This window comes from Mercenaria mercenaria, chromosome 1, assembly GCF_021730395.1.
Source record: "Mercenaria mercenaria strain notata chromosome 1, MADL_Memer_1, whole genome shotgun sequence".
NCBI classification, from domain to species: domain Eukaryota; kingdom Metazoa; phylum Mollusca; class Bivalvia; order Venerida; family Veneridae; genus Mercenaria; species Mercenaria mercenaria.
This window is the reverse complement of record NC_069361.1, coordinates 114,923,660-115,212,017: the sequence shown is the minus strand read 5'-3', so window position 1 is coordinate 115,212,017 and position 288,358 is coordinate 114,923,660. Positions and strand designations below refer to the sequence as shown.

Below are 288,358 nucleotides of genomic sequence, written 5' to 3'. Positions count from 1 at the left end.
GTCAGTTAAACAAAAAAGGAACTCAATCGTTGCCATGTATATTTTATGATAAACAAATGTTAACGCGCAGACCTGTGAAAGAACAATATGATGTCACTATGACGTCAAATAATCGCATGACGCCCGGTTCATTAAAACTACGACAAACGGTAACTTTTATCACCATACCCTAATGAGCATGTAAGAATGAAGATAAACGGAACATTGTTTTGATTTTAATTCTGACTTACCATGGTTCATCGTTTAAATGTTTGGATATTTAACCACTTAACCCTCGTGGCTCAGTTCCTGTGAATCTAAACTCTAAACCGTGGTAAATTAGATAATAAATAACGCGAAGGCCTTACCTATTTGATAAGCAGCTTCTTAATAAACTTCATATTCTAACTTATCGAAAAGACGATGTTTGGCGGTGCGACCTTCGGCGGGGCGCCATAACGACGTTCGACGGGGCGACATTCGGCGGGGCGACGTTTGTCGGGGTGTCATAACGACGTTCGATGGGGCGACATTCGGCGGGGAAACGATTGGCGGGGCGACGTTTATCGGGGCGCCATAACGACGTTCGATGGGGCGCCATTCGGCGGGACGACAGTTGGCGGGGCAACGTTCAGCGAGGCGCCATAACGTCGTTTGTAGTTCTGTCGCTAAGACAGACCGAAATAACGAAATCTGACACCATTAAAAAAATCATCAAACTTTAGATTTGGTAAGCTAGTACCTTATATCCATCCGTAAAAATAAGTAAAGCTTAAACTCCCTTTCCCAAACCGCCTCCTCCCTCTCCCACACACCCACCCGAATCGAATAAAAAGAACAATATGTTATTGAGTTTCTTGACTTTTCAGCAGATACATCACCAAGGCTAGTTCTCCTTTATTGCAGGTTCATGATATATTTCGTAACAATTATATACAGGTGACATAAAATCTTTTAAAGTGTTAAAGTGGATATGCACTCAGTAAATACAAGTAAAGTTTATAAAATGAGCTACACATATCGAGATCTACAGTCCATGAAACAAACAGTGGAACAAATTTACCTTTCAAGGAACATTAAATTAAATCATCATACGACTTTTGCAAACCTTTTACAAACACAATCTTTAAATACATTTTACTAATGCACAGTAACATGGCGACAAAACATTACGTAGTAAGTTAAATTTATGAGATCATTTGGAACGCTCCTCGTGTCTCCTGGTTTTGAATTAAGCATTGTCAGGACTCCAGTGCAAAGAGAACAACTATAATTCCATCCATCAGTGTCATTATTTGCGGAAATAATTAGTTACTGCAAAGACAGATGCAGATCTGGTGATAACGAATATGTAGAGTATACAGAGAAGCTAAAAAATGAAGAATTATATTCCCTTAAGTCTAGAAGAATGCGTTATTCTACCGTAAATTCATTTCATCTACATGTGATAGGTTACAAAGGCCAGATGATGCCGCATACTTCATCTGAAAAGAACGAGTTTGGTAGTTCCACAATGTGACATGTTAGCACCAAACTTTTACAATATAGAATTTGATTTTATTGCGGTCCCTTCGGATACGAGGGTCCTGCAAAACGTCCTGTCATTGTGTTCGGATTTCTTAAGTGCTACTTTTTATCAAAATTATTTTTATTACAAACCTTCAAAGTATTCCCCCTTTACCGAAACACATTTTTGTAACCATTTTACCGAATCGCGAAAAGCAGATAAATAGTCTTCTTTTGGTATCTGATGGAGACACTGATAAATGGCGCTGCCAAAAGAACTTCTGGACTTATATTTCTTTCCAGAAAGCATTTTCTTAAGCATTGAAAATTAAAAAGTCACAGGGACTCAGGTCAAGTGAATAAGGCGGATGGTATACAACTTCCACCTTTCCACAAGCCAAAAAAGACTTAACAACCTCGCACTTGTGAGAGGAGGCGTTGTCATGTACAAGATGGACTCCTGGCCATCCTTTGCTTGGACGTTTCTTATTGTAAAACTCTTTCACTTTCTTCAGTACAGAGTTCTTGTAAAATCGTCCAGTGACTGTATAACCAGATGGACAACGCACTTGAACGACCGGCCCGCTAGAATTGGAGAAAATTGCGTACAACATCTTGTTCGAACTTGTGGTTCTCTTGGCAATACAGGGGTGTTGTGTGTCATATTTTTTAACAAATCGGAATACTAAGAATGCTCTTCGTAATCTGCCGACCATTAAACATTTCTGTGAAATTACTTTAAAATTGAACCAACAGTCTTTGACAAGAAATCCAAATGATAAACATATAGGAAAATCAGTGGTCATGTTTTTTTTTAATAATTTGAACAGTCTTAGAAGAGGGTCACCAAAACCAAAAACATTCCTGTGAAATTATTTCAGAATTCGGCCAGCAGTGTCTGAGAAGCAAGTTTTTAAAATTCTCAATATATTATAGTCAAATTCTTAATGTCATCTATCTTGTCATATATTTCATTAATTATCAATTGGGAGATATAAATATGAATGAGGAAAGCAATCGTGTCCGCATTTGTTAGCTCTCTGCGATATATATTATGAAGCACAGGAGTAAAATACCGATTATCCATACAGATATCGTGAAGAGTTATCAAAAGCACTCATGGCATCTTTCGAGGGACTCTTAAACATAAAATCTCTTTCACAACAATATAAAAAGTGGTCTGCGACAATCATTATACTTGTATTAAGATGACCTTGAAATAGTACATACAGAGTTCAGACCGAAGCACTACAACAGTGTTTGTTCAACCCCTACAACAGTGTTTGTTCATGCACAAATACTTAGACAAAGTAAATGTAGGCCCGTAACTTCTCTGGGGCAAAGAAAGGACTATAAAGTAAAAGAATAAATAAACTAGAATATTTCAAAAACTTGATAGTTAGCCTCCTTGTACCAATTATCGAACGCTACCATCTCTCGATTGATTTCAATATATAATCGAATAACCGCTCTTTGCAAAGGTACTTGACTAATCTATTGGCATTTTCATTGTTTTTTGCCAGTTTTGAGCAAAGTATTGGTAAGTGTTTTATAGAATATTTTATTCATATCCCTTTCTAACTGACAAAGTACACTGACATCATAAAATTTACAAGAAAATCTAATTATTTATGTTTTGATATGTTTCCCGTCTGTCAGATCTAACACATACATGTGTACAAATTTTCTCATTTTGATGAGACTATATATAAACTTATGGACTATTTAAATAAATGCATTAAATTTTATTGCTGAAATATTTGTGTGATTTGGGTCATGACACCGTAAAGGCAGTACTGGTGAAAGGTCGAGAATTGGTTCTTTGTAGAATGTGATTATCGATCAAACTTACCTACATGTACATACCTGTATTACGTCATGTAGTAGAAGTGAACATCCCAAAAGAGAATACACAGCTTCGAAAAGGGTCAGTCTACCAATCAATGTCAATATCTTACATTTGATTGTTTTTTAACCTATATAATTACCACAAAATAGTGTAAAACTGGGTCGAGAGATGGTACCGGCCTCGACGATATGTGCAGAGAAAAATACCCTCGATGTACCCTTAGCTCTGATATATCCTGGTAACACACTCTCACACATACTATAACTATTACATAAAGGACAACGCTTCCAAGACGTTGCTGATTTAACACTGGCAACCCGTCGAAAAGTTTCACAACTTGACACAGACTGGTATGTGTAGCCTTGCGCGGTGACTACGTAGAGAAAGTGCGCCGTTCATTGGACCTGGATGACGTGTGACTTTTTTTGACGTCGTTTACGTTTTTGGTGTGCGGCGAGTGACACATAGTGACTGTTTTGGGATCGGTGTAACTATCAAACTTTTTAATGGATTCGTATAATATTTTTAGGCAGTATCGTAATTCATTAAACATTAATGTGGTATATTTTTCAGTTCTTTATTAGCAATAGAACACATATCACAATATATTTATACGAACTTCGCGGTCATCCCTCGTAAAATCATCCTCTTAAATTATTGTCAGATTCCCGCTTGAGAAAGTAAGCAGTGTTTGGCTCTATAGTAAATGATATTAAATTGGTTTTACCTCGGAAGACATCTAGAAGGGAGCTGCTAGGATGGCCTTCAACGGATATGCAGACTAAACCCCTTTGTGTGTATCCAAGATAATATATGATCTTGGCTTGGACCCGGGCCGCTACAACGCAAGAAGCACTTCTCTAGGTAATATTACCACTCTAGGTAACATCTGCAGTCTGCAGTTGTTGAAGTGCCAGAGAACTCTTGTTGGTGAGGACACCGGGACAAGAAATTTGGCTGCACTGTTTCAAAATAGTGGATGAGAACATAAAAATGATCGAGAGAACGGGTAGACTACATTTTAAATCGGATCGAAGTATGGCAGCGCCAGATTGCAATATTTATGCCTGGGAAGATTTTAATCAGTATATGAGCAGTTTACTAGTATCAAACGTTCTTTGTAAATGAATGATGAGACATATATCATTAAACCGGAGTTTATTATATGTCGGCGATATACGTAGAGTCAATGGTGACGGTTCTGTCATGTACTTGAAGAAAGAAACAACACCGAGTGACTAGCTCTAGAGTATATTATATACTGACCAAGCATACATACAAACATACAACTATATTATGAGTAGATGTATATACCAACTTATAAGACAATACATCACATCCCCTTTTCTTTATATAACAGGATTAAAATTAAATTTTAATTAAATTTTAAATCAACTCAAAATAGTTAGATTTTACAGTAAAGCAAATTCTAAAAAATTCTCATGTCCTTGGATGAACTTTACAGCTGTATTAATCAACTAACTTCCACTAATAATGTAAACCATTAACTAGCGATAAACTGTCTTGTGTGTGGACAGTGCTATAAATCCAGGCAATTATAAACTCATTTTCACTGTGTTCAGTCAGATAAGATAGTTCTGTAATAAAGTTAATCTTGAGAAACAATGAACTTGGAATGATATCAATGATAATTTAAGTATGAAATAATTAAGTGTAGTTTCTCTGGAATCTGTTCCGTTAGATATGAATAATTAAGAAAAAATTGTAAATTCTCTGTTTGTACATTTTGTAGATTTGACCAGCTTAGAAAGTTAACATTCATTCAACATTTTTACATAAATGCAATTACATAAAAGCTGATTAATTAATAAGCACTATTAAATCCATCGAAGCGAATTTAAATCCATCAAATAGAATTTTTTGCACTTTGTGATATTCTATGATTTATGATTAAAACTTTTAACATTTTAACCACTAGAAATAACACTTTTCATCTTATCTACTGCACTAACAACATAATCACGAAATCTGCTTGGCTGCTTGATTTCTCTACCAGATCTCGTCGTAATCGTAGGTTTTGGCAGGTTTTCCGAGATGTGTGTGTCTGTATGTTGTTGTTGTTCTGGCTCGGATGCGTTTTGCATATTTTGCGTATTGTTATCTAAGGACGCTTGTGGCGGAATATCAGGCTCAATTTGAACCGGTACCTTGCTAGATCTCAAATGTCTGCGATTTCGCCTATATTGTTTTCCATCCTTGTTCTCCACAATATAAGATCTCGGAGTGTCATGTTTCGATTTCACTTTTCCTTCTTGCCATTTATCATTATGACGAAATATTACATTTTCACCATTTTTGAAGTGGTTTCAAGGCTTTTCTTTGCGCATGCCGATCATAATAAAATTTCTGTTTCTGCTGACGTTTTGAGAGTTTCTCTGATATTTCTTTAGAATTGTCAGGTTTCAATAGTTCTTTAGCAATGGGTAACTTCGTTTTCAATCTTCGGTTCAGGAACAATTGTGCAGGCGACAGACCTACTCCATCTAGTTCCGTATTTTTGTAATCCATTACTGCTAAATTTGGATCAAGATCATTCTTGTTGACTAACCGTTTGATAGTTTGAATACAACGCTCCACTTGACCATTTGAACTTGGAAAGTTCGGACTCGAGGTTGTGTGTTTAAATCCATAGCTTTTAGCGAACTGTTCAAATTCAAAACTTGTAAAGTTTCTGGCATTGTCACTTATCACCTCGTCTGGTATTCCATATCTCGACATATGTGATTTTAAATACCCAATCACACATTGACTTGTCGTATTTTCTAACTTTGAAATTTCAGGCCATTTAGAGTAATAACATACTGAGATCAGATACGAATGTCCCTTTCTCTCGAAAATATCGATTCCTATTTTACTCCATGGTCTGTCAGGAATTTCATGTGGAATTAGAGGTTCCTTTGGGTTCCTCGATTGGTATCGAGCACATATTCCACAACGGCTGACTTTTTCTTCAATGTCTTTGGTCATCGAAGGCCAAAACAAAGCATCTCTAGCTTTTGCTTTGCATTTCACTGTCCCAAGATGCGTTTCGTGTATTCTTTCAATCATGACTTTTCGCATTGCTCTTGGAATTATCAACTTTGTTCCTTTGAACAGTAAGTTTTCGATTTGCGTTATTTCATCTCTATAGTTCCAATATGCACGTATTTGCATATCTACCTCATATCTCTTATCAGGCCATCCATGTTTTACTACATGTTTCAGCATGTTCATTTCATTGTCATGTTTCATGGCAGATTCTATTGCTTCCCTGTCACTGTCTGAGACAGAAATATAGTCACACAACAATATGTCATAATCTTCAACAGAACATTGGTCACTTTCACTCAAGTATGATCTGCTAAGTGCATCAGCGAGATACATATACTTCCCAGGTGTATAAATAACATTCAGATTGTATCTTGTCAACTCGAATCGCATTTTCTGAAGTCTAGCTGGAATTTCATGAATTTGTTTCAGAAATATCGACTGAAGGGGTTTATGATCAGTTTCACATAAGATCTTTTCTTGCCCATATAAGTAGTGATGAAATTTCTTGCAACAAAATACTATCGAAAGCATTTCTTTTTCCAACTGACTGTAATTCATTTGTGTTTTTGTTAGAGCACAACTTGCAAATGCTAACGGCTTGCCACGTTGGAGGATCGCACATCCCAGTCCTTTAGAACTGCTATCGCATTGCAGCGTAACGTCTAGCTTCGGGTCGTAGTATGCTAACACAGGTGTATTGGTAATCATGCGTTTTAATTCGTTCAAACATTCATCTTCTTGTTGTCCCCAATAGAAAATAACATCTTTTTTTAGAATTCTACGAAGAATTTCAGTTTTCTCCGATAACATTGGAAGAAATTTACTTAGGTATTGAATAAATCCAATGAAAGTTTTTACTTGTTGTTTGTTTTGAGGAGGTTTCATGTCCAGCACAGCTCTTATTTTCTCAGGGTCCGGTTTTATTCCATCACTTGTCAAAGTATGTCCAACATATGACACAGAGCTTTTCCTGATGTCACATTTGTCCTTGCTAAGCTTAAGATTATTATCTTCTAATCTTTGCAAAACTTCTTTTAGTCTTTGATCATGTTCTTCTGTATTTGTGCCTGTGACTAATATGTCATCCATAATGACTTCAACGCCATCTATATCATCCAGAATTTCAGAAATCACGTTTTGAAATACCTCACTGGCTGATTTTATTCCGAATGGCATTCTCAAAAATCGAAATTTTCCAAAGCACGAGTTGAAGGTGCATAATTTCGAACTTTCTTCATCTAGCTCAACTTGCCAAAATGAAGATACACAGTCAAGCTTCGAGAATACTTTGGCATTTGGAATTCTTGTGACTACATCTTCTATTGTTTTCAATGGATAGTGTGGCCTTTTGATACATTTGTTCAAATCGGATGGATCCAAGCAGATCCTAAGAGAACCGTTCGGTTTCACTACAGTTACCATATTGTTTACCCAGTCCGTAGGCTCATGTTCTTTTACAATTATTCCTTCTTCAAGCATTCTGTCGAGTTCGTCCTTGACTCTCGAACGTAGTTTTACTGGCACATTTCTCGGCGGGTTTACAACGGGTTTTGCATCTTTTTCTATTTCAATATGATGCTTTTTCGGAAGGCATCCTATACCTTTGAATAAATTTGGAAATTTATCTTCAACAAATTCATTTCTTGTACTGACATTTTGTTTTGTTTCGTCCTGTACACCATACACTCGCTTTACCAGTCCTAGCGCGATGCATGACTCAACGCCAAGTACCGTAGGTGCTTTTTCATGAATGATATGAAATTTAATCTCGTGGGAACTACCATTGATGATACAAGGTAAAGACAACGTACCTATGGGCTTCATTGTGTGTTCACTATAAGATTTCAAGTTAACCCTTGTATTCTTGATATTTCCTTTAATTCCCAGTTTTTTCAAAATTTTCACACTCATAACATTGCACTTTGCACCTGTATCCAGTTGCATAGGTATGCAAATTCCATTCACCCTCACTTGTACTGTCATGTCATGTGTAACAGAATTTACATTTTTGTTACTTGTTGAAATTCCCATATATTCAAATTCTCCGCTGGCATCACTGTCACTTTCTGAAAAGTCGTCCATCATGTGTACTTTACCGTATCTAGATTTCCTCTGGGATTTTGATTTACACATTTTCTCAAAATGTCCGGGTTTCTTACATTTCCTACAAGTTTTTCCATTAGCAGGGCACGTAGCTGTGGTATGCTGGTATCCACATTTAAGGCATATCCTTGGTTGAAAGTATTTCGCTCCTGATTGTTTTGGTTGAAATGTTTTTTTCTTTGATACTGAAGGTTTTCGTTTGATTCCATGCAAGGATTTGTCTTCCGATTCCATTTCTTTTACTTGTGTTTGAGATATTTCATGGGTTCTGGCAATGTCCAAACAATCTTGCAGTTTTAAATCTGAACCTTTCCTAATTAAGCTTTCCCTAATTTTATGCGATTTTACTCCAAACACTATGTGATCTCGCACAGTTTCATCATATCTGTCTTCTGGGTAGCCACAATCTCTTATCAATAATTTCAAATCTGTGACAAATTGTTCAAAAGTTTCATCTTGTTTCTGTACTCTTGATTTCAACAGATATCGTGAATAGATAACGTTCGACTTTGGTTCACAATATTCTTCTAATTTTGTGAAATGGGGTTCCAATTTCTTTTTTTCATCATTATTTAGAGTCCATGTAGAATAAATATCTCTTCCTTTCTCTCCTACCCATAACATTAGATAATTGACTTTCTGTTCTTCCGACTTTGAATTTAAAGGTCCACCAAACATAAAATTACAGTGCGTTTTGAACTTTTTAAATTCCGTTTTCTCCCTTTCCTTGTTTGCTGACAATTTCTCACGAATGACCTTGTGTGAGATTTGCCGGGGAAGTAATTGTGTCTTAGCAACTGGCAACACTGACCTAATTTGACGTTGGAACATGATTTCACTGGGTGAAAAACCTATTTTAAGTTTTGTAACCCTATATTCTTGTATTCCTATCATTGGGTCGGTGCCTGATGCTCTGGCCTTCGTGAAAATGCGCTTGCAAATTTTCACGTACGCTTCCGCAAAACCATTACCGGAGCTGTGGTAAGGACTTGTGGTCTGGTGTGTAAAATCCCAGAGCTTTGCAAAGTTTGCAAACTCATGAGATGCATAGCATGGCCCATTATCAGATACTACAATTTCTGGTATGCCAAATCTAGCAAATATACCCTTGAGCCTACTTATAACTGTCGAACTTCTACAGTTAGGCAGCTCTTTGACCTCAAAGTAATGTGAATAATGGTCAGCGATTATCAAAAAGTCTTTGCCATTGAACTCAAATAGGTCTGTGCCAACTACCTGCCATGGGTATTCTGGAACTTGGGTGTAGACAAGCGGTTCTTTCTGGTTTGAGTCTCTGTGTTGCAAACATACAGGACATTTCAGAACGAGATCTTTAATTTCCTGGGTGATTCTAGGCCAAAAAACAATATCACTTGCTCTACTTATTGTTTTCTCTATTCCCATATGACTTGAAGAATGTAGTTTTGACAATAAGTCTGCCCTTAGGGATTTAGGAATAACAATTTTGTGACCCTTCATTATTACCCCATCCATGACGGTAAGCTCATCCCTGTAATTCCAGAAATCTAGCAGTTCTGACTTGCAGTGATTTCTTTCATCAGGCCAACCTTCAATAATGACTTGCTTCAGGACAAAAGTTGTTCGTCCCCGTCAGTATGACCTTGATTTCTTGTAATTTCCGGTCACTTACCGGTAAGCTTCTTTTGACCATATTAACCTGGACTTCTACAGTTTCCGTCAGGGACGGATCTGTATCCTTGACCGGAAATCTAGACAAAGTATCTGGTAAAGGAATCTGAGTTCCCTGCCTATAAGTGACATCTATATCATACTGTGAAATGTTTAAGAGCAGCCGCTGTAACCTAACAGGTGCAGCAAATAAGGGTTTCTTACATATAGCTATCAATGGTAAGTGGTCTGTAACTACTTTGACTTTTTTCCCATACACCCACTGGTGGAATTTCTTCAAGCCAAATACCAGTCCAAGACACTCTAACTCAATCATAGCATAGTTCATTTGGCTTGGCGTAAGACTTTTACTGGCATAACCTATAGGTCTACCTTCTTGAAGGAGTGTGGCCCCAAGTCCTGACCTACTTGCGTCGGTTTGCAACTCTAAGGGTTTGGCCGGGTCATAGAAAGCAAGGACAGGAGCTTGCGTTATGATATCAATCATCTGATCATAAGCTTGCTGCTGTGATTCACCCCAGAGAAATTCTACATCTTTCGCCAATAATTCTCGTAAGGGCAAAGTGACCTCAGATAGCCTAGGTGCATATCTAGCAAGATACTGACTCATGCCAAGTACCGTTTCGAGTTGTGACCTATTTTCCGGGATAGGCATTTCTCAAATTGCAGACACCTTGTCTGGATCTGGGCTAAGACCTTGTTAGATATCACATGACCGAAATAACTAATCTGGGACTGCCCAACCTCCAGCTTATCTGGATTAAGGCGTATACCTTGTTCTAGTGACCTTTGGAGCACTGCTCTCAAATTCGCATCATGCTCCTCCCTTGTTTTGCCATATACTAAAATATCGTCTACTATGGCAGCTACCCCTGGGAGACCCTCAAATATTTCGTCTATTTTCTTTTGGAACAGATCCATGGCAGACGAAATACCCATTGGAAGCCTCAGATACCTGTACCTCCCAAATATGGTATTGAATGTAGTCAACATGGAAGACTTCTCTGTCAAATGCATGGCCCAGTAACCTGACCTAGCGTCTAATTTTGTAAAAAATGTAGCACCGTTTAGCTGGGGAAGTATGTCATCCAGTGTTTTTGTCGGATGATAAGGACGTTGAATGTTTCTGTTCAAGTCACCCGGATCAAGTACTATTCGCAAGTCACCTGATTTTTTCTGTACTGTCACCATTGAATTGACCCACTCAGTAGGCTCACTTACTTTTGTAATGACCCCTAATTTCTCCATCTTATCTAGCTCCTTCTTGCATTTATCTCGTAATGCAACAGGAATCCTACGTGGAGGATGAACCACAGGTTTAGTATCATGTTTCAGATAAATAGAACATTGCCCTGGAATAGAGCCAATGCCCTTAAAAACCTGGGAATATTCATTCAGCACTGCTGTTTTGTTAAGCGGGGAGGATACATAATTGGAAGTGACAGCATGTGCGAGTTTAACTAGGCCAAAATCTATGGAAGTCTGAAAACCAAACAAGGGTGGTGACTGGGTGTCTACTACATGAAATTCTACATACTTGGTCTGTGCAGAAGGTTCATGGGTACACTGCAGGGTAATGGAACCTAGACATACTAAAGGGTTGCCATTATAACCTGTGAGCTTCGTTACAGAGGAACAGAGTGCGGTTTTACACCTAATTGTTGCAATGCAAAATGAGGTAAAATATTCACCTGTGCGCCAGTGTCTATCTTGAAAGAAATTTGTTTACCAAGAGGTCCAGTTTTAATATCCACAAATGCCTGATTGCACATCTTGTCCACAGCACTAATTACTGTATCAATGTAAATATCCTCAGATGAATCATCAGCCCTCACTTCATTGACACGTTTACTCCTGCACACCCTCGCGTAGTGATTCCATTTTTTACAGTTTCGGCATTGCACTCCCTTCGCCTTACACTGTTTGTCTCCATGGAATTGACCACAGTTTTGGCACGATTTGTGCGCGACATCGGGCTTGTTTTCCGTTGATTTCCGCGACCCGCCTTTGCACTTTATATCTCGTTTTCTCGATTCCTCTTTTTTGTGAGTAGTTTTCCGTACAAAGTTAATAGAAGACGATTCTTGCATGTTATTCATTTGCTCTTGTGCATATTCTACAGTTTGACATATGTCAACAGCTTTCGCCAATGTTAGTTTCTCACCTACTGTCAAAAGCTTCTCTCTAATTTTGGACGACTTTACACTGAACACGATTCGATCTCTAATCAAATCTTCCTTGTAGGCTTCGCCATAAGAACAATCATTTGCAAGTATCTTAAGTCGTGTGATGAATTGCTCCATGGTATTTTCACCTTGCACTTCATTATTAAATTTGAACCGCGCAAATACTGGGTTTGATTTCGGCTGAACGTGTTTTTCAAATGCGTCGGCGGTAGCTTTTACTGATTTTTTCTGATCAGCTGTCAACACTAAAGTTTTATAAATTTCTCTTCCTTTTTGTCCCATCCATAGGAGCAAGTATGTGATTTGTACTGGTTCATCTTTCCCCTTTAACGGACCCTGGAATATCAATTCCGCGTGACCTCTAAAGGTTTTGAATGTTTCCAACAAATTCGGACTGTCCCAGTCCATTGTAGGCGTCGGTACACCGGTTAAATCCATTATTTAAATCCGATACACTATATGCACTATATGCACAATGATTGTTAATAATCCTGACAAATGCGGATGTATTAAAATCGTTAATTTTCTGACACCATGTCTTATTGTAAAGAATGACCAACACAGTATTCTTACTATAAGTATATGTTTATTATATGAGTGCGCCTTAACAACTGCTGAAACAACATCCCAAACTGGGTGTGTATAAAATATACGCATGCGCTGTGAGTATACTACATTATCTACATAATGATACATCCCACTTCTGACACCATGTCATGTACTTGAAGAAAGAAACAACACCGAGTGACTAGCTCTAGAGTATATTATATACTGACCAAGCATACATACAAACATACAACTATATTATGAGTAGATGTATATACCAACTTATAAGACAATACATCACAGGTTCGAAATCTGTCTATCAGCTATTTTTCTAGGAGCCTGAAAACTGTCTGACAGGGTTGTTAAAATGTTAAAAGATAAGGAGTCAAGTCAGGACAAAAAATGCCATGAATGATTTTGAGGATAGATCTAGTTTTTATTTCGATGATTTAGTATTAAAATCTATTTTTCTACTGTGTCTATATGGATTTTACAGAGACCTACCTGCAACAGCCTGGAAGACAATTTATACAATGTTTATTTTCTCTGGCAACCCATGATCACACTTCTTGTGTAAATTTGATGATTTGTTATAAGTTAAAAGGATCGTCTCTGTTCACCACATTATTCAGTGGATAGATCTATAGCATGTATACTGCAGTAAGTTGTAACAAAGTTGGGTTTGAAGTGCTTGGATGAGTTATAATAAACGGTCCTATACAATACCACACAGGTGTGTGATTTACACCAGCAAACTTTTAATTAAAATGCGGTGTGACACTCATATGATGAGCACGCGCTTTGAGATAAAAAAAAATATATAAGAGGATGACTTTTTTCGTTTTTTCATTCGTAGCGAGTTAACAGCAACCCGATCAACAACAACAACAATTGCGGAGAAGAAACAAGAAAAACAAAATTCATTTTGGCTACTGAAAGCATGGGTTTAAAGGTTCACGTGGTTTACTGGTAAGTGTAACTTCTATTATTTATAAACAAAATTAAATCTGTCGCTGTACTTTAACGTGGGAAGGAACTTTGAGAAAGGACAAGTGGACGCTGGTGGATGTTATTCGGATAATATTATTCCGGATGACTGTAGATGACACCCAAGATCTTAAGATTTATTTCTCCATGAATTTCTAGTCAGTGTTTATTTAACAACCGTCTATAAAACAATCATTTCAAGTCAATACTGAATCATCATTCTGCAGTTTTATAACTGATCTTTTAATTCCATAGGCCTAGTTACCAGCACTAGTATAGCAACCACTACTTTTCTGTTTGCTGTTATCAGTGACATAAATAGACATTATTCCTGCTGTTATTATAAGAACAAATTCATGCTTTTAGACTCTTATATGTGTATGACAATACAATACAATACAATAAGTTTTATTTCAAGTCGGCAAGACACAAACATATGAAACATAAGCTCTGATGAGCTTTTTAACCGACCATTAACAAATATATATGAGGTCAACAAGAATATAAATAGCTGTAAAAGAAAATGTTATATATCTAAAAAGCACACAAATTAAGCACATCTAAAGCTGTGGAAAAGCTGCTGATCCTGACCATAGGCCTAAAAACTTCTATAAGAACTTCATGTAAAAAAAGAATAGAAAGAAAAATCGAAAAAAATAAATCATAATAATAAAGCAAAACAGCAATTTAAAAGAGCAAACATTGAATAAAAAAGTGTTAAAAACAATATCCCAAATCGATTTGAAAGAACTGATCAGCAACTTTCTCACAAAGCAAACACATTGAATAAACATAAGGACATGGTTAAACATCAGTGAATCATATAAACCATGCACAATATAAAAACAGAAAGGTATATAGAGAACAAGCAAATAATAACAGCAAAAATAAATGTAGTTGCTGACTGCAAGTTGCTCTAACTACACAAAAGCAAGCACATACAAATAATAACACAAATGAATGCAAAACTATACAAATGCAAACACAAACGAAGTATAACACAATCATATGCAAATGAAACAAGCAAAAGGAGAAGCAAACTAAAAATAAAGTATACTACCGTATTTTGGTGTGTATAGGTCGCGGTAATGTATAGTCCGCATCTAATTTTTGCTCTGGAAATGGTCGGAAAATTTAAGTTCTAGCGTATTAGTCGCAGTTAAGTTTCGGATTTTTTCCCCAGCAATATTTAATTTTTACCGGCAAAAAAGTTATGGTGGCGGCCATATTGATGCCGCGGACTGAATTATTATCAGAACCTGATTGGTGGAAATCGGACAGTGTTTTTTCGATCCCAACCGTTTCGTACTAACAGTAGTATTGGTAACAGACTACATCAAAGAAAAGCGGCTTTTTGACACTAATTGGCAGCAAACGGTTTGCGTTTACATTCTGTAATTATGCAAGTTTAAATGTGAATTGTTTGCACAGCAATTTTAACACATTTCCGCGTCATGTAATTAACCGCGTTCTTTTGATTCTGAGATTAACAAAATATCTCTTTTTGGATCTTTTTTTCTTTTATTTAAAAATCAAAAGTAAAAAATTATCTTTTAAGTTTTTTAATACGCTAAGAATTAGTATAAACAATGTATGGAATTGATGACGGATCTGTCCGGATTTTATCCAACCCGGAGTACATGTCAGTGGTGTCCAGTAAAACGAAATAAAGACAAACGTAATTGAAATTGCAAAAACATCTTTGAATTAAAGTAATTTGTAATTTTAATAGTCTGTATGGGTTATTTACGATCTATTTTATTGAAAGTAACCGCTATTGGTTGAAAGGCCGCCGATATTGATATTTTTTATCCATTTTGTTCGTTCGTAACAGATGCACATAATTTTGCGAGAGCTACGGTCAGAAAATTGGCCCGAAAAAAAAACTCTGCTGGCAATGTTCTGTCGTATAGGTCGCAGGAACTTTTTCAGGCAACAAAATGGGTAGAAAAAGTGCGACCTATACACACCAAAATACGGTAAGGCACAGGACAACACTTAATATTATTTAGGTATACGCACCTGTGCTGTGATTAAATTAGAAAAGGAAAAAAATAATTTAGTTTGATGAGGAGTTACAGGCAATACAATTACAGTTTTGACCATTCCAACAAGACATAAGAGATTTAAATTGATTAAAGTTTGAACAAGTTCTGTAGCTTTCCGGTAGTGAGTTCCACAGCACAGGGGCAGCATACCTAAATGAATTCTTACCAAATTTAGTTGTTTTCACTCTAGGGATTTCTAAAATGTTGGTGTATCTGAAATTATATTTGGATTTTCTTTTTTGTACTAATTCTGATAAAACTGGAGGTGCCAAGTTATTTAATATTCTGAAAGTTTCAATTGCCATAGTTTTCATTCTTCTGATGTGTAAGCTTGGTAAATTAACTTTAGCAAGTAGGTCATTATATGAGGAGGCGTAGTCGTTATAGACAAATCTTAGCGCTCTTTCTTGAATTTTTTCCATTTTTTGTATAATAGAAATATTGTTCTAAGTCTAAGAAGGGCCATCATTCTTTTTGACAAAATCTTTAATAATTTTTTATGTGCATTTAGGAAAGGCCATGGATGCCAAACTACTCTTTTAAAATTACTAGAAGATTGGAAACACGCTTTAGACCAAAATTTGTATTGTACTGACCACATTACCAATTTTGATTTGTTGTTTACGACCAGTAAGATATGACTGAAGGAGAGTTGTTGCTGATTCGGATAAGCCATAAGCGGATAATTTACTTAATAAAATGTTATGGGGTAGGCAATCAAATGCTTTTGATAAGTCCATTAGGATAGCAGCTAAATACAAATAATACCAAAAAAATGGACATTGTTGTATGAATGATAAAACAGTTGTTTTTTTAACGTAAAATCTACTGTCAGTACTGATGATTTTCTGTGTGCATGTTGTATAAATCATGTCCTAGATTTTGACACGTAAATATATTTTTGGGGTTGTTGTGCAGAAGTACATGTCTCCTGCAATGCTGCATTTATGTGGACTACTTTAATATATGACATATTCATTTAAAGGAGATTATCAAGCCATTCAATAAAATAGTAATGAAATATTTGCCTCATTTAGTTACAGTTACATGATATGTACTTTCACTTTGGAAAACAGTAGTTTCCAGTCCGTACTATTTTATGTATTCAAAATCATCCAGTACACTCTTATATGCTCAATGGAACATAATAAGCTAGATTTCAAAAGAGATTGTTAGCAGACAAACTTTTCAATTTTTTGTGAACACAATTTTTTGAAATCTTTATAAATTTATACAAGAGTTATATATCTTTCATCCGTTGATAATAGGAAGGTTATAGGTGTACCCAGGTTATGTTCTGTTTTGTGGCATTGGCATTGCTTTATATAATTTTTAGCTTAACTGTGGGTGTGGAATTCCTATGTCTGACTTGTCCAACTCGGGCCTTTTTGACGGCGGACAATGCATTTGTTTCATTCTGCTTGTACACAGACAAGCATACATTTTCAGGTATAAATTGAGAAAAGGGAAGAATAATTTAGTAACACTGTTGCTTCAACTTAGTATAGGTGATAAAATAAGAAATGTTAAACCCACCGAGGGCCTCCCAATTACTGCAGTTTTGGAAAACCATTACACTTGTTTCTATATTTAGCATTACTTTCGCATTCTGATTAGCTCTTGGTCTTGGTGTCACATGAATTTGCACACAGTAACTTAGACGATTAGAAACAGGAAACCTGAACAATTCTTGCAAAGTTTTGGACTAATTTGTTGTTAGAAATTCGGCCTCTGACAAAAAACAACATTCAAGCAAAAATGAAAGTCAAAAGCACAAAGAAATCACGAGTATGATTCAAAATGAGACAGAACGTATTAATAGTCTTGATCTTCTGAATTCAGCTGGCTTGCGCAAGAAATAGTTCGGGCATGGCATTTTGTTATGCTGAATCTTTTGAATGTTTCAAACTTTACGCTTGTCTTAAGCATCATCAGGTGACCTAGTGTGGCAAGTTACATAACTCTAGCTTTTATTTTGTCAAAATTATGCCTAACTTTTAAAAGTAAAGTATTTTAACAACAGTTTTACACTGTACCGGTAATCATGTTTCTAAGGCATTACTCTACCAAGTATTTTCAGATTCTCCATGCATCTTTGGCATCATGGAATGACCTCAGATGGCAAGTTTAAGAACACTGGCTTACATTGTAGCAAAATTATGCCCCTTTTTCTTCGTAGAAAATTTTGCTATTTTAAAGCTTTTGTATGTAAGCTGGTATTAGGTGGAAGGGCTTCAAATAGTTCAGCGCACTGTCATCAGACAGCTCTTGTTAATAAATGTATGGCCTATGTCCTAGACCAGGTATTCTTTTTGTTTTTTAGTAATCATTTCATGGCATGTCACAGTACAGACTTGCAGAGAGAGATGTTAACTAGTGTGTTTGTCCCCAGCAAATAGGTATTTCTTAACTGAGTGTGTTATTTCTTTATATGAAATACAAAGCAAAGCAACATGGCCTACTTTTGACTTTTAATGGGCAGAGAAACGATGTAGGACTGTCTTTATGTTTTTGTATTAATTTCTTGTAATTTTCAGCAAATATTTTGAATGAAATTTTGATAATTTAGTGTGAGAACTGTGAGTAAACTGCTGCAATGTCATTTCATTACATATTATATGTGATCTTTTAAGTGATTTAAAAAAAAAATTAAAAAAAAAACACATTAGCACATAGATCATGTGAGCATTAAGTGCAGCCATACTTCATTAATTTTTGTATTTTATATCTTTATTATGGAATAACTTTTCCAGTTGATGTATTTTATTCTTCACATTTAAATGGTACATACCAGTAACCTTTCATTTAGTCAATGTTCATACCAGTATGCAAATTTCATCAGTTTAACCATTGCCAGTGCATAGACATAAACTTACTTTTATTATTAAACTGTCAAATGCAAAACCTAAAATTTTAATGTACATTTCAGCATTATGCAGTTATACCATCCAATCAAATTATTTTATACTTGGTTCACCTTTTGAATTTTAAGTGCACACTTTCGTATTTTTGCAGCCTGATGTTTGACAGTTGACAACTTCATAGTTTTATTTAGAATTTTTATAGAGAAAGGGCAGGGTCACTATATTATGTGAACACCTGTGGTGGCGGCAGGCGGGCGGTCGGCATCCAAAGCATGTCTGCTCTCTAAGTCGAATACTTTCATCCGATCTTCACCAAACTTGCTGACAATGTTTGTGGGCATAATATCTCGGCCAAGTGCGATGACCAGCCAAATCGGCCCTGGCACTTTTGCATTATGCCCCTTGAATTACTCGGAAAACTGCCAATTTAGCCTTGTCCTCTCTCTAAGTCAAACAGTTTTTCATCCGATCTTCACCAAACTTGCTGACAATGTTTGTTGGCATAATGTCTCAGCCAAGTTTGATAACCAGCCAAATCGCCCCAGGCACTCTTGGATTATGGCCCTTGAATTACTCAAAAAACTGCGAATTTAGCCTTGTCCGCACTTTAAGTCAAACAGTTCTCATCCTATCTTCACCAAACTTGCTGACAATGTTGGCATAATTTCTCAGCCAAGTACGATAACCACCCAAATAGCCCCAGGCACTCTTGGATTATGCCCCTTGAATTAGGCCAAATTCGATGACGGGCGAATTTTGTGACAGTCTGGCACTCTTGTTCAAAGTTGGCATACATGTCTGCCATAATGAGATCTCATTAAGTATTTCAGTCATGTTGGTTCAAGGATTATACAGTGAGATTATAGATCAGAGTGGCAGTATTTCATGACCGCTAAGTGTTTTTCCCCATTTGAAGGATTTTCAGACATTTTTGGCAAAATTTTTTGCTATGAAAACAAAACAGGCAGAATGAATCTTGCAGTCATTTTGGTACAAGACATAACTTTCTTTAGAGCTGCACATTGAGGTATTTTGTTGATTTTGTTTACGGAAATATCTTACATCCGAGGCATATACTGACCCTTTCAGACAAGATCAAGAAGGACCTTTTGAGCGATTTGATGCAGTTCCAAAATTTTCTATGTACACTTGCTCTGTTACGGACCCCTGTGGGATTTTAGTTTCTTCTGTGTTCAAATATGTTTCCGTAGATGAAAAGCTGACATGTCGTGCTAAAGCCCAGGTATTTTCAAATCGTTAGAAAATGCTGAAAATTGTCTCCCCCATTAGCAAAAAAAAGTCCACTCGCATACATTTTGATAGGGTTACCTCTGAGTGTGACCCCTGACTATCGACCAATGCAAAGGCATCTCGTTTTCAAGTCTAGCCTGTCTACTTTCATTTTCTTTACTTCAGGAAATAGCTGAAGATCGAGTGACGTCATTTTCTTTGTTGTCAAAAACATACCTATACCTGTGCACGGTGTCCTAAGGATATGTTGCACTGCAAACTTGTATAAATTGTATTACTTAACTTATATTATATTATGTTATATTTAACTTAGGACTTTATTTCCATTTATTGGAAGTTTCAATGCTAAAGCACCTGCAAAATTACACCCATAATTGATACAATGATTATGAATACTGTGGAACCATTTAATTTTGTGGCAATGTTCTTTGGAGGATCAAAAACATGGGGACACATGTTCGCTTTGTAAGAAAAATGTGGGGACATTTTAATATTAATGTTTAGGACATCTACTTTTGGAGTGTGTAACATTGAAATAAATCACTGAATGTTACTAAACTGTCCAGAAATTTGTTCACTTTTCTTTTTGGTTTTAGCTGAATTTTCTGAACCCTTTGAGGTTTGGCATTTGGGCACTGTGACTTTCAGTTTTGGAGACTAGACATGGAACCGTTGTCAGATTTTAAGCTGTTGTTGAACACACTTTCAATTTCATGTGCTGAGGCAATAGATTGACATTCAGTTATTGGATGTTTTAGCATACTAGCTGCTTTTCAGGGGAGCAACATGAAGTACTAAATTTGAATGTTTTTGTTGCCTGCATCTTAAAATTGTTCCATGTTTCCTTTCTAGTGGATCAAAATTTGACATTTACAGTTGGCATTTTGCAGGAAAACACTCTTATTTTCAGAGGCAGAAATTAACAATTTTGACTGCGATCTATAATTTTTCCGCAGTATTTTCTTATGCGACTGTTGTTGCTTCTAGTCTTATTTTAGTATGACATTTGTTGTTTTTACATTTTTACATTCCCGCAATATAGCTGCATCTGCAGAACATTGTGTGGGCACGAAATTTCGCAGTTTGGGGGAAACAGCCCTTTCTTTGGGATATGAATATGTGGATTTCAACTTTTCGGCATAAAATGAATAGGAATTTCACTTGTTTATTGGGATTAATTTCATGGATTTACATAACCACAAAATTTATGAAAAGTTAGGTCTCAATGAATATAAAATGATTCCACAGTAATGTCTGTTTGTACAAGGTGTTTCATGATCTACTGAGAAAAGTTGTTTGACATTGAAACTATATTAACACTAACTGTTACTAATAGATTTTTCTTTTCTTTTTCAGAGGTGCATGAGGTTATGCCTCCAAGGTAATAATTGTTGCATTCTAAATATTGTTTTTCTAATACGTGATTGGTGTTTCTTAAAATTAAATGATAATTATAAGAGAAAAGTTTTGTCTTCAATATTATCTTTAAAAAGAATTTACTAACTTGATATTTTGTAAAGGTTGAATTATAACAGAGAAATCTCAGTTTATAGTGTCCAAAACTGATGTTGATGCCGGTGGTATTAAGGCAAAAGAGCTCCACAAAGTATTAGTTTAAAATGTTTCAAGAACAGTTTCCAGAGCTAAAAAGTTACTCATGAACCATTTGATTCACTATTTCTGTGGTACATAGTATATTATTAGTGACAGATGATTAGCTTTCTCAGTTATTTACAGTTGAAAACCATATTGATCTCTTTGTATGAGCCACCTTGTCCGTCCATCCGTCCATCACACTTCTTGTCCGGAGCACAACTCAAAAAGTATTGAAGGTACTAAGTTGTAACTTTACACAATGATAGAACTCATTGAGAGGAAGTGTTGTGATGAGGAACCATATCTCTAGATGGTCCCATTTTTTAGAAATCAGTGAGAGGAAATGCATTGTCAAAGAACAATAACTCTAGTTTACCCTGTTTTTTAATTATCTCCCTTTATGTATGAAAAATTTTCTGGTGTATTATGAGATTTTTTACATGTAGTAAGCTAACTCACACGAAGTGAGGCCCTGAAAGGGGTTTGTAAAATGGGGACTAAATGAACGTTGACTGATGATGAATTTGACCACTTTTGTCATTTACAAAATTTTCTTCGTATTATTATATTGAAATTTTCTCAAAAAGCTGCAACAGTCATTCCTGATCAAGTAATTAAAAGTGACCCAATGTCAGGCCTTCATGTTTCGGCAGTGAGCATGCACAAAAAAACACCCTCTTCCCCATTAATTTTGGATAAATATTTTTTATACAAATAAATGTAAGTCATTTATTTATACAGAATATTTACCAATTTTGTTTTTGTTTACACTAGTAACTGTTGGTGTTGTAAGTGGAAATTATTAGATGATGTGTTCAATTTTATAAATAACCGATTGCTATCAAATATTTCCAAGGTGGTCGACTTTATCATCTGTCCGGGTTTGTCATCAGTACCAGTAAATGATTGACTCAATACTTAACACATTAATAGAGGTCAGTGAGAGGAAGTGCAGTAACTAAGAACCATAACTCTTGCTGGTCTCATTTTTTGATTAACTCCCTTTGTGTTAAAAACTTTGTCCAGAGCATCTCTCCTTAACTATAAGAGATACTTTCTGCAAACTTTGAATTCTTATAGAACACATTGAGGAGGAGTGCAGAACTTATGAACAATAACTCTAGATTATCCTATTTTTATTATCTCCCTTATGTATAAAAGATTGTCCTGATAATAACTTGAAAACTATATAAAGGATTGACTTTATACTTGAACACATTTATTAAGTTCTTTGAGAGAAAGTGCGGTAACTAAGAACCATAACTCTATATGACCCTGTTTTTGAATTGCCCCCCTTTTTGGATATTTGCTTTGAGGAGCATCGATCGGTGTTACCGATTGCCTTGTTTTTATATGAAAGTGAAACGGAATGTATTATGTGAACACCAGCAGACATGCAAGTGGCATCAAATGAAGATGTCTGCTCTCTAACTAGAGCAGTTTTTATCCAGTGTTCACTAAACTTGGTCAATGTTTTTTGGGCATAATATCACAGTGAAGGTTGATACTCACATTATTATACGATTGTCTCAGAGGCTCTGGATTTGTTGCCCTTAAATTACTGTAAATGTGAAAATTGACATTGTCCACTCACTAACTTGAATACATTTTATCCAGTGTTCACCAAACTGGTTCACAAACTTTATGGGTAAGCTTGATAACCATCCGGATTGCCGAAGAGGCTCTAGAGTAATGGCCATGGAATTGATAAAGAATGCAAAATTGACTGTCCACTCTCTAACTTGAGCAGTTCTTATCCAGCGTTCAAACAACTGGGTCTAAATGTTTATTGGCATAATATCTCAGCCAAGTTTGATAACCAGCTTGATTGTCCAAGAGGTTCTGGAGTTATTGGGCTTGAATAAATAAAAAAAAGCAAAAATTGACAGTTTGACGGTTCACGAACTTAAGTAGTTAACCATTCTTGGTCGCATTGATTATAGGCATAATATCTCAGATGAGTTTTATAACCAGCTGGGTACTACATGTCACTGTTGAATTATCACCCTTTAATTACTGATATTGCAAAAATTGACATTGTTCACATTAATAACTTCAGCAGTTCTTTTCCAGTGTTCACCAAAATTAGGCTGAATATATATAGTCATATTATCTTGGCAAACTTTGACAACCAGTTGGACTTGGATAGTCTTTTTTTTGCTTTGGAGTTACTTCCCCTGAATTAGTAGAACTTGAGAAAATCGACAGTCTGATCAGCAAGTAGAGTATTTTAAAAGTAAGAATTAATTTGCCTGGACATGATACATTGTGACAGTTTGCCACTCCTGTTTTTTGTTCTTTTCAGTTCCGCAAGCTGGAACAGCAGTTGGAAAAGGAGTTCAAAGGAAAACTAAGTATTGTAAGAGCTTACAAATATCATTATGTTATTTTTTTTAGAATAAAAGCCTTCTGTCATTGTCATTACCAAAACCAAAGGAAACTTTAGATTTGATCTAGCAGTGGTCTAGTTGTGAAGGTGTTTAATGCTTAACAAGGGGTACACCTAAAATGTCTTTTGATACGCCTGAAGGGACGTATTATGATGCCAGTGTCCGTCTGTCTGTCCGTTAGCAATTGCTTGTCCGCTCTGTAACTCTTGAACCTCTTGAAGGATTTCGAAGAAACTTGACACAAATGTTCACCACATCAAGACAACATGCAGAGTACATGTTTTAGATGGCTCACTCCAACGTCAAGGTGACACTTAGGGGTCAAAGGTCATATGACTTTGTTTTGTGTCTGCTCTGTAACTCTTGAACTGCTTGAAGATTGAAAAACTTGGCACAAATGTTCACCACATTGACATGATCTGCAGAGTGCATGTTTTTGGATGGCTCACTTCAAGGTCAAGGCCACACTTAGGAGTCAAAGGTCATACCTTGAAAGTGATTCAGCTAAGCTGAATGCTTATATCACAATCACATTAAAATGAATTTTTTATAAATTAATTTGTCAACATAATATTAATCTTATGACTGTTTTCTAGAAGAGTAGTGGCTTTCACTCTGTTCAGTTCTTAAATGTTTGGAATATCAGTTGCAATGCAGACAGCTGTGTTGATAGCAGTAAGCTTAATATTAATGTTAGTCTGTATATGACTTTTTGTACTCCCATTTTGAAAAAAAAGACATATTATGTGATGGCGTGACTGCTGCCTATCCGTCTGCCGGTCGTTCCATTATAATTTGTGTCTAGCACATAACTTTATAACCATGAAAGATATTGACTTTATGTCTGGGGAATAACTTATTAACTATTCAATGTATTGACTTCAATCTTGGCATGTAGGTAGGTAGTGATGAGACGATGTGAAGAGAAAATGATGCTGATCTGAAAGTTTAAGGTCAAAGTCTCAATTTGAGCTCAAAGGTCAAAACTGTCCATCATATTTAGTGTCTGGAGCATTACTTATCAACCATTCAAGGTTTTGACTTCAAACTTGGGATATAGGTAGGTAGGTGATGATGTACAGACTGAATGAACAAAGGTGATAGGTCAAAGGTCAAGAACAAATCTTTCCATCATATTTCATGTCCAGAGCATAACTTAAATATATTAAGAGTATTCACTTGAAACTCCCCCCCCCCCCCCACAAAAAAAGAAAAGAAATGTCATTTAGTTTCTTGCCCTTGAGTATCCTGTCACCACCACCACACACACTCACCCTGCTGCCGCCCCCTCCCACAAATAACACACCTTCCACATAAAACAAATCTTTAAATTTTGCTTCGGTCCTCCTCTGATGTAACCCTTCGGTGTTAAATTACAAAATTACTTATGTACATATCAGAAATTGACAGTATATTATATTAAGAAACTATAATTTTGCAGTATGAAAGAGATAAAACTGTATATAATAATTATATTATAATCAGTGAGTACATCTATACATACAAGGTACTAAGACCATATACTGGGTTTATATAAAGTGCTGTTTGAGTAATGATGATAAATTGTTTCAGACTAGTGAGGGAACTCCGGAAGTCACTGGCTGGTTTGAGGTCCTTGTTGATGGCAAAGCTGTGCACTCAAAGAAGGTAATAGAATCAGGGTACATTTACCTTGAATCTTTGTTTTTCACCTTTCAAATAAATTCTGGTATTTTGCAGTTTTAGATCACATTAAATTTATTCAATGAGAGGTACCAGTATAGATGGATGGTCTTGTGCCTGTCACAGTTATCTGGCATCAACATCCCTTGAACCCCAACCCCATCTCTAAAAAAATGTGTCACCCATATCTTAAAGCCTGAATTTGTGCATCTAGGGTGTTGTTTTGTGTTACACTTGGTAATGACAGAGTTATGTTCCTTGAATGTCAGAAGTAGGCACCAAGAGCCGAAAGCTCTCATTAAAGTATTTGGTGTTTTATTTGGAAATTTAAATTACCCTCTCCCACGTCAGAATTCAAAAAGAATGATTATTTTGTTTAGTCTCTACCTTATGTTTTGTATTTAACAACATCACCAGCGTCCCTAACTCGGATAGGTTGTGACCAACAGAAGACCCCTTTTGATTTTGTTGGTAGGTCAAAGGTCAAGGTCGTGAGTGAGCTGAAAACTGGTTTCCAATAGATAACTGAAGAATGCTTTGACCTACTGTTGTTAAACTTCTTAGGATGATTGCCTGTTTTCATTAGATGACCATAGTATTATTACTGTTTTTGGGCTCATTAGGTCAAGGCAGCAGTGACTTTTAGACAGAAAGTGGTTTCTGCTTAGTAATTAAAGAACACCTTAGCCTACAATAGGATGGTAACCTATAGTCAGTAGATGACCAGTGTCGTTTTGTAGGTCAATAGGTCAAAGGTGAAAATCACTTGTAATGTCTTCCTCTAATTATAACTTTTCCGGTTTTGGTATCTTAAGGTAAAGAAGGTGGAATGAGCGGGAATTTCAAAGACAAGTTGCATATTTGATAACATGTATAAATAATAGCAAAAGCTGATCTCCACTCGATGTACAATTATTAAAAAGGTCAAATACACATCTTCTTACGCAAATAGCGTCGAAAAATCACGCTTTAGCCTTGCCCTAAATAGTTGTGACGCCGTTTTTACGACGATTAATTTGGTTTCAGGCATCCATTTAATTAAAAAAGTATTTATATTTTTAATCCCCCGCCACAAGTGGTGGGGGGTTATAGGAATGGTCTCCGTCCATCTGTCCTTCCGTCTGTCCGTAACACTTTCATGTCTGCTCCATAACTCCTAAACCCCTTGAAGGTTTTCATGAAACTCGAGTCAAATGATCACCTCATCAAGACGATATGCAGAACTCATGAGTCAGTCATGCCAGATCAAGGTCACGGTCACAGCTCAAGGTCAAAGGTTATAGCCTCCAATTTTGTGTCTTCTCTGTATCTCCTAAACCCCTTAAAGGATTTTCATGAAACTTGGGTCAAATGATCACCTCATCAAGACGATGTTTGGAACTTATGAGTCAGCCATGTTAGCTCAAGGTTGAGGTCACAACTCAGGTCAAAGGTTTGAGCCTTCCATTTTGTGTCCACTCTGTATCTCCTAAACCCCTTGATGATTTTCATCAAACTTGGGTCAGATGATCACCTCATCAAGAACTCATGAGTCAGCCATGTCAACTCAAGGTCAATGTCACAACTCAAGGTCAAAGGTTTGAGCTCTGTATCTCCTAAACCCCTTGAAGGATTTTTATGAAGCTTGGGTCAAATAATCACCTCATCAAGACGATGTGCATATTTCATGAGTCAGCCATGTCAGTTCAAGGTCAGGGTCACAGCTCAAGGTCAAAGGTTTACCCTTTCACTATCCATAACAGTGGTGGGGGATTTAGCTGTCTTTCAGACTGTCTTGTTTCTTTTAATATAACAAGCTTGTTAAAACTTATACGGTGATGTAATTATGCCCCGGCATCTACTGATGTGGGAGGCATATAGTGATCGTCCTGTCCGTCAGTACGAGGTTAACCAAATGGGACCGTTTCGTCTAATACCCCTTACTAGAATGACTTGATACTAATGCAGATGTAACTTGTGAACATTCCTCATCTTCAGACATCACTGACCTCAGTTTGACCTTGACCTTGACCTCATTTTGGACTTAGCTTGCTTTATATAGGTCATCTCTTGAATTGAAATTAATACAGATGTAACATGTGACCATTCCTCATCTTCAAACATCACCTGGCCTCAGTTTGACCTTGACCTCATTTTGGACTTAGGTTGATTTATATGGGCCATCTCTTGGTTAACCAAATGGGACCGTTTCGTCTAGCATTAATACCGCTTACAAGAATGAAATGATACTAATACAGATGAAACTTGTGACCATTCCTCATCTTCAAACATCACCTGACCTCAGTTTGACCTTGACCTCGTTTTGGACTTAGGTTGCTTTGTATCGACAAGGATGCCACCGGGGGCATCAAGCGTTTATTGAACGCAGCTCCTTGTTTTCAAATATGTTCTTCGACTTTTCGCCAACAGAAAGCTTACTTTATGCAAAAATCATGCCAAAATCTTTCTGCGAAATTATTTTATTTTAGCAGAATGATTTAGTTGAGCGTAAAAACTGTCCCATAGATTTTTTTAAAAAAGTAAAATTATCATATAAATCTATTTTACTGTAAAATGAGCGAAAAAAATTTGTGGGTCTCCGACTTAGTTTTCACTGTATTGTCTAAAATTTTCCCCTACCCCCATTTTCACACGCATATTTTGTGCATCAAAATTTTACAAAGAACTGTTTGTATTTTAGGGAAAAATAAGTTAGTCACAAAAGAGTTTACAACAAAATAAATCTCATTTTAAGCATATTCTAATTTTGTAAGCCATTTTCCAATATCTTTCCAATTTTTATTGTCACACTTGTATACATGACTGCATGTTACACACAAAAAAGCATAATGAAAAAATGATACTTCTTATTAATCATTCTACTGCTTGTTCTCTGCTCTGTAGATTTATTTTTTAAATTTTCTGAAAATGTTCCTGAATGTTTTTGAATACAATAAAATTTTAAAAGTTCTTGACTACCAAGTTCATTTTCACGCTATGATGCTGTGAAAATTGGGAAGTTTAAGAACAGTTTAAACGGTACATCTTTAAGAACAGTTAAAACAATACATCTTTTTCCCACGTTTTTCATCCAAGTTCACATTGTCTGTTTGTAGGATTTATTTGCAGCCTCTATTGAACGGCATGTTGCATTATCAGTTGGTTTCAATTCGTTTCAACTGTTTCATAAATAGTTAAATACAAATTTCCCAAGAATCCGGAGATGTTATTTCGAGCCCGACTAGATACAGTGTTCCACGAAGTAGGAAAGTGTCAATTTCTTACGGAGAGTACCTACTGGTTAGAAACTATAAAAACAGGTTGTGTAAGCAGACCGCCATGACATAATTGAATGTTATTGAGAAATGGCGTAAACCCAACACAATTAATGGTTATCAAATGCACAAGCGCAATAACTTATTTATTTCATGCCCATAAACTTTTAACGTTACTCTGACATTAAGTTCATGTCGTTTTGACTACCCATATTTCGACCAACAAGTCAGAATTAGCCGGGAATAATTATTGCTTTTCTGGGGGGTTTACGCCCGATTTCATCAACATTTTATTTTTTAAAAGTACTAAACTCTTTTCCCACAGTAACTTGCAACTGTTCCATTGAAAAATAGTAGTCATGGATAGAGTCGCTGTACCATGACTACTGGACACCAAAACCTATGATCGCTCGAATGACGGGCAAACGCTCCAACCAGAGTGTCCTTCTGTCCGACATGAGAGGTGGGGGTAATTTTTGACTGGATGAATTAGACAAGAGACTATTTTCTAAGGGTCAGTTGTATTTGAAGTTTTCAAAAAGGGGAATTACAAAAAATGTATTCTAAAATCTGAATTGAACATATTTGTTAACCATGGTTTAAAATGTTCATTTAAAAAAAGTAAAAGTGAACATTGTGGGAATGGCTGTATAATGCCAATGTTGAGATAACTTGTAGCACGACCTAATTGTTTGTTTTTTCTGTGTTAAAAAGATATGCTTGTTTATGTTATGTATGAAACAAAGAGCCATCAGATATGAATAAAATAATAAAAAATGAAGTTAGCAATTAATTTTCAAAACGCGAAAGCTCCTTGTTGTCATTACCCCCTTCCGTTTGTTCATATTAATTTTTTTCTTTATTTTATTTTATTTATTTACTTTTTTTTTGATAGTGCCGTTTTAAAACAGGCTTTGAGCGATCATGTTTCGAGGAACCCGGGTAAAAGTTTGGAAATGGCACCGATCTTTCATATTTTACACTTCAGTTAATTAAAGTTGAAAATGACAGCTATTAAGCAGCTATATCCAGCAATAATACTCATGTTATTCAAATTCGAAAAAAAATACACATACTGATAAAAACGGCAGAAGTTTTTATCTGAATGTTAGATATGAATACGGTCAAATACTGAAAAAATCTTAGCTATATTTTTACTCTAAACATAAAAGAAAATATATATTTCTTTGCTTCAAGGCGTTCATTCTAGCTTTGATGGAAAATAATATATCAGAAAATATATTAAAAGTAAACGGTAGTTATATCCACTCCTTTTCTGAGCTACAGGCTGATATTTAATTATTTAAAGCTGGCTGCGAAATGAAATTTTCAGCATACAAGCTGTACCGTCAACGTTTAGAACACAAAGACATGGCATTGCCAAGCATAATATTTGACATTACGCTAGATGGCGCTGAATTATGCCTTCTTGACCTAAACATTGAGAAGGATTTGAAAATTTACTAAGTCTTGCATTATAATCAATTCATTGACAGTAAGTTGGGATACTTGCATCCTATAGACACACATTTAGTAAAGCTGAAAATAGAAAACCCTTTAAACAACTTCTCATGAACCAGTTGATTGATCTTTGCCACACTTTGTGACATTTTATATGGATTTCTTCCAAGTTTGTTTACATGGCCCCACTTGACACATGCTAAGGGTTTCCAGAGATAAAAAATAGACTAGTCTTCAAACAACTTATTTTTACTTTCCACTTGATTAGCCTTCACTCATCTTGTTCAAGCATCCTTGTTTGGACTACTTCTAAGTCTGTTCAGATGGTTCCATTCTATCCAGAATTATATATAGAAAAGCCTTTAAACAACATCTGAGCCGCACCTTGAGAAAACCAACATAGTGCGTTTGCGACCAGCATGGATCCAGACCAGCCTGCGCATCTGCGCAGTCTGGTCAGGATCCATGCTGTTCGCTTTCAAAGCCTATTGCAATTAGAGCAACTGTTAGCAAACAGCATGGATCCTGACCAGACTAAGCGGGTGCGCAGGCTGGTCTGGATCCATGCTGGTCGCAAATGCACTATCTTGGTTTTCTCATTGTGCGGCTCAATTCTTTTCTTCAGCCAGCTTTGTATCATCATCCTTGCATGGACTCTCAAGCCTGACTGCTTTTAGGGGTTGTCAGACGTAAAAAAGGAAAAACCTTGAGAAATATTTCATGAAATGCTTTACAGGCTTTTATAAAAAGATGACATGCAGCGGCTTGAATTGATCCCCACCAGATTTGTTCAATGGTTAGAATTGACTAATTTTAAGGGCCACCAAGGCTTAAAATAGAAACATCTTTAAACAACTTAAATTCTTCTCATAAAGCAGGTGATGGATCGTCACCAAACTTTATCTGTAGTATCATTATGTAAACCTATGTCGAATTTATACCATTGATTCAGTTTGACCCCTGGGGAGGCCAGAGTTCAAAGTAGAAAATATTTCAATAAATTTGTTCTCAACAACAGCTTGATAGAATGCTGCAAAACTTGTGTGAACCAGCCGACTTGTAGCAACCTTTCATTGACCCAATCCCAGATTTGTTCAAATTGTTAGAACTGAGGTGCATCCAAAGCTTACATAACAAACATAACTTTAGACCTTTTAGAGTCTACCAGAGTTTAATTATAAAAAACTGTGAAAATAATTCTTCTCATGAACTACTTAAGTGATCATCATCAGACAAACGTTACCAAACTTGTATGAACTTTTCTCAAGATTGCACAAATTGATCCCACTTGACCCCTTTTGGTGCCAACTGACCTAAAAATAGAAAACCTTCTGAAATTACTTCTGAACTGGTCTATGGGTTGTTCTGTATCATCCTTTTTTTTTAGATCATTAAAATTGATATGTTTTAGTGGTAACCAAGCTGAACATAGAAAATGCTTTGAATAGCTTTAAAAATGGATCTTCACCAAACTTTGTCTGAAGCATCCTTGAATCCTCCTCTGTTAAAGGAATTATATGTGCTCATTTGTCCAATGAGTATGCATATATTTAACAAATAATCAAGGCCTTTGAGTGGTTTAAATTATCATCTAATTTACCACGGTTCAGAGTTCAGATGCGTAGGAATTGAACCACGAGGGCACTAGCCCTCTTGGTTAAATACTGAAGCATCTGAACGATGAACCGTGGTAAATTAGAGGATAAGTCACAAGAAGGTCTTGATTGTTTTCATTCTGACATGCTCATTGACATGTTTTTAATAAATATTATGCTGGACTTCATTTACCCGCGGAGTAATGTATCAGACGTCGTGCAGCAATTTGACGTCATAATGCTCTCTTACCGGTCTGCGCATCAACTGTTGTTTATCGCAAAATATACAGAGCTTTATTTCCTTCTTTGTTTAACTGGAAATCGATCGGACCATGTTAGAATGTTAGTTATATAATAAAGTGGCATACAGTCCCTGACTTGTGGCATCTTACGGTTAGTGATATATAATTTATTATGCCCCCCTTTGAAAAAGGAGGGGTATATTGTTTTGCAGATGTCGGTCGGTAGGTCGGTCGGTCGGTAGGTCGGTCTGTCGGTCGGTCGGTCGGAATGTAGACCTATCCGTTTCCGGATGATAACTCAAGAACGCTTGGGCCTAGGATCATGAAAGTTGATAGGGAGGTTGGTCATCACCTGCAGATGACCCCTATTGATTTTGAGGTCTGTATGTCAAAGGTCAAGGTCACATTGTACCTGAATAGTAAAACGGTTTCCGGATGATAACTCAAGAACACTTGGGCCTAGGATCATGAAAGTTGATAGGGAGGTTGGTAATGACCAGCAGATGACCCCTATTGATTTTGAGGTCAGTATGTTAAAGGTCAAGGTCACAGTGACCCTGAACAGTAAAACAGTTTCCGGATGATAACTCAAGAACACTTGGGCCTAGGATCATGAAAGTTGATAGGGAGGTTGATAATGACCAGCAGATGACCCCTATTGATTTTGAGGTCAGTATGTTAAAGGTCAAGGTCACAGTGACCCTGAACAGTAAAACAGTTTCTGGATGATAACTCAAGAACGCTTAGGCCTAGGGTCACAAAAGTTGATAGGGAGGTTGGTCATGACCAGCAGGTGACCCCTATTGATTTTGAGGTCAGTATGTCAAAGGTCAAGGTCACAGTGACCCTGAACAGTAAAACAGTTTCTGGATGATAACTCAAGACACTTAGGCCTAGGGTCACGAAAGTTGATAGGGAGGTTGGTCATGACCAGCAGGTGACCCCTATTGATTTTGAGGTCAGTATGCCAAAGGTCAAGGTCACAGTGACCAGGAACAGTAAAATGGTTTCCAGGAAATAACTCAAGAACGCTTGGGCTTAGTGTCAGGAAAATTGATAGTTAGGTTGGCCATGACCAGCAGATGACCCCTATTGATTTTGAGGTCAATAGGTCAAAGGTCAAGGTCACATTGGCCAGGAACAGTTAAATGGTTTCTGATCTTCTTGTCCAAAACCATAGGGCATAGGGCTTTGATATTTGGTATGTAGCAAAATCTAGTGGTCCTCTACCAAGATTGTTCAGATTATTTCCCTGGGGTCAAATATGGCCCCACCCCTAGGGTCACATGGTTTATATAGACTTATATAGGAAAAAAAATTGAAAAACCTCTTGTCCAAAACCACAGGGCTTTGATATTTTGTATATGACATCATCTAGTGATCCTCTACTAAGATTATTCAAATTATTCCCCTAGGGTCAAATATGGCTCCGCCCTGGGGGTCACATGGTTTACATATACTTATATAGGGAAAAACTTTGAAAATCTTCTTGTCCAAACCGCAAAGTCTATGGCTTTGGTATTTTGTAATGTAGCATCATTTAGTGGTTCTCTACCAAGTTTGTTCAAGTTATCCCTCTGGGTCAAATATGGCCCTGCCTCAGAGGTCAAATGGTTCATATAGACTTATATAGGGAAAAACTTAGAATCTTCATGTCCATAACTTACATCATTCAAATTTGGACCACATGTATAGTTTTGAGTGGCAAGATGAACCTTGACATGAGTTGACCTTGATCTTGACCTAGTGACCTACTTTCACATTTCTGTACCTACAGCCTTCAAATTTGGACCACATGCATAGGTTTGTGTACTGAAAAAAACTTTGACCTTGTTATTGACCTAGTGACCTACTTTCACATTTTTGAAGGTACAGGTTTCAAATTTGGACCACATGCATAGTTTTTTGTTCCAAAATAAAATTTGACCTTGATTTTGACCTAGTGACCTAGTTTCACATTTCTCAAGCTACAGCCTTCAAATTTGAACCACAGGCGTACTTTTGTGTACTGAAATGAACTTTGATCTTGAGATTGACCTAGTGACCTACTTTCACATTTCTGAAGGTACAGGCTTCAAATTTTGACCACTTGCATAGTTTTGTGTTCCGAAATAAAATTTGACCTTGATTTTGACCTAGTGACCTACTTTCACATTTCTCAAGCTACAGCCTTCAAATTTGAACCACATGCATAGTTTTGTGTACCGAAATGAACTTTGATCTTAAGATTGACCTAGTGACCTACTTTCACATTTTTGAAGGTACAGGCTTCAAATTTGGACTGCATGCATATTTTTGTGTTCTGAATTGAAATTTTACATTGATTTTTTATCTATTACCTAATTTCACATTTCTCAAGCTACAGCCTCCAAATTTGAAGCACATGCATAGTTCTGTTTACCGAAATAAACTTTACCTTTAAATTGATCTAGTGACCTGCTTTCACATTTCTCAAGCCACCGCTTTCAAATTTGGACCACATACACATTGTTTTTGTACCTAAATGAAATTTGACTTTGATTTTGACCTTGAGCTAGTCTTGAAATTTGGAACATTCAAAAATGGCTCAGTGGATGGCGCCAAGATCAATCTGTAATCTCTTGTTAGGTTAATAGGTTAAAGGTCAAGGTCAGATTAAGCCAGAATGATAGTACTTTCGTTTACAGTAAGCATATAATTTCTGTTCCTTGTGCAATTACTAAATGCATCAAGGGGGGCATTTCGTGTTCGACGAGCTCTTGTTATTATAATAATGAACAACTCTATATTCTTTCAGAATGGAGACGGATACGTTGACAACAGTGCAAAACTCAGCAAGATAAAAGAGCATATACGAGGGGCTCTTGGATTATAGACCTTTACATGCAGGAAATCTGTAAGTAATTTTATAATCATTCGATAAGTAATTTTGGTTTGTGACTTCTAATTATTTGCCTTACACAGCCGTGTGTTCAAAATTTTCATGAGTCTGAGAGATTAGTCGTCAATCTGGCTTATGGAAGGTTGGTAGGTCTACCCAGGTATCTTGCCCATTCCTGAAATAATGCCAGGAAGAGCACCTGTAGTCTTCCTCTACCACAAAAATACTTGAACGTCACCATCTGACTCTATGACTTAACACCCAATAAAACAAACAATTCAGGTTGTTGCCTCATCCAATATTTTTGTGTGCATAGAAATTATGTAGAGATATGTTTGATTTATGGGCTTCATGAATTACCCCTTCCAACATGTCTTTAAGAAGTATATCAATAAAACCCAAGGAAGGCTTCCTTTGGAATTGTGGAGTACATCCCATACAAATATATAGTAAAATTGTCATTAGCCTCTGCCATGGGACATGAGAAGTGCTGGACATTTGTAACCTCTTGCTTACCAAATCTTGTGTTATTTTGTTTGGTCACATTATTTTGTTCCAAGGAATATAATCAAAATTGTACAGTTGTAATATATTTCTATACTGAAACAAATCGTGTGTCATTTATCTTTGCAGGATAACAACTTGCCATGGTTCATAGTTTCTGGAGAGGTGCAAGAATGAAGATCTATGATTAAACCTTAGCGTGTCATGGATTGGATGATAATGTTGCTGCCAGACTTTGAATCTTGTCCACTTGTTGTCAGTGAATTGTTACATTTTTACCTTGTGATAATAATAAGACGATCATATCATTTGTAAAACTTTATCTTGGCATCAATTCTTTCTCTTGGAGTTATGTTTATTAGCTCAACTATTCATAGAATAGTAGAGCTATTGGACTCGCCCATGCGTCCGCGTCTGCGTCCGCGTCCCGATTTGGTTAAGTTTTTGTATGTAAGCTGGTATCTCAGCAACCACCTGTGGGAATGGATTGAAACTTCACATACTTATTCACTGTAATAAACTGACTTACATTGCACAGGTTACATAACTCTGTTTTGCTTTTTTACAAAATTATGCCCCTTTTTTGACTTAGAAATTTTTGGTTAAGGTTTTGTATGTAAGCTGGTATCTCAGTAACCACTTGTGGGAATGGATTGAAACTTCACACACTTATTTACTGTGATAAACTGACGTACATTGCACAGGTTCCATAACTCTATTTTGCTTTTTTACAAAATTATGCCCCTTTTTCGACTTAGAATTTTTTAGTTAAGGTTTTGTATGTAAGCTGTATCTCAGTACTCACTAATTGGAATGGATTGAAACTTCACACACTTGTTCACTGTCATAATGTGACATGCAGAAAGCAGGTCCCATAACTTTATTTTGCTTTTTTACAAAATTATGCCCCTTTTTCGATTTAGAAATGTTTGGTTAAGTCTTTGTATGTAAGCTGGTATCTCAGTATCCACTAATGGGAAAGGATTGAAACTTCACACACTTGTTCACTGTTATGATGTGACATGCAGTGCAAAGGGTCAATAACTCAACTTTGCATTTTACCAAATTATGCCCCGTTTTCAACTTAGGAGTTTTGGGTTAAATTCTTGTATGTAAGCTGGTATCTCAGTACCCACTAATGGGAATGGATTGAAACTTCACACACTTGTCCTCTGTCATGAGTTGATAAGCACTATGCAGGTTCCATAACCCTATTTTGCTTTTTTACTAAATTATGCCCCTTTTTCGACTTGTATTCATTCAATCAACAAGGCTGTTGAATAGTCGAGCGTTGCTGTCCTCCGACAGCTCTTGTTTTTGTTAGTTGTCTGTTTTCCAATATTGTGCAACTGTAAAACACTTTTATTAAGTCACTTTAGTGACTTTGCTGTGAATTATTCCATTTTATATTTAAACAGTTACATATTTACTAATAAAACATTTGACTACAAAATGTACAAGTTCAGGTAGAGTTGTCAGACTACTTATTTTTTCTTTCTGTTTAGCTCAATGTCACCACAGTTTGTATTTAGACCCTGCTGGTTCTTGACTTAACTAAATACTTCTATAAATATTTTTAGTTTCTTTTCGACTCATAACCATGTCATACCAAAAACACAAAAAATGGTACAAGTAGCTTCCTCATTTGGCGTCCAGCTTTAATTTAGAGAGCAGTTCTAGGTAAAATTATCAAGAAAGCTTGCAGTAAATGTAAAATTAAGTTTACAGATGATTATGATAAAGTAAGTTTGTAAACAGGTACATGTATGTTTGTGTGCCTGTTTTACAGGTTTAGCTTGTTTACAAAAATAGACCATGCATAAATGCAGTGCCTTTTCTTTCAGAATTATTTATGTTTAATATATTTTATGAGTTCCATTTCAAAAGATGCAAGTATACCACATTTTGTTTTTATATCGACAATCTTCTTATACACACACACACGGTGTTATTCCTAAAATCATACTATATTAGACACATGGTTTTGAATTGATCAAGCATAATGTCGAAGTATTTGTCTAACTGTACTTTAGTAACTGATATAAACTGAGCATTTATGAATTTTCAGAATAATTCATATTTTTGACGAAATGTTTGGAGTTTGAAATACATGTCTTTAATGACTTTTAGAAGGTTAATCCGATTTTTTTCTGACAGTTATTTCATGATACATGATGTAGAAAAATCTGTGCACAGATGTACTCAATTGAATGTTCTGGTTTTTTAGCTCACCTGTCACAAAGTGACGAGGTGAGCTTTTGTGATCGCGCAGCGTCCGTCGTCCGTCTGTGCGTGCGTAAACTTTTGCTTGTGACCACTCTAGAGGTCACATTTTTTCATGGGATCTTTATGAAAATTGGTCAGAATGTTCACCTTGATGATATCTAGGTCAAGTTCGAAACTGGGTCATGTGCGATCAAAAACTAGGTCAATAGATCTAAAAATAGAAAAACCTTGTGACTTCTCTAGAGGCCATATATTTCACAAGATCTTCATAAAAATTGGTCAGAATGTTCACCTTGATGATATCTAGGTCAGGTTCGAAACTGGGTCAAGTGCCTTCAAAAACTAGGTCAGTAGGTCAAATTATAGAAAAACCTTGTGACCTCTCTAAAGGCCATATTTTTCATGGGATCTGTATGAAAGTTGGTCAGAATGTTCATCTAGATGATATCTAGGTCAAGTTCGAAACTGGGTCATGTGCCTTCTAAAACTAGGTCAGTAGTTATAAAAATAGAAAAACTTAGTGACCTCTATAGAGGCCATACTTGTGAATGGATCTTCATAAAAATTGGTCAGAATGTTCACCTTGATGATATCTAGGTCAAGTTTGAAAGTGGGTCACGTGTCATCAAAAAGTAGGTCAGTAGGTCAAATAATGAAAAAACCTTGTGACCTCTCTAGAGGCCGTATTTTTCATGAGAGCTTCATGAAATTTGTGAGAATGTTCATCTTGATGATATCTAGTTAAATTTCGAAACTGGGTCATGTGCGGTCCAAAACTAGGTCAGTAGGTCTAAAAATAGAAAAACCTTGTGACCTCTCTAGAGGCCATATTTTTCATGGGATCTGCATGAAAATTGGTCAGAATGTTCAACTGGATGATATCTAGACTAATTTTGAAACTGGGTCACGTGCGTTCCAAAACTAGGTCATTAGGTCAAATAATAGAAAAACTGTGTGACCTCTTTAGAGGTCATATTTTTCATGGGATCTGCATGAAAATTGCTTGGAATGTTCATCTTGATGATATCTAGATCAGGTTCAAAACTGAGTCACGTGTGGTCAAAAACTAGGTCACTAGGTCAAATAATAGAAAAACCTTGTGACCTCTGTAGAGGCCATATTTTTCATGCGATCTGCATGAAAATTCTTCAGAATGTTCACCTTGATGATATCTAGTTCAGGTTCAAAACTGGGTCACATGAAGTCAAAAGCTAGGTCAGTAGGTCAAATAATAGAAAAACCTTGTGACCACTCTAGAGGCCATATTTTTCATGGGATCTGTATGAAAGTTGGTCTGAATATTCATATTGATGATATCTAGGTCAAGTTTGAAACCAGGTCAACTGTGGTGAAAAACTAGGTCACTAGGTCTAAACATAGACAACCCTTTGGACCTCTCTAGAGGCCATATTTTTCAATGGATCTTCATGAAAATTGGTCAGAATGTTCAACTTGATGATATCTAGGTCAGGTTCAAAACTGGGTCAAGTGCGGTCAAAAACTAGGTCAATAGGTCTAAAAATAGAAAAACCTTGTAACCTCTCTGGAGGCCATATTTTTCATGAGATCTTCATGAAAATTGGTGAGAATGTCCACCTTGATGATATCTAGATCAAGCACAAAACTGGGTCACATGCCTTCAAAAACTAGGTCATTATGTCAGATAATAGAAATACCTTGTGACCTCTCTGGAGGCCATATTTTTCAGTGGATCTTCATGAAAATTGGTCAGTATAAACGACGTCATACTCAGTTCATGTGGGGACAGGTGAGCGATTCAGGATCACCATGGTCCTCTTGTTTTGTTAATTGCTTATTGAATCAAAGAAAGTGTGAATTATTTGATACATGTAATTAAGTATAGAGTAAGGGAGAGAACTGGACATTGTAGCTTAATACAAAGATGTTCAGTTTTCAGTTATCTTTCTAAAACAGTCGGATTTAAAGTTTGTTCTTTGCAGTTTTATGACATACATCTGTGACAATCTCAGTGATTTTTACATTATATATATTTTTTTTAAATAAATATTTGTAATATTCAGTGTTCAATTCTTCTTTGTTTGAAAAATCTAGCTAAACCCAGCTCAAACCTCACTTACATGAGGATTAAAGAAATGTTTGTCTATTGTACTTTGTAAGCATGTGGAAGTAAGAAAACGCAAAACTACAAGACAATTTTCAGAATATGCAACACATAATCTGGTGTTTTTATGTTGACTAAACAAAGTTTAAGAAAAGTTAATATGTCCGTATTTTTTGGTTAAAAGAAAAAACACTTTGTTTTTCCACTATCTTTAAAATTGGACTTAAAACAGATAGTGTTCATCGTCATTGTTGCCTTGTGGCTTATTTGACAAGATCCATCACATAGCACACAGACTTTGGCTGGAATAGTTGAAGAAGCTGCTCGCTCGAGCAATGGTGCAAACAATAACTAGATGTATAAAACATCCAGTCGTCAGCCCATGTGAAATTGGGAAGGCAGACAGCTCTCGTTTTAAGTAAGTGTATATAACTTGTGGCCCTTTTTGTGCCCCCGCCTCATGAGTGGTGGGGGCATATAGATTTGCTCTTGTCCTTCCGTCCGAAGTTCATGACACGCCTAGCTCAAAAAGTATTCGATATAAATTGGTGAAACCTTGCATTCGTCTTTATCATGATATGAACTTGCGCACCTCCTATTTTTCATCTGGCTCCGCCCCCTATTTCCATAGTTATGGCCCCTGAAATAGTCAAAAATGCACATTTTCACCTTGTGACACGCGTAGCTCAAAAGTATTTGATATAGATTCATGAAACCTTGCATGAGTCTTAATCATGATACGAACTTGTGCACCTCCTATTTGTCATTTGGGTCCCCTCTCTATTTTTAGAGTTATGGCCCCTGAAAGAGTCAAAAATGCGCATTTTCACCTTGTGACACGCCTAGCTCAAAAAGTATATGATATATGTTCATGAAACCTTGGGTGAGTCTTAATCATGATATGAACTTGTGCACCTCTTAATTTTCTTTTTTTGAGTCTGCCCCCAATTTTTAGAGTTATGGCCCCTGAAATAGTCAAAAATGCACATTTTCACCTAGCTCGAAAAGTATTTCATATAAATTGATTAAATCTTGCATGAGTCTTTATCATGATATGAACTTGCGCACCTCCTATTTTTCGTCTGGCTCCGTCCCCTATTTTCAGAGTTATGGCCCCTGAAATAGTAAAAAATGCACATTTTCACCCTGTGACACGCCTAGCTCAAAAAGTATTTAATATAGATTCACGAAACCTTGCATGAGTTAATCATGATACGAACTTGCGCACCTATTTTTCATTTGGGTCCGCCCCCTATATTCAGAGTAATGGCCCCTGAAATAGTCAAAAATGCACATTTTCACCTTGTGACGCACCTAGCTCAAAAAGTATTTAATATTGATGGTTGAAAACTTGCATAAGTCTTTATCATGATATAAACTTGCACATCTCTTATATTTTGGCTGGCTCCACCCCCTATTTTTAAAGTTATGGCCCCTGAAATAGTACAAAAATGCACATCTTTACCTAATTATGTGCCAAGCTCAAAAAGTATTTGATGTAAATTCATGAAACCTTGCTTGAGTCTTTATCATGATGTGACCTTGCTTACTTGGCATTCTTCTTGAGAATCTTAGAGCTTATTACAGAGTTACAGCCCTTGAAATAGCCAATATAGTGGATTTTTTGTTTGTGATGCTCATAGCTCAAAAAGTATATGGTCTAGAATAATGAATCCTTTTCATAAAATGTTTGTTGAGGCTATACCCCATTAAGACTGCAAACATTTGAATTATTATCCCCCGACGAAAGTCTGAGGGATATAGTTTTGGCGTTGTCCGTCCGTCTTTCCGTGCCCGCGAAATGATGGTTAAGTGACTTCATAACGGTACTTTCTCTTTGACGTCATTCATTCCGTTCTGTTTATGTGACCTTTTTCTTTTTATGTGACTGATAGAACAATAGAGAGAACCATGGGGGTGTCACATAAATACCGTTTCGTTAGAACGTCCGTCCATCCATCCGTCCGTCCGGAGCCATATCTAGGAAATGGTTGGGAATATTTATTTAAAACTTCATATACATGTTCACCACTATGAGTTCTTGCGGCCCATCAAGTTTCAGTCAGATTGCCCAAGTAACACCAGAGTTATTGCCCTTAGAAATTTCTAGTGTTAACTACATGTATATAGGGTAATATAAATATGGCAATTTCTGCATCATAATTTTTGATATATTTGACCTAGAACTTTGAAACTTAAACAGAATTTAGATCACCATAATGTGGTTGTGTACACACAATTTTGTTCGGATTTATTTGTAAATTAAGAGTTATTGCCGTTTAATAGTATAAAAATCCACATATTTGTACATAACAAACTTACCATTTGGTAGAATTTCATTAAATTTCTTTCATTCTTTTCCATGAAAATTTATTGTAAATATGTGAAGTTGTGTACCCACACCTGGTCACCCCCTTACATTGATTACATCCCTCCCTATCCCCCCCCCCCCCCCCCCCCCCCCCCCACCCACACCCACAAAAAGAAAATTCCTTATTTAAATTTTCTTAAACAAACTTCATGTACATATTCACCACTATGAGGTGGTTATGGGGCCCATCAAGTTTCAGACAGATTGCCCATGTTACGCCAGAGTTATGGCCCTTAGAAGTTTCCAGTGTTAACTATATAGGGTACTATAGATATGGCAATTTCTGCATCATAACTTTTGATATATTTGACCTTGAACTATGAAACTTTAACAGAATTTAGAGCACTATAATGTGGTTGTGCACACACAATTTCGAACGGGTTTCTTTTGTAACTTTAGAGTTATTGCCCTTTAATTTTCTAAAATTCCACATACATAACAAATTTACCATTTGGCATAATTTCATTAAATTTCTTTCATTCTTTTCTGTGAACATTTATTATAAACATGTGAAGTTGCGCACCCACACCTGGTCACCCACTAGCCTTGGTCACACCCCCTCCCAACCCCACTCCCCTCCCCCCACACTCCCCTCCCCCCACACTCCCACTCCAAATTTCTTATTTTAGATTTTTTTCAAACCTTCCATGATTATTTATCAACATGCAAGTACCATTCCCCCACCTCACTCCTCCACCCAGTCATGCCCACCACTGATCATGCATCCTCTGCCCCCCCCCCCCCCCCCCCCCCCCCCCCCCCCCCCCCCAACACCCAACTTCACCCTTTTACCCTTTTTTCATTTTTAATTTTCCATCAATATTTGTAATCAACATGTGAAATTTTGTTTCCTCTCCCGTTCCCCCGCACCCCCACCCCCGAAAACATAAATATATTAAGTTGTGACTGCACAAACCTTGTCCTCAGCCATGTTCAAGATATCTTACCTGTGTTCTGTTAAGTTCAAATGTACATGTTAAACAGCAACACCTGGTGCCAAACCACTCAAAGACAATATTTCGTTCCAGTTAAACTTCAAGCTCACATTTCAATTAACTGCATTTAATTTTAAAAGCTAAACTTACTACAGTAAGCATATCCCATTCAAAATAAATTCTTTAGTCAGGATCAAAGTATCATACATTTATTATGTACTCTTTTATTAAACATTTGTTTTCTGTTAAACTGATTTTGACTAATGAAATTATTTGCTTCTTAGTAACATCCTTAACTTTTTGCCGGATATATTTTTTTGCCATTCCTCACCACAAACCCTTTCGGCGGGGGATACCAATTCTTCGAATTTACTTCTTTCCCCTTATTTGTGACAGATGTACCAGTGGGGGCACACCCTGTGTCCAACAGACACATTCTAGTTATTAGCTCACCTGAGCACTTCGTGCTCAAGGGTGAACTTGTATGGTCACTGATTGTCAGGTGTGGTCCAGCAACACCTCCCAGCCAAAACCACCTGTCCAATTTTGATTAAACTTCACAGGGATGTTCCTTGCATGATCTTCATTAAAAATTAGTCAAAAAGAATGAATTCCATACAGAACTCTGGTTGTCATGGCAACCGAAAGGAATAACTTTAAAAGCCTTCTTGTCCAAAACCAAAGTAGCTAGGTTTTTGATATTTGGTATGTAGCTTCATCTAGTGATCCTCTACCAAGATTGTTCAAATTATTTCCCTAGGGTCAAATATGGCCCCGCCCTGGGGGTCACATGGATTATAAAGACGTTTATGGGGAAAAACTTTGAAAATCTTCTCGTCCAAATCACACGGTCTAGGGCTTTGATATTTTGTATGTAACACCATCTAGTCATCCTCTACTAATATTGTTCGAATTATTCCCCTAGGGTCAAACATAGCCCCGCCCTGGGGATCACATTGTTTACATAGACATATAGTGAAAATCTTCTTGTCCAAAACCACAAAGCCTAGGGCTTTGATTTTTGTAATGTAGCATCATCTAGTTATCTCTACCAAGTTTGTTCAGATTGTCTCCCTAGGGTCAAATATGGCCCCGTCCTGGGGATCACATGGTTTATATAGACTTATACATGTTGTATATTGAAAAACTTCAAAAAATCTTCTTGTCCAAAAACATTGTTATTATAGACTTATATAGTGAAAATCTTCTTGTCCAAAACCACAAAGCCTAGGGCTTTGATATTTGTAATGTAGCATCATCTAGTTGTTCTCTACCAAGTTTGTTCAAATTGTCCCCTTAGGGTCAAATATGGCCCCGTCCTGGGGATCACATGGTTTATATAGACTTGTATATTGAAAAACTTTAAAAAATCTTCTTGTCCAAAAACATTGTTATAATAGACTTGTATAGGGAAAACTTTGAAAATCTTCTTGTTAGCTCAGGGTGAGCTTTTGTGATCACTCACAGTCCGGCATCCGTCTGTCCGTTGTCTGCCACACTTTCCTTTAAAACAAACGTCTCCTAAACCACCAGGCCAAATTTAATGAAACATGACAAAGATGTTCCGTGGATGGTCAATTTTAATAATTGCTTAAAGAATCGAATTCCATACAGAACTCAGGTTGCCATGGCAACCGAAAGGAAAAACTTTAAAACTCTTCTTGTCCAAAACTACTGGTCATAGGGCTTTTGTTCAAATTATTCCTGTAGGGGCAAATGTGGCCCCGCCCCGGGGGTCACATGGTTTACATGGACTTATATAGGGAAAACATTGAACATTTTCTTGTCCAAAACCACAGGTCCTAAGGCTTTGACAAATTATCCCACTAGGGTCAAATATGGCCCCGCCCCAGGGGTCACATGGTTTATAAAGACTTACATAGGGAAAAAAATTAAAATCTTCTTGTCCAAAACCGCAGCTTCCAGGGCTTTAATATTTCGTATTTATCATCATCTAGTGGTCCTCTACAAAGTTTGTTCAAATTATCCTCCTTAGGTCAAATATGGCCCCACCCTGGGGGAAACATAGTATTTAAAGAATTTCATAGGGAAAAACATTGAAAAGCTTCTTGTCCAAAACCACAGGGCCTAGGGCTTTGATATTTGGTATGAAGCATCATGTAATGACCCTCTGCCAAGTGTTCAGATTATTCCCCTAGAGTAAAATATGGCCCCGTCTTGTGGAGTCATATTGTTTATATCTTCTTGTCCAAAACCACAGGGCCTGTGGCTTTGATATTTTGTATATAGCATCATCTAGTGGTCCTCTATCAAGAGTGTTCAAATTATCCCCCTGGGATAAAATATTACCCCTGCCCTGGGGGCAAATGGTTTAAATAGACTGGTACGGGGAAAAACCTTTTAAAAAATCTTGTCTTAAACCATAAGATCAAGGGTTTAGATCTTTAGTATGTGTTATGCTCTGGTGGTTCTCTACCATAATTATTTAAATCATGACCTGGGATGTCAGAATAGGCCATGCCCGGGTGCCCACTTGTTTTACATAGACTTTTAATGGGGCGTATTATGTGAACACCCGTGGAACAGTTTTCATCCGATCTTCACCAAACTTGGTGACAAAGTTTGTGGGCATATATAATATCTCGGCCAATTTCGATAACCAGCAAAATTTCCCCAGGCACGCTCTGGTTATGGCCCTTGAATTTCCAGATTTAGCCTTGTCCGCCCTCTAAGTTAAACAGTTTTCATTAGATCTTCACAAAACTTGGTGGCAATGTTTGTGGGCTTAATATCTCGGCCAAGTTCGATAACCAGCCAAATCGCCTTAGGCACTCTTTGATTATGGCTCTTTAATTACTCGAAATCTGCTAATTTGGCCTTTTACGCTTTCTAAGTCGAACAGTTTTCATCCGATCTTCACCAAACTTGCTGACAATGTTTGTGTGCATAGTATCTGGGCCAAGTTTGATAACCAGCAAAATCGCCCCAGGCATTCTTGGATTATGGCTCTTGAATTGAGTCAAGTTCGATGACGGGCGTATTTTATGACAGTTCACCACTCTTGTTTTGTTTTTGAAGCAGTGGCAAAGAGATTTGGATCACAAGCATAATGTTTGATACAGATTTCAATATCCATCTTGAATTGTCCTAGTCGTGACCTACTGACCTACCTTCTTGTTTTTAAAGGTACAGCGTAGAAATTTGGATAACGTTTATAACTTTTGATACTGATATCAATACTCATCTTTAATATTCTTAACCCTGAACTACTGACATACTTTCTTGTTTTTGAAGCCACAGCAAAGAAATTTGGACCACCAGTTTAATAATCTTTACCATGACCTACTCACCTAGGTTTTGTTAGTGAAGCTTAAGCAAAGAAAATTGTTTAAGCAAGCAACTTAACTCAGATGAGCGATTTAGGGCCAACATTGCCCTCTTGTCTAAGAAAACCCTTTATTTAGTTTAGGCTTTGTATACAGAAATTCATCTTAGCTATACTTATATAAAGTGGACGGAAACTTATTCCTCGTTTGTATTTAAACCAAGATAGATAACTTCAGGTTGAATTGTTGATATTTTTCGTCTCAATGTCGCTGTGCAACTTGCTGTAAAGCTGTATCACAATATGATTGAAGCTTTACATAAGATAAAATACAAATTATAAATTTCATAATGTGATTATGTAACCATGTAGTATAACTCTGTTGAAATCTTTGCAAATCGTGGCCAATTTTTCGCTAAGAAAGTTCGGTTAAAGTTTTGTTTGCAATTAACTCTCAGTCTTTGTCTCGGTAACGACCGAGTTTGTTGGACTGAAACTTCACACCAGACTTCTATTTATTCAACATACTAACGTAAACAAGTTGGGCTAGAACTTCTGGTTGAAATCAGTTTAAATTATGACTCTTTGATACTATAAATATTGAGATGGTCGTGGATCTATGCAGATGGGAATATCTGGCCTCGAGGGTAACTGTTTAAGGCGGTAACGAGGCTCCGCCGAGTTAACGCGCAAACAGTTACCCGAGAGCCGGATATTCCCATCTGCACTTACAGCTTGTGAAAGAATCTTTTTCTTGCATACCAAATTCAAAAAAAAAATAGTGAAAATAAAATCAAACGAACGACTTTCCTTTTAGAACTATTTTCCTACAGCAGCGTATTTAAACAAAGCGCGGGAAATCAACGTCTGTAAACAGGAAAGACGTCAAGACGTTTCAAAGACAAATAACAATGTTTAGTTCCGGTTTGTTCTATCGCTTGCAGCGTAGCGTTATGTGTTTTAACTAAAGTTACGTTTTTGAATCAAGAAATGAAGAGGAACTATCAAAGTATTTGATTTTTATTCTGTGTTATGAAATAAACTATAAATTACTACATAAGGCTGCTACTATATGTAGTTTGTAATACGTGATTTAAAGCACGAGAGTCATTTTACACAACCCCTCCCCCCACCACCAGGTGAGAGTTTCCTAGCACCGGTGAAAATACCGGAAATCCCCTTCTGGTATGGTATGCAAGGATATATTTGCCAACATACCAAAACGAAAAATCTTTGTTAATCGCTTAACAGAACGAATCATTTCATTTCATTTTGATACTGACGACTACGCACCGACTCGAATTTTTTGTTGTTGACGCGCTCATCAACACAGAATGAAATGTTTCATTCCACCTTGTTATTAGTTTCGTTTTGTTGTGTTGGCGCGCGTGCCAGGCGCGTGCCACGATGGCACAAGGAAAATAAACCGCACACAGGTAAACGATATATAACGACATGTCCTACATCAGTCAATTAATTATGTTGCCTTAGTGAATAAACTGTTGTTGTTTTTGTTTTTGTTCTTTTTTTTAGATATCCAATGTACACACATGAAATGTATGGACAGTCTAAGGGGAGAAAACAAAGTCAAGGTTTGTTTAATACTTTTACTTGTTTATCTCCTTTTAAACAATTTGTAGAGGAACTTTAATGTTTGTTATTTAACTGAATATAAAGCATAAATTTGATAAATGCAAAAAAAAGTTATAACAGTATATATGTTATTTCATCTTGTAATTAATCTGTAGCGTATATATATGAAGAAGAATTCTCAAAATATACGCCGAAATGCATTTTAAGTTGTTAATTCCGTATCTAAGGTTCTAATTATATATTCCTAACACTACAAGGAACCAGCACGGAAGTCATCTGGTCTGGCATAATGGGGGACAGGTTATTGCAATATTTTTCATCTGGGGTGACCACAGAGTTCTAAATTAAAGCTAGTTTTCGTGTAAATCTCATTCTGGATGTATTTCTGACATTTTGGTAGGAAAAAGTCGTAGTGGAGTTTGAATTTGGTGAAGAGAAACTCAAATATAGCACGAGTAGTAATACCAGGTGATTCTGATTTTATTTTGCAATAAGTAAATGTGGCCAGAAAAAGCTCTCTTAGAAAATACATTATCCCTATTCATATTTTCATTTTATGTCAGTTTTAGGATATTTTTTTAAAAAGAGGTAAAGATATTTTATTTTCTGAAATCTATTATTGTAAAAATTACCTTATTATGTCTCATTCACTCTTACGGGTTTTACATTTTTCCAACCAGTTGGAGGCCGCGTTTCAATAACAATATGTGGCCAAACTGAAACTGGACGAAACCGCGGTGCACGCATGTGCGCCCGTTCGTATCTATGTAAGAGTTCGATCAAAATCGTATTTGACTTACGACATACAATATACATTGAAATTCGGATGAAATTTTATAAACACTTACTAACGACTATCAGAAAATATAGTAAACTGAATTTGACACTGTCTGAGTTATCAACCTCTATATTGCTGACTCTTATATTCTATAATTTAGCATGCAGTTTAGTTAGAATACATCAGTTTAACTGTTGTAAAATGAAAATGGACTATACAGCTGTCATCTTAAAAATCCGCGAATGGTTGTAGTAAACAAAACTCAATCCTTACTCTGTCTGGATTTTTTGAGACTATTAATGTAAAATCTTAATACAATATAGCCTTGTCTCGGGATCACTTACAACAAAAAAGTACTCAGTAAGTAAGTTCAGGGGCGTACCTGGCATAGATACGCCTGTGCGTAAAATTCAGCTCCGGCAGCGTGAAAACGAAAAGGCTTAAAATGCTAAAAATGTAATACAATGAAAAACATAAGGAGGTTAGATGGCTATTTAAAATTCTTCATTTGAATAAAATAATCTGAATGAGATTATCAAATTCGTTGTCGAAGTATTACGCCGACTTATGTTTTTCTTTTAATAATCGTGAATATAGAAAAACATAAAAAAAGTAAGTGTAGATTCCATGGAAGCATAGAGCATAGAAAATACAGCAAGAGACACCCATCCGAAAAATAGAAACACGCACGCACGCACAAATACACAAACTGATAGCGAGGACAAAACGAACGGATAAATGAACACATTGGGCACTGTCAAGGAAGAGCCAGTGGCAAGACATTCGAACGATACATCTACTTACATCTTTCTTCTTTCTTAATCATATGCTGCTTACAAAGAAGCAAATTTACAGATGAAAGCTGGTCTTACTAACATTTATTTTTCTCTGTATATCATACTTTAATTTTGAAGTTCTCATGATCAACAGTTTTCATGAGTGGAATCAATATTATTGTAATCAATAGCGCAAAAGTGAATAAAATAAAAAACAAGAGGGCCAAGATGGCCCTAGGTCGCTCACCTGAGAAAGACACCATAACACACCATAACAGTGTAAACATGTTTGACCTAGTGATTTCATGGAAAAAAATATTCTGACCAATTATCATTAAAATTGGAGCAAAAATCTTGAGAATTTCTTTGATTTGATCTAGTGACCTAGTTTTTGACCCCAGATAATCCATATTCGAACTCGACCTAGATTTCACCAAGGCTATCATTCTGACCAAATTTCATGAAGATCAATTGAAAAATATGGCTTCTATCGCATACACAAGGTTTTTATTTGATTTGACCTAGTGACCTAGTTTTTGATACCAGACTACCCATATTCGAACTTGACCTAGATTGCATCAAGGCAACCATTCTGACAAAATTTCATGAAGATCAGTTGAAAAAAAATTAGCCTTTATCGCATACACAAGGTTTTCCTCTGATTTAACCTAGTGACCTCCTTTTTGACCCAGATAACCCATATTCGAACGTGACCTAGATTTTATCAAGGCAATCATTCTGACCAAATTTCATGAAGATCAATTGAAAAACACAGCCTCTATCGCATACACAAGGTTTTTATTTGATTTGACCTAGTGACCTACCTTTTGATGACCCATATTCGAACTTGACCTAGATTTCATCAAGGCAATCATTCTGACTTAAATTTTAGGAAGATCAATTGGAAAATATAGCCTCTATTGCATACACAATGTTTTTCTTTGATTTGATCTAGTGACCTAATTTTTGAACCCAGGTGACCCATATTCAAACTTGACCTAGATTTCATCAATTCAATCATTATGACCAAATTTCTTGAAGATCAATTGAAAAATACAGCCTCTATCGCATACACAAGGTTTTTCTTTGATTTGACCTAGTGACCTACTTTTTGACCCCAGATAACCCAAATTCAGACTTGACCTACATTTCATCAAGCCAATCATTCTGACCAAAATTCTTGAAGTTTAATTGAAAAATACAGCCTCTATCGCATACACAAAGTTTTTCTTTGATTTGACCTAGTGACCTAGTATTTGAGCCCAGATAACCCGTTTTCAAACTCAGTTTAGATTTCATCAAGGCAATCATTCTGACCGAATTTCATGAAGATTAATTGAAAAATACAGCCTCTATCACATACACAAGGTTTTTCTTTGATTTGACCTAGTGACCTACTTTTTGATCCCAGATGACCCATTTTCAAACTCGGCCTAAATTTCATCAAGATAATTATTCTGAACAAAATTCATGAAGATTAATTGAAAAATACAGCCTCTATCGCATACACAAGGTTTTTCTTTGATTTGACCTAGTGACCTAGTTTTTGATCCTAGATGACCCATTTTCAAACTCTGCCTAAATTTCATCAAGATAATTACTCTGAACAAAATTCATGAAGATTAATTGAAAAATACAGCCTCTATCACATACACACGGTTTTTCTTTGATTTGACCTAGTGACCTAGTTTTTGACCCCAGATAACCCATTTTCAAACTTGGCCTAGATGTCATTGAGATGATCATTCTGACCAATTTTCATGAAAATCAGTTGAAAAATACAGCCTCTATCGCATACACAAGCTAAATGTTGACAGACGACAGACAGACGCCGGACATCGAGCGATCACAAAAACTCACCTGAGCATTGCTCAGGTGAGCTAAAAAGTGGAAACTTCACAGGTCGCCATACACGACAGAAACGAAAATGTTGCAAGCTCGGTTTGATTGAGCCTGTTCATGGACGGTAGTGGAAATGCATGCTACCGTCCACGCCCTCTTGCCCCGGGTTGAGCAAAACTCAACATTTACACATGCTAAAAGTACACAAAGCAATTTAGAAACATCCGCAGATACCTCAAATAGTGAATACGGACATAACAGCTGGTGTCAATAACATTTTGTTAATTATTTCAAATATCGTATATTTTTAATTGAACTTGTTAAGGTTCTCACAACCATGTCATATGATCTTGATTACACATGTGTATATTTGGCTTCACTTGGTTTAAGTTTTCTGTAGAAGAAATTTCGCACTAGCATGTCTCACAAGAACCAACATGTGACACATTCGAACAATGTAAGCTTGTGAAGCAAGTGTATTAATGCCGTGGGAAAGATGCAGGTGAATCCACCCTGAAACGCATAAGATTGTGAATTAAAGTAAACTTGCAATACTTTACAAGTTCGTGTTTATGTCTCAATAAAACTATACAGTGTTGTTTTTTATGTTGAGTTTATGGTGAGAGGAAGACCCACTTTAGCCATGAACTGGTAGCTGGAGAAAGCCATGAATTGTTCACAAAACCCGGGTTGATGGCTTACTCTTATTAAAAAATAGACACCTCTTGAACATACAAAGATACGGGCAGAATAAAGCTACAGACCAAAGGTATACTAGATTTGAAAATATGAATAATTACTATATACATATAGTTTATGTAAACATACAATTAACAGTACCTAGGTTCAAAATAAGATAAAATGCATGTTAAGCTAAAACAGTACAGATATTTATTACTAAAGTACAAGAAGTCTAGCTAATGACTTAACATTTAATATACATGTATACTAATTGGAAGTTTTAGATTTAGATCACCACTCAGAGGAATCATTTTGTCATAAACACCAAGTTGCGATACTCTGTCAAAAAAGAGATCTATTGTGCATACCATGTGAGGAAGCCATCGAGCTGGCTTACGGAAGGTCGGTGGTTCTACTTAGGTGGTCGCCCGTGATGAAATAATGCACGGAGAGGCACCTGGAGTCCTCCTCCACCAATCAAAGCTTGAAAGTTCCCGTATGACCTTTTCAAAGAAGGTTCCCTACGTGGTTTAGTTTACTTGAGACGGATATGTTGCTGATTGACGAAAAGAGGCGTTTTAACTATAAGTCGGTTATAGATACACTTATTGACATTCTAAAGCATTAAATTCTGCCTACACTACGCTACGCTCCGTTCCGGCAAACAAGGATGTACGAACGATTTTTTTGTAACGTTAAGAATTTTTTCATACCCTGTGAGCTTGAAGAACATTAGTTTCTAAGACAAACAAGAGCAGAAAAAAACATAGGTCACCGAACTCGTTTTAATTTTATAGGGTATTTTCTTCACCCACTGTTTACGCATTTCTGAAATTTTGTAAAATTGAAAAAATGTTGGTACTTTATAAAACATATAATATCCTACTTAATCTTATAGGGATTTCATGTCTTACAGGTTAATATGAATATATGGTGATGTCAGTTTTATATAAGCATAAATGTCACTAACAGATCTCTTTAATTTTTACATGTTGACATAATTATCCCACCCACATTTTTTTCAATGGAAAAAACGTATTTAGATCTAAAAAAAAATTCTGACGTTAAGTTTTTCAAAATATTTTGCAGCATTAATGACACACACAAATGCTTCAAAATGGAAAGAAAACAAGTTGAGTTCACCGTGGATCTAAGTGTTTTATAAAGAAAAAACTGTTAAAAAGTGGTGAATTTTGATATTTTTGTTCTTTTTGTTTTAATTTATATTTTCTAGATAATATAAAGTGTTATCTCTATTTATAGCTTAACATTATATGTATCAGTCAGAAAAATTTCAAAACAAAACCTGATCTACTTTAATAGATATTTGAAATTACCTACCCCTACCCCATTGTAAATCTTACGTCAATTTTAGGCAAATGGCAGTCAAAAATAAGAATGATTTTTTTTTTCGCAAAAAGCATAATATATTTGTTTAAATGGTACATTATTAGCCATATTTTAATTATTTAGCATTGATTTTTTGGCAGAACTTTTGTTAGAAAGCAATATTCGAAGAAACATTTTTCAAAATGGCGGATATCCTGAAAGAAAACGCTCGTACATCCATAATTGCATTAGAAAGTCAATAAATGATCTATAACCTATACAAAATGAGGATGCAGAAGTCATGCGTTAAATTAATCATTGACGAAACTCAAAAAACGATAACAACAAAGAACTAGTTGCACACGGTTCGAATGTGTTCACATGTGTAGCAGTTGGGATTAGGATTAGAGTTTAGATGAATTTACCCTAACAGCCACATTGTTAGGTCCTTTCGGCGATACATAACATGCCTGCGCGGGTCTTGCAGTTGCACAATAAAATATATCATAGAATGGCACAGTGTTTCAGTGACGCAAATATTTTGAAACATAACTACATATATATAGTACAGTTGTTGTGTCCTGGGGAGTTTTGTAAAGAGCAATTCACATAACTCTGATTTTTCAGCATTCTAGCATAATTCATTTTGTTATTTATTGTTGTATCGAAGTAATTCAAGTAAACATCTGCAAACTAGATATTAAACATTTTAAAATCTTAGATTAATGATTAATGAATACTAGTACGGGCCAAGTATCGTGCCAGAGCGACCGAGTTATTGAAACACCAAGGTAAAGTTACAAAGGGCTCTATACGAAAAAAATGGTTATATTCCTCAAAATATCCAGGGCTGTTCCAGTTGCAATTTTAGACAGTGTCACGATCCCTGCCAGTAAGCATGAGCGGAGTAATATAAATTTAAATGATAATCTTTGTAATATGTAGCACTGTTGCACCACCAAAATGTGTTACACTCAACGCAATTTGGTAGTTTAAATAAACGTAGTACCAAAATGCGTTGGATATGTACACATCCAACGCAAAACGGTATTAATAATAATCTCATGATTTACCAAAAGAATATTTTGTGACGAATGGACAATATTCGAAAGAGAGTCATGATGGAACTTAGTCACTCATCCAACCTTGACCTTTTGACCTTGAAATATAACGGAAACCCTTCACCTTTAAAGAGAAAAAAATCTTTTTGCCGGAAATGTTTATCTAAGACCCCTAAAACACGCACAGAATTCACCATTTATGTTTATGTGGGATGTTTTAAAAATATCTAGGTGGAGGACCCACGTGCCATCCTCACATTTATACTTCGTTTTACAGAATTCAACATTTTCGTGCTTTGAAAAATCTCGGTGGACTATCTTTCTGACAACACTAGCACATTAAAACAACAAAACAGTACAATGTTATTGCATAGGAAGAGTCGTTTGAGGCCCCTTTCACAATCTCAGGAGTCTATATTTTGGTTGTTTTTATACGAAAACTATATCTCGGGAGGGGAACTCCGAACCCCCTTCCCCACCATTTTTATAGGAGACATTCCCTCCTTTTGTCTCTCTCTTTTATGCGTAATGTAAAAATGAGCACAGCCTCTGATGTAGAAAAAATACTACCAAAATACGTTCCATTTTATGATCCTTAACACATTATATGTACCCTTGCAACGCATTTTGTCGCTACCAAAATTTAGCCGATTTTTGGTAGTGACTATGAAAATGCGTTGCTACCATTTTGAGGTGTAACATAGCACAAATGTGACAAACAAAATATATCAACGCTGGAACATAGATCTAGCAAGAGAGCGCATCTCTTGCCGAGCTATTCTGCGCATATCTGGCGTACACTTCAACATCACCCAGGTACGCCCCTGAAGTTTACATATTATCTTTAACGACACTTATTTATTTAAGAAATAATATATCTCATCCAGTGATTTGTCGTTGAATAAATCATTGTTTGGAGTTCAGATGCGAAGGAATTATAGCACGAGGGCGCAGCCCGAGTGATATAATAATACGCATCTGAACGACAAACAATGATTTATTCAAGAGCAAATCACTAAATGAGATATATTATTTCGATTCTAACACGTTACCAAGGATTTTTAAGTACATCCTTGACGACATTCATTAAATATTTGCCCGTTTTCAATCGGTTTCTTTTCCAGCGCGCCGCTATGCCGTTTGACGCCATGACGTAATAATTTCGACGTCAGAACAGTGATTTGTTGTATAATAATTCACTGTTTTCTGCCTTCGTTGTTTAAGTTGTTTAATAGGAAAATGAATCGGATCGTGTTAGAATTTACATTATCACATGTTTGACGTCGCGGGAGGGTAATAAAGCCATCAAATAAAAATGATAATACACTAGTGTAATAAAGCTTTGACGTCGACGTCGTTTATAGTATAGGAGACGTTGGTCAAATTGTCTTGTTTATATAGTAAAAGAACGTAGAATATTTTATGTTTCGACAAGAAAGACTAACATGTGATAAAATAATATTACATTTGTGACTTTCCACATTGAATTTATTAAACTCGTTGAATAAAATTGATAAAATGCTCTGCAGAGCCTCGCATTTTATTATTTTATTCAACTCGTTCAATAAATTCAATATGAAAAGACACTCATATGCTATTGCTTTTGCTGTATATTATCAACTTTCCGAGTAAAGCAGTAGATGTTATTTAAGGAAACACCTGAAAACTACACGAGAATTATTGATGATTTCATAACAATGGGACATCCGAAGAAAATGAATACAATATATTTTTCTTATGTTTTTATTTGTTCTTTTCTCCTAGGATCATGGATTTTAACAACAAAATACAATTTATTCAATTATCCAACCTTCTACCAGAGGGCCGAGAAAGAAAAGGCTAGAGGATTAAAACTATTTGAAAATTATGAACTGCCACTATATAATGAAACTGGCGCACTTAAAAGTGATACTACCTGCATTAAAAGGAACGTAAGTTTGGCAGAAACCCCATTACCTATGACAGGTCTGGTCAGTTTCCCTGGATCAGGAAATACTTGGACACGGCATCTAATTCAACAAATGACAGGTAAATATCAAATTTAGTTCGTTCAATTAGCCTACGTCATATCTTTTGGATTCAATACCTTTATCAATTTTTTTTCAGTCCATTTAATATTGACGTCAGGGATCGAACTTTGTTTAGTTCAAATCGTTTGGTCTCAATGTTTAAAACTTGTGCATCCGACATTTCTCTGCAAAGACGAATAAAATCACCACTTACATTATCTACTTACATAAACAAAAGGATCTTGCTTATTATAATGCAAAACAACATTTGAAAAATCAGAGCATTTTAAATACTGGAGGAAGGATTGTCTTGAAATGTATTGATTCTGTCAGGTCCGAGATCAGCAATGTCCCTTTTCTGTTGGGACTGTTAAACTAGTAAATGTCTTTTTCGTGTTTTTTACAGTGTAACCATTTCCTTGCCAAATTTCTATGTTCATTGTGAATTTAATGACTAAATATGAACAATGCAGACTACCATGATCAGACTGCACAGAAGTGCATGTAGACACATACACACAATTACAAAACAATCATACATTTTGTAATAACTATTGGCAAATATACATCAAACTATAATAACATAGGGAACAGAACTGAAACACATTTTTAAGGTCACTAATTATAGCAGGGACGATCAGACTTTTAAGGAATACACATATAACTGAGGACCGTTTTGCAATTTAAAAAAGACTGTAATAGCCAAATCATTTGAGCATGAACTATTTTTGTTTTTGCTCTAGAATAGTAATAACTATTAAAGTTCTATTATTTTATTTCACTTCTTTATGGTGATTAAAATAACAAATATCTGAGCTTTTACTTCCCCTAAATTCTTATTTTTTTTAATACAGCTAATTTATTTGTGAATACCATTGATGTAAAATCTTCAATGAAAAATCCGTCATCCAGCGATAAGAACACTGTCTCGTATGTAAAGCTTGCTTAGTTAATTGGTCAGTGGGCACATCGTCTGCTCGCGTTTATACTACGCTAATCCTCTGCATTCAATTAAAGCGCGCAGTGAAGCGTAGTAATTTCAGTTGTTCTATGTGCTGCCATTTGAGAACTATTTTCTTTCTGCGGAGTGTGACATTTATGGTGGTTATCCAAAAATCGATTAAGCCGAAATTCGTATATGTATTATTGTGGTAGACAATCCGTCCAATAAGATGATCCATTAAGTTAATAATATCTCATCTAAAATCATCAGTTTTTAACCCCCTGCTAAATTTCTATAATCGGCTTGTCCATCTTCCAGTTTGGACAGTACCATTAACTGTTAAAAGGGGTGCTTACCACAAGGATATTGACCGAATGGCGAACAGTGCAGATGTGCAGGCTGATCATGATCTACACTTGTCGCAAAGGCATAATCAATCGTGTCCAGCGTGAAAAGGGCATTTCCACTACCGTCCATGAACAGGCTCAATCAAACCGAGCCTGCAACATTTTCGCTTTTGTCGTGTTGGGCGACCTGTGAAGTTTCCACTTTTCTCTATTTTAAACCTTTTTAATAGTTGTTGAATTATTGAAATTTACTGTTTTACAATTAGTAAGGTATATACATCAAAGAATTTATTTAGTAATAGTTAAAGTTACTACCTTCAAAGATATCTTTCTTTACAATACTGCTGCTGTGTGAAATACTTGCTTCTCCTCACATGAAGAATTCTACGCCGGGCTGAGCGAGGCGGTGAGTGGCAAGTAATTTAAAGTCAGTCCACAGATGGGTTTCAAACGAATCCTACCATGTGAAAAAAAATATCATCTAAGAATCTAAATCATACACTAGATTTTATATTGTGGTAAGCTAAGCTAGCTTCCTCTAATTTACCAATTTACTATGCTGCGTAAGCGGGGACCAAATGCATTTTTTTATTATTTATAATTATTATTTAGTAAGTAATCGACACTATGAAATTGGTAATTAGTGTTTTTAATAACTAACTGTGTATACAGTTAGTTAGGTATTAGAAATCTGACCTATTTTTCAAAAATGTAGTTGCTCATGCAGAATATCATTACATATTCAGGTAATAAAGGTATTATCAGATTGAATTTCATATTGAATTTCATATTTGGATCATTTATACAAACTGTCATAGTTGCAGAGAAAATGGTAAAAGGGATGGTCAAAACAACAAGTCAATTTTTACAATTATCCGATAAAATATTACTTTTAACAAAAAGTCAGTTTTTTTTGTTGTTGTTGTTTTTGTGTGTGTGTGTGGGGGGGGGGGGGGGGTGCTTGCGTGCGTGCGTTTTGTTAGCTCACCTGACCATGTGCTCAGGTGAGTATTTGTGATCGCTCGATGTCCGGCGTCCGGCGTCTGTCGTCCGTCAACATTTAGCTTGTGGATGCGATAGAGGCTGTATTTTTCAACTGATCTTCGTGAAATTTTGTCAGAATGATTCCTTGATGTAATCTAGGTTTGAAAATGGGTGATCTGGAGTATAAACCTAGGTCACTAGGTCAAATCATAGAAAAACCTTGTGTATGCGATAGAAGCTGTATTTTTCAATTGATCTTCATGAATTTTGGCCAGAATGATAACCTTAATAAAAGCTAGGATAAGTTCGAAAATGGAATATCTGGGTTCAAAAACTAGGTCACTAGGTCAAATCAAAGAAAAACTGTGTATGCGATAGAGGCTGTATTTTTCGAATGGTCTTCATGAAATTTTGTCAGAATGATTACCTTGATGAAATCTAGACCAGTTTCGGAAATGGGTCATCTGGGATCAGAGACTAGGTTACTAGGTTAAATCAAAGAAAAACCTTTTGTATGCGATATAGGCTGTATTTTCCAACCGGTCTTCATAAAATTTTGTCAGAATGATTACCTTGATCAAATCTAGGCCAAGTTCGAAAATGGGTCATCTGAAGTCAAAAACTAGGTCACTAAGTCAAATCAAAGAAAAACATTGTGTATGCGATCGAGGCTGTATTTTTTAATTGATCTTTGTGAATTTTAGTCAGAATGATTGCCTTGATGTAATCTAGGTTGAGTCCGAAAATGCATTATCTGGGGTCAAAAACTAGGTCACTATATCAAATCAAAGAAAAATCTTGTGTATACAATAGGGGCTGCATTTTACACCGGATCTTCATGAAGTTTGACCAGAATGTTTGTCTGGATAAAGTCTAGGTTAATTGTGAATATGGTTTATCTAGGGTCAAAAACTAGGTCACCCGGTCAAATTAAAGAATAACCTTGTGTACGCAATAGGGGCTGTTTTTTACACTGAATATTCATAGAATTTAGTCAGAATGATTGCTTTGATGAAATCTAGGTCAAGGATGAATGTGGGTAATCTGTGGTCAAAAACTAGGTCACTAGGTCAAATCAAAGGAAAAACTTTTGTATGCAATAGGGGCTGCATTTTGCACCGGATCTTCATGAAATCAGATTGTTTTTCTGGATGAATTCTAGGTAGAGTTTGAATATGGGTTATCTAGTGTCAAAAACTAGGTCACCCGGTCAAATTAAAGAAAACCCTGTGTACGTAATAGTGGTTGCTTTTTACACTGGATATTTATTAAATTTAGTCAGAATGATAACCTTGATGAAATCTAGGTCAAGTTCCAATATTGGTCATCTGTGGTCAAAAACTAGGTCACGATCAAATCAAAGAAAAACCTTGTGTATCCGATAGAGACTTTATTTTTCAATTAATCTTCATGAAATTTGGTCAGAATGATACCCTTGTTGAAATCAAGGTCAAGTTTGATTATGGGTCATCTGGGGTAAAAAAAACTATGTCGCTAGGACAAATCAATAAAAACGTTTTGTATGCGATAGAGGTTGTATTTTTTCATTTGAGGTTCATGAAATTTAGTCAGAATGATAACCTTTATGAAATCTAGGTTAATTTCGAATGTTGGTCATCTGGTATCAAAAACTAGGTCACTAGGTTAAATCAAAGAAAAATCTTGTGCATGCAATAGGGACTGCATTTTACACCTGATCATCATGAAATTGGATCAGAATGTTTGTCTAGATGAAATCTAGGTCAAGTTCGAATATGGGTCATCTGGGGTCAAAAACTAGGTCACCTAGTCAAATCAAAGAAAAACCTTTTGTATGCAATATTGGCTGCATTTTACGCTGGATATTCATAAAATTTAGTCAGAAATGCTCTAGGTCACATGTGGCCAAAAAACTAGGTCATTTGGTCAAATCAAAGAAAACACTTGTTTGAGACCACATTTTGGTCCAATCTTAAAGAAAATTGGTCAGAATATTCGTTTTCATGAAATCACTAGGTCAAAGATGTTTACACTGTTACGGTGTGTTTCTCAGGTGAGCGGCCTAGGGTCATCTTGGCCCTCTTGTTATATTTTGTTTTTTTGTTTGCTTTTTGTTGTTTTTTTTTTTTTTGTTTTGGTTTGGTTTTTTTTTTTTGTTTTTCTTTGTTGTTTTTTAAACGCGCGCGCGAGGGAGAAAGCGGGAGAGTGGGAGTAAGGGGCTTTTTTTAATTACTGAAAAAGATGCATTTATTTGCTATTCCGATATTGAATATAATCCTGGAATTTTCAAATGCAGGTATCGGAACTTCCAGTGTATATTGTGACTTACAACTGAAGAAAGGAGGGTTTCCATACGAATGCTACAAAAAGAGGAACAGGACCGTAGTAATAAAAACACATGAACCAAAACACGTTACAATGTTTACAAAGATCGTCTTTCTTATCAGGAACCCGTATGACGCCATTCTCTCGTATACAAAGTTTAAAACAGGAGGACACACGAAGCATTCATCAGAGGAAGCGCTTCAGCAAGGTTTGTAGCTTGAAAATTGGGTTTTAATACGTATTCAAAGTTTAAAAATATAATTTTTATTCTTACATCAAAGTCGCCGAAAACAAGTTGAATAAGAATTAAACATTTTTTCTCTGACTAACTTCCATTAAAATTTGTTTTAAGATGAAAACGCGTCAGTTTTCTGGCAGAATAAAGCTATTGTATTTTGAAGCTTGACAAGAAAGAGCAAGTTGATATTTATACCTTTCATTAAGGTACTATGAGTACGACAATGGTTACGATAAACACAAAAATACAGCTTTCAATGATCGCACATATGAATTTCTTGTACCACAAAAATGAAGCGAAACAATTCATTTAAATATGAATATAAATGTAATCTAAATTAAGCATTCGTGGCATACTCTCAAAGCTAAATAAGTATAATATCTCAGTATCTTTAGATATTTGGTACGCAGACAAGTTAAACTAAATGACTATATATGACGTCATATGACTGAAATGGTCTGATGTCTGTAGATATAATCGTTTATATAAAATAAAGAAGAAAATCTTTTTAATTAGCAATTCAATTTCAGATAATTTTTTTATTTCAGCACTAGATGAATCCTTCGAAGAGGATCTTAAAAAATAGGTTAATCTTGCCATAAAAATTGCACTGAAGTTCAAAGGACCCGTACATGTTTTGCAATATCAGAAGCTCAAAACCGATTTGGCCAAAGAGTTGAGAGAACTTGCGGAATTCCTTGGAAAAAATGTGACGAAACATGATATTTATTGTACGGTGAAACTACAAGACGGGAACTATCGCCGCAATACAACTGCGGAAAAGAATATTCAATTATTACAAAGAATTTTCAAAAAGGATAAACTGTTAAGGATACATGAAACCGCTCTTATAACTGAAAGATTGTTAAAGGATGCTTACGATTTGGATGTTGATTTGAAAGGCCCCGAAGATAGTCTGTGGTAAAAACAATAATTAAGATATCACGGCTTCGAGAATTTCATTCGAAGATGGAATACATTGGCGCGTTGTTAAGCGCTATTGCCTTTAGCACCAAGAATCATTTAGACAGATCAGTTGTATTTTCAACAAAGTTTGATTATTTCGCGAATCATGACCGTTCTTAACACAACATAGATTGTATGTAGGTAATGTGCAATATAGGTATGTCTAGTTTTTTTATCTGGACATTCTTATTCAGTTGTAGAAACAAAACGTTACATGTAAACAAAATGTATAAATCAATATTACATTATCTATAATATACGTTGATGTTTATAAGTAATTCCACAGGAACATTTATGAGTGATTTACGTGATGATTACACAATAATATCATGCAAATACAATGAGATACGAACACATGTTACAATATACATGAGAAAACATACATTGTGCAATCACCCAGTCACATATAAATATATATATATATATATTTGAAGGAATTGACAAACATTGTTCATTATCAGATACAGTGTAAATAACTAGAATTTAATGTGATATTTTCAGGGCATCCGCTTAATATATAAAGGAGTACGGATATGATAAACTATCTAATTAACCTAGAATAAATTAACATATTGTCGCTATTTCATACATGCTTACGCAGCCGACGAAGGCTAACCAAGTTATCTAATAAACAAGTAATTTTTCGAGTTATAGAAATATAATATATCAAAACATATTACCTTCTCTAAAAAGCTTATATTTCATTTCGATAGGTTTAAAGATTGAAGAATATTCATTGTATAATTGACGTATTAATAATTCATATGTCTACTGTGGAAAACAATACTTCTTTTAGTTTCTTGCCTTTTAAATGCATATATTGTGCGTTATATTATTTACTCAGTTGAAAATAGTTGTACTCTATGCCGCTAAGAATCCATTATATTATTCAGAGTTATGTCTACTTAACCCTTAGCCTGCTAAATTTCTAAAACGGACTGGTCCATCATTCAATTCGGGTAATACCATTTATTATTCAAAAGGGTGTTCACTGAAAATTTACTGACTGAGTAGCGAATAGTGCAGACCCTGATCAGACTGCACAGATGTGCAGGCTGATCTTGGTCTGCACTGGTCACAAAGGCTGAAGCACTTGCCGCCAGCAGGCTAAAGATTAAACGATACTTTCATTAGGTTATTTAACATTGTTCTACACAATAAGGATATATATTTGGACGGGTAACCAGCTGAAAGAAAAAAAAACATATTGGACGAGAGCCGCTAGGCGAGTCCAATACGGTTTTTCCTACAGGGTACGAGTTCAAATATATCTCGTATTGTAAAATACTATGTTAAATAACCTTTTTATTCTGTATCTATTTTATTTTAGTTTAAATTAAAAATGTTTCACTGAATATATTCTGTGATAATAAATTCACTGAATAGATTTCTGCATTTCAAGACGCAAAATCAAACTCTGTACAGAGAGCGCTTTATCGTATGTTTAATATAAAACAGCTGAACTGGCCAAATACGGGAAAAAATAAGGTTTTTTTGTACGAACGTGCGTCCAATACGGTAATATATTGTACGGTCACGTGTTGCAAATAAACGTTCACGATTGGATAAATAAATTGATATCGAATAAAATAATCTATTGACATGTATATAAAATATTTGATTAACAGTCAACTATCAGTGATATTTGTTAAGGGGACGCATATTGCTACATTCACAGTTCATACAGAAATGCGGAAGGGGTGCATATTCAAGAAATCGATAGTGGGAAAATAAAAAACATATTCCTAAACTGATATAATACTGATGGACACCTGTAATATTCAGTATTTTGTGGATAAGCATGTGGTACTATGAATGTAATAGGAAAACAGAGGTCTTTGTGAAAGTACATTCAACACAAAATATTAAGCTTTTGTATAAGGAAAAAACAGGTTTTTTACAATAACAGTGTTCCAAATAATGTTGAAGGGATGAGATTTTCTTTCTAACACAGCAGGTTTGCTTAAACATTGCAAGGGCATAATATGACATTCTACACAATGAATACCTTAGAACAGATATCTAAGATGCTACACAGGTCAGGCGGGTTAAATGCATAATGTCGATCACTTGAAATTCATCTTGAAAAGGTGGTTAATTTTAGTTTATTTACATGGTTTTTAATTTTCCCACGACTTCTCGGCGATTCACTGCAAATGTATTACTGCGCCGGACGAAAGGTAACTCTAATAAACAACGGGAGACAACTTAGGTGTCAGCACGTGTACGATTTTTAAAAAAAAACATGTCGATGATTATAATTTCTCATCAAATAATGAATCCTATTCAGATATTCGTCTTTAATATTAGAAAATTATTAATTTCTGTGGACATTTGTCAAAAAATATTACTTACAGTGGACTACTTTGCGCATCAAACTGGTTTCCGCTTCAGTTGTGAGGCACTTCCGTTATACTTTTTGACAACAATAACAAAACACAAAATGAATCAATAAAGTCACTTATAAACCGACTGCTACTTAAATCAGTGTAAGTAAAGTTGTTGTTACAACATTATATATGTTCGTTACGTTATGAGATAAAGTTTATCTTGAACTGCATAATCCATTAATTAGGTTTAGATGATATTGCATTTACAACTTATTTGACCCCGTTTCTTTACGTGAATGACAGCATTCTCGTGCAACTCGTGCAAACAGAGTTATGAAAAGTATGGTGGAGAATTCAAGGACAAATTATAAATGACATTAAAGTGAGGATAACTGTATATTCGTCCAGTTTTGATCATTGACATTCCTGCCACATGTGTATTAGTTAACTTTTGTGAACAAGATTAGAATGTTACTTTTGCACATATACACATTGATTGGACCTCTCAACCAAATTTCATACCTTATTTTAGGGATTTTTAAGACAATACATTTTCAAAAGTTTGTTGAATGTGTTTTGATATTTAAGTGCATTGTAGTTCATGAATACCAAGTTAAAAATTAATAATGGCAACATTTCTAGGCCTTTATTGTAAGCCACTAGACTTCTGTAACGATAAATGTTTAATGTATTAAGGGGAATATACTCTTTTAGTTTTGGAATGTGGCATTCCTTGACCACCGTATCTTTTCTTATGCACTACTTTGTAAACAAATTAAATAATGTGTTTTAGCTCACATATGCGAAATGAAAAACAAGACAGTGAACTTATTTCACATTCTTTCTTTAAATTAGAATCTGTAGGACAAGGTGAAGCACTATTATTTTCGCACCAAAAAGTCTTAATTGTTGACTTTGAATGTACACAAGAAGTCTTATGTAATTCAACAATAACTTTCTTGTTTCAGTTTTTCTCATTTTTATTTTAGTCAGCAATCCTTTGTGTACTTATAACAGTTGAAACAGTATTCATTTCATTTACCAAAACCTTGTGCTTTTTTGCAGGTAAATTTTATAATACCCCACCCACTTTTTTCTAATTTCAAAGTATGCGTCCCCTTAAAAATAGATGTACATGTTATAATACGTACGTACACGCTTGTGTCACAGGTCGATTTATTAGACTATACTAATAAATAATAAAACGCTATTAATCTGGTTCATTCTTGTAGTTATATATCATCCGACAATCTTAACCCTTTCATACTGTCCGTAGTATGTAGTGTAGATAATTGTAGTACGATAGGGAACGTTACACCTTGGTTCGTAGTATACTTACCATATCTTTGTAACCTTTGCACTCCTATCACTATTCTATTGTTATTCTAATTATTTTACTGTACTGACCAATCGATGCATCGATATCAACCATGACCATGTTTATGATTGATGTCTGTACATCTATCGATCAGCGCAGCTGTTAATTATCTATTAAAATATATTATTAACATATATTTTACAGGTAATAATTATGTCATGTTATTCCTTATACTTTGTTCTAAATGTTCATATACTTTTTATGTAACTTAGTGCTGATTATACCATGCTTCTAAGATGTTTTGTAATGTCGTCCGTCGGTTCAGTCATTGTCATAGTTGTCATTATTATACATGTATGTTTACATTGCATTTGATAAATATGTTCATCATGACCATGTTTATGATTGATGTCTGTACATCTATCGATCAGCGCAGCTGTTAATTATCTATTAAAATATATTATTAATATATATTTTACAGATCCTGTTGTTTCTCTACCTTGCGTTGAGAACCTACGACCCATCTATGATAAACGGCATAGTATACATGTATATATCAACACCACAATAATAAGTACTATGGCATAGGCCGATACACAAAAAGCCACATCGGTGACACTTGAAACAATTTAAACTAATACTTTGTGGAGCTCTTTTGCCAAATACCATCGGCATCAGCATCATTTTTGGACACTATCAACTATGATTTCTCTGTAATAATTCAACATTTACAAAATATCAATCAAATTCTTTCTAAAGATATAACTGAAGAAATATTATTATTATTATTTCTCTTATAATTATCATTTAATTTTAAGAAACACCAATCACTTATTAGAAAAACAATGTTAAGAATGCAACAGTTATTACCTTGGAGGCATAACCTCATGCACCTCTGAAAAAGAAAAGAAAAATCTATTAGTAACAGTTAGTGTTAATATTTCAATGCCAAACAACTTTTCTCAGTAGAACACGGAAACACCTTGTATAAACAGACATTACTGTGAAATCGTTTTATTCGTTGGGAACTAACTTCTCATAAATTTTGTGGTTATGTAAATCCATCAAATTAACCCCAATAAACAAGTGAAACTTCCGTTCATTTTATATTAAAAAATTGAAATCCACATATTCATATTCCAAAGAAAGGGTCGTTTCCCCAAACTGCGAAGTTTCGTGCCCACGCAATGCTCTGCGGATGCAGCTATATTGCGGGAATGTAAAAATGTAAAAAACAACAAAATTTGTCATACTAAAATAAGACTAGGAGCAACAATAGTCGCATAAGAAAATGCTGCGGAAAAATTATAGATCTAAGTCAAAATTGTTAATTTCTGCCTCTGAATAGAAGAGTGTTTTCCTGCAAAATGCCAGTTGTAAATGTCAAATTTTGATCCACCAGAAAGGAAACATGGAACAATTTAAAGCTGCAAGCAACAATAACATTCAACCTAATAATGATCAATTTATTACTTCGTCTTGCTCCCCTGAAAAGCTGCTAGTATGCTAAAACACCCAATAACTGAATGTCAATCTATTGCCTCAGCACATGAAATTGAAAGTGTGTTCAACAACAGCTCAAAATCTGACAACTGTTCCATATCTAGTCTCCAAAACCGAAAGTGTGCCCAAATGCCAAACCTTAAAGGGATCAGAAAATTAGCTAAAACCAAAAAGAAAAGTGAAACAAGTTTCTGGACAGTTTAGTAACATCCGTGATTTATTTCAATGTTACACACTCCAAAAGTAAACGTCCTCAAGATTAATATTAAAATGTCCCCACATTTTTCTTACAAAGCGAACATGTGTCCCCATCTTTTTTGATCCTCCACAGAACACTGCAGCAAAATTAAATGATTCCACAGTATTCATAACCATTATATCAATTATGGGTGTAATTTTTAGGTGCTTTAGCACTGAAAGACATGCTGTGGGATTTCCAATATGGAAATAAAGTCCTAAGTTAAAGAATTGTATACAATTTATACAAGTTTGCAGTACTACATAAACTTAAGACACTGGGAACATTTTCATGCAATCTCGCCAGGCATAGGTATGTTTTTGACAACACAGAAAATGATATAACTCGATCTTCAGCTCTTTCCGGAAGTAAAGAAAATGAAAGTAGACAGGCTAAACTTGAAAACGAAAGTCGCTTTTGCATTGGACGATAGTCAGGGGTCACGTGCAGGGGTCACCCTGTCAAAATTTATGCGCAAGGACTTTTTATCCCCCGACGAAAGTCGGAGGGATATAGTTTTGGCGTTGTCCGTCCGTCCGTCTGTCCGTCCGTCCGTCCGGAGCCATATCAGGGAAGTGGTTGGGAATATTTAAATAAAACTTCATATACATGTACACCACTATGAGGTTATGCGGCCCGTTAAGTTTCAGTCAGATTGCCAAAGTAGCACCAGAGTTATGGCCCTTAGAACTTTCTAGTGTTAACTATATAGGGTACTATAAATATGGCAATTTCTGCATCATAACTTTTGATATATTTGACCTAGAACTATGAAACTTAAACAGAATTTAGATCACCATAATGTGGTTGTACACACACAATTTCGTTCGGATTTCTTTTGTAACTTCAGAGTTGTTGCCCTTTAATTTTATAAAAATCCACATATTTGTACATAACAAACTTACCATTTGGTAGAATTTCACCATGTATGATAAGGGGTGTTTTGGGCCCCCAATTCAATTTTGTTTTTAAATGCATCATTAGACTATAAAATATGTCTATTTTCTTTATTTAGTTGCCAAATATCTAAATAAAGTCAGTATTTTTTGAAAAATACTGATTTATATATACATGCGTCCAAGTGTGTGAATATTTGCTTTATAAGGGGGTATGCTTTAAAAAAGTGTCATATTGAAGTTATTACTTAACTTAAATTAGAAATTTACTTGATCATTCATTGCTAATATAGTGTGAAATTTATTTTGACATTTAATATCCATTATAATACTTGGATAAGAAAAGAAATATCAAGGGAGATAACTCTTCTTCACTCAAAACAACTGGAAATTAAGGTAAAAATTAACTAAAATGCATATTTTTTCAAATTTCCACCATAAAGACACATCATGAAATGTTAATTGTTTTATATCTATTTTATCTTATTTTGTAAGTTTAGAAATTGTCATGGTTACAAATCTAATGACTTGTTACCATGGTTACAGATTGATTTCATATGCATTTTTTAACAAGGCATCCATTATTTCTCCTCAATTACTCAAGTTTGGTTTGAGATATTAAAAAAAAAAGAAAGTCTATAGGTTAACTATAGTAAAACAAATGTGTTGGTGTCATATGGAGTCTGTGGTGTTAAAATATAAACAAGAGGACTATAAAGATCCCAGATTGCTCACCTGAATTACACTGCATGCTTGAACAATTTTGGTAGATGGCCATGCAAGGAAAATATTTGTCAAATTATTTTGAAATAGGGCATGTCTGTTCTGAGAAGATGGTTATAAAAGTTTCCACTAAATAAATATGGACAGGTATGGTGTAGAGGATAACATATGATAGCGACAACATAATTTTTTTTAAAAACTTGACGGGGTGGTTTTTAGCTCGACTTTCCGAAGAAAAAGTAGAGCTATTGCACTCTTCCCGGCGTCGGCATCACCGTTGGTTAATTTTTTTGATTAAGACAAATATCTCTGTTACTATCAAAGCTTTTGAGTTGAAACTTTAAATACTTATTTACAATTAAAGTCTAAACCAGGAAAAACAATCCCCATTACTCTGATCTGATTTGAATTTTGACAGAATTATGCCCCTTTTTACTTACAAGTTTTGGTTCAAGTTTTTGATAAATCTCTATTACTATTAAAGCTTTGACTTGATACTTGAAACTGTTGACGGACGGACCACTGAAAACGGATGACAGACAATGAGCGATCACAAAAGTTCACCAAGAGCCTTTGGCTAAGGTGAGCTAAGAAAGAGCCAAAATTCATGAAATACTGGTGCAAAAGTCATGTACCTTGTGTCATATGATGTGGGTGATGATGTGAAACAACTACATTAAGTTTGAATCAAATCTATTTAATAATAAGTGCAATAGAGTGAAATGCACCAAACATTAACCTGAGTGTCTAAGTAAAAAAGGCAGATAATTTATGAAATCCTGGTGCAAGAGTTATGGTCCTAGTATCATATGAAGTGAGTGCTGTTATGGAACAACTATTTTAAGTTTGAATCAAAACCTCTTTGTAATAACAGAGATATAGTGAAAATGCATCGAAATGAACCTTAAATTCTAAGTAAAAGGGAAACATAATTCATGAAATATTGCTGCTAGAATTATGAACCTTGAGTCATATCATGTGGGTGATGATGTGAAACAACTTTTTTAAGTTTGAATCAAATCCATTTAGAAACAAGGCAGTCTGAAAGACAGCTAAATCCGCCGCCACTGCTATGGTTAGTGAAAGGGTAAACCTTTGACCTTAAGCAGTGACCTTGACCTTGAACGGACATGGCTGACTCATGAATTCTGCACAACGTCTTGATGAGGTGATCATTTGACCCAAGTTTGATGAAAATCCTTCAAGGGGTTTAGGAGATACAGAGTGAACAGGCTCAAACCTTTGACCCTCAGTTGTGACCTTGACCTTGAGTCGGCATGGCTGACTCATAAGTTCTGCACATTGTCTTGATGAGGTGATCATTTGACCCAAGTTTTATAGAATTCCTTCAAGGGCTTTAGGAGATATAGAGCGGACACAAAATGGAAGGCTCAAACCTTTGACCTTGAATTGTGACCTTGACCTTGAGCTGACAAGGCAGACTCGTGAGTTCGGCACATCGTCTTGATGAGGTGATCATTTGACCCAAGTTTTATAGAATTCCTTCAAGGGTTTTAGGAGATATAGAACGGACACAAAATGGAAGGCTCAAACTTTTGACCTTGAGTTGACAAGGCAGACTCGTGAGTTCTGCACATCGTCTAGATGAGGTGATAATTTGACCCAAGTCTCATGAAAATCCTTCAAGGGGTTTAGGAGATATGGAGTGGACACAAAAGTGTTACGGAAGGACAGACGGAGACCATTCCTATAACACCCACCCCGCACCACTTGTGGCGGGGGATTAATAAGTGAGACAGAATGAAAGTGCATCAAAACTTCAAACTGAAATTCTAAGTAAAAGGGGAGATAATTCATGAAATATTGGTGACGGAGTTATGATCCTTGTGTCATATGATATGGGTAAAGATGACGAATAACTATTTTAAGTTTGAAACAAAGTCTTCGAGTAATTACTGAGATAAAGAGAAAGTTCATCAAAACTTTAACCAAGGTGACGCAGAAAGACGCCGAGGCCAAGTAGGACAGCTCTCCATACTTCGTATATCTGAGCTAACAAACTTAAATGTTTCCGTGTAACATTGACCTTTGAATCACTGCATCTTGCATGCAACAAGTTGGCTGAATAATACCGATAATAGAGTATCAATCCAGAAAGAAAAGAATTATGTACAGTCCTCAATGAATTGCACTCTTTGGACCTTCAAATGTCACCATGTTTTTGGAAAAAGAGTAGTTGAAATGGTGCAAGCAGTCCATCACCTTGTTAAAAGTTTTCTTTGCAAGAATAACTGAAAATGATGCTATATTTTATTTCAAATGTAATTTCTGGACAAAGATCTGACAGACTGGACTAGCCGACAGACGGAATAGCAGAATCCTGTATGTATAAAGAAAACTCACTTTCAAATGTAAGGGGTCTAATAACAACACATTTAACTAATACCAGTAAAATATCAGTCCTGTAATTATTTCAAAATAGCTTATAATGATGAGTACTTGACACACTGTAAAGAGTTATTAGATAATAGATTCTATCAATGATAAGTAATGTAACAAAACTGACAAAGTTTGATAAATCAACTAATATATTATACAACAGATGGTAGTTTGTTTATTCTGTTGAGTTCAACATTATTTTAGTTAGGTATGAAAGTCTGTATTTACACATCATATTTATATTTTAGAGCATTGTCAATAATTTGTGTGATGAATTAAAAACAAATCACTCCTTGACATACTAAATCAAATCCTTGAAATAAAATCCTATTTCCGCAGTTTCACACACTGTTGACACAAAAACATTCAATTCTAAATCCTGAATCAACTTTGTTTGCTTTCATTCCTGTTGTAGTTTACTTGGGTATGTCTTTGAGGACTAGTTATAAGAAACAAGATAAAGCGAGTTCTTTCTTTGTGGTATGAGTTCCATCATGGAAATAAGCCATTCTCATAGTCTCATAGTGTAGTTTCTGTAGCCTGAAAGTGTTTGTCTCCATATGTTATCCATTTCTGTAACACCAATTCATTCCTGAAATAAAGAGTGAAAACATAAACTGAAGTGCACATTATCATTTAAATAGTTGTTTAATTAAAACAGCTAATTGCAGAAGAAAAAATTATACAAGAAAAAGTTTAAGTATATTTTTTTTTACTCTGCACCACCTTACACTGGTACCATTGAAGTGTATATATATATCATTCAGTAGTAGCAAAAATAATATTCAGAAAACAAGAGTGTCATTGACCCTAAAGTGCTCACCTGTGTTCAAAGCTTCAAGTGTGTTTGTGTAATGGTACCAGTACAGATTTGGGCTTCTTCTATGTTAGCCTATATTGTACAATTTATTTGACCTGTCAAAACATGTTCCCGGCTTTCATTATATTCTGTTCATGCCTTAACATGGGTATGGCCTTTTTGGCCTTAAGGCAATAATCTGGAGAATTATGGTAGACAGTCAAACCCTTATATCACATGCCGAATATCAAAGCTGTAGAGATAAAGAATTCAAAATCAGACTGGTAGTTTCTGTGATGAAAATTTTTAAAGTATTTTTTTCCTTTTTGGCTGCAATGGAAACCAGAACTCTGCATGGATAACTTAGATTTGAAGTGCAATAACCCCCCTTAACTAGAGGCCCACAGGAAACATGTCGGGCCCACCCTTTGACCTCTGTGACCTTGACCTTTGAGATAGGAACCTTGGGTTTGCAAATGCGCTCTGTCTTATTGAGATTAACATTCATGCAAAATATAAACATGATTACTTCATGCATGTCAAAGTTATGGCCGAGAGATTCAAATCTAGACAGACGGACGGACACACATACACAGCACAGCCATTTGTGCTTGACAAAAATATATGTAAAGTAATTTAAAATATTGTCATAAAAATCTTACTGTTTAATGAAGGTTGTAACGCTGACTGCAGTATCTTTATTTGCTCAACGTCATTATACAATGTAGCATACAGGTTGCTGAAAACAAAAAGTTAATATGCATGTTTTTTTCTGAGAAATGAATATACAGCTCAGTAAACTGCTTTTAAATTTCAAGGTATTTAAGTAACTTTTCAATTTTTCACCTTTTTTATGTAACAGGTTATTAAATAAATTTGCTCCCTTCGGCTGAAATCTGTTAGAATAACTACAAGGTGCTTTTGTCACAAAAACATATGTCTCCCCCCTATGTATACCTTAAGCTCCGTCAGCCGTTTTATGCAGCGAGGCGGAACGTGTTCGCCATATGCAAAACTAGGCTTGGTTTTGATCACTGATTCACTCCTGTGAAGTTTCTTCGAAATCCAGCCAGCAGTTTGACCTAAGAAAGCCGGCCAAGCTTAATCAGGATAGACGGACGGAAAGACAGACGGCAAAGGCAGAAACAGTATATCTCCGCCATGTGACACAATCATTTTTAATGTAAGCTTCATTAACTTGTAAATGAAAAAAGAGCTATATGATCAAATGACCTATAATGTTAAAGGAATGTTCAATATTTAAGTTTTCAACCGGTTCTTGCGGATTAATCAGAAAGAGAATTTATGATACCCTTTGAAACAAAATTCATAACTCACACAATTCAATGTGAAGATCAATTAAGCAGATCATGAGAAGAAGTTGTTTAGTTTCTTTTCTAGCTTTAGCTCTGGCAGTGAATGCAATCAAACTTTCTCACAATGTCTGGTCCTCTGAAAAAGAAATATTTATATCAAGAATAAGTTTGAAAACATAATACTATGCATTCTTTCTGTAACTTCCGAGAAGATATTACACTGAACTCTCCCTAGGAAATATGTACCTACTCACCGATTTGTGGGAAGCTACGTCCCCGACTGCTGGAATGTATTCTACAAGGAATGTGATGGTTTTCATGTCTTCGACAAGTTTTCATAACGAAACTGAGAGTAGGCATTAAATTTTAAGGTAGCAGACCACTACTGACCAGCATTTCAAATAGGAACTATTCAACTCCCTGTTTTCTTTCTACATTTTTTATTTATTGTTGTAAATTAATGACTGTGGAACTTTCTTGAAAAGCATGTGTACACAGGAAGAAGAGACGTTACCTAAAGATACATATAAAATGCTTAAATGTTTATAGATATATGTCATGAAACAATGAAAGATTTTAAGTCGTGATCTTTAACCTGTATAGTATTCTGAAACTGGGTTTTATGGATTATCCAAACAACAAATTCATAAAAATATTTCTAGCAAATGTATACACTCACACAATTTGGTAAGGTGAAGTTTCTGTGGTTCATGAAAAAGTTGTTGAAATACTTTGTTTAGGATTTCATACACAATCTGGCAGCTCCAAAGTAATCAGACTATCTCACAATAACTTGTTCACTGAAAAAGAAATTTATACTTATCTATTAAAGTATTGTGAAAGTGTAACGAAATAATAATATGAGCCACGCCACGAGAAAACCAACATAGTGCATTTGTAACCAGCATGGATCCAGACCAGCCTGCGCATCTGTGCAGTCTGGTCAGGATCCATACTGTTCGCTTTCAAAGCCTATTGCAATTAGAGAAACCGTTAGCGAACAGCATGGATCCTGACCAGACTGCACATAAGCTGGTCGCAAAGCCACACTGCCACTATGTTGGTTTTCTCATGGCATGGCTCGTATTTTGCCACGGATCATATCTAATGGCATTTTATATATAAAAAAAAAACAAATTTGTACTTTTGTGCTCACGTCATAAGCATGCTTAAAGTGCATCTTATCAAAATTCTAATTATTTTCTGTGAATCAAATCTTCGAACACAATTAACTCTTAATCGTTACATTACAAAATGTATCATTCAATCTTATATTGGACAAAATTAGTAAAACAACAACAAAAACATAACTGGAACCCTTTTAAACAATGACAATTACAATTTCATAAAAAGCTGTTTTCCTAACATAAAATATCAATCACATGACGTAACCAGATGATGAAAAGAAAACACTTAAGGATGTGCTAGATACATCTGGTTACCTCACAGCTAGAACTCTGGCTAGGCATTGGTTACAAGACATCTAGACATTTCCATATTCTAACATGACATGGTTTACTTAATAATGTCCTGTCGAAAAACTGTACAAGCGATTACGACACAGTCACGTTTGTGTGCTATAAAATGTATACTGTTACAAACATTAAAGTAAGTGTCCAGCCGTCTGGTAATTGGACTTCTAGCCTGCTAGCCGGGTACCGGACGACTAGCAAATCCTGACCTCAGGGTATTTTCTAGCCTGAATAAGTAATGATTTTATATATATAGTTTCAACTGTTATTTTCTGTGTAAACAAAATATTGTGTGAAATTCGAGCACGATCCGATTTATTTTCCTATTAAACACAGAAGGCAGAAAACAGAAAACAGTGAATTATTATACAACAAATCACTGTTCTGACGTCACAATTATTACGTCATGGCATCAAACGGCTAGCAGCGCGCTGGAAAAGAAACCGATTGAAAATGGGCAAATACTTAATGAATGTCATCAAGGATGTAGGTAAAAATCCTTGGTAACGTGTTAGAATCGAAATAATATATATCTCATTTAGTGATTTGCTCTTGAATAAATCATTGTTTGTCGTTAAGACGCGTATTTTTATATCACTCGGGCTGTACCCTCGTGATATAATTCCTTCACAACTTTACTCCAAACAATGATTTATTCAACAACAAATCACTGGATGAGATATATTATTTCTTAAACAAACCAAAGTATTTTCATCGACTAGAAGTCGATATTAACGAATGAGAGCGTGTTTGTATACAAATCCGTTGATATTCTAATTTTGTAAATGATAAATCAGCCAAATTCTTTCATAAAATTTTATGAAAGAATTTGGCTGATCTAATAGCCTGGTTACACATCATTGATCGCCAAACGTCCATGTTATTTTGTAAAAAGTGATGTTATTCTAACGGCCTAAACTTTAATTCTTAAAACACAAATTTATAAAATAAATTGATGAATGGAAAGCAGTTCATTAATTTTGACTTTTATTTCGAAATAAAATGGGTTAATTAGGAATGCTTAACTGCTGTTTTTCTAAAAGTTTTGATATACTAAAATATGAAACCTGATAGTGTAAGTATTTTAAAACTGTTCTATTTTTGAAAATCCAGTGAAAAGGTTGTTAAAATTTAAAAATTCTGATCCCACAAAGCATTATTTTTCCCGCCACCAGATGAACAGATTTTAATAATGAGTGACGACACTGCCATCATTGATTTCGGCATTACATGAATAATGCATTGATTTATTCGAGACAATTAAAACTAAATCTTTAGTATGTATGCACACATTATTTTTTTTGAAGATAAGTATTGATATCTTTAGTAAATGACAGGTATTATTACTTATTCATTAGGAAATCTATTACCGGACGACTAGAAAATCCCCCGAGTATTTTATAGCTGACCAGACAACTAGAATGCAGGCTAGGTATCCAGTTACTGGACGGCTAGACACTTCCAACATTAAAACAAGGTCTGAGAAGAATGTGCAACCAATCTTGGCTGGGACTCGAAGATAAACCTTGAATAAACAGACCATTTCAGAAATTCAAATACCCCCACCCCACCCCCGGAAGTAGTTCTTTAGAAAAAAGAACCCGTCCTCTCGAAAACATATTTTCCTACCCTTCTACAACCCAGTTAACTCAAAATACTCCCCCCCCCCACCCACTTCCCCGACAATACCCCTACTGGGTAATTCCAATGTAGGGATAATACATGTTTTTTTGTGTATTAACATCTGCAGAAGCCCGCGGGATTGTTTGTGACCGAGACCGAAGGTCGAGGTCACAAACATATCCCAAGGGCTTCTGCAGACGTTAATACACAAAACAAACGTGTATTGTCGCTATTCTTGCATAAAAATATATTTCACGACGATTTATGTATTGTTTTCATACGTGATGACTTGACGATTCCAGTACATTTTTTATTTACCATTCCAGTTGTTCTTGGAAACGGTAAACATGTTTTAAATATCCGTATCCAGGGCCCGGAAATAAACAACACTATCAAAAGCACATCCTGAAGGTTTTTAAGCGATATTTTTATCTCTCATTATTACAAACATAAAATTACCAATAATTGTTCATATCATTTCACAATTTGGTGGACTCGATCACAATTTCAAGAATAATAACTTTGCATTCGAGTTACATCGAGTACGGACACGCAGTTGGAAGTTGGAGTACGGATAAGTACGAACGTAGTGTCAAGTTTCCAAGCTGTTTATATAAATTCTTGGAGAAATTAGATAAAAAACATACCGACTGATACTTACCAAAATCATAAATATAATACTTAAAAACGAACAACAGCACAAGTTACACGCGATACTTATTTATTCACAGTTATTTACAATAACTGAACAGACGCTTTGTAAAGGGAGTGTACTCTAAGAGAAGCTAGTGCGTACATTGATGGGGGTAGTACGTTTGGGGTTGGAAACAGATACAGCTAAACATACTATTGATCAGGTCGGCATGACGTCACATCCGGAGCAATCGATTATGCAAATTACCTTGGAGGTGAAAGCAGGACCTCGCAATTCGTAGCGAATTAACTAGCGGTGTGGGTTGTAATGTCTTTATTTTCAAATAAAACAAACCAAGAGTCATCTTTTTTATTATCTGCAGTCCTTACGCTATGGTACAATCTATATATTTTCAAAAAAAAAGAAAATGTAGGGTTTTTGTGATAATTGATTTTGTGGCATTTTAAAACGGTCTGGAAAAAGTGACAGACGTATTGTCAACTCTTCGGCGCTACGGATCAATTATAATTAACACAAGTTCCTAAGCTTATTCAGCATTTTCTCAGTTTGCATATATACATATTAAAATAAACTAAATATCTGAGAACATAACATTTTTTATTCAACTTCTTTCCTTAAAATCGTAGCAGTTGTTTCTTTCATCTTTCAGAGAATATTTCAAGTGTCTTGAAAAAGAATTTTTGTTTATTTTCTCAAGAAAGAACAGATCAAATAAATAAGTAAATTAATTTTCTGATTTTTTTATGTCTTTTTAAAATAAGCTGATTTTGTAAATGTTTTAATGCTCTGAAATAATTATATTGTTGCCATTTTCTGAAATGTACTTTGTGCGATATGTTTTATTTAGTTTATGTAAAATGCTATAATTAAGTATGAAAGTCATTTAAATAAAGTTGAAAACTTATTCTTTATTCTATATGTAATCTTATTGCATTCATTTTTTTTTTTTTTGTTGTTGTTTTTTTTAATTTTTTTACTTATTTATTTCTTTTTTGAAGTTCAAATGTCCTTCCAGCCAAACATTAGTTTGGTGAATTGATTTTAAAATTTCAAATGAACTATATGCTCGGGCATGTGTATTGATTAAGGTTTTTTTATGTAGTAGCTCTATTAATCCCTTTGTCAACTGACACGCAAATAACAATAATGTGCATCTTCCAAATATCATAAGACCCTGAAGGCATACATCAAACGGATAAGACAGGAAATTACCATAAGGCCCCGAAGGGGTACATCAGAGGGATAAAACAAACAGGAAAACAATTAATTAGTGATAGTCATTAGGAACTGGTCAAAACTGATTTTCATTAATATACCACATACTGATTGGTTTCCATAGTGATTTATGACTTATGACTGGAATGAATGCTTTAATTTTGTGGTATGTGCAATCAGTCAATTGTGACAGTCTAACAATTACCAAAAAATATGGATATTGAAAACTACAACATATGACTAAAAATATTCTAGACAAAGCGTGCAAATTATCGTTCACAGTTTTAAATAACTGACAATTTAATACAAAACAGAGATCAGTATTTTTCAGTATTTTCGTAAACGGAAGTCATCAATTTATTGATAGGCCTACGTCCTGGCTTTTCGTAGAAAAGAAACTAGCATGCAGTTATTATATATATCATTTTATCTCCACGTGTAACACAGTAGCTCTAGATGTCATATTACATTTAAAACAATTGTAACATATAAAAAAAACAAACATTTGCGTTATAAATGCAGTTAAAGATCTTCTATTGTGATCCTGATACGCTTCGAGGGAGAAAAAAAATCCCTTCTCCAATATTTACGCATAATGTACTATTAAGCTTTAAATTATGACACCTCTCATTAAATCTCATACGAATCAGAATTTAGGTAAGAGGTGTTGATTTAATTAAATTTGGCGTGACTGAATCACTTTTGACACACAGTATAAGCTATCTGGCTATCAGAACTATTTTAATGGCAGGCTACAAAATAGAACAAGAAAAGAAAAACGAATGGAGAAACCTAATTAGATGAGCTAGATTTTCTGTTTTATTTATTTTTAAAAGACCTCCGATTTTTTAAATTATAATTTTCATCCAGTCCGTCACAAATATGAGACCTTGCAGCTTACACGGATCAATGATGAATATCACGTCTGAAACCTAAAAAAGAAAGATTTCTTTCTCGGGAGTGATTTCTGGAACATCATGCTACATTATAAATTCACTGACTTATTAATATTCCCCAAAATTTTACTTTAAGCAAAGAAAAACAACCAGCACTAGTGAAACATTAAACGCTTTTCAATTACAATTTAGCGTTTGCTGTCACCTCCGCTTGTTGCTACGCAACGCGATACGCTGAAGTGCCCGGATATCCGACCTGATTAATGGATTACATTGTATTTATAATGCTACAAGATGAGGTTGTTATGAAAGAAACAAGACCCAGATGCCAAATATCAATGTGCGTAAAACTACATACATATATCCCTGGCAAAGCATTTCAAAAATAAAAATCGGGTATTGCCTTGTTTGCACACGATTTTCCTCCCGTTAATACATGGGCAGATCCAGTGAAAAAAGTAGTTTTTATGCAAGAATTTCCAAAGACCCCCAATTCTAATTTATTTGTAAAATGCTCCCTCCCTCTTCTTTAGAACTGCTTCCACATTACACAAACAAAATGCACCCCCTCTTTCCCTCTAGAAACCTCCCTGTAAATTACCCCACCCCCACCCCCCACACGCACACACCCTCTTCCACAACACAATGGGGAATGTTCTGGAAGGTCTGGAATAGCCAATTCTGATTAAATAGCTGCCTTACACAAGTTCCTCTATTGTGTAACCAAGTTAGTACCGTGATATTTAGATCTGGTTCATATAACGCGTATTTAGTATAATATTTTACAGAATCTAAAAATCTTTGACGAGTTTGACCAAAGTCAAGATTTTCGCCGACTGATCAAGTAATAATAACGTAATTTTTGTATGACACGCTAACAGCATTGAAATAAATCGATGGTTATATGTTAATGATAATGAGAACTTCTTAAAATGCTATGCAAATACTATCAAAAGGTCTAATTTACCTGTAATTTGACAAAAATCCATTTTTCAAGCAACCGATATCACTTCCGCATTACGTCACAACATGTTTTTATTTACCTTTACGCCAAGCTCTTCAAGGAGATCAAGAGTTTCGTCCCTTTACATGCCCTTATGTCACATGCCCCAGCAGAAATGAGGCTCATGTTAAAGACCGTAGAGGACTTTAGTCACCAGTATCGCTATGACATAAACCCAACAAAAAGCAGCTGTGTGGTCTACCGTAGCAACAGACGAAAAATTCATGAAATAGCTACTGCTTTCCTCTTAGAGGGAGAGGAGATTCCTATAGAAGACTCAACTGAACATCTGGGCATCATTAGACAGTCTACTGGCCAGGTGGATATAAAGAGTAAAATTGACAAAGGGAGGAAAACAGCATATGCCTTACTTGAGCAGGTTTTCATGGGGTAAACGGCCTTAAACAGGATGTAAAAGCTCACATTTGGAATGTATATATAGTACCGAGGCTGCTGTATGGTCTCGAGACTCTTTACTACACCAAAACAGATGTGAAAAAGGTAGACGCCTTCCAAACCAAGACACTGAAACAAATTCAGCATCTTCCAGATCGAACCCCAAACTGTGCTGCCCTTGCTTTGTTAGGAGTGTCTCCTGTCTCTACCCAGATACACAAAAATACTCTGAATTTATTCTACAGTATTCTGCAAGCACCAAGTTCAGTTGAATATGAAGTGGCTGAAAGACAGTTAGCCGTTAAAGAACTTCACCACAAAAGTATATTTTCACATATTAGAAGACTGCTTCTCCTCTATAAATTACCAACAGCATATGAATTGTTTGACAAGACACCTGATGAATCAGATTGGAAGAACCTACTTAAGGAAGCTGTTAGGCTTTCAATAGAAGAGCAATGGAGGTCAGACTTTGCGGAAAAACCTAGCCTCAAGTACATTAATCCATCCTCGCTGCAGGCTGGTAAACCACATCATGTATATACTTCAGTTAGACCTAACTTACAAGATGTCAAGAGGGCGGAACTTAAGGCAAGACTCATGACAGGTACATACACCTTACAAGCAAATAGAGCTGCATTCAACCAGTACAATGTGAATCCAACCTGTAAATTGTGTAATACAGAACCTGAGACCAGGGATCACTTCATTGCTGTATGTCCAGCGTTAGAGGTCATCCGTCAAAAAATAAAAGTCCGTCTAAAAAATGACATACAATCTGATATATCATGTGCTTTGAAGGACAGACACAGGTTTACCCATCTTATGCTTGACTGTACACATCCCAGTACTGGACTTCAACTCCAGCTGACAGCTGAGAGTATAGACAAGGTAGAGTTGCTATCAAGAGAATTGCTGTTAAGGCTCCACTTGGCAAGGTGCAGGGGACTTTCGGACAGTGACCCATAATGCAATACTTAAGTACTTTTTAATCATTAAGTAAAGATAATCCCCCTTGTATATCCCCCCCGGAAGTGTTAGGGTGTAAATATCTAGTTACAATCTGTGTGTGATTTAAAGTGGATTATTTAATTCGCGATTCAGGAAGGATCGATCTGCATACTACCAAGATACAGCTAGATCTTGGGTGCTCCGAAAAGTCAACGGAGGAATTTACTAAACAACAACAACAACATGGCTATTTTTAGAGTAGAATTTTCCGACGAAAATACCGTATTTGTTCAAAATTTACTACGAGCGCACTTTAGAACAATTTTCTCTCATGTATCATTCTTCGTGTTTTTGCAATCCTCAAAACATATCCAAAAATTAAAATTGTTCTCCACTGCGCTCGTATCGTATTTTGGTGATAAAGTGCACGAAAATGTCTAAAAATGTACAAAATCTGTGTTGATGGCATGAAACTAGACCATGTATCATGACTTTTTAGGCAAAACTGTTGCATTTTTTCTTTATAAAATGCAAGATTAATCCTTTATCTTTCAAATAATTCATATCGTTGAGATGTAGTTTTAATTTCATTTTCTTCAAAATTTGGGGGCTAAAACTGTGCCTTATCATACATGGTCCTTTCATTCTTTTCCATGAACATTTATTATAAACATGTGAAGTTGTGTACCCACACCTGGTCACCCCCTTGCCTTGGTCACACCCCTCCATCTCCCAACCCCGCTTCCTCGCCCCCCTCCCCCTCCCCCCGTTACAAATCACAAGAATAACAAAAGTAACTAATTTAGACTGGACATTATCTGTTTTGTTATCGCTGAGACTCTTGTATTTCTATGCATACAGTTACACCCAAACATTTTTTCACAGGCAGTTAGATCTTAAGCTCTGAGAAAGAAACATCATTAAATATATATTGTCTGTAATTTAACTGAAATTAAACTGGGGTTTAAAAATGTTGTTTATTGATTGATTACCAAAATAAGAAACGAACCACACTCCACGCTACTATAACACCCCTCCCCCCACGCCCATATTATAAACATGTGAAGTTGTGTACCCACACCTGGTCACCCCCTTGCCTTGGTTACACCCCTTCCCTCTCCCATTCCCCACTTCACCCGCCCCCCCCACCTCGCCCCCACCCCCTTATTTTAGATTTTTTTCAAACAAACTTCATATGTTCACCACTATGAGGTTATGCGGCCCGTTAAGTTTCAGTCAGATTGCCCTTAGTAACACCAGGGTTTTGGCCCTTAGATTGCCCTTAGTAACACCAGAGTTATGGCCCTTAGAAGTTTCTAGTGTTAACTATATAGGGTACTATTAATATGGCAATTTCTGCATCATAATTTTTGATATATTTGACCTAGAACTATGAAACGTAAACAGAATTTAGATCATCATAATGTGGTTGTGCACACACAATTTCGTTCGGATTTCTTTTGTAATGTTTGTACATAACAAAGTTACCATTTGGTAGAATTTCATTAAATTTCTTTCATTCTTTTCCATGAACATTTATTATAAACATGTGACGATGTGTACCCACACCTGGTCACCCACTTGCCTTGCTTACATCCCTCACTCTTCCACACCCCCCCCCCACCCACTCCCCCCCAGCCCCCCCAAAATTTTTTTTTAGATTTTTTTCAAACCTTCCATGAATATCTATCAACATGCAAGTTGTACCATTCCCCCACCTCGCTCCTCCACCCAGTCATTCCCACCACCAATCATGCATCACTATCCCCACCTCCCCCATTTTTTTTTTCATTTTTAATTTTCCATCAATATTTATAATCAACATGTGAAGTTTTGTTTCCTCACCCGTTTAACGCCCCCCCCCCACACGCCCCCTCTCCTCGTCCCACTCAAAAATATATATATATACATATATTTATATATATATATATATATATATATATATATATATATATATATATATATATATATATATATATATATATATATATATACTTCCATTCCTTTTTTTCCTTTTTTTAAAATGTTCAAACCTTCAACATGTGAAGTTGTAACTGCACCAACCTTGCCCCCAGCCATGTTCAAGATATCTTACTTGACTGTGTTCTCTTTTAAGTTCAAATGTACATGTTAAACAGCAACACTTGGTGCCAAACCACTCAAAGGCAATATTTCGTTCCAGTTAAACTTCAAGCTCACATTTCAAATAACTGCATTTAATTTTAAAAGCTAAGCTTATTACAGTAAGCATATTCCATTCAAAATAATTTCTTTAGTCATGATCAACGTAACATACATTTATTATGTACACTTTAAACATTTGTTTTCTGATAAATTGATTTTGACTTATGAAATTATTTGCTTCTTAGTAATATCCTTAACTTTTTGCTGGATATATTTTTTGCCATTCCTCACCACAAACCCTTTCGACGGGGGATACGAATTCATCGAATTTGCTTGTTTTTTGCTAATGGGGAGTCAGTTTTCAGCATTTTCTTAACGATTTGAAAATACTTTGGCTTTAGCACGACATGTCAGCTTTTCATCTACGAAAACATATTTGAACTCAATATAAACAGAAAATCCCATAGGGTTTTGTAACAGAGCAAGTGTACAAAGAGATTATTGGAAGTTCGTCAAATCGCTCATAAGGTCCTTTCTGATGTTGTCTGAAAGGATCAGTATATGCCTCGGATGTAAGATATTTCCGTAAACAAAATCAACAAAATATATACCTCAATGTACAGCTCTAAAGAAGGTTATGTCCTATACAAAAATGACTGCCTGTTGTGTTATCATAGCAAAATACTTGATAATCCTTCAAATAGGGAAAATACTGCCACTCTGATCAAAAATCTTTTAACTTGAACCAACGTGACTGAAATACTTCATGAGGTGTCATTATGGCAAACATTTATGCCATCTTTGAAAAATTCTAAATAACACTAAGAAGTTGTCAACTGTGAAACACATGGCTGCACAAATGCAAAAGTGTGCACTTTAAAGGACATCGTACGATTTGATGGTATTTGGTCCTCATTTTCAACCATGAATATTTCAAAGAGTAGGCGCACAAGGGCAAAAAAGTGAATTAAATCTTGTAGTTTGATATGTCTCCAGTACACATTCATTGAATAACTCTTTGAGTTTTGCTTTTTAAAAGAAAAATAACAAGATTAAATTAGCAAGGGTTGATTTTTAAAAAATATTATTGAGTACTTTTTTCATTTAGTAATGATCTAGGATTAAGTAATTACAATTTTGAAACACATTTAATATATAGTTTAGCAGAAAATATGTTTTATTTAATAGTTTAAGATAATTTTCAGTTAAACTGCACAGAAAAACATCAAATTGTAATAAAACTTATAGTCTACCCTGTATCATTGAAATCACCCATGCGTTTTCATATCAACCTTGACCACTCTATTGTGTATAAATCAGGACATGTGTAAACAGACGGTATGTTGCTACATGTATAGTAGACGCAACTTGACCGCGATGGTTGACCTTAGGCTGATTATTCATATCAATTATTACATTGTAGAAAAAAAAGGGTAGCCATATATATTTATATGAAAATAGTTTATATACATTGCAGTATCAAAGTATGTATACTTACATTTGATCTGTACACTAATTTATATTTACACAAATTTATATTTCCATTTTCTCGTGCAGGTTGGGGTTTTTGTTCAACATTTCCTTGACATGTACAATACTTTGTATATAAGTAGCGTCACCGTACATTACTTTCATTTGAAAATGGCTTTTTCCTTAGATGCCCGAAAAATCATTCAAATGTCACTAAATATTTTGAAAAAGATGCTTCAAATCGAGCCTTTACTAAAATGGCAGCAGAGGCTACAGGTGTTGGAATGACAACCGTTAGAAAAATACGAAAGGAGTCATTTTCCGGGGAAGGGCGAAATGAAGAAAATTTAGACCCATTAGCAGCGTCTTCGTCTGAGAAGTATATTTTAGAAACTGAATTACATGTACTTTAAAGTTCTTGATATAAATAATTACGACATTCTGATCATTATTTTAGATACGTTTTTTTGAAATACATTTATGTTGCACTTATAGTTCTCTCCAGTAATGTGAAAAGTGCGATTTAGAGAAGTTGGTATTTAAACTGCAATACTTTATTTCTCATGATTCACTTTTTTAATTTTTCAGAGTGAAAACAAATCGTATTGTCCCTGACGATTTTGACTGCGGTGTTATCAGAAGGAAAATAAGGGAATTTTATGTAATGAGGAAGCAGCTTCCAACGGTGGGAAATATTCATAAAGAACTGGCATCAGACATTGGCTTCCATGGAAGCATCATGTCCCTTAGGAAAATATTGAGAAATTTGGGTTACAGATGGAAGAAATGCGGAAGCAACAAGAAGGTTTTAATGGAAAAGCCAGACGTATCTCGTCTTAGATGCGAGTATCTAAGGAAGGTAAAGCAGTACAGAGATAGCGGCTACGACTTGGTCTACTTAGACGAGACATGGATAGACACTTCTCATACTGCAAAGTATTGTTTGCAAAGTGTTGAAGAACGTGGTGTTGCAGCACCTTTCAACAAAGGACAACGCTTGATAGTTGTCCATGCAGGTGGTCAGAATGGATTCGTACCCGGTGCAGAGTTAGTTTTTAAAGCAAATTGTGCTACCGAAGACTATCATCATGAGATGAATGGTCCAAACTTCGAAAAATGGTTGAAGGAGAAGTTACTGCCCAATTTGCGAGTCAAATGTGTGATTATTATGGATAATGCCTCCTATCATTCCGTACAGAGTGAGAAAACTCCATCATCATCATCTACCAGAAAGGCGGACATTCAAGAGTGGCTGAGAAACCGTGATATACCTTTCGGTGAAAAACTAACAAGACCAGAGCTGCTGAATATTGTAAAAATGTACAAACCTAAAGAAAAGGTTTACAGGATTGATTCACTTATAAAAGAAAGGGGACATGAAGTGCTACGCCTGCCACCGTACCACTGCGAGTTCAATCCCACTGAACTGATTTGGGCAAATTTGAAGAAAAAGGTTGGGCAAAGAAACTTGACATTCAAACTCACTGATGTCCAAACACTCACACACAATGCACTGGCAGATATTGGAATTACAGATTGGGAAAATGCTGTGATTCATATTTTGGCAATCGAGGAGAACTATCGCTAAACTGAATTGTTGGTTGATGACCAAATTGATCAGTTTGTTATACCCCTCAGTGATGAAAGTGCTACCGACACAGCCAGCGAATTTGATTCAGACTGAATTGTTTTTAATATTATGTTTATACATATATGATTAAACTAATATCTTTGAATAAAATAATATTATATGAAAAAATGAATAAAATAACAAAAAATAAAAACAAAAAATATAATAAATTGAAATAGTAAAAGAATGAAAACCAAAAAAAAAAGCTGAAAGATATAAAAGAAATTTTAAACAATCCCTCACAGGGCTCGAACCTATTACTCTATATATAACTTAACAAAAATAAGTTCTTCGTTCAAACGCCTAAACCACTGCAGTAAATCTATAGCACTATATACGTACGTCGATTTTAAATTTATGAATGCAAAGACATGATGCGTTTTACGTACACTCCTTTTCAATAATAGGTTGTGCCACATTATATATTATAATACAAAGGTCAACCATCGGGGTCAAGTTGCGTCTACTATACATACATGGGTTATTGTATTGTAAAATATGGTATGAGAGTAGCTTTTATGAAGTGACAAACCATTGAAATATTTTTATCATACACGCACCTATATATTAGGCTTCTGTTTATAATGTGTGAAACATTCAATCAATGTACTTAAACTTAAGTATGGGTTTCTTTACAATGGCAATATCCAAAAACTATTAATGATTCCTGATCAGCATTTTAATGTGTAAGCTTCAATGTCAACAGAATTTTATATGACAAATATTACAGTACCTAACTAAGCAAAAACTAAAAGAAATCAACATTTTTGCATTGCTTTGTATCTGCAATGGTCTTTGATTTAAATGGCCACAGAGTGTCCTTACATCACACATATATAGTAAAATCCAGCCCAGTTTAGTGAGGCAATCGTGTATTTTATTGTATGGTTGAAAACAGAACATGTGGTGTAATGTTCAGAAATCTGTTTAGTATCAGTGACCTTGACCTCAGTCCTGTACTTTTATTATTATATTATTATTATACCACATTTATATAGCACTCTTTTCATGCACTTGTACACGTTCAAAAGTGCTTTACAGAATAAACTGCAAAAATACAAACAAAAAACGTATGTAACAAAGATAATGCATTCCACATTAACAAAAATCATGAATGAAAACAAATATAATTTAAAACAAGATAAAAACATAAAAAGTATCGGGCAGTTAGCAAAATATTGTACAAAGAAATGGGTTTGAGCAGGCTTTGAAAGCAGCTAGCGTGTCAGCTTCCCTGATTGACAGAATGGAGTTCCAAAGCTTTGGAGCAGTGCACGAAAAGCTGCGATAGCCAACATCATGGTTTTAGATTTGGCATAACCAGTGACAGCGTGTCTTGTTTACTTAGGGTCCTGGCCCCTTTATACACTTCTGCATATCCCCTAATATAGACAGGGGACTGACGTTTAAAGCCTTAAAGGTGTGGGTCAGAACCTTGTACTGCACCCTTATTTCACTGGCAACCCGTGAAGCCTTTACAACCGGTTTATATTATTTCGACGGGGCCCTCTTAGTGATTACGCGAGCTGCAGTGTTCTGGACATGTTGCAACTTTTTAAGTGTGTGTTTGGTATACCACTTAAAAGGCATTTCAGTAGTCTAACCGTGAAGTAACCAGGTTGTTTATAAGGGTTTTTGTGGCATCACGGGAAAGATCCCCGTCTGTGTTGCCCAAATTCTGCGAAGTTTGTGCAATCCACCCCGGAAATCCAGTTGATTGTTTTTCCATTCCAACCGCGGGTCAAATACTGCTCCAAAGATTCCTAACAAATTTCGGGGTTTTTTATCACAGAATCACCGACCTTCCCCAGAAACGTATCAATTTATTTGGGAAAGTTACGTTTTGATGTAATAGAATTACCTCAGTTTTTTTTCACATTGACTTCAATTTTGGAATTTTTTCCCACGAGAAAATTTTCCCAGCCAGCCCGTTCTAAATGCGGCGCAAAGTTTAAATTTTTTTGGGCCACATCCTCTATCGGTTTAAAAAAGATGGTAAAATTGAGAGTCATCAGGTAGAAATAAATGAAAAAAGTCCATGACGCCCTGAAATTGGCCCCCCGGGGTTTTAGTGTAAGAAACATTTCTTAAAAACCCAAAGCATAATCCGGGGGCACACTGTTTTCATAAAACGAGGCGTCGATAAACTCACCACCCAACGCATACATTTTTGATAAGGCCCACAAAAGATAGGTAACACCCATGCAATTTTTTTTTTTGTTTTTTTGGAATCCAAAAATTTTTCGAGCCGTTTTTTTTAAAACAGGGGTTTGGTGATCAACCCGTGTCGAAACCCGGGAAGAAAAAAAAATGAGTAGCCCGAGGAGTTTTTACAAAAATTTGATCGAGAGAGTGAGGATGTATTTGTATTTATAAAACCGATCATTTGAAAAAAATTTTTCTGAAAGAAACTGCAGTCCCTCATGTAGCTCTTTTTCACTAAGTCCCGCTAAGACGCGCATCTACTCCCTTTTTAAAAGTTTTTTGAAAAAAAGGGAAAGGTTAGTTTACGGGCCCTTTGAAAATTTTTGAAAAAGGTTTGGTTCAAAGACCTGGTTTTTAAGGGGGGTTTACCCCTACCTTTTTTAAACCTTTAGGTACATAACCTAATTCCATTTATGAAATTTATGATGTTTTTTATAAAAGGATCAATAAAAACAGTTTGCACTTCTTGGGTTCAAACAATGCAAGGTCTATGAATAAAGATCATTTGGGTATGCGAAAAATATCATCCTAACGTTCTCTATTTTCTCATAAAAAAGTACAAAAAACTTCTGGCAATTTCCCTTTTGATGTTTGGGTTAGAGGGAGGGGAAGCATCTTGGTTTTCCCAGTAGTTTTTTGGTTTATCTTGGCCAAACTTTTGTGGTCAGGGCCACACAAACTTCCCCTTACAGAGAAGTGTCTTTTTTGGCGCCGGGAATTTAGGATTATTAGGTAGAATTGGTCCCTAAAATTTTGTTTGGTCGATTGTTATTTTGGGATTTAGGCCTTTTCCGCTAAGCGGGTTTTAAAGTGTTTACCCCTCATGAAGTTCGTCTGAAAACCCACGGCAGCTATCGAAGAACATTTTTTGTGCGTAAAGGAGCTTTTTTAAATCTACAAAAGGGGAAAACCCCCTTTGGGGGGAAAAACCTTTTTTTTACACTGACCCACGTCGCCCCTTTCTAAAAACCCGTATTTAGGGAAAGGGGACGGCTGAAGTCTTTTTTGAAAAAAAATTACGTCAATAGAGCTTTAATTTCCAAAAAGAAACTTGTTTCCCGTCCCGGGGGGGGGTTTTGAGGCACGGGCCTTTTTTGAATAAATGAAAGGGTGATCCGGGTGACATTTTCCCCCGAATTGTCACAAGGACCTGGATCGATGACCTTGACACATGTTTATTATTTTTGCTTGCCCCTTTTCCGGGTTTTAAAAGTCAATGATGCCCGCGGGCATGGGTTGGCCCTTTCACATGTTATGCATACCACTAAATGAAGTACATTTTTTAAATCGACAGCATCCGGTCTGATGGAATATCAAGAGGGAAAATTTCATGTTTTTCCCAAAAATGAGATTTTTTTTACCCCAACTGTAGAAAACCCTGCCTAGGAAAAGGGAAACCCTTCCTCTAGAAACACGCAAAGATTTTAAACGTTTTTTTTTTGTTGGGGGTGGCTATATATCACTCCCATCGTGAAAAAAATCCATTAAATGCTAAAATTTTACAACCCCAGTTTTTCCCAAATTTTTTAAAAATTTTTGTCACGACTAGTTTGAAAAACAACACAAAGAGTAAATACAGCCCTTATGTAGGGGAGCCACACCCCCCAAAGGTGCCGCTGCCCCGGGGGCCACACTTTTAATTAAAATTTCCTTTGGGGTTTTAAGTTCCCCAAACACGTTTTTATCCATGGTATTTCCCCACCCCCCCCCCAAGGGTCTCATGGGGGCCCTCCCAAAAATCAAAATCATTGAAATATAGGGATCACACAGAGAAACGGTTTTATTTTGACAGTTTGGGTTGAAACGCATAAAACAATTTTTCCCCACTTTTTCCCTGTTGTAAGGTTTCAATCAAATTTTTAAAAACCGGGGGGGGGGGGAATTTTGCGCCTAAATTTTCCCAAGGGTTTTGGCTATCCATAAAATTTAAAAACTTTTTTATACGTTTTTTATTTCAGGGTCAAAACTTTTAATTTGATTTTTTTCGGGCAGTTTTGAAAATTTATACAAATGGCCCCCTATATTGACTTTCTCATATTTTTTAAACCTTTATGTTTCCCTCCTCTTAAACCCTCTGATTTTTAAAATCCCCAAACTTTTTTAAATTTTTGTTAGAAGGGGAATTTTCGGGCCGGGAGATTTCCCTCCGGGATATTTTTCCAATACAAGTATTCCGTCTTTGTATTGGTGTTTACATAAAAAGCAAAAAAAGTGAAAAATTGGTCAAAATTGTTGTAAAGAGAAAACATTAAAATTTCAACGTTTCTGAAAAAAAGCAAAATTTAAATTAAAAAAATTTACCAACAAAATAAAGTTTTTCAAAATATTTCACGAAACTATTTACATCAATCTTCCCACAATCAACTAATACAAACTCAAGACAACTTCCACATATATATGTGTAGTAATTCTCGAGAAATAATCAAATAAATGTCAGCGAAATGAAATGCAGCCTATACTTGGCGCAGTATATAACGGGTTAACTTTTAACCTTATCAAAGATGAGAAGTCCTTCAATTCTACCTACATACCATATATCTGATAGGCTGGTCAAACAATGAGGTTAATATGAACAATAGTATTGTTGTAAATTTAGCAGTCTTATTAAAGCTGATTTATTAATTGATTCTACTGATGAGAAACTTTGGCTTCTGCTACTTGAGATGTCATTCACCAGTTACCCTCATAAATTGCTTGGGAATGGAGTGTGTATCATTTTGTATCATTTTATCAGGGTATGTTGTCATCATGTACCATCGTAAACATGTCTGGTTTGTTAGAGTTAGAGGTGGCGCTGTATTTGGGATGGTACCATCAGTCAACGGTTATCCTCATAAATATTAGGGGTAATCTTTGTCTTTCATTACTATGATACACTCCAAATATGGGAGGGTACCTGCTTTTGTATATAAACCTAGGTCAGAACTAGGGAGGGGAATTCTTTACTTTTGGCTCGGACTTTGAAAATGACAGATCATAGAAACAAGAAATGAAATATTTTACAGTTATAATTATAAGTGACTTTAGACCAGAGGAATGAGAGAATTATAATTTTGATGTCTATATTACCATCACTTAGACTATATATCCATCACATAATAAACTAACATAGAAAACTGGAATTAAAGTGTTATTTCATCAATGGTGTATATACCCTCACCCGCGAACCTACGTTTTTCAACACTGATGGCAGCGACGGAAATGGACTTACACACGTGCTTATCAGAAATTTGGACATATATTTCTATTTAATATTTGTGGTGGCAATTAAGTGACAATCATGGGACCTAAAAAGCAACAAGAAAAGCATTCTGTCACAAATGAAGATGATGATAGTCATGAACAATTGTTAGCTGAAGTTGAACTTTTGAGACAAAAACTTAAATCGGCAGAAGTTGATAACTTGACCTTAAGTGAGAGACTACGCAAGAATGAACAGGAAAGTACTTTACAAAGAGATGAATTAGTACGCAGTTACCAACAACGAATCAATGACATTTCTATGGAAAAAGACAATCAGATAAGAAATTTAGTCGATGAAAGGGACACAGCTTCAAATGAAAACAGCAATACATCAAGGCTGCAAAATCAACAATGAAGGCCGTGATAAATAGGTTCCTCTACCAAGGCAAAATTATCTTTGATGGCAAATCATCCTGGGAGAGTTTCATTCACCCGTTTGAAGCTGTGGTTGATGCGTGCAAGTGGGACAATAGTGAACGTTTGTTTCGCCTTTAGAACAGTTTACGCGGTGATGCTGCGGAATTCGCTTTCAAGCAGCTGGCAGCTGATGAATTGTCAAGTTATGCTATGCAAAGATAAAATCATCTTTGGCGACACGATTTCAGGAAAAGCGCTCCACTTCCTCTTATCTGGCTGAGTAAGAAAACCGGAAATACAACAGGGAAAAAGAATCATTGGCTGAGTATGTGGCAGAGGTTAAGAGGCTGGTAATTAAAGGTTACCCAACAGCGAACAACGAGACGAGGGAAACGATAAACCTTCGGCACTTTCTTAAGGGACTTCAGGATTCTCAGGCGGCTTTGTTCATTGGGATGCAGGACCCAAAAACTATCGATCAGGCAAGAGAATTGCTCGACAACTATTCAAGCATCAGAGATGACGTGAGAGGGGCGAGAATTAGGAACATTGCCACGGGCAGGGAACCTTATGTAACAGAAGCAAGACTGCAAGAATTTGGTAGGGATCTGAAATCCAACATAGGCAAAAAGATTGATCATCTCGCGAACCAGTTGAATGTTAAAAGCAGTAGATCAGCCTCGGATCCTAAAGTAAATCAGCGCCCAAGAAAAGATGTACAGTGTTTTAGATGCCAGCAGTTTGGTCACTATGCGGACGAGTGTATGGCAAACCTTCGGGAAGGTAACAAGTCGGAAAACTAGCTTCGATCAAGCCTAACGGCCCAGACTTGGTCAATAACAGTGAAGCTGAATTTAAGATTATTAAGTGTAGGAGTGCTAATACAGATGGTGTTTCCATTATATTGCCTGTAAATATTTTTCAAACTGTGCGCGCGAACTTAGTCATAGATACTGGTGCCTGTACTACGATTTTTTCTACTGCATTATATCATACCAATACCAGAGGATGTGCGACCTGAGTTTGTGAAAAAGTTGACCCTTCAATACGTCTTGAAGTTGCGGATGACGGTTTATTAGCCATAGATGGACAATGTGAATTTTCATTTAGTGCATCGGGTCAAACTTTTAATTACACTGTATTTATTGCACCTATTCATGAAGATGGACTAATTGGATTAGACTTCTTGTTTGAAAATGATTACCACCTTAGTGCTAAAAAGGGATTAATATTGAATGGGAAAATGTGTAGAACTCTAGTTGAAAAAGTTCCGTTGAGGGCAGTCAGAATTACCACAAGGTCAAGAGTAACAATTCCAGCGAATTCAGAAACAGTAATACCTGGGGAGCCTATAAATTTCGGTGCAATTAATTCATCATTGGGCATCATTTACCCTACAGAGAATAAACAACCGGCTAACAATGTTTTCATGGGAAGTGTGCTCATTGCTCCAAAGAGAATTCGGGGTGATTCAATTCTTATTAGACTATTAACACCTCTGACAGAAAAGTGAAATTATCAAAAGGGTCATTATTGGGATATTTGCATGAAACTAAACAGGAGGATTTATTGAGAGAAAATGTTGATTTAAATGACTATGAAATATTGGACAATAATATCAAAACAAGTGAAAATGACTTAAAACATGACATGACTACATGGAGTAGTGGGTTAAAGGACCCTGTGTCATAGATTCTCAAAAAGAAGCATTGAAGTGTCTATTGGAGAAACATAAAGATGCTTTTTCCAGTTCCTCCACAGATTTAGGGCGTACTTCTATAGTGCGACATACAATGGAAGTGCCAGAAAATGTTCGACCTGTTAAAATACCACCTAGACGGGTGCCAAAAGCATTCGAAGGACAAGAAGAAAAAAATATTCAACAACAACTTGAAATGGGAATAAGAGAAGAAAGTAAGAGTCCATGGTCTGCACCTTTATGCTTCGTAAGCAAAAGGGACCCACAGGGAGGAGTGCGCGTCGTTGTCGATTATAGAGGTTTAAATGATTTAAGTAAAAAATGTGCCTATCCATTGCCAAGAATTGACAGTTCTTTAGAAAGTTTGGGAGGAAATAATTATTACAGTTCATTAGTTCTTTTGTCAGGATTTTACCAAATAGAATTAGACGAGAGAGATCGTAAAAAGACTGCATTTGGCACCAGCAGGGGCGGTCTGTATCAATATGTTACTATTCCACAGGGCCTTACAGGGGCTCCACATACATTTCAGCGGTGTATGGAATTAGTGTTTAAGAACTTACAATGGAGGACAATGATTATTTACATGGATGATATTTGTACTTTTGCCGAAACTTTTGATCAAGCATTGTTTAGGTTAGATGAAATTTTAACCAGATTGGAGAAAAATAACTTGAAGTTAAAACCAAGCAAGTGCAATCTACTCCAAAGGCGCATAAATATATTGGATCACACAGTTGATAGTTCTGGAATACGTCCTTCAGAAGAGAAAGTTAAAGCAGTGAAAGAGTGGTCTGTGCCGCGGAATTTAACCGAATTCAGAAGTTTTTTTAGGTTTTTGTAGTTATTACAGACGTTTTATCAAGGGATTTAGTGCTAGGGCGTCACCACTTAATCGCTTAACAGAAGCCGGTCGAGCGTTTATCTGGGGACCTGAACAGAATAGTGCTTTTATGGATTTAAAATCTGCATTGACAGGCGAAGAAGTGTTAGCATATCCAAAAGAGGAATACTGATAGTAGCAATTTCACGTGCGAGGGTTGCTTGTCGCAAATGCAATGGTCAGATACAGCTCAGGATTATGTTGAAAAACCAATTATGTTTGCGAGTAAATCATTTGACAAAACACAACGACGTTATTGTGCCACAAGAAGAGAACTGTTGGGCGTAGTGACATTTATAACCCATTTAGACACTTTCTGTTAGGTAGAGAATTTTTATTAAGGACTGACTGTTCCAGTTTAAGGTGGTTAATGTCGTTTAAGTCACCTACTGATCAAATGGCACGTTGGCTAGAGATTTTGTCACAGTATAACTTTAAAATCGAACATCGTAGTGGGAAAAACATATCAATGCTGATAGCCTGTCCAGAATTCCATGTGAACCAGAGGAGTGTCAGTGTTATGATGGGAATACAATACTTGAAAGTTTACCATGTAAGGGGTGTCAGACTTGTTTGAAGAAATACGATTCCCGGTCAGATTTTTCACAATTCAATGATGTTGTTCCATTATTCGATAAAAACTTGAATATTGGGAATCAGAATAGGCCAGTCATATTACGAGTGAAGACTCAAAATAGTGGGTTATGGAGCAGTATTTTTGTGCTCATGCAGCTGCAAATCATGAAGTTGATAGGTTGTTTCAATACACTTTTCCATGGATTAAAACAGACTGGGAAGTACTCCCGAAATCGCGTACAACGACTTCGATTCCATAATGGTCTGGATTTAAATGGTGTACAAGGTGGAAATAGCTTCAGCTTTGGTGACAATAACGAGGAGGTGTTGAACAAGGACGTAAATTCTATACTGGATGAACATGTTGCATTATCCGAGGATGCAACGCAAACATCTAACTTAGGTTGTCTCAAACAGTTTAACACAGTTAATTGTTCACCTGTCAAAATGGCCAAATTACAGAGAGCAGACCCAGATTTAGGAAATGTGATACAGTGGCTTGAAGAAAACAGACGACCCCTGAGAGATAAGGTAGCTGGGAATTCACCAAGTGTGCGAAATTATTGGCTAAATTATGACCTGTTAACTCTGACTGATGGAGTGTTATTTAAAAAGTACATTGTTAGTGCAAAGGACCATCGGCTTTTGTTGAGAGTACTAGCCTAGAGTACTATATAAGGAACTTTTGATATCTTGTCATGATTCAGTTACTGGAGCATATTTAGGAATTTCAAAGACATATTCAAAATTACATCTCAGATATCACTGGTATAAAATGAAGGAATACGTCCAGTTGCATAACAAAAGTTGTGAAAAGTGTGCATTCCGAAAAAGGCCGAAAAACAAACCGAGGGCACCATTAACAGAGTACACAGTTGGCCATCCTATGGATCGTATACAAACGGACATAATGGGGCCATTTAATGAGACAGAATCCGGAAATCGGTACATTATCGTGGTCATTGACGGATTTACCAAGTGGGCAGAGTGTTACGCAACCAGAGATCAGCTAGCAAGTACCATTGCTCATAAGATTGTATATGAATTTTTGTCCAGATATGGTATGTGTTTGGTCATACATTCTGATCAAGGGACAAATTACCAATCCAAGTTGTTCAGTGAAGTCTTTCGGATTTTGGAAATTAATCAAACTAGGACTAGTGGATATAGGCCAATGGCAAATGGTGGACCAGAGAGATTCAATCAAGTTTTGCAAAATATGATATCTACTTATTTAAACTCCAATCAAACAAACTGGGATGAAAATCTTAATTTAATCACATCCGCATATAGAGGATGTGTCCACCAGGCGACCGGATTCACGCCAAATTATTTAATGATGGGACGTGAAGCTATTATCCCGGCTGACATTTCACTTGGCTGCATTTTAGAGAACAAGATAAGTTCAGTGGACTATGCCATTAAACTACAAGAGAAGTTGACAGAGGCGCATCAGGTAGCACGAACTAATTTGCAAAAGAATGCTGTCAGACAGAATCGTGATTATGACACCCGGATTTCAAAAGCACATTTTAGTAAAGGACAGTTAGTTTTGTGCTTAGAGAAGTCAAGACATAAAGGAATCAGCAAGAACATTGACCCTAATATTTGGAAGGGGCCTTATGTTATTACAAGGAAGATCACAGACCTTTTGTATGAGATAAGACTTTCCCCAAATGGCAAATCAAGAGTAGTGCATCATGACAGACTGAAACCGTTTCATGGAAATAAAATGACCCATTGGCAATCAAACATGGTGAAGTCCAAGGAAAATAACCAAAAATCAAAAATGAAAAGGTACCAGCAAACTTCCAAATCCTGCCTGGACAGTACCAGTCAACAAGTGAGGAGAAGTTCAAGGAACAGGACCCAATACAGACCATACCAACATGGTACACAATAGTTAAAAATATTAAAAGTGTTGACACTTTTGGATTTAGTTAATATTCCTTCTGGATTTAAAGTGTTAACTAATATTCATCCTGGATTATAAGTGTGTAATTATAAATTACATTATTCTTTGTATGGATTTAATTAGTGGCCGCATTGGTAATAATAATAACATTCAGCCTAAGTGTATTCAAATGGATTTATTATTCTTTGTATGGATTTAATTAGTGACTGCATTGGTAATAATAATCCCATTCAGCCTTGGTGTATTCAAATGGATTTATTTGTGGGTTTCATTTTCAGATATGAAAATTTGTGCCATTTATTAAAATCATTTGTTGTACAATTAGATATTCTTGGCACACAGGACTTAAAACTTTGGTAGAGACGACTACCATAGCCATATAAATTAGACATTGAGCCTATTCCTTCTTTTCAAATTAATTTAAATAAATTAAAGGCACCAGGGCTTACATTAGTAAATGGTAAAGACGACTACCATATCAATGAAATTAATCAAAATTGTGCCTATTTCTATCATCATTCTGTGTTAATGTTAAAATAAATAAAGGCACCAGGACTTAGTGCGAGAGAAATAAACATTGCGTAAACAACACTGGATTTTATTTTACATGTGTTTCACTAGGACAGTTAGTGATTTTTTTACACTTTTAATGTTTCATACTCACATTAGTATAATAGTCATTTTACATGTATACTACTATGAGAAGTATTTAGTAACGTAGTTCTTCCGAACTATAATCCTGAGTTTTATTAAAACACAGAGTATAGCATGTTTGCTACTGTTCATGACATTTAATCATTATATTGAGGAACAGTTTCAATGAATAATAGTTTAGTTATTCATATTCTTATGTATCTTCTTCATAGTATTTGAGAGCAAGAGTCTGGCTCAGTAGTCACTTATGTTTTAATGTTTAAACTTAATTGGGGACAATTAAGAAGCTAAGGGTGGGGGAGTGTTGTAAATTTAGCAGTCTTATTAAAGCTGATTTATTAATTGATTCTACTGATGAGAAGCCCGCCCGCTTAGCTCAGTAGGTAAGAGCGTTGGTCTACGGATCGCGGGGTCGCGAGTTCGATCCTCGGGCGAGGCGTGTGTTCTCCGTGACTGTTTGATAAACGACATTGTGTCTGAAATCATTAGTCCTCCACCTCTGATAATTCATGTGGGGAAGTTGGCAGTTACTTGCGGAGAACAGGTTTGTACTGGTACAGAATCCAGGAACACTGGTTAGGTTAACTGCCCGCCGTTACATGACTGAAATACTGTTGAAAAACGGCGTTAAACCCAAAACAAACAAAAAAAAAACAAAAAAAGTCTACTGATGAGAAACTTTGGCTTCTGCTACTTGAGATGTCACCAGTTACCCTCATAAATTGCTTGGGAATGGACTTTGTATCTTTTTGTATCATTTTATCCGGGTATGTTGTCATCATGTACCTTCGTTAACATGTCTGGTTTGTTAGAGTTAGAGGTGGCGCTGTATCTGGGATGGTACCACCAGTCAACGGTTATCCTCATAAATATTAGGGGTAATCTTTGTCTTTCATTACTATGATACACTCCAAATATGGGAGGGTACCTGCTTTTGTATATAAACCTAGGTCAGAACTAGGGAGGGGAATTCTTTACTTTTGGCTCGGACTTTGAAAATGACAGATCATAGAAACAAGAAATGAAATATTTTACAGTTATAATTATAAGTGACTTTAGACCAGAGGAATGAGAGAATTACAATTTTGATGTCTATATTACCATCACTTAGACTATATATCCATCACATAATAAACGAACATAGAAAACTGGAATTAAAGTGTTATTTCATCAATGGTGTATATACCCTCACCCGCGAACCTACGTTTTTCAACAGTATAATAATTAGAAGGGCGGAGAGGCAACATATTAATTCTGTAAAGTGTCCAGGAACCATTAGAATGTTATGTAATGGTTAATATTGCCCCATTCAAGTGTAAAATATTTTCTCCAATAGAAACTCATCATACAAAAAATGTATATATGTCAATAATCATGGTACACCCTGTATGTGCATTTTTTGGAAATAAAAGTACTTTCCCCCAATGCATCAGAAAAATATTAACACATAATATTGATTATTATAATATACACGTATTCCCTGAGTGGCTTCTTGATGCACTGGGGGGAAAGTCATGCCATTTGAAAATGAAATTGTATATGAAATTGTATATGAAATATAAGGGAAAAGTACTCGGACAAAACGTTTCAAAGTCATCTTTTTACAATTTTTTTGTGAATGAAGACATTGTGGGGTCGTATTTATTCATTATCAGGGTCATATTTTCCTTTCCATTGAAGTTTAGTAGAAATTTTATTTTTAAGGTTACTTGAGGGGAATGGTAATTGAAATCACACAATGTCCTTCAAAAGGTGAACCAAGTATAAAACAATTTGATTTTTAGGTCTTACATGGATGGTATGACTGCATAATGCTGAAATGCACATGAAAATTTTAGGTTTTGCAGTTTAATAATAAAAGTAAGTTTATGTCTATGCACTGGCAATATTGTTGGCAACATTGGTTAAACTGTTGAAATTTGCATACCAGTATGAACATTGACTACATGACAGAGAAAACACAGTTATGTACCATTTAACTGTGAAGAATAACATGCATCAACTGGAAAAGTTATTCCATAATAAAGGTATGAAATACAAAAATTAATGATGTATGGCTGCATTTAATGCTCACATGATCTGTGTGATAATGTGTTCTGTTCAGTTTTATTTATACATTATTGAAAAGGTCACATATAATATGTTCTGAAATGACACTGCAGTAGTTACTGTTCTCACAATAAATTACTAAAATTTCATTCAAACTATTTGCTAAAAGTTACAAGAAAAGCCGTAATTAAAGACCCACCACGACCCAGTGGTCTACTTTTTTCTCCCACAAGAACTTCCTGAAAATCATTCTAATAATACAGCTATATTACATGATGATGGGTGGATAATTTAGGCCCTCCCTGAATTAATATGTTTTCACAACTTCGTCTACAAACTTATTCAGTCAATCGCTTTTCGGTATAGGTTTAAAAACATTGGTGAATAATCATCTTGTCTTGTAGAAACAAAGATTGATCTAAACTTAGTTTAACATATCAAATACTGTTCTGAATCCTATATTCATCCAAAACAATGTTTAGAGATTAAACACATTGTTTGGCCTTAAATATCTTACAGAAAACTTGTTAGTTGATATTTTGTATTTCTCACTTTTTTCATGCAAATCATGTATAATTACCATCAAGGAAACACAAAAGAATACTGTTATTTTGTGGTGTCTCTTTAAAAATTGTTTGTTTGCGATAAACGCAACCCAAAGTTTTTTGTGTTGGCAGGTAAGAAGGGAATTTTGAAAATTTCAAATCATATAGGGATTTTTTTTTTCATCTGACTGGCAGGAAAAAAAAGTTCGGTCACAGCGATTTTCACGAGTATGTTGTGTTACCGCAAACAGATGTTTTTTAATGATAGCCAAATTAATACAAAAATAAAAAGACTTTATATCATTATCAAAAGAAGACCATGTTCCTTTGATTTGTATTTCATATAAAGAAATAACTCACTCAGTTAAATGTATTTACTATCGTTCTCGGTTTAACCGGTTCTTCTTAGTTCATTACTTTTCCATATAAGGAAAGTAGGATAAAGTTACGTAGCTGACCTGTGCTTATTTAAGACACAGAAAAGGCGGGAATAGGTTATTCGAGGTTCAACGGACGAATCGTTTTGTTCTATTAATTTGAATTATGGACAGCAGCCATGATAGGAGAAATAACTCCAGTTCTACGTTGACCTTGCCAGAGTACGAGAAACTCCAGCATTTGAGAACTATTGTAGCTGAGAATGGGTCTAAAAGACGATAGACACTGGGGGAGCGAGTACACAAACGTTGCAGAGGCTTCACATAACCGTAACGGTAAGTCCCCGGGGGATAATTGTCATTCTGAAGCTTTTGAAGCTTTCGATTTATTTCGGACTTATTTTGATGCACAGCGTAAAGATTCCAAAAAAATTTAAATGTTCGATCTGTAAAGAAAGCTGAAGAAGACAAATTCAAAAAGGAATCTAACTGTATTCAATACGAATTCAACTCTGACATTCTTCAAAGACTAGAAGTGGTAGTAGGGCTGAAATTACTCCAGAAATTACAGAGATTGTAAACGAGGTAGTTGCTAAACTAAAACACAGAAGATAGTAGATAGTTCCCCGGGGGCTGGGGCCCCTTGCCGGCGGGGGGATAGAAAATGCCGGCTGTATCTCCATGCAGAGGGGTACGACTCCCCCGAAAATGGAGCCACCTGTTTGCCGTGAGTGGCGGCCCGTAAGCCGGAGAAGAGGGTCCTGGATGTTGAGGTGCCCCATGGCATCTCGGGGAGATGATGTGTACTTGTTTACATGTATACATTCTCTTTCCGGGATGTGGATGCCAATACACATCTTTGGCCTCTGATTCGGTGTAGACGTTTTTGGCGGTCGTATTGGCCCGATACTATCAACTTGAAAAAAACTTGAAACTGTTTTATTTGATTAAACGCCTATTTTTACGGAAAACATATTCAATGGCGTTTTACAAATACATAAAAATACGACAAAAATATAGATATTTAATGACATATAACATAAATGAGCATAAATATCATTGTGAATAAACTATTTAGTAAGCATTAAAAAAAAAAAAAAAAAAAAAAAAAGATCAGACATCAGATAAGATTAATAAAATATTAGAACATTAAGATACGGTAAGACAGCTGTTTGTTATCAAGTAAGAATTCGAATGTATTTACACAATAAAATCATCCAGTTCACGTTACTTCAATCTCTTAAAAAATACAGTCACAGTTTCTAAAAGAGTGCATAGTAATTTCCAAAATAATGAGTTTTCAACTTCTTTTTGAAAACATCTATTGTGTCTGAGTTCCTTATTCGAGAGGCAATTCATTCCAGAGTTTAGGTCCAACAGTACCCAAAACTTCTGTCGCTGAACGTTTTGCGCTTGTTGAAAGGAACAACGAAACACCCAGTAACGGAATTTGAAGAACGCAAGTTCCTTGTCTGTGTTTGTTTTATGAGAAGTTCAGAAAGATATTCTGGAGAGTTTCCAACTGAACAATTATACATGTAGGTGAGCATTTTGAATGTGATTCTGGCTTTGATTGGTAGCCAGTGAAGGTCATACAGCGCTTGCTTGGAACTGTCATATTTTCTTCGATTTAGGACAAGTTTTGCACACATGTTCTGAATTCGTTGCATTTTGTTTACTTCGCTTTGAGCAATACCATATAGAATGACATTACAGTAATCTAAATGGGATATCACCAATGGCAGTACAAGGGTTTCGGTAGCCTCTTTGGTAAGATATTTCCGGATACATTCTATTCTGAAGTAGTTGAGCATTGCTGTTCTACACTTTCGTTTTACATGCTCTTTTAGATTCAAGTTTTCATCCAGGAATGCACCTAGATATCGAATAAAGCTCACTGATTTCACTTCATCACCTACAATACATATTTTGTCAGTTGAACACTTAGAGAGCTGTTGCCTACTACCAAACATGATGAACTCGGTTTTGGAAGTGTTCATTTTCAGCTTATTTTCATTCATCCAGTTGTTGATTGTTTTAGCACATTGTTCAAGTTCTCGTATTGCCTGGGATTCTACTGTTGGAGATGATGGTTTAAAGCGTTTATTGGCAGTGTGGTCATCCGCAAAGCCGTAAACTGAAATCGACGGCGGAATAACATCAAACAGTGTCCCCGCATATGTCAAATATAGCCATGGCCCTAAGCAGCTCCTTGTGGAACGCTACAATTTAATTGGCGTGGAGATGACATGGTTGAATTGACACTTACACGACAACTTCTGGGGCGCAGATAGGAATAAACCCCAGTCAGTGCTGTTCCACGAACGCCATATGTTTTTAACCATCAACAAGAATTTTCATGATCACAGTATCAAAAGCGGCACTGAGATCGATGGCAATTAGCGCCGTAACTTCTTTCTTCTCATAGCATCAATCGGCTAGTCATGCCAAGCCCTAGGAAATCTCTTTAATTACGTTTGCATCTTCTTGTTCTTCACTTTTAAATTACATCTATGTGTTTTTATTTCTAGTTTGGTACAATTTCTGAGCTTTTGAAAAATTTATGTTATACAAAATCAAGTTTCTCTTATTGTCATATCTTATGCGCTCAGCAAATTTCATTGTACGTTCACACGGGTTATGGAACACTTCCTGAAAATATGTATTTCCATCTTTTTTCCCTAAAAGGGGCGGTGGCTTAGGGTCAATTGGTTGGGTAGAGTAGCAATCCAATCCCTTATTGTTTTTTTGCAATAAGTGGTGATTAAAAAGATTCCAAAATATTGGCCGAGTATATCATACAGTACCCCTTTACATGTATAAGCTGGATATCCCCTTTGTTTACATTGTTCCCTTGTTGGACTCCGCGGCGGTTGGGGGCTGCGAGTGATGAATCTGAAACATTTAAGCATTGAAAATACAAATAAAAATAAAACGACCGCATTCGGAAACGACTCTGACGACAAGGAAGGTGAGATTTTCTCACCGACCATTTGGCTCAAACACTATTTACCCTAGATTTCTTTGATTCAGTCCACGACGAAACATTTAAAATGTCAAGTATCTCTCCATTTGTGATTGGGGAAAAACACTCGAGGGTGTCGTGGTGTTCCAAAAAATCAGTTAAGAAACTGCGTACAGGGGACCTGTTTCGGGAGGTTGACAAAGCAGCGTATGCAATAATTTACTTGGCATGACGTCTTTTTTTAAAACACCCATGCAAGTGTATCCACACCGTTCTCTGAACTCCTCAAGGGGATCATTCGTTGTCTGATCTTGCAGGAGTATCGAGAGGGGAAATTGTGCGAGAACTTGCTGCGCAACATGTCACTGCTGCTAGACGCATCAAAATAAAGAAAACTAGGCAAAGAAATCCAAAGAACATATCATCCTAACATTTGGCGTTCCATTTCTTCCTTCTGTGATAAACATCGGCTATCTTGTACAAAAGTTTCAACTTGCATTCCAAATCTCTTCAATGTTATAATTGTTTCAAGTTTGGCCACAATGAAAACAACTGTAAAGCTGATCAATTTGCCCAAAGTGCTGCCAAAATGGTCATTTCATAAACATGACACCTGCAGATATCCATTGCATTGTGTGAATTGCGGCGAGCCCATTCAGCCAAGTCTCGAGACTGCAAGACATGGAAGATCGAAAAGGAAGTTTCCATGTCAAATTCACACAGGGCATTGGATTTCCTGAGACTAGAAAAATTCCCAATGTAAATTGTATCCCCATCATGACAGAACATATTCTTCCATAAAAAAATCTTAACTCAAACAAATCTACTCAATGTATTGATGTGTCTATGCAAACTGATTCCGTCCCTATTCCAAATGCCCCAAAACAAAAAAGCCAAAATACCAGAAAAACCCTGTTCAGACCCAGCAGTTCAAAATGCAGCTGCTAAACCAAGGCTGCACCAGCTGTACAAAATTTTCCCAACTACCAATTTCGCAATCGTCAAAGCAAAATGTTACACCCAAATTCTAATCAACGTGGGGGTGAGTCAAACACCCAAACAAAAAATTGACTTGAAAATGATGGGTTTGGAAAGGGATCAAACGATCCAATTCAAACCCATAACCGGTTCCCTCTTGATATGAACGGTTGACGGGGGAGGATGATGCGATCCGCCATTATCTGCTCCGCACAGTTTAACCAGCACAAAGGTGGGGAAGATCAAAAGGTTCCACCTCCTGAATCAATGCAACACTAATATTTTAAAATTTTCCCAGTCGTTTAATTTTTGTTTCCCAGTGTAAATGGAAAGTAAAATTATCCAGTGAATTGCGTGGACTTAAAGCAAATTATAAGAAATTCCCCTTCTCTTATCAAAATATAATCCTTCATTATGTGACTTAGTAAAACATTTTTAAAGGAATCGGACAAAATAGCTTTCAAAAATTATTCAGTGTATAAATTCATAAATACTAACCTGATAGAGCTTCTGGTGGTACATATATATTATTAATAATGAAATTGTCCGCACAGACAAATTGTTCTAAATACAAGTATTCAATCAGTTGCAAAAAACGTACTTTACATCGACCAATTACTATCTGTTCGATTTACATCCCTCCCAAATTTAAACTAAATCTTGAAGATCTTGATGATTTTTAAAAAAAATTACCAAAAACCATTTTTGCTTATTGGAGATTTTAATAGTCATCATGAATTTTGGGGCTGTTCTGACAGCAACCTAGAGGTCAAATTATTGAAACTTTTATTGAAAGAAATGCCTCTGTTTATTAAATGAAAAATCCAAAACTTATCTTCATCCTGCAACAGGTAACTTTTCTTCGCTTGTTTGACAATTTGTAAACCCGAACATCTTTTTTGGTTTTGAATGGAAAGTACTGGATGATTGCTGGTGTGACATTTTCCAATTATTATTTCAAATACTTCTAATCTGCCATCAGGCCACCCTTCATATTTCAAATTTAATAAAGCTGAGGGAAAGCAATTTAAAAAGCTATGTAAAAATGATTTGACTTTGGAGAATTTTACTAATTTTTATGATCCTATTGATCGGTTTTCAGTTCTTCTGTCCGTATTGCTGACAAGTCCATTCCTAAAACTTCAAGAAATGGTAAACATAAAAATTAAGCCTTGGTATAATGATGATTGTAGGACTGCTGTTCGAAACGTAGAGCGGCCATTAAAAAGTTCAATATACGGCCGACGAAAAAAAACCCTACAATCAATTAAGATTCTGAGAGCAAAGCTCGCAGAACTATAAAACAAGCAAAGAAAAAATCATGGCATTCTTTACGTTTCAAAACTTAATTTAGGTCATCGGTTAAAAAAGTCTGGGAAATGATTCGCAAAATAAGTGGAAAAGGAAAATCTTCAAATGTTTCCATCTTACAAAGTCAGACCGTCTATTGCATCTAGCAAGGAGGACATTGCCAATACACTTGGTAAAACTTTTTCAAAAAACTCTTCATCAAACAATTATGATAAAGGTTTCAAAACATAAAATCGACAAAAGAAAGTAAACCTTTAAATTTTGATTCAAATAATGATGAAGATTATAAAAAACCCTTTTTTTCGCTCACAAAAATTGCTTGACGCTTTAGAATAAATGTCACGATACCGCAGCTGGTCCGGACCAAATTCATTATACTTTTAAAACATTTACCACAAGAATCTTAGGACCTCCTACTTGAAATTTATAATATTCATGGGAAAACTGGCATTTTTCCAGATTCTGGAGAGAGTATAGTTATTCCAATACCAAACCGGAAAGATAGACTAACCCCAGTAATTATAGACCCATTGCACTTACCCGTTGTTTATGTAAAACGCTAGAACGTATTGATCAATTCTAGATAGTTTGGTATCTTGAATCTCAAGGCCTAATTACAAACTTTCAAAGCGGTTTTCGCAAGCAGCGCAGCACAACTGATCATCTTGTTCGACTGGAAAATTTTATTCGTGATGCAAATTTGTTTAAAAAAAAGGGATTTTTGGTCTGTCTTTTTCGATTTTGAAAAAGCCTATGACACTACATGGAAATATTGGTATTATGAATGATCCGTTCTGCTCCGAGACAATTATAAAGTTCAGTAATGAGCAAGGCATGACCAAACTTTGAATCAAGAAAGATTGCACACAGGCAATGGTTTTGTATTTTGGGTTGCTTTAGTCAGGGTCGAGATCATTTGAAAACAAAGAAATGGCTCACAATAACTTTAGTTAGGAAAAAAGTAAGTAGAAATAAAAGTAAATAGGTAGCTTTTCAGAAATCAGAATAATGGGACATTGTACATAAACTTGTCTTACCTTCCTTACAATCTGTTGTAAAGTTCATTGCAATACCTTCATTAGTTTCAGAGGTTTTTCAAAATAATCAACAATAAAGCAATATTTTCAATGTAAAAGGCAGAGTTATGACACTTAATATTTAAACTAACAGTATGATTTAAAGGTTTGTGTGTAGATTCCATCAAATGAATGAACAGCTTGTAGAAATATTAAATGTCATCTTTTGGACATTTTCAAGTGAAAAGATGTTGTAGGATTTTTTTTTTGTTTTATCAAAACAAGTCATGAGTTATGGACCGATATGTGAACCAAAGTTTCAATCTGTCATAAGTTCCACTGCAATTTGTTTCACATATATTCACAGAAATAAATCAGTTTTGTTATTTTTTCTTCACCAACAAGAGCTGTCACTATTGACGACAAATGCCTCTGAAGCGTGCCCAAGAATGCCGCAGATGTCTGCGCAAAAAATCACACATCATTTCGTGAACTTGGTCACAGAGACCCAAGTAATAAGTGTGACACATCTTCTCAATATGGTGTCAAATAAATGGAAGTTACTGACCAGACAAGAAACATCTTCGACTTCTAAGCGTGACCATGACCTTGGAGCTATGGATCTTAGTCTTGCACATGACACATCATTTCAATATAGGGAACACGGATGGACGAACAGTGCGATTTTATTATGCCCACCTTCAGGGGCATAATTTTGTGAATATAACAGGCAGTTATTCAGCATGGCGTGTAAACTAACATTATAATATCAAAGGATTGTATGAAATTTCAATCAAATGCATAGATATTAGAAACATTGAAAATGTAAAAAGGGCAGACAATTTTGACAAATTAAGTTATGGGACCTGGTCATATGATCATACATTTTTTTTATTTCTGGACAGGACAGGGCGTAATGATCCATATAGCCCGCACTGGTGGGGATTTAATAACTGAACAAGTTGCATCAGTTTTCCAAGTATGATATGGGCCTTTCAATTTATTTGTAATATGTGCAGTCAATTATCTTTGAATATAGAATTCTGGGAGTACCTTACAAATGGACAAGACATATCAGTCATTCATTTAATAACAACTGCACAACTCCCTGTAAATTAAAAGTTTGTACTGAAACGAATTCTTCTCAAACTCAATTTGAAGTGTTTCACCAGGAGATAGTAAGTCAGCACACTGAAGATCAGAAATAGCATATACTTGAAATACCATTCAGTTCTTTTCTTTGATCAACAACAAACACTGTTTAGCTCCAATTCTTTTACTTTATATACATAACAAACCAGAGGTATAGCTTTATTTCCGATAGTTACCAACTTTGTAAATATAATCTAAACTTCAAACAACACGAACATATTTGATCACATTGCAAAAAATAACCAAACAGAATTGAACAAATTCAATTATCTTATTCTTTGTTTATAACATTTTCCCTATCCATCACACTGTTAGTTCCTATGCAAACAGATAATATACTCTTTTCCTACACAGTCAAATGTAATAAATCAACAACAAAAAATAACAATTTTACAAAGCGCTGTCTTTTGTTACCAGTTTTACTTTTCTTAAGGAATGGTTGTATTTAACTTCTTATAATTAAAAAGCAAGCTTTCAGCTGCAATTCAAAAATACAGTGTATTCTCATATACCGCTGCCAATATATTCAGCTGCAATTCAAAAATACAGTGTATTCTCGTATACCGCTGCCAATATATTCAGCTGCAATTCAAAAATACAGTGTGTTCTCGTATACCGCTGCCAATATATTCAGCTGCAATTCAAAAATACAGTGTATTCTCATATACCGCTGCCAATTTATTCAGCTGCCGTTCAAAAATACAGTGTATTCTAATAAACTGGTGCCAATATATTCAGCTGCAATTCAAAAAATACAATATATTATAATAAACTGCAACTAAAATATTCAGCTGAATTTCAAAAATACAGTGTATTCTGATAAACTGCTGCCAATATATTCAGCTGCAATTAAAAAGTACAGGCAACCAAATTTAACAGAAAGTTGTTCATGAAAAAAAAGCTGCTCCTAGATAATTTAACTTTATTTTTTCATGCAATTTTTACGTGTTCGGTGGTAATATCAATCAAATACATTTACAAGGAAAATGGAATTTCAGATTTTTTCTGTCAAGGGTAAACTCTGTTAAAGCTCTTGATCTACATGTGGAATTTATTGACTTACACTGGTGAAAACACAAGCTGGTGAAAATTACTCTCTACTTTATATAAACAATTCTGTGACATAAAAATCTGAATACAATAAAGAAAGCTAGAGCAATGTGTACACTGCAGGACTTGCATAGCACTTTTATTATGTAAATTAAACTTAACACAAAATCGTATTACTTTCCTCTTTGAGCTAACTACCTTATAACAATCACTTACAGTAACTGAATTTTTCAGAAAAAAAAAGGATTAAATGTGACTAGCTAAAAAGCTTCCTATTTTCCTATGGTTTGTTTCTGTATGTTCAAAATGCTGTTGAAAATTGCCCTATGTTAAATATCAACTTTAAATAAATACTTTTATCAATAGCATTTCAGGTGAGATTTTCCACAAAGTCTAAAATAAACAATACAAATTTGAACACAAAACAGCGCAATCTCATGTCTGAATGTTTGTACGATCAGAAATATTCAGGGTTGTCAAAACAGCCTGAAAAGTCTTTAAATGTAAATTATAAAATTAAACAAAAGAAATCAAAATTAACTCTATTACGACTTTATCCAACTAACTATCAAAATATTTAAATTAATACGAGTGTAGTACTTTTCAAGTTTGTTTTTGGTACATAATCAATTAAGACAAATAATAACATGAATATCTGTTTTATTTTATGTTTTCCAGTGAATTATAGACTTTTCTCAGTGAAATAAAAGTGATAATCCACAGTTTTGAAACAGTAGATTATCATTTTTATTTTTCACTGTTTCTGCCGAACTTGTTCCGGTCCTCCGTCGCGATTGAAGTCAAATTTTATACTGAGCGTTATGAATACCGGGGACCATAATGACAATGACGATGACGTCATTTGTGATATGCTTTCTGCTGACCTTTCCCGCGGTTTTCGACATTTTATAAATTACGCATCAAAAGTAGAGTTTTATACATGAAATAAAAAGAAAATTTGTTTGTGTCAGTGAAATATCAATTTTATTTCACTCGTGAGCACCAAAAAAGTCATTTTCACTCGTAGCTACGCCACTCGTGAAAAAATAAGTTTTTGATGCTCACTTGTGAAATAAAATTGATATTTCACTGAAACAGACAAATATCCTCTATGTAATACCGTTGTAAACAAGAAAACGACAACCCTGAATACTGCAACAGAACAGTTATTGTTGTATACAACATTTAAAAGAATTGTATGATGTCTGTTAGCATTGTAAATAATTTGATAATTTATTTCAAATTAGTAAAACAATTAATGATAAAATTATCAAAAAATACATTGTTTAAAGGTTGCAATTCCAAAAAAAAAAATCCACTTTCAATCGACATGTGATAGAGAAAAAAAAAGTTTAAACTTGTTTCTTTACTATAAAACAATTGGAAAATATTCTTGTAAGTTTCTTTGCAATATTGGTCTAACAAATGGAAACATACAGTACTTTCAAAATATATTTTGTTCATTGGTAAATGATGATTGGCAAGATATAATAAATTTAAAGATGTTGTAATAATTTCAAGTTCAATAAACATTTAAAATATCAAAGTTATATTGAATAAAAGTGATATTTTTTTACAAAACTGATTTCCTGTCATTATGAAGTTTTTGGTGCACTTGTTCTTTTTGGCACAATTCTTTATTCAAATACAAACATATGGACTTGGTAATCTTAGTAAACCCAATTCATTGGTTCCTGACAGAGGAGTCGCGGGACTTGTCTCAAAACTTGAAAAATCTAATTTGTTGAATTTGAGAGCAATTCTGAAATTGTCCAGTGGCAAAGTTGCATGCCGGGACTGGTCTAAAAAACCATACTCATTTGCTTGGAGCTAAGTTCTCTAGATTTCTCTTCAAATACAAAAACTCAGCAGAGTTTTTCAATTGTGCCAATTTGGGTTGAAGTATCATTGTGCTTTCTTGATAGAATAAGATGTAAGACCAATGTTTCTATTGTAAAGTAATTTTTGTATAAATTTGTGTAACAAATAATTTTACTTTCCTTCAAAATTTCCCAAACTTTTAGTTGAGCTTACTGATTTTTATAGTAAGCACTTAACTATTTTTGTCGATTTAACTTAAACATCTTTGGAAAAGGGTATCACAAATAACTAAATATAACAAACGAAATAAACAATATAAAACCCCACATACGTAAGAATGATGACAAAATCAGATGAAATTTTGTCAAAATTCTTTCACAACACAACTACAGTTGGTAGATTTGTTTTGTGACTATTCAGGCAATTTCATGGCTTTCTCTAGATCTTATATTTTAGAGTTCAAACTTTTACCTTACCTTTGATACAAGGCTTAAAAGGTTTATCTTCTGCATACAGCAAATTTGTTTCAAAAAGTAAATTTATTCCCATTTCAAAACCTTAACCTGTTTGTTTTGGGTTTAACGCCATTTTTCAACAATATTTCAGTCATGTAACGGCGGGACCTTAACCTGTAATGAAGCTCTTATGGCCTAAATTTCTGTCCGTTAAAGTTATTATGTACATTCTCCAAAACAGTGTCTGATGCATTCAGATGTCATATGTCACAAAAAAAATCTACAACAATGGGCATACAAGTAAATGCTTTCTTTAACACTTCACACAATAAACAAATTCTAACATTACAAGCATAAACAGAAAAGAAAGGAAAAACAAGGAATCAGAAAAATAAAAAGCTAGGGAATTATCTGAAACGTGACCATCAGCTAACTATGTTTTTCGGAAGTTATTTGGTCATAAACTCAAATCCACCGTATGCATGAATTTTGGAATGATACACAAGTAACTATTACACTTACACTTAGCAAACATTTGGTCTGACAAAAAAAAAAAACATTAAATGGTAGCAAGATGTTAATATCATTTTGCTGATGGACACATTTCACATATCTTTGACTATTCTTATATTCGTCAATTATATATCTCTCTCAATAAACAAAACATAAAATTAATATTCCATACTTTGTCACCTGTTTTAACATCCATTTCAAGAACAATTAAATAATTATGAATGATGCATGTTACATGAAAGGAAACAGATTTTTACTGCTCTTGAATATTTAGGTTAATTAGATTGTTTTTATAAGGAATTGATATCTATCTCTATGAGCAAATTTCTAAATAGGAATATTCCCAACAATTTTAATATTATGTCTGTCTGTTACATTTAGAGCAAAATTAAAGTTTGAACTGCAGATAAAAATACGACTTTTGGGAAAATATTCAAAAACGTCCACTTTCCTTTCAATTAACTTGGTTCACCCATCAACAAAAGAGTACAAAGAAAAAACAAAATAAAACAAAACAAGGTAAATGTTCATCAGAAGCACAAATGAGCCGCGCCATGAGAAAACCAACATAATGGGTATGCGACCAGCATGGATCCAGACCTGCCTGCGCATCCGCGCAGTCTGGTCAGGATCCATGCTGTTCACTAACAGTTTCTCCAATTCCAATAGGCTTTAAAAGCGAACAGCATGGAGCCTGACCAGACTGCGCGGATGCGCAGGCTGGTCTGGATCCATGCTGGTGGCAAAGCCACTATGTTGGTTTTCTCATGACACGGCTCAAATACACTGGGTCAGGTTCGAAAGAATCCGTTTTAAGTTATCTAAATGATTTACCACAAAGAGCAAACAATTTGGAATAGTAGAAATGCTTGACTAAATAACTGTAAAGGAAGTAAATATGTTGTTCACAGAATATACCTTCCTTCCAAAATAAGAAATTTGAATCAAGCCACAATTCTGATAATAAATCAAAAACAAACACAGTCTTGTAAGATCTCCATCAGTGACCAAGTTCTTGAATAAAATCATAGATCAGAAATAAATAAAATCTTCTTCAAGATCTTACTTAACAATGCTGTATTAGTGAACAAAGTTTTCTACAGGCAAACCTCAAAAATGGTATCAGTGAAAAAAATAAAGATATCTCTAACAAATTATTTTAGTACAAATTTGTATCAGTGAACAAAGCTTTCTACAGGCATACCTCAAAAATGGTATCAGTGAACAAAATAAAGATACCTCTAACAAATTATTTTAGTGAACTTTAGTGAAATCATACCTCAAAAACTGGTAACAGTGAACAGAATAAAGTTATCTCTAACAAATACATATCTGTGAACAAATTCTTCAATAAAACTAATATGTACCTCAAAACTTTGTATCAGTGAACAAAATAAACTTGTCTGTAACAATTTGTATCAGTGAACATAATCTTCAATACAGTCATACCTCAGTTGTATCTATTCAGTAAAGTAGAGCCAGAGTGCCAGAAGTTAGCAAACTTTGCATAATGTTTTTTAAGCATTCAACAACTAGTAACAATAACTATAACACAACAAGAATACATGTGTATGACTATCAACAAAATCTCCACACAGAATCAATACAGAAACTGTTAGAATATTTACTTTATTACAATGAATCATATAAATACTTTAAGATAGTGTTGTGTAATGATATATTTCCTGTAATAAACCTGCAAAATATTCTGTATTCTAAAATCTTTTCATCACTTAATTCCCCTGCCTGATGGCGTGTTTGAATTTGGTTACAATTTGAATGTAATAATGCTTTTCTCATACCTTTTAAAGTATTGTTGAATCAAGTCTATAGTGACAAAAACAAGGATGGTCTCATTCAAACAAGTATTTTTGGGGGGAAAACAAGGGTACTTGTATTTTGTTCTAGGAGTCAAGAAGTGTATTTTGTTCTAGGAGTCAAGAAGTGTTACTAAGGTGAAATAAAGCTAGAGTTTCTTGCAATACTTATAACATTCTGGGAATGAAATTGGCTTAAATACAGTACTCAATTAAGAGACCAAATATTTAGATACACAACAGATACAAAATATGACAGGAACACATGTACTTAAGAAGTTATAAAGTGACATTCTTAACATAAAAATGTTTGAGTCAGTAACAAACAAGACAGCCAAGATCACTCTATATTGATCACCTAGTTCTAACTTAAGGTAATCTTTACAGATTGTAACAATTAAATTTCTTTTCGTTTTAGTTCTGCTTTAGCTCTGTAAAAGGTGTTCTATTTGGAAACAACCAATGGACAATCTTTGCTACATTTCTTGTAAGCATCCTTATTCCAAGTGAGCAAAAAAACAACAGGACTTACCAGATATATTACAGAAGAATGTAAATTACTGGAAATTTAGAATGTGCATATTTGATTTTCATTAAACAAATCTTACATCATAAATTGAATGAATGACTCTTGTTTTAATTCCATAACAGTAAGTTTTCTGACTCAGATTCATTGTATGAGTTTACAATAATCATGGATCTCTTTTTTTTTTATTGTGGTAGTTTTTATCCTATGAAGTTTTAGAACTAATGCCAAATTCTGAATTGCTCTTCATTTTGTGGTGTGCTTTATATTCACATAATTATGGTAATTAGCAGAGGTGTTAACATTACAAATTAATGATAATGATACACACAAAAAAATGAAAAGTCAGACCAAAAATTAGGACTAAATGCAGCACATGAAAATTATGAAATATAGATCATTGTTTAAAAAAGAATCAAAACAAAACATATTGAGCTATCTATATGTGATATCACATAGCAAGTGTAAAAAAAACTACGGCTGAGGTTAAAAATGAGGACGTGCAACATATTGGAATGAGGGTGAACATCTAAAATGAGGGAGAATCTGTACTGGAATGGGGGTTGGGGCATGTAAGGAATGATTGGTCACTACTCAATATGGCAAAAAAGAAGACTTTAGATAAAAACTGATGTTATATTGCTGCCTATAACACAGTGATGATACTGTTATTGACTACTATAAAGACAAACAAAAACAGTAGTTTGTAAACAAAAATTAGATTAATATTTAATTTCTTGAGAAACTTATCAAAATATTGTTCTGCAATTTAGCACTGTTTTCTTTCTTTTTTACCCTTTTTTTATTTTCATTTTTCTCAAATAACTGACAGTATAAAATATACTAAAATCTATGATATAATGATATTTTCCACTTCTTATTAATCACATTAAATGTAAGTACACATCTAGTCTAGTCTAGTGCTGTATATTATTGATTTCATAAACAAAAGACATAATTACTTCAAATCATATAAAATTGTAATATTGAAACATAGCACTATCTACATGTAATCACAGGATATCTTAACTACACGGTGATATGTCTTAACATATTCACATAATCATGTTTTATGGATAAAGAACATACTGATATAATTATGTTATGATATAGAACATCATGGTGTAAATACTGATTTAACTACTCTATAATTGCTACAAATCTGTGACCAAACATAATCCTTACTGGTCAATTTTTTTCTTAAGAAATCCTCAAAATAGTGCCTCTTAAGCTGGAGAACCGTAATGACAATCCACTACTTTCCTGCGATTATGTGTTTTCGTATGCTATTTCGGCATGTTTCAGCCGTTACTGTAGCTCATGGCTCCACATAGGCCGCAGAATTCCATAACTGCTTTTAGACAATACATAATCAAAAGGAAATTCTTGACTGTCATTACGTTGCTTAAACTATAATAGCTTCTGAAGAAACTGCAGTTATGTAAAAAAAAATAACAGGTTTTTCTTCATCATGATTTTTTGAAAGTCTTTGTTTGTTTGTTTTGGGTTTAACGCCCTTTTCCAACAGTATTGCAGTCATGTAACGGCGGGCAGTTAACCTAACAAGTGTTCCTGGAATCTGTACCAGTACAAACATGTTCTCCGCAAGTAACTGCCAACTTCCCCACGTGAATTATCAGAGGTGGAGGACGAATGATTTCAGACAAAATGAAAGTCATTTCAAAAGAAAATGATAGAAATAGTAACATCTGGAACAAAATGATTCGTAAATTATCAAACCGATTAATAATGTACATTCATCTAAAGGCGATCTGATTTCTGTAATTAACATATTTTAATTGAGATCTGTAGTGAGATAAGTAAACTGACTGCAATTATGGCAAGGTACAATATTTGTTCATTATTATACACGTATAAAGTTGCAAAGTACACACATATATATAACTCAAACAGCACTTCCTCTGCTTTAAAGACTAGGCTAAAATCTCAAGCATATGACTGGTTGCTTTTGAATGCTATTTTTGCATTGACCAATCACAAGCCTGCATTTAGAGACTGGTCACTATAACCTTGGAGATTGGTGTGGCACATGTTTTATTATTCTATTGACAACTGTTATAAAAAAATCCCCATTGTAATAACAGACTAATGTACTCTATTTTTACCATGGATATTTTTTATTCTGATGATCTACTCTCCAAAACATTAAATGCAACCGGTTTTGACATTCTTTCCTAGTGAAAGAATGATATGAAACTTGGCTAATTAAAATTTGAATGTCAAAATGAGAATTTATCGAATGACAACATAATGTTTGAGTCATATTTTGTGTGAACACAACATATTATTATCACAGCAAGGTTAGGACAGGGCAGAATTTCTTACATATGTAGTCAACATAGCTTTAAATGTTATCAGGAATTTTGTCCTCCTGTATGTGAACAGCAAGGAAATCATTTCACATTTTTAGTCGTGCACCTGGATAAACTACTAGCTAGATATTTCTGAGTATTTACATGTTCAAAACCAATGTTAAACTCTGCATCCAAATTTTTGATACAATAATTGTGTCTACAATAAAGAGAATTCTGGCAAAGTGTATTTAAATCCACAGCAATAATAGTTTTATGTCTTTTATAGTTTATAAATCATTTTTACTGCATATGAAGACTACATAGGTAACACTTTTAACAACGTTGGGAGAACGTGCTACCTGAATACTCTATATCAGTATACACATATACAGTTCATCTACCGACGAACAAGAAACTAATCTAAAGTCCTTCAAAGACATTTTAAAAAAATCTAGAAACGGCAACACAGGTTTCAAAAGTTAACAAAAAATATGTACAACATGCACCTAATTATTATCTTTATAAATAAATGCAAATTCAGCTATATATTTATACAGTAATGAAACACAATTTCAATAAATACATGCACATTCATATATATAATGTTCTGAATTTTAACATTTTGAAAATGAAAAATATAAATGTAAAAATGAAGCAACTTAGAGTCTGCAGAGTGACAATTTTGTAAACACACATGAACATCTATATCACACCATGTCTTGGATAGAGGGAATGAACTGGATTACAATATACACATAATGGCAACCTGTCCTAACTTCTTTTTTCTATTTTTTTTTTAATTTTTGTAGCAAATATATATCATATTTTTGTTGAGGTTGGATCTAGTTCTTTTTTTTTTCTTCTTTTTTTCTAGTTATTTTTATTAGTTTTTTTGTATTTTTTCCCCATTCATTTTTTCTTCTTTTTTTTTTTTACTTTTCATAAATATTAATTTTTTTTTTCATATTTTTTTTTTATTTTTTTCTCTTTTTTTTTAAACACAAACAGGTACAGAACCATAAATGCAAAATGCTTTTTTTACCTTTTTTTCTGGGAATTAAAAAGTATTAAATACTGCGCAGTGACAAAACACCCTTATTAACCCTTCCCCTTCTCTAGAAAAAAATACATGTACCTTTAAAAAATAATTTATTAATTATGGTTCACATTATTGAACAAACACTGGAATATGTACCGCAAGGTGTTTATGAGAAAACAAAAAGAAAGCAATTTAAATTTTTGATTCTGCTATTTTTTCAAACACTTTTTTACTTTTTTTATTTAATTTTTTTTTTTATTTGTTTTTTTTTTAATTAGTTTTTTTTGTTGTTTTTCCTTTTTTTTAGCATTTTTAAACTTTTCTTTTTATATCCGTATCTTGTTTTATATGCACAAGTTACATACCATTTCCCAACATTTACGTCCCTTGATAACTTTTCATTCATACTTATATTATATACAATACATTTTTTTTTTTGTTGGACGAGGTATAGACTATATGGGTAAGTTTTATCTTGTTGACAATAATATGTACAATTTCAACATAAGGCATAACCTGTCGAAATCATTTCTCAATTCTGGCACTTTTTTGAAGAAATACTTTTACCATGATTAACTTTCCTTACTAAGTAAATACATAATCCAATGTTCAATGTACAATCGACTTTTTATTTGCATCTATGTGGGAAGGAATAAGTGAAGTAACAAAGAAATCTTTAAATTCCTTTTCATGCTCTTGCAGCATCTAACGTGCTAATAAAGCAGTTGACTGTTTAAGAAAGTAAATACATTATAGTCAGAAAATTTTATAAGGCATTATTAAACTTTTTATATTTACATTCCAGCAATGACTTTTTTTTTCATGAAAACTCAGCAGACCTTTGCTACATTTCAAGCAAATTGTTTCAAAACGAAAAAAAATGAGTACTTCTTCCTTAAGACTGCCAGAACTGAAACACGAATTCTGAAACAGACATAAACAAACAAAAAATTTTTACTGCCTGTGGGGCTAAGGAATAAACGAAAATGAAAATTCATGCAAAATTTCCTGAGAAATAAGCCTTCTTCAGAAGAAAAATCACAAAAAATAATCTTTTCTCAATTCTACTGTTCGTAAGGTTAACAATAACGTAATTTGAATAACTTTTTTTTAATTCACCATTTAGCATCTCTTCAATTTTTTTTTGCCTGATTGAAAAGCTGACAGGTACCATTTTACACATCTGGAAGATATCCTATACCTTGAACAAAATACCTTCTTCCCCACATTTGTGTAAATATTTCACATTACTGACAGAAAGTAAATAAATCAAAGAAAAACAAAACATGTTTAAATAATCTTATCAAAATTATTACTCAACATTTTTCATTCCATTACATAACTTGGGAGCTAAACAGTAAATTTCAATTCATTAAAACAGAGTTCAACCTGAAGAATACTCACATCACAGAAAATCTGACTAATAGAGACAAATATTCATATGTGGTCTATTATATTATAAAAATGGAAAAGTAATGCCAATATTGCCATATATTCTTTACTTATTTCTTGAAAATTTCAAATAGATTAACTGATGCTGGAAATACCAAAAAAAATGTCAGTTAAACTAACAGAGTCAATATATCTGAAGGTTTAAGGAGTTAAAAGCAAGTTTTCCACTTTTTTTTAACGTTTTAGCTTAAAAATTTAGCTCTATCATTCTTTTAAGGATGGTGTGGCAGTTTTGGATAAAAAAAATTCCAATAACAGAATTTGTTCAAAATTCGTATATGAACACAGTGTCATGTTAGAAACAGAATTATGAAAAATACATTGAAGGTCACCACGTCTGTTCAGGAGTTATCTGCCCTTGAACATGCAAATTTGAAGAAAAATCCAGTTTTAAGGGCAGATAACTCCTAAACAAGCATGGTGACCTATGATTGTTTTTGCATTTTTTTCCTGTTTCCTATATGAGACTGTGTTCATATACAAAGTTTGAACAAATTCTATTATTGGGAATTTTTTCCCCATTTCTCATACAAGAAACTGCAGAGAGCATCTTTAAATGTCATTGCATAGACAAAATACAAAAAACACAAAGAATAAATCTAGAATTCTGACTAGTAAACAACAGTATAATATAAACCTAAGATTTTTTATTAGCCTTAACTTATCATCATTTATCTTCAGTCTAAGTATAAATATTCACCAATCTGTACAATAGGGTTTATTCAAAACCATCCTATTTCATCTTAATAAAATGCATGCACAAATAAGTAGACTTTGTTTTTTTTTTTGGTTATTAAAAATCTCATCAATAGATCAGACAATAGATTTTCACATAAAAGAATTAACCACTAGTTTTGGCACATAAAAATGAGTCGGTGTGTTGGTTGAGAATTTAACTTAGCCTATTTTCGAATCACAGCTTAAAATTTCAATTTTATGTACAAGTAAGTCATCCACAATTTATGTTATAATCTAACCAATTTTGGATTTTCTCCCCTGAATTTTGCTTTTAGCATTTTTTTTTGGTCAATTTATAAAACAAACAGACTTGACTCTAGTGCTCTACTTTTTTTTTTATATAACTTCAGGAAGTAATGTACTCACATTTATTCTAATGTTCCTATATTGTGCAGAGAAAATAGAAAATAATATTTCAGCAAGAATTTTAGACGTATTGTTTTCATAATTTCATCAATCAGATTTCCCTTCAATTGAGAAGTTCTTTACAATATTTACGGTACAGGCAGGAGGAGCAGTATATGCTTATTATGGTAAGGCTACCTTAAGGGTTCATTTTTCAAAGAAGGTATACAGATACAGTTGAAACTCAGTATCTCAAACTCACCTGTCTCCAAATTCCAGCTATCTCGAAAACATTTCCAAGTCCTGTCCTGAAATCATGTGCACAAAATATCATTTTTAAGTCGACTTTCAGTTATCTCGAAGTAAAACGCTCAAACCCTTGGAATTCCAGATACCGAGTTTCAATTGTATATACTAGCTAATGGCAGTTGTAATATTCAATTAAACAGTACCCTGCTATAATAAATACTATCCTAACTAAATTTGACTAAATTCAAACTTACTTATTTTTTTTCAACAAATTATATAAAGTATTGACAGGTGACTTGACTACATTTTGTACAACAAAAGCAAAAGCATTTCTTTCGCTACATATTAAATGTCTGTGTACTACTTTTAATGTCTGGTATGTAGATGTATTAATTTTTGAAAATTTTGGAAAAAAAATGTAAAATTTAATCAGCAAATACTGGAACAAAAGTATTAACAAATCTCACTTTTTAGTTCAATGTTTGCCACTTTTTAGTAATAATACAGCTATCAATAGAAATCTTGAATGTTGCTATTAGGAAATAGACACTGAAGTAGAGTTCATGTGTTTTACTTATGTCACGTGCACAATAGTAACTTAAACATTAATATTAAATGCTATATTTATATTTAATGCTCACTATTAATGTGATAACCTACAAAATTTTATAACATATATAAGGAAATCAAGAATACATTTATATAAGTCCGATTTAGCTTAGCAGGGGGTATTTCTAACGTAAAGTCCTTCAAGCAGTGAGGGATATTTCTAACGTAAACTCCAGCAAGCAGCGGGGAATATTTCTAAGGTAAACTCCTGCAATCTTTGGTTCTGTGAAAATGATATGATTATTGTCCACAATGAAAAATATCACACTATTCTAGTAAAAATCCTTGATGAGAGTTCAATATCACACTAAAACACTGTATTCTTGTAGTTTCTATGGAAAGCAATGTATATATTCACCACCAGAGGGAGCGGAGGTCAATGGAATTTCTACATTTAGCTAATTATACACACAATCCTAATCTCCCTCAGGTTTAGTGTCCTAGCGACATTTTTGTGTTAATGACTGTGTAATGAGCGAGATCCGTTCGGGTATTGTTGTGATCTCATGAAGCTGTGTGCGAATCTCGATGAGATTGTGCAGAATGATGAACATGAGATGTTTCAAACGGTACTAGTTTGAGATCCACTATCAGCTATCTGCTTCAAGCATTTCCAGGAAGAGTTTGTGCATCATGATTTTTCCGCTCTTCTTCACGTCAAACCAGTACTGTTTGGCCAGCAATTTTAGATGAGTCATGGCAGGCAGGAGTAAATACAACTGTCCGACACGTTTCAGTCCACCGTTACTTCGTGATTTTACATAGTCTGTGAGGGCTTCATGCAGTTTTTCTTGCAACGATTTTCCTGCATCACTTCTTTCTGTAACTACATCTGAAAGTAAACAAAACTTTGAAGAATTCTAAACTCCTTTTGAAAACTGGCAGAAAAGTGGTCTTGCTTTGGCACATATTGTGCATTTTCAACAGATTTTCAGCTGAATATATGACACTCTGATACTTCTTCTCTTTAAACAGCTGACAATTGGGAAAGGAAAACTTACATTGTTTCAAACTTATTTTGTTGTTAAATTCATTTACTGGTCAACAAACAATGCAAACAACTTTATTTACAATTTTAATACATGAATAAATATTTATCAAAAAAAAAAAAAAAAAATTACATCTAAACTTAACGTTTTAGTTTTTACTGCATTTTATGTGATGCAAACACTTGGCAACTTTCTAGCTTTAATGATGAAGTAAAATCCATGATGTCCTATCAGACATTATACCAGACATAGCTGGACATCTGGGTAGAACCAACGACCTTCCACCATTCACTTCACTATTTCCTCATATGGAGAAATTCCACTTCCAAACAGATTTTCAAGCCATCAACAGTAGGGAGCAAGTGTACAAACTTAGCAACGTTAACAAATCACCCACAGCACCACCTAACTAAAACAGAAGTTAGCACAACATATATTAGTTTAGAACATTACCTATGTTGAAGAGTATTATACTCTTCAGTAGAAGGTATTCATCTTTTGTGATATTCATGCTAGTAAACTTTTTGCACATTTTTCTTGTTAACGTGTCTAGCTCCTTGGAACAGCCATATTTCTCCGCCTGTTCTGTAGTAAGCTTGAAATCCTCAGCTATCTACTCAAATAAACAATATCAAATACCATTTTAACACAACCTTATGGCCACACCTAAAGCACAGACAGACATCCTTTTACCTGCCAACATGTTATGCATGCATTAAGCTCATGGAAGGCAGAATTCTCTGAAACTAGCATCATTTAACTACGGGAAAATTAAGAAATGCTTTGTTGAGCAAAAAAGCAGTCACCAGCATTCATACCGGATAACTACATTTTGTACAAAGTGGCAGGTGTTTGTCTTTCTGCTAGAACTATGATAAGATTACATAGACATGACAGAGAATTAAACATTATAATTTCTACATAATTATTACAATATCTTTATAAGTGCAGGTTAATTGTACATTACTTACAAGTAATTTACATGCTTTCTAGCTGGTTAAAAGAATGGTTCAATCTCTGCATTCTGCAATTCGAAATATCTGAGATATTCTTTAGACTATATATAAGCAACAAAGGTTCATCTTAATGTCTCTATTTCTGAACTGTATACTGAATTTTTTGTTTACTCCCTGCATATTAATTTAACATTGTAAGACAATTTACCCTGAGAACTCCGTGATATGGTGATGATCTATAGACAAGGTTGAGGAGGTTGATTTCCAGCCAGGAATGCTGCAGGAGATTCATTTGATCTGATAAACTCAAGCTCGAGAAACCTAAAAAATGTTAATTTGATCTGATAAACTTGAGCTTGAAAAAAATTAATTTGATCTGATAAACTTAAGCTTGAGAAACCTGAAAAAAAGTTAATTTGGTCTGATATTAGAGAAACCTGAAAAAAAGTTAATTTGATCTGATAAACTTAAGCTTCAGAAACCTGAAAAAAGTTAATTTAGTCTGATAAACTTGAGCTTGAGAAACCTGGAAAAAAGTTAATTCGATCTAAAATTTAAAAACTTGAGCTTGAGAAACCTGAAGATAGTAAATAAGATCTGATGAACTTTTGTGAAAACTTGGTATGATCAGCTTAAGGTTGAGAAACCTGAAAAAGAAGAAGTTAATTTGGTCTGATACACTTGAGCTTCAAATGCTGAAGACACTACATTTGGTCTGAAAACTAAGTGCTTTTGAGTCACCCACAACTGCTTAATCATCTGAATAGTAAGGCTGTCTTTATATACTGTTTACGTGTTGGAGTAAGTGGCCTACAGGTAATTCACGTGTTTGAGTAAGCGGCCTACTGGTAATTAAAGGGCCATAATTCCAAAGCGCCGATTTGGCTCGTTATCGAACCTGGTCGAGGACTTATTGGCAAACACATTTTGTTCAAGTTTGGTGAAGATCAAATGAGCACTGTTCGACTTAAAGAGTGTGGACAAGATTTGTGACAGACAGACACACACATACACACACAGACAGGAGTAAATCAATATGTCTCCCACACCACTGTGTGGTGGGAGACATAACTATGCTTGAGAAACCTGAAAAAGTAAAAACTAGGTCTGATAAACTTTAGCCAGAGAAACCTGAAAATATTAAAATTTAATCTGATAAGTTACTTTGACCTCATAAGCCTAAGCTTGAGAAACCTGAAAATAGTAAACTTGATCCGATAAACTTTAAACTTGAAAAACCTGGAAACTGCACATTACTGATCTGTTAAACTAAAACTTGAATAACATGAAAATAGTAGTGTTTGTTTACATACGTTTAATGCCATTTTTTCAACTGTATGCAATGACCATGAGTTACCTATCATTCTGTACCAGTTCCTACTTGTCCTCTACAAGCAGCTGACTATATCACCACATGAATTCAGTGGGAGAAAAATTGATTTCAGATGTAAATGGTCTTTGAGCTGAACAGACAAGCAACAAGAGGGCCATGATGGCCCTATATCGCTCACCTGTTATCATTGCACTTGCAGACAAGAAGGTCCTCAGAAAAAATATCTAAGTCCAAAGGACAGGAACAACAAAGCCAAAATTTAACCAAAAAGAAGAAGAAAAATTCTTACAAGGTATAGGTATGTCGAAATACACCTAAAAATTGGAGGTACCATCCATGGTGTACCACAGAAAAGTGGTCTCAGTTTTTCCATATGGCCAATAATAAAAAAGTTACTAAAAATAAGCTATTTATAGTAATGTAAAAGGGAAGTAATTAAAAAAAAATATTGTAAGTGAACAAAAGAAGGATCTGTCAAATAAAACTGTTGACATAAATGAAATTTCAGATCAGTATCTTCATTAGTCATGGAGATATACCCATTTTAATTTGAAATAAAGGGAGGTAATTTGACATAAAATCAGTCCATAGTTATCTACCCTGATTGTCTCAGTCCAACTAATAACAATGATGAAATTTCAAATAAGTCCTATAAGTACTTACTGATATAAATCCATTTTGATTATAATCAGGGGAGGTAATCAGATATAAAATAACTCTGGAACCTATGATTTGATCTGATTTGTCATGGAATCCAAGATTTATTGTTGTTGAAGATATTTTGGAAGTTTGTATCAAATAAAACCATAAATGAAGTCTCTATATGGCTGCAAAAGCCAAAATAGCCAATTTTGGACCTTTAAGGGGCCATAACTCTAGAACCCATGATGGAATCTGGCCAGCTGAAGAAAGGAACCAAGATCTTGTGGTGATACAAGTTGTGTGCAACTTTAGTTAAAATCAAATCATAAATGAAGCTGCTATTTTGCAGACAAGGTCAAAATAGCTAATTTTGGCCCTTTCAGGGGCCATAACTCTGGAACCCATTAAGGGATCTTGCCGATTCAAGAAAGGAACCGAGATCTTATGGTGACACAAGTTTTGTGCAAGTTTGATTAAATTCAAATCATAAATGAAGCTGCTATTGTGCAGACAAGGTCAAAATAGCTAATTCCGGCCCTTTCAGGGGACAACACTCTGGAACCCATAATGGAATCTCGCCAGTTCAAGAAAGGAAGCAAGATCTTATGGTGATACAAGTTGTGTGCAAGTTTGGTTAAAATCAAATCATAAATGAAGCTGCTATTGTGCAGACAAGGTCAAAATAGCCAACTCTGGCCTTTTTCAGGGGCCATAACTCTGGAACCCATAATGGAATCAGGCCAGTTCAAGAAAGGAACCAAGATCTTATGGTGATACAAGTTGTGTGCCAGTTTGGTAAAAATCAAATCATAAATAAAGCTGCTATTGTGCAGACAAGGTCAAAATAGCTAATTTTGGCCCTTTCAGGGGCCATAACTCTGGAACCCATAATGGGATCTGGCCAGTTCAAGAAAGGAACCGTAATCTTATGGTGATACAAGTTGTATGCAAGTTTGGTTAAAATAAAATCGTAAATGAAACCACTATCGTGCAGACATGAAATTGTTGACGGACGCACGGACGGACGAAGGGTGATCACAAAAGCTCACCTTGTCACTATGTGACAGGTGAGCTAAAAAGTCAAACTGATTCATTCATTCCTTTTAAATTCAAGACATTTGCGAATGGTAAAATTCTACAACAGCAATTAAGTTAAGCTATAGAACACTACCAATCATATTTGTTTACTGAGTACGGTACTTCAAATAATTTATTATCTAATTTTAGCAGAAGGCTGATTTCCTCATAAATAGAATTTCTATACACAGCTTCTATAAGTAAACATTTATTTTACTCATACAAAACCTTTTTCATAAGATCATTTAATACCTGGTACTTGTTTTGCCCAGCTGATTGTGATGACCAGTTCTCTATCAGCAAGATCCGAGAGTATTGTCAGGAACTTGTGCTCGTCATCTTTCATGCTCGGGTCTGGGCGAGCGTACAGTTTTTCTAGCTGACCTTCTATTCGGATCAACTGTTGTAACGTTTTATTGTCGGCAACTGAAACATAACCTTTAGCTGTAAAAAAACATACAGAAACATGTTGATTATATATGAGAAGCAAAGCAGTGCAAAGCATTGTATATAGTTGACCCATAACCAAATGTAAGCATGTCGTATAACTACCGGTATCTTCATTATAGCGTAAAAAAAAGTTTAAATGCATTTTTATGTCAATGCAGAAAACCCTTTTTGCACTGAAGTGATGAGATTATGATCTGGCCCAATACAGCAACGTTCCACAGAATCTACAAGAATACTTACATCAAAAATTAAGAGCATGGCAACCTTAATGTGTAAGCAATGAATGTCTTAAAAAGCAGTGCAATGTAAAAATACAAAGCAACAAGATATAAAAGTATACTTAATTTTGAAGAAAAGAAAAAAAGCTTTAAAAATACTACAATTCAATTTAACAAGTACAAGATGCTTTTTGTTATCTAGTGGTTTATCTAGTCTTTACGTAAACATTTTCTTTTTGTAATAAATGATCACGGATACATCTTTATTAAGAAGTATATTATGTGATGACCTTGAGACAAAATAACAGCAAAAAATCATTTTGAAACTTTTCATAATTATAAAGCATAACTACAACCATTAACTGAAACTGTTTTGAACAATATGAAGTTAACTTAATATATTCAAAATATAATCATTTCCATTAAAACTTTTTCAAAGGGGAATAAAAAGTGTAAACAGCAAGAGTTGTGTCTGCCTTTTATGTACTAGTTACTTTTCAACATTTTTGCTAATCTAGAGCAGCATCAATGAAAAACATTGCAAGACAAGCAAAACAGGTGTTCCTTCCAATTTAATAAATCTTTTGTTTCCTAAATAGCTGCAAATTCTGGGTGTCACATTCAGCACAACCATAGCATTCTACTTGAATATTCTAACATATTTTGCACCAAACAGTCTCCCCGAAAATCATTATGAAATTTCCTTTGTACCCAGTGACTGAAATCTTCACAGCATCCCAAGCAGCAAGACATAGTGATACAATCAGAAAGCAGAGAAAGCCCAGCACTTCTTAAATATACATCTGTTTTATCCATTTTGTCAGTTACTTGCTGCTATGTTCATTCCTTCAGGGAGACAACAACACACATAATACTGTACATATCTGTAATATTCTTGGAATACCTTCACCTTAGGTGAAGGGTATAATTATCATATGCTACAGCATTCCTTAAGGGAGAATACAACACACATAATACTGTGCATATCTGTAATATTCTTGCAATACCTTCACCTTAGGTGAAGAGTATAATTATCATATGCTACAGCAGAAACATACCTTTTGTAAATAGGTTCATGCTGAGGTTACCATTTAAGCAATTACGGAAAACAAAAAAGTCAATTAAAAATCTACAATGCAAGTATCAAGAGTAATCGGCTGGAATTTAATGTATTCAGAGCTACTAGCTGCAAAGCTATGCATGCAAGACTTAGCATAGCAGAATTTTCTCTCGGGTTTTATAGCGATTATTGGGTTATATTCCCAAACTGAACAATTATCTCCTGTGATCAAATTTAGAACGATCCAGATCTACAAAGAATATTTTCAGAGCAGTAAGTAACTTTAGACAGTATGTTGTTTCTACAAGTCCAGACATTTAATCCATGTTCTAAATATGAGAAAAATGTAGCCAACTTTCCTTTATCTATATGTGAGGGTAATATCTCGCAAAACTTTTATAGAATTTAAAATGCATACCACTATAAGAACTGTCAAGACATTGTTTCTTTACAATAGGAAATATTTGTTGCACATATGGATATGAATCTGGAGATCTCTTGTACTTCTGTCTTCCTCCTCGAACCCTGTCTAACCTCACACCTGAAAGTAACAAGAAAAAAGAACAGTAACTTATACGATACCATATTCATAGTCTTGTCAGAGTGACTTCCCATGTTCCCTCTTGTATACAATGACAGAAATGACATACAGACAGGCATTTCGTACAACAAGGTAGTCATTTACTTATGAAAAGGAGTAGAGATTTACATTTGTTTATGATAAAGAATTTATCGATAGGCAATTACAGAAAAATATGAATAATAGTGGAAGCAATTTGGTATATTGGGACCAGAAAGAGACAGAGAGATGTGTTCCTTGTTATACAGAATAGATAGGGTTAGACATATAAGATACAGAAACAATCTGAGATAATCAGGAGAATAAGGCAAAGAAAACTGAACAATTTGTAGAAAAAGAATCACTTTGTCTAAACAAACATTACTTTCATCACAAGCACAGGTAAGGTTATAAGTGGCCTCTTCACATTACATCACTGAGGAATAACCTAATTTCTAAATATTTTTAACAATACAATTACTACAAAACATGTTTTCTACCAGCTGTGCCATTAAGTCAAATGCCATCTCTGCTTAACCTTCTCTCAAAACTATTTCCAGAGTTTAAACAGCAGTAGCGCCATAAAAACACATACAACCACTCCGAAAGGAATAAATAAAATCTCTTCTAATACCTCTTTGCAGAACTGCCAAAAACCCATTTTATTATCACCCAGGAACTTGATGCATAGCTCGGCATACAACAAATTCTTACAGACACCTCAGTGACGTCTACAAGGTGGTTTCTGTCCTAATTGGACAAGACAAAGTGGCAAGTTTCAGATGGAACTTATTATATAATATGTACTATATGACTTATAGTTAGGCTGTATACAAACACCAGGCACAACGAAAGTACTATTTCTGTAATCAAAATGAATTATCGGTAACTTACTCCTGGAAACAGTACTGACATACTTCATCATGGGAGAGGAAAACCACAGATAATATGCAATTAACATCACATTTACAGTTGTGATAATATTTTGAAAACTGATTGAAATAGTATCTAAGGCACAATGAAAATAATTCAAGGAAAGAATTACAAAAAGGTAGTTATGTTAGACTGTGTTTTGAACAACATTTTTCATGAGGAACTAATTCAGTTAACATAATAATGATCAAGTAGGCAAATGTCTTAAATGGAGACAAAGTGTAAAATTAACAACCGGACACAGCTATCCAGACATCAGTTGGAAGGGGAGACTGATTCATATTTCTATGTTCTGTGAGCTTTTTCTTTATGTCTTATGTCAAAAATAATATTTAGCTAGCTACAAATACAATGGAGCTCAGGCTAGCTGTGAAACCGTCATTGTATTTAACGAAAACTATTAAATCAATCAATATTTGCCTATAATGCGGTGTCAGTTAAAATCTTTCCATGAAAAAAGGACAACCAGTATAAATGTCCTTAATTAAGTCCAATGATGACCATGAGGTCAACTAACAAAACCATATATAGTACATTTAAAAAGATCTAAGGGAAAGAGAGAGCTCAGTATACAATAGTAACTGACAGATGCAGGAAAATAACTGATTTTTATTCAGTAAAATAATTAATTGTGTCATGTAATCTGTACTGCATTGTTTCAGCTAATTCAAGCAGTAAATTACACGTCTTGCAAAATGCAAATTATGCACACTAATTAAAGTGCTTTTAAATTAGAATAATTTCCTTCCTTAAGAAAATGTTAACTGATGAGTAGGTTGCTGGAAAGTACAACAGTTACTGTTCAGGAATGAGCTACACATCAATATTTTCAATTTATATAAGTAATGACTATTTCCCAGCAGGCCACAACACATTAGCGACACTGATTCACTTTAGAACTCTACATGCAATGCAACTGGTACTTCAACAGAATTCTGAAGTATATGGACAGAAATCTGTAGATTTTTGGTAGGTATTTTTACATTCTTGTTGAAATATTGAATTAATGAAGGAGGTACACAGCAGTATAAAACAAATAAATTCATTATCAATCTATAGGTAAGCTTAAAAGAACAGAACTGCACACAGTATGTAACCAAGGTTTTTGATGAGGGAAAAGGGTCTTTCTTGGCTTGTAAACTTTGGGGGGGGGGGGGGGGGGGTAGAGGGGGCATGAATGGCTCAGTGTTTGGGCAAATAAAACTCCTGATGCAAAGTCAATTAGAAGGGAAAACATGATTTGAAAGACATTTTCTGATGAAAAGAGGCTTACATTTTAAGACCCCCACTAAACAATTAAACAAAAAAGCCCCGAGTACAATCATGCTGATGAATGAAATGTGAAGAAAGAGCTTCTTTCAATCTCCTCATATCTAGTAATACAGTCTCCAAACACACATTTTTAGAGAACGAGGATGGACCATTCATCATCAACATATGTTCAATAAACAAGATCACCCATCATAAATTAAGTCAACAAAGTCAAGGGCAACATATTTTTGAACATTCTATACCATAATGCAAAAAGCTGCAACAGAGCAAATAACATATTTCAAAATAATATTGACAAACATATTATTCCTTCCAGGAGAAAAAAACAACTTGTGCAATAAAGAGGGGAAAAAAAATGATTGCAAGAATAAAACGGGGAAAAAACTTAAACGATGACAACAGATACACCTTCTATGGATTCTTCACAGGTCACACCATCTACAACATGATGAGATGTCCCTATTTCTTAACAACATAGAAACTGGAATGTCAGACAAACAAGTGCTGATATACCTCCATCAATCAAATAGTAAAGGTTACTCTGACATTCTAATAATGTAAAATACCAAGTGTAGCTGGCAAAGATACTCAAGAATATTACGTTACCTAACTTTCAGGTGAGTGAACTTCCTTCATATTTCTCTTTGAAGAAAACTATACCTGTTTTTATGATCCTAAATTATGACTACATGTCATTTCTTATTATTTTATACAAAACATATACATGCAACACTCAGTGAACATAGTGACACTTTTTTTTATTTATCTAATCTCTAATATACCTCATCTTCCAAAAAGAATGATCATTTGGTCAAGTTAAAAAAAAAAAAACAGGAAATTTTCCGACAGACAAAGGTCTTGTAAAATAACTGTGCTCTCTGAACTAGCATATATCAGTAAACAATCATTTTCTGAATTAGAAGTATTATCATTTAACCAAAGTATTACCAGTCCACCCATGGCAGGGGAGGTAAGCAGTATGGTCAACATATGTGCAATCAACATCAAAGAGATATAAACTGAAACAAAATTATCAAACAATCAATTAAACCTTAATTCCAGTAATTATTTCATGATCATTTATTAAGACAGGCATTAAGAATTGGCTCCTAATAATAGTGAATGAAGTGCACACATTTTGCAAACAGGAGAAGAAAGAAATTTGATCAATACAAGCACACATAAATAAACTTACTAGACATTTTCTTGCATAATCTACTTACAGCATCATGGTATTAAAAGACGAGAATGAAAGCGGATAAAAGACGCACACATGGAGTGCCTCTTCCCACTATGACGTAAATGCGGTAACTACAGTCAATAGAAAACACATGTTTTGTATGACGACAATAGACAAAGTATTTCGCAATTCCTATTGAACAAGAACTTACTATTTATATAACATCATACCCAAATTTTATTGGATAAAAAACAGTGCTGATGCTAAATGAATCTCTTCATTGATCTGAGAATACTCCTTCTGTACTGCTCCACTTTCAGGACAGAGGGTATCATATAGAATGCTCACCTACTCTATCAGTAGAGTCTCGCACTATATTTATCATATTTATTGCCTTCATTACCAATGTAACTAAAATCTGATCAAGCTGGGACTAAAGGCAGACCAATAATTCCTATTTGATTGAATCCAGTAAAAATGCAACAAGTCAACTCCTGGAAAAGTTTAACAAAAAAAAAAAGATAGAGCAAAATATACTTCTATCATTCTTTAGATTTTAAATATAGTTATCATAAGGTAGTTATTTTTTACCAGAAAAAAACTTGGTGTGGATAAACTAACAGACATATCTTTAATTCAACTGCTGCCAAACACAGGGAACAAATTTAATTAAGTTGCAAATCTTTGGATCACACAAGTTTTTTTTTAACATAAAACATAAGTGATTTCCATGTTTGTAGATAAGATGCTTAATCAAGATGCTATCTGCCTATATTTGCTAATTGATGTGTGTGCAAGCACATTTAAAATTCAGAATATCATTACTTACTAACATGTTGGCTTGAATAATAATTAGTTAAATACTGACTTTCAAGCAGCTTAGTGAGTGAATGAGTGGGACAAATTACTCCATAACCAAGTGCATGTGAAACAAGAAGTATTTTTAAACAAGAACACCGCCTTGCAGGTGCAGACGCTCATCTGATTTTTTTTGTCTCTGTATAATAGAAATATTGTCATACCCATGATTTTCTAAGTGCAGAAGGGGCCATAATTCTTGCAAAAAAGCAATGCAGGTTACAGTACTTGCTGTGCAGAGTCAGCTTTTAATGGATAATAACTGATCCAAGTTTTAAAGCAATAGCTCTGATTGTTAAGGAGAAAAGTTTACCTAAACATAAAACTTAACCAAGAAATCTGATATTTTCTAAGTCCAAAAGGGGCCACAATTCTTGCAAAAAGCAGGATAGAGTTATGTTTCTTGCTGTGCAGAGTCAGCTTATGATAGTGAACAATTGCTGCAAGTTCTAAAGCAATAGCTTGGATAGTTAAGGAGAAAAGCTGACCTGAACACAAAACTTAGCCAAGAAATCTGATTTTCTAAGTCCAAAAGGGGCCATAATTCTTGCAAAAAGGAGGATGGAGTTATGTTTCTTGCTGTACAGTGTCAACTTTTGATGGTTAACAAGTGTTGCAAGTTTCAAAACGATAGCTTTGATAGTTTAGGAGACAAGGTAATCTAAACAGAAAACTTAACCAAGAAATCTGATATTTTCCAAGTCCAAAAGAGGCTATAATTCTTGCAAAAAGCAGGATGGAGTTATGTTTCTTGCTGTACAGAGTCAGCTAGTGATGGTGAACAAGTGTTGAAAGTTTCAAAGCAATAGCCTTGATAGTTTAGGAGAAAAGCTGACCTAAACATAAAACTTAACCAGGCAAGTCGCCAATGCCGACCAAGTGATGACAATAACACATTTTTTTTTCACAGCCGCATAATTAAGTCAATGCACACTTTAAGCTAAGAAACGTGCATGCACCTTTATATACGATCGGGTATTTATAAAGCAAAACAAAATGTAGTTTTTAAAGTAAAATTTTCATGTTTTTTATGTAGAACATATTTTACATCATAATTATATAAATCATAATCTAGGAAACTTTGACAAAAATAAGACTAAAATGGAAGGCCCCTGAAAAGTTGGTGGGGAGGGGGGAAATGACCATTTTTGAAATAGTCAAGGGATACAAATTGACCATGACTGGGGGACAAGTTGACTGTAAATCATTTACGGGAGATCAGGAAGTAAATATGAAATCAATACCAGCCTGCGGCCTAAAAAAACTAACTTCAGATGATTGACAAAAACATTAAAACATGATAATAACATGCGCCACTTTTTTACTTTTACCTTGTTTCAATTAGGTTTAGCCAATAGTTTTAGAAGAAGGTTTGATATCTTTCATCAAGTGAATTAATTCATAGTCTTTATAATTTGCAGAGCTGTTATTACGATTAAACTAAAACCAATCCAGTGAATTTCACAGATATTGGAGCAAGTAATTTTTCATGACATTTCTCTTATTCTTCGTTTATTGGGAAAATTTTGACTTTCTATTACAATAAAATGCTGCCTGGAATATCTCCAATGAATTTAAGAATGTAAAAGTCAGTCAAATCTGTGCTTTAAGGTTTAGGAGTATATCACCAAAACACAGAAATATTTTATAAACGAACAACATCGTTACCAATATTTTACCTGACCATTTCATGTTCTGTCGTACTGTCCAGTACTGAAAATATTCTGAAAAAGTTGTCCCCCTTTGAAAATGAATGCCATTTGTAAAGAAATAAAAATAAACAATCGTTGAAAACTGTGTTCCACCTAGTTATGTGAAATTTCAACACTCGCACGCTATTACAACTTTTTCAGAATATTTTCAGTACGGGACAGTACGGCAGAACATGTAATGGTTAAGTAAAATATTGGTAACGATGTTATTCTTTTATAAAATATTTCTGTGTTTTGGTGATATACTCCTAAACCTTAATCTAGCCGAAGCATCACAAATAAATAAAACCTTGTTAAAAATGTTTATAAGATTAACAGACCTTAAAATTTGACATATGATTGGATTGAATTGCAGCCCTACTCTGTTCTCACAATCATTTCAATACAACATGGCAATCTTTTATTCTTCAACTTTATCTTTTCCATTAGGAAATATAAAGACAGATTTCTTGTGCATTCCCATCATTTGCATGTGCATGTGCATTTTATACAGACAAGGCAGATCTTCCATCATTTTGTCAATGGTAACTATAAGAACAGAAACGTAGATGTGTGTCCACAGGACTACTGGTGCCCCTACGTCCTGTTTCAAATGTAGTCGAGTACGTATTAAAATATTGTGACCAGTGTTTGAAAACATGAACAGATTCTACAGCAGTCGATGAAGGAATTATCCATGGCCCAACCAGAAACAATATACTGCCAATTATGGAATAAATAAGGGTGAGGATTGCGTGTGGAAAATTATCAAGCTATGCAGAATCTATAGGAGTGTTGTCAGGAGTAACAGTGGAACAATTAAATAATTCTTTGTTTGTGGCTTGATACGAACGAAAGTGTCTACGTCCCTGTAAAGGGTTAGACAGTAATGGAAGATAGGAAGATAGATTCTAATTTTCAGTTTGATTGCCGTCATTTACCTTATTAAATCAATGGGTACATGTGTACCCAGATTAATAAACAAGTAAACTCTAACATTAACTCAGTCTTCGGAACCGATCATTGTATTACGGCGAACAATGGTCCGCTACAGTTTGGTAGGAAACATAATCTTCTTCAAATCCCGTTATCCACCCCATGCCTATATGGATCAATAAAACTGCTACACTTAATAGACAAAAATACTGTATCAAATAACTCATCAATTTTCTGTTACTGATTTTTATCAGCAATCTTCTTTTAATGTTATCGAAAACCTAGCAATCTTCAAAACTAATTAAAATCAGTCACCATAACAGTTTTCTATAAAAGGTTTCAATCTTTTCATGGTCAGTAAAATAAACAACAGTGTCAAACTGTATCAAATGTAAGGCTTGGCTGGCTTAAAATAATGCAAGGTGTGCAGAAATTAAACAATTCGTCACACCGCTAATAGTGGTTCATTCAATTCTTAAATAATTTATTTGATTACTGAATCACCTTTGTGTCAGTAAAATGACAAGCATTTCATAATGCTTAGACTAGCAGTATACATTTGCAGCCATGAAATATACTTTTAAGAGTTTCAAGACCACGTTAGATTAAGAAACCCTTAATAAAAGTTCTAGAACTTTTAATCATTTATACACAGTCTCCATATCGCTGGCTTCTTATACCTGTCAGAGCATGATCTTAAGACAGCATGCAGCTACTATCATTGAAAGTTTTCTGACCATCAGAAAATCATGTCATTCCTAACATTCATTTCAACCCAGATGTATGTCGTTCCTTACGCTCATTTCAACCCAGATGTATGTCGTTCATAACGTTCATTTCAACCCAGATGTATGTCGTTCACAACGTTCATTTCAACCCAGATGTATGTCATTCCTAATGTTCATTTCAACCCAGATGTATGTCATTCCTAATGTTCATTTCAACCCAGATGTATGTCGTTCATAACATTCATTTCAGCCCAGATGTATGTTGTTTCTTACGCTCATTTCAACCCAGATGTATGTCGTTCATAACGTTCATTTCAACCCAGATGTATGTCGTTCCTAACATTCATTTCAACCCAGATGTATGTCGTTCCTTACGCTCATTTCAACCAAGATGTATGTCGTTCATAACGTTCATTTCAACCCAGATGTATGTCGTTCACAGCATTCATTTCAACCCAAATGTATGTCATTCCTAATGTTCATTTCAACCCAGATGTATGTCATTCCTAATGTTCATTTCAACCCAGATGTATGTCGTTCATAACGTTCATTTCAACCCAGATGTATGTCATTCCTAACGTTCATTTCAACCAGATGTATGTCATTCCTGACGTTCATTTCAACCTAGATGTATCATTCCCGACAATCATTTCAATCCAGATGTATGTCGTTCCTAACACTCATTTCAACCCAGATGTATATCGTTCCTAACATTCCTTTCAACCCTGATGTATGTCGTTCCTAATGCTCATTTCAACCCAGATGTTTGTTGTTCCTAACACTCATTTCAACCCAGATGTATGTCATTCATAAAGTTCATTTCAACCCAGATGTATGTCGTTCATTTCAACCCAGATGTATGTCATTCCTAACGTTCATTTCAACCCAGATGTATGTCGTTCATAACAAATGAACAACAGTTGTTCTAAAATCGGAAGCTGAGAATTTCTGCCTCCTTTCAAATGATTTTTGATGAACTAGTTGTGCTTCCTAAAAAGTGAATCACTCTATGGTATACCAAGCTGCAGTGTAGTTATGTGATGATAATAATAAGTTCCATATTGCGAAACTGTCATGATACGCAATTATTAATTATTTTATATTGCAACAGTTTAAGTTTGTAGAAAACTCAGACAATGTACATAATATCAATTTTAAGTTAGCTACTTGTGATACACATTTTAGGTATAAATATTGATGACTCAAAACTTTAAAACTTCCTTCTGTATGAATAATATTTAAAATTATAATTACAGTTGTATGACTGGTTGGCTAAATTCACTATCTGCATTTAACCTCATATTTCAGTTGGGCTGGTATCTTTAGAGAACACTGCTGCACCTAAATTAATACTAGCATGCAAGAGGTGGACATTCAAGACAAGAGCGCATTTCCAGTACAAGATAATTATAGGCTATGGACTGTCTTCCATATAAACATGTTAAAAAACAGGAAGAAAAGTGCACTGTGACAATCTGTCCATGGGGATATTGGAAAGCATGTTTTACTTAACAATTTTCAGGAAGGCTTTTACCAGTGGAAAAAGAAGAATTAGAAGCTTTTCTATTTTCCCTGTAGTTAATGACAACTGTTTTAAAGACCTGACCACAGGACAATATGTTATGGCTCTCAGATTTCAATCTGATCAGCCTGCTAATGGATCTGCCATACACAGACAAACACTGTCTAGAGACAATCATTCAAAGGAAAGTTAACAACATTTAGCAGGATCAGCATTTCATACAGAATGTTTTAATGTAAAGATAGCACATACACATCTTTTTTTTTTCTTTTCCCCTTAAATAAATATCAGTATTATTTTATCCAAAGCAGGTAAAACAAGTGAATGAAGTATTGCCATGCAATACAAAGTCCCCTACTGGAAGGCATCTAATTTTCTCTACTGCAGTCGTCTCATCATGGGGAACATTTGTGCCAAGTAATATAAAAATCGCTTCATGGAGGACAGAGTTATGGACCGGACACGAAATTGCAAACGGACGTTCGGACGGAATGACGGAAAAGCGCATTCCTATAGTCCCCGAAACTGACTTTCAACCAGTAGGGGACTAATTCAGTTTACCAAGTCCAATAAGATGGTTGAGGAGTAAGGAAACACTAAACACTGTCTCCAAGGAAATTGCTTAATGTGATGTACAGACTGAAAATTCTATTTCTATTCCAAGGTAGTAATTATTAAAGAAGGCACACACTACATCAGAACAATGATGAATAATCTGGCTGCAAAAGCCACCAATTATAAAGAGAAAGTAGACTGCTAAAATAACATGTTTGCTGTTGAGAAGCAACTTTCAACAGATTTACTACAGGAACCGTAAAGGTTGTAAAGGTTTTCTTCGTTTCCAAGTAACTTTTCACCATTCATCATTACTCTAAGAAACTAGAAAATGCTTTTGTAAAAAAGCGCATGTCTCCCCCAATGCAAAATCCTATAGGCAAGAAGTCAATAGGGGTCAGGAGCGAAAGTCAAAGAGACACTGATGGTTGGCTGCAATAGGGATCATCTACCTGGCATGTCCAGTCATCCCGCTAAATTTCAACACTCTTGGCCTAGTGGTTCTCAAGTCACTGTTCAGGCTCCTGTGACCTTGACCTTTCATCAAGTGACCTCGAAATAAATAGGGGTCATCTACTCTGCATGTCCAATCATCCTATTAAGTTTCAACATTGTAGGTCAAGTGGTTCTCAAGTTATTTCCAAAAAATGATTTTACATGAACAGGCCACTGTGACCTTGACCTTTAATAGACTGACCCCAAAATCAATAGGGGTCATCTACTCTGCATGTTCAATCATCCTATGAAGTTTCAACATTCTGGGTCAAGTGGTTCTCAAGTTACTGACCGGAAATGGTTTTAAATGTTCAGGTCCCTGTGACCTTGACCTTTCACAGAGTGACCCCAAAATCGTTAGGGGTCATCTACTCTGCATGACCAAACATCCTATGAAGTTTCAACATTCTGGGTCAAGTGGTTCTCAAGTTACTGACTGGAAATGGTTTTCAATGTTCAGGCCCCTGTGACATTGACCTTTAATGGAGTGACCCCAAAATCGATAGGGGTCATTTACTCTGCATGACCAATCATCCTATGAAGTTTCAACATTCTGGGTCAAGTGGTTCTCAAGTTACTGACCGGAAATGGTTTTCAATGTTCAGGCCCCTGTGACCTTGACCTTTAATGGAGTGACCCCAAAATTGATAGGGGTCATTTACTTTGCATGCACAATTATCCTATGAAGTTTCAACATTCTGGGTCAAGTGGTTCTCTAGTTATTGATCGGAAATGGTTTTCCACGTTCCGGCCCCTGTGACCTTGACCTTTGATGGAGTGACCCCAAAATCAATAGGGGTTATCTACTCTTTATGACCAATCATCCTATGAAGTTTCAACATTCTGGGTCAAGTGGTTCTCTAGTTATTGATCCGAAATGGTTTTCCCTGCTCAGGCCCCTGTGACCTTGACCTTTGATGGAGTGACCCCAAAATCAATAGGGGTCATGTACTCTTCATGACCAATAATCCTATGAAGTTTAACATTCTGGGTCAAGTGGTTCTCTAGTTATTGATCCGAAATGGTTTTCAATGTTCAGGCCCCTGTGACCTTGACCTTTAACAGAGTGACCCCAAAATCAAAAGGGGACATCTACTCTTCATGACCAATCATCCTATGAAGTTTCAACATTCTGGGTCAAGTGGTTCTCTAGTTATTGATCGGAAATGGTTTTCAATGTTCAGGCCCCTGTGACCTTGACCTTTGACGGAGTGACCCCAAAAACAATAGGTGTCGTCTACTCCAGCAGCCCTACAACCCTATGAAGTTTGAAGGTTCTAGGTCAAATTGTTCTCCAGTTATTGCTCGGAAATGAAGTGTGACGGACGGACGGACGGACGGACAGGGCAAAAACAATATGTCTCCTGGGGAGACATAATAATACCTTAGATAATCAAAATACAAACACTTGAGGTTTCCACTGTGAAAATCAAAAGGGCTATGGCCACCAAATTTATTCATCTTGAGGTCAGTGATTCCTTTCAGTTTTTTTTACTGTATATAGGCTGCATCCCTGTCACTACCACAATATAATGTTTTATCTGGATTTCCTTACCTTCCCTGAGCATTCCAACAAAAAGACATTTTTGGAAACGGCAAGCCTGACATGCTTTCCTCCGTCGTTTCGTTATTTCACAGTCACCATTTGCCGGGCAAGAGTAATCTATATTTCCTGTTAAGAAAGGAAAAAAAAACATTAAAGATAACTATAATCAACTGCAGATATCTTACAATCACAGATTTAATAGGACATTGGGTTATTTGAGATATGTGAAAATGTACCGATAACATTCGACAGCCTTCAAATATACCTGTTACCAACCTGGAAACTTTGACAGATTACATAACTGTTGTAAAGCCAGTTACAACAAGCTCTGGATTTTTTGTAACATGTAGTACAAGTTCAGACCAAGGCTGAATTTTCCGATATTTTTATTGACAAATTTTTTTCTAAAGCTTTCAACAAATGTGAGGCAGCCTTACAAAGTACAAAATGAACTGTTTAATGCAAAGGAATCAGTTTGTCTCTGATTTCTGTAACTCCTACAGCAGACAAATTCCTGCAATAACAAACAGCAAGCTCTTGCATCACCTTTACATAAAATTGTATGAATTACGTCTCCTTACGCAAGCTGGAGATGCCATTTCATTTTTCTCCAATAAGACACTGAACGCTTTGCAATGCTGCCAAAATCAAAATGTCAGGAGTTCACAGGAGAATGTTTATATTTTCCAAGGTGAGAAACAACTATCTAAGTTTGCTCAAGATACAGATACACCAGAAACCAGTTTTACAGAATATTAATTCTGACAAGGATATTAACCTGTTTTCAAGTACATCTGAACCCATTTTACTTTTTCATGCTACTGGTATGAAAGATTTCAGTCCTCTTGGTACGGAGACATATAGACAGCAAACTGTAGGATTTCCGGTTTTCCGTAAGGTCCACATGGTAGATATACAGGGAAACCAAATGTGTAGCCTCTAAGAAATAAAGCTGTTACTTAATTAATTTAACTTACTATAGGATTTATCTATATGACTGAAAAACAACTGCAAAACCTGAAAATATCTGATGAAGGAATTAAATGGGTTTTTACCAATTTATCAGAATAGTAACCTAAAATTATCACCAAAACGTAGCTCCAAAAAAGTTGTATAGAAAGTGCAGAGAGTTCCTGCAGATTTATCAATGAAGTTTATATCACATACAATTAACGAAGCAGTGCATCATGATAGACAAAAAATGATGTTTTCTATCTCTTACACTGAAGTAATTAGTCCACAAACTAATTTTCATCTCTCAGAGGTTCTTCTGCTTTGTGTGGATGGATTTTTTTTATTCTTTTAAATATCTGAACAAGACAAAACTATCTCTTTTTCAATTTTTTTGTTCCTAATTATATCTTTCCATTTTTTTTTTCCCAAACAGTAACAAATTAAAGCCGTTCTCAAGAAGCCAATAAACATGCATTTTTGAATGGGACATTTTCAGGCTTTCTGTTGGATCAACTAGGAACACCAACTGACAGCTAGAAAGGAAAACTTCATAATCCTAGTGATTAAACTGGACTGCATGTACAGTGGACTTTGCATGTGGTATGTGTGAAAAGTTTCGCCATAGCTGATTCCCTTGAAACATAACAACTTTCAGCCATTTTCTTTTACACAACTATGTCCTCAATATCTGACAAAGTATTATACAAAGTCCATTTTTCTACCAGATTAACAATAGCTAAGGCATTAACCTTTAAAACACTTAATTAATTCCTATGCCACATCAATTAATCAGGTACCAAAAAAACTAATCTGAGAACAATAAACACCATCCACCCACAGAGCTGCAAACCACTGATGGAACATTACGTTTATTGCTGTATGTTGTAGCTTGAAGCTGGAGAATCTTCTGAGACAGGCACAATGAGCATACCAAACTGTAAACAATGGCTCCCCTCCAAATAGTAATGATGTGTGAAAATGATCTGCTGTCATGTTTTTACACAAAATAATAACAGGAAGGCTCATACCTCTACTTCTCATGTATTTTACTCTACCGAAATATGAACATTTTTTTTTCACTGGTAAAAAGGATGTAGTGTCAGCTGAATTAATTACTTTTTTGAACAATAATTATAGCCCATAACTAATGACTTTCACTGGTTTCCTATCACAAATTGCTATATCATTATCATTAATAATAGCTTTACATAAAATGTGACCAACTGTAACCATCACCTGTAATGAACTGAAAGCTGCCTCTTTTGGTTTCAAAATGTGACTGATTTACAATGTACCAATTTATACATTCCAAGATATTCAATGTACACTTGGGACATTTTCCTGATATTAGGCATCCCCATTTCTGGATTTTCAACTTTTTTTTGTTGGAAGAAGTGTCAGGTGAGTTTCTCAACATAGAAAGAAGAAAGATTCTTTAAAAAGGAAGATCTAAATCTAGTGTATTAAGCGACAAATGTAATGCATCATAAGTGAACCAAATTATCTTCACTACAGTTACATTCATAACTTAAAATCTGTTATGTTTTCAGTCTTCTAAAAACTTAATTATTTTGACCGTTCTAATTTCTTAAACTGTCTGCTCACATCGTGTGTCACAGAATTAATTTCCATGACATTCAAAAGCCAAGTGTAATACATAGAGATATATCTGCTGAATAATCTATCAAAGCTTAGTAACCTTTTATAATATTCATTGAAAAAGTATTCCAATTATGAGCTTATCTGCCTCCAAGAGCTACAGACAACTTGGCCTTATTTTCTGAGGCAAGGTAAATCAATACACACCAATCATTTATAACAGTCCAGTAAATTGTAACATTTTTATTGAAAGTTTCCCCACAAATCCTGTGAAGATAATTATATAGGTTTCCAGTATTATATGACACAACTCAATGTTAAGGTTGCCAGTTTATCAAAGAAACATCAAGAAACTTCCTTATAAAAAAACACAAAACTGAACAACTAAAGCCAATGAAAATCAGTTCTGTGAAGCGAAGCATTCTCTTTGCTTGCTGCAGCCAATACTAAGATAATAGGTAAGGGTAGATTTCTCGGAAGCACAGAGCACCTGCACAAACACAGCCTCAGAGTCACACAGTAGGCCCACAACAAACCCACTGAAACCCACAACAAGACTAGTTTACCAAGAAATTAGTCTTACATTATAAAGCAGCAAAATTATGACTTGTATCTGTAATTGTTCTGTTAAACCCAACCCCAATCTTCTGTAACTATAAAACAGCAAACCTTGAGACTACTTAGTAGCTATACCTGTTCCACATACAAGTATGACAATAAGGCTGATTCTACACAAAGGATCTCACTAAAGACACTTCAACTGCTAAAGAGTGTGAGTAAGTGACTGGATTAGTGCAACTGAAAATGTGTTGTCTGCTAGGGGAGGGCTATATCTAGCACAGAACACCTCTAAGGATAAAAGTTGTACTTGGGAACATTGTGCCAATGAAAGGATAACACATTGTGCCAAAGAAAGGATTAACAGCTGTACTGGGGAACCTTGTGCCAATGAAAGGATAACAGTTGTACTGGGGAACCTTGTGCCAATGAAAGAATAACAGTTGTACTGGAGAAAATTGTGCCAATGAAAGGATAACAGTTGTACTGTGGAACCCTGTGCCATTGAAAAGTTAATAGATGTACTGGGGAACCTTGTGTCAATGAAAGGATAACAGTTGTACTGGGGAACATTGTGCCACCGAAAAGGTGACAGCTGTACTGGGACTCATGTCAATGAAAGGATAACAGTGTACTGATGAACCTTGTGCCTAGAGGAACACTGTGATGGAACATTGTGCCAATAAAAGGATTAACAGTTGTACCGTGGAATCCTGTGCCAGTGGAAGGATAACAGCTGTACTGGGGAACCTTGTGCCAATGAAAGGATAACAGCTGTACTGGGGAACCTTGTGTCAATGAAAGGATAACAGCTGTACTGGGGAACCTTGTGCCAATAAAAGGATAACAGCTGTACTGGGGAACATTGTGCCAATGAAAGGATAACAGCTGTACTGGGGAACATTATGCCAATGAAAGGATAACAGCTGTTGTGGACCTTGTGCTAATATGAAGATAACAGCTGTACTGTGGAACCTGTGCCAGTGGAAGGATAGCAGCTGCACTGGGAAACTTGTGCCAGTGAAGAAACAGCTGTACTGTGGAACCTGTGCTAATTATGAAAGGATAACAGCTGTTTGGGAACCTTGTGCTAATATGAAGGATAACAGTTGTTGTCGGGAACTTGTGCTAATATGAAGATAACAGTTGTTGTCGGAACATTGTGTAATTATGAAGGATAACAGCTGTACTCTGGAACCTTGTGCCAATGAAAGGATAACAGCTGTAATGTGGAACCTTGTGCCAATGAAAGGAATAACAGCTGTACTGTGGAACCTTGTGCCAATGAAAGGATAACAGCTGTACTTGGGAACATTGTGCCAATGAAAGGATTAACAGCTGTACTTTGGAACCCTGTGCCAGTGGAAGGATAACAGCTGTACTGGGGAACCCTGTGCCAATGAAAGGATAACAGCTGTACTGGGGAACCTTATTCCAATGAAAGGAATAACAGCTGTACTGTGAAACCTTGTGCCAATGAAAGGATAACAGCTGTACTGTGGAAACCTGTGCCAGTGGAAGGATAACAGCTGTACTGGGGAACCTTGTGCCGGTGAAAGGATAACAGATGTACTGGGGAACCTTGTGCCAATGAAAGGATAACAGCTGTACTGTGGAACCTTGTGCCAATGAAAGGATAACAGCTGTACTGTTAAACCTTGTGCCAATGAAAGGATAGCAGCTGTACTGGGGAACATTGTGCTAATTATGAAAGGATTAACAGCTGTACTGAAGAACCCTGTGCCAGTAGAAGGGTAACAGCTGACAGGGACCTTGTGTCAATGAAAGGATAACAGCTGTTGTGGGGAACCATGTGCTAATTATGAAAGGATAACAGCAGTACTGTGGAACCATGTGCCAGTGGAAGGATAACAGCTGCACTTGGGAACCTTGTGCCAATGAAAGGAGAACAGCTGTACTGTAGAACCTTGTGCTAATTATGAAAGGATAACAGCTGTACTGTGGAACTGTGTGCCAGTGGCAGGATAACAGCTGCACTTGGGAACCTTGTGCTAATTATGAAAGGAGAACAGCTGTACTGTGGAACCATGTGCCAGTGGAAGGATAACTGCTGCACTTGGGAACCTTGTGCCAATGAAAGGAGAACAGCTGTACTGTGGAAACTTGTGCTAATTATGAAAGGATAACAGCTGTTTTGGGGAACCTTGTGCTAATTATGAAAGGATAACAGCTGTACTGTGGAACCATGTGCCAGTGGAAGGCTAACAGCTGCACTTGGGAACCTTGTGCCAATGAAAGGAGAACAGCTGTACTGTAGAACCTTGTGTTAATTATGAAAGGATAACAGCTGTTTTTGGGAACCTTGTGCTAATTATGAAAGGATAACAGCTGTACTGGGGAATCTTGTGCCAATAAAAGGATAACAGCTGTACTGGGGAACATTGTGCCAATAAAAGAATTAACAGCTGTACTGTGGAATCCTGTGCCAGTGGAGGGATAACAGCTGTACTGGGGAACCTTGTGCCCATAAAAGGGTAACAGCTGTACTGGGAACATTGTGCCAATAAAAGGATTAACAGCTGTACTGTGGAATCCTGTGCCAGTAAAAGGATAACAGCTGTACTGGGGAACCTTGTGCCAATGAAAGGGTAACAGCTGCACTGGGGAACCTTGTGCCATTGAAAAGTTAATAGATGTACTGGGGAAAATTGTGCCAATGAAAGGAATAACAGCTGTACTGTGGAACCTTGTGCCAATGAAAGGATAACAGCTGTACTGTGGAACCTTGTGCCAATGAAAGAATTACAGCTGTACTGTGGAACCTTTTGCCATTGAAAAGTTAATAGATGTACTGGGGAAGCTTGTGTCAGACAGACAGACGGACGGACAGACAGACAGACAACCTGAAACTAGAATACCCCCCTTACAACTTTGTTGTCGGGGGTACAATGAAAGAATAACAGCTGTACTGGGGAATCTTGTGCCAATGAAAGGATAACAGCTGTACTTGGGAACCTTGTGCCAATGAAAGGATAACAGCTGTACTGGGGAACTTTGTCCCAATGGAAGGATAACAGCTGTACTGGATTTTAAGGAGACTTCTATCTACTAGATGCTTATTGGAGACTTAACAGCTGTACAGGAGACTTCTGTCAGGAGACAGAAAGCAACAGCTGACAGGATCACTATTCAGTAAGTAACTGAATTGATGTCCTTTGGAAGACAATTTGAATGGTTCAGAGATAGCAGTAACTGTTGCAGGACATAGAAAGGAAGTAGAAATGAATAAAACATAATGAACAGATAATCAGCAGACTGACAAATTAACAAACATAATAGTGAAACAACACCTGTGGTAAAATCAATACAGGCTGTTGCTTTTATGAATGGACTAACCACCATCCTGAATTACTTTAATAGAATATAAATAAGGTAAACAGATGCGTGGGAGTATAGTACAGGGTAAACTTTAGAAGCCAGAACTGAAGGAAGTGGATAAAAATATAAACACTTGTTTTGAAAACAGAAAATTCTACAAACAGAAAGCAGATCACTGTAAAATCTATAGTAACATTCTTTTCCCTTTTTTGTATTGCCATCTTACATATTCTTCTTTTTTTAAGGTTTGCTTGCCAAACATCACACAATTAATATACCTGGAGTATATTAGTTTTTTATTCCTCTTGGAGCATATTTTTTCTCTAACAGTTCTATGAATGTAACACAGATAGCAGAAGTACAAAATCAATGTACTGTTACAGCAAACAAGAGCACCGCCTTGCGGCTGCAGACGCTCATCTGATTTTTTTGTCTCTGTATAATAGAAATATTGTCATATCCATGATTTTCTAAGTCCAAAAGGGGCCATAATTCTTGCAAAAAAAGCAATGTAGAGTTACGGTACTTGCTGTGCAGAGTCAGCTTTTAATGGCGAATAACTGCTCAAAGTTTTAAAGCAATAGCTTTGACCATTAAGGAGAAAAGTTGACCTAAACACAAAACTTAACCAAGAAATCTGATATTTTCGAAGTCCAAAAAGGGCCATAATTCTTGCAAAAAGCAGGATGGAGTTATGTTTCTTGCTTACAGAGTCAGCTTTTGATGGTGAACAAGTGTTGCAAGTTTTAAAGAAATAGCTTTGATAGTTAAGATTTGAGTGACTGTCTATTTCTCAGTCCTGCAGTGTAACACAAAGAAAGAATCAAGTTCTTCAGACAGAAAAAAAACTAACAACTATCAGACAATAAAAGACGCGAATGTAAAGAATAATTCATTTATTTACAATCAATGCCTATAACGAATCGTGTATCTTAACTAGGTAAAGAAATAATTTTCTATCAAATATAATCTAAATCAATAAAGACATCATCTCTGTTGAGTAATGAATGAATATTTCAATTGATTTACTGTAAAGACTGTCAGCTATATTTTTATAAAATAAACTTGGCCTTGAAAAGTCAGTGATTCATCAACTTTCATTACGATCCTTATGCTATATTCCAGGAAATTCTGTGGAACATCTAGCAGCGAAATCTGCCAGTATTATTTACAGGAAGCTGTAAGAATGAAGTCAGTGTTTCATAATGTGCCCCGCCTTCATAACCAATTTTATCAATGTGCAACAATTTACACAGCAACCTTCAAATTCCTCCAATTTTGATCACAGGAAAGACTTCTAACATTTTTTGTCTCAAGAAATAGGCCACTTCCTACTTGACAAGGTGTAAGACAGTTTTACGAGTTGCCATATTTGGTTCGAAAATCTAAATACAAGCACAAGTAAAGATAGTAAGAGCCATTTTAACTGAAAATAGATTCCCCTAGGAGCGTCTGACACTGTCATAAATAATTTATGACATTTTGATCAAGTCCAAATTAGAAAAGTGAAAATACTGACTTCTGTAAGTCTTAAGGCCAGACCAGTATTTACGCCTGAAGTTCAAGTATTTCTACTATTATCAGTAACGGCAGAATTGTTGTGCCTATATGAAAGATTAATCAGAATTTCTTCAGTTGGAAAGAGATCTCAGCCTTCTTCCTACATCATCCATTGTACATACACTTCAGTTTACTATCTATAACTAAAGGTTTCTGCATGATACTATCAAATATAGTTTGATTTAAAGTTTGAGGGTTCAATTTACAGACTTGTCTACTGATTAGGGAACTGAGATCTGCATGATTTAACTTGCCTTACTGAGGTAAGAACCATTATCGTACTGTAAAACATTACCTAAATAACTGACAGCTCCGTTATTAAAAGTACAAAAACATCGCTGACCTTGAAACCAAAAACTATAGCATAATCTTGTCCACAAAAACAAACTGAAGGTAACTAGAGCTATCACTAAAGGTGATGAATGTACCCCCCGCATGCACTGACACAGTACATTGCAATTTGACGCACACAAGATTGCATAATTATGTAGACTGTATGTATATAGACTGTATGTATACAGTATAGTAACAAAAAACAAAGTCCCATAACTATGCAGAATATTTATCTAAAAGAATGTAACATGCACCATGCACAACTAGGGTTGGTACTGATCACTTGTGTGAAGTTTCATTAAATTGTGTGCAAGGGTTTGGTAGATTAGGCACGCACAAGATTGCATATGCAGTCTGTATGTACATAGTATGTTAACAAGAAACAAAGCCCAATAACTCTGCAATTTTTGTCGCTGAAAGAACCGAACATGCTCCATGCACAACTACTGTTGTTACTGATCACTTGTGTGAAGCTTCATTAAACTGTGTCAAGGGGATGAGGAGAGACGGTGCGCACAAGATTGTGTCTATGTATATAGTATAGTAACAAAAAAACAAAGTCCCATAACTCTGCAAATTTTTTTTCTGAAAGAACCTAACATGCCCCATGCACAACTACTGTTGTTACTGATCACTTGTGTGAAGTTTCATTAAACTGTGTCAAGGGGATGAGGAGAGATGGTGCGCACAAGATTGTGTCTATGTATATAGTATAGTAACAAAAAAACAAAGTCCCATAACTCTGCAATTTTTTTTTTGTAAAAGAACCTAATATGCCCCATGCACAACTACTGTTGGTACTGATCACTTGTGTGAAGTTTCATTAAATTGTGTCAAGGGGATGAGGAGAGATGGTGCGCACAAGATTGTGTCTATGTATATAGTATAGTAACAAAAAAACAAAGTCCCATAACTCTGCAAATTTTTTTTTCAAAAAGAATCTAACATGCCCCATGCACAACTACTGTTAGTACTGATCACTTGTGTGAAGTTTCATTAAATTCTGTCAAGGGGATAAGGAGAGATGGTGCGCACAAGATTGATTGCGTCTACGGACAGACGGCCAGACCGACAGACAGACAGACAACCTGAAACCAGTATACTCCCCCTTACAACTTTGTTGTCGGGGGGGTACAATAAAAGGATGACATTTACCACAAATATCTGTAACACTGTACAAAGATGGCAATATTATACCATTCAGCCACACCATACCATATACAGTAAAGTGTAAACATCCAATTACACAAGTATCATATTACACAAACAACAATAACAAATAGCTGAGTGCAAATATGTCTCTTTATATAGGACAGTATAAATGCACACACATACTATATGGCAAACTAGCTTACTTATCTATGTAGTATTTAAACATCTTAACACAACACTTAAAAGAACAAGCACCTTTCTTTAAAGGTAGATATTTTCTCTTTCAGCAAGTAATTTAACCTCTTCAGGGAATCAACCTCTTTACAACAAACATATTTTTGTCTTTCCTGTGATTTTTTTTTCTCATGACAGGATGTACTCTACAATGGAAAGTTTATATGAACTGGCAATTTTGTCAATGCATGGAAAATTTTTGTCATGATAGCAATCCTTCATAACATCTTCATACATTAAAATTTCTTAAGGTTACTCAGTTAAAATTTCTGTTGACACAAGTAATGTTCACATTTCAAAATGATGATAACAGAAATTTTGAAATACACTAATTTAAAACACAATCGTTCATGTTTTCAAGTAAGTCAGGTCAGCAAGACGTACCAGATTAAGACAACAAATAGCTAGGTCAGGAGACCTTCATGTTATATGTAATCTATAATTATATATCATGAAGCTATCAAATATTATCAAAATATGATTTCAGTTAAACAGTTTGAAAAGTACCTCATAAATAATGTAATAAAGCTGTCAGCCGACTGGCATCATGAATGTTTTTCTATGACATGCTATTTGATATCACTTACTGTCCAAAACATTACTTATATTGTACCTGATCAAGGATTTATTAACAGTATTTCAGTCATTTAAGTACCATAACTTTCTGTTAAATATTCTCTTTTAGTTCTTCAAGAAAGAACATCCAAACATGGACCTTAGTAGATGCAATGGTAAAAAGAAAAGCAAGTCTACATTACAGCCTTTGGTGAGAAACATTTACACTTTCATTGGACTGAATAAGCATTAAGTTTACAAGGTAAAAAAATATGCAAAGCCTCATTCATTGCATAATTCATAACATTTCTTTTCAAAGGTAGTTTGACTTGAATTTTACAGAGAACGAGGGCAGGATGCCAAATCAAGGACCTCCCCTACCATGTATGTATAGATTTTACATGATTGTTACAATACTGATATAGCTAAATTTCTTCCAAATACAGATAAGCCGTTCCAGTTTAAAACGATTTAGATCATATTTATTAATTCATACTGATCAGACTTATCGGTAATTAAATACTCTGTAAACATAGTGCGGGCACTGAATATCCATATGAAACTGCAACCACTAGAAATACTTAGGCTTATAGCAACTTGTTGGATTTTTGAAGCAACCCGTCTGTAATATTTTTCTGTTAAGGCTTCTTTTTGTTGTGGGTCTACTTTGCAAATGTGTGGCACTGAGGATTTGTGGTGCTCTGTACTTCAGAGACATCTACCCTTACCTATTATTTTTTATATCTGGCAAATGTATTTTGTCCCAAAGTTTCTACACAACATTTTTAGTATCAGTTAAAAAAAGCCATGCCAGGCGGAATTACATTTTTGTGAAGTTGGTAAAACTTTCCAAAAATAAGTAGATTAAGCAAAAACATGTTGATTGATTTTGTTTTTGACTTGATTTTATTAAACAATGTCATGATGCCTAAAACAGAAAGAAAGAGTAAGATAACCATTTGCACCAAGACATTTTTAAACTCATGCCTGTATAAAGAAAGGTCGATCTGACATGAGACTTTAAGAAATGTCTCAATCTTTGCAAGTGTTAGATGTTTTTTTAATAAAACGTCATTTTTTCTCCTTTTTTTTCTTCATAAATATAACAGCTGTCAATAAAACAAGGGAAGGATTAAATAGATTGAGACTAATTGTTAGCACTCCTATTATAGTGATCAATCAGGCATGAAGCTGTTGATAATACACACATTCACTTTTAAAGAAAACTGCCATTCAGTAATAGACTTATTTACTCTTCAATCGATACTTTAAGTGAATACACTATTGCTTTACTGAAATTGTCTTCATGTTACAAGGGTATCCCATTATTTTTCTAAGGACTGTCAAATACATAGACAGTATCAAATAACCTATTGCACTTTTATGTAGTAACTGATAATTAGTCTTAGAGTATTCTAGACAACCTACTTGTTAACTGGTCACTGTCCCTAAGATGACCTTTCTGCCTATCTATAGTTACTCACTATTATAATAATGGCTTGTGAACCAAGTAAAATTATATGTATCGAAAGTGTTGATCCAAAACCCCGTAACTGCAAAATGGGCGATAAAAAATGTATTTACTCTGTTAAAGCAACAGCAAGTCATTTTAAAATATGTTTTATGTTCAACAGAGCTACATTAACTTTACTATATAAATGGCCTAAACTGATTTTCGTTTTTTTTTTATCTCACTAAACTATACGCAGATCTTCTGTCAACCTCAAAAATTCCTGTTTCTATTCGCTTATTTGTTAATGGTATTTATATACGATAAATCAATATAGCTCAATACAATACGTTAGCTCCGTAACTGCAAAGCCTAGTATAAAACCCGTAAGCACACGGAAAATTCTTGTGAGTTAAACAGAAACAGGAGTAAGTTCAGGAGCTGGCATATTATACCCTGTCACAGTTAAAATGAGATGAATTATGGGCAATGGTGTGAAATTGTTTCAAAATGTGGTCAGTTAATATCAACTTAAAGTTATATTGACCTGACCTTATCAGATACAATGATCCTGAATGGACTAGTGTACTTAAAAATGACCTCTTATACAACACAAACCAGTAAGATTCTTGTATTTTACCTAAATTTAAAGTTTTGTGCAGTTGTTACTATAGCTCAAGAAAAAAATACAAACAGCTTCCACAATATTATTTTCACAGAAACATTTTGATACAAAGACAAATTTAAAGATTATAGTCTTCAAAAAATATTCTGGCTGAACGAAGGCATACTTATATTGATTGACCTATGGCTATTATCTATATTTTCCTAAATTCCACTTTGTCCATTTTGGGGTTATGAAGTACTAAGCATGATAGAAATGAGAATGGGCCCTGCAGTCTGTTAATATGTCTGGTCTCATATTCAAATATACCCAAAACCCCAAAGTCAAATAATAATAATAATAAAGATTCATTTCATATCAATGATCTCCTCTGACAGTCAAAACCAACTTCTCAGAAAGCAAATCAAGACTTTTTTCTGATGCAGAAAATCCATAAGTTACTAAAATGAAAAATTTGAAATTTTGATTCTGACTTTCATATAACATATAATATTGCCGCTTAAAGACTTACCGGTTTGCCTTTTTTTTTTATTTTCTTTCTTCAACTAACTGTGGTTGAACTTTTTATCAGATGATCAGTATGAGGTAGCATTTTTGTCATTTTCCAAAGATATTGCTACAAGACCTCCTGTGTTTAGTGATACGAAGACTCCAAAAACGCCCCAAAAATTGCCAAAAATGTTGGTACAGAATCTTGAATGGTGACTGTCAATATGTACATTGTGACGAAAGTTACTTTGCGAAGAAAAAGAGATATTTCTTGGAGAATGCCTTAACTTTTCCTGATCAGTTCCCATAATGTTCAATGATACTTTGACATTTACACAACTGCCAGAGCTAATCAATAACATTTCCTCTTTTCAATGCTGCAATCACTTCTGGAAGTCTGCTAACACATTTGCCAAGAGAACATCTACCCTCGAGATATAATATTTTATTAACAAATAACAACTGTTATATATGAAATTAGGAAATTTATAATCATTTGCAATACCGGAAATATCAAACATTGTATTAGAAATTTATGTTCTTTAGAAAGTTTATATATTTTCTGGCCGAGCAGGAGTGATAATTTATGTCAATTACTTACAGTAGGAGGAACTAATTGAGTACTTGATTGTTGGTACTTGAAGGAAAACAAGCCAATCTGTTGATATATCTGAGCATTATTTTCCCCCTAAGATAAGATCTGATCTGTTCCAAATTCTTCTCTCACTGTGCCTGTTGCTTATATATTATACATCTGTTAGACCTAAAGTAACTCTACTGGCTTATTATATTGTAAATAAAATTAGACTGAATTCGGGACAGACAGCTGTTTTTTCTAGACACAGTAATCAAATCTTAACTGTAGTATAGAATGTTGTGTATAAGGTACATTTCAATGTTGGCCAAGTTTCTTTGTTCTGTCCCATTCCGAGGATGATATTTTACAAACAATCTAAGGACAGAGCACATTCCAAATTTGTGGACATTAATTTATACAAGAAATTTAAAAGCCATGTGTTCCTAAAGATGGTGTTGAAAGTGGTATTAAAATGTCAAAACCGTTCTTAATTTAATTGCAGTAAGAAAACATTCTTTGGAGCCAAAACTTTTACCAACGTGTTTTCCTATCAGGACCATAAAGCTTGGAGTTCAATGACTCCCTTCAGTACATCCTACATAGAGAGACAGACTTTCTTTGCCCTGACAATGGTAAGGAATACCCATCAACATTAAGGAAGACCTTTGTCCTTGTTCTACCCCAATCATTATCTACAATATGGCTTTATAATCAAGTAAGTGCATGCGTAGTCAAATTACCAAACTATGAAATGTATTGGTTTATATTTCATAGGTATTAACTAAATAGATGAAATACTCATCAATTGTTTTGCTGATCTCTAACAAATTGTTCCAGTAATTATCACTGCCATCAGCATTTTTTGTTCTAAACCAAGTGTTTCTTTGATTGTTATAACATCTGTATAACCTACTCTTTGTTTTCTTCCAATTCTCATAAGCTGCAAGGCCATCTTTACGAATGTGTTTGCTTCTTGCGCTTCTACCCAGAATTTTAAGAGGTAAAATAAGACATTTTTCTTTCAGTCAAAACCCTTCCATTTACTATGACAACTCTATCTGTTCCATTAACCTTTACAATCGTTATTTAACATTTACTGCACACAAAAATCTGCATAAACCACTTCAAGACAATGGCAATAGCAGCAGCATGCCAAATTCTCTCTGATTAGCAGTCTTTAAACAGGTGTTGCTTGTATTTTAAGAACCACAGGAAAAGCTTACATGTACGCCCACTCTCCATGTTGTGACTGCCAACTTAATCTACCTCAATTCCATTAAGAATTTTATTTTAGAAAGACACCAGATTGGAGATAGACAGTCCTAATGACCAAGAAATGCGACTTGCATTTTCAAATTTTTGCCAACTAAAACACTTTAAGATTAAGTAAAAATTGACAATTTTCTAAAATCTTCCCACTAGACAATGGAAAATGTCTGTTTATAGTTCATTATATTCATCCAGAGTGAGTAAGAGATTTAACAGTTTAGTGTCTCACACATAGCTGTGTGATTTATTTTCTTTTTTACAAGCTGGTAATATTTCTTGTTGTTTTTTTAATACCGTGTTCAGACTACGTTTTTAATCCTACATTAACTTGGGTTTATTTTTTAAACTCGTTTGCGTCCACACTATATGTGGTGTAAAACGTGAATTTTGTAAAGGTCAAGTGGTTTCTGTAATGTAGCATTAAAACTACCTCGGGAGGTGGTTTTAATACTACATTAAAAAGTAATGCTACATTATTTTACAAATGTGAACGCAAATGTGGGTTATAACTGGTTTTACAATCCCAAATCCACAGATCTTACTTTTTGGAGGAAGAATACCACGTGTTTCTCTTTTGTATCAAACAATTGATGCTGTGGCTGGCAAAAGTAATTGGACTGTTGTTGAAACAAAAACATTAAATTGCGATATGGAGTCATGCTGACGCTCAAAATGGACAATAGATGGAATGAACAGAAATTCTTAGATGAACACAAAGTTTAAATATTGATGACCCCTTCTTGTTTCTGTTAGCCTCAATTCTTTGTAACCTGTTTTGCTTATTGCAAGATATTTGTTAACTTCCAACATTGCATGTATATATTTAAACCACATTTCTTTGCCTAGTGTGGACGCAAACTAGATTATATTTTGATGGGTTTTGAATGTCAAATACCAATTATAGCCAATTAGTGCCTAATAAAAATAAAACCATTCTGCTAGTGTGAACACGGTATAAGAGACATTTTTACAGTTGTGTTACAAAAAATGTTCAATGATGAAAATTTATGTCCTTTTACTAAGAATCAACACTAATTTAGTTAACACTTAATATGAATGCAATATTGATTTCCTTATTTTTTATAACCATAGTTATTGCCTTGAAATAATTTTCGCTGTTTACCAACCTTGCTTTCACTTAAAGGATTACTATTGCCAAAAAGATTACAGGAAATTGATTTCTCCCTAGAATAAGTGCACATTAAAAAATGTCTCAAATTATACTTAACTGTTGTAAAGACTGCTATGTATAGGTTAGTGTTTATTAATGTGTATTTACAAAGTTTAATCAGCTACAGGGGTGTAAAATTCCACTCGCCCGCTCGCATTGGCGAGTTAAAGTCTGAGTAGGACGAGCGGACCTCGCTGTATACTCGACCGATCGGGCGAGTGGTTTTTTACGTCCTTACTTCACCAAAATTCAGAAATTACAACTCCAAAACGTCAACAAACTTTGAGATGGTTCAGTCGCTACCTGGATTGACTGAAATTCACCCGCGAATCGTAAAGATACCAAAATGTCATGCCGGTAATGTTCCATTCCACAAGCACGTGCGACCTATCGTATTAAATATCTAATTTACATCGACACGTACACAAAAACCGTGCGTAGTGCATTCATTTTTTAACATTTTCGCTTTAAGTTTTCAACACCTCTTGAGAAATAATACTATTTGAATTCTATAATGATCTTAATAAGATATCGACCGAAATGTAGGCAAAATTCTATAAAAACGGTCGAATTTTCATATAATCATTTGTAAAAATTCAAACAGCGCGATCTTAGTTACTTATTTCTTTCTAAAAGTAAATAAATGATGAATACTCTGGGCATAAAATGCAGACTTTTGACCAGAAAGAACAAAAAACAGAATAAAAAAATCTTAAATAATGAAAAAGCGGCAGCAATTACAATACATGGAGTAAAACGATTTTTGGCAAACCGATTTCTGTTAGTGCGGCAGAATAGGTCACGTGACCTCGTGAACGTAAATAGAAATGCGATTTTAAAATAAAGCAATGTGATGTCATTGCGGTTTTTAATAAGTTTTAAATGAATCTTTGTACATGTATTTTTGACCAACAATTTAAAAGGTTTTTTTGTCAAACAATAATGTTAATTCCTTGAGGGCAAATAGGTCACAGAGGTAGGATATCCACTATAGTAACTGTCGTTTGAGACATTTACCTTTTATACGGGATATAGCACATTCGCTTTTGATAACAAATTAAAGAAGAAACTTTTTATTGATTTCTATTTCTCAGCAATTTTAAGAACTGATGCCGTACGATCAGACAGTGATGTGCCACATGGCGCGAAAACATGACGTAATACCATGACAATCTCGAGCAAAAATACCGCTTTGATCTCCACTTCAGATGTCAAGATACTGACACACTTCTTTTAGCCCTTTGAGGGGGTGTAAATTGATCATGAAAACAAGGTCAATTACTTAGTTTATCAACTGAATAATTACCGATAATCTTTAACGTTTTTTTCCCTCTCTTTCAACACGGGTGGATGGACGATGATTATTGTGTCCAAAATGTTTAGACACTTTTCAAAATAAATATTTTTCGGGAAATAATACTGTTGTACATAATACTCCTATCATAAAAGTGACAGTATTAAAAGTGCCAATTATTAGGGCGAGTGGCTGTTCACTAAGGGCGAGTAGATATTACTGGCTACTAGTCCTGCAGGGCGAGTGGTGTGAAAAAAAAATTTACACCCCTGAGCTACGAGCGGCGCAGCCACGCGGCTGATTAAGTTTTGTAAATGCACATTAATAAACACTAACCTATTTAGTGTTTGAAATTATTTTTTGTTTCTGGATGACATCAGAGCGAATAAAATCAATAACTCACCCCTTGTCCCTACTATACACATGACTAACCTGATTAATAAAAGACTGCAAATACTGATTTACTAAAATAAATTTCCCGAAAATTTGAAAAGTACTGCAATGCCATTGGACAAAAAATAATTTCAAACACTAAGCTAGAAATACAGCTGAAACTTGATATCTCGAATTCTAAGGGATTAAGTGCTTTACTTCTGAGGTAACCAAATTCAACTTAAAATAATATTTTCTGCACGCATTTTTGGAACGGGACATGGAATTGTCTTCGAGATAGCCAGATTATTTTTTTTTAAAAAGCGTGTTCGAGATATTGAGTTTCAACTGTAGTTTGCTTGTCTTACCTTTTAAATCAGAAGTGACTGTAGGTACAGTACTCTCCCTTGTGTCTTAGCTGTTGTAAGGCTTGAACAACACAAAGTTCAGCTGTATCATATATCTATATTTTCTTACCTTGTATAGTTCGTTTGAAGAAAGCTTTGCATGCTTCACATGAGGAAACACCATAATGAAATCCTGAGGCAATGTCGCCACAAACTAGGCAGAGTTTTTTCTGCCCATCTGTTACTTCCATTTCATAGTTCGTGCTTGGGCAGTATTCTAATTTGGTGTATTGATGGTGGTTTGATTCAACACTACATGGGGACACTTCCCCGCTACTGTCACCACTGTCCCCAGTGTATCCACTGTCAACATCAATGTGATCAACTGCATATGAAAACACATGACTTCCAAAATCAAGCTTTCCATCATCATCTAGACTGCTTGGCGACAAATCGCCACTATCGAAATTGTCTAAGCTGTCATCTGGAAACGATTTATCGGAACCATAGTCATCATTTCCAGTATAGTCACTGAATAGATCACGTCCAAATCCTTCGTCAAAGTTCGGTTGCGTGCAATGACTTAAACTTAACGGGCTTGATGGCTCGCACTTAATTCCTATAGACACATCCATCTGGACCACCCTTTTTGTTGTTTTGTTGTTATCTAACGAGATACTCTTGCGACAAAATGGTGACTGTTTTAGAGTGTGACAATGTTGGCAGGATGTGGTTGAGTGCTTCAGACTTTGCTCAGCGCTGTTGGGCTTTAGCTGACTGTTGGTATTAGGTTAACAGAATGTATGATCTTGTTTCTTATCTTGTGTCGAAGATCTTTTGCTGTTGTAATTTCTCTAATGTGCTCTTGTTCAATTAGTTTATTTTACAAAACCTGCAAGCAAAATAAAACTGCCATTAGTTTCACAAATTTACACAAATCTTGCAGCTGAAATTTGTTTTTTTCTCTGTAAAGCGTGATTAATCAGAATGAATTGCCAAGGAAAGCGGAAAAGGAAGCAGAATGGTTTGATCAATGCCCATGTGACACTCTCTACATTCAAGCTGCTGATTAATACTGATTGTTTGTCAATATGTCATCTAAATGCAAGGGGGAACTTTCACTGCTCTATCTTAGAAACTGTGGTATGAATGACATGATTTTACATGAATCTGTACTTGAAATACAATTAAAGCAAACAATAAAACAATAGCTGGTCCTTGATATAAAAGAGCAATGAAAATATTGTGTGCAGTGCACTTCTGTTTAAAGAGAATTCCTATAGTTTTTTTCCTTTCATAGAAATTTTTTTAATTTACATATATGATAGGAAAATTTGTGCTGAAAACAATGAACAAATAAAAACAACAGGTCACCAGGCTTGTTTTTGTGAAAAATTGTTTTGAACACACCCATTGTTGCTGAAACTGCTAGCGATTTTTCAACATTTTCATAATTTTCTGCTTTTTTATAAATACCAACCAAAATATACATCAAGACAGCACAATAAGGTTTTTTTTTTTTTACAGATTTTATTATATACTTATTTGATATCATAGTCATATTTGTAATACTCTATCCTTACAATAATGGGTACAAATTTGAAGAAAAAAAATTGTTTCATATTTACTTTTGTGAACTTTTTTCAGTGAAAAAATACCCATAGTGAAGAATATTTTTTTAAATTTTGAAAAAACTCTTTCATAGAATTTTTTCCTGTTTTTCTTGTGTATAGATAATTGTATTGTGAGCATAAAAATGGCTAAAAATGTATGGGTCACCAGGCTAATTTTTATGTTAAGACCTCTAGAATACAACACCTGTTCGGACAGAAAATGGCACGAACCTGGCCAAATTGATTACATGTATGTCTGTTAGAAGTTAAAAAAAGTTTTAAAAATTCTTAATTCTTTCTATAATTGAATACTAAATAATCTGAAAGGTGATATTGTCTTATCAGTACTAAGTCAAATATCTTACATTATATGAACAACACTGTCTTTGTACTAAAATGCGATGTGAAAACACAACCACAAAAATAGCAAGATATCTGTCAGGCATGATACTTGTCAATACAACATTAACCAGTATCAACATTTGATTACTGATAAAACTTATCAAAAATGTTATTTCATTCAAGATTCCTCATATTTAAGACTGTCTGTAACATGTTTCAACAAATGTTGACTTCAGTTCAGTTTTCCATAGAAAGTGTCGGCTGCGCAGAAAGATGCGCATAAAAAACTATCGGAATTCCCTTTAAGCATGTCTACATTTAAATCATTTATCATAAAGCTATCAAAGTCCAAAATGTTTGCTGCTTTTTATTCAGAAGATGTGTTTAAAATGCTACATCTTCAAATGAACAAAAAACTGTCTGTTGTCATTCTGTTTGCCTGCCAGTGCATAAACCTGAGTTTTTTCGTAATATGGTTCAGCAATTTAATCTGATGGCAGGAAAAGATACTGAATATACATAGAAACAAGCATCTTTTTGGAACTTTCTGCTAATTAAGTACCCTACCAACATGATTTATTTCCCTTAAATAGACAAACAATTAATCCACCACAAACTAAATGTAAATAGTCAAGATACGGTTGGCAAAAGTACATAAAACTGTACTAAATCATATATATGAATACATGGCTCATGACAATTTCATGTCGGGCAACAGTGAAATATTGCAAGAAATTAACAAGCGTCTTCAGCGGAAGCTGTCAACCCTTATACAAGAATCATTTTCATTATACAGTAGTTAATTCATTTTGTGGTTATACTGTTTTAATTAAAGCTGAATTAAAGCAGGGAGCACTCGTTAATGTTGTCTGCGGGGACAAATTAAACCAGACAAGTAACAGGTACATTGTCTCTAAAACTTCTGCATTAAGGTCATACATATTACATACGTATTCCCTCGGTATACATGAACTTAAAATCTACTTTACTTAATACCATCAATACCTTACTCGAAACTCCACATTTTTAGGTTTTCAAAATGGTAGACTTCTAACAACAATCGGTAATTTCCGTATTCTTGAATGCAATTTTTTGCATTCTTCAAGAGTTAATGAGCTCAAACATGCAGAATGGATTCCCTAGCTTGCCATCCAAAAAATGCCGAAATCACATATAGGTAACTTGTACATGAACAGAAATTGATGCTTATCCAGCGTTCGACACTAACTTTTTTGCCAGGTATCCCAAAGGAATACCTGCTGGGAAATTTAGGAATCCCTGCTGAAAATTAGGAGTCCCTGATAACAAAATGTGGTAAGAACATGAAAAAACTAAAATCTAACAAACACAACTGTTTACAGTACTAAATGTATTTTATTTCCTTTTTATTTCCATTTTACATCAATGACAACAGTAGCTAGTATGACTTTTGCTGTAAAAGAATAATGCCATTTCTGTCCAAGTCCTCTTCCCCCTCATCTTCACTACTATCGCACTCCTCTGCCATTTGTTGTAGTTCGTCTAAATGTATGCCGCCTAGTTCATTCCCCCTTATAACCCCCTTATTTGTAATCATTTTTTTGACATAAAAAAAATTCCGAAAAGTCTCCCTTAAATAAAAAAAAATTCAAAAAAAAAAATGTTCCGACCTACCTACCCTAATTTTTTGAGCATGTTACCAGATACAAAGATTTTTTAGGCCTTATTAATGCAACTCCCACAGACTTTATCTAAAACTAGTCCATTGGTCATAACAGATTTTCTTAAACATTTCATATTTTAGTTGTTTTATTTTGCACATTGCCTAAAAGTGGGTGGGGTTTAGTGTTTGCATGCTTTTATTATCAGCAAATTCTTCTAAACAAGAGCTGCTTTGGCAACAGTGATCATATTTTTGGTAAATGCAGACGTTTTATTGGCTTTTTATTTTAGTTTGTACTAGAAAAATCTTGTAAGAAATGATAAAAATGTTCGAAAATGTCGGTCTAGAAAGCGAGTGACAAATACGAAAAACAAAAGTAACAGTTAAAGTTCTAAAAAAGATAACTGTTTTAACTTTATTTTCTCATCATACCACGTATAATTTCTGCTTATTTAATTTGTTTTGCCCAAACAAAGCCTCGGCCAATGATAATAAATTTGTTATAGACCGTAACAGCCGACCGGCTCATGTAATCGTATCGAGCACACAAAATAATGGTACAAACACGATAATCTAAGGCTGCATTGTTTATCAATTAACTTGTAAACATTGATCAATAAACACCTTTGATAATGACATGGCATATTGTACTAAATACAAACCGCGAGATAAGCACGTGTCATTTGGCGCGTGGCGTGACTTACATCTGTCGGTAGCTAATTAACATACGACGCTCCGCCTACTGCCATATTTCCGCTTGTGCCGGCGAACAATATTGAAATTCACTGGGATTTTGATTGACAGGGGGCAGAACTATCGAACTTGGAACGCATCTAAGTAAATTTCCGCGAGTCAAGCCGACGCACGTGCCGTAATTTATGCGGGTAAAATACGAGTTTTTCTCGATTTTCGCGGGTCAAAACCCGGGACCTCGGGTCAACTGAACGCCCTGGAAGCCTTAGCAAAAGACCGATGTTTGAGCGAACAAGACTGGGGAATTTCATTTTTTTAGAATCATATTTTATCTGAAAATCAAGAGTCCCGACGGAACACCGAAATTGTGAACTTTAGGATCCCTTGCGGATTTTTGGTGTCCTCGGGATCCCGGGACACCGTTAGTGTCGAACGCTGTTATCATAACAAGTCCCTTGAAACGTTAGATCACCATTAGCCAAATTTACAAAAATCGTCATCCTTACTGTTTCTACTGTTTAATTTCTGCTGTAACAAAACACTTTTTTACGGGTTTGTTTTTGCTTTTTTTTACTTGCACTCCATGTTGCACTAAAATTAAGGAGATGCAAAAGGTACTCAGCAGTAAAAACCTACTACAAAAGCTGTTATTCATGCTAAAGAAGTGTGCAAAATCAAGTAGTTAGTTGTAAACACATAAAGACAATTGACAATTAACATATCAGGTTATCGAGGAAGCAGCAGATGGCACTTGAGTTAAAAGGAAAGTAACATTAAATTGTTGTTCTTAATAACTACTACTATACTGTCCCTGTTTGACATACCAAACCTTTTAAAAAAAATCACTCCACACTGTTATACAGTTATACAACAGACTTCAGTTGAAAATAGTTCAACATCGCTTTTCAGAGGGAGATAACCTGACTCAAAGATTTTTCCAGATATGAAAAATAAAATTATTTCATATACCTTATTTGATGATATTTAACAACATTATGCTCTATATGGTATATTACATTAAAAATTTTAAGCTAGTACCTTTTATTCCCATACCGACAGCTAGTTCTTCCTTATAATTTGATCAAAACAAGGGTTCGTGGTTATAGTTAATATTTAGGCTGGAGAGCAGTCTAAAAAATTCCAGCATTCTGAGCTCAAACTTGAAATTGACCAATGACTGGGCAGCATTCCCAGACTGGCCTCCACACTTAAATTTCATTACAAGGGATATAAACTAGCTATTTTTATTTAGGGGCCTAGACTATCAAAAATAAATATTTAACATTAAGTATATGGGCATTTTCTCCAACAATTTCGGGGCCCAGCCCAAAATCTAGGCCTGCTACTTTATATCCCTGATTACCTTACATTACACCCAGACAGTGAACAACAAATTTGTAAGAAAACAAGGCCACATACATCTTCACTTTACTGTTACCACATTTTACTTTTCCTTCATATCAAAGCTGACAGCTTTAACAAATATTACTTCTTTTGTTATACTTATAAGGTCACCGTAATACAATGTGTCATTGCATTTCCCACCATTTTTATATCCTGTATGTCAATATTATCAGAGCACTTAAAGATTTCAAAGAAGCCAATAGAATAATAACATCAGTTTGTTATAATATCAAGTATTTGAACAAGAAAGATCGAATAAAACAGTCAAAGACAGGCCAAAAGCAGAAATACCAAAGACCTAATCAGATTAGAAATTCCTTACAACTTCTGTGGACTTGCTCACGGGTACTAAACAGTGCCTGTGGCACTGCCTGTGCCGACGAGGATTGAAGGCACCTTGCTTCCTGTACCGCAGGTACTTCGTCAATGTTTACAAAACGAGCGAGATCTGTGAGTGATTTTTGTCATTTTTATCATTTTGTAACTGCATGAAGCATTTTTTCAAAAATCGGGGAATGTAGCGGGGTGTAAATGTATCTTATCTACATATCCATGCTTAAATTTGTGGCAAAAGATCAATTTCCTAGAAACGTAAGGACAAATAAGTTTGGAATGAAACGTGATTTTTTTCACATCAGTGACTGTTTAGACTCATTTCTTTTCGCTGACCAATACGATGCCGTCTCTGCCGTCGTAAGTCATATTTATAAATGACATGTGATCTGCTAAAACATAAAACGTGTCCAGAAAATTCCGAATTTGAACGTTATGCCAATTTTGAAAAAGTGCCGCAGGCACTTCGACGATGCCGCAGCCCCTTCGAGGTGCCGCAGGCACTTCGAAAAGTTTCATAAATTTGGTCCATAACTAACCAAATCTCAAATAACTCGCATTCGTACGATTATATTTTATATTCACAAATATAAAAAGTATAGCAATCGGTTTATCTTCGCGGGTAATCTTAAACTCTAGTACGCGATTGTTCCGGTCAGTTTATTTCCCAAATATTATGCTTTTTGAAAATTGCCTTCTCTGTCCATCCTATGCTGCCCGATATGTTATTCTTTTTTTTTAAAGTTTTGTTTGCAGGAAACGAATAGGTTTTTACGTACATGTAAAAATTCTCCCGTTTGATCGTTTATGAGCTATACTTATTAAGTTCTCCATTTTTCTGAAAACATTTTTACAATATAGGGCTATATTTTTTTTTGTAGATATACTTAATATTTCCAGGAAACGTTAGGCTATTAAAATAACTACAGAAAATTTCAACATCAATATAGTTTCTGATTTTATACCGAAATACAATGTAACTGTCTAGCTAGTAAATGTTAGCTGTCCACAATGGGCTCTTACACAAATGGTATCGAGATTGTAATGTGAATCATCGCAATAATATTTACAGGAAACTTCTGACTATTGAGACTCGTATTAGAAAACTTCGCTTTATCACGGTAATTTCTTGAAGTATCGCGACAGCTTATATATTGTAACCTGCCTTTCTCATGGCAGAGGTTATAATGCTGTAATTCGGTCAAAAATGTGCTTCCGTGGTGTAGTCGAAAGAAGTCTCTAGTAAATAGATCCTAATTTTTCCATTTTTCGCGCATTTGTGCGTAAATCGGGAGCCAAATGAGCATTTTTTCACTCGTGGAATAAATTTTAAATAAAATAGGACACTTTTCATGCTAATACTCGCATGTTTTCGAGTTGTTTTACGTGAAAACAAAGTAGGGTTTTTATTCTGCTGACCGCTTTCTGAAATGCGGCAATATGAGGGTACCTGACTTCAGTTGACTTGCATTTCACTGCATACTATTAAACATCCCTTTTTCTTTTCGTTTTCCTGAAGGAAATGTACGGGTATCTTGTGGAAAATAGGTCTACGACGGAGTGAAAATCTAGAAACTGTAACAAAATTGTTCTGAAGTAGCTGAATTTTATCTGAAAATTTTTATTGGTATACAGCCTATACCTTCATAATGGATTGATATTTAAAGCGTTACAAAGGTTTGGTCCCTTTTATTTTACAACTATAAAGTCAATTTACTACAGTATCATGGGGGCATTTAGTTTCCGCCCTTCTGTTTCTCTGTTCTTCCACTTGTCTAGCTTCGGTCAAATTTATGTCCCGATACTTTTTGAAAGTGCCTGCGGCACCTCGAAGGGGCTGCGGCATCGTCGAAATGCCTGCGGCACTTTTTCAAAATTGGCATAACGTTCAAATTCGGAATTTTCTGGACACATTTTATGTTTTAGCAGATCACATGTCATTTATAAATATAATTTACGACGGCAGAGACGACATCGTTTGGGTCAGCGAAAAGAAATCGAGTGTAAACAGTCACTGATGTGAAAAAATCACATTTCATTCCCAACTTATTTGTCCTTACGTTTCTAGGAAATTGATCTTTTGCCACAAATTTTAGCACGGATATGTAGATAAGATACATCTACACCCCGCTACATTCCCCGATTTTTGAAAAAATGCTTCATGCAGTAACAAGATGACAAAAATGACAAAAATCACTCACCAATCTCGCTCGTTTTGTAAACATTGACGAAGTACCTGCGGTACAGGAAGCGAAGTGCCTTCAATCCTCGTCGGCACAGTCAGTACCGCAGGCACTGTTTAGTACCCGTGATTACACATTAAAGCTTGGAAGTAGAAAGTAGTGACAGTGGTCTAGACTTTGATGGATGGGGATGCAAGTTACAGTTAGGCAGTTTAGACTGTAATAGTCTATAGTTAGGCAGTCTGGAATACATGTGCCAATCCTTTCAGACAATCCCTTTTCTGTCATGAAATGATAAAACACATTATTCTGCATGTTAACTGTGATTATTTCAGCAGTGTGTTCCTATTGTTTGATTACCTCCCTTTAAAGGAAGTACTGGTCAATACCATGAAATATTCACTATCTTTACCTCTATATTTTTGGAACCTATGAAAAACTTTTTAATCAGCACATACAAAAGTTCATCTTAATTCATATAAAATACACATTTCAGTAAATATATAAGATGACATGTCATAGACTGTGAATATCAATCAATGGTTTTATAACATGCTGGCTCTGTAATTACCAAATACAAGGTGTTTATTAAATAATCATGAATAAAGTGACTGAGATGTAAGGAACACTCTCAAATCTACTCCAAAGCATCTTTTTTTTTTTTTTTTTTGCTTTTTTTTTTCTACATTAACATGTAAATGGTTGGCTAGATAAAGTGTTATCAATTTGTTATGACTGTCAGTTTCACTTACAGTAATATATTATTATACTGGTAGCTTTCAAGGATAACACTGATTTTTTTTATAAAATCTCTCATCCACAACAAACAGATCATTCATAAGTAAACAAAACAGTTTAAAAACTTCAGCATACATTAAATCCATCTTAATAAAACATTTAACAGTATTTCGAAAGGAGTGTCTCACATCTAGTGCAGTTTAAACAAGCATGTACACAACAAATTATAACCACATGGTCTCAAAAAAAAGTTCGCTTCTTAATTAATTAATGTTAAGTAATTAAAACTGAAACATGTTACGTACATACAAGTTATTTCCAGTTACTTTCCCTTTACAAAGATATTTTTTGTTGTTTAATAAAGAACACTCTTTTAACCTGGCCTAGTATCAAACCACTATCAAAAAGTAGAATGATGAAAGGACTATTCTATAATACTATTAACTACAGTCAGAATTAAGACTGTAACAAGACCTGATAAACCATTTTAATCACCGATAAAGACTTGAATGCTCAATTCTTGTCTACATTTAAAATCAGGCCACTATATAGCCACGTGGACTTACAAACTATTGAACAAAGATTAATTGACAAGGCATATAATTATTGGAATGACTATTTCTAACAAGATATTTATTTTAACTTGAGGCATAAGAATGAAACTGACAAATAAAATACATGGACAACTTACAGATATAGAGAAATTTCAAAAAACACACAAAAATGGTTTAATTCCAGTAAAATTCCTTTATTTTCTTTGTATTTTACACAAGACACAAAGCACATGTAGTGTTATTCCTGCCACATGTTCAATACTGTATGAACAGCTAAACCACAAAATCTCCACGCTTGCTATGTCAGCAGTGAACATTTACCGATACTAGACACTATCTGTGCTCACTATCAGTATACCCAGGTAAAACCAACTGAATTGCTACTACAACTTCATTTAACTTACCAGGAAATACTTAATATAATATCTAATCCAGACAATGACATTAATATTTTTCAAGATATCACATAATTATGACTGTGTAAAGCTTGTCTGTTTCAGCGGAAACCATGAATGAGTCGAGGGACACTTTTAACTGACAAAATACTACACTTATATTTCATATTATACTTAAACTCGTCAAGTTTAAGTTCACAAAAAGTTTACATGAATAGTTCTGTATTCGCTATCAAATATAATCTTTGTTCAATTTAAGATATTGCTGATTGTGAATATTTTAATGACCCTTACGAAAATGAAACATGGAAACAAGCTGGCATTAAGCTGCAAGGTAACTGTCAATGATCTGGCAACAGTCTGTCAAAAAGAAAAGGTAACTGGAAATAATCTGACTCCTATATGGGAACAAACTTCCAAGAAAAAAAGTTTAGCTGAAAATAATATGGACACTATTTCCATATTATTTCCAGTTTCTGGGAATAATCTGCAAACTATATGACAATAAACTGGCTCATAACAATCAGCATGTAAACACACTGACAATATTGTCAGCTTGTTTCCAGTGTCTGGAAGATATCTGGCAGGAAAATGGCAAGAAACTGGAAATAAAAAACATAATTTCTATAATCGAATTGAATGAGTACTGAGATACCAGCTTGCATACAAAAACTTAAGCAAAAAATGCTATGTGGAAAAAGGGGCTTAATTTTGGAAAAAAGTATAGTTATGGGACCTGCTTAGTACATGTCAGGTCATGACATTGAACAAGTGTGTAATTAGTTTCAATCTGTAATTTTGTAAAAAAAAAAAAAAAAAAAAAAAAAAAAACACAGGCATGTCCAATAACTTCTATTCTTTGAATAATCGAGATAAAAATTACATAAGTGACAATATTGTATGGATTGGCTGTCTGTCTGACAGTACATTGGATATAAATTTACTCAGAGCAGATTCTGACAATACACTGGCTACACAATGGCAATACACTGGCAATATACCCATCTTAGCAATTTTCACAGCAAAACAAATATTACAAGACACCTTATCAAAATGGCCAAGTGTTGCATTTTTCCCTCCAAAACTATTTTCAGTTTTCAATAGTTTTCCAGCACTGATGGGCACATTGTAAAGGTACTTTTTCATCATTATACAGTTACTTGTTTTCATTGTAACACAGATTCTGTCCGCAACAAGTATTTTTGCTAAACAGATACAGAAATTTTCAAAGTCATGTATTTTCGCTACCCTGTAAAATTAAACTTGCAGATTTACCATAATCTTTGTCAAATTTCCTTTGGTTTCAATATTATATTATTGATAACTGAAATATTGCAAATCTGAATTTGTATTAAAATTGAGTCACAAGCAAATGAAGGTTTTAAGTCACATTAAAATTCATATTAAACATTAATAAGGATAAATAGAAAAAAATATGTACTGACACTAAACTGGAAACAAACTTCCCATACACTGACAATGCTATGACAATACAATGGTAATAAAGACAATTTTCCTAGGGGGAAATAAAAAAAATTAGTAACACTGAGAAGTAAGCGATATATTGGGATACTAGTCCATCTTTAGCTCAGTAGGTAGAGCGTCGATCTACGGATCATGGGGTCGTGTGTTCGATCTTAGGACGGGGCTTATGTTCTCCGTGACTATTTGATAAATGACACTGTGTCTGAAATCATTAGTCATGCACCTCTGATTCATGTGGGGAAGTTGGCAGTTACTTACAGAGAACAGGTTTATACTGGTACAGAATTCAGGAACACTGGTTAGGTTAACTGCCCCCTGTTACATGACTGAAATACTGTTGAAAAACAGCATTAAACCCAAAACAAACAAACAAAACTAGTCCATCTGCCACACTAATGTATACCCGCTGTTACATGACTGAAATACTGTTGAAAAACGGCGTTAAAACCCAAAACAAAAAAACACTCATGTATAAGTGCTCATAACTTTGTACTGCATAAAGGAATTTAGTTAAAACTTTAAATAATGATTCCAGTTTGCTAAAGTGTTTCTCTTGTCCATGTAAGAGAGCCTGGCATGTTGTGACTGACAATACAATGACAACACACTGGCAATATGCCAGTGTGTTGTCAGAAAAAATATTTCCAGTTGACTGGCTGTGCACTGACAATACAAGGACAACAGACTGGAAAGTCCAAAAAGCCGCTTGTTGTCAGTTGTGTATCCAGTGTGTTGCCAGATTGACATTGCATACCAGTTTGTTGCCAGATTGTTGTCAGTGTTTATTTCCAGATACCTCTATATAATTTAGCTCCTTCAAATAGTTTTATATGAAAAATCAATGATATTTTGTTAAAACGTCATTACAAACATCACTGACAACAAACTGTATATAAACTGACAGCAGACTGGAAGTTAAATTTTACAGCTGGTTTTCAGGTCTGGAAATCAGCTGACAAGCACATGGACACATGATGGTTATTAAGTGGCAACACACTGGATCAGTTTATTGTCAGCTCTGGAAATAGGCTGGCAAGTAACTGGATTTTAGAGTATTATTGACTGGAAACACACTGGACATAAACTGACCACACACTGACAATAGGGAAGGTTTTTCATAAGGGGAGTTTTCGGGTCAACTGTTTTGAAACAGAGATTAAAAATTTCTTCTTACACTATCTAGTCAATACGTTGGCATAAATATATATATTTTTTTAAATGCTTGTTGGTTTTTGAAATCAGTTAAACCTGCTTTTGGTGGGCTTAAGTTAATCGTGTATACAGATGTTTTTTATCATAGACGTGACTTTAATATCAATGACTAGATACAATTAATACATAATTAGGGTGGCTTCAATTTAAAACTGATGGATTAAATAGAGTTAAATAAGCAAAGAAAAAGACTTAAACAGCTATCAATTATGTACACAAACATTATCAGGCAGATCCTGGTTTCTAAATCTTAATGTAAGGTCTGAACTGTATTTGCCGAGTGCAAATAAATGATTTAAATATTCAATGCATTTTTGAAATCTTGTATAAAATGTAAGCAGAATACAGAACATTTTACATGCAGATCAGATTATATTTCTGTAACTTTTCTTGATACTGCGTTAATTACTGAATTACTTGCTGCATTTCTTATTAATTCAAAAAAAGGTGTTTCTCTTTCACTAAAGATGACTTAACTTAAAGTAGTAGCAGCATTTTATGACAATGTTTTACTTAAGGAACACAGAGACCAATTATTCACTGTTCAAAACTTGATTTCATAAAATTTTGTAATTACCTCCCTTAAATATGAAAATATTCATAAGACTAAGAATTTATCTCTATTTCAACATAAAAACTAGTTTAACATTCTGCACTTTATAGTAAACAGTCTGAACCAAGAAGCTTATTTAACAAGAGCTGTCACAGGAGACAGCGCGCTCGACTATTTCGATGCTGGATAGTGAAACTGGGCACATCTGAAGAAGCTGGAGCTGTCACTGGAGTGTTTAATGACTCCAATAAGAATGAAAATATTGGACAAAACCTTGAGTCTGAGTCAAAAGTGTTAAGTAATAAGAGAGATAAAGTGTACCAAAACATTAAATAAGTATAATTCTAAGCAACAAGAGGGCCAAGATGGCCCTAGGTTGCTCACCTGAGAAACATGTTTGACCTAGTGATTTCATGGAAACAAATATTCTGACCAATTTTCATTAAGATTGGACCAAAAATGTGGTCTCTTAAGTGAAAACAAGTATTTTCTTCAATTTGACCTAGTGACCTAGTTTTTGTGCCAAGATGACCTACATTCGAATTTGACCTACAATAGGAGAGATCGCCCTGACATCACGCATCAACACCTGTTTATCTGGCGGTGGGCAAAACAAAATGTTTTTACATTGTTTGTGTATGGATCAGAATTTTCAATTTTAAATAACTTTTTCGTTCATACATGGATTTTTAAAATTTAAAAAGTTTTGAAATGCTTACGATTTTCATATTTTCTTATTCAAATATTTTTTGAAAATGAATAACCATTTTAAATGACATTTGATTTTAATAGCGGCGTAGCGATGCTCCAAACTTTTAGAAAAAACACTGTAAGTTAAGCGTTCATAATTAATCCATTTTATATCAAAATAATATTTAAAAGTTATCAATAAATTGCTTGTTTTATATTCTTTCCACTGATCAAAAAATTATTGATATCATTTGTGTTTTAAGAAAGTTTAAGCCGTTAGAAAAACATCACTGTTAACAGAAAAACATGGACGCTCAGTGTCTGACCACCCGATCTTTGTCTTATCAGTTCTAAAAATAGAATATACAACGGATTTGTATACAAACACGATCTCTCCTATAACTGATCAAGGCAATCATTCTGACTAAATTTCATCAACCTCAATTGAAAAATACAGCCTCTATCACATACAAAACGTTTTTCTTTGATTTGTCCTAGCGACCTAGTTTTTGACCACAGATGACCCATATTCAAACTTGACCTTAACTTCATCAAGGCTATCATTCTGACCAAATTAAATGAAGATCAATTGAAAAATACAGTCTCTATTGCATACACAAGGTTTATCTTTGATTTGACCTAGTGACCTAGTTTTTGACCAAAGATTCAAACTTGACCTAGATTTCATCAAGGCAATCATTTTGACCAAAATTCATGAAGATCAAGAGAAAAATAAAGCCTTTATCGCATACACAAGGTTTATCTTTGATTTGACCTAGTGACCTATTTTCAAACTTGGCCTAGATTTCATCAAGGTGATCATTCTGACAAAATTTCATGAAGATCAGTTGAAAAATACAGCCTCTATCGCATATACAAGGTTTTTCTTGGATTTGACATAGCGACCTAGTTTTTGATCCCAGATGACCCATTTTCGAACTTGGCCTAGATTTCATCAAGGTAATCATTCTGACAAAAATTCATGAAGATTAATTGAAAAATACAGCCTCTATCGCATACACAAGGTTTTTCTTTGATTTGACCTAGTGACCTAGTTTTTGACCTCAGATGACCTATTTTCAAACTTGGCCTAGAATTCATCAACGTTCTCATTCTGACAAAATTTCATGAAAATCATTTGAAAAATACAGCCTCTATCGCATACACAAGGTTTATCTTTGATTTGACCTAGTGACCTAGTTTTTGACCCCAGATAACCCATTTTTGAACTCGGCCTAGATTTTATCAAGGTAATCATTCTGACAAAATTTCATGAAGATCAGTTGAAAAAAAAGCCTCTATCGTATACACAAGGTTTTTCTTTGTTTTGACCTAGTGACCTAGTTTTTGACCCCAGTTGACACATTTTTAAACTAGGCCTAGATTTCATCAAGGTAATCATTCTGACAAAATTTCATGAAGATAAGTTGAAAAATACAGCCTTTATCACATACACAAGCTAAATGTTGACAGATGACAGACAGACGCCGGACATCGAAAAAGGGGGATAATTCATGACATACTGGTGCAAGAGTGATGCACCTTGATTTGACATAGTGACCTAGTTTTTGATCCAAGATGACCCATTTTCGAACTTGGCCTAGATTTTATCAAGGTAATCATTCTGACAAAATTTCATGAAGATCAGTTGAAAAAAAACAGCCTCTATGGTATACACAAGGTTTTTCTTTGTTTTGACCTAGTGACCTAGTTTTTGACCCCAGATGACACATTTTCGAACTAGGCCTAGATTTTATCAAGGTAATCATTCTGACAAAATTTCATGAAGATACGTTGAAAAATACTGCCTCTATCGCATACACAAGCTAAATGTTGACAGACGACAGACAGACGCCTGACATAGAGCGATCACAAAAACTCACCTGAGCATTGTATTGCTCAGGTGAGCTAAAAAGGGGGATAATTCATGAAATATTGGTGCAAGAGTGATTCACCTTGTGTCATATGATGTGGGTGATGATGTGGAACAAAATTTCAAGTTTGAATCAAATCCATTTAGTAATAATCGAGATATAGTGAAAATGCATCAAAATAAGCCTTAAATTCTAAGTAAAAGGGGGGCATAATTCATGAAAAATTGGTACCAGAATTATGGACCTTGTGTCATATGATGTGGGTGACAAGGTGAAACAACCATTTAAAGTTTGAATCAAATCCTTTTAGTTATAACTGAGATAGAGTGTAAGTGCATCAAAACTTTAACCTGAAATTCTAAGTAAAACAGGGTAATAATTCATGAAATATTGGTGAAAGAGTTATGGCCCTTGTGTCATATGATGTGAGTGATGATGTTGAATAATATTTTAAGATTGAATCAAATCAATTTAGTAATAACTGAGATAGAAAGTGTATCAAAACTTTAACCTGAAATTCTAAGTAAAAGGGGGGATAATTCATTAAATATTGGTACCAGAATTATGGACCTTGTGTCATATGATGTTGGAGCTGATGTGGAACAACTACTTTTAGTTTGAATCAAATCCATTTAGTAATAACTGAGGAAGAGTGAAAGTGCATCAAAACTTTAACCTGAAATTTTAAGAAAAAAGGAGGGATAAATCATAAAATTTTGGTGTGAAAGTTATGGCCCTTGTGCCATATGGTGTGGGTGATGATGAGGAATAACTATTTTAAGTTTGAAACAAATCCATCAAGTAATTACAGAGATAAAGAGAAACTGCATCAAAACTTTAACCAAAGTGCGGACGCGGAAGGATGCCTACGCCAACGCTGGGTCGAGTAGGACAGCTCTCCATATTTCGTATAGTCGAGCTAAAAAGGAGCAAAGTTAACAAGCTAGTTTTATTAGGACTGAGCCATAATTAGACCTCTAGAGTGTTAATGAACCAATTGTGGATGCTGAACAATGTATGCTAAGTCTTTTGCCACATTAGTAAGCTAATCCTGAACCTTTAGTTCACATGGGCTTTACAACAATGCAATATAGGTTCCTCATTATCAATGCTTATCCTGAAATGCACAGATTTAATTAGCTTCTGTTCTGTATCAAGTTGCTGCAGCATTCAACTGTTACTGTTACTTATCATTCTTGCATGACACAGTAGCCAAACTGACAACAATGAATTGTTCCATACATATTTAAAGGCATATGGTAAGTAATGTTTCACCTGTCCCTGGATATTTCAATATAAAGAACATAATAGATATTACATGGTGTCTGGTACTTCTGCTTGTAACAAACAGATCTAAAACATGCAATGCATAGTTATGTACTAATCACCTGATCTAGTTTTTGACCCCAGAAGACTCAGCTTTGAGCATGACCTAGAGTTCATTCAAACATTCTAGACATGTTTCATATAGCGAGGGCTCAGAGCGGAACTAGTCTAAGTGTATATAGAAATAGAAGCAAACAGACTAGTTTCGCTCTAAGCCAGGAAGAAAATTTGACATCCAAATTGTTAATTAGAAGTTTTTTTATTTGACCTAGTAACCTAGTTTATTGCACTTGATGTTTCATGCAGATAATGTAAAGATGTGGTATCCAGAGTGACAACACAGTTTTCAATAATTTGACCATGTCACCTAGTTTCTGACCACAGAATGATGAGTCGAATGACCTTAATTTTCATAAAAAAATATCTTTCTGACATTTCATGTAGGTAAAAATGTGGTTATGTGGTCTCTAATGTTAACAAGGTTTTTCTTTTATTTGACCCAGTGACCTAGTTTGAGTCTTCAGCTGACCTAGTTTCAACCTTAACCTAGAATTCATATTAATGACAAACATTTTGACCAGGTTACTCAAGTGGATTTTTTGGGTTTTTTTGTATTTAAACTTATATACAGTCACCAACTTGTATTTGGTATGGCGACTGATTTCAGTTGAATGATCCAGAAGTTTCCTCAATTATTCTTTAGCACGCAAATGTTGTTTTTTTCAATACTCATATTGTATATTTTGTTACTCACTTCCTATTCTTATTATATTTTCGTATTCATTTTGAAGATAAACAATATGAATGGCAAATTTTAAACTAGAGCTTTCACTAAAGGTGATGAATGTACACCCCCCCCCCCCCCCCCCAGCACACACTGACACAGTACACTGCAATCTGATGCACACAAGATTGCAATAATTATGTGGACTGCATGTATACAGCATAGTAACAAAAAACAAAGTCCCACAACTCTGCAGAATATTTATCTAAAAGAACGTAACATGCACCATGCACAACTAGGGTTGGTACTGATCACTTGCGTGAAGTTTCATTAAATTGTGTGCAAGGGTTCGGAAGATTTGGCGTGAACAAGATTGCATAATATGCAGACTGTATGTACATAGTACATTAACGAAAAACAAAGTCCCGTAACTCTGCAATTTTTTATTCTGAAAGAACCTAACATGCCCCATGCACAACTACTGTTGTTACTGATCACTTGTGTGAGGTTTCATTGAACTGTGTCAAGGGGATGAGGAGAGATGGTGCGCACAAGAGTGTGTCTATGTATATAGTATAGTAACAAAAAACAAAGTCCCATAACTCTCAAAAAAAATTTCTGAAAGAACCTAACATGCCCCATGCACAACTACTGTTGTTACTGATCACTTGTGTGAAGTACATTTCATTAAATTGTGTCAAGGGGATGACGAGAGATGGTGCGCACAAGACTGTGTCTACGGAAGGACAGACAGACAACCTGAAACAAGTAAGAATAATGAAATATAGAATCACAGTAACAAAGTTTATATACAATATGAATAACAAAACACTGATTATAACCATAACACTAACACAGAACGGTTGACATACATGCCATAATGAACTACCAATATGCAAAAAGAAATACTTGCAAAAAGGTACAGTTAATTATTAATAAAAGATATCTCTGTCACTGCGAATAACATGAACAACAGAATATAAGTCTCTTCCATTTCTCTATCTTCAAAAATATCTTGAAATACTAGGAAAATAATGCATTTTTCCTCCGTTTAATGGTCTCGTCAAACACATTTGGCTAACTAAGGGGGTTAAAAGCCCTGCTGGCCGTTACCTGTAGAATAGGTAGACAATGTGACCTGTGTCCAACGTTTTATGATTTGAACTAGTTACCTAGCTGTCATTACCACAAATAAAGATTTATTGGAAGAATCTAATCTTGGAAAAAGTAAGATAATTTACTTAATATATTGAATATCGGTTTATAGCAAAAACTTGAAAACTCGTCGTTCAAGTAGTTTATATACTTGTATCATACAGCTGATATTGGCTTGAAGTCGATTATGTACCCCGAGAACCTTCAAATACCGTCTGGCAATCAAAGTCCTGTACTTGTGCATACTTGAGGCTTTGAGCAAGAGCAAATTCTGCTGAAGGCATTATACATTTCAATTTATAAAGTTCACTGAAAGTCCTTCACTATTCAATCCAGGATATCTATTTGTTCTGTCTGTATCACATACACTGAGCACTCAGTTATGATTCCAGGTATTTCTAACTTGCACAAACACCTCATTCTTAATTGTGACATTGTAAGATTAAATAAGATTAAAAGCTGTAGTAAAATCTATAAAACCACTTCGAATCAAGGATATAATTATATTCATGGACAGACATACCCAAACCTACTTACATAAATACTTAAATTTTTATCACAATAAAACCCATAGCTAGCAATATTTAAATCCTATATTGATGTCATTCAAAACTGACAAAATAATTCCATTTAAGAATTTTAAATCATTATTAGTTACGCGTTCTTAAATACACGGTCATCTACCTTGTTCAAATCCAGACAGTATTATAGAACTTAAAAAGCTGATTATAACATAAAATGTAATGTATCTTAAAAAGCTAAACTTTTAAATGAAATGTCATATTACCGCAATTATCCTAATAAAAGCACTGACAAAAGTACCAATCAAAATGTCTGTATTCGATTCCAGGTTCAAAGAAAAAATATGTTCCTCATAGCAATGTCTCATAAATGATATTTTTCAGTTACAACTCTAGTAATTGGCCCTCTGCTTTTGATTTAACCAGAGAAGTTATATGTTAGTTATTTAGTATGCAGGAACATGTTGAAAATAGTGCAAAGAAATTAAAACAAGAGATCACAGAGTGATCTTGGCGCCCACCAATGTGCCATTTTTGAGAATTCCAAAATTTTAAGACTTATTGACTAGCTCAAGGTCAAATTTCATTTCCGTACAAAACACTGTGCATGTGGTCAAAATTCGAAACCTGTAGCTTGAGAAATGTGAAAGTAGGTCACTATATCAATTTCAAGGACAAAGTTCTTTGTACACAAAACTATGCATGTGCATCAAGTTTGAAGGCTGTAATTTGATAAATTTGAAAGTAGGTCACTAGGTCAATCTTAAGGTCAAAGTTTATTTTGGTACACAAAACTATGCAAGTGGTCCAAATTTGAAGGCTGTAGCTTTAGAAATGTGAAAGTAGGTCACTAGGTCAAAACCAAGGTCAAATTACACTTCAGAATACAAATCTATACATGTGGTCCAAATTTAAAGCCTGTATATTCAAAAATGTGAAAGTAGGTCACTAGGTCAATGTCAAAGTTTGCTTCGGTACACAATCCTATGCATGTACATCTAAATTTGAAGCCTGTACCTACAGAAATGTGAAAGTAGGTCACTAGGTCAATCTTAAGGTCAAAGTTCATTTCGGTACACAAAACTATGCAAGAGGTCCAAATTTGATGGCTGTAGCTCGAGAAATGTGAAAGAACGTAACTAGGTCAAAATCAACGTCAAATTTTAGTTTGGAACACAGAACTATGCATGTGATCCAAATTTGAGGCCTGTATCTTCAATAATGTGAAAGTAGGTCACTAGGTCAATGTAAAGGTCAAAGTTTGTTTCGGTACACAAAATTATGCATGTGGTCCAAATTTGAAGGCTGTAGCTTGAGAAATGTGAAAGTAGGTCACTAGGTCAAAATGAAGGTCAAATTTCATTTCGGAACACAAAACTATGCATGTGGTCCAAATTTTAAGGCTGTAGCTCGAGAAATGTGAAAGTAGGTCACTAGGTCAAAATCAAGGTCAAATTTTATTTCGGAACACAGAACTATGTATGTGGTCCAAATTTGAAGCCTGTACCTTCAAAAATGTGAAAGTAGGTCACTAGGTCAATATCAAGGTTAAAGTTTTTTTCAGTGCACAAAACTATGCATGTGGTCCAAATTTGAAGGCTGTAGCTACAGAAATGTGAAAGTAGGTCACTAGGTCAAAATCAAGGTCAACTCGTGTCAAGGTTCATCTTGCCACTCAAAACCATACAGGTGGTCCAAACTTGAATGCTGTAGGTTATTGACAAGAAGATTTTAAAAGCTTTTCCCTATATAAGTCTATATGAACCATGTGACCCCCAGGGCGGGGCCATAATTGACCCTAGGGGATGATTTGAACAAACTTGGTAGAGAACCACTAGATGATGCTACATTACAAATGCCAAAGCCCTAGGCTTTGTGGTTTGGACAAGAAGATTTTCAAAGTTTTTCCCTATATAAGTCTATGTAAACAATGTGACCCCCGGGGCGGGGCCATATTTGACCCTAGGGGAATAATTTGAACAATCTTAGTAGAAGACCACTAGATAATGTCGCATACAAAATATCAAAGCCCTAGGCCCTGTGTTTTTGAATAAGAGGTTTTTCACAGTTTTTCCCTATATAAGTCTATATAAACCATGTGACCCCCGGGGCGGGGCCATATTAGACCCCAGGGAAATAATTTGAATCATTTTGGTAGAGGACCACTAGATGATGTTTCATACCAAATATCAAAGCTCTAGGCTCTGTGGTTTTGGACAAGAAGATTTTCAAGTTTTTCCCTATATAAATCTATGTAAATTATAGAAATAAACAAAGGGCCATAACTCACTAAAGAATTGTTGAACCAGTCTGATTTTCAGGGGGACACAACTAGGGTACCAATACATCATTCTGACAAAGTTTGGTCAAAATCCCCCTGGTAGTTTCTGAGGAGATGTGATAACGAGAAATTGTTAACGGAAGGACGGAAGGACGGACGTCGGACCACGGACGCAGAGTGATTTGAATAGCCCACCATCTGATGATGGTGGGCTAAAAATTGCCCCAGAGTATGTTTCACTTCCTGAATACATCATTCAGCATGATATACCTCATTATATGAAAAGGCCATTATGCCTTAAGAATGTTTATAATCTGACTGCCACCTAATACTTGATGCTGATATAAAATACACTTGGGTATGTCTCACTCAAATATTTGTCAAATGTTTGAATACTGATCAATACAGCAGAAAATATTATTGAATCCATTGTTTTTATTACCTCCCTTTACGGATTAGTTTAAAGTTCATGCACAATATTGAAAGCAGTGCTTTTCTAACCAAGAAGTTATGTATAGCATTTTCTTATACAGCTGCTTTAATTATATTATCTGTTTTTAAGATAAAATTAAAAACCTTACAGAAAATATCAAATAAAGCTTCAACCCGAAATACATGTAACAAGGGGCAGGACGTGAAGTGGTTGCACACTTGGTTCAAGCGAGCGAAATGGTTGCAAACTTACAAAATGGCGGATATTTTCTGAAATCATCGCGTGTTCGCTTGTTTTTTTATCAGGTAAGTGGGTTTATATGGTATTTTGAGCTCTATGGATATGTGCATGCATCAGATCTATGTTAACGTCACACTCGGTTTTGCGTTTCAGCATTGTAGATTTCGAATTTCCTAAGTTATTGAAGTTATAAAATGGTCATGTTCATGTTTTGATATTTGAATTGCGTCATTTCTTGCCGTTTTTTTACATTCTAATGATCAAACTAGCCTGTTTTGGGGCCCTTAAACGAGACAAAACAACTAATTGTGAAGAACTCTATAAACGCTTGGCTCTGCATGTTTTAGGGATGGTGCTATACCCAAATAAATCTTGTTCAAGCTGTTTTTGTTGCAAACTTGTACTTCAAGCAATTTCTGTTGCAAACTTTTTCTGAAACAACTATCAGAGAATGTTTATTGTGCAACTCGCGTATATTTCTTTTCTGTTTAGGGTCGTACATTTTTATAGCATAAAATGGCCCTCTGATATTTTAATTTAACTTTTGATAAAAAACCTTATCATGTTTTCATGAAGCCTGGTAGGATTTGGGTTAGTGTTCCTACATAATTTTAACATCTTCCCTGTTTAGAGTTTCAGCTGTCTAGATTGCAAGCAGAAATAAAACTAAACTTTTGGAGATATTGTCTATAGGTACATTTTGTCTGTTGGATCTTGTCCAGCTATACACACTATAAAGACAGCGACTTTAACATGCAGTTGTTTTCTTTCAGATCTTTTCAGGTCCAGATGCTATGAACATCAGGTGCCAGGGCTTCGGAAATTTGCCGGTTTGTCGGTTTTGGACCGATTTTTGACTTTTCAGACCGATTCGTGAAGTGAAAGAACGAAAAAATCGGTCCCGTAAAAATGGAGAAAAGTATAAATTTTGGTCTGAAATCTCAATACACGATCACCTGCCAAGCAGGAAATTGTTGGTCGCACCTTCAGATAATCAATAAACGTGTCACATGGTCTGATTGTCACCTTGATTATATAGCACGTGACGCAATCAGTGCTCGCGTGGTACATCCTTTAATGTTTGCAGACAGCCAACTGCAATGTATTAAACATTTTTGACTGGTTTCCAAATGTTTCTGACTGGATCCAAATCCTTTCGACGGGGATCCACTTCTTTTATTTAGAATCCGACAGATGGTTTATTTCAAAAGGCTATGTTTGATCACGGGTAAAAAACAAATGGTCACTGCATTTAATGAGACATCACACGGGAAACCGATATAAATAATTTTTATAATTACTTGATTTGTAAAAATTACATGATACATTTGTTGGGGCTCCAGTTGAAACAAGTGCAGAAAATCGTCTTTGCAACCCGACTGTAAAAAAAAAAAGAAAGAAAAAAGAAAAAAGACTGACAAACACGAATGATAAAGAAAACCGGAGTGGCGCTGTTTATCAAATCGGTCTTTTGAAAAACGTTTCAAAACGAAATTTTGTTTACATAAGAAGAGAACATATAACTTAATAAAATGTAGTTGCTTACTGAAGTACAACGCCAGTGAAATGAAATATCTGTGGCCAACCCGTATGACAAAATGGTACTACACATGCGGGAAATTTGATCTCAGCGTTCACATAACGTACACATTCGGTCGTTCCGCGGCAGAGTATTCTTAAAATACTGAGGATGTATAGCAGAGAATATGTGTCATGTAATTCAATTTGACGCAATGTATTTTATAAAATTCCGTCAAAGAATGAGGAAACATCACAAAATATCTGCCGTGTATACGGTACCGAAGTCACGTGCGTTGGCTTTTAGACTAGTTAGGTACACGGTGTATGCCTCGGTAATTTTATCCTTGCAAGCATTTTCTCGGAAAAGCATCGAAATTTAAACAAAGTAACGATCACACATAACACTGAATAACTGTCTTCATTGTATGGTAACTCGCGTTGACCGGTAACTCAGTTTTAATGCATGACATGCTTATTATCACGTTTTACAAATATGGTATATTGGTAATGCGGTGGGTGGGGTAGCGCCAATGTCAGGATTTTCGTATTGGACCGATTGAATTCTCAAAATTTCCGGAGCCCTGTCAGGCGCTATTATGACCCGAGAACATGAACATGAATCTTCATTAGTTGAACAAACTACGCTAACACGTACATCAGAAATAACCATTAGGTAAGTGTTACTGGTATCAAAGACAATTTGTAAAATTTTGTAAGCCTATTCTTATTTTCTATTCCTATTCTGAACCAACAATTTTAGCAACCTAAAGTCAGATACATTTGTACATTTTTTGCGTAATATTATAATAAACACAAGCAATGTTGGTTACCAACCAGTAATGAAAAGTAAATTTATTGCAGTGCCATAATACAGAAGACATATAAGTATTACTGCAGCAATGAATGGCAAGGACAAACATTGAAATGGTGTTTACTTGCAAAATTTATTTTAATTGTTAGAAAAAAACAACAAAAGCGTCAAGTGCAACAGTGTATAATGTTGTATGTTCAGTTCTTTATATTATATCAATTTTGCATTACACTGCAATATATTACACAAATTGCCAGTGTTACTTTTTATTGCAGAGATCACGAGTTTAACCGAAGGAAAAGAAGCGTACCAAAGTATGGAACATTGAGAAAATTGAATGATATACCAAGAGGTGTTCGACCAGTTAAGTCACATTACAGAGTTGATGAGTCCACTAAGACTATATTTTGAGCGAACTCACAAAATAAAATACAGCGCAACAGTTTCGCTGTATACAGCGGATTGAAATTGATAAAATATAACAAGGAAATGTTCGGCTGTGATTAAATCAGTCTTCTCTGAAAATGAACAAACATAATTATGATGTTTTCTGTTGATTGCAACCACAAATTTAAATGCCAACTCTACTGTTTTCAATTTTGCCGTAATAAAGTTGCTTGTGTCCAATATTACATCTTTTTGGACACCTTGCAACTTGGGTTTGCCTTTTCTGAAGTTGTATGTGGTACTTCTTCTTTCTGTTTAAAACCATTCAATTTTCCAATCAGAAACTTTAAACGACAAAATTAAGCACGTGATAAAATGATGGGAACTACATTCATGTTTCAGCAGATGATACACTGTAACATAGATGAGTTAAACATTTTATCTCAGTTTTACTCTCATTGTACAGCGTCCATGTGTTTTAGTGTTAGTATCGAATTATTTATTGTTTTGATACACAGTAGTATGACTCATAAGATATTCAAAGACGACAATTTATGTTTCAGAAACAAAATATGAACTATACCGCATGTACGTAAAGGGGTATATTACATGTACCTTATCACCAACACCCAATAGCCTTGTTTCATATTATGATCATGTTATATCGACACAAGATTGCGCAGGTGGATAAACAACTACTATAACTTCTAATGAGTTCAAAACATTTTACATCATGATCATATCTTAAGACTGGGATATATTGTTGCGCGCTAGTGGGGGCACAGGGTGGGGGGTGTCGTTGCCTCGCAGTGTGGGGAATAGGTGGAGTGGTATTAAATAGGGAGTGGCAGTGGTTGCCTCAATAATGCTCGGATTTTGCCTCCTGTATCCTATCGAAGGAATCCGTTATGCCCTAGGAGTCCTCCTTTTACATGCACAATATTTACTAAGTGTCCTAGGCTAGACTGGTACGGTCCACCACGGTGAGATTCCAGGTTCAAGGCTGCAATTGGTATCCGCTGTAATCAGCCCTTAACTCCTATGCCATAGCCCAGGTGTTCCCGCTCATCAGCCGTTTGGGTGTGGTGTTTTGAAATGGACTTCAGTTATATACAAAGGCCAAATATTTTACTTAGTGGATACAGGGGAGCTAACCTATAACTAATTACTACTAAAGATGAGACAACACCTTTCCATTCTTAACAATTTTAATTATTTTATTAACAATTTTAACAAGAGCATATATCTGTATCGGTGGCACATACACTACCTTAAATTTATATCAATAGCATATACACTACCTTAAATTTATTAAAATACCCCTGAGGTTCTCGAAAGCCTACCCAATAAAGTTACCTTACAAAATACCTGACATTATGCAAACCTTCAGTGATTCATTTTGAAATCTGAAGATACGAGTCCATGGGACTCACATATTTTGAAACAAAGAGTCCCAGCCAGTGAGTAATGAGTCAAAAAGGGACTCAATATATCATGAAACAGTAAGTCCCAAATTTGAATTGTTTGCTTTATTGTATATTGGTTAACTGATTGACTGATTTAATGGGTTTTACACACTATATATCTGCACCAGAACTGAACTAAACAGGATGAGGAGAAAAAAAACTGTTAAAAGTTGTATTTTGAATGTTTCTGTCCTTTGCAGTTTTGTTCATACCGTTCATTTTTATGTTGTCAGTACAGATTGTACAGTACATATAATCTTCACTTTCGTCATAGTGTAACCACGAATAAAGAGTGAGCCATTTAGAAACGAATTTTCTTTTTTTCTTATCTTGGTTTTCTGACGTGCTCGCAGCCGCTGCTTCATTTTCTGTTGAAATGCTCGCTTCTTCAGTACCCGACGATTCACTCGAAGTTTAGACCAAAAAAAAACGGAAAGTTTTTGCTGTTTGGGATCTAACTTCTGCTGTTTTTTTAACGACATCGTCAGATTGTTGAAATATTTTGGCCGAAATATCCGGGTACTTTGGAAACAATACTCCCAAACATAAAATAAATGACCGTCACCGATTGGTTAAAAAAATCACTACTGTCCAATCAGAATATGCTTTACAAATCGAACGGTGATAAGGTAGTTTTGACGCATGAAAATTATCCACGACATCCGTTCTACTTTTTAAACCATTAGAGGAAGTAAACGAAGGTACACATTATGTCAGTGAAATTGTTTGCGTCCCGCGGCTGCACATATTTCAAATTCACGCGTCCCCGGTGAAAAATATGCGTCTTTGACGCAGGACGCACGGCAAAATGAATCACTGACCTTTGACTTGTACACATATAGAATTCTAGTATTAAATTAAAGCATCACTTTGATAAAGTTTAAAACACTAGAAAAATGATAATAATTTACTAATACCTGTCTTTGAAAAATTGTTATAAGGAATTATGCAAATAAAACAGAATTTACTTAGTTGCCTTAAATGAAAATGCAAACCTTGTGTCTAAACGTCACAGAGATCAGGATTGACCTATTTATAAACCTAGAGGTAAAAAGAACATACCTAACTCAAAAATTTTCATGACCCAACCCAAACAAATTTTCAACTGAAGTCCTTGAGCACAGCGACGACCGAGTATTTATACCCAAGACCTGTGCAACAGATGCCGTGTGCAGCAAACAATGCACTAGCGCAGCACTGCAGCGGCATTTGCACCAAAAAGCTTGCAAATGCACGCTAAGTGCAACACCAGTGCAGCGCTGCTGCACTGCAACCAAAACAACGCAGCAAAAATGCAGCCCGACTGCACCTCACACAAAAACTCATAAAAATACAAGCACTGTGACGATTATACACAGGAATTAATATTGCAAAACATTAATATAGAATAAACACTTAATGATTACGCTTTCTGCAGTTCGGTAGGTGAGCCATTATATGTAAAACACAACTTTCTTAGCGATTCTTACACAACGCACATAGAATGCAGACAGTGTTACCGGTAGCAACGAACCGGAAGTAGTTAATCCAACATGGCCGCTCCCAGCAAAACAATAACTGTAGACTACATATTATCGGAAAAAAAAACGAGTATTACACAAGGAATAACTTGAAATTACCTGGCAGGAATACAAACAATGATTAACATAATCGATTCTGACAGGATTCAGCATAAATAGTTCATTACACAAGTACATATGGAGCGAATATGCAAGAAATCATAACAACATGTACATTGTTTACATCTGAAGTCGAGTGATCGTGTGATACCGGGAAATGCTAGAGACTCCTGGCGTAACGCATGAATTAGGCAGGTTGAACTGAATTTTAAAACTGTACAACTGTCAAAATTTGTGTGGTTTGCCAGTGAAAGCTGCAAAATTTCTGTCAATTATAAATACAAGTCAATGAAGATGTGAACTTAGAACACACATAGCAAAACATCGACCATCCCCAGTGAAAATGTCACCAAAATCTCAGTGAAATTTCACCAAATTTCATTGAAATTTCACTGAAATGGGTGAAATTTACCAAAATGATAAAAATTTGGTGAAATTTCACTAAAATTTCAGAAAAATTTCAATGAAATTTGGTGCAATTCATTTCTCACCAAAATTTATTTTTCAGTGAAATTTTGATTGTCAAATTTTGGTGAACAAAATTTTGGTGAGAAAATCTGATAAAGTTATGCATCATTATTTAGAAGTAAAGCCTCACTATGTACAATCATGTGCCATATTAATGTCCTGAAAATGGCCACCAGGTTATTAATTAACAGGGGACAGCAAATGCAAAGCGTGTTTTCTTCCAATTGAAATGCAATTAAGGGTAGGATAATTTTTCAGGGTTACAATCTATATTAGCACCAAGGGAAGTAACTGGTGTTTACATTTTCGTCTGCAAAGTCACATGGATAGAAGATTTGACTCCATCTGTGAAAAATACCATATTATCATTACATGAATATGGTTATAGAGGAAGAGAAATTGCAGAATAATTGAAAATAGATAGTTCTACAGTAAATAAATTAAAGCTTTTCAAACAATGCTGAAAATTTAGAAAACATTGATGTAAACAAGTGGGTGGGGAAATGTAGAAAAAAAGAAGACAATTGTGAGACTAACATAAACATCACAGGAATGATCCTTTAAAGGTAGCCACCTTTCAAAATTATTCAAAGAATTGAAATTCAAGGAGAACTCTGGTTGCTATGGCAACCAAAAGGAAAACTTTAAAAATCTTCTTGTCTGAAAACCTCTGTACATAGGGCTTTTATATTTGGCATGTAGTGGTCCTCTACAAAGATAGTTCAATTTATTCCCTAAGGGTTAAATATGGCCCCGCCCTGGGGGTCACATAGACATATATACATATATACAAGTCATATTTCCCTATATCTCCTTGAAGTTCTTGACAAAAACTAAAGGTCCTGGGGCTTTGATACTTTTTATGTAGCATCATCTAGTGGTTCTTTACCAAAACTACTCAAATTATTCCCCTAGGGTCAAATATGGCCCCACCCTGGGGTCACCTGGTTTATATAGACTTATACAAGAAAACTTTAAAAATCTTCTTTCCTGAAACCACAAGACTTAGGGCTTTTATATTTGGTATGATAATATTGCCTTATGGTCCTGTACCAAGATTGTTCAAATAATTACCCAGGGATGAAAGAGGACCAACCACGGGGGTCCCAAGTTTTACATAGACTTAATTATATGGGAATTTGTTTTTAAAAATGTTCTTGTCTGAAAGTTCAAGGCCTTAGCCTTGGATTCTTGGTATGTGGCATTGCCTAGTGGTTCTCTAACAAATTTGGTCAAATTATGGCTCTGGAATGAAAAGAGCCCACAGCCTGGGGGTCACTTTTTATATGAATTACATAGTAAAAAAGACTTCAAAATTTTTCTTATCTTTTTTCCTAGACTGTTTAATTACAATTAAGACCCAAAGTAATTAGGGGTCACTTGACTTTGACCTTGACCTTAGTAACTTTCTTGCTTTTTAGATACAGCCTTGAAATTTTGCCAAATTCTTTACATGGAATTTCAATGACATTTCTGTGAAATTTTGACAAAATGTCTGTGAAATTTCTCCGAAAGAATCTGGCAAAATATTGATGAAATTTGGTGAAATTTCACAGAAATATCAATAAAATTTTACCAAAATTCACCGAAAGAATTTGGCAAAATACTGATGAAATTTGGTGAAATTTCACAGAAATATCAATGAAATTTCACCAAAATTCACCGAAAGAATTTGGCAAAATACTGATGAAATTTGGTGAAATTTCACAGAAATATCAATGAAATTTCATCAAAATTCACTGAAAGAATTTGGCAAAATATTTCTGAAATTTGGTGAAATTTCAACAAAATTTTACTGTTATTTTGGCGAAATTTTAATGAAATTTCAACAAAATTTTACTGATAATTTGCCAAAATCTTTCACTGTTATTTCACTGATATTTTATTGAAATTTCATTGAAATATCAGTGAAATTTTACTGATCATTTTCACTGGGGATATTATTTCACTGATCTTCCAAAATCAAAAAAAGCTAAAAATAAGTCTCTGTTTTGTGCCCAAATGTCGTTATATGTGATTAGAAATAGAATTATGAAATTTCGCGCTATCTGCTGCAACTTTGAGGAAATTTATTATTTGCCTCTTCAACCAGTTGCACAATAAACATTCTCCGAGAGTTGGACACTATTTTTCCAGAAAAGGTTTGCAACAGAAATTGCTTGAAGTACAAGTTTGCAACAAAAACTAGCTTGAACAAGATTTATTTGAGTATAGCACCATCCCTTAAACATGCAGAGCCAAACGTTTATATAATTCTTCACAATTAGTTGTTTTGTCTCGTTTAAGGACCCCAAAACGGGCTCGTTTGATCAATAGAATGTTAAAAACGGCAAGAAACGACGGAATTCAAATATCAAAACATGAACATGACCATTTTATAACTTCAATAACTTCGGAAATTCGAAATCTACAATGCTGAAACGCAAAACCGAGTGTGACGTAGACATAGAACTGATGCATGCACTTATCCATAGAGTTCAAAATACCATATAAACCCACTTACCTGATAAAAAAATCAAGCAAACACGCGATGATTTCAGAAAATATCCTCCATTTTGTAAGTTTGCAACCATTTCGCTCGCTTGAACCAAGTGTGCAACCACGTCCTGCCCCTTGTGTAACCAATACTTCATTATTCCGTTACAACAATAGTTTTAAATTCGTAACAAAATGTTCCTTTCATTTTTTGGAATTATAACAGCCAAGGGAGTTGAACTCCATGCTTTTAACATATTTTTGGTCTTTTGGGACCATACAGTCAATAATAGGTTCTTAGGGGCGTAAGGGATGAACTTGCTCATTTCATTACACCTCTCAATGAATTAAACCAAGTCTGCTATTCTTTTGAGGTTTGATAAAAACAAATGTGTTCAATATTTCCTTTCTGTGTGATATACTGCCAATTATCCGTACAAATTGCTTCCCGACTATATTTGCAAATGAAAATTCCTTGATTAGATAAACTTTGGTAGCTTTTTTTATAAAATTGAACCATTAAGAAATTGATAACCAATGATTTTTTACTTACTTAAATTAACTACTCACCTTGAAATACTTTTGTATCTTAAATCATTGTATCTACATGCCGAACAAGAATGATTAGTTATTTAATATGCCAAATATATCATTAATCATGATCCATTGTGCATTCAACCTAACATATCAGATAGCAGACAGATTTTAAAACAACTTCTCTAAATAAGAATTAAAGAATTACAAAGCAAGGCTAAAATGAATAATCAGATTTATCAAAGTTTAAAGATTTGAAGGATAGCAAAGTTTATGACCTATACAACTGCTAATAATGGCACCCTTGAAGGCCCAAAAACCACTAATATGGCATCCAAGACCCAAAAAATTTTGATACAATGTTTCAAACAAGCTCTATTTTTTTTGATATTCTCTATTTCCTTCACTATAAAGTTACACCTGTATTTATTTGACTTTTAAGGATTTACCTTAATTGTTACACAGGGTCCCAACAGTTACTGTAAAATCTATGTTTTTTCAAGTTCATTTGTATTTCATGACCATGTACCTTTAAAACAAGAGCACCGCCTATGGGTGGCCATTGCTCGTCTGCAAACGCTGGAAAGTATGTAAGAAAAGAGTTAGTTCAGAATTTCTAAGTATAAAAAGGCCATAATTCTGACAAATGCATATCAGACTTATGGTTCTTGGCCTAAGTAGTAATCTTTTGATAATAAACAAGTGTGCAAAGTTTCCAAGCTGTAGCTCTTATAGTTTCTGAGAAAAGGTGGACCTAAACAAAAAATTTAATCAAGAAACTCAAATTTTCTAAGTACAAAAAGGGCCATGATTTTGACAAAATGCATATTAGAGTTATGGTTCTTAAACTACATAGTCACCTAATAAAGATAAACAAGTGTGCAAAGTTTCAAAGCTGAAGCTCTTGTAGTTTTTGAGAAAAGGTGGATCTAAACAAACAATTTAACCAAAGCTGATATCAATAATCAAGAGCCGACAAAACAGCCTAGATTTTTTTTTCCAAAATCAGACAAGATAAAAATATGTTTCTGTGACCTGTGACTCTGCTGTAAAACTGCTTTTTTCTGACTGATATTTACACATTTTTATCAACATAAAAACTTAACTAACAAAACCATCTGTTGCTAAACTTATACTCCTTGCTGTTTTATTATTGCAGCAAATTGCTTTTTTCTGAGCTAAAAATTTCTGAGAAAAAGACAAACTGATGAGATATTGAAAGAAGGCTATGAATAAACAATGTGTTATTCCACAAGTTCCAAATGGTAAGTTCAAACAATGGACCCTTCCAAAAAATATCTGTCAGCAATAATTTTTATCTACTTTTTACTTAACAGGTTTTTTGGAGGAGCATTGAATGTGTCTTTGGATCATAGTTCCAGTAAATGCTTCCTTACTTTAGCAGATATAGAACCTTCCAGTAAATGCTTCCCTACTTTAGCAGATATAGAACCTTCCAGTAAATGCTTCCCTACTTTAGCAGATATAGAACCTTCCAGTAAATGCTTCCCTACTTTAGCAGATATAGAACCTTCCAGTAAATGCTTCTCTACTTTAGCAGATATAGAACCAAAGTTGACCAGGGGGAATAGGAATGGATGATGTAATGAGATCTTTATATGGCTACAAATTCTTCCTAACATACTGCCCTCAAGTAGTCCTAGGGTTACAACAGGACTTGTCAGTCAGAGAAAAAACTTGTCTATAATCAATGTTAGACACTGCAATCAATTTACCGGGCAGGACTCATAGAATGACAATGAGGATAAACCAGAATAATCAAAACAGGAAAAACACCATCAATCTTACAGCAAGTTTTGCAGAAAATATACAAAGAACATGACTTTGTTCTCCTTGAATATAAGTAAGAAATAATAAGTATCAAAATTAGGTTTATCGTAGAATAACCAGAGTTTGGAGTTCTTATGTGTATGAATAAATCACAAAGGCTGAAGGCCTGGGTGATATGTTTCTACACATAAGAACGACAAACGAAGATTAACCTTATTTAGATACTTATTATTTCAATTCTAACACGGCTTACTTCAAACAACTTTAGAGGAGAATCAAAGGAGTATTTTCATCAAACATAAATTACAAATGCGTGCTACCCCGCAGCATTTAGCGACAGCCAAACCGTGGTGCGTGTGCAGCATAGTTCAAGGTTGGTTTATTGCAGAATAACCCGAGATAGATTTTGCTCTTCAAGTATGCAGGTTATTAGCTGGCTGTGTTAGAATGATAAAATGATAAATGGAAACCTATTCTCCGTAAATAACTGCCAACTTCCCCACATGAATCAGAGATGGAGGACGAATGATTTCAGACACAATCTCTTTTACCAAACGTTCAAGGAGAATATACGCCCCATCCAGGGATCAAACTCACAACCCTGAGATACATAGATATGTGCTCTCCTTAATAAGCTAAGCAGCTGGGCTGGGCTGGGCTTAAACTGTGACCTCTATGAGGGTTAACAGTAAAAATGTCGACAACTGACACTGCATGACAGACCACAATAACTCAACTTTAGCAGGCTGTGTGCTCATGTGAGCTTAAATATTCAGGGAACAAAAAATACATTTTTCAAATAACAAGGTTACTTGCTGTTCAGGTCAGCAAAAGTTATATTTCAAGATATATTTTCTGAAAACCCCACTCGCCCCCTCTTTTTAAGCCACCCCAACCTCTTTTATTCCCCCCCCCCCCCCCCCCCCAAAAGAAAAACAACAAAAAAATGGAACCAAAAATGTACGAACGGCGGAAGGGTCCTGTATATCTGTTTTAATGCTACCACAAAATAAACATGATAAAGCATGTCGCAAATTAATGAAAAGTTATGGTCAAAAACATTTGGTTCAAGGTTGGTGAAGATCAGATGAGAACAGTTCGACTTAGAGAGCGGACAAGAGTAAAAAGCTGATTTTCGGTAATTCAAGGGCCATAATTCTAAAGCGTCTTGGCCGATTTGGCTAGTTATTGAATCTGACCAAGGACTTATGGTCAAACACATTTTGTTCAAGTTTGGTAAAGATCAGATGAGAAATGTTCGACTAAGAGCGCGGACAAGAGTAGAAAGGCCAATTTTCGGTAATTCAAGGGCCATAATTCCAAAGTGCCTGGGCCGATTTGGCTAGTTATCGAACTTGGCCAAGGACTTATGGTCAAACACATTTTGTTCAAGTTTGGTAAAGATCGGAAGAGAAATGTTTGACTAAGAATACGGACAAGAGTAAAAAGCTGATCTTCGGTAATTCAAGGGCCATAATTCCGAAGTGCCTGGGCCGATTTGGCTAGTTATCGAACTTGGCCAAGGACTTATGGTCAAACACATTTTGTTCAAGTTTGGTGAAGATCGGATGAGAAATGTTCGACTTAAAGAGTACGGACAAGATTTGTGACAGACACATAGACACACACACACACACACACACACACACACACACAGACAGGAGTAAATCAATATGTCTCCCACACCACTGTGTGGTGGGAGACATAATAATGATCCATCAGGAGTATTACCAGATCTACGGTGCACATTTTTACAATTTATCACAGCAAAATAATAGCAAAATGTACAATTTATCTCTTTTCTCAATTATTAATCAATTAACATTTCCCCTATAATATTTGGTCACTCCTCTATATTTTAACATGACCTACTTGACTTCAACTTTCCCAAAATCAATATTATTAACAAATCCATTAAAAGCTGGTTAACTGGCCTGAAATGGTCACAATAAAACAACAGCAGAAACATATAAGCTTTCCAGGAAGTCCATTAGTCGTGACAAATCTGGGAAAATAATGCAGTTAAATATATTCTGACTTAATTACAAATAATACAATGTACTCTACAATGGATTAGACATGTGTCAGACAGCTATGGGTGCCCCTTTAGTTACAAGGTAACAATGGGCAATAACTCCTTGAATTATATTTCCTTTTTGAAATTTACTTTTCTTTCTAAAGCAGTTCTGCCGAAAAGTGACAATGGAGTCGGCCACATTTTATATGTAACAATAAGGGCAAATCTCATGAAAGTGTGACAGACCAATGGACAGAAAGTTCAACCACTATATTCCTCCAGGGTCTTCAACACCAGGGGACATAAAAACTTCTGTGTGTACAGAAATGTATTATGTAGAACCTAATCATGTCTTATTGCCTGTAATTGTAATTATAAATAAAGCGGAAGTTATTTAACAAAATCATTTTTTCTCACCAGGTAACTGTATGCAATATCCAGTTATAATATGATTTTCACACTTAAAAAAAAAAAGCAAAATGCTTTTACACTTATTAAATTATTTCACCTGTGCCTATTAATGCTCATTCCAATAGAAATATACCTAGCTAGTTTTAATGATCATTACGAAATGAGATATTGGAATTGCACTATAGTAGGATAATAGATCTCTGGCAAACTTGCCCGATCATGACGCATGATAGGTTCCATAACAGTTAATACCTTATTGAACTCATTTTACGCAGAGCAAAGGAAAATTGGCACTGTTAATATAGAATTTACGTTCATGCAAATCTCCTGTTATAATATATAACGACTTACTTAATATACTTCTTTATATAACATTTCTATACAGTCTTTGAAATATTCCCCCTTTTAATGGTATTTTTTAAAATATTGTCATTGCAGGCTAAATGTAAAACATAGGTTTATTCATGAACATAAATTTACATTATATATGTATCACAAAAACATGCAAAAAAGATTACTTGCTGTGAATTTGTTAAGATTTCAATAAGTCAAGTTTTTCTCCAACAGGTAAAATTATATGCTCTATCAGACCCACTGATGAATTTTATATAGTTACTTATGAAATTTCTGACAGATCTATGAAAGATACAATAATCATTTTTGAATATAACTGTGTGCTGCAGTTTAACAAGTTTCTCATCAATGTTTCAGTCATATAAATGACAGTTTCTACATAAAACCCACCCTATACTGCTGCCTCACTGGAATCAGCTGTAAGTAAGTGAAATGATCCCATTATAAATGACAGTTTCTGCATACAACCACCCTATACTGCTGCCTCACTGGAATCAGCTGTAGGTAAGTGAAATGATCCCATTATATTGACACCGAACTGACCAGTTCTAAATGCTGAGCACCAAGTGAGGAAGCTTCTAGTTTCACCTCTTTGGAAAGACACAACCTGAGGAAGCAAACCCACAACCTCCCATATTCGAAGCAGGCACTCTATCACTAGGCTACCTAAGCGGTTCTAAAAAGGTATCATAAAATTTAAAAGGACCATATTTAAAGGCACTGACCTCCAGATTTGGCTAAAAAATAATCTTTCTTTCAAACTGAAGTTTGGTCATATTATGAACATTAGAATATGAATTTTTGTTTCTAAAATATTTTAAAAATTCCAAATCAAGAAAACAAGATGACCGCGTCGGGAATCAAACCCCGGACTGCTGCAGCAATAAAGACATTTTCCCGTCATCGTAACCAATAGCGCTATAGCTGAAGTAGTGAATATAATGACTTCAAAATATAGATATTTATTATCAACAGAGTTTACCTGGAGTAAAAGCGTGACAAACGCTTTTCGATTTTCATCGTAAAAAGTAGTAAAACAGTAAATTCTCATGTGTTTCCGTAACATAAAGTTTGTCAGTAATTAAGTTTTAAAGCCTTCTTTGGAAATATAGCATTTATTTCAAGATACCAAAAAAAAAAAAATTTTTTTTATTTTTTTGTCGAACGATCTGGAGGCATGCCGCTTTAAACGAGACTGAGCAATCACCTTCAGGCTGTGATTTTGCCACTGAAAACACTGTAGTATTATCTCTTTGACCTGCATAGGCTTATGGTTTCCTGAAATTTTGGACTCCAACCTAGCATGAACACCTGAACCTTAACACTCATCATGATGCAATGCTGTTAGTGATGTCCTCTGCACAGAACTTGTTGCTGCATCTTTTACATGTAAAAGAAAAAGAAAATCCTGATGAGCTTTAAATAATGCAAGCTGATGATCCACTGATGCAGCTACTGGAAAGGTTAAAAGGCAATTACATAATTGATTCTGCCTTTACCACAAATGGATGAGAATTAATTAATGAACAGTGTGAATCAGTGAATACATGAATGTTTCCTTGGCTTCAGACTGTACATATAAGTCCTTCAGCAGAAACTGCTGATTTTAAAGTTGTACAGTATAGTAACTTGTATCTCTTTGTATCTCTTAAATAGGCTGGTTATGCAATCTAACTTAAAGATTATAGTAATAGACATTCTGTTTGAATCAGAAATAAACCAAGGTTTATACTTGAATTAAAAGAGCAGAAATTAAATAAGGATCCATTAACTGCATGGAGGAAAACACGTCCAAGTCAAAGATGGTCGTAAGACAAGTATCTTGGATATACAGAATAGAACGTAACATGTAATCCATTCAACATGAATGTATAATAAATAATAAGCTGATGCTAAGGGAATGTGGGTGTTGCATATTTGTACAAAGTCACTCAAACAGAATCTGCTATTATGTTACTTCATTGTGTTCAATGCTTTCAAAGGACAAGTTCTTTAAGATTTCATTAGGAGGGTTGATCCAAAAGTAATGTCACTGCTTCCAATGTGCACTTATTCATTGTTATAAATTACAGAAATTATATCAAGAATGACAAGATATTTGAAAATTCAAGTATGATTACACATGTACGTAACTGTCATTACCATTCTTTCTGTGCATGTCTATTATTATCACAAAATGACATTGCTTTTGGATCAACCCTTATATATAACATGACAGTACCAAAATGCTTACTAAAAACACAACGAGACAGACATAAGCATACACCTTTAATACCAAAGGACCAGCAAAACATGTGACAATACATATAACATTTTTTTTGTCCCTGCAGTCTATATGAACTGTCCAGCAGGAACTGACTGAATTCTGTCTCAAATGACCATCCTGAACAGTTCAAATCTTCTAGAAATACAGACACACAATAATGATCTAGGGAAAGTCGTTGTCTGTAATAATCTGTATGTCTTCTTCTAATTTCTACTTCATAACAAGTCTAATGGTCACAAATTAGAAAATCAATGGCTCGCCACTTTTTTATGGAAGTCACCTTAATATCTTTTCTAAAATAGCAAACCTTTCAACAGGCACTACAAATAATGTCTGGGATTTTTTTTCCACATTGATAAAGGGCCTTGAATGGGCAGGATATTTTTATCAGTCTATACTGGTGCACTTAATAAACTTGTCAAAATATTTCCGTTGGGGTTTCAAATCCAGTGAACTTTGCCTGCTTTTATCATTGAATGAACAGAATTTGATAATACTTATCAGGAACTACATTAGCTACCAAATCTGAATTAAAGGTGTCACATATTCAACTGAAAATGCATATCACTTCAAATGCAAACAAGTGTTATATAGGCCTTTCTATATCTAAGAGAAATCACAGTAACATTAACAGGTCTATAAAAAGGATCAATACAAAATTTATTAGAATTTTATTGCTTGTTAACATTCAATGGAACACTTCAGTTGATGTCAATGTTGTATTAGATTTTTCTCTAGGAAAAAGAACTATTACCTATAAAACACCCTGAAGCTGACATCAGAACTGGCAAGATAATAAGGCCAGCATTTTTTAATTTTCTGGTTTACGGGAGCGCCGACCCTATTTTTTGACAAAACAAAATAAAAATAAAAGTCATTTTCAGTACTTTTATTTTCATTTTACCCGCCGACTGTCTGTAATTGCTGCTGCCAAAAATAAAAGTTTAACTGTATGGTAGGGTTTTTTCATCTAGATCAGTAGACGCATGAAAAATGGCGGCCTGCATAAATGTAAATTGTGTGAAATTAAATTGGAAAAATATACAAGTTTACAGACAATAATCTTTGGAATGAGTTGGCAGAGATAACAAGTGTTGTAAAGAAATTGGATCTGAGTAGCAATAACGGCACCTAAAGCTCAATCACCTACGAAAAATGGCCTTCACTATCAGTATCAAAGCTGTCTAGATGTTGAAAAATCTGGCGTATCACATGTACAAGATTTGTTGTCTGTATATTATAATTGGACAACGATCGAATTCATGTGGGACTGTCAGAAAAATACCACAATTGATAAAAAGGAAAGAAATCAAAGAAATGGCAAAATGGAAAAGCAAAAGTGAGTATCAACTTGCTAAACATATTTTTTTTACTTTGAAGTCTTGAGGGTTAGAGAAGAAAAACTAACTAATACCACAATTTTCAGTAGTTCTGTTCGGAACAAAGTGCAATTTTGATGTAAAATGACATATCCCTGCAAATGCTTGACAATGCTACATGTGATAGAAGATTCAAACTAGTCAAAATAACTGGACCGTCAGATTAACGGTTGTTTAATATTTGTGACGGGCAATCTAATCCAGTGGAGATATTGGCCATATATAAAAGATTATCTCAATAGTTCCTAGGATCAAGTTCTAGCCAGGTACTATAACTCAAAAGATTATAATTATGAAACATGAAACTCCGAGCAATATATAATTTGTCATGTTCACTTAATAAAGTATACCGACAAAATCTGTAAGAAGACCCTTTGAAAGTATGTTTGGGACAAACATTCAGACACTATTTGCCACATGTGCCTTTGACACTGAGGAACACATGACATATCCAATAATAAATGTTTTTTCGGACTCATAACTTATTAATTCCAAGTCCTATCTCAGTGAAGAGTCCTATAAATCTCCGATATTGTTGTCTGAACATCGGCTGATAAGGTTGTTATTTTGTACACATTTTAGCTGAACCAAAATTCAGACTGTTTTGGCTTGTCGTACAATATGGTGGCACTGACAGTCGGCAAAATATAAAACAATATTCAAGCCACTGAAACTTAACCAAAGCAATTTAATTTTAAAGCCAGTGTCACTGAGTGTGCATAATATTTATCAATTCATAATTTTTCATTTCTAGTATGACAATGCCTATCTTTTAAGACTCCCTCTCCAGCCAATCAATATGCATGTATGCAGGATGCAGACCTAAAGTAGTCATTGCATATACCCATTTTAAAGCAGTTTTTATTCAAGTTTAAATAATAAATATTATGCAGTGGTCTTACGATATGATAATGTCAACTGTGGTATATGTATATTTAATAATGAGTCTATTTTTACTTCAAAATAGATACATACAAAAACACAAATAGTGCATATCCTTGTTGACTTTGAAAATGGCATTATTCATACAAGCTACACATAAAGAAAACAAAAGTATACTGAGATGATGAGATATAAACCAGTTCAGAATAGGTCATTTGTGAGTGTGTATGCAATTTAAGCTTGCAAGCTTCGTTTTCTGTGGTTTACAAAAAATAAAAAAATTGTATCCTTTTAGATGTTTTATTTTTATTTATTTGGTTGACTGCTCAAAATTGGGACTTTTATTTCTATTTGTCTCCCCCCCCCCACCCTAATTTTTTAAAAAATCTCCCGTAAACCAGAAAATAAAAAAATGTTGGCTTTATCTGGTACAAGAAAACCTTGAACAAGAGGGCCAAGATGGCCCTAGGTCGCTCACCTAAGAAACACTCCATAACAGTGTAAAACATGTTTGACCTAGTGATTTCATGAAAACAAATATTCTGACCAATTTTCATTAAGATTGGACCAAAAAATTGGTCTCTTGCGATAAAACAAGCATTTTCTTAGATATGACCTAGTTTTTGACCCTAGATGACCCATGTTCAAACTCGACCTAGATTTTATCAAGGCAATCATTCTGACCAAAATTCATGAAGATCAACTGAAAAATACAGCCTCTATCACATACAGAAGTTTTTTCTTTGATTTGACCAAGTGACCTAGTTTTTGACCTCAGATGACCCATATTCAAATTCGACCTAGATTTCATTAAGGCAATCAACCTGACCAAATTTCATAAAAATCAATTGAAAAAAACAGTCTCTATCGCATACACAAGATTTTTCTTTAATTTGACCTAGTGACCTAGTTTTTGACCTCAGATAACCCATGTTCAAAATCGACCTAGATTTCATCAAGACAATCATTCTGACCAAATTTCATACAGATCAATTGAAAAATACATCCTCTATTGCATACACAATGTTTTTCTTCGATTTGACCTAGTGACCTAGTTTTTGACCCGAGATGACCCATTTTCGAACACGGCCTAGATTTTATCAAGGTAATATTTCTGGCTAAATTTCATGAAGATCAGTTGAAAAATACAGCCTCTACTGCATACACAAGGTTTTTCTTTGATTTGACCTAGTGACCTAGTTTTTGACCCCAGATGACCTATTTTCGAACTTGGTCTAAATTTCATCAAGGTTATCATTCTGACCAAAATTCATGAAGATCAATTGAAAAATACAGCCTCTATCGCATACACAAGGTTTTTACGTGATACAGGGCCCTCTCTACATTTTGGGGGATTGGGGCCGAGGCCCTTGGAGGGGGGAATTTCGCGTTGTTTTCAAGGGAAGGGGGAATTCATTCTGGAGATATGACATCTGAACATAACCCCTTAAATTAAGGTCAATTGAGTATTACAGATATCAAACTAATGTGAATATATCTGAAGTATTGTACAGAACATAATCTATTGAAAACAGGCAACTTTTATCTTCTTTTATTAAATCAGTTATGTGACATCCAATCGAGGTTCACATGTTGTCATTATCAGTAGCACTAGCAGTATCCACGGACATTGTCTCAGCAGCAGCCAGAGCAGGGCTTCCCTTCATCGTATCTACCTGATTGTGCATGTCTGGCCCTGATGAAACAACGGTGTCCGTGACAGTAGTTTTTTTTTTTTTGAGAGCATGCTGCTTAAAAAGCAAATCTATTTTTGCACATTTCGCCCCTGTTGCATCCGTGATCTTTTTACAGTATGATGTGCATTATGCGACATTTTTTTTTCAAAGGGAAGTAACTTTGCATACACGCATCCAGGGAACTGAAAAACGCGCGTATTATACGGATCAGTAAAACCAGGGGTTCCACTAGACCTGAAAACCCAAGAGTCCTGGGACCCTTTGGTCCAAATTTTGAAGGGTCCTTTTTCAAAATACAAGAGTCCTGCCCCAACACATCGATACAATTGACTATATTTTCTTATAAAGTAATACTAGGTAATTAATAGCTACTACAACCAAGAACATGTTACAGCATAATAACAATCTCATATTGTAAATAAATTTTTATCAAAATTCATTTTAATTTGATGAGGTTTTTCTTCAATATTTTTGTTTGTTAGCAGAAAAGTGCTAAAACACTGTAAAATGTATCCAAAAACGTACTATCCGGATACTGGTACACTTTTGGAATGTCGTCTGAAATGTTGTTTTTGCCAGTTAACTTGGTCCACTAAGGTAAACCAGAGATAGTTCCTCAAATACTTTTCATTATAAATTGCATTGAAAGTCAAGTTTTTGTAGTGAATTTTGGAAAAATTGCACATGTCATCGGGTGTAATTAGAATCGTGAACGGACATTCTAAACTTTTTTTTACTTTCCAAATTCATTTAAATTTGTGGATTTTCTCCTTGATATTAAGGTACAATCATTAAACAATGATCTAATTTAAAGTTTGCATGAAGAAATCATGCAGGACACTTTTCACATGCTCGGTAATTAGCTGGTCCCTTAATTACGATAATAATTGGCCCTTTTTTGACAGTATGCAGGCTCAATACGAGTAACGCTTTATCAATTAATGTTAACACTTCATTGATTCTCATTACCTCTGTTCACTCGCCATGACGTAACTTGCTGATAAAGAAAAATCAGTGTAGCATGTCCACAGGATAAAGGGCGGGAATTTAGCAGAAGATCAAAGGCAGGAGGGCATGACCGCGAGTGTTTATTCTGAATACACGTGTTTATCGTGGACATAGTTTTACTGTAGGAAATGACTGATAAGAGGAAGGATTATCAAAGGAAAATGTCTCCGGGTCCAGAGTGACACACAGGCAATTATCATGCCGGGTCCTTTGAGCGTCTTTTGAACCGGGTCAAATGGAACCCCTGAGTAAAACTTTATCAGGCCCATTAAGTTACGAGACGCTCCTAAGACTATCGGGTATCAATTTTTTTCTTGATTTTTTTTTTTTTTTTTCGAGGGGGAATTTTTCTACACTTGGGGGGAAAAAAACATACTATTTTGAGGGGGGAACGGGGCCGAATTTCGGCCCCAAAAATCGGCAAACGAGGGCCCTGTGATATGACCTAGTGACCTAGTTTTTGACCCCAGATGACCCATTTTCGATCTCGACCTAGATTTCATCAAGGTAATCATTCTGACCAAAATTCATGAAGATCAATTGAAAAATACCGCCTCTATCGCATACACAAGGTTTTTCTTTAGTTTGACCTAGTGACCTAGTTTTTGACCCGAGATGACCCATTTTCGAACTCAGCCTAGATTTCATCAAGGCAATCATTCTGACCAAAATTCATGAAGATCAATTGAAAAATACAGCCTCTATTGCATACAGAAGGTTTTTCTTTGATTTGACCTAGTGACCTAGATTTTGACCCGAGATGACCCATTTTTGAACTCGGCCTAGATTTCATCAAGGTTATCATTCTGACCAATATTCATGAAGAAGAATTGAAAAATACAGCCTCTATCGCATACACAATGTTTTTCTTTGATTTGACCTAGTGACCTAGTTTTTGACCCGAGATGACCCATTTTCGAACTCGGCTTAGATTTCATCAAGGTTATCATTCTGACCAATATTCATGAAGATTAATTGAAAAATACCGCCTCTATCGCATACACAAGGTTTTTCTTTGATTTGACCTAGTGACCTAGTTTTTGACCCAAGATGACCTATTTTCGAACTCGGCCTAGATTTCATCAAAGTTAACATTCTGACCAATATTCATGAAGATTAAATGAAAAATACAGCCTCTATCGCATACACAAGGTTTTTCTTTGATTTGACCTAGTGACCTAGTTTTTGACCCGAGATGACCCATTTTCAAACTCGGCCTAGATTTCATCAAGGTTATCATTCTGACCAATATTCATGAAGATTAATTGAAAAATACAGCCTCTATCGCATACACAAGCTAAATGTTGACAGACGACAGACAACAGACGACGGACGCCGGACATCGAGCGATCAGAAAAACTCACCTGAGCATTGCTCAGGTGAGCTAAAAATTGGAACAGATATTCCACTATTTTGTTTGAAAAAATGATTGTATTACTGTTTGGTTTACAGATTTCTTGCATTAGTGATTTGAAGCCTGTTATGTCTTTAATGTTACAAAACTAAATACAGTCAAATACCATTACCTTGATATTCAAGGGACTGCAAAATTTACACTGATGTAATGATATCATCTATCTAGGACTACATTTTGCATCTGTGTAGGATGTGTATATTGTCATTACATCCCATGCTTCTTGTAGAGGGTTTAAAAGGGGACAGAAATGGTATAAAACGTAAATAGGATCTTAATTTTATTGACAAATTATTGACCAGAAGTCATAGGTATTCCCCTGGGTTGCCTCTGCGAAAATCTGATCTAGAAATCAGTACAGTTCTAGAACTGTTTCCGAACGTAACAGAACAGTACTAGAAGTGTTCCGTAACTCAATTCTAGAACAATTGCTCTAGAACTGTTCTGGAACATTTTATTGTACAAATCAAGAACATTTGCAGAACAATATTTGGTTCTAAGTTCCAAAATAAATTCATGGCCTATTCTGTGATTTACAAGTTCTACAAATGTTCCAGAACTTATTTGTAGAACATTTTTAGAATATTTCAAGGAAACATCAATTCCTTCCAATGTTCTACAAATGTTCTGAAACAAAATTCTAGAAGATTTTGTCAAATCAAGTTCTGCATAAAAATTATGTTCTAGAAATGATCTGCAACAGAATTCCAGTACACTTTTAGAACAGTTAAGGGATTTATGTTCTTCAAATGTTCTATACAATGATTGTTACACAAAATTTAGAAAAACATGTATAACTTTAACTTCTGAACAGTTCATTCATTAAACATAAAACTTAGGTTTATTACCTTTTACAATAAATGAATAACTTCATGAACTTTTCATTAATGTTCATGAACATTAAATTCATAATGTCACATGATCAGTTTCCATTATTTTGTTGTATGCTGGGAAATTTTTTGCACATGTGATTCAGCAACTTTGGAGAAGTTTGTGCAGCAAATAAGAAGGAAATAACTATCATACTATACAGTAAGGAATTGTTTAAAAGGAACATGAGTATACTGAAAATCAAATAAGTAATTATGGTGTTGTCATAAATCATTCATTTTAAAAAAATAAAGTCCTTTTAAAATGTCACAAGTTTTCACGACCCTGAAGTAAAGAAAGTACTTGCATCTGAATTTCAATCTTGAGATTTAAGTAAATTATACATTGTTTAACTTAATGTTTTGTATTTTATACAGCAATTGTTTACTTCTTATTATGCTCCCAAACCCACTCTAGTTTACTGTTTTACTCAACATGTCAATATCCCCTGTGAAATAATCTGGAATAGTTCTAGAACTATACTAACATTGTTCTAGAATAAGTGCTCTAGAACAGTACTAGAACAACGCTCATTAGTTCTAGAACATTTAAAGAACAGTTCTATTACGTTAAATGAGACAAATCTGTCCCTGAAATGTTCTAGAACTGTTCTGTTACTTTTTTTTTATCAGTTGTTCTAGAACAGTTCTATAACTTTTCAGGGACAGATGTTCTAGAACAGTTCTGGAACATTTCAGGGAAGATCTGTCCCATTTAACGTTGTAGAACTGTTCTAGAACAAATGGTCAGAACAGTTCTAGAACATCTGTCCCTGAAATGTTCTAGAACTGTTCTAGAACAACTGATAACAAGAGTGCAAGAATGTCACAATATACGCCCGTCACAGCAAATTTCTTTACTCTAGCACCTGTATTTGCAAATGGAATTTTAACTTTGTGGTTGTTTAGTAATAACTAAGTGTTTTGTTTTTCTAAGTCCACAAAAAAACTCCTTACCAGGTAGAGATACCTTAAAATACACCTAAAATTGAAAAGTAACATCTATGTTGTACCACAGAAAAGTGGTCTTGGTTTTTCCCTACGGTCAATTATAAAAAAGTTACAATATAAGTTATTTATAGTAACAACTAAGGGAAGTTAATCTTAAAAAAAAAAAAAAAAAAAAAAAAAAAAAAAAAAAAAATTGTAAGTCCTCACAAAAATCTTTACCAGGTAGAGACTGGTCAAAATACACCTCAAAATTGGATGTAGCATGCATATTGTACTACAGAAAAGTGGTCTCGATTTTTCCCTATGACTTGTAATGAAAAAGTTACAATATAAGCTATTTATAGTAACAACAAAGGGAAGTAATTCGAAAGAAGGGAACTGCGCATGACACTTCGTCTCATGATGGTGTATAATTGTGTCAAGTTACATCAAAATCCCTCAATGCATGAAGAAGAAATGCTCCGGACAAAGTCATTCTTGTATCTGAATTTTGGCCTCTAAGTGTGACCTTGACCTTAGACCTAGGGACCTGGTTCTTGCGCATGACACTACGTCTCGTGGTGGTGAACATTTGTGCCAAGTTATATCAAAATCCCTCTATGCATGAAGAAGACATGCTCCGGACAAGGTTTTCATTCTTGTATCCTTTGACCTCTAAGTGTGACCTTGACCTTAGACCTAGAGACCTGGTTCTTGCGCATGACACTCCGCCTCATGGTGGTAAACATTTGTGCCAAGTTATATCAAAATCCCTCTATGCATGAAGAAGAAATGCTCCGGACAAAGTTTTCATTCTTGTATCCTTTGACCTCTAAGTGTGACCTTGACCTTAGACCTAGGGACCTGGTTCTTGCGCATGACACTCCTTCTCATGATTATGAACAATTGTGCCAATTTTCATCAAAATCCCTCTATGCATGAAGAAGATATGCTCCGGACAAAGTCATTCTTGAATTTGACCTTTGACCTCTAAGTGTGACCTTGACCTTAGACCTAGGGACCTGGTTCTTGCGCATGACACTCCGTCTCATGATGGTGAACAACTGTGCCAAGTTTCATCAAAATCCCTTCATGCATGTAGAAGATATGCTCCGGACAAGGTCTGTGGACGCCGCCCGCCCGCCCACCCGCCCGCCCGCCAGGGGCGTTCCCATAATACGTCCCGTTTTTCAAACGGGCGTATAAAAAAAGGTAACAGAACAGTTCTAGAACATTCCAGGGACAGATTTGTCTCATTTAACGTAATAGAACTGTTCTTTAAATGTTCTAGAACTAATGAGCGTTGTTCTAGTACTGTTCTAGAGCACTTATTCTAGAACAATGTTAGTATAGTTCTAGAACTATTCCAGATTATTTCACAGGGGTGGTTACCGGGTCCTTCCCCATGAACAACATGCTCGGTAGAGTTGCTAGGTATCCCCCCGGGTTTGGTTACCGGGTCCTTTCCTAAACAAGTCTGAATGCAGTGGTAATGTTTCTTGTTGAGTAATCATTTTGACTGTGTTTCAATAACGAATCTTTGCCAGTTACATACATGTCAAGACTCCCGGATCATCCGCGAGACTCACAGATTTCTTAACTAAATGCCATACATGTGATAAGTTCAGAATCCCAAAACTGGAGGTTTGCCATTTTTCAGCAGGAGTTAGGGTCTCAAAACTGGAGGGTTTTTATCGACATAAATTAAGCGCGCGGACACATAACCTAGAGACAAAATCCAGTATTTTTGGCCACACAATAATGTATACACAAGAAGAAACAATCCTCATAACTCTTGATTTGAATTTTGACAGTGTTATGCCACTTTTTAAATTACATTTTTTGTTAAAGTTTTATAATGTCTAATATCTCTGTTACAGTCAAATCTATTGACTATTATGCCCCTTTTACTCATAGGCACCCGATTTTTTGGGCTACGCTCCTGCACCGCAGAGCGCGCGCGCGCCGACATATATCGTACCATGTCATGCACTGTAATTCAACCTACCTATATAAAAGGTGAAAAGTCCACAAATCTCCCGTTTAAGAAATGGCATATTTTCTCCTGTTACTTAAAAAAACTAAAGGTACCGAAGCGACCATTATTGAAGCAACGGATGTTTACGTTTTGCACCGTAGACTGGTTTCAGAAGTTGTTGTTGTTGTGAGATGTTGTTGTTGTTGAGATGTTGTTAGCTGGGTGTTGTACACAAGACTGTTAATTCAATATAATATATTTCATACAAAAAGATAAATATATATCCGGTAAGTAGCATAGACTGGATAAAAAATATAGTCTTCCCGAGCAGGTACCGTCAGTGGAATAAAATACTGGTCTATCGGAGTCGCAATAAATGTTATACACAAACATGCTTTTGAAATAAATTTGTTCAAAGGAAGAGATGTAAACCGCGATGAGATGAAAACATTATACTTCAGAAAGATTATTTTTCTTGTGACATGTATAAGAAACTGAGCAGCATTTTGGCCGACAGTTTCATGCGAGGATGTGACACATCATTAGTGTTTACGCAAAGGCTACACTCACAAGAAAATAAAACATTACTGATTTTAAGACTCAGTAAGTTGGTTTTTCTTTTCATCGGTCTAGCAGAAGTACAGATACCACGATGCCCTCCAGAAGATAGTGCCTAATTTTGTTACGGAAAATAGGTTCATTGAGTTGTATTACATAGAAATGCAAAAATTTGCTACTTACTTCAAATTTCTTTGATAAAAAGTCATTCTACATACAAATAAATATAGTAAAGGGTAAAAACCGACGGTGAAATTTACACATCTTTGTTAGCTTTTATCTAGCCGATAAGAAATGCGAAAATCAGCAAACTCTTGAAATTGTCTCAAAATTTCTGCAATCTTTACAGATTCTTCAAAAGAAAAGAAATGTAACTTGTTTGAATTAAACGCATTAGACAACAGTCTGGAGTTAAACAGTAGGTTTTAAAAACACCAACTATCTCATACAACTAAATAACTGCCATGGAAACTTTTCCGAAAGTTTGTTACGGAACATATAAAAAGTAACTTTTACAAAACCATACAAAAAAGTCAGAAATACTAAATATTTTTAGAATTATAACAGAATTTTGTAATAGGCAGACTTTGTTTAATAACAGAAGGCACTTAGTTCACATAATTTTTCACCTTAGGATTCGTAATTTCAGTTTTTATCACCATTATCTGCAAATATACTATTCTACCATCATACACTTCCAAAATGTCAGTTTTCTTAATAAAAAAGTAACACTGCAATTTTATACAACATCTCAAATAAAACACCATTTATATATAACATTTTTATGACTGTCATTTGCATATACACGGCCTTTTAGTTTGTTACGGAACATAACGTTACGGAAAATAGGTGTTACGGAAGCATATAAAAACTGTTTATTGTCTTATATAATAAACAAAGATGAACTTACCGTTGTGACAGATTATGTTTCGAAGCATTCTCTGTACAGTGTTTATCATTCTAACTCCAATCTCACATTTGGGCGCTCAGTTTTTATAATAGTAGCGTTACGGAAGCATAGTACTTGAAATGCGGAATTTTTAATTCTGACTTTGAACGGCTTCTAAGCATTTATTTCTTTTGGCAAGCCTATTCTTGGAATTTTGCTGATGACTTTAACCATTTACACATTCAACGCACTTTCAAAACGACTATTTAATTGTAATCACCGTTCGCTAGACTATGTTCAAAATTCGTTACGGTACCATAGACGTGTTCGATACAAAGAGAAATTACTACCAAAATACCAGTTTCTGATGGGAAACATGCTTCATTGTATCATGATAAATATAGGTACAGTTAAAAAGTTGAAACACCAATACCAAATGATGCCGTAGAATGACGAAGTAGCCCATTTTATTCGCAGATTATCGTGGCGACATGGCGTTTTTAAAATATTTGGCAATTTTAACGTCTACTCGTGTATGCTAATTGTGCAGTAAGATACCAAAAAATGTTTTAAGTAATTGTCAATATATTGCTGGTATAAGATTAAGCCCAAGTTCAAAGTTTTGTGCTCGAACATTTTGAAAAATATTACTGAAAGCTCGGCGACATGGTTTTTTTTTTCCAATATGAGTCGATTTTGGGAGAATGGCTGTTTAATGTTCTTGCACATGTAATCAGATAAACCTTATTTTCCCTAACAGCTTCAATGGTGTCCATATTTCAACACAAAACGTAATCACGTGGTTAATTGATAAATGCTTTTTATCAAGGTGGAAGAACGAATGAACCCACTTATTGAAAATCAGTGTTAACAAAAGTCATGTCAGTTTTCGCTTTTTTTTCTCATATAAATACAACCCAATAAAGTCTTTTATGTTAGCTGCTGTTTCAGCATACTTACAGAATACTGCAAAATATAATAACTCCCATGAAACAAGTTTTGAGCTAACTACTGTTTCTGCACGTTTCAAAAAATAGTATTTTAAACGAGTCTCATAACAGTTTGTAGATGTACTGACCATGCAAATGGTATCTAATTGTTAATCCAAGAACTCTATGGGACTGTACCTGCATAGATCTATTTATAATCAAATGCCTGATGATAGCCTCACAACTTTTTGACTGCGAGGTAGTCAGAAAGTGACCTGTATTAAAACAGCGTATATATTTAACGTTGTTTCGCAACAGTTTTCTAAGTTGATAAAAATCGCACATATACCCTACCATCTATAAGCTGATGAAAGTATCTATAGCATGTAAACATTTTTTGTTACTACTTTCGTTTTGTTATATTTCTTATGATGACTTGTTAATTACAATTAGATCTACTCTTAGATCTATATGTTCATACTATGCATATCACATGTAGTTTCTTTTGGGTTTAGAGCCACAATGACAGAATTTAGACCATATGACAACTTTTCCTGTTTTTGATGGTGGAGTATGACCTATAGAACTATTTCAGCATAGGCTGATCCAGCGGTCTTTGATAAACCAGTGGGAAGGTTTCCACACACCTCACACGAAGAATACCATATTTAAGCGAGATTTCGAACAAAAATCTGTGAGTAGGAAGGACATTCGAATCCAGCCAACTCACTGTCATTGAGGCCCCAAGTTACAAAGAACAATTTGACGGTGCTGACTGATGTATTTTTGAATCAAAGATCATACCAATCGTTTAAATTTAGTACATTCTTTTCCATTATTTTATTTTGATATCTTCTTTTACACTTCTGTGCTGTCAAAACAACCGTTCAAATTTGGCGCCAGCAACATCTCACAACAACAACAACTTCTGAAACCAGTCTACGGTGCAAAACGTAAACATCCGTTGCTTCAATAATGGTCGCTTCGGTACCTTTAGTTTTTTTAAGTAACAGGAGAAAATATGCCATTTCTTAAACGGGAGATTTGTGGACTTTTCACCTTTTATATAGGTAGGTTGAATTACAGTGCATGACATGGTACGATATATGTCGGCGCGCGCGCGCTCTGCGGTGCAGGAGCGTAGCCCAAAAAATCGGGTGCCTATGCTTTTACTGGCAAAGCTTTAATTGCCCCTTTTACTGGCAAAGCTTTAATTCAGAGTCAGTCACTGAGGAAAGTTGAGCATACTGTCTTACAGAAGCTCCCTCTTGTTCTAACTTTAAACTTTCTTAACAGATTAAATTTGCAGAAACAAAGTCTCAAGTTAGGTCTGAAATGGTGGTGAACATGCATTAACATTATTCTACTCGAGGACTGAAAAAAAAAGAAGCTTTAAATGGTCTGAACACAACTCATAAATTATGTAAATTCGATCTTACCCCACCCACTTTCTTATAAAAATATGATGATTTTGGCATGAAAAATAGAGAACAGAAATGCATCAAGTGTATTTACCTTTACCAAAATAATGTAGATTGATGTTATCAAATAAATGAGTGTGTATTGTCATCCAATTTTCAATGAAATAAGTCTGACTTTAGTAAGAAATTAATTTGGTAAACATTGGAAGAAAATGGCGTAACTGCATAAGGGGAAATAACACTCCTGTTCTAAAAATAGTAATGGGTTAGGTTTATGAGATTTTATTACCGAACAAAACTTTTCTTTGAATAATTAAAATTCATTTCAGTTGGGAATTATTTCTTATGACTGAGAGTTTTTTGCTTCAAATTGGTAAAAAATGGAGCCTAATTGGCATTGAGAATAGGCCGATATTCTGCCCCGTGAGGCAGGTGGAAAAGGCCCTGCTTGCCTAATCTCTTATCAAAACAAACAATTAATAGGCCTAATTCACCTTTGACAAACAACTCTTTCCTCCAGCTACATGCGTGTCAAACATGTATAATACACAACAGTCGGTGATACTTTGATTTACTGTGTAAACATGTTTGGCACTCCTCGGTAATTATCAACCCATTCAAAATACTGACTTTTTTTTTTTTGAAAAGCGGGAGAAATATGGTTTTGGTCGGGAGACGGGAGGCAAGGTGAAAAAATCGGGATTTTAACCCTCCCGCGCGGGAGATCACATGTATGCTAAATGCTGGCTTTTAATGATACTGCTATTAGAATTAAAAATCCATGAAGGTGTTTGATGTAAACATCAAAATTTAAACTGCTAATCATTTCCCTAATGAAAGATCATTAGCTAATTATCAAGATCTTCTGCGTTGTCTGATCCTTTGATCGACAGGTAGTGATTCTAATATGTGTCAAAATAATCGGTCAACGCTAATTGGTAAACAATGGAATCACAAATGAAATTTTCCCAGAGGCATAGATTTGCTTTCAAACAAATATCTACCTATTTCTGTTGTGAGATTTTTGGAAGTAAAACTGTACTGAAGGAAGTCAAATTTTTTGGAAGATATCGTCTGGTGTTCAGAATTTGAAAGCTCTGGTATTTAGAAGTATGGTCTATTTAGAAAATAGACGTGGAAACAGGGCCAACGCTGTTGTTCGCCACTTGAGCCAATTGGTGAATTTGCGATAAAAGTGGCTCATAAAAAGCGCAAGTGGCGAAAATGGAAATTTCTAAACATTTGTTTGTTCTGAATCGTAACCTTTCTAGAATTTTGACTGGTTCAGATAATTTGCCTTCAGTTCGGGTTGCAAAAAATTGATACCGATAAGCAGTCTGCGTTTTATGCACCTGCAACTGTGTAAAGTAACGCGTGTAATAAACATCTTAACACATGGGTTGCTATCAATTATCGGATAAATTACTGGGTAAGAAATAAGCTCTTACTAGTTTGTTCTACTACTGATTTAATTTTTTTAATCCTTTAATACACAAATCGGCGAAACAATAAATTACTTGATGATTTTTCAAACATTGTTAAAATTGGCAATCACCGTCACTATATCAGAGGAATTAATTACGAGTGCTTGTTTATTCCATTTCTTTTCTCTTTTGTTTGTTTGTTTTGGGTTTAGCGTCGTTTTTCAACAGTATTGCAATTATGTAACAACCTAACCAGTGTTCCTGGATTCTGTACCAGTACAAACCTGTTCTCCACTAGTAACTGCCAACTTCCTCACATGAATCAGAGGTGGAGGACAAATGACTTCAGACACAATGTCTTTTATCAAAGCGTCATGGAACATACGCTCGAGATCTGTAGATCTGCGCTCTCCCTACTGAGCTAAGCGGGTGGGCTGGTTTTTTCTTTAGCCACATCAAAAGAAAAATGTGTGAAAAAAATATGATTTCCGTGTCCTTGATTATAAAACGAGCATGGAACTAGTCCAAATCGCCACTTGTCAAACTTTTGCAATGGCTTCTTTCAGATCTAAAGGTCCAATTGAAGATTCTTTAAAAAAACAAGAGGGCCAAGATGGCCCTAGGTCGCTCACCTAAGAAACACACCATAACAGTGTAAAACATGTTTGACCTAGTGATTTCATGAAAACAAATATTCTGACCAATTTTCATTAAGATTGGACCAAAAAATTGGTCTCTTGCGATAAAACAAGCATTTTCTTAGATATGACCTAGTTTTTGACCCTAGATGACCCACTTTCAAACTCAACCTAGATTTTATCAAGGCAATCATTTGGACCAAAATTCATGAAGATCAATTGAAAAATACAGCCTCTATCACATACACAAGTTTTTTCTTTGATTTGACTAAGTGACCTAGTTTTTGACCTCAGATAACCCATATTCAAATTCGACCTAGATTTCATTAAGGCAATCATCCTGACCATACTTCATAAAAATCAATTGAAAAAAACAGTCTCTATCGCATACACAAGATTTTTCTTTAATTTTACCTAGTGACCTAGTTTTTGACCTCAGATAACCCATATTCAAACTCGACCTAGATTTCATCAAGGCAATCACTCTGACCAAATTTCATGAAGATCAATTGAAAACTACATCCTCTGTTGCATACACAATGTTTTTCTTTGATTTGACCTAGTGACCTAGTTTTTGACCCCAGATGACCCGTTTTCAAACTCGGCCTAGATTTTATCAAGGTAATCATTCTGGCTAAGTTTCATGAAGTTCAGTTGAAAAATACAGCCTCTATCGCATACACAAGGTTTTTCCTTGATTTGACCTAGAGACCTAGTTTTTTACCCCAGATGGCCCATTTTCGAACTCGGCCTAGATTTCATCAAGGTCATCATTCTAACCAAAATTCATGAAGATCAATTGAAAAATACTGCCTCCATCGCATACACAAGGTTTTTCTTTGATTTGACCTAGTGACCTAGTTTTTGACCCGAGATGACCCATTTTCGAACTCGGCCTAGATTTCATCAAGGCAATCATTCTGACCAATATTCATGAAGATCAATTGAAAAATACAGCCTCTATCGCATACACAAGGTTTTTCTTTGATTTGATCTAGTGACCTAGTTTTTGACCCGAGATGACCCATTTTCAAACTCGACCTAGATTTCATCAAGGTTATCATTCTGACCAATATTCATGAAGATTAATTAAAAAATACAGCCTCTATTGCATACACAAGGTTTTTCTTTGATTTGACCTAGTGACCTTGTTTTTGACCCGAGATGACCCATTTTCGAACTCATCCTAGATTTTATCAAAGTAATCATTCTGGCTAAATTTCATGAAGATCAGTTGAAAAATACAGCCTCTATCGCATACACAAGGTTTTTCCTTGATTTGACCTAGTGACCTAGTTTTTGATCCCAGATGACCCATTTTCGAACTCGGCCTAGATTTCATCAAGGCAATCATTCTGACCAATATTCATGAAGATCAATTGAAAAATACAGCCTCTATCGCATACACAAGGTTTTTCTTTGATTTGACCTAGTGACTTAGTTTTTAACCCGAGATGACCCATTTTCGAACTCGGCCTAGATTTCATCAAGGTTATCATTCTGACCAATATTCATGAAGATTAATTGAAAAATACAGCCTCTATCGCATACACAAGCTAAATGTTGACAGACGACAGACGACGGACGACAGACGCCGGACATCGAGCGATCAGAAAAACTCACCTGAGCAATGCTCAGGTGAGCTAAAAACAGAAGCTACAATTGCTAAAGAATCAACAGTTAAATATTTCTAGTTTGGTGAAGATCGGATGAGAAATGTTCGACTTAAGAGTGCGGACAAGATTTGTGACAGACAAAGACAAGTAAATCAATATATGGTGAGAGACATATTAATGGAAACTACAAAAATTTTCGACACGGGAGGAGACATCCCTCCACGCAACCTCCCCGCGACCGACAATGTAAAAGTGGCTCAAACTTTTTTCAGCCCAGTGTGGGCCTTGGGAAAAATCAGGACCAAGAAAATTAACAGAAAACTGTTTAAACCATTTAACTTCAGGACATTTTACCATAGTTATCCATTAAGCCCATCATGTCAACATACTAGGTTGTTCCATGAATTGCTGTTGGTTCAACACTCCGCTTAGGGTGAAGAATACTTTAATGTAAGGAAACTATCCAACCGGCTTGCGGAATGTCGGTGGTTCGGCATAGACACTGAAATCTTGTCCTGATCTTCATCCACCATGAAAAACTGTAAAGTTGTCATACTATATCAACCGACTGGTGAAATTCCAGAAAGTAAAAGCAAATAAATTATATAGCAATAAATTAAACCACATAAGGCAATGACCGTATCTGTTATATACATTATACCAGATTAATATGTTTGTAAAATATCATAAAACAAATAATACGACAAGAGGCATAATTCAAAACCATCTCAGGAGACACACTAACATTTTCTGGGTTTACAGTTTTTATAGCTGGGTGAATTTATTTCATCAATTTAACTATCTGTGCCACAAATCAGGAAACTCTATCTAAAATCAGCACAATTGTTTCAATCAATTACCCTTAGTAATAATCACAGAGAACAATTCATCATCAATCAAGCCAATACCAAAGCAAAACTTTTAACCCTTCAAGCTTTCAAGGCATCTCTGATAAAGTAGATGAACTCTGATTTACCCTTAATCCAACTAAATCTTCTTATGTTTCTTGTATAACATACAGGGCTTGTTTTATAAGCTATTGGTTAGAGCCATATTGTTGATTTTTATTCTTTCTGTTGCTTTTATAAGTATGACTGCAATAAATCTAATCAAAGACAGAGACAACTGCTGCTCTGTGTCAATTCTGGATAGGAACTGGGAGGTAATTCTGATAGGGCTTTTATCCATATACCTGGGCCTTTACAATCTGGCCCCATGTGGTTCTGGGACGATCTGTGTATGAAAAGAATTGGAACCACTGCCTTACCCTTGCATGATCATAAGAGGTGACTAATAGGGTCTTAACACTTGGTTTTGCTGTAACTCTGTGATTCCAGCAGATATGCAAATTCTGATTCCATACCTCATGTTTTTATTTTGATGTAAATGAGATATAAAACCAAAATTTGTAGTCCTGTTTGGCACCATATAACCTATACTGTGTTGGTGCGCGGTAAAACCCAAATAAATAAATAAATTTACAATCTGCTTTGTACCAAAGTCAGTCATAATAAAGACCTCAATAAAATGATGGAAAAAAAAAACAAACAATAAAATGATGGAAAAAAAAACAAACAAAAAAGCAACACACTACTGGACACAAATTTACTATCTTTCACAGTTGTCAGTGAAACTTCAAAACACATACAACAGTGATCTGGACAGTCAGCTTTTAGCATGTTATTTATGGATATATGCCTAGAAAACAGATCTCATGACCCCCACTCTCTCCATCCCCAGCGATTGTCAACTAACAGTTTCCTGATTCTGAAAAATGAAACCCCCCAAAAATGTTAAGCCAATCAACTAACAGTTTCCTGATTTTGAAAACTGAAACCCTTTAAAAATGTTAAGCCAATCAACTAACAGTGCAGGTACTCTTCTCTATTGCATTGGTTGATTGCTTAAACTGCACTACTTTTTATATACCCATAATATTTTATACTTAACTATCCATGCACAAAGGCATGTTCTAAAATCTGGTCTGGCCTTGCCCGATGTGTCCAATTTTTGATCTGGCCGAGCCAGGCCAGAGATTAGAACATGTCATGCACAAAAACAGTCTTCTGTCAAACAGCAAAAGACACCTACACTAGATTCTTACTGGATTCTTGCCTCTATTTCTTTTCTTTCTTTTTTTAAGAAGAAGAAGGAAATGGATGGACTGGATCTAAAGAAACAACAAATCAACACAATCAGCTGTTGGTTGTTCATTACATTCTTACATAATATAATTTACAAGCTGTAACAGTTGTTTTCTTTACTGATTGACAATTTGAAACTAAAATCATCTGAATTGACCAATTTGCAGTAGTTTAGTTTTGGGGCCAGATTTTCAATATTTACAATGATAACATTGTTTTGGCTTTGACACTGTCTGCAAGAACTATGTTATACTACTTCAGACATCATACCCCCATGAGGCTGACTGGAAGACAAATATGACCTCTGATGAATAAATATACACAGCTATTCCTGTATCATAATACTAAAACAAAAATCCATCACTGATTGAACATAAAGTGCTTGCCAAAACTTACATTGCTGGATTAAATCAGTAGAAAACATTGTATATAACATGATACAAATTGCAGAGTTCACAAATTTACAAGAACCAATCAATTTGCCAGAAATATCTACAAGTATCATGATTACAATTCTGTCTCATCCCACGATTCTTTTCTTACAATTATTGGTACTTAAGCAAACTTTGAACAAGATCTGTCAAGTTTGTTTTAAAGATACATGTATATTTTTGTCCAAAATACCAATATTTTAGCTCTAATTTAATTTAAAAAAAATAAATTCAGTTTTAAGAAACTTCTTTGTATCACCATCGTGTCTGAGCTTCCCTGTAAACAACAATATTAACTATACTATGGAGAAACAATAAAATAAACAGCCATAAGTGTGATCTGTCTGACATCTCTGTCTCTTCAATTTTTACTTTCCAGCTACATCCCATGTAGAATTGTCTTATGGGATTTAGGAATTGTCAAGGAGCATCAGGTGATAATTATGATTCCAGCCTTAAACATTCAGACCATTCCAAGGGCTTGGTGCAAAACTATTGTAAGTGTATATAAATAAAGGACAAGATACAATAGTTTTGCGCCTGCCATGTTCTTTGTTGCAAACCAGTCTAAGTTACGATCTAACTAAGTATTTAGTTCTTTGTTGCAAACTAGTCTAAGTTTAAATATTTAGTTCCTTGTTGCAAACCAGTCTAAGTTTAAATTTGCAAACCAATCTAAATTTAAATCTTTAGTTCTTTGTTGCAAACCAGTCTAAGTTTAAATTTGCAAACCAGTCTAAGTTTAAATTTTTAGTTCTTTGTTGCAAACAAGTCTAAGTTTAAATACTAAGTTCCTCAAATAACTTCCAAGTGTTAAAGGTATGGCACATTTAACATTTCAATGACAAAAGTTACATTTACTTGAACTAACATGATTTTGAGTAACCTATATTCCTTGTCAACCTTTTATAAGGAGGTAGTATACCTTACAAATAGAAAAAAACATTATAATTTCTTACTTAAAAAGATGCCAAAAATGATTTTTAGCTGCATTAAAAGAGAAAAATAGTTATATTTTTTAAGAAATTACGATGAAAAGCTAGATACAAGATATTTTAAACATTTCTGCTGCCAAGATTACATTAAACGTCTAGATAAATAGGGTACTATGCAAAGTGTTTGATATTCTGCTAATCAAATTACTCCAATATTCCATTTTGGTCATAAAGAGAATGGCACTAAAATGAACAACTACTCAGACTTCTATCAACTACTCAGACTTCTACGGATAAACCGAAATACAATGAAAAATGTTAAATATCCATATTTTCTTACTTCTTTTAATATAAACATCTTTAAATGGTCATGTACGTCAAACCTGGATAAAATTGTACCTGAAGCAACAGAGAAAAACGAACCCGAGATTGTAGAAGCTGAAACATTAAATTACATGAAATACAGTAAATTGCTGCAGTTCAATGTAATTTGAATCTACCCTGATGACAAGGTATTCTACATCCTTAAATCAGCTGGCATAACTGTCCCTCATTTCATTTAGTTCTAAGAAGTAAACATTATTTATGACCTTCAAACTTCTATTTCAAGTATGCCCCCTTTATCTTCAAGTGTTAATTGTCTATATCCATAAATATCTGTTATACTAAAAAAGCAGGCAACAAAAGTCATTTAAAGACTGATATGGCATTGAAGTATTCTGTAATCTAAGTATGAAAGAAATCCTGACAGATGTATATCATGACAGAAAAAAGCGAATCGTCATAAGTCCATTATAAGCATTATGAGAAAAACTGTTGTTGCATTTTGAAATCGCCTTTTTGTCATTTTAATTAGATCTATAAAGATGTAAATTTCTGTGGACACATTGGTTGAGAGGGCTAAGATGCTTTCCTAGTGAGGTGAAGGCCACGGGTTCAATTCCTGGCTACTCCCATTGCAGTGTGTTCTTGGGCAAGGCACTTTATCCCGATTGCCTCAGCTGACCTATAAGGAAATTGCTTGGGGTAAAAATAGGATCGCTCAAAAGCTCTACAGAGCTTATGTTCATAGTTTCACAAAGTGTTGGTAAATAAAATTTACCTTTACCGTTACCAAAATCTCAATATTGCTAAATATAGATATATGACACTTTTGAGCCTACAATAAGCTTTTTACATCTGGTGAATTTTTTTAAAACTCAGTTTCAAATAGCTACATAATTGTTACTGCTTGAACATACTGTTTTAACAAAACTAGCAAAGGTTTTTTCTTTCAAAATAAAGAGACTGCTCTTCCCGATACTAATGTAGACAACTCTTATTACTCAAAACAAACCAGAAGTTAATTAGTTCTAAATGAGACTGTCAGACCTATGTCAGGTCTTACCTCATATACATATTTATGAGGCAGAGAAATGATGTATTGACTAATATACTGCCATCACAGGGCAAAAAAAAACCCTGCTTACAGCAGAAACAACAAGAGCTGTCCATAAGACAGCGCGCTCGACTTTTCTCAGTGCTTGACTCTGAATTTGAGCTTTGCCAGTAAAAAAAAATCCAAGTTAAAAAGGGGCATACTTCTGTTAAAATTCAAATTATTGTTATGAGAATTGTGTCTCTGTGTGTAGACTTTGATAGTAAATAACTATTTTGAGTTTCAAGTCAAAAGCTTTAATAGTAACAGAGATATTTGACTTTATCAAAAACTTTAACTAAAAATTCTAAGTTAAAAAGGGGCATAATTCTGTCAAAATTCAAACGAGAGTTATAGGAATTGTGTCTCCTGGTGTAGATTTTGATAGTAAATAACTATTTTGTGTTTCAAGTCAAAAGCTTTAATAGTAACAGAGATATTTGACTTTATCAAAAACTTTAACTAAAAATTCTAAGTTAAAAAGGGGCATAATTCTGTCAAAATTCAAACGAGAGTTATAGGAATTGTGTCTCCTGGTGTAGATTTTGATAGTAAATAACTATTTTGTGTTTCAAGTCAAAAGCTTTAATAGTAACAGAGATATTTGACTTTATCAAAAATTTTAACAAAATTTCTAAGTTAAAAAGGGGCATAATTCAGTCAAAATCAAATCAGAGTTATGGGGATTGTTTCTCCTGGTGTAGACTTTGATAGTAAATAAGTATTTTAAGTTTCAAGTCAATAGCTTTGATAGTAACAGAGATATTTGACTTTATCAAAAACTTTAACCAAAAATTCTAAGTTAACAAGAGGGCCATGATGGCCCTATATCGCTCACCTGTTACCATTGCACTTGAGGACAAGAAGGTCCTCAGAAAAAATATCTAAGTCCAAAGGACAGGAACAACAAAGGGAAGAAATTAAACCAAAAAGAAAAAAAATTCTTACAAGGTAAAGATATGTCAAAATACACCTAAAAATTGGAGGTACCATCCATGTTGTACCACAGAAAAGTGGTCTCAGTTTTTCCCTATGGCCAATAATAAAAAAGTTACTAAAAACAAGCTATTTATAGTAACGTAAATGGGAAGTAATTAAAATCAAAGGCCTGAAGGGGCCTGAGTCGGCTAATGATTGATGTACTGACAGTATAGTCTACCAGTTTCAGTTTGTTTTTAGTTTTTTTCCCCAACTAAAGAGAGATTTTGTTACAATAAATGAAATGAACATTCAGTCTGGTCGATGCCTAGTAAAACTTTGATTGACATTATACAAGTATTTAAACCCAATATATTTCTCTAAAATTGAAGAGTGGTTCGCAGAAATAAAAATGTTGAAAGTACAAACTACAATTCGACAGCTGACACTAAGATACTGCCCATGACTTTATATATTTTTCCAGTAAACATTTGCCTCCGGCATTGCCAAAAGAGGCAATTATCGGCTGGTATATATTCGCACATGATAAAACTTGAATATGACAATTTATAATTTAAAATTTCACAGCGCGGATTGCCACATACAATTTGTAATGGATGGACGAAAGAACTGATATTTTACAGATATTATAATGGGCCTGGCGATAGCCTTGTCATATGTTAGGTATTGTTCAATCATATTATAAGTGATGTCAGTTTAAAGTATACTTACTTTTGCGTTTAGAGATACATGTATGTAAATGTTGCTGAGTGTCAATATATAGTGTAACCGATATTAATAAATGCAGTTCTTTTTTAGTTAAAACTATCATTTATTCTATTTCAGACTTGTTAACCCCTTAAAAATCATGTCTGTTATCCCGAAGTCCATCCACTTTCAATTATCCATTTTGATTCATGTAGACAGACAGGCCCTGACTAGGCAGAAAAATGTTTGAGCCATTTTTACGTGGTCGGTAGCAGGGTGGGTATGAGGAGGGGTGTTTCTTTCCGCTTTAAATTGCAGTCAGATTTTGAAATGGGCATTGCGGCAGGTGGTAAAAGGACAAATGTATCAAACTGTAAGGTGGCAATATGGGGGAAGGGTGTGGGAGGATACCCCCTCCTGCAAGTAGGGTTTGGGGTATTACCACAAGAAATTTTTGAATATGTAGACCCTTGATACAGCCTTTGGTGCGATTTTAACTGAAAATCTTCTGTTTCAATTTCTAAATATTACCTAGATTCTTTCTAGTATTACAATATCCAAAGTATGACTGTCACTTCATCTTTTTACTTTCAGATCATGCCTCAGGACTAGAATATGAGTCTGATATAGATTATATGTAGGTGTAATAAAAATAAATTCTAGAATCATTTCTGTTACAATAATATCTATCATGTATGTTACTTGAATGTTAAAATTTCATAACACTGCTCGATATTTACCCAAAATATTATATCCGGATACGAGTACACTTTTCTCCAGTTTCAACAATATATTTTACAAATTGTGATGATACGAAGAAATTTAGCAGCAATTGGCAGTATCTGACATTGAAGTTTACGGTTAAATTACTTCTTATTTAAATCTTTTAATAAAAAAAAGTTGTTTCGTTTCGTCAAAGCAGCCAAACATAGACAATCTACTTTCGATTTCAAAAACTACAAGAAAATACAATTTAATGTTTTGCCGATTTGTTTATTTCTCGAAAAATAAGAAATAAAATCATTTTTAATATCAGTAGTAACTAAACAAACCAGTAAGAGCTTCTTCTTCCGATAATTTATCCGTTTACTGACTGCAAAATTCAACCCACGCAAGATCATAGAAGCGTTGTTGTAAACAGGTCACGCGTGTTCGCCGACAAGTGTCCAGAATGTAGTTAGGATTCATCCACGAAGTCTCGCGGAAGAATTAACGTACTGCACATATCTTATTCGGGTCATTTAAAATGAAGCTGTCATAATTTAATTTCACCGATGTGGTAAACTCTTTGATAAGAGACATTCCAATGCTTTCAGAGGTACCCACTCAATAAAATACTAGCAGTATGTTCTGGAACTATATTTTGTCTTTCTCTGGATGTTACGCAAGCTTTGTAAGCCTGCGCAATTCATAAAATGCACAGCGCCATAAATTTGTTATTTGCGCAATGATTTTAAAGATTATTTTTTGAAACGGACAGGGTAACAAATGGATAATTTGGCTTATAAGTTAATATGCAGTTTTTATTTGAATTTACGAACATCATATTTGCTATTTTGTGACAAAAAGGCATAAAATTCGTCACCATAATCATATGCGCAAATGTATTACCAAATCCCGCAGAATCGTTATGCGTGTTTATGCTTAATGAGTTACCGCGGAAGAAAATACATGGCTTTATTCGAGTATTGCACAATTACAAGTCATAAATATGACAGATTACATCGTATATTGGTCATAGCAAATAGGATTGACATAAATGAACTTCATTCGATCAATGAACTCTTTGAAATTAGAGACAATCTAATGGAACTACATCACTTCGCTGTGTTGTGAGGCCATTTAAGAATGAGAAATCGAGCGATAGCAAGGACTCGTCAAACGCTTTACAGCGTTTAGCCGACTCAAAAATAAATAAATAATTGTAAGTTAACAAAAGAAGGATCTGCCAAATAAATCTGTTGACATAAATGAAATTTCAAATTTCAAATCTTCATTAATTACGGAGATATACCCATTTTAATTTGAAATAAAGGGAGGTAATTTGACATAAAATCAGTCCATAGTTATCTACCCTCATTGACTCAGTCCAACTAATGACAATAATGAAATTTCAAATAAGTCCCTTAAGTACTTACTGATATAAATCCATTTTGATTACAATCAGGGGAGGTAATCAGATATAAAAGAACTCTGGAACCTACGAATGGATCTGATTTGTCATGGAATCCAAGATTTATTGTTGTTGAAGATATTTTGGAAGTTTGTATCAAATAAAACCATAAATGAAGTCTCTTTATGGCTGCAAAAGCCAAAATAGCCAATTTTGGACTTTTAAGGGGCCATAACTCTGGAACCCATGAAGGAATCTGGCCAGTTCAAGAAAGGAACCAAGATCTTGTGGTGATACAAGTTTTGTGCAAGTTTGGTTAAAATCAAATCATAAATGAAGCTGCTATTGTGCAGACAAGGTCAAAATAGCTAATTTTGGCCTTTTCAGGGGCCATAACTCTGGAATCCATTATGGTATCTGGCCGGTTCAAGAAAGGAACCTAAATCTTATGGTGACACAAGTTTTGTGCAAGTTTGGTTAAAATCAAATCATAAATGAAGCTGCTATTGTGCAGACAAGGTCAAAATAGCTAATTCTGGCCCTTTCAGGGGCCATAACTTTGGAACCCATAATGGGATTTGACCAGTTCAAGAAAGGAACCAAGATCTTATGGTGATACAAGTTGTGTGCCAGTTTGGTAAAAATCAAATTATAAATAAAGTTGCTATTGTGCAAACAAGGTCAAAATAGCTAATTTTGGCCCTTTCAGGGGCCATAACTCTGGAACCTGTAATGGGATCTGACCAGTTCAAGAAAGGAATCAAGATCTTACGGTGATACAAGTTGTGTGCAAGTTTGGTTAAAATCAAATCATAAATGAAACCACTATAGGCAGACAAGAAATTGTTGATGCACAGATGCACGAGACGGACGGACGCACGGACGGACTGACGACGGACTAAGGGTGATCACAAAAGCTCACCTTGTCACTATGTGACAGGTGAGCTAAAAAGGGGCATAATTCTGTCAAAATTCATATCAGAGTTATGGGGATTGTTTCTCCTGGTGTAGACTTTGATAGTAAATAAGTATTTTATGTTTCAAGTCAATAGCTTTGATAGTAACAGAGATATTTGACTTTATCAAAAACTTTAACCAACGGCGACGCCGACGCCGGGGCGAGTGCAATAGCTCTACATTTTCTTTGAAAAGTCGAGCTAAAAATGCAGCAGAAACAAAAATGCAATCTGCTTTTAACATTATGGGTGCCTATGATTAAACAAAAATGCAATCTTCTTTTAACATTATGGGTGCCTATGATTGCTTTTTGTCCGTTTCGTATTTCATGTTATACATATTGTCTTGTCTTTCCTCTTACCACATGAACCCCCCTCCCCATCAATGCTCCCTTGCATTTACGCCCCCTCTTTTTTCTACGAGGGACTCAGGCTAGGTGCCCAACATATTTTTGGCCACTGGCTGTCCCTGGGCATGCCCAGCTATGTTGTTTTTTCCTGCTTATGTGTTTGTTGTGTTTGTGTATGTATGTGTGTTTGTCTTGTGTACATGCCTGTTTGTGCTGCTGTGGTTTGCAGTGTTTCCCTATTGAATATTCATCCTTGCTTTTTTCCATTTTCCGCAACACATTATGCTTTATGCATAAATGAATTTTACCAGTCCGGATCTCACTATGCACAAGCGCCTGGTGGGATCCAGGCCTTGCAAAATCCAATTGAGCCTTATACACACCGGTTGTCTAGTGGTAACACACTTGACTGCCAATCCAGAGGTCCAGGGTTCAAATCCCGGTCCAGGAACTGGAAATTTCTGAGATGCTCTTGAGTGTCTCCCATCTGACTAAGAGGCCTGTACTGGTTCTTCCCAGGAAAGACGGCTTCGTGTGTATCGGTGCTATACACCGGGCACGTTAAAGAACCAGACTGTCTATTCGCAAAGAGCTTGGCTAAGTTAGCCGGACATGCCTGTATCTCTCTCTGTTCTCTCTGTTTGTTCTGGGGGCTTTATCTCACTCTGTCCCTCTGGTCAGATCGCTCTGTGTCTGTACTAGTAGAGGATGAATTTCGGGCCCTGTGTGGCTTCGTTTGCTATATGTAAAGCGCCTTTGAACGTGTTTATCATGAAAAGGGCGCTATATAAATCTGGTATAATAATAATAATAATACAACATTGCAGAACCACGCACACTTATAATAACCCTACTGTATATTGTTGAATCAACTGGTAACTTTCCAAGTGAAAGGAAACTTGTTGACACTTGTGCATTACTTTCTTTGCTTTTGAATTACCAGCACAGTGATACTATTATAATTGATTATGTCATATATCAACTTTCCAGCTTTTGGTTTTGGAGGATGACCCTAGGTGCCCCTTCTGAGACACATTTTCAGTCACAAGTCTGGAACCTGGGTAGAACAATTAACATTCCATACGCCAGCCGGATACCGGTAGCTTCCTCACATAAAAGGATTCTACCCCCCAAACAAGGTTTCAAATGTGCATCACTTTATTGTTTCACAGACAACTCACATTCATTACTCCAATGGAACATCCATACTGCAAGTTCAAATCATTGCTTAAAGACCTTTATTTTGTGGTGGCACCATCTTAGCTTAAATTAATATATCACCCAAGCACGGATGGCAATGTACATCAGAGAGTTAAACCTTTCCTTTTATTTTTACAATAAAAAAATGAACTTCCATAAAGAATTACTATATATGGCATTTCTTACTTGGGCAGAAAATTTACACCAGCCACATCCTCAGAAAATTAAGTTCACATCACCCAATTACTGCTGACAGCCCTAACTACCTTTTCCCTGCTTATGAAACGTACCAAGTTTTACTGTATGTATACAGGAAACTTCATAGAAAGGTCACAATAATTCTTAACATCAACACCATGCACTTGTACTGAACATGTGTATGCCAAATGCCAGAAAATACAATTCTTACTATAAACTTCTCATAAACTCAATATAAAACAAAATGACATCACACAAAGACAAATTAATAATTGAGCCGTGCCATGAGAAAACCAACATAGTGGGTTTGCGACCAGCATGGATCCAGACCAGCCTGCGCATCCGCGCAGTCTGGTCAGGATCCATGCTGTCCGCTTTTAAAGCCTATTGGAATTGGAGAAACTGTTAGCGAACAGCATGGATCCTGACCAGACTGCGCGGATGCGCAGGCTGGTCTGGATCCATGCTGGTCGCAAACCCACTATGTTGGTTTTCTCATGGCACGGCTCATATCACTACCTATAAGGCAAAGATATTAAAGTCTTCATTCTGATGATTTATGAAACATAAAATTACTGAAAATGATTTGCATACAGCCAGATAAAGGCTTCCACTGGCTTAAACTTTGAGGAAAATTAATCCTAGCTCATATGATGATGGACTTTGACTTAAGTTCTAAATTTAGAACCACATGGAGTGATCCAACACTGAAAAAAAGAAAACATAAGACTGTGTTTCGGAGTGTTACTTGGAACTTTCATAGTTTCATTCAAAAAGTGCCCTTTTACTGTCATTCAGCACTATTATCATTACACAAACCATTTATTACAAAACACACGTTTTCATATATTACTGAATAAGACCATTAATTTTGACTTTTATGATAAAACATACATAGCACCATACATATTATAATATTCAGCAGAACTGTTCCTCTTAAATAAATCACCACTTACTATAGAAACTGCCATTGCAAAATGGGACACATTAAATTTTATATATAACAAAAGACAGCATCTCATTAAACATAATCTAAATCCTGTGTGAGGTATTGTTCCAGTGAAGCAAGCAACTGATATGCAGCATGAACATGTTTCATGAGTGGTAAATTACCAGATTGCTTTAGGGGAGCAATACAACATTCTGCAGTAATTGTAACACAAGAGCAAAGGATTGCAGCGTTTTCTCAGCAATCAACAAACAAATGTAAAGAAGCCATTTCTACTGTCATACCAATTAAGAATGGTTTACCTGAAGATTTTATGTCATCATCAATAATTAATTTCTCCACAGGAATAAAAATCTAGTATAGTGTTTTTCCAGTGAACTAATCGGAACTTGTTTCAGCCTGTATGAACTTATCACAGCCCTGAACTTAATAATTGTTAGGCCATTACACTGTCCCAGTAGACAATTAAACACTTTGATCCAAATTTAAAGCCTTATTCAATCCAATCTGATAATCTATAAACCCATATTCTGATAATCTTTTAAGTTTTGTTCTTACTATGGATGATTTAAAAGCCTCCTCTAGCTCAATGAATTTTCTGAAAAGAACGATTTTAATAAAGGCTTAACAGTAACAAAAATCTTTACGTGACAAATAATCAACTTGGTTTTGAATTTGCTGATACAATTGTATGACGCCTTCAACGTTATTCCATAAAGTTGGCAAATTTTGGATACTGAATACAGACAACAGGAGAGACTTGTCAAAAACAAACATAATATACTTTAGTATAAAAAATTATGCTATCAGTCAAATAAAAAATAATGTTATTATAAATAAAAGGCACACTGTCAAGAGATCATACCATTTTACTATCAAATAAATCTGTTATTGCCTGTTTAGTTATATAGGTCAATATTTATGCAGGTAACATTCTATAACGTAAATCAAATCATAATCTTCTCACAGTACTTAATAAGTCTTAAAGCTGCATGCCTCCAGACTTACATCAAATTCTTTAAAATTTAGAAATGGCCTTCGTCTAAGTTGGTTATCATGATAAAAAGTGATTCCATGTGTTTCATGACATTTGATATACTATTCCACTCTTTTAGTCAATAAAATATGGAATGTTAGTCATTCTATTGAACATTATATAAAATAAAAAGAATTTAATAGCACTTTGTATCATACTACCTAGCAAACTACCTATTCAAATAACAACTTATAGTTTATCAGTTTTTATACCTAATATTAAATTAATTGCTATGTTTTAAAAATGTTGAAATTTTGTTATTTAACTGAAGGCATGTCCCTTTAATTGCATAATACATTTTTCAATGAAAAAAAATGCAAGTAAACTTCACTGAATTACTTATAGCAGTAACAGTTGCATAACACATATGATGTACTTAGTACTGACATGGAAAATATCAAACATATGAGGCTTCTGATAGCCTTTAGGGTAGTAATGAATAATTGTTTTTTGCCATTATAAAATCAATTTATATCTTAATTGACACATGAAAAAGTAAATATTTTCTCAATTCTCATCTTTCAATTTCTAAAACATTTTTAAAATGCCTATATCAAATTACTTTTTGTAATAAAGACTAGATTTTTTTCATTTGAAAGGGACATCATCAGTGCATTTTAACATACGTTTATAGTCAGCTATTAAAGTCAAAAGTGAGGTAATTAGAAATTTGTAAAACTAGAACGTAAAACTGAACGTTTATTTCAATTCTGTGACAATTCAGCAAAAATAACAAAACATTCTGCTTTTCTGGTGTCAGCTAAAATATCTCTAAAGATCAAGTAACTACAGCTTCCAACCATAAAGTATCAAGTACCCTCGATGAAATAGTAGTAAAGACATATAAGAATGGACTGTAACCTTGGCCTTAAGAGTTACATTTCAAAGAGAGTAGACAATAGACAATAAAAGACACAATAAGCTATCTATAGAGAACATTTGTAGCACTGGTTTGATATTACAACTGATTCATTGAAGACTTTAAGGAAATAAAGTGACGACCACAAGCTGTAGTATCTCCAAGGCCAACTAAAGGACTTCTATTTGTAGTTCCATCATCTTCATTTGCTTTCATGTTGTCTTTACCTATTCAGATCAGAACCTGGGCCATGTTGGCAGTATGTTGTCTTTTAACAATGATCATTTCAGCCCAGTATTTCTCAAAAACCCTTGATTAATAAGAAAAAACATTCTGGTCTGTACCAGAAAATACTATATGGAAAGATAAACAGACTGACAGGAAGTACAATAATGCAATATTCTTTTCTATGGGAACGTAAAAACTTGACTAGTGTAATAAAATTTAGAACATTTTAAAATTGAGTGTTTCCACACATTTCCTTTATTTTCCAGGCTCTTTTCCACAAACCCCTCAGAAAAATAACAGCCTACTTATACGACGACGACTTAACCGTTAGAGTACTGAGAGTCTATAAGGTTTTGTAGTCTTGTAAGGAATTTATAGAATTTTTCTTTTCTTTTCATCACTTCTTTAAATGACAAACACAAATTCATATGAGCTGCGCCATGAGAAAACCAACATAGTGGCTTTACGACCAGCATAGATCCAGACCAGCCTGTGCATCCGTGCAGTCTGGTCAGGATCCATGCTGTAAGCCAATGGTTTCTCTAATTGCAGTAGGCTTTAAAAGCGAACAGCATGGATCCTGACCAGACTGCGTGGATGCGTCCATGCTGGTCGCAAACCCACTATGTTGGTTTTCACATGGCACGGCTCAATAGTATAGTTTCTACACTGAACAAAGGAAGTACAATGACCACATCAAGCAGTACAGTACACACAGAAATAATGCGTCAATAAACATGTTTGTTACTGTGTGGCAAGAGAACCGGTCAAACTGTCCTGTATCTCTGTCACCATATCTCAGGTATGGCCTTGTCTTTGACCCCATAAATTATCTAACTACATGACCATATCGAACAGGTCAATGACCACTATTGTCCACTATCGTCTTGACCATGATAAATATGAACATTTTCAAACACACACAACAGCAGGTAAACAAATTCTAATATGTTTTTCAGACACTTATGAAGTCCATAAAAATTTCATTAAAATCTGAAGTTCATTTGCCCACTAAAACAGCCAGAAATTACAAAAATAATACCCAGATTTTGTAATAAATCATGTTTTAATCTGGTAAGCTTCAAGTAAAGAGACTTAGCAACTATGACATGGCCTTCAACATATAGATATTCTCTGCAGTGACCATTCTTATCTCAACTGCCCAATGTTCAACCCTGTTCAATATGTCTGTCCAAAAAATGTGCCCTACTTTATATCCAAGACCAGGTAAGATATTATTAAAACTTCATATAGAGACCTTGAAAACAAAAACAGTGCTCTATCACACAACCCTTGCTGAATCTAAATGCCATCAAATCCCAAAAGATAAACAGAATTTTCCTATACTGCTGTTCAGACTTTTACAGATCACCTTAGAACAAGACTTTGAAGTGTCTTATGTCAATATTATCCAAACGGAAGGGAAAATAGTCATGACAGGAGTAGTCATCAGAAATTATTATGGGAAATCTATAATAGGATGTAAAATACATACCAAATATTTCAAAACTTCAGTGACAGATACAGCTTACACTGACAAGATTCTTTACCCCTATTTCTTGGAAAATAGCTTCCAAACAAAGACTTAAATTGACATGGTCAGTTTCTACAATCATAACTTTTTTTCCTTAGCTTGCCAGAAAAGCTAAGTGTAAGTCACCTGTGGGCATGAACGTGTTGTTGACCTGAATCCCGGTATCAGTGGCCAAGTTGGTTATGGTAAACTGATTTTCACATAAAATTGTCAGCTCGCTAGCCTAAATGTCATCATACAGATGAAAACTGTCACTATGAAATTTATCCGAGTGTCACACATTCAAGGTCTTCTAATTGATTTGTGTGTCTTTATAGGTAGAAACCCTCAACACAAAACTGCCTCAAAACAAACAGGTTGTGAACTGTCCACTTCCAAAACCACAGAAAATGACATTGTAAACAACTTTCAATGCTTTTTATCTTTCAGATGGTAAAGTTCACAGAATATGAAAATTACTGAAAAATGGGAATAACTGAAAGAACAAATATCAGAGTTAATGCACAGTCATGTAACTAATATGGAACTACTCTAATTAAATGACTGAAAGTTATAACCATTACTTGCTCATTCCTCAACTTAATGACCAGGAAAAGTAGCCGGTATATAAGAAATTTTTGAAATAATATCACCAGTTTTACTTTTCCTGCATATACAAAAACCATGTCAGCAGGAATTATAACAAACAACAGTATCTGTGATGTATGCAGCATAAGAATACTGTCTTTACTAGTCAAAAGATCCCCTTGCTTTGATCTCTGCAAAATACAAATACATACTCAACTGGTCCTGAAAATGCTGTCTCTCTACCAATCTTGAAAGTCACCTTTACTTTGATCTCTGCAGTATAAAACACTGTCCATACCAGTCCTAAAATCCCCTTTACCTTATATCTGCAGACTACAAATACTGTCTCTAAAAGTACTGAAAATACTGCTTCAACCAATCCTGAAATTACATCACTACCAGTCCTGAAAGAACTGTCTCTGCCAGTCCTGAAAGTACTGTCTCTACCAGTCCTGAAAATACTGTCTCTACCAGTCTGAAAATATGTCTCTACCAGTCCTGCAAATACTGTCTCTACCAGTCCTGAAAATACTGTCTCTACCAGTCCTGAAAATAATGTCTCTATCAGTCCTGAAAGTACTATCTCTACCAGTCCTGAAAGTACTGTCTATAAGTCCTGAAAATACTGTCTTTAAGTCCTGAAAATACTGTCTCTACCAGTCCTGAAAATACTGCCTCTACCATTCCTGAAAGTACTTTCTCTACCAGTCCTGAAAATACTGTCTCTACCAGTCCTGAAAAAACTGCCTCTACCAGTCCTGAAAGTACTGTCTCTACCAGTCCTGAAAATGCTGTCTCTACCAATCTTGAAAAGCACCTTTACTTTGATCTCTGCAGTATAAAATACTGTCCATACCAGTCCTTAAATCCCATTTACCTTGTATCTGCAGACTACAAATACTGTCTCTAAAAGTACTGAAAATACTGCCTCTACCAGTCCTGAAAATACTGTCTCTACCAGTCCTGAAAATACTGCCTCTACCAGTCCTGAACATACTGTCTCTACCAGTCCTGAAAATACTGTCTCTACCAGTCCTGAAAATAATGTCTCTATCAGTCCTGAAAGTACTGTCTCTACCAGTCCTGAAAGTACTGTCTATAAGTCCTGAAAATCCTGTCTATAAGTCCTGAAAATACTGTCACTACCAGTCCTGAAAATTATACTGTCTCTACCAGCCCTGAAAGTACTGTCTGTACCAGTCCTGAAAATACTGTCTCTACCAGTCCTGAAAATACTGTCTCTACCAGTCATGAAAGAACTGTCATCGTACGAGTATATGCTCAGTGAAAATATGTCTGCAGATTTCTGGGAAAAAGTTTATACCCGTATATTAGTCGTAGAAAAACAAAAGGGCCAAGATGGCCCTAGGTCGCTCACCTGAGAAACACACCATAAGAGTGTTGTAAACATGTTTGTCCTAGTGATTTCATGGAAAAAAATATTCTGACCAATTATCATTAAAATTGGAGCAAAAATCTTGAGTATAAATAAGTATTTTCTTTGATTCAACCTGTGACCTAATTTTTGACCCCATATTCGAACTTGACCTAAATTTCATCAAGACTATCATTCTGACCAAATTTCATGAAAATCAATTGAAAAATACAGCCTCTATCGCAAACACAATGTTTTTCTTTGATTTGGCCTAGTGACCTACTTTTTGACCCAAGATGATCCATTTTCAAACTTGGCCTAGATTTCATTAAGGTTATCATTTTGGATTTAATTTCAGGAAGATCAATTGAAAAATACAGCCTCTATCGCATATACAAGCTTTTCCTTTGATTTGACCTAGTGACCTACTTTTTGGCCCCAGAAGACCCATATTCGAACTTGACCTAGATTTCATCAAGGCAATCATTCTGACAAAATTCATGAAGATTAATTGAAAAATACAGCCTCTATCGCATACACAAGGTTTTTCTTTGATTTGACCTAGTGACCTAGTTTTTGACCTCAGATGACCCGTTTTCGTAATCGGCCTAGATGTCATCAAGGTTATCATTCTGACCAAAATTCATGAAGATTAATGGAAAAATACAGCCAATATGGCATACACAAGGTTTTTCTTTGATTTGACCTAGTGACCTAGTTTTTGACCCTAGATGACCCATTTTCAAATTTGGCCTAGATTTCATCAGGGTAATTATTCTGACCAAAATTCATGAAGATTAACTGAAAAATACAGCCTCTATCGCATATACAAGGTTTCTCTTTGATTTGACCTAGTGACCTAGTTTTTGACTCCAGATGACCAATTTTCGAACTCGTCCTAGATTTCATCAAGGCTATCATTCTGACCAAAATTCATGAAGATCAGTTCAAAAATACAGCCAATATCGCATACACAAGGTTTTTCTTTGATTTGACCTAGTGACCTAGTTTTTGACCCCAGATGACCCACTTTCAAATTTGGCCTAGATTTCATCAAGGTAATCATTCTGACCAAATTTCATAAAGATCAGTTGAAAAAAACAGTCTCTATCGCATACACAAGGTTTTACTTTGATTTGATCTAGTGACCTAGTTTTTGACCCGAGATGACCCATTTTTGAACTCGGCCTAGATTTTATAAAGGCTATCATTCTGACCAAATTTCATGAAGATTAACTGAAAAATACAGCCTCTATCGCATACACAAGGTTTTTCTTTGATTTGACCTAGTGACCTAGTTTTTGACCCCAGATGACCCACTTTCAAACTCGGCCTAGATTTCATCAAGGTAATCATTCTGACCAATCTTCATGAAGATCAGCTGAAAAATACAGCCTCTATCGCAAACACAAGCTAAATGTTGACAGACAGACGACAGACGCCGGACATCGAGCGATCAGAAAAACTCACCTGAGCATTGCTCAGGTGAGCTAAAAAGGAATCACAAAAACATGTAAATCTGTTAGGAAATGCGATTTTCCCGGCATTGGTTGGCCATTGTTGCGGCACCAGTAATTTTTACAAAGTTGTGAAAATGACTTATTAAAATCGCAAGGTGAGATACTACTAAATTGACAAGTTATTTAAAGTTTTGTCCAAACTATCTCAAACTGCTCAACACCTTGTCAAACTTCTCAACACCTTTTCGATCTCATCACTTTCTCAAACATCTCCTTATTACTGACTTGTGTGTTGCAGCAAATTATAATGACAGTTGGTTTGATGTACTTGCAAAATGTGTGAAAACACCAACTTGGGAGGTATTACACAGGTTTTGCTAAAATCTAGAAATGCGTTGTAAAATATTTTTTAATGGAAAACAGCTTTTCTTTAAAGCTTTTGCAGGAACTCTTACTTTTACATTTTATACAAAATTCATTTAAGACGTCTGGTCCCGATACCGGCTTTTACCTATGCCCGAGTCATCGGTAGTTTCTCCCCTTGAATCCTCTTCAATGTGAAAGTATGCGGTGTAAACAAAGATTGATTTCTTACTTTTATGAGCCAGCTGGGAAAAAATGTGGTCTTGTCCTATACCCATGTATAGGTTGCATCGGTCCTTCCTGACAAGAATCTCAGTAAAAAAGATGTGACCTATACTCGTACCATGACGGTACAGTCTCTACCAGTCCTGAAAATACTGTCTCTACCAGCCCTGAAAATACTGTCTCTAACAGTCCTGAAAATACTGTCTCTACCAGTCCTGAAAATACTGCCTCTACCAATCCTGAAAATACTGTCTCTACCAGCTCTGAAAATACTGTCTCTACCAGTCCTTAAAATACTGTCTCTACCAGCTCTGAAAATACTGTCTGTACCAGCTCTGAAAATACTGTCTGTATCAGCTCTGAAAATACTGTCTCTACCAGCTCTGAAAATACTGTCTGTATCAGCTCTGCAAATACTGTCTCTACCAGTCCTGAAAATACTGTCTTTAACAGTCCTGAAAATACTGTCTCTTCCAGTCCTGAAAATACAGTCTCTATCAGTCCTGAAAATACCTCTATCCATCCTGAAAATACTGTCTCTACCAGTCCTTTAAGTACTGTCTCTACCAGCTCTGAAACAGTCCTGAAAATACTGTCAACCACTTCTGAAAATTTGCTGTATTTCTGATGTCTGCAGAACACAAATACCCAGTGAAGTTTATTTGAGCTGCTTGCCAATGCTTCATCAATGATTTACTCGAATTACAAATTCTCAGAAAATTAAGCTTGTTCTTTACAGGAAACAGAAAACTAATTCAAGAGTTTTGCGCTTCATTACTTGCATGACATTTAACTAATATGTTTGCTTTCTGAAATTTCTAAAGAAAATTTTTTTCTACTTTAATATCATCTGCACCTTTGAGAAACCTATTTTTCATTAAAATGTAGGCTCTTGAGGTGAGAATGAGTTGAGAAGCAGTCATCTACATCAGACTTCTTCATTTATCATGTCACCTTTATATGAATAATGATCCCTACTTCTGTTATATGTTTATCTACCATATATCGAGGGCTTAGAGCGAAACTGGTCTATCTGCTTCTATTTCTATATACAGATTTTAGTTTATTACTTAAACTTTTCACAGGCTGGACAAAATGTATCAGCTCTTCATACAAGGCAATGTTTGACAAAGATCAAAGATTTTAGTGCTGCCAGCCCTTTTTTTCTTCATTTGTTCACTAAGACCAGGTTATCAGCTGGCAAGACAGAAAACAAATAGATTAGCATATATAGCAAACATGGCATATCACCTAAAAGCAAAAACTGGTTATTTATATAATGAAATAAAGAAGCAAGTAACCATTTCATGCACTGCAGACATGAACGTTGGAAAATATGTCTGGACATTTGGTCCAGCAATGCCTAAAAATCTGCCAGACCGAAACAAAATTATGCCAAATGCTCAAAAACTGCAACCATGGATTTATATCCCTACAAATTTGACTTTTCAGCCAATACCACCAAATTTTGTGCCCATGAAAATGAAATGATTTAAAATTAAATAATAGTATTATTATTTACCATTGCCATTCATTTGTACTATCAAACTGAATTGCTGTCATTAAGTTAGCAATGTTCACTCCAGAATAGTATGGGATTGTCAGGGAAACTCTATCACACCTGTACTAAAAACCACCTCCTAATGAAGACCAGTACTATATCACCTGATTTTAAAAGTAAAAACTTTCTCTTACACTTCATCGGTAAATAGTACAATTTCTACCTGTCATAAGAAACCACCTGTGAATAAAATTTACACAACTATGAATTTCTTTACAGCCATGTTGAACCAAAGTTAAACACTTACCTTTCTATCAACACTTCAAGCTGCCCTCTCTATACTCTCTTTTTTAATATGTTCACCACCCTTTTCCTCTCACACATACTTAGTTATTGCCTCATTCTTACAAATCTGCAAATATTTTATACTCCATTAATAGGCATGCCTCAAGTCACAATGCAATAACTGCACATTTTGCATGAAGAAAATCAGTATATACAATTATGGTTTGAAGCATTTGCTAAATAAGAACTGTCAGAGGAAAGCAATCAATTACTCAGAAGCCTTAAATTTTAACAAACAAAACAAGAGCCCTCACTATTAGTGACAAATGCCCCTGAAGTGTGTCCAAGAATGCTAGTTGTCCCATAAAATATGCCAGAATAGTTCAGGTATTAATCATTTTGTGACCTTGATCTTGACTGAGATACCCGGGTCATAAGCACAACACACCTTCTCAATATGGCTAACATTTGTGTCAAATTATTTTCAAATCCCCTGATAAATGGCAGAGTTATAGGACAAGACAAGAAACAGACCAAGTTATCCTTTGACTTCTTAGTGTGACCTTGACCTTGGAGCTGGGGGTCTGGGTCTTGTGCATGACATGTTGCCTCATTATGGTGAAAATTTATGCCAAGTTATTTCAAAATCCCTTTATGGATGGCAGATTTATGAACCAGACAAGAAACAGACCATGTTACAGCCTGGACAAGAATTTACACGGACACACAGACTGACAGACAGTGCAATTTTAATATGCCCACCTTTGGGGGCATAAAAATAAATAAATGTTTGGCAGTGACACAAGTACAACATAAATAACAGTTTTGCTTATCAAAAAAGAACTTTCCAGACACATTTGCTTACTCATAAAAACTTAATCAAACTTAAAGAAGTCAAAAAAGGGGGAATAAAGCAGAACAGTGTTATGGAACCTATGCACTGTATGTCACATCGTTACAGGGAAGAAGTGTTGTAAAGTTTTTAGTCCATTCCAATACGGTGATCAGACAGATGTAAGCTTTTCCAACAGAACATCAGCATAGATAAGGGCGAGTACAATTTAGTTCTCTAAGTCTAAGTCAAATGTATTAAGTAATAACAGAGATAAAGTGAAAGAGCATCAAAACATTCACTAAGTATAAAAGGGACAGACATCAAGGAATATTTCTCAATGAGTAATTTGTACCATCTGTCATACTTTTTAAGTTTGAGTCAAATCTGTTTAGTAAACTGAGATAAAGCAAAACTGCATCTCAACTTAACCTTAAATTAAATAAAGTAAGTAAAAAGGGGGGCATAACTCCTGAAATACTAGTGCCAGAATGATGGCCCATGTGCCATTTGATGTGGGTGACGATGAGGAATAATTAATTTAAGTTTGAAGTAACTGACATCCATCAGGTAATTACAGAAATAAAGAGAAAGTGCATCAAAACTTTAACTAAGGTCAAGTAGTTTAGCTCTCCGTACAGTCGTCTCAGCTACAACTGACTTATCAGTTGAAATGCTATATACCCTTTTATGCACTGAAGTATGAAATTTCACCAACATCCAACAATAATTAACTTCAAGGCACAAAAAAGAAGTCATGCCATGATGATGTAGAAACAGCATCTTGAGAAACATTAGTAAAATGTACTAGACTAGAATCACTGCCAATGACATTTCCTTCAACACTTTCCTCAACTAACAGACTGGCAAAACAGTCTGAACATATTGCACCAATCAATATGCAACTAATCAATAGAGTGTTTAATTAGATTTTAACACATCTGTTCCTCTACTTTGATGCAATAATGATTGCAGATTTATCTCAACTTCCACAGCAGAACTAATGCAAAACCAACATCATAAGGACTTCAATACGACATCACAGTAATAACATTTATGCTGTTTTTCTGTTGCACACTGCACCAAGTAACTTATTCATACAATCTTGCAAGTACAGTCAAACATGGGATTAAGATGCAGACCATTTGGCTAGATCTAGTTTGCTTTTCTATTATAACATTTTCAGTGTGTTTTAACATGCTTATAATAAAGATTTTCTGCAAGGAAGTCATTCTGGCTCTCTGTAGTGTGGTCTGACTGAATCTATTCAAGTTTAAAAGCAGACAGATGGTCATTACAGTATACATTTTACACAGTTTAAATAGCAGTGTCATAGGGTGTTCTTCAACATTCAGTATGTCCTTGACCTAGCAAGACATGAGATTCTGCATGTTTTATGAAAGTAACTGAAACTGTTACAGGCAAGACATTATGCAGTATCTGTCCTTTCATATTTGATAGTGATGTTAGCCATAGCAAAAGTTAAGACCTATATAGTAATATTTTAGTTGAAGGATTTGACAATGAATAAACACTATTTAAAGGTCTAACATGTCAACATAGCCTTGACCTTAATCAACTAGCATCATTACTCCACAAAGCTACTCGTCAACTCTCTAAGAAATTGGAACTTGATGTTTTACATGTCCGGCAGTGCAATTGAGGCAAGTGAAATTATGACCCAAAACATAATAAGTTCAATGAAAATAAAGCCAAGAAGTCAGAGCATCTCAGCAAATGGCAACTCCAAATCCATCCTGTTCCACTACAGTACCACATTATGGTCAACCAAAAGATTTCAGTAAGTTATGTTTTTTACATCACTTTATTCACTGCAGATTAGTAAAAATGCAAGACCAGTACTTTAAGGAGGTAGGTTACCTTGTTACGAGGGTAAATTCAAATTAGTTGAACCGCAGCATCTTTTTGTATTTCGTGTAATATGAAGTTTTAACTGCTGAAATCTCAGTTTCGTTTGTCTCTGTGCCTTCAAGTTCAAGTTTTATCCAGGTTTGAAGAACATGACCCTCCAAAGGTATTTCATATTGAAAGAAGAAGGAAAATACGAATATTTAATACTTTTCAGTGTATTTTAGTTTCATTGATATCCGTAGAAGTCAGCATAATCTATAATTTTATTAGTATGCACGTTAACTTTCTAATATAAGCTTAAAATGTATATGTCGCGGGGCTCGTGTTCCCATGGTAACGCATTTTATCTCATTTTCAAACAACTATGTATAAAAATAGGGGTTTTCGACGGCTTCAGTGCCATTTTGTTAATGACCAACATGGAATATTTGGGTAATATTATTAGCAAAATACCCAGCACTATACATGGTACCCTATTTTTCTTAAAGTTTAAAGTAACCATGGCAACAGAGATGTTTAAAATGGCTTATATCTTGCTTTTTGTCGTAATTTCTTATAAAATAATATTGAATAAGATTATCTTTCTAGTTGATGTAGGTTTAAAACATATTATTTCTAACGTAAGTTATATTTTCGTGTTATCTGCATTTATTCAAACAAATTTCTAAGCTTAGAATACTTACAGCAGTACCCCTCGTCTGGCATTGTTAATGGAAAAATCGTTCAGCATGCTACTATTATTCTCATGGATATTGTTGAAATGAAAATAAAAAGCCGAAGCTGTGTTTCTTAAATAGACTAGGGTCAACGCTTTTGAATTTTACATTTAGATACATAGGTCACGGGCTTCGTTTCCATGGTAACATCAATTCAATTCAAGAAACCACAATTTTCTACTGAAATTTGAACAATTTTAGGTCTAAGTTTTAGTATATAAGTAACAAATTATCAACGGAACCTGAAAAATAGGTATTACAAATCAAACTGCTAGATATTTTATTTGAAAGTGGCCGTAACAAGTAACCTCTCACCCAACTATATTCCAAATAACATTGGTTACCATCATTCATTTTCTTACATTCCGCATAACATTTCAATATAACTACATAAAAGAAGCAAAATATTGATTATTATTCAGAGCAAAAGACTCATAAAAATATTTCAGCAAATAATGGTTATTTGAAAATAGTTTGAATAAAGAAAATGCACAGAATTACGTACTTTCAAGATAAAAGCTATTAATTTTGCGCGGTAACTGACACGTAACGTCATGACGTCAATGACGTCATTTTAAGGCAACATTGTTTTGAAGCGTTTCTGCGGCAATTTATTCATTATTTCTGCATTATTAAACCATAAAGCGTCAGATCGAAGACAGGTCTATGATTTGTTTTCAGAAGAATGAATATACAAACACATTTAGTTTGTCGTAAACGTCGTCGTAAATCGTTACGTTAGCTTCCGGTTGGACATGCGCACATACAAATATAAAGGTAACCTACCTCCTTAAGCTGCAAGCTGCAGGTGTCATGTTCTGATTAGTATATGCAGATAAAGTTATCTGACCTTGACACTGATATTGATGCTGGCACTTGATGTTGGGTCCTTTAATATTCTGTCCGCTCAACACATGTTCATTCAGACTTTTATGACAAAAAAAATAGCACTGACTTCACTGTAACATTTAAAGTAAGTGTTCTAATGCATTATGGCATTCACACTTCCAAATTAACTATGTAACAGATAGTCTATGCCCTGAAAAAACACAATTTTGTTAACAATCAACAATTCACAGGGCTATTATATCAACAGCTGACAGTTTGGAATTCTTCTCTAGAAGAAAAAAAAATAATTGTGGCTCAAACAATAGATGGAGCCCATCACCAACATGACAGGTAATTACATTTCTTTTGTTGGCATCATATTAAAACATCACATGTTTACAGACTTAAATTTGGTGCATAAACAAAGCAGAAAATATTAAATTGTAGTTTAGTTTGGTTTGGCAATATAGCGGATATTAAGTTACAATATTTGACCTTAAGATTTCAACTGTGACCTTGATCTTAGAAGATATTAAGGCTCTATGGACGTCAGTTACTCTAATGTAGTCAAAACACTCTTAGGTATTGATCATAAACACTTTTCAATTTCAAGGTCACTCTGACCCTGACTTTTGACCTACTGTTTCCCAAAAAAATGGGATTACCTTCTGACCAATAGTACTGTAAGTGCACACATTTTTTAGATTTGTAGGGGGAAACCTATTTCAGTCTCAATGCTACTGTAAACTTGTCCATGCTTCAAAGCCTGGCATAAATATGAACCTCAGTCATCAACACATATTCTGCTGATAATCTCTGGTCTCCAGCAAGGCTTTAAGGGCACAATAATGTGTCGAATAAGACACCAATAATGACAGAACCAACAATCAAAAGAAAATTATTTTCAGATTTTGATAAACCTATAAAATTATAAATCATACTTTAGTGATTAAGCTTTATTTGACAAGAGCATAGCCCAATAACATTTACTTCAATTCAAAAGGTTTTAACTGAAAATTGAATTAACCAGTAATCATTTAATATGCAAGGTGTATTTCTATTATGCAAATGAATGTCACACAATGCTTATTATTGCATTCTGAACCATTGAAGATCTCTAATTTACGCTCAATTTATAATTTAAACTGTGCTTGTGGTCATAAATTAGCATTAGCTAAGCTAGCAATTCCATCAAATATCCTTCATATTAATAATTCTTTATTGCTCATGTTCTCTTCCCTTATTGAACAGATACTATAAACATTGATAAAAAAAGTCCCTGAGGTATATAAATATAACAGAAATATTACAGATTGTGTCATAAAAAATCTTTCTTTGACAGCCTAGTTCCAACATAGCATAAAACAGACTGTGAATATACATAAAGGAACATCATCTAGTCTTACTGACACCAACAGTCCCCCAGGCAAAATGCAAAGCATGCTTTCATACAAGCAGTTGCATAAACTGGAGTAGGTAAGATTTTTGTCTCTGAGAGCTTTTATGCAAAAATATTCTGACAAGAATAGTACATATAAATATATACATAATATCAATGTGAAATTGTGAAGTCAAAATTTCAATAAGAACAAATTGCAATAAACAGCAGAAATCAATGGAAAGATGATACTGACATATTTCAAAGAAAACTCTGTGAGGGTAGATAGATAAACAAGAGATCATGGCCCTATGTCGCTCACTTGTTATCATTGCACTTGAGGACAAGAGGGTCCTCAGAAAAAATATCTAAGTCCAAAGGACAGGAACAACAAAGGGAAGAAATTTAACCAAAAAGAAAAAAAAATCTTACAAGATATAGATATGTTAAAATACACCTAAACTTGGAGGTACCATCCATGTTGTACCACAGAAAACTGGTCTCGTGTTTTCCCTACGGCCAATAATAAAATAGTTACTAAAATAAGCTATTTATAGTAACATAAAAGGGAAGTAATTAAAAAAAAAAAATATTGTAAGTGGACAAAAGAAGGATCTGCCAAATAAATCTGTTGACATAAATGAAATTTCAGATCAGTATCTTCATTAGTTATGGAGACATAACAATTTTAATTTGAAATAAAGGGAGGTAATTTGACATAAAATCAGTCCATAGTTATCTACCCTGATTGTCTCAGTCCAACTAATAATAATAATGAAATTTCAAATAAGTCCTGTAAGTACTTACTGATATAAATCCATTTTGATTATAATCAGGGGAGGTAATCAGATATAAAATAACTCTGGAACCTATGATTGGATCTGATTTGTCAAGGAATCCAAGATTTATTGTTGTTGAAAATATTTTGGAAGTTTAAATCAAATAAAACCATAAATGAAGTCTCTATATGGCTGCAAAAGCCAAAATAGCCAATTTTGGACCTTTAAGGGGCCATAACTCTGGAACCCATGATGGAATCTGGCCAGTTGAAGAAAGGAAGCAAGATCTTGTGGTGATACAAGTTGTGTGCAAGTTTGGTTAAAATCAAATCATAAATGAAGCTGCTATTGTGCAGACAAGGTCAAAACAGCTAATTTTGGCCCTTTCAGGGGCCATAACTCTGGAATCCAATAAGGGATCTGGACGGTTCAAGAAAGGAACCGAGATCTTATGGTGACACAAGTTTTGTGCAAGTTTGATTAAATTCAAATCATAAATGAAGCTGCTATTGTGCAGACAAGGTCAAAGTAGCTAATTCTGGCCCTTTCAGGGGCCATCACTCTGGAACCCATAATGGAATCTTGCCAGTTCAAGAAAGGAACCGAGATCTTATGGTGATAGAAGTTGTGGCAAGTTTGGTTAATGAAGCTGCTATTGTGCAGACAAGGTCAAAATAGCTAATTCTGGCCCTTTCAGGGGCCATAACTCTGGAACTCATAATGGAATCTGGCCAGTTCAAGAAAGGAACCAAGATCTTATGGTGATACAAGTTGTGTGCCAGTTTGGTAAAAATCAAATCATAAACAAAGCTGCTATTGTGCAGACAAGGTCAAAATAGCTAATTTTGGCCCTTTCAGGGGTCAGAACTCTAGAACCCATAAAGGGATCTGGCCAGTACAAGAAAGGAACCGTGATCTTATGGTGATACAAGTTGTGTGCAAGTTTGGTTAAAATAAAATCATAAATGAAACCACTATCGTGCAGACAAGAAATTGTTGACGGATGCACGCTTGGACGGACTGACTGACGACGGACGAAGGGTGATCACAAAAGCTCACCTTGTCACTATGTGACAGGTGAGCTAAAAACAACAAAGCCTCGAAAAACAATGAAGCTATGAAGGTAAGTGAAGCTTTCACTTTTACTCTGGTCTCCTGCAAAAATTCGGAACAAACAGGCATGATGCGAAAGACTTGACATCGCTTGATCTATTCTTTAAGACCATTTATGGTCAAGTTTTTACAAATATTTGTTTCTTAAAGTATTGTTACAGTCTCAATTTTATATTAGTCTGATACTAAGTAGTGATATCATTTCTATATATCACAAAGTGTTGTTGACTAGTAAGCTGTATTTTTTTTCTTAATAAAATGTATTTGTCTCATGTTTTAGTGTAATTCTGTAAGCAAATCGAGAATATGTGAAATAAACTTGACACTCCAATTTCAAAAGGGATGTTTTTAATACTTCGCAACCTCCTAAACAAATAGATTAGATAACCATAAAATCCTTAAATTACATTCAGATTTAATTTGAGAAAACATTTTTAGAGGTAAACAAAATACTCTGCATTGGTTAAGTTTTACCGGACAATCTTTAATTAAATTGGAATACAAATAAACAAAATGCTGATTGACAGAACCAATATTAAATCAGATATATTAAGCAAATTAATTGTACATAAATTCAGTAAACAATTCTAATGCAAATCATATCTAAGATAATTGGATTGGGATTCAAATTTCTAATCTACATTTTGTCAATTTTCTGGCTACCAGTCAAGTCTGTACAAAAAAGCTTGATAAGGTAAACTGCAGATTAAAAGTATCAAATGCATGTCAAAAGCCATTTAAAATGTTTTTTATTTTGTGTACAAAAAGCAAACACCGTTCCAATAACCTTATTTTTTAATCATTATGCTGATATAGCATTTCTCTTTGATTCCTCATTGTAAGGAAGGTCTAGTCATAGTCGCCTATTTTAGACATGATTTTTTCATGGTCATAACACCTTGTTAAATTAAATGCCTTGAATTCAGACTTGAGACTGATCATTACAAGTCTGGCTCAAAGAATTTACATAATTATTTAAGTATTATTTATTCAAACTTAAAGGACCGTAACTCCACCACAAAACTTTCAACCAAAATGTGACAATGACATGAATAACAGAGACAGACTGAAATCAAGCCAATAATTTTAAAACAATCTAATCCTGTCTATTTTATGCATTAAAAATTATAACTTCTTTTAGGTATGATGATGGTACTCAGAGGACTGCCTGCTTATTTCTAAAGACTTTGTTTGATATCTAGCCAGTGACTAATATATACAGAAACCTTCTGACATACTGACGGACAGAGTAACCATGAAAAGCAACTCGGAATATAGAGAAACTAGAGAAAATCTATTGATACAAGCTCCACTCATTTTTTTAATCAAATTGTCTATAATAGATCATTTGGTTTCGCTGCATCCCACAGGATTTGTGTATATACTGAAGAGAAACAAATCATCATTGATCAGAGGAGAAGACACAGGATTGTTACCAATATTCACCTCACACTGACAGCTTCAAGGAATACAGACAAGAGTTTTCCCGTTACCAAAGGTCAACCAATTACTTCATGTGTTTGTTTCTTTAAATGGGTTTAAATCACACAGTGACTTACTTTTTTGTTAATCAAGTTCAATCAGTGTTTCACCAAAAGACGGGTGTCTTGGCAGAACCACACAACTTAATGGCTTTCTCACATGACAAACTAAGCGAAGCTCAAACCCACAGAAGTGACTCGATCAGACATGTGTTACCCAAAGCTCTGAGCTTCAACAGTATGTAGTCAGAATTTCTCCCACTCATAACCCAGATGCTGCCCCTACAGTAGTTGAAATTAGCACTAGTCCGAAACTCACAGGCCAGTAAAACTCTAAAACACCAACCAGATGTGCTGGTGAAAAATGGCAAACTTTCTATTTTAGTTCTTCAGAAAACATATTGTCTTTGATTCATTCACAATACTCCCAAGCTGACACAAAAAACATGATGGTTTGATTTGTTCTAGATTTTCCAGTTTTCTCAGCACATTATAACATTGGCAATAATAACAGTGGGATACCATTTGACTATTTTGTATGTTATAACTGAAACATCGTTATAACTTAAACATTGAGAGACTGTTGAAATAGTTTTTGGCTTACAACTAGGTGAACATGTATAAAGAACCTACCATCCATTTTCGCTTATAAGATACATTTTTGGGAGTCACATTTCCAGTCCAAAGAGTGGGACGCGTCTTACAAGCCGTATACAAGAAATGAAAGAAATTTTAAAAATCGTATTTACAGTCGTAATTTTTTATTTCTCGCTGAAACCGTACTTTTGTTTTTCGGCACCATTACAAGCGGTGATAAAATATGTAACATGTACCGTTATCGGCCGCGTAAAAATCGATATTAATTTATTTACTATTAAAATTATATTTTTATAAATGTATTTTTCCTTTAAATGTATAATCGGTCTTTAAATTAGTTTGGTAATATGGAATAACGAACAAATTTTCACAGCTGAATGAAAATAATTAAAAGTTAATGGCAATGCAGAGAACTGTTCAGGGATGTTAATTTAAAAACATCGTTATAAATGCTGATGCTTCAAATCAGCAAATAACACTTACAAATAAATAAATTATGATAGACACTATAATGTCAAACTTGGGTTCAAGAATGGCCAATGGAAATTATTTTGGACTTTTCTTCTTGACGGGCATGTAGAGATGCCTACCTACTTGAAACTCGAATGCGATTGGGTAATATATCAAAGTGGGCATACCTGTATTTGACTGGCATGCGTCATAGCTATAATTGATTGACACGTGTCATATCATTTGACAGCCAAAAAATCAGCGATATTATTTCAGCCGATTTGTAGATGTAATTTCGCCGTTTCCTTATAAAGTAGCTAAAGTGTAATTATTACATCAAAAAGGATTTCATAAATATTCGTTATTTTAGATTTAAAAAAAGTCTGCAAAGTCTAATATCTTGGTAATCGCAATCTTTCTAGGTGTACTATCTAGGTTTTCACATCTTGTATTATACATAAAAATATATTTGAATACTTATTTATTTGGTGAGTAACATCAGCAAATATTGTCAAAATTCGGTTGCTTTGTAGATGTAAATTCTCCGTATTTTACTCATTAATGTGTTATCCATGAAAATACTATAATAGCTGATTATATTTATACATTAAGATGAAGTCTGCATTTTTTACAAAAACTCAACTGTGTACCATTTTCAATTTATCAAAACACAGAATGTTCAGAAAATAAGATTCCTACTAATTTTTCACATTGTTTGGGACATCAAAATTGACCGATCTATACTAGGTCAGTGCAAAGACCCCAGATTGATGCTATGTTGAGATGTTCTTACAAGGATGTGCTTTATATGCAAGAAAGATCGTACGGTACCAGTCAGGCTAAAAGAATAAAGAAATATGAAGCAATGAAACTGATGAGTTTTTGACTGCATGGTGCAAAATTGGCTCCGACTTCACTTTAGTTGAATAGAATCATCACTTTGACTGTTTGCAACAAAAATTCTTTCTGCATAAATAAGCTTCCAGTTACAGATTTGTAAAGTTTAACATCGTCAAACACAAACGTCTTTTAAAAGGCAATCAATTTCCCCAGGTATATCTTCGTCATGACTCTGGCTAGCTTTTTCCCTTCTCTAACAGGGGCTCATAATCGTAAATGCATTATTTTCTAAAATAAAAAAGGAAAAACTATCATAATATCACTGTAATTTTTGATAACATTTGACAAGTTCTGGCTGTTTTGACGTTTCCGCGCTAATGTTTGACACTGTTTGATGCGATTCCAATGCGAAATGGAACAATTTATTTTAATCAAATCAAATTTAGCGCCGTATACAGCCTTCTTACATGGTATGGGTCCGTCTCGATAATGGAATTTATCACTTACCAAACAAGTGCGCAAAATGGCAGCTTTACTGTTTACCGAAAAAGAGACATATAATATTGTTTACAGGCAGTTAACACTTATTTCATTCAGTTTTATGAACAAAGAAAGACTTTGATAATTGGAAGGGTGATCGTTCTATTTAACCGGGTAGAAATTTTGTAAAGGTTTACCAGTCAAACATGACACAGATTCGTTTAAACGTGTAAACGTGGGAGCCTTAGCAATAAACTGTGCAAAACCTATGATACATTGGCAGGTCTAGAAACTTAACTGATGGATTTTAACCAGGCTAAAGATAATTCTTAAGGGCTTGTAAATATTTGTATGTTACAAGCCAGTTTTTCTTGTGAACTTACCCTGATTTCTTTGGCTGCCCATATGCTTGCTACCTATAAAACATACTACATATATGGCAAGATGTTCTGTGAATTTACTTGTGCATTTAAATGGAATAAACATACTAATTATGTGAAATTTAAACCGATCATAAAATTGTCTCAGAAATAATCTTAACAGTTTTCTGCAAAAAATAATGTGTGACATTCAAAGATGATCTCCAGTCGATATTTATGTTCAATTTAAAATGAGAACAATTTAAATTTTACCATAAACCCTGCTGAGATAATGGTGTTTTTCCTTATAAACCTGAACTTTCGTTTTAGTAAAATGATGCCACAGCAGAATAAGTACAAGTAGCAAAACAGATTTCGTAACAACTCCCTTGTATTCGCCAAGTATAGGAAAAACTTCAGACTTCTGTCAATCACATGAAAGAGGATATCAATAAATGTCCCAGGGAGAACACTCTTGACATCAATATATATACCAACAGCCAACCTATATATCAATACAATTATATTATCTTTGAGGAAGACCAACCTTACCATTAATTCATTATTTCCGGCTCACTGAAGCATGTGTTGTCCAGTAACTGTCAATGCCTGCATCTGTATGAATCCACCTAAGGTGATTCAAGGTGGTACTAAATCCAGAGTTAGGTCATTATATCATACTGAAAACAAGCATCCAGTAATTCCATACAAACTGCTGGAATATTACACCACCTGTCTTCAAGAAAGAAACAACTAGTGTCTAGCCTTTACTGAACTTCTCTTTGCCTGACAATGTCATTATTTTAGAGTGACCAAGTATTGAAGCAGCAATACAGAAGTCCACTACCGGTATAAAACTTTGTTAGTGTTTGTCCCTTGTGGTTGTTGGCAACAGTGTTGAGACTTAAAATGCTTCAAGGCATTTAGGAGGTAAGAAACAAAAACTGCTTTTACTTAAATTTCAATACTGACCTTGACCTATAAGCATAGATCATGTACATGTCACATTGTCTCATCATGGGGCACATTTGTGTGCAGTAAGATAATCCATCAATGCACATAAAGTTATGGAGCGCAAACAAATTTTTACTTGACCTTCAAAAGTGACCTTGACCTCTGACCGACAACCATGGGTCATGTGCGTAACAAATAGTCTAATTATGGGAAACATTTCTGTGTAGTAATAAAAAGTCCTTCAAGGTGAAACCAGGGTTGCCACTTAGTCAAGAAAATGAAATTTTCCCTTACTTTTCACTGACTTAAACCATACTGATCAATACCACCATTTTTTCAGCCTCCTCCTCCCCATACAGCCGTCCAATCCACCCTTTTATATTTATTTTGTTTCTGATATAACAAACTTTCTGGAGACATGGGTTGCCAAGCCTTTCAGACTTAAGAATTCCAAAATTGACATAAAAAAGAAATTGATATAAACACATTTAAATTATGTTTGTACACAATTACACCAAAATATGTTTGGAAATACTTATAAATACTGCTTGAAGCCTGTTATAGCCACTGAACATTTTAAACATTGACCTAGAATTTCATTTTTCCCCGACTTTTCCCTGACATTTCTAAAATTTCATTTTTCACTGACCATTATCAAGATTTCCCTGACAATTCACTGACCTTGAAAAAAAAAATCATTTTTCCCTGACTTTTCAAGGTAAGTGGCAACCCTGGAAAAGGTGAGATTAAAAATCTCGCTATTTTGCTCTGTCGCCTTGTCGCTCGGGAAAAAGCGAAAAGGCGACAATTGTTAAAGCACCAAAAGAAAAATCTTGCAGTTTTTCTTGTCGCCTTCCTGTTGCACATGCGCACACAATAATTGTTATGAGATGTGACAGAATGTATATTTTATACAGCGCATGCACTACTGGAAGACGACATAGCGAAAAGGCGAGACTTCTTTTACTGGCAGGTTGTCCCCTTTTCACTTTGTCTCAGGCGACAAAGCCATAGGGCAAGTTTTTTAATGCGCCATCAAAGTCTCGCTTGTTGTGGTTTTTCGCTTGTCGTGTTCTCAATCTTGCCTTTTCTCCCTGGTGCCAACAACAAAGCAAAAAGGCGACAATGAGCAGAAACCTAAAATCGGTGAAAGTGAAAAGGCCAAGTTGGCAGAAATCAGCCACCCTAGTCTACTGGGTGTGTATAAGTTGTTTTTTTTATGATCTGACCTTGTGGCCTAAGTTTTGACCTGGGAAGAGTAAGTTTCAAACTAGACATAGATATCATAATGTCAAATATTCAATTCAGGCTTCAAAAAGATCGGGAAGAAACGATCCTCTTGAATGGCAACAAGGCTTTTTATGATTTGACCCAATGACCTAGTTTCTGCTTTTAAATAACAAAGTTTCAAACTTGACCTAGATTTCATAGAGGCAATCATTCTAGTATGTTTCATGTAAAGCAAAAAATATGATCTTAAAAGAGTTTAACAGGATTTCCTATGTTTCATTTGATTTAGTGACCTTCTTTTTTGGCCCCAGCTTACCATGTTTAAAGCATGGCAAAGATTTAATGAAAACACATATTCTGATCAGTTTTCAGAAAGATCAGGTACAATGGCCCCTAGAGTGTTATTGAGGTTTTTCCATGATTTGACCTAGTGAACAGATAACTCAAATTCCAACTTGGTCAATATTTTCACAAGACAAACATTCTGATCAAATTTCATGAAAATTGGGCCAAAACTGTGACCATTAAAATATGAAAGAACCAAACAATTGTTGGCCCTGAACCTTTGGTTCCACTGAGCTAAGAATGTAAGAACTCTAAATCATTAAGTAAAGCTGTTTCCAAAGAACACTCAAGACTTCACTCCAAGAAATTTCTGATCACTAAGATAATGAATGATATGTTATATAATAAAAGTACCATTTTTCCTGTCAGTGAGCAAAAATCAAAAATATTTTGGTAACCACCTGCATTATCAAAACCACAATTATACATAAACCACAGCAAGGTGGTCTGAAGATGTGCATGTATGTGTTAGTACACCTGTACTATATAATCATTTTTTTTCTTCTTTACATAATATTAATATGCTATTTTTCTTATATAACAACCTGGCACTGACTCAGAACCTGTATTGTTGTGGCTGGAGGTTTATTGTACTGTACTATTATTAGAAACACTAGTAACCACAACCTTCTTTTTTCGAGTGAACTTCTAGGCACTTTTTGTACAATATAACAATTAAAAGCATATCGAAACTTATTCTTCTTCTCTACTGCATATTACGCAAGTTCATTTTCATTGCACTCAAAAGCAGTACCTGTAATACAAAATTTGTCTAACAGAAATGCATACTCACAGTTCTTTTTCATAAATCCATTCATTACAATCTGTCAAATCAATACAGTTTAATCTATCTTCTTTTTCTACTTGATCTGCATCTAAATGTACTTGGATATAGTAACACTGATATCTCTTCCTGCAATACTAAGTTGGTATTTCGAAATCCCATGTGTTTAAATCATGCTGTAGTTGTCTCCCTTGAGTACAAGTGAACTCCCAGTGCAAAGTTATGTCTACTTTTTCATTAATTTGCAAGTAGATTTAAACTAGAGTTGCATATAGCTGATGCTTTGGGATGCACAAACTAACAGTGTAAATTTCTTGATCAAGCTATATAAACAAGAGCTGTAAGAAAAACCGCATGCTCAACTATTCAGAAATGTTTACCAATATATTAAATAAAAATGTGTGAGAAGGGAAGGGAAGAAAAAGTGTGGGTACCAGTTAGAAGTGAGGTAAAGGGATACCTACCAATGTCAAGAAAAAATATGAGATATGTGAACACAAGCATGCTATAAAACTTTAACTAATACTATTACAAAATTAGCCCCGACTGACCTTGACTTCTGAGGTAACTGGCCCTAAACCAAAAGATGTCTACATCTTACAAAGACCCTTATGTGAGGTTTGCTGATTTTAGGGCAGCAGCTGATACAGTGAATTTGAAAAGCTTGCCATAAAACTTTAACCAGCACTATTACAATATCTGAACCTTGATCTTTGATGTACTTTGCCCTAAGCCGAAAGAAGTCTGCCTCTTACTAAGATCAATCCTTATGTGGAGTTTGATGATTATAGAAGTAATTAAGAAGATAAATAAAACTGGGAAACTTGCCAGTACACATAAAAACCATCATAGTGACCTTGACCTTTAGGATTCCGGACTCAAAAATACCAGACCTGATGTTTGCCACAAAACTTCATCTTGAATGCAACAGACACAAGAAGCAATGGCAATGCCAGAGGGAATACAACACCCTTCCTTCTTCTCCAAACAGTTGAGTTAAAAATAGTTACATAATTAGGCACTTAGCAAAAAAAAAAAACATCACAAGAAGTAATATTCTATAGAAAGTACCTTTTACATCTAGTGTTTCCTGCAAAACTTCTTCCAGCCAACAGTGAACCTGTCAATGATAACAAACAAATAATTATATAGAATAATATCTCTTCACAAGAATTGAATGTACACATATCTAACTTTTTATGTTGTCACCACTCTTCTTTACAGTCAACATCCCCAAAATTGTCAATTGTTATAGGGTGTAAAGCACCCATTCAAGGTAGCTCTATCTAACCTTTAGCCTGCTGGCAGCAAGTGATTTTGCCTTTGCGACCAGTGCAGATCATGATCAGCCTGCACATCAATGCAATCTGATCATGATCTGCACTGTTCCCCATTCAGACAGTATCTTTTTGGTATGTACCCCTTTTAACAGTTAATGGTACTGTCCAAATTGAAAGATGGACAAGTTCATTCTAGAAATATAGCAAGGTAAGGGCTAAAGTCTCTACCAAAAGAGAACTTGTGTGGGGATCTAACTGAATATTCACAACTGCTGTTTTATTAGTTTGTGTGACCTACTCTCTTGACTTAGCTGCTATGGCATCTGCTGTACTATTTTCCTGAAACACAAATTATACTTCAACTGAAAAGTAAAGAGTAATTTAGCTGTAGACAAACAAGAGGACCATGATGGTCCTGAATCGCTCACCTCTTCCCACATGATCCAGTTTTGAGTATGACATCGTTTTTTCTATTATTTGACATAGTGACCTAGTTTTTGAGCTCATGTGACCCAGTTTTGAACTTGACCTAGATATTATAAAGATAAAAATTCTGACCAATTTTCATGAAGATCCATTGAAAAATATGGTCTCTAGAGAGGTCACAAGGTTTTTCTATTATTTGACCTATTGACCTAGTTTTTTAAGGCACGTGACCCGGTTTCAAACTTGACCTAGATATCATCAAGGTGAACATTCTGATCAATTTTCATGAAGATCCATTCAAGGGTATGGCCTCTAGAGAGGTCACAAGGTTTTTCTATTTCAAGACCTACTGACCTAGTTTTTGATCGCAGTTGACCCAGTTTCAAACTTGACCTAGATATCATCAAGATAAACATTCAGACCAACTTTCATACAGATCCCATGAAAAATATGGCCTTTAGAGAGGTCACAACGTTTTTTCATTATTTGACCTACTGACCTACTTTTTGAAGGCACGTGACCCACTTTCGAACTTGACTTAGATATCATCAAGGTGAACATTCTGACCAATTTTTATGAATATCCATTCACAAGTATGGCCTCTAGAGAGGTCACAAGGTTTTTCTATTTTTAGACCTACTGACCTAGTTTTTGACCGCACATGACCCTGTTTCGAATTTGACCTAGATATCATCAAGATGAACATTCAGACCAACTTTCATGAAGATCCATTGAAAAATATGGCCTTTAGAAAGGTCACAAGGTTTTTCTATTATTTGACCTACTGACCTAGTTTTTGACGGCACATGACCCACTTTCAAATTTGACCTAGATATCATCAAGATGAACATTCAGACCAACTTTCATACAGATCCCATGGAAAATATGGCCTCTAGTTAGGTCACAAGGTTTCTCTATTATTTGACCTACTGACCTAGTTTTTGATGGCACGTGACCCACTTTCGAACTTGACTTAGATATCATCAAGGTGAACATTCAGACAAATTTTCATGAAGATTTCATGAAATATATGGCCTCTAGAGAGGTCACAAGGTTTTTCTATTTTTAGACCTACTGACCTAGTTTTTAACCGCACGTGACCCAGTTTCGAACTTGACCTAGATATCATCAAGATGACCATTCAGACCAACTTTCACACAGATCCCATGAAAAATATGGCCTTTAGAGAGGTCACAAGGTTTTTCTATTATTTGACCTACTGACCTAGTTTTTGATGGCACGTGACCCAGTTTCGAACTTGACCTAGATATCATCAAGGTGAACGTTCTGACCAATTTTCATGAAGATCTTGTGAAATATATGGCCTCTAGAAAGGTCACAAGGATTTTCTATTTTTAGACCTACTGACCTAGTTTTTGATGGCACGTGACCCAGTTTCGAACTTGACCTAGAAATCATCAAGATGAACATTCAGACCAACTTTCATACAGATCCCATGAAAAATATGGCCTTTAAAGAGGTCACAAGGTTTTTCTATTATTTGACCTACTGACCTAGTTTTTGAAGGCACGTGACCCAGTTTCGAACTTGACCTAGATATCATCAAGGTGAACGTTCTGACCAACTTTCATGAAGATCTTGTGAAATATATGGCCTCTAGAGAGGTCACAAGGTTTTTCTATTTTTAGACCTACTGACCTAGTTTCTGACCGCACGTGACCCAGTTTCGAACTTGACCTAGATATCATCAAGATGAACATTCTGACCAATTTTCATGAAGATCCATTGAAAATTATGGCCTCTAGAGAGGTCACAAGGTTTTTCTATTTTTAGACCTACTGACCTAGTTTTTGACGGCACGTGACCCAGTTTCGAACTTGACTTAGATATCATCAAGATGAACATTCTGACCAACTTTCATAAAGATCCCATGAAAAATGTGACCTCTAGAGTGGTCACAAGCAAAAGTTTACGGACGGACGGACGGACGGACGCACGGACGACGGACACCGCGCGATCACAAAAGCTCACCTTGTCACTTTGTGACAGGTGAGCTAATAAAACAGTTTGTTCTAATTAGTCCACAGACCAGTCACAACTGATGAAAGCCTCTAAGCAATGTGCTCTTGCCTACAGGTAACACAATTCATATTAATTTATTTTAGCTCGATTGTGATGAAAGCTTAAAGCTTATTTGAACCACTCTCGAGTTCGCTTCCTGGAAAAACCAGTACTGGTGTCATATGAGAAGGCGTGATCATGACCCCAATGGGGCTCGAACCCACAACCCCCGGGTTGACCTTGCTTATGACCTTTGACCTACAGACTAGACTCATGCACTTGAAACACCTTATCAAGCATTTTACATCCAGGGTTTGATAAACTGTGTAGCAATCCAAAAGTTATAGTGTCAAAACACAAAATGTTTTGGACAGAGACACTATCAAACTAACATACAGATGACAGTTCAATTAACAATTAATTTATGCTCAAGTTCAGCTTTTGTCTTGTGCTGCAGAAATGCAGACTGCTTGAATTAACATAACTTGAAGCCCAGACACATGAAGCATCTTGAAGCCCAGACACATGAAGCATCTTATTTAGCTTTGAGTTCATTGATAAATATTGCAGAAATTGCAAAACCTGGGGCGAAAACAGTAGGAGCTACTATTACTAGTAGACAGCAATTTACAATACAATAATTAAATTTCAGCTATATTATGAAGTTTTCAGCACGAAAAGTGAAGGCCACTGTAGCAGAAAGACAATATCCATATTGAATATGTGATGTTGTGCATGATAAGTTGTCATCCCAAGTCACAATTCCAAGCTATCTATATTTATAGAAGAATACTGTCTGTAGAAGCCTTATTAAGTTTAATATCAGGTTATAAAAAGCAGCATTCTTATCTGGTATAACCTATTAACTGACTGTAACACAGCATTCCATAACAAGGCAATAACCAAGACTAGCCAAAACTAGCTGCTTCCAAGCATTTTTCTGTTTCTATTGCTTGAGGAAGATTGGCATGTGTCAGGGCTGCAAAATGGGACTAGATTAAGAATGTTAATTTTGAACTATAGCAATAACTTTTTCTTACAGGCTCACAAGTGACAATCTAGTTGTTGTTTTCTAGATTTTGCATGATTCAACACAGGTGCATATCCTATCTTCCTAACTTCCTTATTCTTCAAACAAATCATCTTTACCAAATCTCATAAAACCCTTCCTTAAATCTTATCCTGTTGTTGCAGGATTTTGAAATAGATTGATATATGGTTCACCTGTACCACTGTAAACAACTGGCAAATAATCATAATTTTCCTCTCCTTTTTGTTTTTGCTTTCTTTTCCCTAGTAATAGAACATTTTCCTATCTAGCTTTATTGTCAGATTCAATGTTAGGCAGTAATTTTGGTTCATATTTCTCTTTACATTGTCATTTTCAGACAATTCAGAAAATTACTCCTCATTAAATTGAAAATTACAGGTTTACCAGGTATTTGAAATGAAGAATTTCAAGGCTCATAATGCCTTTGATTATAATGTGGTTGCCACTTTTTGTTGTAAACACGAAATACATTAATTTCTTTTTAAACTTAATTTTCAATAATTGTTTCCTCATAATAACTTCAAAGGTTTGAATATGGGTTAACACAGTAGAAATTATTATTCAATTTGATGTTTTGATTACATCCCTTTATAGTAACAGTAAACCGGCATGTGCGCGCTTTTCTAGCCATCTAAGTATGCTTAACATCTGTTTGGACAGCTGCTTTATCTGTTTTTAATATAAAATTTTTAAGCCTTATGGAACTTTAAAGTGTTCTCTTCTTTCTAACAACTTTGCACTACTGTCCCTCAGTGAGCACTATATATACAAGGTCATTGGTAAGCTCTTATTCACAAACTCTTTTAGAATTATATAACAGTAACTAATATCCATTTAAGCACAACTTACGAGCTTGCATTTAGAAGCATTGGAACCTGCTTTTCAGAAAAAGGCCCTGAAATATAATGATCTTCCAACAAAGTTAAACAGGCAAAATCTGACAATCAAAAGACTGACCTGAAAAGCCACAGGCAGATAACTTTAATAAACTAGAACATGATAGGTGTGTATTCATTTCACACATGTATAAGGGTAGAAATTTTCAGCTTTCATATTCAGTCGCTCCAATTTTTGCTTTCTTGTACTGTCATATTATTTTTGTTCCCTTTTGAATGAAAAAAAGTCCAGAGACTAAGTACACTGTGTGTTTCAAACGATTTCTATTCTTTTCAATCATATATTAAAATATTATATGATATTCATAACACATACATATGTTGCTTATATACAATACCGTCATCTTACGAGTATAGGTCGCACCTTTTTTACCGAGATTCTGGTCAGGAAAGACCGATGTGACCTATACATGGGTATAGGACAAGACCACATTTTTTCCCTGGCTTAAAGAATTAAGAAAATCGATCTTCAATGTTTACACCACGTACCTTTACATTGAAGAGAATTCAAGAGGAGTAACTACTTATGACCAGGGCTTTGGTAAAAGCCGGTATCGGGACCAGGCGTCTTAAATAAGTTTTGTATAAAATGTAATATTAGGACCTCCCACAAAAGCTTTAAAGAAAGGCTGTTTTTCATCAAAATATATTTTACAACGCATTTCTATAACCTCATCATTAAGTTTTTAGCAAAATCCCAAGATGGTGTTATCACACATTTTGCAAGCACATCAAACCAACTGTAATTACTGTACAGTAGCCGCAACACACGAGTCGATAACTAGGAGATGTTTGAGAAGGTGACGAGATCGAAAAGGTGTTGAGAAGTTTGGGAAGGTGTTAAGAAGTTTGGTCAATACCTTAAATACCTGTGTTTTCGAAATAAATTTCATTGAAACTGTCAATTTAGTAGTATATTAATATTTCACCTTGCAATTTTAATAAGTCTTTTTCACAACTTTGTTAAAATAACGGGTGCCGCAACAATGGCCGACCAATGCCGGGAAAATCGCATTTCCTTACAAATTTACATGTATTTGAGATTCCTTTTTTTTTTTGCGACCAATACACTGGAAATCTGTAGATATTTTTTCATTGCGTCTTATACACGACTGCAACTCGTACAATGATGGTAGTACACGTACTGAAATTCCTATCAAAAATGGCTTCTGATCATCGTAAAGTAACTGCTATGGTATCAGTATATTGACAAATTAAATCATCATCGCTGACAAAATTGAAGCCTTCTACTTGACTGAACTATCACCTTGGCCTGTCACTAGAACATGCCCAGACCTAGTCCAACTTTTGGCATAATTATCACTTTCATTTTTTGGTATAATGTAATGCATCAACATCTGAAGATAAATGCAACTTTGTTTCTGTAAAAAAATCTAGAAGAACTTAAAATTATATTTTATGTCCAAATAAAATATTTTCATTTTATTCAAACCTATCAGCAAAGTCTTTTCCAAATCAACTACTTTCTGGCTTTCCTAAATATAGTTTGACTGTAGCAAAAGGTTATTTTTTTCAATTTTTAAAATTCACTAAAATCTGAACTGTACATCATAAAACAGTCAGTGCAAACTACGCAATACTTCACAGAATATTAAATAAAATCGGATTTTTTATTTAAAGTTAAAACCTGCTTTTACATGTTTCAATATGAGATACGAGAAGGCGCCTGTGCCTGTTTTTTTGGGAGAAAATAGCCTATAATTTGGGTAAAAGGGGAAGAAAAATCTTGATGTCAAGTCAATTTTAGGGGGAAAAATTTGTAAGAGGGAGCCACTGCTATAAAAGGAAACAAGGCACTGACATTAAAGATATTTGTGTCACTGAACCTGTCTGCACCCTTAATCAACTGTATTCCTGTTACTTCTCCTTTCTATCTACAGGAAACATTTACAGAGAACATGAAACATGCTTGACTCTTAAAATGGACTCACAAATCAATATTTTCAATGAATGCCGAATCAGCTAATTTAGGAATTGTCTGAAGAAATAAGAGTTTGATCAGATTACTCCATACCAAGTGCTCTGCTATTGATTTTATTGATTCCAGGAGACTCATGCTCGTAAGGTCAGGCAAATAATTTGTATCTTCTTGCTTTATATGCAGATAGCTGAACTGTCTGATACAAATTCAAAATCAATGACTGAATTAATTCAATAAAAAAAGTATTGTTATCATATCGGACTAAAATAAAATACTGTCTTTTTCCTTTCCACAAATTACAAAAAAAAATGCTGTGATCCAAAATATTTTATTGCTAGATCCAATAAAAGATTTTTTTCTTCTAAGTTAAATATATTTTTAGGTTCAAATAGTTTCGGGACAAAAACAAACAAAAGTACAATTGCACTGACTCTTTGAAATTCTCATTTTTACCATGGGTCATCCCAGTATAGATTGTAATATCTCTCAATTATGACACTGCTTCTTTTAAGATGGATTTACAAGGAGTTTAAGACTTGAATTGGAGAATCCAATGCAATACCTAAATTAAGGACTGTTTTGCTTCTTGGCATATACCAACTTTGTCTTCGAACTACTAAGTCCCTGAAAGGGATTAACAGTAACAGCAGATAGAAGGACAAACACTTAACCTTGTCTAGGTTTAAGCTGACGTCATCACCTGCCATGATGCTCATTCTGAGTCACAGATGTGAAGAAACAAGACACAGATACCATAGTAGCCAATCAAAAAGACATTAAAACTCTTCCTGATATTGATCAATTGATCTGCCTGAATTATATTGTTAACATTCTCAGAGCTACATACATTTTTTTTTTATTTGGGTTTTACTGTGCACCAACACAGTATAGGTTATATGGCGCCAAACAGGACTACAAATTTTGGTTCCACATCTCATTTACATCACATTTTTTTTTATTTGGGTTTTACTGCGCACCAACACAGTATAGGTTATATGGCGCCAAACAGGACTACAAATTTTGGTTCCACATCTCATTTACATCAAAATAAAAACACGAGGTATGGAATCAAAATTTGTATACCTGCTAGAATCACAGAGTTACTGCAAAACCAAGTGTTAAGACCCTATTAGTCGCCTCTTACGATCATGCAAGGGTAAGACAGTGGTTCCAATTCTTTTCACATGGGGCATTTTATTTCAATATATGGCACATTACTATAACTTATTTCTTCTATCACTGTGTTTAACACCATATTAGATCACTGGGGTGGGGGGGGTGCATAATACTGAAAAACAATATCAAGAAACACCTTTCACAGGAGGAGATAAGGCATGTGTAAAGTGGGCAGTGTAATTGGATCCTTAAAGCCAATATCATGACATACAAGAAACAAAACTTTCCTGCCACTGTACATTGTTTCATGACTCCAGGTGACCTATTTTTTAAAATATATAATTATGCAATACAAACTTTAATTCAACGAAGTAAAAGACCATAATTATAACTCTGGTCTAGCTAAGTGAAATCACTAAGAGAACACCAGATGCACAACTTCACATGCTAGATGTTTTATGGCTCTAGGTCAAGTACCTTTTGAGACACATAGGACACAAACGTGTGTGCCCTTAAGGTTAATGTATTTTTGACTAAGTCAAGGAACATAACTCTGGTATTCCTGAGTGAAATCAAAATAAAAACAAGAGCACCGCCTAAGGGTGCCATCAATAGTCTGCAAATGTTGGACTGTATGTAACAAAAGTGTTATAGTTCAGCATTATATTTTCTAAGTACAAAAAGGGCTATAATTCTGATAAAATGCAGGTTAGAGTATGGTTCTTGGCCTACATAGTCATCTAACAATGATAAACAAGTGTGCAATGTTTCAAAGCTGTAACTCTTACACTTTTTGTGAAAAGGTGGACCTAAACAAAACATTTAACCAAGAAACTCAAATTTACTAAGTACAAAAAAGGCCATAATTCTCACAACATGCTTATCAGAGTTATGGTTTTTGGCCTACACAGTCAACTAATGAAGATAAACAAGTGTGCAAAGTTTCAAAGATGTAGCTCTTAAGTTTTTGAGAAAAGGTGGACCCAGGGCTTTTTTCCCCTAAAAATCCACCTCCGGTAAAAGGAGGTAATTCCCAATCAAAACAAAAGATCACAGAGAGATCTTGGCGCCCACCAATGTGCCATTTTTGAGTGTTCCAAATTTCAAGACTTATTGACTAGCTCAAGGTCAAATTTCATTTCCGTACAAAACACTGTGCATGTGGTCCATGCATGTGGTCCAAATTTGAAAGCTGTAGCTTGAGAAATGTGAAAGTAGGTCACTAGATCAATTTCAAGGACAAAGTTCTTTGTACACAAAACTATGCATGTGCATCAAGTTTGAAGGCTGTAGTTTGAGAAATTTGAAAGTAGGTCACTAGATCAATCCTAAGGTCAAAGTTTATTTCGGTACACAAAACTATGCAAGTGGTCCAAATTTGATAGCTGTAACTTGAAAAATGTGGAAGTAGGTCACTAGGTCAAAATCAAGGTCAAATTTCATTTCAGAACACAAATCTATGCATGTGGTCCAAATTTGAAGCCTGTACCTTCAAAAATGTGAAAGTAGGTCACTAGGTCAATGTCAAGGTCAAAGTTTGTTTTGGTACACAATCCTATGCATGTGGTCTAAATTTGAAGCCTGTAGCTACAGAAATGTGAAAGGAGGTCTCTAGGTCAATTTTAAGGTCAAAGTTCATTTCGGAACAAAAAACTATGCAAGTGGTCAAAATTTGAAGGCTGTAGCTTGAGAAATGTGAAAGTAGGTCACTAGGTCAAAATCAAGGTCAAATTTTATTTCGGAATACAGAACTATGCATATGGTCCAAATTTGAAGCCTGTACCTTCAAAAATGTGAAAGTAGGTCACTAAGTCAATGTCAAGGTCAAAGTTTGTTTCGGTACACAAACTATGCATGTGGTCCAAATTTGAAGGCTCTAGCTTGAGAAATGTGGAAGTAGGTCACTAGGTCAAAATCAAGGTCAAATATCATTTCGGAACACGAAACTATGCATATGGTCCAAATTTGAAGCCTGTACATTCAAAAATGTGAAAGTAGGTCACTAGGTCACTGTCAAAGTTTTTTTCGGTGCACAAAACTATGCATGTGATCCAAATTTGAAGACTGTAGCTACAGAAATGTGAAAGTAGGTCACTAGGTCAAAATCAAGGTCAACTCATGTCAAGGTTCATCTTGTCACTCAAAACCATACATGTGGTCAAAATTTGAATGTTGTAGGTTATTGACAGGAAGATTTTAAAAGCTTTTCCCTATATAAGTCTATGTAAACTATGTGACCCCCAGGGCAGGGCCATACTTGACCCCAGGGAAATAATCTGAACAAACTTGGTAGAGGACCACTAGATGATGCTTCATACCAAATATCAAAGCCCTAGGCCCTGTTGTTTTGGACAAGAAGATTTTTAAAGTTTTTCCCTATATAAATCTATATAAATTATAAAAATAAACAAAGGGCCATAACTCACTCAAAAATTGTTGAACCAGTCTGATTTTCAGGGCGACACAACTAGGGTACCAATACATCATTCTGACAAAGTTTGGTCAAAATCCCCCTGGTAGTTTCTGAGGAGATGCGATAACGAGAAATTGTTAACGGAGGGACGGACGGACGACGAACCACGGACACAGAGTGATTTGAATAGCCCACCATCTGATGATGTGGGCTAAAAAGTATGTTTTTTTCCCAAAGTTGAATTTAAAATTCCCAAATGATCATACCTTTTAGGGTTTTTGCTGTTTTAAGGTAGTTTTACTAATTTGTATGTATACTTAGGTAAATTATAATACTGTTGAACAATTACTGAAATGCAATTCATTAATATTTCACACAAAAACACATTTATGTAAATTTTTGGTAATTTGAAAATTGTCCCAATTAAGACAATTTCTGAGAGCATTTTCCCAATTCCACCAGTGTCGGTGGCATTCCCAAATTGATGAAAAAAAGGCCTGGGACCAAACAAAAAATTTAACTAAACAAGGAGCTGCGTTCAATAAATGCTTGATGCCCCCGGTGGCATCCTTGTCGATACAAAGCAACCTAAGTCCAAAACGAGGTCAAGGTCAAACTGAGGTCGGGTGATGTTTGAAGATGAGGAATGGTCACAGGTTACATCTGTATTAGCATCAATTCATTCTTGTAAGTGGTATTAATGCTAGTCAAAACGGTCCCATTTGGTTAACCAAGAGATGGCCCATATAAAGCAACCTAAGTCCAAAATGAGGTCAAGGTCAAGGTCAAACTGAGGTCAGGTGATGTTTGAAGATGAGGAATGGTCACAGGTTACATCTGTATTAGTATCAATTCATTCTTGTAAGCGGTATTGATGCTAGACGAAACGGTCCCATTTGGTTAACCAAGAGATGGCCCATATAAAGCAACCTAAGTCCACGGACAGACGGACAGACAGACAGGATGATCACTATATGCCTCCCGCATCAGTAGATGCCGGGGGCATAAAAACTCAAATTTTCTAAGTATAAAAAGGGCCATAATTCTCACAAAATGAATATCAGTGTTATGGTGTTTGGCCTACACAGTCAACTAATGATGATAAACAAGTGTGCAATGTTTCAAAGATGTAGCTCTTACACTTTTTCCGAAAAGTCGGACCTAAACAAAAGCTTTAACCAGGAAACTCACATTTTCTAAGTATAAAAAGCGCTATATTCTGACAAAATGCATACCAGAATTATGGTTCTTGGCCTACACAGTCAACTAATGATGATAAACAAATGTGCAAAGTTTCAAAGCTTGAGCTCTTATGATTTTTGAGAAAAGGTGGACATAAACAGAAATTCTAACCAAGAAACTCAAATTTTCTAAGTACAAAAAGGGCCATAATTTTGACAAAATGCATATCCAAGTTATGGTTCTTGGCTTACATAGTCATCAAATGATGACAAACAAGTGCGCAAAGTTTCAAAGCTGTAGCTCTTACCATTTTTGAGAAAAGGTGGACCTAAATAAAAATTTTAACCAACGCCGACAATAAAGTGATGACAATACTTCACAGATTTTTTTCAAAAATCAGACAAGCTAAAATCAGGTGCATACATTCACATGCTTAAATAATATTCACACATGGTTTCATGACTCTAGGTGAAATAAAAACTTCAAAGCACTTTATGTGTATTTTCCACTAAGTCAAGAACCATAACTCTGGTCTTGCTGGCTGACATCCCAAACAAAACACTAGGTGCACAACTTCACATACTACATAATAATCCCCTATTAAGTATTTTATGACTTAAATTAAAGAACTTTTTGAGACACATGTGCGTCGTGACACAAACTTGTATGCCCTTTAGGAGTATTTTTTACTTAATCTAGGGCCACAACTCTGGCCCAACAGAAATCACACATAAACCCCATGTGCACAACTTCACATGCTGAATAATATTCCAGGGTTCTCGCCTGTCGGGTGCGATATGCCTTCAGGCTTTGAGCTGTATATTCGGCAAAATGACAGTTTGTAGCCAAAGTCAAACAAGACCTGTATTTCATGATGTTACACCTGTGTGACAAAAATTATATAAATCTATCAAGCCATTCATGAGTTATTGTCAATGACAATGACAATGACAAAATTTTATTCGCTTTAAGGCCTCCGGCCCATGCAAAATATATATACATTTACAAATATGTGTACAAAGTATAGCATGTTAAAGTCAATCAAATAGACACAATACATTTATATCAGGCAATATCTTTCAAGTACTGGTTAACAATATGTGGTTATAACTCCTGCATACAAAGTTTTCTCTTTTGAAAGGCATGGTATAAGAATACAGCAACTGACTTTTGATCAATTCTACATTTTTAGATGACATAAGCATATTAAATTTGTTAACATTTGGTTGGAGATAATACTTTTGTGGTAAATATGAAACACGTAGATCTGAGTAACAGGTACATTTCAACAAAAAGTGGTATTCATCTTCAATACTATTATTATCACATAGTTAACATAGTCTATTTTGTCTTGAAATATTTGCATACCTTCCTTTTTCAATTTCAAGATCATGACTACCTATTCTAAAATTGACATAAATATATCTGAACTTTCTAATATCTAAGACATCTAGATAAGGTTCGAAAACAAAATCACTTTTGTACAATTTATAACTTCTAAGTTTCGGGTTAACACTAACAGTTTCACAACACTCCTGTGTACTGACATCTCTAAGTCTGTTTTCGAACATATTCAAAAAAGAGTTTTCATGTTGTACATTTTGATCATACCATACATAACCAAACCCGAAGGTCTGCAAACATGATTTAACAGAAGTAGTCCAATTTACACACCCATATCTGTCATCATTTAACATCATGTTATAACACTTTTTCACAAGTCTTTCATCTGGCATTTTAAAAAATTTTAGCCAGTACTTTAAGGCCCTTTTATGTTTTTATATACAATGGATATCTTGCACAGTCACCCAGGATTGCAGAATTTGATGCTTTTTGTTTGGCACACACAAACCTTTTACATGCATAATATTGAACACGTTCAAGTTCTTCAAATTTGTCAAGGTCAAAGTTTGTTTCGGTACATAAAACCATGCATGTGGTCCAAATTTGAAGGCTCTAGCTTGAGAAATGTGAAAGTAGGTCACTGGGTCAAAATCAAGGTCAAATTTCATTTCGGAAGACAAAACTATGCATGTGGTCCAAATTTGAAGCCTGTATCTTCAAAAATGGGAAAGAAGGTCACTAGGTCAATGTCAAGGTCAATGTCAAGGTCAAAGTTTTTTCGATACACAAAACTATGCATGTGGTCAAAATTTGAAGGCTGTAGCTTGAGAAAATGTGAAAGTAGGTCACTAGGTCAAAATCAAGGTCAAATTTCATTTCAAAACACAAATTTATGCATGTGGTCCAAATTTGAAGACTGTACCTTTCAAAATGTGAAAGTAGGTCACTAGGTCAATGTCAAGGTCAAAGATTTTCTCGGTTCACAAAACTATGCAGGTGGTCCAAATCTGAAGGCATTAGCTTGAGAAAAGTGAAAGTAGGTCACTAGGTCAAAATTAATGTCAAATTTCATTTCGAAACAAGAACTATGCATATGGGCCAAATTTGACGCCTGTACCTTCAAAAATGTGAAAGTAGGTCACTAGGTCAAAATCAAGGTCAAAGTTTTTTCTGGTGCACAAAACTACGCATGTGGTCCAAATTTGAAGGCTGTAGCTACAGTAATGTGAAAGTAGGTCACTAGGTCAAAATCAAGGTCAACTCAAGTCAAGGTTCATCTTGCCACTCAAAAATATACATATGGTCCAAATTTGAATGTTGTAGTTATTGACAAGAAGATTTTAAAAGCTTTTCTCTATATAAGTCAATATGAACCATGTGACCCCGGGGCGGGGCCATATTTGACCCTAGGGGGATAATTTGAAAAAAACTTGGTAGAGAACCACTAGATGATGCTACATTGCAAATATCAAAGCCCTAGGCTTTGTGGTTTGGACAAGAAGATTTTCAAAGCTTTTCCCTATATAAGTCTATGTAAACCATGTGACCCCCAGGGCGGGGCCATATTTGACCCTAGGGGGATAATTTGAACAATCTTTGTAGAGAACCACTAGTTGATGTTACATACAAAATATCAAAGCCCTAGGCCCTGTGGTTTTGAGCAAGCGGTTTTTCAAAGTTTTCCCTATATAAGTCTATATAAACCATGTGACCCCCGGGGCGGCGCCATATTTGACCCCAAGGAAATAATTTGAATCATATTGGTAGAGGACCACTAGATGATGCTTCATATCAAATATCAAAGCCCTAGGCTCTGTGGTTTTGGACAAGAAGGTTTTCAATGTTTTTCCCTATATAAATCTATGTAAATTATAGAAATAAACAAAGGGCCATAACTCACTCATAAATTGTTGAACCAGTCTGATTTTCATGGGAACACAACTAGGGTACCAATACATCATTCCGACAAAGTTTGGTCAAAATCCCCCCAGTAGTTTCTGAGAAGATGCGATAACGAGAAATTGTTAACGGACGGAATGACGGACGGACCACGGACGCAGTATGTTATGCTTAAAAAATGGACCAAGTTTGAAAGAATTATCTTCATTATTTTTCAAGAAATATTAGTTTATAAGTCAAAAGCCTGATCGGGCAATGTTACCAGCCTGATCATTCAAAATATGTGCATGGACATCAGTGTGACAAAATTTTTCAGAGTGCAGTATGTAGGCTTAGTAGCGAGTCAGCAAACAATGCTATATTTCATTTTGGCCTTGCAATACAGAACAAGCGCTGTGCACTACCTGTTCATATTTAGTTATGATATTAAGTAACAACTGACACTGACACCAGCTATTCACACGTGAAAAAAAAACCAGCTGATAAGTATGTCAAGGTCGTTTTCATAAATTAACATATTCCATTGGTCGATGTCAGCACTCCCCCACCAGAAGAACCAATCAGTTAAACGCCGGTACATGCGCGTTCTATTTTTAACAAACTATTTCGTAATACACATTATTCTTACAAAAAAATGAAATTATTTGAAAATTTTTATCATGTATTAAATGCATATTTACTTACTCTTCAATATCGTCGGAAACTGAACGCAAGACAGACAGCAATAGAGCGAAAACACTTATAAATGCAAATATAGCAGTCGCTAAAATCACACACCTTCCATTAAAATGCCCGGATGTACTAGACAAATGCTAATCCGAAATTCGGCATTATTGTTGTCATCTCATATTTTTCAAAGTTATCTGGCATAAATAATATTGCAAATAACACATTTAAAAAAATAACAAGTATCCTTAATATATGCATACATTTTACTAAATTCCTGACACCACAGAGCTGGAAGTGTCTCTCGTAGTTTTTCTCTGTTGCGCATGCTAAGACCCAGTCCAACTCGTGGCGTAATTATCACTTTCGTTTCATTTCAGTCTGATATTACGTCCAACTCAGCCGCGTCCGAACACAGGCGTAATCATAATTAGTAATTAAAATATGAAAATGAATTATAAGCTTCATCGTATGAAAAAACGAACGAAATATTTTAATTTGCTGTAGGTAATACATTTATCTCTTGAACAGAAATGTTATTTGACATATTCTGCATAAAAAAGTATAGAAAAACAGCTATCAAATATACATGCATGAACGTATGTAGCATTTAGCAGTGTGAAATCGTAATCGATTTGTTCACCAAAGTTTATTCCGGGTGTTCGCGAAGGAACAAGCAAATGAGAATATATGTGAATAGTTTTCTCCCAATATTTGTTTTGTCTTCAAATTTTGTAATTCATCCTTAGACCGAGGTAAATATACAAATAATATTGCGCTAATACATTTAGAATTAGCCTAAGACGTTGAGCTCATCCGGTACCGGTACCTGACTATGAATGAAATGCGCCGATAGTGACGTAATAAAGCTGTGACGTCACCAATGGCGAAAAACAAATCGATAATGTAGGTCAGTGGGTGACTTTCTTCAGGAACTACGAAGTGCTCTGCCTCAGGACGTGACCTATCTCGTATTTTACAAGACAAACGCAAGCATAAATTTGCTATTTGAAGTATTTTTCTTTTCGCCATTAAATCATCATTAGTATGCTTGCAATCATGTCTGAAAGACTGAAGTGCCAATTTTTAATAGTGGCTGCTTGTGACTCTGTAGACGGACCGTTAGGGGAGGTAACTAGAGTCACGGGTAGGGACTAGCTAAGACCCTTACAGTATGCGGAATGTCAATCAAGTCGAAATTTTGTGTTTCGAGTTTCAGTTTAGTATCTTGCCTTTTTATCTGCAGATTTTGAACGTCTGTCCGTCTGTCAAAGACAATTTACATGTCAGCGGGCTACTTTGAGTGACTCTAATATCTATCAGAAATGTAAATGATACCTATAACAGGGGTGGTATAGTACGTCATCAACAGGTGCGCGCAACACTTCCCGATGCGGCTTTTTTGTGTCAAAACATCTCGATTCGGTGAGTAAACTTGCGATTATTACATTGATAACTAATAGATTCGGGAATGACATATAGTCGAAAGTACCCGCACATGCGTCTAGTTTATCATTTACGTTTGCATTTTTCAAGAAAGCCTTCCGTTTAAGAGAACATTCGAGCACAATGCACTTCATGGAAACACTTCCCTATTCACCACATCATATTATGTCGCATAACAGGAGTTTACATGCATTTCTGATAAATCCAAACATTGACGGGTGTTCTTTTATGGTAAACAGATGTCAGTGTTACCTTGATTAGTCATTAGAATCTAAACTTTCCGAAAAATCAGTAAACTAAAATTTCGCCTTCCCGGTTCACCAACTGAATTGATGTCCTTCCCGGCTCACCAATTTCCAGCATGACTAACATCGGGCTGGTGCTCATGTAAATGTGATCACGCTTGCCTGGAAGTTCTATTAATTCGAATAACTGATTGTTAGAGTGCTTGCACTAGATGGTCCGTAAACTTCATTTAAGCATTTGAAGATAATATTAAAAGAACGAGGCATATCTTGAACATATGTTGTGTACTATAAACATGCATATGTATGATATAATTATGTTCTATCATGTCCTTATATTTGTTATTTTAGGTACATGAAAGATGAAAAAGGAAACAAAACTTCTAGTCTGCATCAGTGGAATTGTCATTAGAATCTATATGTAAAAAGGATTGCTGAGTGATCGGCATGCAAGACATAATTGACGTATTATATTTCCAAAAGCTGTACGACATAATATTTGAGAAGTGGAGAACATCCTCTAACGGAATTACCTCAGACAAGGATTTCAACGCTCAACTAGGTCTCCGTACCAAACTTTGTCACGACTATGTCGGTTGCTGCTTGAAGGTATGGATATAAATAACTGATTTAATTTCAATAATGATACAGTAGATAAACCTTAATAAGGGGTATAGTTAGATAGGCACTTCGACACATGATGATATAAATAGAAAGTATTTTGGAAACCATTAGTTAACTTGTTACTCTAATTTGTTTTTCATGATAACTATATATGGCGTGTCATCGAAAATAGTCGAGTATGATGGCTTTGATTCCGAACTTAAGTACAAGGCAAGACTCGATGAGACAAATAAGAATTTCCATTGATAATTATGCTAAGTAAAGCAAAATTATACAGTTAAATTATTATCATGTGCTGTTTTTTTAAAGGAGCAACCTTTTAATATATTTTTAAAGGTATAAAGTCGCACCAATGCAGTTTAGTTTTTAATGATATGCTACTATTTAATTTTGTTTAACGTTTCAGGGCCAAGTGATCATCACAATTGCTCGGGAAAAATGAGAAATTACTGTATCGCGCCAACGAAATGTTCTTATTAAAGAGTTTTAGATGTGCGTAGGGAAAGGACAAGAGTGACTACAACCGAATTATAATTACCACGTAGTAGAATGGGACATCGATTGAATCTACACTAGAAAACGGTTCAGGATTTAACATTTTGCTTGCAAATCTTAGTGCACCCAATTACATGTTAAAACTCGAAGTGAGCTTGAACAGTGGTAGAACAATTTTACTTGCATTGTAAATTATTTTGCTTTTCTTAGACTGTTTAGTTGTTGAAAATGTTGTTGTATAAAAGATTATTTAAAACAGGAAATTTTACTGATTTTTTATTTAAACGCTTACATAGTGGAAGCCGTTGTGACATAAACAATACGCACATACACTCTCAAGACATAGCAACATCTTCCTTTTTATCAGCTAATGTTATATATTTACACAAATCAACGAAAGTAGATTTATTACTTGATTGTAGCAATTCTAAGTTTTATACACACTTATAAATACGAGTATAATGATAACGTTTCATTAACTTTGGACGTAATTCTTTATAACTCAACATTTAAAAAAATGAAATTCGCCTTAAGTTTCATAAGATCGAATATCTGACACATTCTTTCCACAATGTATGTTTTAAAATTTCTTCGATCAAGAAGAAGTGTACATCTCTATGTCACATATTCTCAACTATTGGAAATAGTTAGACACCACAAAAAGACATGAAGTGGAGATCAACAAAAATCAGAATATAATAGGTCTTGAAACCATTAAACTGGTAAATGTTGAGGTTTTGCGCAACTACGCTAATTATAACTCAGAAATTTCATTAAAAACACACAAAAATTGATAAAGTGGCAATGTAGTATAATCTGTGAACGTTTATTGACCGAAACATAGAGATAACAAGAATATTTACATTGTTGTGTTTTACCCGTTATGAGCATTAGTGTCAACTACATTTCATACAAAGTTTGATACTGCTGTTGCCTTTCATCAAAATCTGTCAAATGTTATTTAGAAGAAAGGAGAGGCACTGACAAGACTCTGTGACTTCAACACAGACAGACAAAACAAAACATGTTTCAATAAAAATTCACAATTGTTTGGTCACGCAAAATCACATTAAATTCCGTCTACAAAAGCTGTCCATGGCTAATTATTGTACGGTAGTGGTCACACGTAACAGTGAGCTGTTTTAAACGGTGTCTGCACATATTGCCAGTGAGTGAGCCTCAAACAACGACTACTTTTGTGGTCTTCATTTATGTCTTTTTCACAAACATCCACAACAAGCGGGTATTGTTCTTTCTACAATTCTGTTCTTTTTACGTGTCATTTTATTCCCAAAAATGCATGAATTACTATATGCAGTTTATGTTCATCTGTCTACGGATATCATACTGCTAAACCCCAAATGTTTAGCTTCATAATTTAATTCTGATAAACAGAATATCTCCGGTGTTTCTGTTGTGATCTGAAAAAGAAAGAGTAAATCTGTTATAATATAGCCGTTGAAGGTAAATTAAACACTGTTTTTACTGACATAAACGTTCATTGCTTAATACTAGTTTTGCTAGTATGGCAACCGAAGTACCATACGTCAAAATAAATTGAAGGGCTACGTATAACACGATGCCACACGGGCGGTGAGCCGGGAAGTGCATCGTTTTACCTGGTGAACCGGGAAGGCGAAATTTTATATTACTGATTTCTTTGAAACTATAGATTGCAATAATTAATTAAGGTATCACTGACCTCTGTTTGCCATAAAAGAACACCCGTCAAGGCATTTAGTCATTAGAAATGTAAGAAAACTCTTTTTATGCGATGTAATATGGTGTGGTGAATGGGGAAGTGTTTCCACGAAGTGCATTGTGCTCGAATGTTCTCTTAAACGTAAGACTTTCTTGAAAAATGTAAACGTCAGTGACAAACTAGAGACACATGCGGGTACTTTAGACTATATGTCATTTCCAAATCTATTGTTACCAATGAAATAATCGTAAGTTTACTCACCGAATCGATGTGTTTTGACATAAAAAAGCCGCATCGGGAAGTGTTGCGCGCACCTGTTGATGACGTACTATACCACCCCTGTATAAATTGTACCCTGTATCTCAAGGGGGTTATTCGATCTACTCCTTACCATGGAAAAAATGGCGGCCAAAACTGAAAATGTGAGTTTTTCTTACTTTTTTGCTTTTTCAAGGATATTTAGACAATAACACATGTCTAACAACCTGCTCCACTTTTTTCTCCATCTACCGGTACCTTTCACTTTGGAAACAGCACTTTAATTTGTCTGGAATGCTGGTCATGAAATTCGAATCGATGGAAAATTCTCCGGTAAACACGGGATAAGGAATAGTGCGACTTGCAAAAATGGTCTTTTTACCTAATATACCGCAGGTTGTAAGCTATTTTTCTGATTTGAAGGAATATTTCCACATACTTATCTAATACTGTTGGTTTTGAGCAGATCACAGTTCGTATTTTCAAGAAAACACATTTTTGTCCGATGGTAAGGAACAGTGTGCGAAAATTAGAAGATAAGGTGCAGTGCATTTTTTTCAAACGGATTTTACAGTTTTCTCTCATCGTTTCTGAGATAACCAATTGACATTTCTCTACCATGTAATAATTAAAAAGGTCTGAATCGTGACCCAGGCTGTTAAACTACACTAATATTGTAGATGAACCATAGTGTAAACCCTCCTATCATTAAAAGTTGTAAATGACGAACAATCGAGTGTTCCTTATCGTGGTTGTTTAAAAATAGGCTCCAGAAGCAAATTAAACATACTATAATTCCAATGAATATGTGTTTATACTTGTTACCTAATGTCAATTGGATTTATCATATCCATAATCCAAAAAATGTACAAAAGACAATTTAAAATGATACATACGTTACTGACGCCATGCGCAAGTTTTATACAAAAATTCACAACGCTTGAGACGTTGCGTACGTTGTTGGCGAACATCGGAAATTTTTCAGTTTCGTTCACTTCAATGTTTCATGAAATTCGTTTTAGAAATACGGTTGTTTATCTTCTAATATCACAAGAAAGGTAAAAAAATCTCTCTGTTAGTAAATATGATCGCATTTACGTTTAACAATTAGTAAAAATTTAATTCGACATAGAATCATAGAAAACAACACAAAAACGTCATGTAAGATGTAACAGAATTCACCAATGCGCATTTTTTAACGGCTTGGTAAATTCATAAAATTATTTCTTTCCGTTAAATAAGAAGACTCGGTGACGTGACGTTAACTATATTTGACGTCATTGCAGTCATTTGCTGTTCAATACTTCCTGTAACAAACAGGAAGCAAAAGACAGATCCAACTTAAAACGTAAGATTTAATGTCTTTCCTCGACAGGATTTGTTAAAATTTCTGTATTTTCTTTAACTATTATATGCTTTCTATAATATTTATTTTGACAAAAAGTACATAAATTCTACTTTTGAATTAGTAAGTTTTTGTCGTACATTGACTTTAATAATGGCGTTTAATATATGTATACTTTAATCTAGCCGCGATGTCACACGTGTCAAAAAATGCAAAAAATAAAATTATGAAGTTGTTACGTGCCGAAATATTTAATGAAATATGTATTTGTTTACAAAACAGCGACTACAGTCTGAAAGTACATACAATTGTCTGCAAATTGATATGCATAAGTCTTACGTTGAATATGAATTAAATTTAACACATGAAAATTGCAAAATCTAGCCGAGATGTCACAGCCGTGAATTTAATGTAACGTCGACGTTACGTTTGAAAACTAAATAATGTATATGTATTACAATTGTATCTGAACACCGCAATCTAATTCACTGTCTGATAAATAATCTGACTGAATAAATATCATATGTACATCTATATCAAATATTTCCTTAAATATCGAAACGACATGATTTATGAAAACTGTAGTCCAACCACCCCAAGTAATCCCTGTAACGTCTAAACGGCTGAAAACGACGATAACGTCAGTTACGCTACTGTACGCCAACAATGAGCGTAACGTCTTGACCGCTTTTATAGTTAATGACGGATTTTTTAGTAAATGCAAAAACTACATGTTCCCTAATTATTAATAACTGCATCATAATATGTATGTTTGTGTTATTACGATTCCTAAACAATAAAACAAATATGACGCCGATGAAGGAATACTTAGGTTATGGATCTATCCTACTATGAATATATGAGCTTGACATATAAAGAATAGCGTTTTTATGTCTTTAAAGGTTATTTCTAGTTTTGTTTCAACTACATGTTATAACATTTGATACAAGATATACTTAGTAGTGAGATATTTTTCTCTTAAACTTTCCTTATGTAAAAATTCCACTTTCTATGATACAAACGTTACCTTTATTCTAAGACACTGAAAATCACAGCAGTTCATGTTGAACTAAGAGTAGTTTTTTCATGCCAAAACAGTGTATGCATTTTTAATACATCTATCTTTTGTCTATTATGAAGCAGATGTCCTTCTTAATTTAAATGGTATAAGAAATGGCAAAATGATACATGATCGATACAAACGTTACCAATCTTATTTAAAATAACATAAACAAGAAAGTGTCACTCAGTTTTAATTGACAGTGTCACCAGTTTGTATCGTCTACGTCGTTAGATGCAGATTTCACACAGGTAAAGTCGCACATTTGTCCTTGAAGACGTGTTTTCTTTTTCTGAAAATGTTCAATGGGCTCCGCTGGTAATGTTCGGTTTAAATAGGAAGCTTAAAGTAAAACCTATTTGGGATTATATGACAATTATATCTTTTTTTGTTTCAATTAAATTTATGTTGTGTACATATTGAGTACGCCATAAACACAGTACAAATTATTGATACATACGTTACGTATGGTAACGTATGTATCCTTTCATGCCTGATATATTACTGATAGTCCTTTTTATACAACATGAGGCTTCTTTTATTTTTTGAAGTCAAGGTTCCAAGATAATACGCTCAGGCGTTTTAATTTGCTAAAAAAAATGTTTTTATCACTATTTTTGTTTAAAACACGTCATGCAAATTCTATTTTTAAAATCTGATAATATATGCTTTAATATTAATTTCTTGTTAAAAAGGTTTTGTTTACAGAATTGGTCGTATGTCATTGTGTTTTTATCATAAAGATACAAGTTTAACATTTTTTTGAATACAAAATGAATGGAAACAGCATACCCCGTGGTACCCATAGCACAGTGATCGGTAACATATGTATCAATACATAGGTTATTGGTGTGTGTGTGCGTATATCAGTAATAATAACTCACTGTTGACTTGTGGTGGGTTGCACATCAGGTTAACATTATTGTAACATCAAGGGCTAAAATCTGAAAGGTGTATCTAGAATGTGAGAAGGCTAAAGACAGTGCGCTACTTTACAAAGAGAGAATCAGACAGTGAAACTATTACGACCCTGCTAATTAAATCCTTGGGCAAACAGAAAACGGGGGAGAGAAAATAAGAAAAACAAAACGAGAAACGGACTTCGAGACTTCGAAAAAAAAGTACTTTTTCACAAGAAATGTATAATATGACAGTATACATTCCCTGTGAAAATGTACCATGTTTCTTTCGGAGTATCGAGAGTCTGTTTCTTAGTTTGTTGAATAGGCTTTGGTTGTTCGGGCGCAGGCTTAACTGTTTTTACTCAGAACGTATGCCACCTTATATTACTTTATTTTCGTTTCTATAGCTAAATGGTAAAAGAGCTAGCTTTAATTACTGTTAAGGTAAAAATCTGCAAGTAAAAGGGCATAAAGTTTTGTTCCAACCGTGATATATCTTGAAGTATTTTTTTACAAGACTGTTAATATATATTTGAAAAAGTCTTTACAGTAAAGACAGACTTAATAGAACTGTTAACCCTGAACGAAATTTTATATGTAGAATTGTTGGTTTTTGTTGGTGCTTGGTTCATGAATGTGGTTGTACTCAAATAAATTTATCTTTTCTTCATTATTTGGAAAAGTTCTGACACGGTGACTTGTGGTTACATTTAATTTTTAATATTAGAATAAGTACTTTTTCTTTGTGCATGTCATTATATACAGCTTAATGTTGTGTGACTCATGGATTCAATGACAAAAGCACTTGTTATAAGGACTGCCACCTTACAAATATACAAGAGAACGAGATTATCAAAGCCGCCTTTGAAAATACGAATAATTAATTTGACAATCGTAAGAAATAATTAATTTGAATAAATAAGTATTTGTGCTTTTGATTTACAATGTCCGGCTTCAATTTGATGGCAATCTTGAACACAAATTTTGATGCCCGAAAATGAATTTATTCGTTAATTTGGGATACATACGTTACCATCAGCATATTTCTGATCAGATTGTAACCAAGATTGTATAGTCATATTATGCATAAGATTAGGCTGATTATATGTCAACGGTTTTACTACAAAAGTATAACCACAGTATTTGTTGTACAAAAGTATTATGGTAAAGTTGCATGTTTTATGTTTTGACAAGTTTAATATGTGTTATTGTTGATTGACATAAATGTTTCCAAGAAAGGCTTGATAATAAAATGTTCTTAAATTCGTAAAACACATTGTATGTTAAGTAGGTTTAACTTTCAATGTTTTTTTAAGACAAAAAAAATAATATTTCAACATTTTTGTAAGGCAATTGCTTGTTATTAATGACTTTGGGCGCTATACCAAATAGAAAGTTATAAATACTTTAAGTTAAATGTTGGCGAGGGATACTATATTAAATACTTGCTAAACTTTTGGCTTTCAGTACATCACGTGTCTGATAGACAGGCGGACACCTTTTAAATCTTATTACATTTCGCAAGAGATAGTTATAAATGATCACCAAAATATTATTGTAACAGAATTTTACTTGATTGTCTCTGAAAAGATCGAAGTAAAAAGTTGTTTGAAGAAGTGAACTGCACCTTATCCTCTTATTTTCGTACACTGTTCCTTACCATCAGACAAAAAACTGTGTAATTTAAGATTACGACTTTTAATCGGCACAAGACTAACCATGATGGAAATATATATTGATTATTTTCTTCTAATCAGAAAAACAGCTCACAATTATTTGAATTATAAGGACAAAAGACCATTTTTGCTAATCGCACTATTCCTTATCCCGTGTTTTCCGGAGGATTTTCCATCGATTCAAATCCCATGACCAGCATTCCAGACAAACTACAGCACTGTTTCCAATGTTAAAGGTACCGATAGATAGAAAAAACAGTGGAGCAGGTTGATAGGCATGTGCCATGGTCTAGAAATCCTTAAAAAAGGTTAAAAGTCAGAAAAACTCACATTTTCAGTTTTGGCCGCCATTTTGTTTTGGTGGTAAGGAGTAGATCGAATACCCCCCTTGTATCTCATCGATGTATGACCTACCTTAGCCTCCAGAACTGCTCCAAATTTGGTTTGTTCAGCTTATCTATTGCCGTCATTGGTAACCCATATGGGCGACTCATCCAGAAGACTGCCAGTATTGTGAGAAGGCGGATAGTGCAAGATACAAAGGACGCTCCCATTGCAGACGCTTTAAATAACGTGATAGATCTATGTGTAAACCATTTCATACCTGTATTTCAAAAATTTCCAGTTAGGACCCCCACCACCCGCAACATGGGCAGAGGCCCCTCTCCCATACCTACCCTCACTCGGCTCCATGCGCCTCGGCAGTGATCTTCGTTCTAGACTGGTGGCATCCAGTCAAATATTTCTGAATCCTGGTCTGGCCTAATACACCGTAATGCATCTGGCATTAATGCTCTTCCGTAACCTTATTTACAAATATTCACAGGGTATATTGGTAGTTGCGTCAATGATGGGTTTAATTCCACGGGAAATGCAAAAGGGTTCTCTTTTTGATAAAAACAAAAACTCTCAAAATTATTATCAGGTACAGTGGGTAACAACAATATTAAGAGGCAATACAAAATAAAATACGTTTCTTAAATTAAGAAAAAAATAGTAAATTAATTTGTTGTTTAAATGGTCGTTGGTATAAAACTGCTACCTATATAAATAAAAGATCCTTGAATAAGCGAAATAAAAGCAGCCTCATCTTGTAATGTGGCTTTTCCTAGTGCGTCTTTTTCCTTGCCTTTTTTTTCAAAAGTCTCATTTGTGCAAAAGAAATTTTAGAGAGAAATGAACTGGTTGCATAAACCACGACTAGTAGTGTAAGTAGAGATGATGTTCTTGTAAATTACCCTTTAGTTTTGCAAGAGAACATACAATGCCATGTATGAAATTAGAAAACATCGCGCTTTGCCTACTGCAATTTAGCGCTGTCCTTTTACGTGTAGTGTTACAGGAATGCTCAGAAAATTGCTATGAAATGCTTTAAAAAAGCGCTATTGTATTTCTAATACATAATTTGTCATTACTTGCAATTCTATAATAATATTATATCACAAACTACCAAATATTCTATCTATATATCTTTCACCGGCAAACGTTTCGGTGCTATCATTCAGGTAGTCATCTGTCAATTCTGTCACTGGTGGTGTATTACTAATATAATACTAAAACACAGGCTACTTAAGGCTTCTTTCCTCAAATGCTGTTGTGGATGTAAACCTTTCTAAGTAGCCAGTTGTCTATATTCTCTTGTTTCTGGCTCAGGTGGATTTCGGACGACATCCACTGTGACACCTTTTCTTCTGCCTTCAGCTGTACGTAACTGGAACCTATTTAACCCTACATATCCGAAACTCTAAAACGCTATCCTCCTTTAAACGCAATTAAAACAAAAGCAAGCGATGTATACAACCCCTCCTCCCCACGATGAATGACATGAAATCTTAGGTGCTTCACACGCACCCACATACCAAACGCAGTGCACTAAATCATGACTTTGTTTCTAAGAAATATCTCTCCTTCGCCACTTTGCCAATGTGGAAAAAATGAATCTTATCGAGAGTTTACATTACAACGATTGTTGGAACTGTTTTCTAAATAATCTGTGGAATTTTGATATAGACTTGATTGTACTTCATACCCAGACCTAACCAGGATGTATTTTTTTAACGTACAGACTTACCTATCGGACGGTAAGAGATTCTTATAAGTTAAATGTTTCAAACAACCTCTTCCTTTCTGACAACCTTCAACCACTTTTTTTATAATAAAGACCTATGCGCACTAAAATATTAAGTATTTTAAAAATATTTACTACATCCCCAAATTCCTCTGGTATCTTGAATTAACATTTTTTGTCTTTATTTTCCCTTTTCAGCAATAGATATTGAGGACTTTAGCATTTTTTTCTGATAATGATAAGACTCATTCATAGCTGTAAACTCTTCGTATGTCTACAGCATAACTTTCGAATTTTCAATTCCTGACCATTTTATGGCATCGCCACATGTAGTTGCAGCCATTTTACTCAAAATTTTACATGCAAATTTTCATAAAAATAACAGATGACTAAGTGGTAACAATAAAGTCAATAATTTTGTCATAATTATGTTCTAAATATCTATGTGAACATGCAAGTAAAAGGATGTGCATTTCACTACCTGTATTATGCTTTTATTCGATATTTTTCTCTGGCCAAAATGACAAAATTTTGCAATTTTACATGCAGTCAAACTCAATACATGTAAAAATAATTACAGCCAATTGTAAAGCAGACCGTGAAGAACAAAGTCTTTGGGGATTTTTTTTGAAATTTTACCTGGTTACTGAATTATACACAAACATCCAAACACCTTCAATTTATCCATTTTTTTTTCTGTTCACACATAATTTACATAAACAGATGATATTATAGGTTGACTATTCAATGAAAAACTATCTTATCTATATAAATCAATAGAGTTAGTGTAGTGTTGCGATGGATGTAAATTTACATGGGGTGTGTCTAATGCAATAACCAGGAACAATTTCGACAAAAATTCCGTAAGATTTTGTAGTATACATATTGTACTTTAAAATAACTAAATTTTGTTTTTGTAATATGTGTTATAATGGAGTTTGACTGCGCGTAAGATTTCAATATTTTGGAGTAAACTTACGGTCTAAACGAGACTCAAACATTTTACAAGCGGCGGATGTACTATAAATCATCATATGCTTTTGTGTTGATGATAATTTGACCAACTTTTAAGGTTTTAGTGCAATGTTCAAAAGAAAAAAAACTCGGCCTGAAAATATGAACTGCTATTGAGTTGTCTTAACTAAGTAGCCATTTTTGCTTGTATTCGCCGTCTGTTGTCATGAAAGAACGTAAATACGTTGTGTGTAATTAACATGTACATAAACCAACAACATGACATGAGGACAAACAGCATTTATAAAGCCCCACATTTTTTGCTAAGTAGGCAAAACTATGATTGCTGACATGTAATTATGTACATATGAGCGAAATTTACATAAAACAATTGAAATGAGCGAAATTTACATAAAACAATTGAAGTGTTTAAAGGCCCTCGTTAACACTCAAGCTCTACCTAGTCCCACTGTAGGCATGTCATTGGCCGTTGTCATTTTCTTGACTTTGCTATAGACTCTATTATACCTGTATAATTATCTTTTAACTATCTACCAACTTCCGCGATTAGGGAAAGTAAATTTTAGAATATTAGACTCAGGAGTTATCTCCTATGAATTAAACGCTAGCACTACCTCTCCATGAGGCGGTGGTTCATGTGAGAGACCACTTGATTAAAACTTACATATAAATATGTAAAAGAAATAAAACACAGTTTAAACGTAAAAAAAAATATCAATGCCTTGATTAATAGCGTGTATGCTACCGACTCTGTCGAAGCACATAAGATATCGGCTTGATAAATATGTTTTGCTGTTAGATATACTAACCCTTTGTCCTTTGATATAGCACGATTTTACGGTAAACGGGACCAGTCTTGCAGTTATACATAATTGGCAGGTATATATAAGAAAATTGTCCTCTTTCTACAGCCATTAAAAACAAAATGCAGGTAAAAGGCCTAAAAATCGTTTTTTTTTCCCGGTATTCCGACCTATCCTAAATTTTTGGCCTGACCCTAAATGTTTTTATGGTCTCGGAGATTTTTTCAACTTTTTAACAAAAAGTTGCAAAACTGCACTTTTTATGCTTTTAACATGGTCAGCGATGTTAGAAATCAACTTACTGATGCTCTAAAGGCATAACCCCCTTATTTGTATTCATTTTTTGACACAAAAATAATTTCGGGAAAGTCCCACTTAAAAAAAATACTGGTCTACCTACCCTAATATTTTAGCATGTTACCGGAAACAAACAATATTTTTTTAGGCCTAAGGAAATTGTCCGCTTTGCACATTCCTAAAACAATATACAGTTAAGAGTTAGGTCCGCATTTTTGGAATAAAATTTCGAACATCACTAGAGCATAGAAATTCATTAAGAAAGAGATGTTTTTCATGAAAATTAAATAGCATATAAACCGTTTAATTATTCCACAAAACCATTGTCAATATACTTACATATGTAGGGAATGCATGAAGGGGCCGCGCTTCTGGACAGTTCAACGCCTTTAAAATCTCACCATTTTTAAAGAACTGTTACATGTCTTTATATAACATAGTTTTAAAAAATTGTTTGTTGTTTTGTTGTTTTTTGTTTTGTTTTTTTTTTTTTGTTAAAAGGGGACAACTTTTGAGGATATTAATTTTAAAGTATCCAATTTTATGGGACAGTATGGTAAAAGATGTATTGGACAGGTTGATTGTTGGTAAAGATGTTGTTCGTTTACCAAACATTTTCTGTAACAAATCTATAATTAAGACCAGGATATTCACATTCATAATACAATATGTCCTCTGTTCGCTTTCATAAAACAATATGCAGGTATAAGGAAACTGGCCCCTGTGCGCATTTATAAAAGGAATATATGCATGTATAAGGAAAGTGTCCTCTTTTCATGTACACTTTGCACAGGTAGCAAGACAGAGTGTAAAATGTAGTCTTATGTTCTATACAACGGTACCTTTGTACCTTTTTGTACATACATCGTAAAAATATCTAACAATACATAATTTATCTCAAACTTATGAAAAAATATAATTATTCAGAAACTGAAAGCATATGACATGTGCTCAACAGCGTTGAGAACTATTAAACATTCAAAGGAGTGTGATTATTTTGAACATTTGTGTAAGCCATCTGTTAGCGATACATGTCTAGAAAAATATCATAAAACAGTGTTGATTTAGACTCTTTATTAAACTCATCAACACTGATAAAAGTATCAAAAATATAAAATATACACAAGCACGAAATATACATGAACAACTAATAAAAATGAATTACAAATGACTGTTTTAATAGATGGTACTAAAACACCATGTTCCTAAATAAATTTATATTACTGATATACTGAACATATCGTTTATATTCATTAATAATTAATTTAGAATAACGAGATGAGATTCCTTCATCAAACGTTGCACTTATATCAGCGCTTCTATTGCTTTAAGATATTGTGCCTGTTACTTTAAGATACAGATGTGAGACGCTCACCGGAATATAAACAGATACCTAGAGACATAGGCTAGTTGTCCAAAGAAAACTTTTCAAGCACAACCAACTTATATAAGTCTAACTGCATTGTTAAGATTTCAGCTAAGGACCTCGATGTCCCTGTTTCCATTAACTCAGATTTGAAATGTAGGCCATGCTAATACAATCTGTTAAAATATGAGCCGTGCCATGAGAAAACCAACATAGCGGGTGTGCGACCAGCATGGATCCAGACCAGCCTGCGCATCCGCAGTTCGCTAACAGTTTCTCCAATTCCAATAGGCTTTAAAAGCGAACAGCATGGAGTCTGACCAGACTGCGCGGATGCGCAGGCTGGTCTGGATCCATGCTGGTCGCACACCCACTATGTTGGTTTTCTCATGGCGCGGCTCATATCATGTTGAAGCATATAGAGAACAACCAAGCAACAGGTTTGATTGAGTCTGTTAGTGAGAGGCTACGAAATGTCCAACACCCCTATTGCCAAATGTCAGATGCGAAATACTTAATGTCAAATGCTTAATGCCAAACACAAATTGCAAAACGCCTTATGCAGACTATCGACTGTGAAATGGTCATTGATGAATGCTAATTGTGAATTGCGCAACAGTAATTACCAAACGATTTTTGCTAAGTGCTCATTCAGCAAAAGCTGAAAACATGAGAGAATAACTGCATTCTTTAAATAGACATTGAACTTCGTTACATTAATTTGTCTCTTTTTAAAAACTTTTTTTTTCTACTCGTTTTAGAGTAAATAATTTGGTTTAAACAGTATTTTTATTCAATATAATTTCACTTGTTACAATATTACATATATTAACATAGAGGATTGAGTAGGAAACTAAACTCTCTCCCTATACATAAAATACTTTAAACGGTAACAAAATAAATAATCTATCTTACATGTTTTGCTTGCAGTTTCTTCGTTGAGACATAAATTTGTCAAATTGTAGTATACAAATAGGCCGGGAAAGGAATACATTTTCGGATATAAAATTTGAATTGTTTATATAAACTTAAATCTGAACTTAAACAACCTTGTTATATATTAAAGTCTTAAAAGATAGAATAGGAAGAAGGAAGTGAAATAGAGAAATTGAGATTAACAGGTCAGGAATGTCACTTTAGACACATGGAGATTTAAGGACTTTTTTCTTAAAGCTATGTAGTAGGGCCATGATGGCATGGAACCTCGGAAACGAAGCTGTCATCAAAGATATAATTGTGAAACATGTTTAAACTACATATCAAATCTATTTGTTTTCTGTATGTATTTGTGTACATGTGAAAATATTGATTCATTTAGTGTGCTTGAAATTGAGAGATCACCATGCAACAATGTATTTAGTGTAACAGTGGTTATTGGCCTAATATTGTTTAGGAGATCTGTGCGTTCCCTTTGATAAAAGGGACATCTTCAAAAGAAATGATATGTGTTTTCTACCTCCCCACAATCACACAATGGACTGTTTACAATATTCTTTTGAAAAGAAATGCTCTTTCAGAAAGCTGCAGTGAGTCCTAAGTCACCCATGAAGAATCTGGAATTTTCGTTCACCTGCATAATAATGACATGGGACTTTCTGTACGTCTGAATAAAGTTGTCTTTTGAATATACTTTAAGTAGGGGATTCCTGTGATCTAGCTGTAGCTGGTTCCGGTCAGTAACAGTTGATGGCAGGAAGGAGTTAGCAAACTGTTGGGTATGACAATGCAGGTTTCTAGAATCGCCGGCATTTCTAGGATTGTATGCGGATGTTTGCGCAACAGTTTCATGTACCAAGGAAGAAAGATATTGTAGAGTTAAATGATTTTTCATTTTGTAGAAAACAGTGAGTTTGTGTTTTTGTCTTCTGACTTTTAGGGGTTGGAAACCAGTTTCTTTATAAAGACTATCAAAAGAAACGAGTTTAGTGGTTCCAGTGATAATTCTGCATGCTTCGAGATGGATTTTCTCAAGTTCAAATTCATCTTACTGGATAATGTTATCCCATACGACTTCAGAATACTCCAGGAGAGGCCGTATAAAAGACAGATAGATAGTTTCAAGAGACTTGGGGTCAAGAATAAATTTTAAGGTTCTCATTATATTTATACGTTTCCATGCTTTTTCTTTAATGCTGTCAATATGTTCATGCCAATTTCCGTCGTTTGAAAATATAACTCCAAGACGCTTGTGAGACGTCACCTCGTCGATAAGAACTCTATTCATACACAAAGAAGGATGTAGGGGTTTATTAGTTTTACGAGAAATGAGAAGAGATTCTGTTTTTTTAGGGTTGAAATCAACCAGCCACTCATTTGCCCATTCTATTTTCATTAGGTCCAGATTTAGGGTTCCGGCTGCAGTGGTGGGATTGTCAACAACAATGTATAAGCTAGTATCATCAGCAAAGAGTTTGCTAGTTGAACTGATATTGAGGACAATGTCATTAATAAAGACGATGAAAAGAAGAGGACCAAGAATAGAACCTTGTGGTACACCTGCTAGCGTCGAGAAGTTGGCACTGACATCGAAGATCGAAGATCGAAATTAAATTTCTAGCCAACTTTGAACTTCGAGCCAGCTCGAAGTTCGGAATTCAACATCAACATCAAGAATTTCGTGCTAGCTTTTAACTTCTAGCCAGCTCGAAGTTCGAAACTCAAAGTTGAATTTCGAGCTAGACTTGAATATCGAGCTAACTTGAAGTTCGAAATTCAAAGTTGAATTTTGAGCTAGGTTGAATTTCGAGCCAGCTCGAAGTTCGAAATTCAAAGTTGAATTTCGAGCTAGGCTGAATTTTGAGCCAGCTTGAAGTTCGAAATCCAAAGTTGAATTTCAAGCTTTGCTGAATTTCGAGCCAGCTCGAAGTTCGAATTTCAAAGCTGAATTTCTAGCCAGACTTGTATTTCGAGCCAGCAAGAAGTTCGAAATTAAAATATTTTTCAAAGTTGAATTTCGAGCTAGACTTAAATATCGAGCTAGCTCGAAGTTCGAAATTCAGCTTTTTTCAAAGCTGAATTTCGAGCTTGAGTTGAATTTCTAGCCAGATCGAAGTTCGAAAGTCAAAGTTGAATTTCGAGCTGGACTGAATTTCGAGCCAGCTCGAAGATCGAAATTAAAATCTTTTTCAAAGTTGAATTTCGAGCTGGACTTGAATTTCGAGCCAGCTCGAAGTTTGAAATTCAAATTTTGGAAAAGTTGAATTTCGACCCAGACTTGAATATCGAGCCAGCTCGAAGATCGAAATTCAAAGTTGAATTTCGAGCTAGAGTTGAATTTCGAGCCAGCTCGAAGTTCGAAATTCAAATTTTGGAAAAGTTGAATTTCGAGCTAGACTTGAATTTCGAGCCAGCTCGAAGATCGAAATTCAAAGTTAAATTTCGAGCTGGTGTTGAATTTCGAGCCAGCTCGAAGTTCGAAATTCAAATTTTGGAGAAGTTGAATTTCGAGCTAGACTTGAATATCGAGCCAGCTCGAAGTTCGAAATTCAAATTTTGGAAAAGTTGAATTTCGAGCTAGACTTGAATATCGAGCCAGCTCGAAGTTCGAAATTCAGCCTTTTTCAAAGTTGAATTTCGAGCTTGAGTTGACTTTCGAGCCAGATGGAAGTTCGAAAGTCAAAGTTGAATTTCGAGCTTGACTGAATTTCGAGCCAGCTCGAAGATCGAAATTAAAATCTTTTTCAAAGTTGAATTTCGAGCTGGAGTTGAATTTCGAGCCAGCTCGAAGTTCAAAATTCAAATTTTGGAAAAGTTGAATTTCGAGCCAGGCTTGAATATCGAGCCAGCTCGAAGATCGAAATTAAAAGTTGAAGTTCGAGCTGGAGTTGAATTTCGAGCCAGCTCGAAGTTCGAAATTCAAAGTTGTCAGATGAACATCACATTACTATTCTTTGTGCTTGTCAATAAACCAAAGCATTTGTCAGTAAAAGCTAAAACAAATTTTGTTATGAAGATTCAATTGATTATCTTCAGTAGTAACAAAGATGTGAAATTGCATGCAAAACTTTAAGCAGAATTTTCTATGTAAAAAGGGGCATACTTCTGCTTATCGGTAAATGTATGTCTGAGCTATGTGACACGGCCAGTCACCTTAACGCAATGGCATTGAAGACATGTATTAAATTCCAATTAATATTTCGAGTTGTTACAGAAATATGTGCTCACACACTAAACTTTAAGCTGAATTTATTTAAGAATAGAAAGTGAGCATGTGTAATGTTTCGACCAAATACCCTGCATCAGTACTAGAGTTATGAATTTGCACTCACAGTATTAAAAAATAGATTCTAACACGTTCAATATTCCAAAAGAGCCGAGGGAGACAAATTATTTGTGCTTAAACATATAGACTTGATGTTGGATCCTAAATATTATTCCAACGAGCAGATCCGTGGACAAACCACCCTCTCGAAAGTTCCCATAGGAATTTCAATTTCAGGTCCTGCATTATTTTTTTTAGTGGAACGTCGTTCAATTTAGGAGTAGAAAAATAAAGCTCAACAGTGTACAAAATTGAGTTCTTATCAAAGATTTTTTTTTTTACTGCTTACCTCTTACATAAAACAATCCTTATCCAACTGTATGAATGTGGTCGTAGAGCGGAACTAATTGCGGTAAATACCTACAAGGAGCTAGAGATTATGTCAGAAATAGATCCAATTACAAGGCGATAAAAAAGCTGTTATTCTTCTTTCTTCTGGTTATAGTTTGTTTGATTACGCGACACTTCGCTGATGTCCGCATATCATAATTATTCTTCGATTTCAATTGGAAAACACCCTACAGACAGAGCAAGGTTAACTTTGTAATTAACAAGCATCCACATTCCAAACTTGATTTGCGTTGTCACGGACAATTGAGTTCGCACTATTTCCCGAATTGCAGAAAACAATGCCGTAGA

At 35.0% G+C, this 288,358-nt stretch overlaps 4 protein-coding genes and 2 long non-coding RNA genes across 15 annotated transcripts; 3 read left to right on the top strand and 3 right to left on the bottom strand.

Annotated features, from left to right (window-relative positions):
* Positions 1 to 10,744: 10,744 nt before the first annotated feature.
* LOC128550885 (uncharacterized protein K02A2.6-like) lies at positions 10,745 to 12,762 on the bottom strand. The gene is made up of 2 exons (XM_053530874.1): positions 11,830 to 12,762; positions 10,745 to 11,704 (listed from the first exon to the last, which is right to left on the bottom strand). Exons 1-2 carry the CDS (start codon positions 12,760 to 12,762, stop codon positions 10,745 to 10,747), a joined length of 1,893 nt encoding a protein of 630 aa, XP_053386849.1.
* A 926-nt stretch (positions 12,763 to 13,688) lies between these two features.
* On the top strand, positions 13,689 to 35,062 carry LOC123525641 (uncharacterized). The gene is made up of 5 exons (XR_006681493.2): positions 13,689 to 13,839; positions 21,377 to 21,401; positions 23,922 to 23,975; positions 25,579 to 25,653; positions 34,997 to 35,062. It is a non-coding gene; the product is annotated as an uncharacterized LOC123525641 (long non-coding RNA).
* A 19,244-nt stretch (positions 35,063 to 54,306) lies between these two features.
* On the top strand, positions 54,307 to 61,956 carry LOC128550858 (WSCD family member CG9164-like). The gene is made up of 4 exons (XM_053530800.1): positions 54,307 to 54,376; positions 56,310 to 56,573; positions 61,104 to 61,340; positions 61,919 to 61,956. Exons 1-4 carry the CDS (start codon positions 54,307 to 54,309, stop codon positions 61,954 to 61,956), a joined length of 609 nt encoding a protein of 202 aa, XP_053386775.1.
* Positions 61,957 to 72,089: 10,133 nt separating this feature from the next.
* LOC123526526 (uncharacterized) lies at positions 72,090 to 80,821 on the bottom strand. The gene is made up of 5 exons (XR_008366713.1): positions 80,688 to 80,821; positions 74,539 to 74,659; positions 73,882 to 73,995; positions 73,206 to 73,282; positions 72,090 to 72,336 (listed from the first exon to the last, which is right to left on the bottom strand). It is a non-coding gene; the product is annotated as an uncharacterized LOC123526526 (long non-coding RNA).
* A 5,100-nt stretch (positions 80,822 to 85,921) lies between these two features.
* Positions 85,922 to 87,252, top strand: LOC123545244 (uncharacterized). The gene is made up of 2 exons (XM_045331593.1): positions 85,922 to 86,043; positions 86,253 to 87,252. Exons 1-2 carry the CDS (start codon positions 85,922 to 85,924, stop codon positions 87,250 to 87,252), a joined length of 1,122 nt encoding a protein of 373 aa, XP_045187528.1.
* Positions 87,253 to 109,327: 22,075 nt separating this feature from the next.
* On the bottom strand, positions 109,328 to 268,337 carry LOC123545243 (estrogen-related receptor gamma-like). 10 transcript variants are annotated; one of them, XM_053521388.1, is made up of 11 exons: positions 268,215 to 268,337; positions 253,031 to 253,079; positions 236,944 to 237,048; positions 159,157 to 159,918; positions 141,158 to 141,274; positions 129,292 to 129,414; positions 127,398 to 127,589; positions 124,302 to 124,414; positions 123,591 to 123,750; positions 112,720 to 122,980; positions 109,328 to 112,653 (listed from the first exon to the last, which is right to left on the bottom strand). In XM_053521388.1, exons 4-10 carry the CDS (start codon positions 159,659 to 159,661, stop codon positions 122,739 to 122,741), a joined length of 1,452 nt encoding a protein of 483 aa, XP_053377363.1. In that variant the 5' UTR covers positions 159,662 to 159,918; positions 236,944 to 237,048; positions 253,031 to 253,079; positions 268,215 to 268,337; the 3' UTR covers positions 109,328 to 112,653; positions 112,720 to 122,738. The 10 variants fall into 10 exon arrangements, with proteins under 10 accessions (XP_053377363.1, XP_053377362.1, XP_053377377.1 ...); XM_053521387.1 differs by lacking the exon at positions 236,944 to 237,048; XM_053521402.1 differs by lacking the exons at positions 253,031 to 253,079; positions 268,215 to 268,337 and adding an exon at positions 251,969 to 252,069.
* Positions 268,338 to 288,358: the final 20,021 nt, after the last annotated feature.

Excerpts from the sequence above, each read along its gene's own strand:
- LOC123545243 (XM_053521388.1), bottom strand. The coding sequence starts at position 159,661 with ATGGATGTGTCTATAGGAATTAAGTGCGAGCCATCAAGCCCGTTAAGT. Across the intron at positions 141,275-159,156 it reads CTTCAAACGAACTATACAAG|GAAATATAGATTACTCTTGC; the intron begins GTAAGAAAATAT and ends CTTTCTTAACAG. Across the intron at positions 129,415-141,157 it reads TGTTGGAATGCTCAGGGAAG|GTGTGAGGTTAGACAGGGTT; the intron begins GTAAGGAAATCC and ends TGTTACTTTCAG.
- LOC128550885 (XM_053530874.1), bottom strand. The coding sequence starts at position 12,762 with ATGGATTTAACCGGTGTACCGACGCCTACAATGGACTGGGACAGTCCG. Across the intron at positions 11,705-11,829 it reads AGATAGACACTGGCGCACAG|TGTACCCATGAACCTTCTGC; the intron begins GTGAATATTTTA and ends ATTACCCTGCAG.
- LOC128550858 (XM_053530800.1), top strand. The coding sequence starts at position 54,307 with ATGGTTATATTCCTCAAAATATCCAGGGCTGTTCCAGTTGCAATTTTA. Across the intron at positions 54,377-56,309 it reads CAGTGTCACGATCCCTGCCA|GATCATGGATTTTAACAACA; the intron begins GTAAGCATGAGC and ends CTTTTCTCCTAG. Across the intron at positions 61,341-61,918 it reads AGAGGAAGCGCTTCAGCAAG|CACTAGATGAATCCTTCGAA; the intron begins GTTTGTAGCTTG and ends TTTTTATTTCAG.
- LOC123545244 (XM_045331593.1), top strand. The coding sequence starts at position 85,922 with ATGGCAGCAGAGGCTACAGGTGTTGGAATGACAACCGTTAGAAAAATA. Across the intron at positions 86,044-86,252 it reads GCAGCGTCTTCGTCTGAGAA|AGTGAAAACAAATCGTATTG; the intron begins GTATATTTTAGA and ends TTAATTTTTCAG.